Source organism: Canis lupus, chromosome 9 (genome assembly GCF_011100685.1).
Source record: "Canis lupus familiaris isolate Mischka breed German Shepherd chromosome 9, alternate assembly UU_Cfam_GSD_1.0, whole genome shotgun sequence".
Classification (NCBI taxonomy): Eukaryota; Metazoa; Chordata; class Mammalia; order Carnivora; family Canidae; genus Canis; species Canis lupus.
In genome coordinates, this window is record NC_049230.1 from 55,488,805 (window position 1) to 55,710,682 (window position 221,878).

The 221,878-nt window shown below is 52.8% G+C and overlaps 10 protein-coding genes and 2 long non-coding RNA genes across 39 annotated transcripts; 8 read left to right on the forward strand and 4 right to left on the reverse strand.

Moving 5' to 3' along the window:
- Positions 1-34,866: 34,866 nt before the first annotated feature.
- Positions 34,867-47,602, forward strand: LOC119873366. Its single transcript, XR_005364953.1, has 6 exons — positions 34,867-34,971; positions 35,446-35,501; positions 36,082-36,145; positions 38,508-38,563; positions 45,067-45,120; positions 46,626-47,602. It is a non-coding gene; the product is annotated as an uncharacterized LOC119873366 (long non-coding RNA).
- On the reverse strand, positions 35,396-48,719 carry LOC119873365. Of its 2 annotated transcripts, none has more exons than XR_005364951.1 (2): positions 48,566-48,719; positions 35,396-36,261 (listed from the first exon to the last, which is right to left on the reverse strand). It is a non-coding gene; the product is annotated as an uncharacterized LOC119873365 (long non-coding RNA). The 2 variants fall into 2 exon arrangements; XR_005364952.1 differs by lacking the exon at positions 48,566-48,719 and adding an exon at positions 48,332-48,387.
- Positions 48,518-82,705, forward strand: FAM102A (family with sequence similarity 102 member A). 2 transcript variants are annotated; one of them, XM_038549235.1, is made up of 12 exons: positions 48,518-48,984; positions 59,743-59,910; positions 70,376-70,496; positions 70,764-70,793; positions 72,764-72,880; positions 74,834-74,880; positions 75,005-75,150; positions 77,148-77,252; positions 77,337-77,529; positions 77,979-78,100; positions 78,207-78,276; positions 79,843-82,705. In XM_038549235.1, exons 1-12 carry the CDS (start codon positions 48,839-48,841, stop codon positions 79,886-79,888), a joined length of 1,311 nt encoding a protein of 436 aa, XP_038405163.1. In that variant the 5' UTR covers positions 48,518-48,838; the 3' UTR covers positions 79,889-82,705. The 2 variants fall into 2 exon arrangements, with proteins under 2 accessions (XP_038405163.1, XP_038405164.1); XM_038549236.1 differs by lacking the exon at positions 59,743-59,910 and having other exon boundaries at positions 48,522-48,984.
- A 1,841-nt stretch (positions 82,706-84,546) lies between these two features.
- Positions 84,547-87,563, forward strand: DPM2 (dolichyl-phosphate mannosyltransferase subunit 2, regulatory). 5 transcript variants are annotated; one of them, XM_038549242.1, is made up of 5 exons: positions 84,547-84,825; positions 85,096-85,185; positions 85,723-85,840; positions 85,962-86,064; positions 86,881-87,563. In XM_038549242.1, the coding sequence occupies exons 1-5, from the start codon at positions 84,823-84,825 to the stop codon at positions 86,954-86,956; spliced, it is 390 nt and encodes a 129-aa protein (XP_038405170.1). In that variant the 5' UTR covers positions 84,547-84,822; the 3' UTR covers positions 86,957-87,563. The 5 variants fall into 5 exon arrangements, with proteins under 5 accessions (XP_038405170.1, XP_038405168.1, XP_038405165.1 ...); XM_038549237.1 differs by lacking the exon at positions 85,723-85,840 and adding an exon at positions 86,483-86,561 and having other exon boundaries at positions 84,698-84,825; XM_038549239.1 differs by lacking the exon at positions 85,723-85,840 and having other exon boundaries at positions 84,719-84,825.
- A 2,521-nt stretch (positions 87,564-90,084) lies between these two features.
- Positions 90,085-98,933, forward strand: PIP5KL1 (phosphatidylinositol-4-phosphate 5-kinase like 1). 6 transcript variants are annotated; one of them, XR_005364954.1, is made up of 11 exons: positions 90,146-90,175; positions 90,948-91,151; positions 92,262-92,312; positions 92,528-92,682; positions 92,980-93,104; positions 93,646-93,680; positions 93,771-93,826; positions 94,604-94,716; positions 95,015-95,168; positions 97,706-98,441; positions 98,774-98,933. XR_005364954.1 is itself a non-coding variant. In XM_038549243.1 (10 exons), the coding sequence occupies exons 1-10, from the start codon at positions 90,146-90,148 to the stop codon at positions 97,971-97,973; spliced, it is 1,191 nt and encodes a 396-aa protein (XP_038405171.1). In that variant the 5' UTR covers positions 90,085-90,145; the 3' UTR covers positions 97,974-97,997. The 6 variants fall into 6 exon arrangements, 5 of the variants coding, with proteins under 5 accessions (XP_038405171.1, XP_038405172.1, XP_038405173.1 ...); XM_038549243.1 differs by lacking the exon at positions 98,774-98,933 and having other exon boundaries at positions 90,085-90,175; positions 97,706-97,997; XM_038549244.1 differs by lacking the exons at positions 92,262-92,312; positions 98,774-98,933 and having other exon boundaries at positions 90,085-90,175; positions 97,706-97,997.
- Positions 98,934-103,247: 4,314 nt separating this feature from the next.
- Positions 103,248-112,765, forward strand: ST6GALNAC4 (ST6 N-acetylgalactosaminide alpha-2,6-sialyltransferase 4). 2 transcript variants are annotated; one of them, XM_038549249.1, is made up of 6 exons: positions 103,248-103,404; positions 103,845-103,931; positions 105,076-105,261; positions 108,135-108,547; positions 110,963-111,070; positions 112,088-112,765. In XM_038549249.1, exons 2-6 carry the CDS (start codon positions 103,920-103,922, stop codon positions 112,275-112,277), a joined length of 909 nt encoding a protein of 302 aa, XP_038405177.1. In that variant the 5' UTR covers positions 103,248-103,404; positions 103,845-103,919; the 3' UTR covers positions 112,278-112,765. The 2 variants fall into 2 exon arrangements, with proteins under 2 accessions (XP_038405177.1, XP_038405178.1); XM_038549250.1 differs by having other exon boundaries at positions 103,251-103,511.
- Positions 112,766-119,296: 6,531 nt separating this feature from the next.
- Positions 119,297-132,429, forward strand: ST6GALNAC6 (ST6 N-acetylgalactosaminide alpha-2,6-sialyltransferase 6). 15 transcript variants are annotated; one of them, XM_038549260.1, is made up of 7 exons: positions 119,297-119,416; positions 120,543-120,599; positions 122,270-122,360; positions 124,143-124,322; positions 126,500-126,906; positions 130,216-130,323; positions 130,962-131,284. In XM_038549260.1, the coding sequence occupies exons 2-7, from the start codon at positions 120,574-120,576 to the stop codon at positions 131,149-131,151; spliced, it is 1,002 nt and encodes a 333-aa protein (XP_038405188.1). In that variant the 5' UTR covers positions 119,297-119,416; positions 120,543-120,573; the 3' UTR covers positions 131,152-131,284. The 15 variants fall into 15 exon arrangements, 13 of the variants coding, with proteins under 13 accessions (XP_038405188.1, XP_038405184.1, XP_038405182.1 ...); XM_038549256.1 differs by lacking the exon at positions 120,543-120,599 and having other exon boundaries at positions 130,966-132,429; XM_038549254.1 differs by lacking the exon at positions 119,297-119,416 and having other exon boundaries at positions 120,599-120,736; positions 130,966-132,429.
- A 10,084-nt stretch (positions 132,430-142,513) lies between these two features.
- AK1 (adenylate kinase 1) lies at positions 142,514-147,468 on the forward strand. Its single transcript, NM_001131047.1, has 6 exons — positions 142,514-142,631; positions 142,945-142,980; positions 143,162-143,325; positions 144,028-144,144; positions 146,677-146,868; positions 147,116-147,468. Exons 1-6 carry the CDS (start codon positions 142,577-142,579, stop codon positions 147,182-147,184), a joined length of 633 nt encoding a protein of 210 aa, NP_001124519.1. The 5' UTR covers positions 142,514-142,576; the 3' UTR covers positions 147,185-147,468.
- A 10,081-nt stretch (positions 147,469-157,549) lies between these two features.
- Positions 157,550-188,909, forward strand: ENG (endoglin). The gene is made up of 15 exons (XM_038549266.1): positions 157,550-157,893; positions 166,282-166,424; positions 175,494-175,634; positions 178,375-178,537; positions 179,172-179,337; positions 179,584-179,710; positions 180,120-180,294; positions 180,511-180,659; positions 183,666-183,803; positions 184,018-184,056; positions 184,584-184,700; positions 184,990-185,241; positions 186,754-186,808; positions 187,884-187,985; positions 188,115-188,909. Exons 1-15 carry the CDS (start codon positions 157,827-157,829, stop codon positions 188,237-188,239), a joined length of 1,959 nt encoding a protein of 652 aa, XP_038405194.1. The 5' UTR covers positions 157,550-157,826; the 3' UTR covers positions 188,240-188,909.
- Positions 182,759-211,578, reverse strand: FPGS (folylpolyglutamate synthase). 2 transcript variants are annotated; one of them, XM_038549264.1, is made up of 17 exons: positions 211,133-211,578; positions 210,649-210,712; positions 209,352-209,494; positions 196,745-196,873; positions 196,601-196,654; positions 196,453-196,517; positions 194,512-194,626; positions 194,294-194,374; positions 194,127-194,188; positions 193,945-194,047; positions 193,600-193,677; positions 193,195-193,342; positions 193,005-193,094; positions 192,125-192,275; positions 191,912-191,987; positions 191,594-191,660; positions 182,759-190,121 (listed from the first exon to the last, which is right to left on the reverse strand). In XM_038549264.1, the coding sequence occupies exons 1-17, from the start codon at positions 211,214-211,216 to the stop codon at positions 189,712-189,714; spliced, it is 1,920 nt and encodes a 639-aa protein (XP_038405192.1). In that variant the 5' UTR covers positions 211,217-211,578; the 3' UTR covers positions 182,759-189,711. The 2 variants fall into 2 exon arrangements, with proteins under 2 accessions (XP_038405192.1, XP_038405193.1); XM_038549265.1 differs by lacking the exons at positions 209,352-209,494; positions 210,649-210,712; positions 211,133-211,578 and adding an exon at positions 198,063-198,239.
- Positions 198,496-209,488, reverse strand: LOC106557454 (COX assembly mitochondrial protein 2 homolog). Its single transcript, XM_038549268.1, has 2 exons — positions 209,352-209,488; positions 198,496-200,048 (listed from the first exon to the last, which is right to left on the reverse strand). Exon 2 carries the CDS (start codon positions 199,485-199,487, stop codon positions 199,260-199,262), a length of 228 nt encoding a protein of 75 aa, XP_038405196.1. The 5' UTR covers positions 199,488-200,048; positions 209,352-209,488; the 3' UTR covers positions 198,496-199,259.
- Positions 211,579-214,339: 2,761 nt separating the features above from the next.
- Positions 214,340-218,452, reverse strand: CDK9 (cyclin dependent kinase 9). The gene is made up of 7 exons (XM_038549267.1): positions 218,293-218,452; positions 217,752-217,833; positions 216,860-216,950; positions 216,347-216,513; positions 216,053-216,224; positions 215,747-215,895; positions 214,340-215,259 (listed from the first exon to the last, which is right to left on the reverse strand). The coding sequence occupies exons 1-7, from the start codon at positions 218,382-218,384 to the stop codon at positions 214,894-214,896; spliced, it is 1,119 nt and encodes a 372-aa protein (XP_038405195.1). The 5' UTR covers positions 218,385-218,452; the 3' UTR covers positions 214,340-214,893.
- Positions 218,453-221,878: the final 3,426 nt, after the last annotated feature.

Below are 221,878 nucleotides of genomic sequence, written 5' to 3' on the forward strand. Positions count from 1 at the left end.
CTGCCTATCCCTTGCTGAGAGCAATGTTCCAAACTCTAGATGAGAATTACCTGGGCTGTCTGATAAACGTACCTCAAACCTGACCCCCCTAAAACCTAGAAGAGACTCCTGGAGGGAGAGCTCTAAGAATCTGCTTTGTAAGCAAGCTCTCTGGGTAATTCTGGTACTTCCTGAAAGTTACAAATTTTGGCTTAGAGGCTAGAAAGACTTAAACTCGGCTAGAATCATGGAATCACAGATTCATGCCCCATAGAGGGCTGATTCTCTGGAGTTGCTGTTGATAAGTCCTGCCAAGCAAAGATTCTCACTTAAAATTGGCCTTCAGGGATCCCTGGGTGGCGCAGTGGTTTGGCGCCTGCCTTTGGCCCAGGGCACGATCCTGGAGATCCAGGATCGAATCCCACGTCGGGCTCCCGGTGCATGGAGCCTGCTTCTCCCTCTGCCTGTGTCTCTGCCTCTCTCTCTCTGTGACTATCATAAATAATAAATAAAAAAAAATTAAAAAAAAAAAATTGGCCTTCATTCTGGAGATTGGAGGGATCCCAACCTTCCTGAACATAGTTTTTGTTTGTTTGTTTGTTTGTTTGTTTGTTTGTTTGTTTTTAAGATTTTATCTATTAATGAGAGACAGAGAGAAAGGCAGAGACACAGGTAGAGGGAGAAGAAGGATCCATTCAGGGAACCCAATATGAGACTCGATCCCGGGACTCTGGGATCACACCCTGAGCCAAAGACAGATGCTCAACTGCTGAGCCACCCAAGCATACCCTTCCTGGGCATAGTTATCACTCTCTCCCATACTTAGTAACAATAAAAACAGAATTATCAAGCCTTTGCTCTGTCTAGGCCTTGAAAGCATTACCTTATTTACTCCTTGCAACAGCCCCATAAATTAGGTAATAATACTGTTCTCACTTTGCAGATGAGGATATCAAGGATCAGAGAGGTTAAGCTATTTGCCAAAAATCACACAGCTACCTTATTCTCTGGGGTGGCCCATGCTTTAAACAATGCTGACCTCCACAATAGCCAAACTGTGGAAGGAGCCTCGGTGTCCATTGAAAGATGAATGGATAAAGAAGATGTGGTTTATGTATACAATGGAATATTCCTCAGCCATTAGAAATGACAAATACCCACCATTTGCTTTGATATGGATGGAACTGGAGGGTATTATGCTGAGTGAAATAAGTCAATCGGAGAAGGACAAACATTGTATGGTCTCATTCGTTTGGGGAATATAAAGAATAGTGAAAGGGAATAAAGGGGAAAGGAGAAAAAATAAGTGGGAAATATCAGGGAGACAGAACATGGAAGACTCCTAACTCTGGGAAACGAACTAGGGGTGGTGGAAGGGGAGGAGGGCGGAGGGTGGGGGTGACTGGTTGACGGGCACTGAGGGGGGCACTTGATGGGATGAGCACTGGGTGTTATTCTGTATGTTGGCAAATTGAACACCAATAAAAAAATAAATTTATTATTAACAAAACAAAAAACAAAAAAACAAAACCATGCTGGCCTCGCTACCAGTCAGATGTGAAATCACCTAGAGACAATTTGAGCCTGGCCTTGGGGAGTTTCTAGGTCAAATGTGGAAGCCCAGGAGGCACCTGGTGTTACTACCCTTGACACTTGAAAGGGAAACACAGTGACCTCTCCAACTCTATACAGGCTTTGGACATTCCTATTAAGAGGGAAAAGGGTGGCTTAACAGAACTGAACTCATGTCTCGGTGCTACTGGAGAAATGTCAGTTACACTGGAGAGACTTTTTGGAGTCCTTCCTGCAATGTGGGATTTTACATAAAATCCTCCAAGCCACTGAAGCTTACTGCTTCAGGCAATGAAGCTTTTTACATTTTAAACCATTTTGAAGGTGAGAATTCTGGGTGGCTCAGAGGTTGACCTGGCCTTTGGCTCAGGGCGTGATCCTGGACCCTGGGATCAAGTCCCACATCAGGCTCCTTGTGGGCAGCCTGCTTCTCCCTCTGCCTATGTCTCTGTCTCTCTCTGTTTCTCATGAATAAATAAATAAAATCTTTAAAAAAAAAATGGGGCTGCTGAGTAATAGTCCCTACTTGCTAGGGGTGTCATAAGGTATTAATCAGTGGAGAGAGATGCCATTTATTGAGCATTAACCATGTGCAGCACTGTATGTATTAACTCATTTCATGAGATTAGTCGGGTCTGTAACACTTGGCCTGTACCTACGATATGACATGCTCAATAAACACTGGCCACTGTCATCATTATTACAGTGTCTTGATACTCCAAAGGGGTAACTAGTGAGTCTTCTCTTGAGATCACAATAGGAGCTTTGTCAAAAGGGGTTTGAGCTTAAATGACAATCATTTGTGATCTTGCAGTATGAAGAAGGCTCAGAGGAAACAGCTTGTCTCTGTTTCTGTGTCAGCTGGAGCACTCTCCTGGGCATGGGGGGTCCACTTCCAAGATGGCCTACTCACATACCTTGCAAACTGTTGCTGGATGTGGGCTGGGAACTGGACCAAGGCCAGGAGTTGGGGAGGGGGACACCCCAGTTTTCCTCTCCATGGGTAATTCTCCATGTGGCTGCTTGGACTCCCTCACAGCATGGTGGCTGGGGTTCCCAGCACAGGAAGCCAAAGCTGCCTGTCCCATTAAAGATTAGACTTCAGGGACACCTGGGTGGCTCAGCGGTTAAGCGTCTGCCTTTGGCTCAAGGCATAATCCTGGAGTCCTGGGATCAAGTCCCACATTGGGCTCCATGCATGGAACTGTTTCTCCCTCTGCCTAGGTCTCTGCCTCTCTCTGTGTGTCTTTCATGAATAAATAAATAAAATCTTAAAAAAAAAAAAAAAAAAAAGATTAGGCTTCAATCTGGCCCAGCATCACTTTGTCACATTCTCTTGGTCAGGCAGTCACCAGCCAGCCCAGATTCAAGGGGATCCAGGAAGAGATTCCACCTCTTTTTGGAGGTGATGGCCCTGGCAAATGGGGGAGGAGAGGACCTGATGGAGGCCATGGCTGCAATCAAGCTAACTTGCTGCTTTTATTGTTATAAATTAGAGTCAGGACTCCTGACCCATGAAAGACAGAATCTCCTCCCCATTCCTGCATTCTGCCAATCAGGAGGGAAGGAAGCTCCCCTAGTTTTGAAACAGAACCTCTTGAACCTGCTTTTCCATTTCTTGTAGCTTTGAGTCCAGATAATAGAAAGCAGAAAACCTCAGCAGAATGAAGACTGCTTTGGCTCCTACTTGGGAAATCTTTGCCCATTAGAAAGGGCCCTGTGCCCTGGAAGGGCCCATCTGTGCAGACCCACTTGGAAATCTCCCTGGAAGAGGCTTCCTGACCTGTGGGAGGGGAATTCCAGACAACTGGTCAGGGTGGCAAGCTGGTGGCTGAGGGGAACAGGCAGGGACAAACCACTCTTGTCATTAGAAGAGGATGAGCTAAACTAGCGTGGATATCTACAAAGGAGGAGATGGCTCTCAAAATGGCCTGTCTGGTGACAGAGGTATAGAGGCTATGCTGGAATGTACTGGTTCTCTGTCAAATTTGGGCCATCGTCTTCTGCACCCCACCTCTTCCCTGGCAAACTGGTGGGTGGCGCCTTGGGGTGCAGCCTGGTTATCACTTCCTCAAGAGGCCCTTCCCTGCCCCCCATGTGCCAGGGGAGGCTCTCCACCACTGTGTACCCCGATAGCTCTCCACACTGGCTCCCTAACTCATGTCCATATGTACTTGCTTGTTTTCCAGCTGATACCCTCACTGGGAGCCACATGGTTTCTGTAGCCTCATCCACCTTGTTCCTGGCTCTGACAGTGGCACCCCTGCCACACACCCCGGTTGCCCAAACTGGAAGGCCAGGTGACATACTTGTTTCTTCCCACTGCCTCATCCCTGTATCCTCCAGTGTTTGTTTGTTTGTTTTTTTTAAGATTTCATTTATTCATGAGAGACAGAGACAGACATAGGCAGAGGGAAAAGCAGGCTCCATGCAGGAAGCCCCATGTGGGACTCTATCCCAGGACTCTGGGATCATGCCCTGAGCCAAAAGCCGATGTTCAACTGCTGAGCCACCCAGGCATCCCATATCCTCCAGCTGTTAAGGCTCTCACTATCCCTCAGATCTATCTCCCTTTCTCTCATCTGGATTGCCCACCACAGCCTCCTTGCCAGCCTCCCTGCCTCCAGGCCCTGGGAGTTAAGGGAAGTCACTGAAAAGATAGGACAGGGAGTGGCCTGGTTAGATTTGATTCTGAATAAATTTTAAAAAAAATTAAAAAAAAAAAAGATTTGATTCTGAGGATCCTCTCAGGACAATGGAGAAGCTTCTGAATGTGACCCATAGGGCCTTTCATGGTCAGATGCTACCTCCCATCTTCATTCAGCCACAGTGAAAGTTTACTTCCTCATCGGTTGATTAGATCTCCATAAAACTGCAAGAAAAAAAGGTTTACTTCCTTAAAAATGTCAGGCTCAGGGTGCCTGGGTGGCTCAGTCAGTTAAACATCTGGCTCTTGATTTTGGCTCAGGTCACAATCTCAAGGTCCTGGGATGGAGCCCCTTGCAGCAGGCTCCACACTCAGTGGGAATTCTGCTTGGCTTCCTCTCCCCGTGCCCCTTCCCCTGCTCACATGGGTGCACTCTCTTTCATAAATATTATTTATTTATTTATTCATTATTTATTTATTTTTAAAGATTTTATTTATTTTTCCATGAGACACACAGAGAGAGAGAGAGAGACAGAGAGAGAGAGGCAGAGACACAGGCAGAGGGAGAAGCAGGCTCCATGCAGGGAGCCTGACATGGGACTTGATCCTGGGTCCCCAGGATCACACCCTGGGCCAAAGGTGGCACTAAACCGCTGAGCCCCACTTTCCAAATTTCTATTCATCCTTCACATCCAGCTTGGACGTCACTTCCTTCAGGGAGTCTTCTTGGGTCACACCGTGTGCTTCCTTTCTCACCGGTTTACCACACCCTACTGCAATAGCATGTTTAAATGTCTGGGTCCTGGGACGCCTCAGTAGCTCAGCAGTTGAGCGTCTGCCTTGGGCTTGGGGTGTGATTCTGGAGTCCCAGGATCGAGTCCCACATTGGGCTCCCTGCATGGAACCTGCTTCTCCCTCTGCCTATGATTCTGCCTTTCTGTGTGTGTCTCTCATGAATAAATAAATAAAATCCTTTAAAAAAATAAATGTCTGGGTCCTGCGATAGGAGAGTTTCTCAACCTCAACATGGTGATTTTTTTGGACTGGATCATTCCTTGTGGAGGGCTGGCCTATGTGTTATAGGGTGTTTAGCAGCATCCTGACCTGTACACAGTAGATGCCAGTAGCACATCTCATCCAGTGGTAACAATCAGAACTGTATCCAAACATTGCTAGATGCCCCCCACCCCATGCAAAATTGCCTCCCAGTTAAGAACTGTCCTATAGCAACATCAGTCTTATTCATAGTTTTCAAGCATGTGACACAACGCCCCCCCCCCCCCCCGCAACAAGTATTTGATACACTTTTTACTGTGGTGTAATTGTTTTGAATTTCCGTCATTTGATAGATAAAGAGACTAAAGCAAGACTCGCCCGATGTCATGTAATTTGTAAGTGGCAGAGCTGGGAGTCCACCCAAATGGGCCTGGCTACACAGCCTCCTCTGTGTGAGTCAACCTCCTGTGAGCATGTGAGTGTGAATCAGCTTTCCAGAGCTGCGGCCTGGGCTCTGGACCTGTGACAGGTGCATCAGGAGCTCCGCCCTGAGAGGCCAGCCTCACCTGAGTGCTCTGACCTTGGGCAGGTCGCATCACCCCACCAGGCTGGGCTGTGAGGCTTTCTCTCTGGTTCAGGCCCTGCCTTTTGAAGGGTAATGAGAGGATTCAGTGAGGAAAATGAAGGCGATCAATCATATGAGGGTAATTCATGGGCAATGAGGAGCCCCAGGGCTCTCCACAGGGCTTGGCTTGCATCCGATGAAGGGTATAAAGAGATGAGAAGGCAAGAAGGGGCCCACCTGAAGACCCTTCACCACACCTTCTCCAAGATTCTGTTAATCCCGAGGTCACAAACTCCTGCCTACAGCCACTCAGATAAGAGTCCTTTGGCTCAGATAAAAAGTGTCCTGTCTGCATCTGCGTAAGGTTGGCTGGATGGAAGCTGAACTCGGCTTCAGGCAAGCCTGACAGTCAGGAATGTGGTCCCATCCTGCCAGAGATTTCCTTTTTACAAAAACAGCCAGAAATCTGGGCTTTCATGTGAAACCTCCCAGTTTAAACATATTGACTACCAAATATTTGTAAACCCTGTATAAGCCAAACAAAACACACCTGTGGGCTAGAGCGAGCCCACAGAAATCAGCTTGTGAGCTCTGTACTTAACCCTTTGGAAGCCAGCTTGTACCCCTTGGGAGGAGCCAGAGGAAAGCAGTTGGAGGCGAGGTTGCTGAGGGGGAGGCCTGGGTGCCAGATCCCTGTTTCTCTTGCACCTCAGCCTCCCCATCCATATAATGGGGTTTCCAATCCTAGCTGGAATGGTCCCTAGTGAGAACACCTCTCCTGGATACCCCTCCTTTGCCCAGGCTGGGCCTGACTCACTGGGAAGATCTGGGTTGGGCTCTTTGCTTTGCTGGAAGCTGAGTAAGTCTTGATTTGTGGTGATGATATTCACATGCAACCTGCCTGTCAAGAACCAAGCACAAATGGGGACTGGCCATGGCAGGGGACCAGCACCAAGGCTGAGGCTGGCAGAAACAGTTTCCAAGCAGGCCTCCAACAGGGTCCTGTCCAGAGGGTCGGTTGGGCCAAAAGACATCCATGATCTCTTCTGGCCGTTTTTTTTTTTTTTTTTTTTTTTTTTTTTTATGATAGTTACAGAGAGAGAGAGGCAGAGAGAAGCAGGCTCCATGCACCGGGAGCCCGACGTGGGATTCGATCCCGGGTCTCCAGGATTGCGCCCTGGGCCAAAGGCAGGCACCAAACTGCTGTACCACCCAGGGATCCCTCTTCTGGCTGTATTTAAGTGCCTGCTCAGCGTCCAGGGCTCCTCCCAGCTGGGATACTCTGGTTTTGTTCTGATGAACCATCTCCCTTCAACTTTGAGTTGGAGCAATATGAGCGATGGATCCCAATTCTGGCTTTAGTGGTAAGGCCCAGGCCTCGTCTCTGAGAGCAATGTCTCCCTCTGTCCACAGTGATTGGTTATGGGTAAACACATGACCCAACTGGACCTATAAGAGTTTGCCCTGGGGAGGTCACCCCCCCTCACCCCCGCCCCCAGCCCACCTATCAGGAAACCACCCTGGGAAAGGTTAAGCAGAGGATGGAGAAAGATTTCAGTTGGGGTACTTTGATCCAGCAGTTCCTGAAACTATATCTACCCTCCTGGATCCAGGTGTAGCACCAGCAAATCTCCAGTTTTGCCTCTGTCCCTTTAAGCAGGCATTTGTCATTAGCAGCTGAGAGTCCTCAGGGTCCCAGCTTAAGGCTCTGAGATTCGGATTACAGGTCAGGATGCCTTCAGAGTATCTGCCTAGGCTAGCTGTTTCTCAAGGTGTAACCTGAGGGAGCTTTAGCTTTGATGCACATTGCTGAGCCCCCATCCTGACCAAGTGAAACAGATCCCCGGGGTGTTGGCTGAGAATGGGGTGGGTAAGGAGTCTTCACAAGCTCCCAGGTGGTTCTGGCTAAGTCTCCAGTTGGAGAACACTGGCCGTCCTCTGCTCTTTATCTCCACTCTCCTCCCTCCGAATCTGAACCACATGATCCCGCCCAGATACCTCAACTGAGCCAATCAGTTGGCTTTCCCTCAAATTTGGAATTGGGATTTAGGGACCTGCACAGTATTTGTGGCTGTTTGAACCTCCCTCCACCTCCCTCCACCTCCCACACCAATAAATAAAGAAGGCTGCTCAGCAGAGGGAGAGGAAGGAGGGAACAGATGAGAAGGGACAGGGCTGAGAGCCTAACGTAAGTGACCAAGGTGGGCAGCCTCGGTGGTGGCGCACTGGTTTAGCGCCACCTTCAGCTCAGGGTGTGATCCTGGGGACCTGGAATCAAGTCCCACATCAGGCTCCCTGCATGGAGCCTGCTTCTCCCTCTGCCTGTGTCTCTGCCTCTGTGTGTGTGTGTGTGTCTCATGAATAAATAAAATCTTAAAAAAAAAAAAAATGAGCAAGTTTCCAGACTGTTCCTTATCTTGATCCCTGACCCCCGAGTTGCCCTTGCCCACTGCCTTCCGGGCCCCTTTTAGTCATCCACTTTTTGCAGTGGGTGACTAACTTGGGTGATGTCTGTTACTCGTAGCCAAGAGACCCTTACCTGAGGATTAGCTTACTTCTCAAGGTCTCAGATTCTTTACCTGCAAAACAACCAACATTTTGTGATTCAGGACCCCCTCTCTCCATATGCAGCAGGTCCTCACAGAAAAAGCCCCGCTTAAATGACTCCTTCCTCTAGGAGAGGTTTTGGTAACATGGGGTATAGGTGGCAGAAGGATTTTGTTACAAACAGTACCTTTCAAACTCTGGTGTGCATTGAAATGATCTAAAATGTAGATTCCTAAAATAAAATAAAATAAAATAAAATAAAATAAAATAAAAATAATAAAATAAAATGTAGATTCCTGGACCCCCACATGTGCAATCTGTGATTGCTGGGTAGATCTGTAGGGCCCAGTTGTGTGTGTGTGTGTGTGTGTATTTTACAGATTTTTTTTTAAAGATTTTATTTATTCATGAGAGACACACACAGAGAGAGAGAGAGAGAGAGAGGCAGGGGCACAGGCAGAGGGAGAAGCAGGCTCCATGCCGGGAGCGCAACCTGGGACTCGATCTCGGGACTCCAGGATCACACCCTGGGCTGAAGGCGGTGCTAAACTGCTGAACCACCTGGGCTGCCCTACAGACTTTTTTGAGGTATAATTGACATAGAATGAACTCCCTATATTCAACAATTTTTTAAAGTTTATTTTAAAATTTTATTTAGGTATTTGTAATCTCTACATCCAATGTGGGGCTCAAAATCAGGACCCTGAGATCAAGTCACAATGCTCTTCCCACCAAGCCAGCCAGGCACCCCTAACAATTTGATGAGTATGTATGTATATCTGTGAAACCATAACCACAGTTAAGACAATGAGAATTGCCATGACAATCTCCATCACCACCAAGTTTCTTGGTACCTCCTTATAATCATCCCTTCTTCCCTGCTTCCTCCCACCACTTCCCCCAAGCAACCACTGGTCTGCTTTCTGCCTATAGATGCATTTTCCAGAATTTTATCTAAATGAAATCATGCAGCATGTCCTCTTCCTTTGTCTGGGTTTTTTCATTCAGCCTAATTATTTTGACACACATCCACATCGATGTGTTTATCAATAGCTCACTCTTGTTGAGTGGGATATACCGTAATTGACTCATCTAATCACATACTAATGGCCGTTTTAGTTGTTTCCAATATTCAACTATCACAAATAAAGCTGCCTTGAACCCTTGTGTGTAAGCCTTTGTAGATAAAAATGCTTTCCTTCCCTTGGATAAATACCTAGGAGTGGAATGGCTGGATCATATGGTGGGTGTATGTTTCATGTTTCAAGAAAACACTGTTTTTCAAAGTGAATGTATCATTTTACATTCCCACCAACAGTGTCTGACAGTTTCTAGAGGCTCCACATTGTTGCCAACATTTGGTAGCATTTTAATTTTAACCATTCTAGTAGGTGTGAAGTGGTATCTCATTGTGGTTTTAATTTGCATTTTTTAAGACCAATGTGTGGTTACTTGCCATCTGTAGATCTTCTTTGAAGGGGTGTCTAGTCTATTTAAATAGTCTTCTTATTCATAAGTGTTTAGAATTCTTTATATATCCAGATACAAGTGCTTTGCTAACTCTATTTTTGCAAATATTTTCTCCTGTTACCTTTTGTAACAAATGCCATAGGTTCCTTTGATACACATGGAGTCTGAGAACCTATCTTCAATCACAAACAGAGCAAATTCAAACAGTAATGAGCTCGACTTTCCAACGGGCAAAAATAAAAAAGAGCTCTTAGGCATTCCTGAGGACAGCCAATGGAGAATGCTCTTGTTGTCTGTTACAAAGAGCAGAAATTGGTACAAAACCAGGAGGACTATTTGCTGACGGTTCCTCAAAATCTTAAAGTGCAGGTTTGTTTGAACTCGGCAAGGTCAGTTCTAGAAATTTTTCCTGAGAAAATAAACAAACAAAAGCAGTAAATTGTCCCAGAATCTTTGTTCTGGAGATTGTGCTGACAGTTGGGGCTACAGACACGCCTGGCTGGTCAGCCTAGTATCTTGGTACTGTGCCCCCATGTGCTTAGAGCTCTTTTGCTGTCAAGCCTGGGTAGAAGGCTGAGTACAACTGGAATTTGACCCATCCCTGGCAGGGTGGCCAGAGGAAAGGGCAGTGCAGGTCTCACTCGATTGCATCAGGAGTCTGGCTCCGCTGTGAGGCTGGTGTGGCCTTGGAAGGCTCCAGGATTCAGGTTCTAACCAACTGCCACCAATGCAACCTGGGAAATGGGGACACCTGGTTGACATAGCTACCTGGGGCCTGAGAAGAGACAACTCTTTGCTCTCCAAACACCAATAATTTCCCCAGGATTAGAGGAAGTGGGGCTTTAGCTAAGGCTGGGTCAGCACAGCTGGATCTGGGTACGAGAAGGAAGCTTGGAGCCTGGAGATCTGGTTTCTAGATTAGCCCCTGTCCTGCTGTGTCACTTAGGTAGGGCCAGCCTGTTCCGCCACCTAGGTCCCAGTCTCCTCAGCTGGAGGGTGAGGAGATAGATCAGATAGTCCCTCCTGGCCCCTCCAGCAAAGAGTGAAAGCATGGGTGCCAGAACCAGCCAGACCTGAGTTCCATTTTTCTTTTTTTAAAAAAGATTTTATGTATCCATTCGACAGAGAGAGACAGAGACAGAGGCAGAGAGAGAGAGAGAGAGAGAGAGAGAGCATAAGCAGGGGAAGCAGCAGAGGGAGAAGCAGGCTCCCCTCTGAGCAGGGAGCTTGACACCAGACTCAATCCCAGGACACTGGGATCATGACTGGAGCTAAAGGCAGATGCTTAACCAACTGAGCCACCCCGGTGCCCCCTGAGTTCCATTTCTGTCTCCAACACTTTCTATGACTTGGCATGTTGGTTAGCTTCTTTGGACCTCAGTTTCTATCTCAACTTAAAAGCCCTGCAACAGCTTCCCATTGTGCTTTGGAAAAAGGTCCTCATGATCTACCCCTTCCTACCTTTCAGTTCCAGTTCCCACCACTCTCCCCTTCATTTGTCACACTCCAACCACACTGGAGTCCCTAAGCTCTTCCTCCTGACCCCAGGACCTTTATACATGCTGCTGCCTCTGTCTTGCATGTCTTTGCCTCTCTCCCTAGCTAGGCCCTATTCTTTTATCAGAGCTCAGATGTCACTTCCTCAGGAAGGCCTCCCTGATCCCAGACACAGTCACTCCTGTGCGTCAGGAGTGACTGTGGTTCATAGCACCACTGTGGTCATTAAACAATTATGTCTGCATGATTATTTGATGTCTGTCTCCCAGTGGCATTGTGAGCTGCCTGAGAGCAGAAACGAGACAGTCTTGTTTAGGCCCCTTGCACAGGTCTGGTATAAGGTCTGGTATTACAACAGTAATTTTGTTGACCTAATTTGTCGCCCCACTAAGGGAGGGCTGATATCATGTAGGCTGATACCAGACTTCATCCATTCTAAGAGGTGTTTTCCCCCACATTTAAACCTCTCTGAAGTCAGAACATATTTTACATGCTGTGACCAGGTAGCAATCGTGACATAGTTGTCAATATCTATGCCTATGAATCAAAACTTGCAGCTTGGAAGGACATCCTGAGACAAGAGTAGCACACTCTGAGGAAAATTGGTGTCGCCCATGCTTCTAATGACACAGGACATTAATGTCTGAAACAACAGACATTATGTTTCCTTCAATGACTCTGAAGGAAAAAGTCATGCAGAAAAGTCAGACTCTGCATGTGCAAAAATTTCAGGAATATCTTTACTAAATTATTTTGATCATATGTATGTGCAATATTGATATATGATTTTAAAAAGTCTTAAGTTTAACAGAGTGCCATCAATAAACATAAAATTAAATTTCTAGGTGATAAATGCTGTGTCATTTCATTTTTTTTAAAGTATCAATAGCTTTTTCTTTTTTTAGCATTTATTTATTTATTTATTTTAAAGATTATTTATTTATTTATAGAGACACACACAGAGAGAGAGAGAGGCGCAGAGACACAGGCAGAGGGAGAAGCAGGCTCCATGCAGAGAGCCCAACGTGGGACTGGATCCAGGGTCTCCAGGATCACGCCCTGGGCTGCAGGCAGCGCTAAACCGCTGCGCCACCAGGGCTGCCCTGCTGTGTCATATTTTACTTGGTAGTGCTTTTTTCTTTTTTTAGTGGCACAGAAATGAACGCTGAATCTTTCTACAGAAGTAGGCTCAGATTTGATTCAATACTGCAAACTCTTCCTAAGTGGGATTGTGGGGCGGATTCCAGCGAGATCAGAGGAGGGCGCAGAGCTCCGGGCGGCCACTGGGGGCGCTCTGTTCTCAGCCCGAAGTTTGAGGCCTCTGGGCTCTGAGAAGCCGGGCGGCGTGTCGTTATTCATATGTCCTATAGGTGGCGCTAGAGAACCACAGTCGGCCGCGGCCCAGCGAGTTCTAGGCTGGAGGGAGGCCTCCGGAGAGCGTCAGGCAAGGAGTAGGCTCTCTTGCTATCCCAGGGAGAGGACATAGCCAGTTCTACCAGCTCATCTGGCCCAGAGGAATCTCTGGGTGTGGAGAGAGCTTAGGAACGAACAGAAATTGGGGACCCTGCCCTGCCTGGGCAAGCTGTGTGATTTTGGTTCCCCTCCCCTTTCTGGCCTCAGTCTCCCCTTCTGTGCAGTGAGGGTGTGAGAGCCTGCCAGACCTGAGCCCAGACGGTAGAGGTCTGCGGTGGCCGAAGGGCTGCGACTGGCTTACCTGACAAAGTCCTGGGCGAGCCCTCTCCTTGTCTGACCTTGCCATCTCCCTCTGAGGTCATGATGTTTCCCTTCTCTAAGGATTGGGGGGAAAGATTCAATGACTTTCCCAAGACTACAGAACTGTGAGTGGTTGGAGCCAGGACTGAAAGCTAGAACTGCTTCTGCTTCAACCATGCGGGTCTGACCTCCTGTGATAGAAGGGGATGCAAAGCAAGGTGGGAGTGAGTTTCCCACCAGAGAAAAGAGCTAAGAGAAGTTCTTTGGCAAGACAATGGATCCATCATACATGCCTAATTTGTCTCCCCACTAAAACCATAGCAAGGAGATTTTTTTAAAAAGATTTTATGGGCAGCCCGGGTGGCTCAGTGGTTTAGTGCCACCTTTGGGCCCAGGGTGTGATCCTGGAGACCGGGGATAGAGTCCCATATCCGGCTCCCTGCATGGAGCCTGCTTCTCCCTCTGCCTGTGTCTCTGCGTCTCTCTCTCTCTCTCTCTCTCTCTCTGTCTCTCATGAATACATAAATAAATAAAAAAAATAAAAAGATTTTATTTATGTATTCATGAGAGACACAGAGAGGCAGAGATACAGGCAGAGGGAGAAGCAGGTACCTTGCAAAGGTAGTCCGATGTGGGACTTGATTCCAGGACTCCGGGCTCACGACCTGAGCCAAAGGCAGACACTCAACCACTGAACCACCCAGGTGCCTCCAAAGAGACTTTTTAAAAAGTCATTGATTTCTTAGTACACAACGCACAAACTATAAAAGGAAAGCTTGATAAATTAGACTATCAAAATGTAAAACTTGCTCTTCAAAAGTCATCGTTAAGAGAATGAACAGGGGGCAGCCCAGGTGGCCTTTGGCCCAGGGCGTGATCCTGGAGATCTGGGATGGAGTCCCACGTCAGGCTCCCTGCATGGAGCCTGCTTCTCCCTCCACCTGTGTCTCTGCCTCTCTCTCTCTCTCTCTTGTGTCTCTCATGAATAAATAAATAAAATCTTAAAAAAAGAGAGAGAGAGAGAATGAACAGGCAAGTTACACACTGAGAAAAATATTTGCAAAACCTGACTCTGGCAAAGGACTTGTACCCAGGATATACTAACATTTACAGCTCAGTATTAAGACAAGCAGCTCAATGTAAAAATGGGTAAAATATTTGAACAGCTACTTCATGAAAGAAGATATATAAATGGCCCATAAGCACATAAGAAGATGCTTAACATCATTAGTCATAAGGGAAGTAGAAATTAAAACCACAATGAGATACCTCCACATGCTCACTTCATTGTCTATGCTTAAAAAGATGGATAATTCCAAGTGTTGTTAAGGGTGTAGAACAACTGGGACTCATATCCTGCTGGTAGAAATGTAAAATGGAACATCATTTTATTTATTTAAAAAAATTTGGGGGGGATACCTGGTGGCTCAGTGGTTGAGTGTCTGCCATTGGCCCAGGGCATGATCCTGGGATCCCGGGATCCAGTCCTGCATTGGGTTCCCCACAGGGAGCCTGCTTCTCTCTCTGCCTATGTCTCTGCCTCTCTGTGTGTCTCTCATGAATAAATGAATCAAATCTTTAAAAAATAAAAATTTTAAAAGATTTTATTTATCTATTCGAGAAAGAGAGAAAGTGAGAAAGAGGCCACAAGAGGGGAGCAGACCCCCATCCCCCCACTGAACAGGAAGCCTGGTGCGAGGCTCCATCCCAGGACCCTGGGATCATGACCTGAACCTAAGGCAGACGCTTAACCGACTGAGCCACCCAGGTGCCCTGGAACACCACTTTAGAAAAACAATTTTGCTGTTCTTATAAAATTAAACCTCTGCTTCCTACACACCCAGAAAATCCACTCTGAGGTATTTACCCAAAAGGAATGAAAACATATGTCTGCCCAAAGTCTTGTTCAGGAATGTTCATAGCAGTATTATTCACAACAGGCGAAAACTAAATAGATTCAGTGAGTTGTGTAAAAAAGTGTACAAATCTGGGGTGCCTGGCTGGCTCAGTGGGAAGAGTGTGCAACTCTTGATCTCGGGGTTGAGAGTAGACATGACTTAAAAGAATCTGTAAACTTGAAAAAAATTGTGCAAATCTGAAGCGTGATTAGTGATTTAACCTGGGACTGCAACATTACCTCTGCAGTAGATGACAGGGGAGAGGGGATAATAGGGGAGAGGAAACAAGGAGGGGGCAGTGATGCAGGAAGGACTAAGTCCTTCATCCTAATGGGGTAGTCAGGTAGTGCAGGGCAGACAGGGAGACAGAGTAGGTGGTAGATAATGGTTAAAATTAATGTATCAAAAGAGAGCCATATGTGCTTGTTACTTAGAGATATGAGATGTGTATTAGAAAAAAACCAGCTGAGAGAGTCAACAGTGGTTGCTTTTGGGGAGATGGGGTGGGGAAACAGGGAGGGGCAGACAGGAAACCGCTGTCTTGCTATCTCCCTTCAGCACCGCTGATTTGTTTTCTGAGCACACACTGTATCTCATCCAGGCTGAGATGCCCATTTATTTACGTTTTAACATCTTTAAAATCAAGATACATCTTCTAACAGTCAATGGTGCGCCTGACAACTATAATTGGCAGTGGTTTTTCTTCCCTTTTCTTTGAAGATTTTATTTATTTATTTATTTGAGGGAGAGAGAGGCAGAGAAAGCGATAGCACAAACAGGGAGGAGAGGGAGAAGCAGTCTCCCTACTGAGCAGGGAGCTCAGAAGCAGGGCTCGATCCCAGCACCCTGGGATCATGATGTGAGCCGAAGGCAGACACTTGACCAACCTGAGCCACCCAGGCCCCCCAGCAATGGTTTTTCTTGATGGTACATAAGAAATGGTGCATGTTACATATGGTAATGTCTGCCCAAAGGCTTGTTCAGAAATGTTCATAGCAGCATTATTCACAACAGGCAAAAACTAAATATAGTTAGGTTCACTGAAGTATGACGTTATTTTTATTTGTTTATTTATGTATGTATATATTTTTAGGTAATTTCTACATCCAACATGGGGCTCAAACTCACGACCCCAAGCTCAAGAGTCACAGGCTTTACCAACTAAGCAAGCCTGGTATTCTTTTTATAAAACAATTACTTCTAAGAAAAAAAAAATAAGCCAATTGGAACAGCTACTATTTATGCAGCTCCCACTGTGGATCAAGCACTGTGCTTCCTGCCCATATTCTTACTTAGTATTCCAAAGAACCCTGCCTTATAACTCAATTTTTTTTTCAATTGATAGTTTTTAAATTTTTTTTTTTTTTTTTAATTTATGATAGTCACACAGAGAGAGAGAGAGGCAGAGACACAGGCAGAGGGAGAAGCAGGCTCCATGCACCGGGAGCCCGACATGGGATTCGATCCCGGGTCCCCAGGATCGCGCCCTGGGCCAAAGGCAGGCGCCAAACCACTGCGCCACCCAGGGATCCCCTCAATTTTTTTTTATAACTCAAATTTTTGAGAGAGGAAATTGCGGCTCAGAGAGGTTAAGTGACTTCCTTAATGTTGCCCAGCAAGTGACAGACACAAGTCAAAAGCGATGGTCTGACTCCTGAGTATGCCACCTCTGTTTTGATTAGTTTGCAAGAGCTCAATCTGTGGTCCCTCTGGTTGTAAGGCCCGGAGAGAGAGACAGAGGATTTGCTCAAAAATCACACAGCAAGACTAAGGCTGAGTTGGGCCAGGACCTGGGCCTTTAATCCCTAATCTAGCATCCTTCTCTTGAACCTGTTCTCTCCCTCCCTTACTCTCTCTTCCCAGGATGCTCTGGATACCATAAAGAGCTTAAATTGCAGCTCCTAAACGCAGGCAACAGTTATGGGGCCCAGCAGAGGCCCTGGAGGTGGGCTCAGGGTGGGCAGGGTAGAGCCTGGTGCCCGGCGGCACTCAGCCAACCAGTATCGTGTGAATACAGCTGTGAGCACGTGACTCAGCAGCTGGGCAAGACTGGCCTCGGGACAGGTCAACTGACCAGAAGGAGCCTGAGGGCACCAGTGTGGCAGGGAAACTGTGAGGTGAAACCAGGGACTTTCTGCAAGCTGCATTTGGCCAGTGAGCTGGCTCTTTTATGGAATAGTGTCTTTGTTTGGGGAGGCTGGGGCAGAAGGCTGCTGGCACTTATTATGACAGGGAGAGGATAAAGCCAGCCAAGTGGTCCATGGGCTTTGCCTCCCCAAATATGGAATGTCTCACCAGCCTTCCTAACAGAGGCCCAGAGAGGTCAAGCCCTGCATCTGCAGTCACACAGCCAGGAGCCTGACTCCAGAGCCTGTGCTGTCACCCTTAGCAGCGCTGTTTCTCCCACAGTGCTTACATCTGATAGTATGTGTCTATCTTGGGGCACCAGCCCCTTAAAGAGAAACCCACATCCTGTCTCTGGTTCTGCCTCAAAGAGATGAATTTTCGATAATGGGGCATCAGGAGCTAAGCTCTCATGTAAAACCCTGCCTCCTCTTTCCTTCCTCTCTCCTCAGCCCCCGACTTGCACATGGCCATGGCCTGCCTGTGGCTTTTGCAGCGTTTCCACATCTCGTGTCTTCGAGCCTCACTCCTTTCCTGTCAAATGAGAGGAAGTATAACGCTGATTTTATAGGGTTCTTTGGAGATTGGACGAGTTGATGTGTGTTTCATGCCTGGCACTATGCCTAGTGGGAGTCTGGGAGTCAGGGGACATGGATGTGACCCCTATTCCTGCCATTGACCAGCTGTGCAGCTGGAAGCAAGTCCCTGCCACTCTGCACTTCAGTATTCTCATCTGTATTATGGGGGCCGTGGCCTGACCCACCTTTCGTTTACCTAACACAGGTTCCAGGTGAGATTGAATTTATTGTGGTTCACAGTTATCTTCACTGCTCGGCTTCATTGACCCTCTTCTCCCATCAGAAAAAAACCATCTAGAAAGCTTTTACCCTGACTTCATCCCTGAGGGTGCCAAGAATCTTCAGGGGACCCAGTTAAGGGACCCCTGTGATCCTCAGTTTCTTCATCTGCTAAGTGGGCACCACAACTGCATATGCCTCACTGCAGTGCAGTGAGAACTCAGTGAGTGATGCCTGTAGATTGTCCAGGGGAGCTCATCTGGCAGGAGACCTCCCTTTCACAAGTGTGCAAGGGGAGGTGAGCAAGGATGTTCACTGCAGCAGAATTTGCAGTGGAGAAAAGGGGGAAATTGCCTCGTTCCCCTGTAGGCACCTACGGTGGCAGGCCCCCAAAGAGCCCAGTGCTCCTTGAGGCCTGGTATCCAGGCCTTGGGAAGCCCCTCTCGTGTGTACCGGAGTTGGTTTGAGTGCTGAGTGGCAGAGTGGCCTGCCATTGTGGAATGTCACATCTGAGATTAGGTTATGAAAGACTGCCACTTCCATCTTGGGCTCTCTCATTACTCACTCTGGGGGAGCAGCTGTCGCATCCAGGGGACACTCAGATAGCCTGTGGAGAGGCCCATGGAACTAGAGTCTCCAACGGCAGGCAGCAAGTGATTGAGGCCTGTGAAGGTCACAGGAGTGAGCCTGAAAGCTGATTCGCCCACCCCTTCAGAAGATAGCAGCCTCAGCCAACAGTTTTCTGCAACCCCAAAGGCATGGAGTCAGAACGACCCAGCTGAGCCCTCCTGGAATCCTGACCCTCAGAATCTGTCCTGTAATAAATGGTTGTTGACCTAAGCTGCTAATTTCCGGGGTAGTCTGTTATACAGCAATAAATAACTAACACAGGGCCCCATTAAATACATTTATCCATGTGTTACAGAATGCTGGACTGATGTTAAAAAGAATTAGATCCCTCTATCCAAACATGGAAAGATATCCAAGGTATGCTGCTAAGTGAAAGGAAATCTTGTAGAACAATATATATCAAATGATGCTTTTTGTATAAAATATGCTGTTACGGCACAGCAAAAAAATCTAGAAGAATATATTTAAACTGTTAATAGTAGTTACTTCTCAGAACGCCTGGGTGGCTCAGTGGGTTAAGTGTCTGCCTACAGCTCAGATCATGATCCCAGGGGACCGGGATCAAGCCCCACATTGGGCTTCCAGCTCAGTGGGGAGTCTGCTTCTCCCTTTCCTTCTGCCCCTCCCCCCTGCCCATTCTCTCTCTCTTGCTCACTCTCTCTCAAATGAATAAATAAAATCTTTAAAAAAATATAGGGGATCCCTGGGTGGCTCAGCGGTTTCGTGCCTGCCTTTGGCCCGGGGCGCGATCTTGGAGTCCTGGGATCAACTCCCACGTCCGGCTCCCTGCGTGGAGCCTGTTTCTCCCTCTGCCTGTGTCTCTGCCTCTCTCTCTCTCTATCATAAATAAATAAAAATAAAATCTTAAAAAAAATATATATATATAGTAGTTATTTCTCCTTGAAGAGCAAGGAGGGGGCACAGGAGACCTTCATTCATTTCTGTAGTGTTTGAACTTTTTATGATGTCTTACTTTGGTAAACCAGTGGAAAAATACAACAATTTTGTTTTTAATTTGCCTAAGAGGAGTCTGATGATAGAAAAACATAATAAATCGGCTTACATAACCCATGACCCTTGAAATCTCAGTGTTTAATAGAATTGGAGTTAATGTCTTAAGTCTTGTGAAGTTCAACCAACAGCCAAGAGGGAAGAATGGGAAGGACTGTGGTCCATGGAGCCATCCAGGGATGTGGCTGATTGCTCTCGCCACTGCTCTGGCTTCCAAATGGCCCTGGGCGTAGATAGGCATCTGGCTGGCAGGTGGGGAAGCGAGAGGGTAGAGGATGAAGTGAAAGATTTTTTTGTGGGACAGGTCGGAAATGATGCTCAGTCACCTCTGCCCACATTCCATTTGGTTAAAATTCAGTCACCCTCTGGTCACAGCTCCTACTTGATGAGCTCAGGACCATCTCCCCTTTGTCCCCACCCCCATTGGCTGTCCACTTTCATTGTGGTCTCCTATCCAAGAGTCTTTTTTTTTTTTTAAACCCAAGATTTTATTTTTAAATCATCTCTGCACCTAGTGCGGGGCTTGAACACACGACCCCATGATCAAGAGTCTCACACTTCACCCACTGAGCCAGCTGGGCGCCCCATATCTGAGCCTTAGCCACAGGAACACTAAGGCAAGGCCCCCTGCTCCTCCAGATCCTGCTGGCCACCCAGAGGAAGGAAGTGCTGATGCCGCATATTCTGGGAGTGTTAACCCTGCTGAGGGTGGTTCAGCCTGTCCTGTGTGGTCTGTTCAATCAGGAACCCAGCCTTCAACCTGGTGCCCCTCCCGCCGCCCCTCCCAAGGGCAGGGCCCTGTCACCTAGGGTAGAGCTGTTTGAGGATGAACCCAGGGTCACAGAGTCCTAGGAATTGTTTGCAAACTGCCGTGTGCATCCGCGTGGATCTGCAAGCCAGTAGTGCCAAGGTCAAGAAGTGTGATGACTGGTGTTCCCTGTGCTGAGCCCTACACCAAGCACTGTGCTGAGGGCCTGCCTACAGGAGCCTGTGGGACCCTCCAAGCTACTCTCTAAGGAGCTTCTAGATGGGGAAACTGAGGTTTAGAGAGGCGACATCATTTACCCAAGGTTACGTAGCCACTAAGGCATAAGGTTGGGAAGAGAGTGTAGGGATCCCTGGGTGGCGCAGCGGTTTGGCGCCTGCCTTTGGCCCAGGGCGCGATCCTGGAGACCCGGGATCGAGTCCCACATCGGGCTCCCGGTGCATGGAACCTGCTTCTCCCTCTGCCTGTGTCTCTGCCTCTCTCTCTCTGTGACTATCATAAAAAAAAAAAAAAAGGAAGAGAGTGTAGACAGGTCTGCCTGTGTTTCTTTTTTTGTTGTTTTAAGCAAGTTCTATGCCCAATGTGGGGCTCGAACTCATGACTTTGAAATCAAGAGTCCTGTGTTCTACCAGTCAGGCATCCCCAAAGCCAGTGTTTTTAATCCTTACTCATGTGGGTAATCAGGGTCAGTGTCTCCCAGCTGATGGCACTTGAACTGAGGCCTGAATGACTAGGAGCCAGCAGCAATGGGAAAATGCGGGGAAAGACATTCCAGGCAGAGATCATGGCATGTGCAAATGCCCTGGAGCAGGCACAGGCAGGGAGAGGGAGGCTGGTATGAACAGGAGTCTAGAAAACAAGGGGAAGGAGAACATGTAAAGTGAGCTCAGAGTGGGTGGGGGATACCCTGAGGGCCTTGCAAGCCACAGTAAGGATTTGGGGTTTTACTTGAAGCACAGTGAGACACTCTTGGAGGGTTGAAGCCAGGGAGTGATATTTTCCAAATGTGGTCCTGAGCATTTTCAAGTTTTGAACTATTTCAATATTTTAGTAAAACCACCAGCCTCCATACTGGGCCACATGGAGCCTGGCCTGTGTTAGCATTTCTGTTTGCATCTGAACCAAGGAGGGCTATGTCAAGGACCTCTGCCAGTGAAACAGTAACAAAGAAGAAAGGGCAACTATATTATTATTTATGATAATATAGTCTAACATACTAACCTCCCAAAACTCGGCATCATCAAACAACCAATATTGGGCATCCCATATTTTCTGTGGGTCAGGAATCCTCAGGGTCTCTCCCCAAACTGCAGTTGAGGTATCAGCAGCGGCTGAGGACCTATCTCAAGGCTCAAACGGAGAAGGATTTGCTTCCAAGCTCACTCAACCTGATTGTTGGCAGCATTTGGTTCCTCCATGACCTCCCTTAGACCTTGGCCACATGGGGATTGACATAGGGCAGCTCACAACACAGCAGGGGACTTCAGAGCCAGGGAGGAAGAAAGCCAGAAAGAAAGAAGAAAGCCAGAAGGGACAAACATCCAGAGGTGGAAGACAGCGTCTTTTTCTACCTAATGTCAGAAGGGACATCTCATCAGTTTTTTCTTAATAAGGTTTTAAGGGGCACCTGGGTGGCTCAGCGGTGGAGCGCCTGCCTTCGGCTCAGGTTGTGATGATCCCGGGGTCCTGGGATCAAGTTCTTCATCAGGCTCCCCGTAGGGAGTCTGCTTCTCCCTCCGCTTGTATCTCTGCCTTTCTCTCTGTCTCTCATGAATAAATAAAATCTTAAAAAAAAGTTTTAAAAAAGTTTTTGGAATAATGTTATAATTTACAGAAAAATTGCAAAGAGAATACAGAGTTTCTGTACACCCCACCCCAACTGCTTCCCGAATGTTAGCATCTTCATTTACTACGGAGCATTTGACAAGAGAAATGAACTCTGATAGGTAATTATTGACTAAATTCCAACGTTTGTTTGTATTTCACTCATTTCTATCTTTGTTCCTGATCTGCCTGAAGATCCCACACGGTATATGTTCTCTTCTTGATTTCTTACTGAGAAGAAATCTCAGGTCTCTGAGCAGTTCCTCAGGCTTTGCTTGCTCCTGAGTCAAAACTCCTGATTTTGAGTTTTGAGGAGCACTGGCCAAGTATCTTATAGAATGTCCCTCAATTTGGGTTTGTGTCTGCTTTCCTTATGATTATGTTAGGGTTATGTATTTGGGCATAGGATATCACAGAATTGGATGAAGTATTCACCTCATTCCATTATATTGGGGACATATGATACACCTATGATGTCACCTATGAGATTAATCCTCAACTTTTCTTTTTTTTTAAACTTTCATCTGTTGATTAAGATAGTGTGTTTCTACACTGTAAGGTTTCTACACTGTAAGCTTATAATGTTTTCCTTTTTTCCCTACTTTATTCTTTGGAAACAAGTCACTGAGTCCACCCATACTCAAAGGGGTGCAGAATGAAAGTCCACCTCCTGGAAGGAGTATCCTAAATTATTTGGAATTCCTCTGTAAGGACAATTTGTCCCTTCTCTCCCATGTACCTATCTGTGCAATCATTTACTGAAGTCGGTATGGACTTACGCATGTTTATTATATAATTTGAATTATAATGCAATACTATGTTGTGTATTTATTTTGTTGCTCAAATCATTCCGGCTCTAGCATTGTGAAACCTTTCAGGGTGGCTCCTGTGTCCCTTTAATCTGCCCCTGTTCTTTTGGTTTCAAGCATTTCCTTGCTTTCTGGCACTATGTTCATACATTCCCTCTTTCCACCTTAGAATTAGTCATTTTTTGAAGGAGCCCTGATTGCTTTCATTGAGGAATAGTATTTAGGAACCAAGATCTGGGGACGCCTGGGTGGTTCATCAGTTGAGCATCTGCCTTTGGCTCAGGGCATGATCCCTGGATTCCAGGATCGAGTCCCACATTGGGCTTCCTGCATGGAGCCTGCTTCTCCCTCTGCCTATGTCTCTGCCTCTCTCTCTGTGTCTCTTATGAATAAATAAATAAAATCTTTAAAAAAAAAAAAAAAGGAACCAAGATCTGGGTGCTGGGATTTAGGGGCTTGTTGCTGCTAGAGTGTCAATGCTTCTGGGCCCTCTCGGCCATCCTGTGACCTTTGCTGGGTCTCTTCATCAAAAGCTAATCCCTGGACCCTGCCCTCTCTCTGGGGGAGGGGATGATACTGAGGCATGAATATCAGGAGGTGGGCATCACTGGGCACCATCGTCAAGGCTGCTTCCTGCAGTGACTAAGGCCAACACGGGTGATTGTGAAGGACAGGAGCAACCATCACAGGTTTCAGCAGAGGACAGGCAGGGACACAGCACACGTTCACACAACGTGAACAGGAATGAGGAAGCCCCCCCATCCATGTGAAGTGACCTCCAAGACCCTCTGTGAAGTGGAAATAGCAGGGAGCAGAGCCACGGATGTGGCAGGAGACTTTCCTCTTTCTAAGGACAGAAAAGAGAATATATATGCTCTTTGCAAAGACACACAAGAAGCTAGTAACACTGACTTCTAGGGAAGAAGGGTAGGAAGTGTATCTATGTTTCTATTATCTATTTATCTAATATCTCTGTGCAATTTTGAAAAATTTGGGAACAATGTGAAAGTAGTATGTGTTCCAAAAATTAAAGTAAAAAGGAGAAAAAGGTGCTGTTACGCCAAGTGGAGGACAAAAGCCAAGGATTTCCTCATGGTCTGGAAGGAGAATAATAGTAGGCAGGCCAAGGCCCCCTGGGGAACACAAGGGCTGAACTCAGCACTGTTGGGGGCAACCTCATTCCCGCAAAACATCATCGCCTGTCAACAATATCACATGAAGTCTGTGCGGCAGTTTGAATGTTGTTCTTGTAGATTGGTTTGTGCTTAATTTGTAGCTGTGTGGTGTAGTGGCCAAGAACACAGGACTCGGGAGACTGACAGTGTGTCTAAATCCCAGCCCTGCCACTCCGCAGCTGGGTGGCCGTGGCCAAACAGCTCACCTCTCTGAGCCTCAATTTCCTCTTCTGTAAAATGGGAACAATAATAATCCCTACCTCGTAGGTGGTAGTAAGGATTCAGTGAGTTAATACATGTCGGGTGCACAAAGCAGCTGCTCAATAAATGTGAGCTGCTATGGTTATTAAGTTCAAATTCATACATATTTAGGAAACAGAATAACTGAAATAATCTGTCACCTCTGGAGCTCTGAGAGATTTTCTCCCTTTTATTTATTTATTTTTATCTTATTAATTTTTTAAAAAGATTTTTATTTATTTATGAGAGACACAGAGAGTGAGGCAGAGACACAGGCAGACGGAGAAGCAGGCTCCATGCAGGAGCCTGACGTGGGACTCGATCCCAGGTCTCCAGGATCAGGCCCTGGGCTGAAGGTGGCACCAAACTGCCGAGCCACCCAGGCTGCCCTTATTTATTTATTTTTAAAGATTTTTATTTATTCATTTAAGAGAGAGAGAGAGAGAGAGAGAGAGAGAGAGAGAGAAAGCACAAGCAGGGGGTGTGAGAGGCAGAGGGAGAGGGAGAAGCAGGCTCCCCACCCAGCTAGGAGCCCAACGCAGTGCTCGGTCCTAGGATCCCCGGTTCACAACCCAAGCTGATGCTTAACTGACTGAGGGCACCCAGGTGCCCCTAGATTTTCCCCTTTTAGGTGGGTGTTTTTGTTATTCTAGCTGGAGGAGCATTGGGTTCCCAGCTGCTTATGGCCCATGCCCAGCCCAGCACTGCTCACACGCAGACTGGCACTGTCTGCTCCTCTGTTCCCTCTCCTCCTCAAACCCAGACCTCGATGTGAGCTGGACAGGGCAGGGAGGGTCTGTTCACTCTGGTATCCCTGCTGTCCAGTTTGGTGCCTGGCATAGACAAGTATTTCTATAACCATTTGGTGAATAAATGAACGCAAAACGATAAAAATGAATGGTAACTCTGACAGTGTCCATGTGACCCTGTTGCTGAACTTCCCCTCAGGTGATCAGGGAAGGCTTCCAGGAGGAAGTGGGGGAGGTGCGGTGTCAGCAAGGGGGTGTTCCAGGCAGACTGGGGACAGTATGTACAGAGGTTCAGAGACTAGGCAGTGTCCTACTCCTTTGGGGAACTGAAAATAGGTTAATCCAGGTGGAAGTCAGAGGGTGAGGGCAGGAAGCAGCAAGGGAGGGGTGGGTGGGCAGGGGAGTAGGGCCCAGATCACTCACTGTCCTGAGGAGGTTGGTCTTTCCCCTCAGGGGAGGAATACAGGGGAGACAGGGCCCAGCCTTGAGCTTAGAGGCGAAATGGGAAGCAAAAGAGCCCTGGCTGAGCTGGTGCTCCTGGACTACATATTATTGTATTGACCTTGGACAGATTCCTTCCTCTTTTGGGGTCTCAGTTCTCCCATCTGTGAAATGGGCACTGGGTTTTAGGAGGGTGGACACCAGACAGGCCCACACTGTGCCTCTCAAGCCTGCTGGCAGAATGGGAGAATCCATCTGCTGGTCAGCTGGACAACCTCACAGAAGGTATTGTATCATTATATACATATATCTTTAAGATTTTATTTATTTATTTGAGAGAGAGTGAGGAAGAGAGAGAGAGAGAGAGAGAGAAAGGGAGCACCAGTGGTGGGGAAGGGCAGAGGGAGAGGGAGAAGTAGACTTGCTGCTGAGCAGGGAGCTGGATGCTGGGCTCCATCCCAGGACCCTGAGATTGTGACCTGAGCCAAAGGCAGACGCTTAACCAACTGGGCCACCCAGGTGCCCAGTATTACATCCTTAGAACATTCCTAACCTTCAACTCAGCAGTTCCTTTCCTCAGAACTTATCCTGAGATGATAATTGAGGACTTTTGAGAAAGTTGGCTCAGAAGATGTTCATCAGAACACTGCCAACAAAGGAGAACAATAGGAAGCAGCCTAAGTGCCCAGCATCAGGCGAATGAGTCGCTGCTCTAGCAAGAGTCGTGCTGGATATTTCTAATGACATGCAAAGATTTTCACAGCACATTCATACACATTTTTATTGCAAAAACAATACATCTCACTTTTAAAATATTCCAACCCTAAAGAAAAGTATAAAGTAAAAACCGAAAGGTTCCCCCTTATCTACTCATTTCTACTGAAAGTTAAACACTGCTAGCAGTTTATTGAACTGTCTTGCAGATTTACATCAATGCACCTATAAACATACACATGTGTATTATCCAACATATACGTGAGATGATATTTTAATAAGGACAGATGTAGTTTCTTAATAAAATATTATCTAATTACATATATAATGCTAGATTGTTACTGCAATGACCCCCAGTGCATCTTGCCTCCTAGCACTGGTGCCCTGGCGTAGGCCCTTTCTGCACTGACTTTGGACCTGGCCATGTGACTTGCCTTGGGCAAGGGGACACAAGCAACCATGATGCAAGCTGGGGCTTGGTAAGTAGTTGCACTTGGAAGTCTGGTCTCTTGAAAACCCTTGGGATCCAGCCACCATGCTGTATGGCAGCTCAGGCTAGACTGCACAACGATTAGAGACCACATGCAAGGCCCTGGTGGATGAGAGGCCATCTTGGAAGCTCCAGCCCAGCCAAGCTTCGAGGTGAAAGCAACCATATGACCAAGTCCTGCTGATGCTTTGGGGAACTGAAGAATGGCCAGTTTCTGGATGGTGTGTTACTCAGCAATAGAAAATAGAAACATAGATTGTTTTGCAACTTAAAAAAAAATCTTAATACATACATATATCATGTATACGTCAGTTCATGTGGATGAACTCATCCTTTTTAATGACTGCATAATTTTCCATGGGGGGTCAATGAAGCATATTTTTTAAAATTAATTAATTTATTTATTTATGATAGTCACAGAGAGAGGGAGAGAAAGAGAGACAGGCAGAGGGAGAAGCAGGCTCCATGCATCGGGAGCCCGATGTGGGATTCGATCCCGGATCTCCAGGATCGCGCCCTGGGCCAAAGGCAGGCGCCAAACCGCTGCGCCACCCAGGGATCCCTGAAGCATATTTTTTTAAAAGATTTTATTTATTCATGAGAGACACACAGAGAGAGGCAGAGACACAGGCAGCAGAAGAAGCAGGCTCCTCGCAAGGAGCCCGATGTGAGACTCAATCCCGGGACCCTGGGATCACGACCTGAGCTAAAGGCAGATGCTCAACTGCTGAGCCACTCAGGCGTCCCTGAAGCATAATTTTCTCACCAATCTCCTACTGATGGATGTTCTTGGCTATGACAAACAGTTCTACCTCCTTGTGTGACTATCACTGCCAACCGACATTAGTGTCTTTAGAATAAATTCCCAGAAGTGGACTCACTGGGTCAAAGGGTACACATTTTAAAAGTTTGCACAGATACTTCTAAAGTCACCCTCCCAAATGGTTGTACCAATTTGCAATGGGTAAGTGGGTCAGGCTTCCAACCCTGTCTACACCTGGTATGATCCAGCTTGAAAAGTGAGCGTGTGAAAATATCACTGAAGTGGCAGGGCTGGGGTGCGGTGGAGGTGCAGGCCATGGGGAAGATCTGTTGTGGCTGCTGGGAACAGAGTCTGGGGCGTCAGCCCACATGCCCTCCCCCCCAAGTCCTCCAGTCAGTTCCTTCCTCTTCTGCTGAGGCAGCTGTGCTCAGCACATCCTCTTTCAGCGCTGCCCTTGAAGACGCTTCCCCAGCAGACCTGCCTCATGGTAGGCTCAGTTCCTCCAGCCTTAACCCCTATTCACAGTGACCCTTTGGCTCAGATGGGCCCTGGCCCCAGCCCCTGTCTTCTGCAGAGAGGAGCCTTCCAAGTTCACCTTTTGACTTTGGGTAAACCCTGATATTTTCTTGATGAGGGTGATAACCATACCAACCTTTGGGCTCTGTTGTTTATTCCTTCAGCAAATGATAATTTATTTATTTATTCCCTTAGGAAACAGATATTTCTTTTTTTTTTTTTTTTGAAAGAGGGTTTTCTTTTTTTTTTTAAGATTTTATTTATTTATTCATAGAGACAGAGAGAGAGAGAGGCAGAGACACAGGCAGAGGGAGAGGCAGGCATCATACAGAGAGCCTGACGTGGGACTCGATCCAGGGTCTCCAGGATCACGCCCTGGGCTGCAGGTGGCGCTAAACCGCTGCACCACCGGGGCTGCCCGGAAACAGATATTTCTTCATTCATTCATTCATTCATCCCTAAAAGCAACACTTATTTATTCATTCTTTCTTTCCTTCCTTCCTCCTTCTGCAAACATTTACCATTCTGGCCTCTTAGCCCTCATGGTCCAGTGAGAGGAACAGGTAACTCCATAGGTATATATTTTTATGTACTTGTATATGGGGCTGCATCACCTGAAACCAAGTACAAGAACACAGAAACCTGATTTAGCTGGAAGGGCGGGGGGCAACTAGACGGCCATCTCGAGATGGAAGGAGGAGCCAAAAGGGTGGGAAGAAGGATAGCTGTTCTCCTGGTGGGTGGCATGGCTTATACCAAGACCTGAAGTACAAGGTGCATGTCCCATTCCTTTCTGGGACAGAGAGAAACTGAGTGCATGGTGAAGGGGAGAGAGAGGTCTGAGATAAGGCCCCAGGGGTCAGCAGGACCACACAGGCGGTGACCTTTAACCTAAGAGCACTGGGGAGTCATTGCCAGGATGGTAGGAAGATTAAATAAGATTAATGATGTAAAAGTCTTAACCTATGGTTAGTGCTCAATACATGTTGCTCTGTTGTTGTTGTTGTTGTTGTTATTATTTTGAACTTTCTCTACCTACTGGGTATCAGGCAAGAGAATTCCCTTTGATCCCAAGACGCCCTGACTAGTCTGGGCCAGCTGTGTTCCTTGACTGGGAAGGACTCCAGAAATAGCCCCAGTGTTTTTAGGAAATGGGATCCAAATCTAGAGATCATTATTAGTTCCTTGCCCCAAGGTCACCAGGGGAGGCAATGCTGGGATTTGGACTCAGTTCTCTGTCTTCCAGCACAGTGCCCTCTCACCCCATCCCTACTGCTAAATGCAAGTTCTCATTATCTCCTTGCCTAGCCTGAAACCCTCAATGGTTCCACACTGCCTCCCGAATACCCACAGCCTAGCCCTCAAGACCCCCTGCTTGGGGTTACCTCTCTCTGTCACCTGCCATTAATCCACACCAAGACAAAAAACATTGTTTGATGTTCTCCAGAGGACACAAGGACGTGTGCTGCTACCAAGGACGTGTGCCATTCCTCCCCCCCCCCACAACCTCCCACCAGGAAATTAGGAAGTAGGGGTACTCCAACCTTTTCTCTAGTCATTCTGCTCCCTATGGAGCCCACCTGTCCTCCTGGATTAGTTTCCTATGGCTGCCATAACAACTTCTCATAAACTTCGTAGCTTAAAACAACATAAATCTTTTAGTCTTATAGTTCTAGAGGTTAGAAGTCTGAACTGGGTCTCACTGGGCTAAAATCAAGGTGTCCCCCAGGACTGTGTTCCTCTGGAGGCTCTAGGAGAGAAGTCTTTTCCAGCTTCTAGAAGCTTCCTGCATCCCTTGCTTCATGGCCTTTTCCTCCATCCTCAACGCCAACGATATAACATGGCCCTTCCCATGCTACCATCTGTTTTTGATTCAGTCTCTTTCACATTGAGAGACCCTTGTGATTACATTGAGGCCACCTAGATAATCCTGGATAATCTCCCTATTTTAAGGTCAGCTGATTAGCAATCTTAATTCCACTTCTTGCCTTAATCCCCTTTGCCATGTAACCTAACATATTCACACTAATCCCTGGATGTGAATGTGGACACCTCTGCCAGGGAGTCATTCTTCTGCCCACTACACTCCTCCCCCTCACCTCCCCTCTCCCTTGCAGGTCCTGCCCTTTCTCACCAGGCAGCTGTCATTCAAGTAGGAACCGGAGAGGAAGTGTATGCCACCCACATTTCTGTAGAAGAAACAAAGACTCCTCACAATACACCTTTGTGGAATGTTTTTGAATTTGTAAAGGGCTTTCTCATTCTTGGGGGTTAGTATCACTTCTTTTACTCCACATCTGAGAGAACCATGGTTAGAAAGGTCAAGTGGCTGTCCCAAGGTCATAGGTCAGGAGTGAATGTTGCTGGGCTCACACCCGGGCCTGACCCCAGCTTTTCCCCTCCTTCCCCACCCTGCATGAACAGCCGCTCCTCCCCAGATCATCTTAATGACTTTCCAAGGGCGAGCCAAGGGAGTCCTGTGGCCGGCCAATCTGCCCTTATTCTGGCTTCTGGCCAGAAGTCATGGGGTCATACTTGAAAGACTTCCTCAAACCTTGCAAGTCTCTCTGGAGGCATCTGCCTGAATTAGAAGCAGGAACTGTTCCCTCCATGCTGCCAATGGGGCGGGGTGTCATGGGTGCAGGTTTCCAGGGGAGCTATTAATCAATGTGTTTCAAAAGCCTTAAAAGCCTGAATTCTGGAGGATTGGGGGGAATGGGGTAACTGGGTGATGAACATTAAGGAGGGCAGGTGATGTAATGAGCACTGGCTGTTATATAGACTGATGAATCAATGACTTCTACCTCTGAAACCAATAATACATTATATGTTAATTAATTGAATTTAGGGACACCTGGGTGGCTCAGAGGTTGAGCACCTGCCTTCAGCCCAGGGCATGATCCTGGAGTCCCAGGATTGAGTCCCACATCAGGCTCCCTGCATGGAGCCTGCTTCTCTCTCTGCCTATGTCTCTGCCTCTCTCTCTCTCTCCCTCTGTGTCTCTCATGAATAAATAAATAAATAAATAAATAAATAAATAAATAAATAATTTAAAAAATTAATTGAATTTAAATATAATTTAAAAATATTTTTTCAAAAAAGCATGCATTCCTTTACCCATCAATGCCATCTGATGGAAATAGACAAATATGCAGAAATGCACATACAAGGTCGTATGCCGTGGCATTATGTGGAACAGCCAAACATCAAAGCCAAGCAAAATGTCTACCAGTAGAGTCTTGATAAAATAAAAAGATGGATCCATTGTGGTAGTACTACACAGTCATTAAGAATAATGTAGATCGCCATTTAGCAATATACAAAGACAGCTTCAAATAAGCACATGAAAGAAGTTCCATACCATAGTCACCAGAGATACACAAAATAAAGCCATCTGCCACTATATACCTATTAGAGTGGCTGAAATTAAAAAGAGTGACCATATCAAATATTGCCAAAGATGTAGTCACTGGAAATCACATATAGCGCTTGCGGGGCCATAACATGGTATGATGATTTTTTAAAAAAACTTATTCATGAGAGACAGAGAGAGAGAGAGAAAGAGAGAGAAAGAGAGGGGCAGAGACACAGGCAGAGGGAGAAGCAGGCTCCGGGCCGGGGACTCGATCCCGGCTCTCGGGAACCGCTGAGCCACCTGGGCTGCCCTGGTATAATGATTTTAGACAACAGTTTGGCAGTGTCTTAAAAAGTTAAACACTTACCATGTGTTTCAGTCATTCTACGCCAAAGAATTTACCCAAGATAAATAATAGCACAGGTCCATACAAAAACTGATATATAAATGTTTACAGCAGTTTTAGGTCTAACAGCCCCAAACTGGAAACAACCCAAAGGTCCATCACCAGGTGAATGGATAAACAAACCCGTATATCCACACAATGGAATAATGCTTATAAAAAGAAAGGGAACTATCCAATCCACACAACACGGATGAATCTCAAAATAATTATGCTAAATAAAAGAAGTCAGACAAAAAAGAAAGCATAGTGTATGATTCTATTTATATAAAATTCTAGAAAATACAAACTAATCAGTGGGACAATAAAGCAGGATCAGTGGTTGCTGGTGCGCATGTGTTTGGGGGAAGGGGTGGCAGGAGGGATTCCAAAACGCCATAAGGAAACTGCTGGGGGGTGATAAGCTTGTCGATGCGAATACGGTGATGGGCTCGTGGGTGTACACATATGTTGAAACTCATACTCTTTAAATATGTACCATTTACTGCATGTCAATCATACTTCAATAAAGCTATATTTTAGGAAAGATTGTCTCTTAAAAAAAAAAAGTAGGTTCCAACTGTATAGACAGTCTGATTTCCTTTCCAGGGGAGAAAGAAAAAAAAAAAAAGCCTTTGTGTGTGCACATTTTCTGGGTGACAGATCGGACGTGAAGTAGACTTTTTTCTCTAAACTCTTCTGTGTTTGCGCACAACCACACGTCTGAATTTATATTTATAATAAAACAATTTCCATTTTGCAAAAGGAAAACCAAACAAGGGCCCGAAGCAGGGCCCAGCTCCTCCCCCTGCCTGGTCCTCTCCAGCCGGAGCGGAGGCACGAGGTGACCCCGACTCCAGGACTTCCTGCGAAGTCCCCACGCACAGCGGCCCCCAGGGCAGTGACGAGCACAGCCCTGCAGATGCTTCCCGGAAGGCCGGGGGGGAGGTCAGCCTGGGCTAGACCAGTAAATCACCCGCGGAAGGGGCCGCAGGGTTTCCTCCGCTGAGGCTGGGGAAGATGCAGGCCGGGGTAGGTGAAGGAAGGGGCGGCCGCCCGCACTTGGCTGTTCGCGGGGTGGGTAAAGACTCTAGCATACGGGGAGAGGAAGCAGCGCTGCCCAGCGTCGCCAGGACCGGGCCACTCCCGCGGGCCACTCCCGGGCTCTACGCGCCAAGGCCGGGCGGTTTCACTCGCTGTTCCTCTGCGCATGCGGCTCGCCTTCCGCGGGTAGTTCACGTGCCGGTGAGGACTAGTTGGGAGTCCGGTATAGAACCAGGATAGAGGGATCCCTGGGTGGCGCAGCGGTTTGGCGCCTGCCTTTGGCCCAGGGCGCGATCCTGGAGACCCGGGATCGAGTCCCACATCGGGCTCCTGGTGCATGGAGCCTGCTTCTCCCTCTGCCTGTGTCTCTGCCTCTCTCTCTCTCTCTCTCTGTGGCTATCATAAATAAATAACAATTAAAAAAAAAAAAGAACCAGGATAGAATCTGATTGGCTCATTTTGGGTCACGTGAGTGAACCAGTCAGCCAATCGGGTGGGGTCCCGTATAATACGATGCCTTCTAAGGGGTTCTGCAGGGCTTCGCACCGGAGGGGCGGGCGGGGGCTCCCGGGGGCTCCCTAGCGGCTCTGGGCTTTGCTCTGCAAGGAGTGAAGACCTGGCTGGTGCAGTTCTCTGACTCTCTGAGGCACGGTGCCTTCCTAGGGCGCGGCTGTCCTGAGGGGCCCAGGCACTAGGAAACCAGCCTGGTTCAAGCCTCCTTCCCTGCAGTGGTGCCCCACCCAAGTCTCTACCATCACAGCCCCTGGCGGCGGCTGCTCAGACCCCTGCCCCAGGGCAGCAAAGCTCTGCCCCAACAAGGTGCTGGCGAAGTTCTCTGAGGAATCTGAACTAGGTAACGCCGAGGAAAGTCAGGCCTTGTCAGGAGAAGCGGGGGTGGAGAGGTACAGAGTGAGCAGAGGAGGCAGAAAAACGGTGACTCCAGGGGCCTTTTCATCACTGTCACCAGAGCTACAGTCATATGGCTGCAACACTGACACAACCGTTATCACAAAAGGCACAATTTAAAAGGCATGCTTGCAACATGCTAAGGAAATTCCATGCAGGAAGATGCTGGGTAGCAGACACCAGTGCCCACTGCAGATAGAACCTTGGAGAACCTTGTCTAACCACTAGTGTTTAATGCTAACAGTAACACTGATCTAGCATCTTCTACAGACCAGGCGCCCATTCCAAGCACCTCACTTATAGCTGCTCATGGAATGAGATAGGTAGTATTATCCCCACTTTACAGATGGGAAAACTAAGGCACAAAGAGATTCGGTAACTTGCCCTTAGTTCACAGAGACAGGATTCAAACGCCAGAGGCCTAGCTCAGAGGTCATGCCTGTAACCACTGCCCCCTAGGCACTGGTGTGTACTTGACACTGTTCCAGGCACTGGGGTACAGATCAAGACGCTTACCCTATTTTCTGGGCCTTACTGCCTGGGTGGGGAGAGACGTAAATAGCAGTGACCCATATAATGAGCGGTCACTGTTGTTTTAAGTGCTACAAAGCTTCGAGCTCTAAGAGAATCTAGAAAAGGACCATCCTTGCCTGGAGAGGTCAGAGAGGGCTTCCCTGCAGAAATGACACTGAGGGCAGAGTGTGTGGCAGGAAGAGGTCCAGGTGAGAGGGAACAGCATGTACAGTGTGCTGAACCACATTAGCTAAGCGCTTTGCTTACCCCAGGCAAAGGTTACAGGGCATGATAAGGCCCTGCCCTGGCCACCAGGTGACCGGCCATTCTCTCCATGACTCTGCCCCACCTCTCCACTGGCAATCACAGTTGAATGAATGACCGTAGCTCTCTGAGGTGGCAGTAGGACAAACCCATGAATGTTTTCGGGAAAATGTTTGCTCCCAAGTGGCCCTGGAAGGACACTAATCACTTTAGTGCTCGGGTTGTGGGAGTCATGATGATTCAGGGAAAAAAGGCCACTAGCTGGATTCTGGAGGGAATTCAGCCACCCCAGCTGCCCATGTGTGGAGATGCTTATCAGAGGCCAGCCTAGGCATCGCTAGCTTCGAAAGTGGGGCTCTGGCAGTTTGCGCAAAGCAGCCCTGGCCTCTCTCCAAGGGCTTATTTTGGACACTGCTGGCTTTCCTAAATGAGTTAAAAAGCAAACTCTGGGGTTTTGAGAAGTGCTCTAGTCTCAGCCAGATATTCTTGACAAGTATGGTCAGTTTCTGGATCCTAATGGCTGCAACAGGGCTGTCTCGATGAGAAGCTGGGTCACTCTCAAGGGTTAGACTTGGTAGGATGAGACAACAATTGGATCTCATACCGGCCAGCTGGGCAACGGTGACAGCAGGGACGGGGAGGGTAGGGGAAACGACTCTCTCCTACTCTCTCTAGGCAAAGCTGGTTTCGCCTTCTAGGAGGGAACATTAAAAATGTGCTTGACTTTTGGCCCAGAGATTCTGCTTCTGGGAATTATTCCCCAAGACGCCTCCTACCATCACACAGGGGCATTTACAAGGGTGCTCACTGCAGAATGGCTTGAAATAGTTAAAAACTGCGAACACCCCAAACATATCCTGATGGAACTGGCTAAATCTAGTGCGGATGTCCTCATCCCAGACAACTGCCGCCCCTGAAGAGAATGTTCCAGAAAGGCACAGCCTCTAAGAGTTGCTGCTAGTTAGGTACAACAAAACAAGACAAAAAATACATAAAAGTGATGAAACAATGTGTATTGTATTATTTCATTTTTGCTTTTTTTTTTCAGATAGTATTCTTGCAAGCTTGGAAAAAAAGATGATCTAAAGCATCCCTACTGCACTGGTAAACAGAGGTTATCTGTAGGGAGGAGCACCAAGGGAGGACTTTCATTTCTTAAACTTTTGCTTTCTATAGCATAAAGTTATGCAATGCTTGAATTTTTACTTTTGCTTTCAGATCTTTCTTTTTTAACGCAAGCATTTTACTGCTATAAACTTCCCTCTTAGTCCGGCTTGTGCTGCATCCCTGAGATTTTGGGACGTTGTGTTTTCGCTTTCATTTGTTTCCAAGATATTTGCTAACTTCCCTCGTGATTTCTTCCTTGACTCACTGGTTGCTTAAGAGTGTGTTGTATAGGGATCCTGGGTGGTTCAGCGGTTTAGCGCCTGCCTTCAGCCCGGGGCCTGATCCTGGAGACTCAGGATCGAGTCCCACATCCGGCTTCCTGCATGGAGCCTGCTTCTCCCTCTGCAGTGGTGTCTCTGCCTCTTTCTCTCTCTCTCTCTCTCTCTCTGGGTCTCTTATGAATAAATAAAATCTTTAAAAAAAAGAAAAAGAAAAGAGTGTGTTGTATAATTTCCACATACTTGTGAGTTTTCCATTTTTTCTTTCGCTCTTGATTTCTAATCTCTTTCCATTGCAGGGTACACACTATGTTTGAAGTCAGAGGAGCAGCGATGACAAAAGGAGAATGTCTCCGCAGCAAGGTAAGTAGGAGCGCAGGAATGGGATCCACACTGCCTGGATTTGGAGTCAGCTCCCTCATAGACTACCCACGTGATCCTGGCTGTGCTGTCACTGCTCTGTGCCTCAGCTTCCTTATCTGTGAAATGGAACATACAGCATAGGGTCTTGTGAGGATGAAAAGCATTCACATGAGGAAAACCTGAAATTAGTGCCTGGGGCCCATACAATAAGTGCTCAGGGAAGCGTCAGCTGTGGTGGTGGAAGAGGAGGTCAGGACACTGGCAACTGCCCAGTCTGAGGATGTCTCCACTGAGCCCAGTTATAAGCACATGTGTTTGCACTCCCTGCCCTCCAGGACCAAATGGGTCCCTGACCCCTGACCTGTAGAAGGGTTGCTGTCAGCCTGTCCTCTTGTTCATTTGTTCCTTCCTTCCTGCATTCAGCACTCCCTCACTGTCCCCACTCCCTGATGTGCTAGGCCTTGGAGCCAGTGGGGGCGGGGAGGAGGACAGACATAAACTCTTCTGTGAAATGGGGATGATGATTATTTAAGCTGCTTTAACAAAATACCACAGACTGGGTGGTTTATAAACAACAGAAATTTATTTCTAACAGTTCTGCAGGCTGGAAGTCCAAGGTCAAGGCGCCAGTAGATTTGGTATCTGGCAAGAGTCTGCTCCCTGGTTCACAGCCAGCTTTCTTTGGGCCATGTCCCCACATGGCACAATGGGGGAGGGAACTCCTGGGAACCCTTCGTAAGGGCACTGTTCCCGTTCATGAAGGCTATGCCCTCATGACCTAATCACCTCTGAGAGGCCCCCCCACACCCTAATACCATCAGGTTGGAGGTTAGGATTTCAACATATGATTTTGGGGGGAACACATTCTGTCTATAGCAATGATACAACCACTTGCTGCAGGCTGTTGGTGCTTGAGGGGATCTTAGAAATACAGTCCTTAGCCCAGGGCATGGGCCCCCAGGGTGAGGTCAATACACGGAAGCTGTTGTTTAGAGAGCAGTGACAATACCAAGGGCCTCTTATCTATCTATCTATCTATCTATCTATCTATCTATCTATCTATCTTTAAAATTATTTATTTATTTGGGGGGGAGCAGAGGGAGAGGGACAAGCTGACTCCCAGCTGAGCTCAGAGCTCCATGTAGGGGCTCGATCCCACAACCCTGAGATCACGACCTGAGCTAAAATCAAGAGTGCAGTGCTTAACCGACTGAGCCTCACAGGCACCCCTCTATTTTTTTTTATTTTAATTTTTAATTTTTTTTTCCCTCTATCTATTTTTAAAGTGAGCTCTGTGCCCTCCTTGGGGCTCAAACTCATGACCTCAAGATCAAGAGTTGTATGCTCTAAGGACTGGAATCAGCCAGGCACCCCCATTGAGGCCCATTTTTAAGGCCAACCCCCTTATGGTCAACAATATGCTGCCTTGGGGTTCATCATTGGTGTTGATTTCTAGCCATCTCTCCTCATGCCTGCACCTGTTCCAAAATCTTCATGGAGGTCAGAACTCTTGTCTAGTTGTCCATTCTTCTGTCCCAGTGCTAACATCAGTGCCTGGCACAGTATGGACAATCAGTTTTGTTCTAGTCAAATAAGCACTATTCTAACTGCTTTACAAATATCAACTCATTCTCTACTCATAACACTTCTGGGAAATAACAGAGAGTTTCATAACTTATCCAAACTCACAGAGCCAAAAAAGCAGCCAAGTCAGAATTTGAACCCTGGGCGATGTTTGCTGAAGGAAGGAAGGAGAGTGAGGTGCAGGCTCTGGCATATATAGTTTTGAAATGCAGCCTCAGGGCAGCCCGGGTGGCTCAGTGGTTTAGTGCCGCCTTCAGCCCAGGGCGCGATCCTGGAGACCCGGGATCGAGTTCCGCATTGGGCTCCCTGCATGGAGCCTGCTTCTCCCTCTGCCTGTGTCTCTGCCTCTCTCTCTCTCTCTGTGTGTCTCTCATGAATAAATAAAATCTTAAAAAAAAAAAAAAAGAAGAAAAGAAAAAAAGAAATGCAGCCTCAGAGAGCAGGGCCTTTAGCAAGCACTGATTTCCAACCTCATTGCTGTTCCATAAGAAGGAAGTGGAGACTAAAGTCTGGGAAGGTGGGACCCCAAGGCCAACCAAGAGATTAAAATTTGGAATTCCCAGGCTACAGCCCTGTGATCCTAGACCGTTGGGAATTCGGGGTGTGTCAGGTATTCCCCGCTGTCACTGGAGAGAACTTCACCATGAGTTGAGTAGAGAGGACAGTTTACAAAATACGGTGTGATGTTGGTAGCTAATGCTTGATGAGCACTACCCAGGTGCCAGGTCATTTGCAAAGTCCTTTTGTGTGTGTGTGTGTTTGTTTTTTTGTTTTTCAGAGTCCTTTGTATATATTATGCCCTCGTTGAATCCTCAAAAGAATTTCATGAGGCAGGTATGGCCACTAAACCCATTTTACAGCTGTTAAAACTGAGGTTGAGAGACTCTAAGTGACTGGCCCCTAGGTCATTGAGCTAAGATGAGGAGGAGCCTGGGACACACACACACCCCACCCCTGTCTGCTCTCTGGTCCCTGCTGGAGCCCTTGTCCCCCTCTGCTCCTCCAAAGCCTCACTGTTAAATGATACCACATTTCAAAATCTTAGCTGTTGCTGACAGCAACATGGGGGACTGTGCCTAAGGATTCAGAAAATAAGCAGAGCTCAGCAAGGGCTGAGGGGCTGTGTATGTGCCTAAGAGGACAGGGAGGTGACCTGGAAACACCTCTTCTTGGTAAACAGGGCCCTGATCACTGGGTGAAAGGTGTCGGACTCCTGACCAGTTATGTAAACCCTGTGTTCACCTGCTGACTTCTGGCCCACTGGGTGGGGGTCTAAGAAGGTCCAGAAGTCTACCTCTCTCTTTGCGGTGTATGTGTGTGTGTCTCATTTTAGTGCACCTCACATACAATCAGGCTGCTCAGACAAGGATTCAGCCAATCCATCTGTCCACTGTGCTTAGGCCCAGCAGGGCCACAGGGCCACCTGCCAGAAATGGGACTGCTGCTTGCTCTTGATGCCCCCTCAAGCCCTCTCCAAGACTTTAGTTTGACTTTGCACAGGAGTTCAACTGGACTCCTTTTCCTGAGTGGTACTATGCCATGCACTTTCCCCTCATACTTTATCTAACTGTGCAAAGGGGTCATTATCTCCATTTTATGGGTGAGGACACTGAAGGTGAAAGAGGTTAATAACTTGCTTGAAGCGATAGGGCTAGGGAGTGGCAGGGCTGGCATTTGAATCCAGGTCCCTTCAGGCAGAAGGAAGGTTCTGGGAACTGTGTTCTCATGAAAGAAAGATCTGGAGATCCAGGTGACAGGCAGAGAAAGGAAAGTTAAGGAAGTTAAGTTCCTGACTTTTATAGGGAGGCAAAGGCCATGTAGGAGCTGGCCTGGGATAATCACATCACCCTCTCTCTAACACTTTCCATGGTTCCCCATGAGCTTTAGGATAAAGCACAGCATCATTATCATAGCCTGCCAGGCCCTCCTGTGGGATGGGGCCTGCCTACTTTTTGAGCCTTGCCCTCGCCTCTCACAGATTCTGGGCTCTTACATCTTCTCAGCTTAGACTTCCCACCAATTCCCCTCTTTCCTGGCTGACTTCTGTCCACTCATTAGGCTTGGCCTTACATGCCTTTCCCACTCGGAAAAGCCTGCCCAGGTCATGGACACCAGTTCAGGCCCAGTCTGCATCCCCACCACTCCCTGAACGCTCCTTGACCCCCAGGCATACCACAGCCCTCATCGCTTGAGCCACACCTGCCTGCCCATCTCCAGCCCTCCCCCTTGCGGCCCAAGTCCCAGAGCCGATGGTGTGATAAGCACCTGGGAATGAAACATGGAGAGAAGATGTGCTTGGCCGACCTTGGAAGGCTGGGGACCTCGAAGGCAGATAGAGAGCGAGGTAGCAAGGCTGCTGGGCTGCCCTGCAGGTTGTACTAAGACAGTACTATAAGAGCAGGGCCAGTGCTCAAGAGCCCAGAACACAGGCTGGAGTTTGGACTTTGTCCAGTTAGTGATTTGGAGTTCTGGGCTTAAGGCACGCTGGAGCCAAAGCCAGGGGTTAAGAAGGTAAGGCTGTTCTCAAAGCCATAGGGAAAGACAGGTGGGTCTGGGGAAAGCCACCTCCGGGTCTCTGGACAGAATGAAAATGGGGTAAACACAGTGTCATGTTTCAGCCTGGGAATCGGCCTGATTTTGAACAGTGTCGAGTCAGGTATCGGGCCTCGGCCTTCACATACTCACTGATTGAATCTCCTCAACAACCCCAGGAGGCAAGGACTGCTGTGGGTCCAATGGGACAGATGGGGAAACTGAGGTTCAGAGAGGTGGAGTGACCTGCCCCAGGTCACACGGGGACTCTCTCTATCCCTGCCTTAGTTGTAACTCTGTCTTGTAGCTCACTCAGAGGTCAGGGGGATCTAGACTGTCTAGACCTGTACTGTCCAATATGGTTGTTGTGAGCCACCTGTGCCTAGTTAAATTTTAAATTTAGATTAAATGGAGTTTAAAATTCAGTTCCAGGGCAGCCCAGGTGGCTCAGCAGTTTAGCGCCACCTTCAGCCCAGGGCCTGATCCTGGAGACCCAGGATTGAGTCCCCTGTTGGGCTCCCTGCATGGAGCCTGTTTCTCCCTCTTCTCCCTCTGCCTCTCTCTCTCTCTCTCTCTGTGTGTCTCATGAATAAATAAATAAAATCTTTAAAAAAGTAAAATTCAGTTCCATAAATAAATAAAATAATAAAATAAAAATAAGATTCAATTCCTTAGTCACACTAGCCACATTTTAAGTGCTCAATAGCCACATGTGGCTAGTGGTTATCACACTGGATAGTGCAGGTATGGGACATTTCTACCGCCATGGAAAGTACTATTAATAATGCGGGTCAAGGGATCCTTGGGTGGCGCAGCGGTTTAGTGCCTGCCTTTGGCCCAGGGCGCGATCCTGGAGACCCAGGATCGAATCCCACGTCCGGCTCCCGGTGCATGGAGCCTGCTTCTCCCTCTGCCTGTGTCTCTGCCTCTCTCTCTCTCTCTCTCTGTGACTATCATAAATAAATTAAAAAATTTAAAAAAATAATAATGCTGGTCAAGACTGTGAAGGTGGACAGGTCCTCAGAGACCATTTAATTCAATTCAATGCTCCTATTTAACAGACAAAGAGAGGGCAGGGACTGGTTCAAAGTCATACAGTGAAAAAACAAAAACAAAACCAAAAAAAACAAAGTGAGTTACTGATAGGGGTGGAATTCAAAAGCTGAGTTCCTCACTCCCAGCCTGAGCTCTCTCCACTGAAGGAGATTGACTCCTGTCTCTTAGCTGGGGCTTCATGAGAGGCTTCTGTGAGGCAAAGAGGGACCATAAACTAAGTCTAAAGACAATCGATTAAGTGGAAGTAATACTTTCATGTTGAAATTTAACAAAGGTTGATATCCGCAATATGTAGTAAGCTACTACAAATAAATAAAAAGATGACTACTCCAATTGGAGAAAAGGACCAAGGATAGGCCAGGCAATTTACAGAGGAAATGAGAATTGCCAAAAAGATTCTAGTGAAAGAAACTTACAGTAGTGTAGCTTTCTGTTGTTGTTGTTGTTGAACAGATTGGTAAAGATAGAGAAAATGTGGGAATGGATGCTATCTTATACTCTTGGTAGGAGTAGAAATGGATCCAACCTGTTTGGAAGGCAGTTTGGCCACACTTTTCAACAGTAAATATGTAAATTTTCTTTGAATCAATAATCCCTGGGCCGGAACCCAAGGATGCCTGATTCTGGGTCTCGTGTTCTGAACCATGACTACTCTCCATGAGTGATGGTCAGGCTTCGGTTGGAAAGGGCGGAATCACTGGTCAATGGGGAGGCTTGTGGATTTGGCTGTGGGAGGCTTCAGCAGGATGGACCCGCGTGGGCGAGTTCTTTGGAGCCTTTATTTTCTTATGTTACTGGCTCAGATATTAGCCAGGGGCCCAGCACCAATCAATACGCGCTTGGTCAGCTGCCGTGATGGCTCAGCTGCCATTCCAGTTCTGCAAATAATTGGAGCCCAGTCACCGGTGAATCAGCACTGGCCGCCCTTGGCAAGCAAGGCTGGGAAGGCAGCTTGGCGTGGCAGTTTGTGCTGGGTGTCAGGTGACAGAGAGCAAGCCAGCTGGGTAGCTGCCCCCAGAGTGATTTGGGCAAGTAACACCCCAACTTCAGTTTCCCCTTTCTTTCCCTGTTTCTTTTCTTTTCTCCTTTCTTCTCTCCTCTCTCCCTCTTACCCTTCCTTCCAAAGACTGCCAAGTGTGCATCACTTATTGTGACAGCAAACAGAAGGCAGAACCCTTGTTTTCTCTGCACACAGATGGTTGGTAACTTGGGGGCACAGAGAGTGAGTGTTGTGCCTGACATGGGAGAATGGGGTGGGAGAAAATGCCTGAGCTGAAGCTTGGCACCTGGTAGGCGACACCAGGTGAGCAGGGGACAAGACTGAAACCTTTGGACAGGGCTGAGGGAGGCAGACAGTGAAAGGCTGAGCAGTTGCTTCCAGAGGATCCTGGATACCAGGCTAAGGACCTTTGATTTTATCCAGAGGGTGATAGAGAAACGTGGTAAGGCTTTGTTTGTAATATCCTTATAACAATATATTACTGAATTACAAAATGAATTCATCATATTACAAAAAACAATATCCAGGGCAGCCCAGGTGGCTCAGTGGTTTAGTGCTGCCTTTGGCCCAGGGCGTGATTCTGGAGATCCAGGATCCAGTTCCACGTCAGGCTCCCTGCAAGGAGCCTGCTTCTCCCTCTGCCTGTGTCTCTGCCTCTCTCCCTCTCTCCCTCTCTCTCTCTCTCTCTCTGTGTCTCTCATGAATAAATAAATAAAATCTTAAAAAACAACAACAACAACAATATCCAAAATATCCATTAAAATAAAGTAAAAATTTCCCTCTAAACTCTCTCCCCAGACGGAAGCCTCTGGTAACATTTAGGGTGTATTCTTCAAGATTCTTTCCTATGCATACAGAAATATATCCATTCTTCTAGACAAAAATAAGCTCACCCTTTACATACTGTTCTGTGACTCACTTTGCCATGGCAGGGTGGACATTTCCCACCTTGGCACACACACATCTCCTATGTCCTTCTCAGCAGCCATGTGGCATCTCATCAATGACACTTGCCTTCATTTGACAAATACTGATTGAATTCCGCTGTGTACCAGACACTGTTCTGGGTGCCGAGGATGGAGCAGAGTAACAAAAAACAGTTTTGCCCTTAAGGCTTCCAGCTTCCTACTGGCAGACATCAGGCTGCTTTGATATTTTTGTATAATATACAAGGGTGCAGGGACCATCTTGCATGTGTATTTGCTTGCATGAGTGAGTACTGCCATTGGGTAACCTACTTGAAAAGGAATTGTGCCCCAGGGTGCCTGGGTGGCTCAGTTGGTTAAATGTCGATTCTTGATTTTGGCTCAGGTTATAATTTCAGGGTCCTGAGGTCGAGCCCTACGTTGGGATCCACGCTCAGTGAGGAGTCTGCTTGAGGATCGTCTCTCCCTCTCCCTCTGCCCCTCTCTCCCACTCATGCAAGCACATGCGCTCTAATAAATAAATCTTTAAGAAAAAGAAATTGTGCACATTGGATTTTGGTAGTTACTGGCAACATTTAAGAGTTTTAGAGTAGGAAGAGATGTGGTTATATCTACAATTATCTGCCCACCCGTCCATCACCCTGTCCATCCACCCATCCATCCTTTACCCATCCATCCATGCATATATATGCACATACATCGTGCGTGTACCTGTGCATCTGTCTCTTTGACACAGTTATTTATAAAGTGTCAATCATGTGGCAGGCCATGAAATGTACATCCAGACACCATGAATGAGGCATCTGACCCTGTGAAGCTCCTGCTGTAATGGCACAGAAAGAGAGAGAGAATGAGAGAAAGAGAGAGAGAGAGAGAGAGAGGTAAGCAGTATCACAAGAGTTTGTCAGGCCAGACGAGGGCAAGGATTCTCTCAGGCCTCCTGTTTTCTGCAGGTATGATTCTGTTCTCTGTTCCCCCTCCTCCTTCCTGACAGGGGTTATGCTCACTCACAGCTACTTGGAGAACCAGGTGGCATTCAAATTCAAAACCCTGGGGATATTCAAAAAGCTCCACTTGAGAAACTATAGCTGTTTCTCAGGAAGTGCTGAGCTCTTTCTCTGCCATGTGTCCCCTTCTCTTCATAGTGCTCTAGTGTACTAGTCCATCTCCTATTGGCATGGCTGCATTAGCTTCCTCACCTGTCTGTCCTGTCCTTGTTCTTTTTTTTTTTTTTAATATTTTATTTATTATTTGAGCATGCACACAAGAAAACACAAGCAGGGAGAAGAGGCAGAGGAAAAGGGAGAAGCAGACTCTGCCTAGCAGGGAGCCTGACGTGGGGCTCAATCCCAGGACTCCAGGATCATGACCTGAGCCTAAGGCAGAAGCTTAACTAAATGAGCCACCTAGGTGCCCCCCTGCCCTTGTTCTTGCCTGCTGGTAACCAATCCATTCTTCACATAAAAAGAACTTTGAAGGAGGCATTTTGGATCTTGTCACTAACCTGCTTGTATCCACCCTCAAAGATAGTGTCCCTTTGGGCTTCAAATAAAATCTCAACTCCTCCCAGGCTCACAGAGCCCATGTCAGCAGGCTCCTTCCTGACCCCATGCCTCTCACTCCCCAAACATGCCAATCCCTGCCTCTGCCCCCAGAGCTTCCTGTGCTTGGGTCCTCCTTATTATGTAGGTCTGTGCTGGGATAATCCCTCACACAGGCCAGGAAGGACAGGCTATGGTTGGGATTTGGGTGCTGGGGAAGTGTGGAAGTGCTGGCCTGGAGCTCTGTTATGACCACTCACTCAGATCTCTTTGTCCCTTCAGGCCTATGCCATTTGCAGGTGTGGCCTCTTGAAGTCCTCACAACATTCTGAAAAGGTTGGTTTCCTTCCTTCCTTTCTTAATTTTTCAGTAAGCTCTATGTCCAATGTGGGGCTTGAACTCACAGCCCTGAGATCAAGAGTTGCATGCTCTACCCATTGAGCCAGTCAGGCACTCAGGTTGGTATTCTTATTCCCCTTTTTCAGGTGAAAAACTATGGCTTGGAGATTAAAAAAAAAGGGGGGGGGGTATATTTTCAAGATTTCTTTCTATGCATGCAAAAGTACACCCAAAGTTTGTGTGATGCTGATTGATGGTCAGTGTTAAGTCAGCCGGATTTTTTTTTTTTTTAAGATTTTATTTCTTTGGGATCCCTGGGTGGCGCAGCGGTTTAGCGCCTGCCTTTGGCCCAGGGCGCGATCCTAGAGACCCGGGATCAAATCCCACATCGGGCTCCCAGTGCATGGAGCCTGCTTCTCCTTCTGCCTATGTCTCTGCCTCTCTCTCTCTCTCTCTGTGTGACTATCATTAAAAAAAAAAAAAAAAAAATTATTTCTTTGACAGAGAGAGAGCACAAGCAGAGGGAGTGGCAGGGAGAGGAGAAGCAGGCTCCCCATGGAGCAGGGAGCCTGATGTGGGACTTGATTCCAGGACCCTAGGACCACAACCCAAGCCAAAGGCAGATGCTTAACCAACTGAAGCACCCAGGTGCCCAAGTCAGCCAGATTTTTCAATCCTGCTCTGATGGCTTCAGAGCAAGTGGTCCTAGCCATATCATCCTGAATCTCCTCGTTATGTAGAGTCCTCAGGCCTCAGTGTCCCAAACCGAGGCCACACTGCCAATGTGCAGCAGAGCCAGGATTCTAACATAGGTTTGTCTCACCCCAAATGGAGCATCCTGAACTGGCACCAGGTTTTCTCCCTTCCCTAGGCACTGTCTGGGAAATGAGGAAAGTTGAAACTTCCGGGGCTCCCAGCCCTGAGGCTACAAAGAGATAAATACCCAAACCGGGCTGAGTCTGGCAGCCAGGCCCACCCTGCTTCCTGTTAGAGCAGTTTGGGGTTACTCGTGGTCACAACTGAGGAGCCAGCCAGGCCTTGAGACTTCTTTGGCTGGTCTTCTCCTCTAAAATCCCCTCCTGGGGTCAGGTGGGCATGAGTTCTTCCCCTGTGGAGTAGGCCCAGCCAAGATCAGGAAGGACAACACACCCCACAGAGTGGGAGGCACAGATTAGCCCTTTACTACCTGTGCTCCAGGGTGAAAACCTTATTCAAATTATCTAAACTCTCCAGGCCTCAAGTACCCTGGCTGTACATGGATGCACATAATGGCAGCGAGAGCTGCTATTACCACTTTTCACCTATCTGGCTTCATTGTGTTTCCTAAATTATGAGATAAACTGGAGAGAAGTACAGGTGGCTACCCCATTTTATGGCTGGGAGGCAGAAAGAAATCAGAAATTTGAGCCCTCGGTTACATGTCTGGACCTAACTCAGCCTCAAGTCCAATCAATTTCTGTCTCTCAAGTGCCTCTCAAACCCATCCTCTCATTTTCTTTCAGCTCTGAGGTTCTGCCTTCATCATTTCTTGCCTGGATCAACACAAGGCCCCTGACCCCTGTTTCCCATATTCTCTCCTCCACACTACCTGCTGCCAGAGCCAGCTTCTTACAACAAAAAACAAGTCTGAGTCACGCTCCTGTTCAAAATGTGTGAGTAGCTCCCCTCCTTACTCTGGTCTATGAGGCTCTGTAAGATCCAGCCACTGCAGCTCAGGTCTTCCAGCTGTATCTCTTGCGCTCTGCCTCTTTCGAATCTCAATGCAGCCAGGTGCAAGTACTCAAAGCTTCTGTGGGCACCACATTCTCTGTCCTCCAGGCCTCTAGAGGCTCTGCATGGCCCCTCCGCCCCTCCCACCTGACTCAGGGTGTGCATCCTTCTAAGACTTGGATAACTTTGTGTGAGAAGCCTTATCCCTTGGACCATGCATCCCTGCCTCCACTGAGCTCATCCAGTCCCCTGTGCGACCACAATCACAGTTCTCATCTACCAGAATTGTTGCCGCCTGGGTGCCAGGCTGCTTCTCCACCTGATCTTGGACTTGAAGAGGCTGGAGAGGGGAGAGCCATCGGGGGGGCTCACTGCTGGGTCCAAGCCTGGTTCCGAGCAGTTGCTCTTTAACATTTGGGGACCAAATGAATGAACTACAATGTGTCCCGGGTCTGAGAAGTACGGGGCTCTGGAAGCGGTCTCTGTACCCAGGGCAGTTAATGTAGTCAGAGAGACCAGCACTAGCTAGCTAAGAAGCTAACCGACAACAAAAGGCTTGGGAAGCAGCTTGAGGAAGAAGCTGGGTCTACACAGGTTGCGTGATGAACTGCGCCAAGTCACTTCCTCAGCGAAGCCTCTGCAGACATTTCTCAGTGCTCACAACTAGAGATTCCCAGGTGAAGGACCTGCTCGGTCTAGCCCTGGCCAGCTCTCTGGGTGTTTTTTCTGAAAATGGGACTCACCGCCTCCCGGCCTGATTCAGTGGCTAACGAGCTCAAATCTGGGGGGGGGGGGGGGTTGTGGGGTGGGCATTGGAGGGCCATTGCAGCTACAGTGTTCGTGTTGTTTCTTCTCATTGTTTCTCCTTTTCTTCTGCTCGCGCCCCCCTCCTGGCCGGACCAGCCCGAGCTTCCCGCCCCGCGACCTCCCACTGCCTCCGCGGGGCCCCCTCTCCCTTAGCCTCCGCTCCGCCCCGGCCGAGGAGGCGGGCCCAGCCGCGCGGCGCACCAATCCAACCGTCCTGAGCCGCCTCGGCCTCCCGCGAGCCCCGCCCCACGCCGCCGCCCTCCAATCGCGCTCCGCGCCCGCCCAGCTAGGGCGCCCAATAGCGAGCGGCTGGGCCGCCGGCGCCCCGCCCCTCCCGCGCTCCGCGGCGGCTCCGCGGGCGGCCGCGCTGGGCCTCAGCATTCTCCCGGCGGCGCCACACAGCGTCGGTCTCTGGCGGCGGCGCTGCTGCTCGCGGGGTGCAGGGCGGAGGCGGCGAGCGAGGCGGGTGCCACCGGCCGGCCGGAAAGGCGCCTCAGCTCCGCCGGGGCCCGCGGCGCGGGACCCAGGACCGAAGAGGAGGCGGCGCCCCGGCTGCCCGGGCCCGGTGCCTGCCCCGAGGGGGGCCGCGGCCGGCCGTTCCTGGCCCGGAGTGTCCCCGCCGCGTCTCCCGGAGAGGCCCCCAGAGCTCCCGGTCGCCCCCTGGGGGTGCCTTCAGCCGCCCCGGACTCACCTGCGCGGGCCGCGGCGCCCAGGTGCGGGGGCGTGTGCGCGGCAGGGCGCCTCCCCCGACCGCCAGCGGGGCGGGGCGGGGCCGTCCTCCGCCTCACCGGTCCGCCCGCCGCGCCCGGTAGCGCGGCGAGAGCTCCCCGGGGACCGCGGTGCGGGATGCTGCCCGCCAGCGCGGCCGCCCGCGCGCCGCCCACCACCCCAGCCCCTGCCTCCCGGGCCATGCCCCGCCGTTTACATGCCGGTGAAGCCCCCGGCCTCTCCGAGCCCCTCCGAATCCCGGCGTCCCGACGGTGAAGCCAGCCGGCCCGCGAACTGGACTGGTCGCTCAGACCTGGGCCCTCCGGACTCCGATCCCCGCCCGCTCAGCCGCCTCCGCCACCATCTGGGCGGGATCGGGCTCTGATGTTTTGAGGAGGGGGTGTGGTGTAGGGAAAGGAATCCTGGGGATTTCTGGCTCCCCCCCCCCCTTTTTTTGGCCTTCGGGGCTTCAGACTCAGGGAACTCGCTCATGGCTTTCTTGATGAAGAAGAAGAAATTCAAATTCCAAACCACTTTCACCCTGGAGGAGCTGACTGCGGTCCCCTTCGTGAACGGAGTCCTCTTCTGCAAGGTCCGGCTGCTGGATGGCGGGGATTTTGTCAGCTTGTCGTCAAGGTAGGAGCTGGGGCAGTGGCGTCTGCAGAGGAGGGCGGGGGGGGGGGGGGGGGGGGATGATGGGCCAGATCTAGCCACTTGGCACATGGAAGCACCCCTCTGGGCTCAGAGAGTCCTGGGGATTATGTGTGTCTGGGGCAGGTTTGCACAAGGCAGGGCTGAGTGATGTGGGAGGTCTGGGCCTGAGCAAACTGGCAGGATGCCGGTACCGTCTGCAGGTGACCAGCTGGATAGGTGTGGGTTCCTTCTTTCAACTCCCTCTTGGGGCCCTGCCCACAGGCTCATTCCTCAGACCTGTGCAAAGAGCCCACTGGGGTTTGTGCCTGGAAGGTCTGAGACCGAGAGGAGTATTCCACGCCACCTTGCACCCAGCTGGCCGCTTGGGCTGTCATATGATTTAGAGCCTGGGCCAGCCACAGGTTCCCAGGCACTCCCGGTCTGGCTGGAGGGAGGTGGCTGGATTTTGGCCTGCCCAGCCCTCTCTGAGTGTCTGTCCTCTTCTGGCTGTGGCTTGGACTGCTTTGCATTGTAAATGCCCCTGTCAATGAGCCTGCCCCCTCTCTGAAAGAGGCTCAGTCCAGTTCAGTGTATGTGTTCTTCCCCATCCTGCAGGTCCAGCTGTCCAGCTCATTGCTGAGGGTGACTGAGTTCCTGAATGACTGGGCCTACCTGGGGTCACACAGTTTCAGCTTGCGGGGGTGGGGGGTGGGTGGGGGGTGGGGGGGTGGGGAGTGTCTCGGAGTCTGACAGATGGGGTTTTAAGTCCCAGCTCTGTCACTTCCTGGGCTCAATAACAGGTCTCTGTCAGAGTTGTGGAGAAGTTTCAGTAGGTAGAGTGCAGTACAGAGCCTGGCCCAGTGCCTAGGACATGCTGGTTCCCTTCCCTGGTCTGTCCCTTTGCTCCTCTGGCCTCGTTGTGGGCCCAGTTAGCTGGAGCTGCCATACTTGAGCTGAGATGGAGAAACTGAGGCCCAGAAAGAGAAAGTGAGTGGCTTTCCAGGGACCTCGCAGGAGGCAGTTGTCAACTGAACTTGGCCTATTTGGAGACCTGTTTGATGAATCTGGTGGTCTGAGAGGATGCAGGTGAAGGGGTAGGCATATAGCCTAACCCAGATTTAGGAGTCTCTGGTGCAGACAGGGCGGGGTGCCTTTTCTCTGCACTTGGGCCCACTCAGGCCTGGAGGCTCCCCAGTCTGCCAGGAACTGCTTATCTGAGGAATTCACAGAAGGGCTGCCCTTTGCTGTGGGGGCTGGTGGCAGTCTTCTGCTGCCTGGGAAGGCTGGGATCCCGTGGCCACCCACAGAGCAGCCCGAGGTTTGGAGGGGTGGGAAGGATTGTGCTCAGGGCTAGGGTCTGGGGTCTGACACTCACTGGGTGATCTTGGGCAAGTTACCTAACCTCTCAGATTCTAAGAACCAGCATTTGTTGGTGCTGTGCTCCCCATTTTACTAGCACTTCTTCCCTAATTCCTGGACTATCCCATGGAGGGGCGTAGAGATGGGGGGGGGGCACTGTAGGATTATTATCCCCATTTTACAGAGGTGAAAACTGAGGCTCAGGAAGGGAGTGATTTGCTTGAGCTAATACAGAAGAGCCCAGATTCAGTCAGGGTGTGCTTTTAACCACTATCTTGTTCTACCTTTGAGCCTTGCTTTCCTTGTCTGTGAAATGAGAGAAGTCATATCTGCCCCCAGAGTTGTGAGGATAATGGATAACGGCTGTGCCACGTCTGTCTCGGGCAAATTGTTGCAGCAGTTGTGGTTATTATGGCGGAGGGGTCCAGGCTCCAGGCCCTAGGCCTCCCACTTCCCAGGGACCAGCTGGAGTCAGCAGAGGGCCCACATGTGAGCTAGGGGTGGAGCAGGGTTTTAGATCCCACCAAGCAATCAATATTCAGCCTCAGACTGAGGTCACCTCCCAGGCACTGGGGCCATTGTCATCCTACCTTTCAGTCTTTCCATTGCCCTAAACCTGCCCCCTCATCTGGGAAACTCTGGAAAGTTCCAGGTTTTGGCCCACAGTGTCTGGATTTCACTTCTGCCTCCCCTTCTTCCCTCCTGGCAAGGGGCCAGGGATTCCCTGAACCCGGCTGAGCCCAAACAACCTTTCCCAGCCCTAGTCCTGGTTGAAACCTGAGAGGATTGTGGAGGGAGGAGCATCAGCTCCTGAGTCCCTAAGGCTGGGCACATGGTGGGCCCTGAGTACCTGTCTCTTGCTGGGCAGGTGTGGCTGCAGTGAGCAGACAGGGACATTGGAACCTGAGGTTGCTTTAGAGCTGCTTTGGCTTTTGCCCAGGAGATAGGGGTTCCTGGGCTCCTACCCTCTCCACTCCTACCCCACCCATTCTATTCTGTAGCCTGGGAGCCCTACCTCACAGACCACCCCTCCAGATGGCCAAGGCCCCATTGTTTTGGAGTTGCGGTAGGGTCAGGGGTGAGGAGACCTGCTTAGGTCCTGGGTACAGATCCAGTAGCATACTCTTCCCAACCCCAGGGACCCCTGGGATGACCTGGAGACTGCTGGTGGCAGCATGGGTGTTGTCTGAGTAAGGCCCTGAGGCCCCACCCCTGCAGCGCCCGCCTTCCTAGTTGGAGTGTTTCTGTGTGTTGGGTGCTATGGCAACAGCTGGGTACACAGCTCCAGCCTGACCCAATTTGAGCAGGTAAAGCAGGTGGTATGCCATGCTGTTCCCCAGCCTCATCTTGGGCCTCCTTACGAACCGTAATCCTCACAGCTACTGTGCTCCAAGGGCCCGTGCTATGTGCCAGTGTTTTGCAAGTGGTATGTCCATTAATCCTCTTGGCCATCGGGGTGAGGGGGGCACCAAAGCCAGAGAGGTTAAGCCATATGCCAGAAGTCACTTGGCTGGTAATGTAATTGGGAAGATATCCTATTTACCATTAGGGTTTAAACTGCCTTCGATGTGCACTTAACTGGATGCAGGGGATCTGCTGAGCTCCTCGAATGGGTGATCAGTTGAGCCCTGGAACCACCCCCTGAGCTGATGAGGAAACTGCTCAAGAGAGCTGAAGTGATGGACCCATTTCACTCAGCCTGGGAGTAGCAGGGCTGTGATGTAAATTGGGCAGACCTGGCTCCAAAGTCCTGCCTTGCCTTGGTGGCAGAGGGCTGGAAGCAGCTACAGCCGCATGTGATGTCCTCAGACCTTTTTTTATTGGGTTGGATGGCAATAGGAAAGTCTAGATTTGGATTAGATCCTGTGATATCTGAGGAAAAGGAGCTCTAGGGCCAGAAGTGGGGGTGAAGCTAAAATCACTGCCATGGATTTGGGGCCAGGCATGGGCTGGCACTTGGGCATAGTGGGCATTTGCCAAGGTCCCTGCTTGGAGTTCTTTCAGGCAGATGCATCCAGATGGGCATCTGGAAGGCTTTCTCAGGGGTCCTGGGAGGAATGCAGAGGTCCCAGCCAAGTCTGGTGAGTTGAGAGGCAGCAGCCCGGGCCATGGTCTCTCCAGGGCAGGCTGGGTGCAGGCTTCCAGCCTTGAGCCAATCCATCCTTCAGGCAAGAAGAATCCCAAACATCCCAAGAGGTGTCTCTGCCCAGCTGGCACAGGTCCTGTGGTCTGGCCCATGCACGTGCTGGTGGTGCCAGGGAAGGGAGCAAGAGGGAGGCGTTGATTTACCGTATAGCAAGTCCCCTCAGGAGGAGACAGGTGGAGAACCCTTCCTTGGCCAGTGGCCAACGGGATAGGGAGGGACTGGTGAAAATGAAGATGAGGAGTGGCCAGGCCTGACTGCCACCCTCCCCCACCCCCCCGGTCTTGGTGGTCCAGCTGACGGGCAGGGGGGGAAGTGTGGCCTGGTTTGCCCATTAGGATGATGGCTTTTGGCTGCTGAATGGAGAAGATGCAAGGGGTCCTGACCAGTACCCCGTAAGGGACAGTTGGAGCTGGCCAGGTGGGTTTTGCTGGCCCAGCTGTGTGGTAGCAGGTAGAGGGAGAAGAGCAGACATCTTGGAGAAAAGGTTGGCAGGCAGAGTGGGCAGGTGGGTTTCCTGGTCCTGAAGCACCTGGCACCACACCTACCGCTTAGTGGTTGCCTGAAGATGGAAGTTCACAGGGTGCACAGTGGCCAAATGTAGCTAGGATTTTACTGCCCCGTACTGTGCTCTAATAGTTTTTGACAGAATAAAAATCCAGACTTTCGATTTCTTTTAAATTGGATATCTGGCAACAGTGCCACGTGGCAGCATTTGGCCCAAGGGGCTTTGCAGCTGCCTTCTCCATGGGATGCTGCTCTAGGCTCCTGACCCCACTGCACACCTTTGGATCTCTGCCATAGTCTGCCTCCCTTGTTTTACTAGGTCCTGCCTGAGGCCCCTGCGAAAGGCCTTCTATGAGCAGGCTGAGGGACATGAGAGGCAGGCACCTATGGAGAAAGTCCTGCTGGCAGGCTGTAGAGGCCACCTCAGGCAGCCAGGCGGTGGCACCAGGCCAGCTGCTGGGTCCCTGTGGGGTCAGACCGTGCTGCTGGTGCCCATGGTGAAGCCCGAAGCTGCCCAGCCTGGTCCTGGCTTTGCTCTCTGCTCCTTGGACCTGGTCTTTGCCACCAGCTGGCCACACCTTTGGCAGGTGCCACCCTGGCAGTCCCTGCTACTTGTCTGCCAGCCTGGCAATGGCAGAGCCCTGACCTGAGGTGATCTGGGTCTGTGGAGCCAAGGCTATTCCCTGAGGCCTGTTCTTTGCTTTGTGGTCTGTCCTGGGAGCCACTCTGGCCAGGGGTTCTTAGCAGTGATGACTTTGTGTGTCTGAGGGCCCTGAGTGCACTTGAACTCTGCTTGTTCAGTACCTGAAAGTCCTGACTTGCATTCGGGAAGCCCTGCTGAGCCTTGTGATGGCTGCTAGTATGTCTGCTCACATGTCTCAGGAGCCCGGAGACTGAGTGTATGCAGTCTGGTGACTGCCATGTGGTGACCCTGCGGTCACTTGCATGTTGTTGGGGATGGGTAGTATAACACCCTGGCAGCTGGGGTACGTTTATCTTCTTCCTACCAGACAGCCACAACAAAGTTTGAGCAGGGAAGAAACAAGATTTGCTTAGAAAGAGACGAAGGTGAGGGCAGCGAGGGATGTCTCTCTTCATTATCCACCTTGTCTGGCAAATGCTTCTGGTTGTGGATACACCAGGCCAGCCCCCATGGCTTCAGGTGCGCTTTGTGACCTGAAGTCTGTCATCCCCTGGGCCTACAGCTCTCCATGAGGTCACACCATGCCAGTGGTGGCCTTGGTAAGGCCTGACACTGCCCAGCCTGCACCTAGTATTGATGTCTGTTTAGGGCTGTGCTTACGAACCCTTGGTTTCTCCTCTGCGCCTCTTTTGACACCTTGAACTTGGAATAGCTCTCATATGCAGGCTTGGAGCCACCGACCCCCAACCTTGTCTAGATGTCAGCTGAGAGTGGCCAGCCAGCAGCCCTCTCTGGCCAACTTGGTTCAGCAGTTGGGAGGAAGCAGCTCTGATGGAGGACTTTCTGCCTAGTTGGCCAGGCTGGTGCCCTGCCCCCGACATAGGACTGGGAAGAACATTCCTGTTCTGTTTCTTGCTGCCTGTGTGACCTTGGGCGTGGGATTTAGTCCCTTAGACCCTACCAAGTGGGGCTGGTAGTGCCTGCCTCACAGTGTTCTTGGGAGGACACAGTGAGATAATGCCTGTCAAACGTCCAGCTTGGTTTCTGGCACATACTAGAGACACAGTACACACTGCAGTCCATCCTCCCGTCCCAGGGCTGAGTCACAGTGGTGGGCTGGGTGGTGCACCTCAGTTCCCCCCACCCCTACCTGTCCCATGGCAGCTGGCACTTCTTTGTGGGCCAGGACTGACTGGGATGCTGTCTCTGTCTTGTGATTTCTGTGTGGCGCTGTAGGAAAAGGGCACTTTCCCTTTGGGGCTTTTTGCCCTTCAGAGGGGTGGGAATGAGTGAGGAGCACATTAGTGCCTAAGGGGCATGCTATCATATTGGAGCACAGGGTCTCTAGTGGGTCTCTGTGGGGTTTTTTGCCCCCCATTGCTTTGAACCTGCCCCATCTTGGGGTGCTTGGCTCTGAGCCAGTGCCATCTGGGGCACTGTCCCCACAAGGGCCTGCGCTGGGTCAGGGTGGGGTCCTGCAGGGAAGGACCCCACTCCACAGCCAACTTTGAGCCCCCCTCCCAACAGGCCAAAAATAGCCCCCACTAGAGGTGGAGGCCCCCAGTGTCAGATTCTGCTGGGGACAGGGGAGTGGGTGAGGAAGCCAGGGGCCCCTCACAGCGGGGAGGCCCCTGTCTCTCCTGGGGCTCTGCTCCCCTTGCTTCCACCACGCCTTACTCTTGTAGTTGTTTGCTTCTGCAGTTACGTTGATCTCAAGCTCCCTTCCCTCATTGCTTCACTTGGCAAAACTCCTGCTCAGCCTAAGAGCCACCTCTCCCGGAAGCCTTCCTGGGACTCTTGCCTCATACACCCACTGTGAGTCCTAATCTTAGGACACTACAGTCTCTGTCCCTGCCTCTTAGCTCCTTCCCCAGACTGTGGGCAAGAGTGGCATCCATTACATCTTAGTTCTAGGGCTTCCTGCTGCTGCCTGTTGGTGCTGGCACAGGGCTGGAACTTTTCTCCCTTGGCACTGAACCAGCATGGGCACTGGTGGTGCTGGATCGTGTGCCAGATCGTGTGCCGGCCACTGCCAGCTGCTTGGGTATGGCCCCTCCCCACCCTGGGGGCCAGAGGTATCAGCCTGTGTCAGGAGCAGCCCTCACCCGCTTACCAGGCAGCTGGGCGCCGCCACGGGCTCAGAGGCTGGGATTGAGAGGCAGCTGGGGGCACTGATGGGTTGTGTTGGGTGAACCCTCTGTGGGAGGTGGGGATGCTCCTGGTGGGACAGGGGTGAAGAGAGGGCTGGGGCCCACCCCGGGCTCTGTTGTTGGAACTTGGCAGCTGCTTGCTGGCTCTCTGACTGGCTGGAGGCTTTGTCCTTTCAGCCTTGGCTTGTTCCTCCATCAAGTGGTGTGGGGGTGCTCACATGAGGGAGGGAGGACTACCTGTTCAGCACAAGGCCACGCACCTGGCAACTGAAACCCGACTGAACTTGCTGAGAGGGGAAAGATGCACAGCCTAGTGCGGGGGAGGGTTCCAGGGAAGGCAGAAGTCTGGGTCCTGTTCGGCTTCAGTGCACCCTTCTCCTCCCACCGCTTCCTCTCTAAGAGCAGACATGTGGAGACAGCACACCTGTGGCTCCTAGTCCTGCAGGGGACAGTTTCCTGACTGACCTTCTGTGCGGGGGTGGGGGGGGTGGGGCTTGGCGGCTCTTGGGGACACAGCCCTGCAGTCCCAGGGCCCCTCCTCAGGCAGTGGTGCTGGGTTTGGTCCCAGGGAAGAGTGGCCAGGTGGTGGGGAGAAGTGCAGACTAGGGCAGAGGGAGGGCAAGGATGAGAGTGCTGAGCTGGAGGGCCCAGTGGCCTGCGGGCCTGCAGTGGCAGGAGGCCATGGGGAGGAGTTTGACCTTTCCTAGGGGGGTGCCCCAGAAGAGATTTGGGTTTTGGGACCAGCAAGGGCCGCCCCCGGGTTGTCTGTCCATTTGGGGCTCCAGTTTGCAGAAGGGGAGGTGACTGTCAGCTGTCATCATGGAATGGTTCCAAACAAGGCTCAAGCCTCTTCTGCAGTGAGAATGAACGAGCCACTGCTACTCATAACCAGGACGGGCGTCACAAACAACGTGGAAGGGAAGGAAGCAGACAGCGTGCTGTGTGATGATGTTGATACAAAGCTCAGAAGCAATCTGATTTAAAAAACCCAACCTGATATGAGTCAGGATGATGTTCTCTTTGTCAGGGTGGCAGTCACGCCCGGAAGGGGCTTCTGGGGCCTGTCCTGCTCCTTGGGGGCTGGTTATGTGGGGCTGTTCTGAGAATCTGTGAGCCCAGCACTGACAACATCTACACACGTGTGTCAGCAACAGCCATAAGACATCCCACGCCTTTGGGAGCGCTGGGTACCTCTAGACAAAAGTGAGGTGCTTTCTTGGCTGCCTGGAAGCCTGGAGGAGGTCTTGCTGGTGGGGCAATCTGAACCGTTCTGACCTGATAAGCATCGCTCCTGTTTATGAGGCTGTAACTCATCTTGGCAGCTGCCAACGGTCTTCTCTGGCTGCAGATTTTCCTTCTGGTCCTTGCAAAAACCCCAGCGGGGGCTGCTGGCCTGGGGGGCTTGGCAGTTTAGAGAGAGGATGGGCTCCTGAGGCTTCCAGACCACGGATGTCTCTGAGCCTTGCTTTCCTCCTCTGTCAAATGGGGTGATAAGCTGCTTGGTGTTTGGTTAAGTGGATTAACACCAGCTGTATACCCAGCACAGCCCTGGGCCAGAGTAAGGGCTCAGCGAAGTTTGGCAGTGATTGGTATTAATCTAGGACAGTTATTGGAGGGGACCCAAGGGTGAGAGCGAAGGGAAAGGTCCACGTTCCTTTGTCTCTCCTTTTAATTGTTTTTCTTCTCTCTTCCTGTGGTTCACCCAGTCAGCAAACATTGGTGATTAGAGCCAGGCTGCTGCCCTGGCTTTATACTAGGCACGGGGCCCAGCAATGACCAAGACAGCCATGGTCCCTGACCTGGGACCGGTGAGCCGGGAAAGACCATTAGCTGCATCGGCTCTCAGAGGAGATCTAGCACCATGGGGGGAAGGAGACATTGGCTTCTCCCGCCTGCTCTGGCTTCACCCCTCTCTTTGGGAATGGGCCTTTGACTGACTGGGTATTCTCCTTGAATGCCAGGAGAAGGCTCCAGCACCTCCCACAGGTTATGAGTTGGCTAAAGAAGAATCACCTGGACCTGAGTGAGACACACACATTTTGGAGGCAGACAAGACTGAGCCCCAGGCTTGTTCTGGATGTATCTCCAGTGTCCTCAGGCCTGGCTCAGTGTAGGAAATGCTCAGTTGATATGTGTAGGATGCTTGAGTGACGGAGGCAGTGAGTGGCCCAGGGTCTGCATGAGTCTGTTGGAGAATCAGGTGTTGAGGAGGAGGTAGATATTGGTGAGCCCCACCTGACCCTGAGCCCCTTGTCCTGTGGTTGGAATCTTGGGGAGATGCTGAAGATGCCTGGAAAAACAGGTCTGAGTCTGTGCGGAGACGTGACTCCGAATGAGTGGTCTCTGAGTATTCCTTGGTCACCTCAGAAGACTGGGGAGCCGTGTGTGGGGCAGTGGGAACACCTGGGAACAGCTCCAGAGATGGCGATAGCCCTTGACCCCTTGGACTCTGCAGAGAACCAGAGGACATGGGCCAACCACAGCAGGAATGGCCCTTTTGTGGAGGTGGAAGGAGCATTTTAAGAAGGCCTGTGACAGCCCTTGTTAGGAGCAGGGCTGTGAAGGTCACTAAGTTAGTCAGTCATTAGATACTTCCTGAGTACCTACTGTGGGCCAGCTGCTATCCTCAGGACTCCGAAGCAGCAGTGGGTGAGACAAAGGCCCTGCCTCTAAGAGCTTCATACTCTGAGACACTTGTATTTTCACCATACCTAAGACCCAGGCCTAGAAGAAGAAGAGATTTGTCTAGCTGCAGTAGTTGGGGGAAGGGTGCTTTCCAGAAAGGCCTAATGGGGTTGGGTAGGGGCTCAGAGGATAGGGACAGCCCCCTGACTTGCTGAAGACCAGCCACTCAAGGAACAGGGTTCTGGGGATGGGATTCCCTCCCTCCTCTCTTTCCTTCCTTGGATGATTCAAACACCACCCTGATGTGAGTCAGCCAGGAGCGGCCTGGACATTCCTGCCTGGGCCACCTGTCGGTTTACCTCCTGGGTTATCCCAGACAGGCTCAAGGCCTGGGGAAACATCCAGATGTATGGTCCAGGATGGGGAAAGGGGGACTCCATTAGGGCCTGGTGTGCCTGGCTTCCTGCTGGACCATTGGTCTCAGTTACTTCTGATGGTAATTCAGCATGAGTACCCTCTAGGGGTGGGCTCCTGAGATAGGACAGATCAGCACCTCTTGTGTGACCAGTGGACTTCTTGAGAGTTTGCTCATCTGTGAGGTGGATGGTGGTCATGCCTGCAGAGACTCAGTGCTTGAGTAGCACCTGGCATATGTGCCAGGAGGCCTAGAAAACAGGACCCTCTGGGCCACACTGGGTAGTGGGGGCATCTTTGTATAGGTGTGTGGGATTGGACCAGCACTTGGTCAAAGCTAGAGGTTTACTTTGGATCCTTTCAGTGGCCTACTCTCCTCTTGGGCTAGAAGAGCAAGAGAGAGTGGCCCATTGTTGCCACTTGAGAATAGCAGCCTTCACCTGGGTAGTGGGGAAGCTACCTCTGAGGCCTGACTGCATATGGAAGGCTGAGCAGGGAGGCTGTGTGCCTGTGTACATAAAATGGGGAAGCTGGCACCTGCTCACTGTGGGTTTTTTTTTTTGATCCAGCTCAAGGTTATTGGGCTGAGAGTGGCAGGATTCAAATTCAGGTACATCTGACTCCAGAATCTTTACTCCCACCCCTGATGCTTCCCCACCAGGCCTGAGTGATTTGCCTGCCCCCCCCCCCCTTTTTCAATCTGGAGTTGCTGCAGCCCCCGGTGGGCTGTCCACTCTGTACTTCCATGGGTCACTTGCTAATGCCAGCCTTTACTCTTGGGCCAGCAGCAGGGCTCATATTGGCAGGGGAGCAGAGAAGGGGTCTTGGGGGCGGCTGGTGACAACACCTCTCTGAGCACTCCAGTGTCAGCACAGAGTGGCTGGCTTCTAGGAACTGACTGCTGCCTCATCCTGTTGCAGGAGGAGCCGCTGGCTGTGTCAGAACCGCAGCAAGCTGCTTTCCTTGCGCGCAGCCCTGAATTCCTGGCAGGAGGCAGATGCTGCTGGGCTGCCACGTTGGCCACGTCGCTGGGATGGAAGCTCTACCGCCCCACGGCCCCTGGATGGACGCCTTGGCTGGTCCCCGGGGTGGGCCCCTCCCCAGGCGGCTGTACTCTCTTCTCTTCGGGGAAGCACAGGCAGATGTTGTTGATTTAAATTGTTTCCTTATTAGACTCTCCCGGCTTGGGCTGCCTGGGCTGCGTTTCATCAGCCGGGAACCTTGGCCGCATCACTGGGACCGCCGCTTGCTCTGCCAGGAACCCAGCCAAGGACTGGAAATCATGGAGTGGGCGTGGCCAAGAAGCCACAGGCTGGCCTCGAGACAGGGCCCCCCCACCTCCTGCCCCCACCCCCACCCCCGGCTGCTGGACCAGTGGTAGGGACTTAGGTGATACAGCCTTGCAGCCTTGCTCTGGTTACCTGTCATTGTAGGGGCCAGATAGGAAGAACCCAGGAAGCAGTCCTCTCGGGAACCTAGGAGCACAGCTGGGGCTGGGAGGTCCCTGGGGTCCCACTCATTGCTCCTGGGTATGTCCTCTGTTAGCTGTGTGCCCAGCTCCTGCATCAGAATCCCAGGTGACATTAAGAAGTTCAGTCCCTGAGACACCTGGGCTCAGTTTGATTTTGGCTCAGGTTGTGATCTCAGAGTCGTGAGATTGAACCCTGTGTCGGGTTCGGTCCAAGCAGCAGTGATTCTCAGTGGGGTGACTTTGTCCCCTGGGGGGACAGTTGATAGTGTCCAAAGATATTTTTGGTTGTTATAGCTGATGTTGTGCTACTGGCAAGATGCTGCTAAATATCTTGCAGTGCACAGGTTGCCCCGCTAAAGCCTCCAGAATTTCCATCTCCAAATGTCACTAGCTCTAAGATTGAGAGGGACACCCTGCCCTGTAGTCTGTAGTTCTGGCAGTGTCTGGGAATCTGGGTGATGAGCCACAGGTTTTTCAGTGTTCCCTCGAGTCTGAGAAGCGCTGTTTTCCTGGGCCCTGCTTGTGGCCATGGCTGAGCTGCCTCCTGCCAGGCTAGGGCTCTGTGCTGGGCAGTGGTAATGAGGCAGATGTGCGGACGAGGCCCAGGGGCTGGGATGGTGAAGTGCTGACTGTGGGTGTGGTGTCACGCTGGCACCTGTTCCAGGGGCTGCCCCATCAATACCCCAGATTCCGTGCTCCTGACTTTCTGTTCCTCTCATGACTGCTGGCCATGTTCCATCTTTGCTCTGACTCTAGGGAGTGGCACCGAATGGCCTGTTTGGTCCCTGTCTGCAAGGACCCTGTGGGTGTGGCAACATGTGGCCAGGAGGTGGCTCCCACTAGCACTGACTCCTTATCACCTGGGTGATGGAGACCCTGGGGGTGCTAAGGCTCTGGGATCTTGCTGCACTTTCTGGGTGACGATGCTGGTCTGGGCCAGGTGCTGGGGATGTGGCAGTGGGCCAACCTTGGGAACCATAGAGCCTGGACTCTGGGGTGACTCCTGCTGGGAATCCTGAATTTCTAACCAGCTCTCAATGTGAAAGGCTAAGTAAGGATGGTGGCTCAGTTCAATCCGACCTGCCACCCTTCACAGCCTTGAGACTCTTCAGTTGCTGGGGCCTGGGAAGAAGCATTTCCCTCCTTCTAGGTGTCCACTTACCATCCTGCTTTTGAGGGGAACTGACATGAGGAAGCAGTGAAGATGTGGCCTTGATGTCAGGCTACCTCAGGTCAGCATCCAGCCCTGTTTTGTGACTTAGGGCCTATCTTGCCTTCTCTCAATCTCAATTTCTTCATCTGTAAAATGGGAATGATAATGGTACACACCTCATAGGATTGTGGTAGAATTCAGATAGTCATATATACAAAACATGTATCCTGGGATTCCTGAGTGGCTCAGTGGTTTAGCGCCGCCTTCGGCCCAGGGCGTGATCCTGGAGACCCAGGATTGAGTCCCACAGCGGGCTCCCTGCATGGAGCCTGCTTCTCCCTCTGCCTGTGTTTCTGCCTCTCTCTCTCTCTCACTCTCTGTGTCTCTCATAAATAAATAAGTAAAATTAAAAAAAAAGAAAAAACATGTATCCTGTAGAATGAGCTCAATGAGCAGGACCTGCTTTTATTATTGATTGATTAAAGATAAGCCTGAGGGGCAGGGAAAGTGGTCTAAAGTGAGTCCCACTCTGTGCAGTTCTGGGCTCTGGGGAGATAGTGTGACAGATGAGGTGCTTTCTTCATCTGTGTGGGGCCCCAGTGGTGGCTACCACCTGCCTTCTCTGGTCTCTGACACACAGTGAAGCAGATGCTAGGAAGACTTGGCCACATATACTGTGTTGCCAGAATTGTCCGTGTTCGCCACCAAGCTGAGCAGGAGGAAGAAACCAGACACAGCACCAAGGTGTTGGGCAGTGTCACCCTTCTTGCAGATGAAGAAGTCAGGGCCCCCCCGAGATGGACCTCCTGGGGGGTCACTCAGCAACCTGATCCTGTGCCCCCAGAAGCCACCTCCTTCCCTCGGGGTCTGCTTGGACTGTTTCCATTGCCTGAGACATCTCATCTAATCTTCACGTGACCAGTCTCACCTTGAGGTCCCAGCTCTGGTGTCACTGCCCCAGAGCAGGTCAGGCTCCTGTCTGCATTCTTGGAGGCTGGTGGCAGTTACCAGTAACTTGTGAAGTGTCTGTCTCCCCTATTCAACTGTGGCCTCCTCCAGGTCTGCTCCTGCCATGTCCCCACACCCACCCAGGCCCCATGCCAAGCCAGCACCCACAGTAAGTCTTTGTGGATGTGTAATAGAGGCCTTGGCCGGGATTTGGGGCCAGGGGAGCTCCAAGGGATTCTGCTGGCCTGAGGACTGCAGCCTGGTGCGGTGCTCTGCCCTATTTTAGGACAACCCAGAAATAACTGAATTCTGCCACTGGTATGGCCACAGTGGGCTGCGGTGGGTGGAGGGCTTGCCCCGCCTCTCTGGGATTCGGGCATCTAATTGTATATCTTAAACCTAAAAACAAAACTCCCCTGAAAACCCAGTCTCTGTAATTACCTGTCCCTGGCAGCATGGAGCTGGGGACTCACACTTGAAACCCCAGGCTGCAGCACGCCGAGGTCCTCCTCACCATTTCCTGGGGGGTGCCTGGCCCTGTGAGAGGGTAAGTCTGAGTCCAGGCTGTGAATCATGGAGATGAGAGGTTACAGCCCCTTTGCTTTGGACCAGTCCCCCTAACCTCACACCCTCCTAACCCCATACCCTTTTCTCATTTTTCAATTTAAATTTATATTATAGAAATGATTCTTGGACAGAAATGAAGAAGATGGCCCTGGTGTCCTTCATCCCACCCTAGCCAGACCTGCTGTGAGCTCCCTCCTTCCTCTGACCATTGTCCCCTCATGGCAGCGTGCAGATGCAGCAAGCCCCCTGCTTGGGAGCCTAGCGTCCAAGGTTCTGAATGGGCTCCTCTCCGGGCTTGGCTACTTCATCTTTACAGTTCTGTTTCCCGGCCTGTCCTCAGCCACATCAGCAGGAGGAGTGGTGGGGATGCCCAGGCCTGTGTTTTCTTAACAAACATGTTATTATGACTTTTTTTCATAGATGCTCATTGGTCTTAATTCTTTCATGCTCCCCCTCTTTCTGAGATAGGCACTCACTGTGTCTCCTGCTGTTGCAGATGCACGTGGAGGCCAAGGGTGCCCAGGCAGGCGGGGTCCCTGTCCCCTGGGCCTGCAGTCCATCCAGGTCACAGTGGTGTGAGGTGGCGCTCGGCTTTCAGGGTCCTGGTCACCCTTCAGGAGTCTTGCACGGAGCCCCTGCTCTTCCTGGGGTCGTTCCCCACAGTGGCTTTGTGGCCTAGGGCCTCATGGCACCGCTGAGCACTCCCAGAGTTCATTTTTTCCCCCCAGTCATGGTTGTTAAAAAGGCCACATTGATACTTCCAGTTCCAAAAGAAAAGGACACTCGTCTCGTCTTGTGCTTCCCTACCTGCTTATGCACATGGGCCCGGGATTGCTGGCACCTCTGCACAGTTTGGAAGCTTGGGGCCAAGATCTCGTCTCCAGCCTTCCTCCTGGCTCCAGCCACGCTGGTCTCCTTGCATTTTGGTAAACCTGTCAGGCACTCTCCCACCTCAGGGGCTCAGCAGTGTGAAAACTGGCCCTCCTGCCTGGGCTGCTGTTCCTCCAGGGCATGAATCACTGTCTTACCTCCTTCAGCTCTTTGCTCAGATGTCACCTTCCTAGTCACCTTCTCTCACGGTCTCTGCACCTGGGCACTGCCTGCTGCCTCCCCTGGTTCCTTATTCCTGCTGTTTATATGAACACCCCTCCCCGGCCCTCTGCTACTCTCCCTCCATTGTCCCTGTCCTGAGCCTGGGACTCTATCCCACCCGACCAAGGATGTCCGACTCCCTCTCTCCAGAGGCAGCTATAGGGCCAAGTCCTGGCTGTGCCATCTCTGGTTCTATGACATGGGCTCTGGACACAGAAGCGCTCGGGTTCCACACTGGTCTCCACTCCTCACAACTCTGTGACTATGGGTGAGTTACTCAGCCTTTCTGAGCCTCCCCTGTGTCCCCTGTGAAGCGGGCATGATGACACCCAGCATTCAATGTTGAAGGGTTCCAGGTGGCACATAGTAGGCCTTTGGGAAAGGGCTGCTGCTAGGGTATTTATTTTACCCTTGCTGTGACCTCCTGGGGTGGGCCGGGGTGGGGCTGTGAGCCTCTTCCCGTGGGAGTGGTGGCATTTAATAGTGTGTGTTTAGAGCCCTGTGGAAACAACGGGGAGGCCCGGCGCTGATCCTGTGAGCCCTGCCCTGGCCCATCTTCCTGTGGAGGGAGAGGAAGGCGCCTGTTACCTGAGCCTGGGAGGGCATGGAGTGGCTTTCTCTGGCCTGGCCTGGCAGGCCCACAGGAACCCAGAGAGAGCCTCAGGCTTCCTGGCCGGCATTCCCAGGGCAGACTCACAAAGGGGAAGGGAGATAGCCTACAATCCGATATATCAGCTTTTGTTCCCAGACACTAATCCTAATTCCTTTGGGTGTTTCGACATGCCCAGCCTTGTGAGCTTCCTCCTCGGATCTCCAGCAGCTGCTTCCAACTCCTGGGCTGAGTTGAGTGGAGGGGGTAGGTAGAGATCTGAGGGCCTGTGTGGGAGCCATGGCTATCCCCAGATCCCCCATTTAGGCTTGGGCCTCTGGTTGCTTGGGAAGTGTTTCTGCTCTTTTTGCTCTTCCACCCACCTACTCTGGGGTTGCTCTCTGCCTCTGCCTCAAGCCATTGTAGCAAGACCCAGCCACCATCAGAATAAGACTCAAAGACCTCATCATGGCCCTTGAGGTCCTGATGTGTGCTACCTAACCCCCCTCTACTACCAACCACATCTGCTCCCCAGCCCCATTCAGCCACTTGCCTCCATGTCACACTTCCATTTGCCAACCATATTTCTACCTCAGGGCCTTTACATTTGCTGTTCATGCATCTGGACAGCTTTCCTCAGTTTTTGCATCTATGCTCAGCATGCTCACCCGGCTCAGGTGTCACTGCCTTAGAGCTTTCCCCAGCCATCTGCCTGAAATAGCAGCCCTCACCTTCTTATCTCTTTTCAGCCCTACCCACCTTACCCTCTGTCTTCCCCATTTTTCTCTTTTTGTCTGACCTACCGTGTTTTTTGGTTTTTCACCTGTCTAAAGTGTAGGTTCATTGGTTTGTAGTCTGTGCAGAGTGGTGTGACCATCAGCACAGTAAATTTTAGAACATTTTTGTCACCCCAAAAAGAGACCCTATACCCATCAGCCCATTAGCAGTCACTCTGCATTTCCGTCCTGACTCCCCTGGCCTCTGCAGTCACCAGTCTTTCTGTCTCTTAGGGCTTTGCCCATTGTGGACGTTTCATATGAGTGGAATCACAATATGCAGTTGTGACAGGCTTCTTTCACTTAGCATTTTTCAGGGTTCATCCACATTGTAGCGGGTGTCAGCCCTTAATTTCTTTTGACTACTGAATCATACTCCATGGCAGGGATAGACCATATTTTATGGATGCATTCACTGGTGGATGGACATTCAGGTTGCTTTTATTTTTTGGCTGTTGTGAGGACTGCTGTGTACATTTGTGTACAATTTTAAAAAATATTTTATTTATTCATGAGAGACACAGGCAGAGGTAGAAGCAAGCTCCATGCAGGGAGCCCGATGTGGGACTCCAGGATCACGCCCTGGGTGGAAGGCAGGCGTTAAACTGCTAAGCCACCCAGGGATCCCCATTTGTGTACAATTTTGTATGTGTGGACGTAAGTTTCGTTTCTCTTGGATATACACCTAGGAGTAGCATTGCTGAGTCCTAAGGTAACTATGTTTAACCTTTGAGGAAGTGCCAGGATGGTTTTTTCTTTTCTTTTCTTTTTTTTTTTTTTTTTTAAAGATTTATTTATTTATTCATGATAGAGAGAGAGAGAGGCAGAAACACAGGCAGAGGGAGAAGCAGGCTCCATGCCGGGAGCCTGACGCGGGACTCGATCCCGGGACTCGAGGATCGCGCCCTGGGCCAAAAGCAGGCGCTAAACCACTGAGCCACCCAGGGATCCCCCCGGGATGATTTTCTAAAGCGGCTGCACCACTTTAGATTCTGACCAGTGGTGTGCGAGGGCTCCAGTTTCTCCTTATCCTCTCCAACTCTTGTCATGATCATGATAGCCATCTTAATACAACGAAGTGGTCACTCATTATAGTTTTTTTTCCCTAAGATTTTATGTATTTATCCATGAGAGACACAGAGAGAGGCAGAGACACAGGCAGAGGGAGAAGCGGGCTCCCTGTGGGAGCCCAATGTGGGTCTTGATCCCAGGACCCCAGGATCACCACCTGAGCTAAAGGCAGACACTCAACCATTGAACCACCCAGGCAATCCCTATAGTTTTGATCTGTGTTTCCCTGATGGCTAATGATGCTGAGCATTTTCTCCTGTGCCTATTGGCCACCCATTCGTGTACTTCTTTGGAAAAATGTGTATTCAGATCATTTGCCCATTTTTAAATTGGTTGTCTTACTGGTAAGTTGTAAGTGTCCTTTATATATTGTTAGCAAAAAGTCCCTTGTTAATATGTATGGTCTGAAAATATTTTCCTTCATTCTGTGGGCTATCTTCTCCCTTTCTTGGTGGTGTTCTGGGAGTCACAAAAAAAGGTTAATTTTGATAAAGTTCAGTATTTCTATTTTTTTCTTTTTTCACCTCTTCTTTTGGCATCATATCTGAGAAACTTGCCTAATCCCAGATCACAAAGAGTTTTCCTATGTTTTTTTCTAAGAATTTTGTAGTTTAATCTCTTACACTTAGGTTTTTGATCCATGTTGGGTTAGTTACTGTGTATGGTGTAAGAAATGGGTCCTACTTCAGTATTTTGCATGTGAATATCTTATTGTCCCAGCAACTTCTGCTAAAAAGACCATTCTTTTCCCCCATTGGCAGGCACCCTTTTGAAAATCAGTCGACTCTATTCAGTCGATTTTTTTCTGAACTCATAATCCCATTCCAATGATCTATGTGTCTGTCCTTATGCCAGAACCATACTTTCTTGATTATAAGCTTGATTAAGCTTTGTAGAAGTTTTGTAGTCAAAGACATGTGAATCTTTAATTATGTTCTATTCTACTTTTCTAGATGCTTTGACTATCCTGGTCTCTCTTATTTCCAAGGTTGAGGATCAATTGGTCAAATTTCTGCCAAGAAGCCAGCTGAGATTATATGGAGTTTTTAGATTCAATTTGGGATTATTGTCATACCAGCATTAGATCTTTGGAAACCTGAAGATCTAATGGAATGTCTTTCCATCTACTTAGATCTTCTTGAATTTCTTTCAGTAATGTTTTGTAGTTTTCCAGAATATATATTTTGTAGTTCTTTTTTAAAATGTAATCCTATTTATTTTATTCTTTCTGATGCTATTGTGAATTGACTTATTTCCTTCATTTCATTGTGGATGTTCACCGGGACATAGAAATAACTGATTTTTGTATATTGATCTTGTATCCTGAAGCCTTGCCAAATTCGTGTATTCTGATAGTTTTTAGTGGATTCTTTGTGATTTTCTACATACGAGATCAGAGTCTCTGCCAGTAGAGAGAATTCTGGTTCTTCCTTCCATTACTTTTTCTTGTTTGCTTGACCTCATTCTTCTCCTCCCACCACAATGGAAGTTGGTTACTGCTCTGGTCCCAGTGCATAGAATAGGGACTGGCACATGTTTGAATGAACAGGTGGAACCAGCACGGTTCAGTCAGGTGATGCTCCCCAGCCCAGGCTGCTGCTTCTCCTGTGACACCTGCTTCAGACAGGGTCCCCGTCCATGTCTGCCAGAGGTCGGGCACTCTTCTTCTTCCCCCTCACCTCTGGTCCTCACATTTCTGCTTGTCCCCAGTCTTGGGGCTGCAGGGAGTTGCTGGAGTCCCCAATGTCTTCATCAGTCAAGACACGTCTCACGGACCTTCCCCTTGAGGGTCTTGCTGATGCTCCTGGGTGCCCATAAATGAGTGGGTGGTGTTCCTGTTCTACCCATGAGGGTAGAGAGGTCAAGCCCTGGCTGAGTCATTCAGCGATTTGAGGGCTTGGAGTCCAGGTCTGCCTGACCTGAGTCCTGTTGCCCCTTGTCCCAGCCCTGGCAGAATGTGGGAGAAGCCTTGTGGAGCCACGAGGGGGCTCCTTGAAGACGCTCAGTGCAGGGGAGGCGAGGCCAAGGAAACCAAAAGAATATTTGTTCCTCACTCAGGCTGTTTCCTCTGCCTGGAACTTGTCTCCCCTACTGGCTACACCCCTCTCTTCATTCCCGTTTGAGCTTGAATGTCACCTCCCTGCGGCCAGTCACCTACTCTGACTCACCCTTCCCTCCACCCTCTCCTGGTGACACTGAGTCATCGCTGGGTAACTGTCAGTGTTGATCTGTGAATACGGTCCCCTGCAGAGCTTAGGGCCTGATGGGTACTTGGCACTCGGAGACATGGGTATGTTTCTTGAGTACAGAGCAGGGCTGCTGGCCGGGAAACCCCGGTGAATTCTGCCTGCCGGGCTTTTCCAGGCTCTGACCTGTGAACCAAGGTGATAGCTGAACACATTGACTAGTCAGACGGTCCTGGGTTCAAATCTGGGATTGCCAGTCACTGGGGATGTGATCTGGGGCAGTCTCTTGGCACCTCAGTACCCTCAGCTGTCAAAGAGGGTGGTATAGAGCCTACTGTTGGAGTTTATGTGAGAAGCGAACACACCCATGTTCAGATAATACTCCACTTGTGCTGACCCTCTACCCTGAGGCCTAGTCTGGCAGTTAACCTGTGATCCTGGGGTTCCCGGGGTGTGGAGCAGTCACTTCCTCAGTTGTCCAACATGGCCATTCCTGTTAGATGGGATAATGGGGCAGAGATAATGTCTCTCACTCCTTCCCTTCCCTTCCCTTCCCTTCCCTTCCCTTCCCTTCCCTTCCCTTCCCTTCCCTTCCCTTCCCTTCCCTTCCCTTCCGTGGCCACCCCTTCCTGAGCACAGACTCTGCCAGGCGGACTGTGGGGAAGACAGGGAGCTGTGCTGGGCCATGGAGTTTGCCCCTGCCATCCCAGAGCCTGCTGAGCAGCTGGGAGAGACAGGATGAGTGCTCCCCGAGGCTCCACTCACTCCCAGGACACAAAGCATTTCCTTATTAAGGGGGTGCTGGATTTTTCAGTGTGGTAATACCCCCAGGTACAGAAGGATTTGGGCTGAAGACCAGCTCCCCAGTTAACGTCAGGGAAGCCAAGGACTCCAGGTTGGTGTCACAGGCTGATATGGTGTAAGTGAAGGATGTGCTACCGGGAGTCTACTGCTCAGGTCCAAGTCCCTGTTCTGTGCACGTGGTGAGCCTCAGGCCAGGGTCTTGGCCCCCCAACTCCCGGTTTCTGTGAATGAGGGATTGGCTTAATGGTAGTAGCTGTCCCAGGCAGTTGCCAGAAGGGTTGGCAGGATCATGGGTCTCTGGCCCTTGGAGCAGCTCCACTAAAGTGCTGTGAGTGCTGTCTGGCACAGGGGAAGCATGATACCAGCCTGAAATGCTGTTATTGTTACTACTACTGTTGTTGTTATTGTTAGTGGTGAAGAAGGGGTCTCTGAAGCCAGGCAGCACTGAGCGGATGCCAGCTGTTTCCTGACTGGGTGACACTGGCGATTTACCTCACTTTTCACCTGTAAAATGGGCTCTTGGGCCAGTTTGGAAGGACTGTGATGAGGGTCCATTGAATGGCCAGGGGCTGGTGGGAGATAATGGCAGAGGAAGGAGCCCCCCAAAACCACAGAACAAGGGGTGGGAGCAGCACTGAAAGTAGGGGGAAGTAGTAGCTGCCCCTGCTTGACCTCACCCCTACCTTGTTGTTTTTCCATTTTGTATTACTTAATTTTTTTGTTTTTATAACACTTAACACAAGCTTGTTTCTGTTATGAAAATACAGTCACTTTGTGATACAAAGTAAAAAGTGAGAGCTCCTCTCCTCCTTCTGTCCCCTCCCTAAAGGCCAGCCCTGTCCCTGATACCTGCTTCGACCTGCGTGCTTGTGCTCACCTGTCTGTCTGCCCTGCAGGGAGGAAGTACAGGAGAACTGCGTGCGGTGGCGGAAGAGGTTCACCTTTGTGTGTAAGATGAGTGCCAACCCAGCCACTGGCCTGCTGGACCCTTGCATCTTCCGTGTGTCGGTGCGCAAGGTGAGGCTGGGCCTCGGGGCTGGGGCTGGGGGCTGGGAGTCCATGGCCAACGCGGGGGTGTGAGACCACTAAACCAGTGGCTTTAGACCCATCCCCTGACTTGTCCCCTCCAGAGAGCAAGGAGTGGGTCCCTTTGCTACTTTGCTTGACTCCCCCCACCCCCCCGCAGTGGTCAGATTGGTTGCAGTGGAGTGGGGAGGCTGGGGCAATGCAGGAGGTCCCTTGGATTCCCTAGTCACACTGCTGCTTCTGTGTGTCTCTCTGCAGGAGCTGAAAGGCGGGAAGGCTTATTCTAAGGTGAGTGGGGCTGTGAAGGGACAGTGGGATGGAACAGGCATGAGAGAATTTCCAGACCCTCTCTGCACCAAGCAGGAGACACTCAGCACTGCATGAGATATATTATTTTTTGGAAATATCTTTATTGAAATTTACTATCAATATAGTCTTTGCACTCAATACAAAGCTGCCACATGCTTTGTTATAGCAGAAATGGTACAAAAGTCCAGAGTGAAGAGGGCTTTTTCCATCCCCTTCCTCTGCACTCTTTCTCCCCAGACCCCATTCTTGGATTTGTTAAGGTCTTCCCAGATCTTTTAAGAAAAAGAAAAATTATGAAATGTACACACAAAGCAGCGAGTAAAACACATGTGCATGCAGTTTAGAGGAATGCAAAATGAGCACCCCGGGTGTGTACTCATGTGCATGCAGACGGTAGGATTTTTAAAGACACAAAAGGGACTTGTTCTAAACAAATTCTGCAGCGTGGTTTTCATTTGCCAGTATGCTGTGGGCATATTTTCATGGATTACTCTCTTACTGGCAGTGGCCCCCTATACGGCTGGGTGGTGGGTACCCAACCAGTCCCCGCTGTGGCACATCTGTGTTGTTGCCATCTGCATGGCACCTACTGTGACCAGCAGGAGAAAGTGGCTCTGCCAGGGTTGCCTCTGGCTTTAGCCTGTTCTGGCCTGGACCTCTTTCTTAGTGGGGACTCACAGCCCACTGTCTGTGGCTCTTGGGAGGTGGCCTGGTGGCAGACGGTGGGCTCAGTCCGTCCAGAGGGGAAATGCCTTTACCTCACCTCGCCCTGCATGAAAGGCGTGTCCCTTCCCACTGACCAGAGCTCAGGAAGCTCCGTGTTTTGGACCATGCACTCTGCCCCGGCCGGGGCACTGGTGGCCTTTTGCAGAAACAGAGGGCAGGGTGGCTAGAACTGGACTGTGGAAGGTGCCACCACAGTGGAAATTTCTCCTCCCGTTAAGTCATGCGGGCGCCGACAGCTGCAACCTTCCACTTTCATGCAGCGGACACTCACCAGGCACCCAGCACGTGTCAGACCTGCAGGCCCTTCCCTTCTGTCCTGTAGTCAAACGCCCTTGACAGGCCCTGCTCGCATTCTCCAAGGAAGGAAGCTGGGGCCCAGAGGGACTGGACTGGAGCTGGTTGGTCCTGGTCTCAGGCCTGGCTTTGCTAGCTGGGCTGGGTGGGACCCTGGGCACATCACTTATCCCGCAGAACCTTAGTTCCCTTCCCTGCCAAATGGGGGTCTCTCTGACTTGATGACAGGGCTGGGATGTGAACCTCCCAAGTCTCTGATTCTGGCTTATACATCTCTAAACTCTACAGTAGAGACTTGCATGCAATAGGTGCTCAATAAATGCCACCTGTTGGTTTGGTTGTCCCCCAAGTCCCTAATCCCAGCATGCCCCCACCTTAACCCAGTTTGCCCCCCTACCCAGGTCTGGAGACATGACTTCCACAGAAGACCTTCCCTGCTCCTACACCTTGTTCTTGAATGTTCTCCCTCTTCCCTCCATGCCCCTGGCGCCTCACCCTGTGTCCCAGGAGCAGCCAGGTGTTTTCCCCAGCCCCTCATTCCATCCTCTGGGAGGGACTCCTGCCTGCCCCCTCCCCCATACCAAGTTCCCACGGGGCTTCCCGCCCCCCTGCCCGCTGGCCTGGCGGCTCCCACAGCACAGCCTTGTTTCCCAGGGAACAATGCCTCTGTGTGACAGGCAACAATGTCCTTTCATCTCAGGCGCTGCCCCAGTGCACGCCGGGATGTGGCACAAAGGGCGCTTTGTGCAGTTCAGGGATATGAGCTCCGGACCAGCCTCTGTCCTTGGGTGCCATTATGCAACACTCAGCCTGGGCTGTGGGGCAGTCCAGGGATCTGCCTGCCCACTCCCCCAAGTTAACCCTTGCACAGCCGCGCTGCACACCCACACCCCCTGCAGCCCTCCCACACTCTCCTCTGTCCTTCTCAGCTGGGCTTTGCCGACTTGAACCTGGCCGAATTCGCAGGCTCGGGCTCCACGGTGCGCTGCTGCCTGCTGGAGGGATACGACACGAAAAACACTCGTCAGGACAATTCCATCCTCAAGGTACCAGGGCCCTGCCACCAAGGGCTGGGGCAGACCTCCTCAGCAGAGTCCCCTGGAGGGTGGCTAAAAATACAGGTCCCCGTCCCAGACATTGGGAAGGTGTGGTCCCGGGGTCAGGAAGCTACCCTCAGAACTCTGGCTCTGCCACTGGCCTCAGTTTCTCCATCTTTAATCAGGGATCAGCAGTGGATCCCAGCAGTCTCTGTAAGGGTTTGGTGAGATGAACATCCCTGAGCGCTTGCCACCTCTCTGCTCATGATGCCTGACAACAGCCCTATGGGGTGTGGTGCCTGGTTTGGGGCCCGGTTTTGCATGGGAGGGGGTTGAGGCACAAAGGTTAGATAGATCATTTGCCTGGGGTCACAGGCAGAGCTGACCACCAGCTATTTGACTCCACAGTCCAGCTCCCAACCATTGCCCTGTGTGACATGAGGCTGCCTGATCTGTGAGTGGGAGAACCTGCCATCCCTTGACCTGGGCAAACCGAGGGTGGCGGCTTCTAGAGCCCAGCTACATGCAGGTTTCCAGTGGCTGGGGCAGCTCCCTCCCTCCAGGCAGCTGACTCTCTGGCCTCTCAGGACAGAGCTATCTGGGCATCTGCCGCTGCCAGCACACCTCTCTTCCTCTTCCCCCAGCCTTCCACTTGGCTGAGAAAACAGTCTCGTCCTAACCACACCTCTATGAATAGTTGACCCAATGGGAACGTGTTGTGTCTGAAGTAGAGCCAGGCTGCAGGTGGTGGACAGGGGCTCTGCAACTTCCTGAACCCTTTTCAGAGGGAACCAGAGGCACCCAGAAAGGTCTAGGCTAGTTTTGGTGGGGGCTAGGGCCTTTTATTCTCACCCCAGTGGCCCTATGCACCCTTAGGCAAATCAGGAGGTGTGAGGGGGGCGCAGGTGGCCTCAGTTTCAAGGACAGCTTCCCCACGTCCTGTCTGTGGGTCTGTGGGCCCTCACTCCCCTTGAGTCTGTATCTGAGCGCTGCTTCCCTTGTGTACACCCTGGGACCATCATCTACTTATAAGCTATCACAGTCAAATGAAATAGTTTATTAAAAAAAAAAAAAAAGCCTCAGGGAGCACCAGGCTCCACAGGGGCGTAGAATTTATTTAGCAAAAAAGAGTGAGGGCACCTGGGTGGCTCAGTAAAGTGTTAGACTCTTGGTTTTGGCTCAAGTCATGATCTCAGGGTTGTGGAATTGAATCCCATGCCAGGCTCCACCTTGGGTGTGCAGTCTGCTTGAGATTCTCTCTCCCTGTCCCTCTACCCTCCCCTGCTCGTGCACATTCTTTCTCGATCTCTCTTACGTAAAAAAAAATAAAATAAAATCTCAGCCCAGTAATCTCCATTTTTGTCAGTGATAGGAGTATCCATTTCCTATCCCATCACCCTTTTTCTGTTGCTCTATCTCAGCCCAGACTTGGGGTCCCAACCTTGCCTTGTTTGGGCCATTGCCCAAATCTCTGCCCAGGTGGACATTGAATTTCTGACGACTTCCTGTTTCAATCAACAAACTGTTACCAAGCCTCTGCCCTACATGTTGGACTCTGTGTACCCCCTCCCCACCAGGTGGGCTCCGGGAGCCTCCCGCCTGCCTGCGATGATATGAGTAGGTCCAGAGGCTGGAGAAGGAACTGTGGCCCCTCTCCTAATTGCAGTTCTGGAATAAGAGTTGCTAGCTTTTTCTGCTTGTGCTCTGTGCCAGGTGCTGAACTGAGCAAAGCCTCATCTCCCCTAGTCCTCTCTACCTATCCCAGGAGGAGGTGTCAGGATTAATTCTATCCTCCACCCAAGGAAATGGGCTCAATGCATTTCGGTGGCTTCACCAGGTCCAGCAAGGGGCAGAGATGGGCTCAGAGTCCAGCCCCAGCCCGTCTGGAGCCACAGCAGAGAGGCCACAGGGGAACACCTGGTCACAGGGAGAGTGGTATGGCTGATTTCTCCCTCTGTGCAGGTCACCATCGGAATGCTCCTGCTATCCGGAGACCCCTGCTTCAAGACGTGAGTGTGGGTGCAGGCTGAGGGAGTGTTGCACAGGGACTCTTCCCTCCTCTGGGCTCTTGGGCTCCCCTGTCTTTGACCCCGAATGTGGGGCACCCCAGTCACAGCCATCTGTTCTCCCCAGGCCACCATCCACTGCCAAGTCCATCTCCATCCCAGGCCAGGACTCCTCCCTGCAGCTGACGCGCAAGGGTGGTGGGACCAACAATGGCACCAACTCCCTCACAGGGTCCCGGCCCCCCAAGGCGAGGCCAACCATCCTTGGCTCAGGTACCGTTCCCCACCTGCCTTCCCTGTCCTTCCCTGTGGCCTAGGGCTCATCTCTGTATCTCCAGGTCCCAAGAGGGACACTTGCTGAGAAGACAGAGGTGGTGGGAGGGTGTTTATGCCCTTCCATCAGGCCCATGACTGAGCCCTTCCCAGTGCTGGGCCCTGGGATCACAGCAGGGAGGCCCCGTCTTGCAGGAGAGACAGGAGTCAATCAGACAAGAAATAAGTCAATGTCACCTAAAGAGTGACAAGGACTTAGAGTGACAAGAGCTGTGACAGGCACGGAAAGCATCTGCCTGAAAACAACCAAGGAAGCCACTCTGAAAAGGTGACATTTGCGCTGAATCTGAGGTGTGGGGGGCAGTGTTCCTGGCAGAGGGATGTGCCATGAACTCTTGCTCTCCCACTTGCGTCACCAGGCCTGGCCATTTTGCCAGTCCAATCTCAGCACCCTCCCCTGGCTAATTGTGTCAGCATTAGTAACTACAACCTGGGTTGCTTTGGAAATGAGCTGATGCCTGGCACATAGTATGTACTCTGTGCATTTCCCAGTGCTGGGTTTCTACTAAATTGTCATGATTACTAATGCTATAAAAAATGCAAACGTCTGAATACCCAGAGGAGACAGCATGGTGATTAGGATGAGGAGGTGCTACGTGAGAAGGTTTCAGCCTCCCCTGCCACCTCATGTCTGGTGCTGTACGTGGCAAAGTAGGGGCCCCCTGGTACTCTGCCCCTGGGGGTGAGCTCGCCTCTGGGAGGCAGACTGCCCCCAAGCTGATTAGGGAGCAGGGCAGCACCTGCCACCCTAATTTGCACCACAAGAGCAATTAGAGAGGGCGCAGGGCCTTGGGTGGCTCAGCGGATGTTTGTGGAGTGATTCTGCCCCCAGGACTGCTGGGAGCAGTGAGGGCCTGCCTGACCTCAAGGGCTAGCTTTCCTTCCACTCCCATTCTTCCTGTAGACTCAGCCAGGGAAGGCCCACAGCTGAAAGCTGGGGTTCAGGCCTGCCTCAGCCTGGTGACTGCACGCTAAAACAAGGACTTCCCAATGCCAACACCACTGCTCTCTTTAGCTTCAGGGGGAGGGGGGGTCTCCCAGGCAGGGTAGGGCTTGAGCCGCCTATATGCTTCTGTAGCTGATTTTCTACCCTTCCCCTCCTGCAACCACCCATCTGCAGAGCACCTGTCTTGAGAAACCCTGTGGCTTTGGGTGGGGACCCAGGCAGGCCTGAGGTCCAGCCTAAGGCCTGGTGGGCTCTTCTCCAAGGAGGGGCATGGATGAGATGGGTTCTTCCTTCCTATGAGCAGAACTTGGTGGGCAGGCACTCAAGGAGCCCAGAGTGGATCCCACCTGGGTCTCTTGCGCCTCCTGCTGGTGAGTGCCAGAAAGTTTGTTTCGAAGTTGGGCTTATGGGTGACTTGGGACCAGACTGTTGGCCACTCCTCATTCCCCTTACTGTCTCACTCCAGCCACACTGACCTAAGCTCATCCAAGCCTCAGGGCCTTTGCTTCACTGTTCCTCTGTCTGGAAGGCTGTTTTTCTGAAGGCTTCTGTGGCTTGTTCCCTCCCATGCCTCCTGAAGGCCTCCCATTAAGGCCACCTTCAGAGAAGTTTTCCCTGATCCCAGACCAGGTCAAACCCCCATACACACTGCTCCCTGCTCTGTACCACTCACCTCAGTTGTGGTTAATGGTGGATCTTTTTTTTTTCCCCCAACATTCTCCCTTCCCACTGGCCTGTGGCACTTCATCTTCTATTTACAGCATCAGTGGGGTGCCGTGTGCAGAGAAGGTCCTCACAGATATTTGTGGAGTGAACCAGCCTGGGCCCCCGGGGTGACTGTGGTGGGAGCAGGACCTCTGTTTTTGTCTGTTAAATGGGAAACACGCAGTGCACCTCCCCTACCCCTCGCTCCCACCAGCTCCCAGAAAGGACACATGCAGATGGCAAGGGCTGACACTGCCAGTAAGCCTACCCTCTCCCCGCTTTTCAGGGGTGCCAGAGGAGCCTGAACAGAACCTGTCCAGCCCCGAGGAGGTGTTCCATTCTGGCCACTCCCGCAACTCCAGCTATGCCAGCCAGCAGTCCAAGATCTCTGGTGAGTGCCTGCCTGGCCCCATGCCCAGGTCTTTCACATTTCTGGCCGATACCCCCATAACAAGCCTCCCCAAATGCTCATCAGGCTACAGCACGGAACACTCGCGCTCCTCCAGCCTCTCAGACTTGACGCACCGCCGCAATACGTCCACCAGCAGCAGTGCCTCTGGTGGCCTCAGCGTGACTGTGGAGGCCCCTGAGGGCAGTGAGCGTGAGCACCGGCCCCCTGAGAAGCCACCACGGCCGCCACGGCCCCATCTGTCTGACCGTTCATTTCGGTAAGTACCACTCCCCAATGGTCCTGGAGAATAGATCCTTCCTGGGGGTACCTCGAACTTCTGCTTCTTTACCTATAGCATGGAAACAGCAGGGTCCCACTTCAGAGGGTTGGCTGGTGACAATTCAGCTGGTGGATGCACATACAGGGCACAGCCTGGGCCTGGCAGGCAAATGCTGTTGTACATGGCTTAGTGACCTAGGGCCCCTGTTTACACCATGTGGCCTCTCAGAGGCAAAGGTTAGGTAACTTCTCAGGGTCTCTAGATCCTCATCCATAAAACAGGTCATGGCCCCTACCCTGGGTACTGAGGGGAGGGTTAGATGAGCACACCTGGGAATGAGTTCTTGGGTGCCCTCAGAGCAGCCTGAGTCCTGTAGGTGCCCACCACTGTCATCCTCATGCCTATCACTGGCTGGACTGCTGTGACTCTGCCCTGCCCTACCCCAGGCGGAAGAAGGACTCTGTGGAGAGCCACCCGACCTGGGTGGATGACACTCGGATCGACGCAGATGACATTGTGGAGAAGATCATGCAAAGCCAGGACTTTACGGACGGCAGCAACACTGAGGGTGAGCTGCCCACGTGGGGAGGACTGGGAGACTATGCCACTTGCTTCAGGGCTTCCCCAGCTGCTCCTGCTTCACTCAGCCTCCATCCTTCCCTGTGTCCCCACAGACAGCAATCTCCGGCTGTTCGTGAGCCGTGATGGATCCACCACGCTGAGTGGCATCCAGCTGGCCAACAGGTAGGAGTCACAGCTAGGAGTCACAGCTCAGGGATGGGTCACTAGGGTGGCTACTGAGGGCACAATGGTGAGAGCACGGTCTCTATAGACACTCACCTGGCTTTGTTCTTTTTGTTTTTAAAGATTTTATTTATTTATTAGAGAGAGAGGCAAGAGACAGGCAGAGGGAGAAGTAGGCTCCATGCAGGGAGCCCAATGTGAGACTCGATCCTAGGACTCCAGGATCACACCCTGGGCTGAAGGCAGGCACTAAACCGCTGAGCCACCCAGGTGTCCTCCATCACCTGGTTTTGTATAGCAATTCTTACCACCACAGTGTTACCGTGGACCGCTCACTTCTCTCTGAACCTCATTTTTCCTATTTGTCAAATGGCCTGGACCATCACATCTCACCTAGAAACCTGGGACAGCACCCTGGGGTTGGTTCTGAGGGTTCCAAGGGTAGCCTTGGGCAGTGCCTAGTGCAGGGCTTGGCACACAGCAGAGGCTGTAGCTGTCTTTATTTTGGATCCTGCTTTTCCCTTCCTTCTGGATCTGGGCACCCTTAAAAATGATGATGATGACCCATTTATCAAGTTAATATTGAGCATGAGCCACACACCAAGCAAAGCACTGAGCTAGGTGCTGGGAATACAGCAGTGGGCACCGCAGATCTGTGCCTGCATGATGTTTACATATGAGGGAGTGGCAGGCCCAACGTGGTGCTTCAACTACAGTTTGTAGTGTCTTCTTGGGATCATTCATTTGTACCATGTTTACTGGTTCACTGAAGGAATGAGTGAATGAGTAGAGGAGCTCCCCATGTGCAGGGCTATGCTGACTGAAGCCTTATCCCCTGTTTCCGGGGGCTGGCCAGGAAGGTGCTCATTTAATTAACATCAAGGTTGGGGTGGGGAAGATGGAGACCTGGCGGGGCTGCGCAGGGTCCCCGACCTTCCCTCTGGTGCTGCTATGCTGACACCTGCTGGCCGAGGCTCAGAATTGCAGCTGCCGTCCCCAGGTGGCTTCCTGGGCTGTTCCAGTGAGGTGGGCAATGGTAAAACAAAAGGCACCTCCTTGGAGGTTTACAAACCCCTCCCTAGCCCCCTCTGGCAGTGAGGAAACGATTTCAGAGGATGGAAGAAACCAGTTTAATCAGGAGCAAGGTCTTAGCAGAGCTGCCCACCAGCCCTGAGTGTCCATGACCCTGTGGGTGGGCCTGGCTTCAGGAGAGAGAAGAGCCAGTAAGGCTCCCCGGCCTTCTGTCCTCTTGGCAAACTTCATAATCCCTCTCCTTCAGTTTCTTCATCTGTCAAATGGGGCAGCGGGCAGTCTTTGCCTGCCAGGGTTGCCATGAGGATGGGTGAGGCACAGCTCATAGCAGCTCTGAAATCCCACAGACTTCCATAGGTAATGTCTCTGTTGTGTTGGGTGAGTAACTCAACTTCTCTGAGCCTCAATTTACCTCTCTGTGAAACAGGGCGGGTTAGTTCAGAGTGCCAACTTGTGCAGTAGTTCTGAGGGCCTGCCCCAGAAGGGCATCTAGGAGGACAGGCTGACCTGTTTCTCTTCTCCCCTACCCTGCAGGGTCTCCTCTGGGGTCTATGAGCCTGTTGTGATTGAAAGCCATTGAGGAGCGGGTGTCCAGGCTGGAGAAGGGCCCTGCCTTTGCGGGCATCCAGGCCCGCATCATTCCACGAGGGACCTTCCCCTTCGGATCGCCATCCGCACCACATCTCATCTGTGCCTCCTCCATGCACTCCAGCCCCACTCCTGCCCCAAAGCATCATTCCATTGTCCTCCCATCCAAACCGGGACCCTCCTGGCCCACCAGGCCCCCGGCACCACTGTGAATATTCTCCTTTGAACCACTAGGGGGCAGGATGTGCAGGTCCATGAAGCAGGTGGACAAGACAAAGATGGCCAGGACTGCCCCGCTGGAGACCAGTTTTGGCCCCTCCGCGAGGACATGCAGCGGCACCCACCTGCAGGGATGCCTGTGGCTGAGGGGCCCCTAGCCCTGTGTCCCTGCTCATTCTGGGAGCATCAGCTTAGCCATGCCCTGGCCGGGCCTTGCTCTACTGCCCCCTTGCCCTTGGGAGGGCCAGTCCACCCCTGAATCCTGCCACCATGGCCGTCTGACTGCTTTAGTGCTTCCGCTGTCCCTTCCCTGTGTCCTGGGGGACCCGCTGGCGGCCTTCTCCTGGGAACCAAGACCTCAGACCCATCCACACTCCAGACTGAGACCCCCACCCCAACGAATGTTCTCCTGCTGCCCTGGCAGCCTGCACTTTGCACACGCTTGCCTACAGCACAGCCCCACTGGCCCTTGTCTGCCTTTCCCTTGAGCCCTTCACAAGGGTTTTTGGGCACTGCTTGCTGTGCGGTCAGTGCCTGCCCCTGGCAGCCCGGCTGGAACGTGGCACTGCCTCTCCCCCCAATTTTGCTCCAGCTCAGGCCTGACCCCCCTGCTGAGAATGGTCTGAGCATTGATGGTGGCTCTCCTCTGCTCAGGGCTGGATCCTGAGCAGCTGGTTTTCTGTAGGAAGCCAGGAAAGGTGCCTCCCAAACCCTCAGAGGTCAGCAGTCAGGCTGGTGGGCTGGACTTGGCAAGCAAAAGCCCCTTCTCTGTCCCTGCAGGGTCTGCTAGCTCAGGCTGGGGCTGATGCTGGAAAGGCAGGTGGACTGTGACTGGACCAGCCTGGAGCTGGCTTCCTGGCCAGAAAAGCCTCAGCCCTCCTCTGGAAGCATCCCTCTCTCTGGGCGAGGGAGAGGCGGGGAGCAGTCTGGCCCTGCCCCCACCTCTCACTAAGTAAGGCCTCTGCTGTCTATATACCGCCCCCTGCCCTGTCTTCCTTACTTGCTTGAAGGTGGGTTCTGGCTGCCAGCCGGTCCCTGGACAGACTTCCCTGCCACTCTGAAATTTCACTCATTTTGTGTGAACCCAGCAGGCTGGTGTTTACTTAATCCTGTAACTTTTTTCTTTTTAAAAAACATTTCTCCTTTTTTTTTCTTTTTCCCCCCCCCCCCCTTTTTAAAAAAAAATTCAGTTTGGTATCTTCTCCTCCCCCCAGGTGAGGGGAGGTGGTTCTGTTCTCTGCCCTACCTGCTGGCTGGGTCCCAGCAGGGCTGAGGATCTGGATTGAGGGACCAGGATACCGGTTCTCTCCCTGGTAGGGGTGTGGGCGCCAGTGGGGTGTCCTCCCCAGGCTGGGAGGGCTCCTTGCCCTTATGCTCCAGCTGGCAAGAGTTGGAGCATTTAGTGCTTCAGCTGTCCCTTCCCTATGTCCTGGGGGACCCGCTTTGTCCTGGGGGTTCCTTTGTCTTGGAACCTCGTGGCCTTGGGAGCAGAGCATTTCTAGAATTCTTTGTTGTTTTTAATCCCCTAACTCTCAGAAAATGAATGTGAGGAGCTGCCTGCTGAGACAGGATGGAGCATTTGCTCTGGTTGGAGAAGGCTCTGGTTAGCCCTGCCCGTCCCTTCCTGCCCTGCAGACACCTGGCACTTTAAAAGGGGAACTGACTGTGCTGTCTCCAGATGAAGTGACCCCCCAGAAGATGGGAGAGCACTCTCCTTCCTGCATGACTTCAGCACAGGGGGGAAGCACATTCAGGGTATATTTGGGATCTGGCTCAGAGTTCTGGGCTTCAGGCTTAAAACAGCTAGCTCTGGTGCTGTTGGGTAGTCCCCCAAATCAGGAGCCCCAGCCCCATCCTAAGCGAGGTCTGGGCTCGACCATCACCCCAGAAGACAGAGCCTGCTGCATCCTCCCCTGCCAGGCCCCAGACCAGGGTAATTGGACTGAGAATTTGGCCACATCCAAATGAACACTAGCTGGAGCCAGAGGCCTGGAGCTTCACAGCCTCATCCCCATGTGGGATCCCCTTCTTCGACATCTGGGTCCCCTCAAGCTCAGTGAATTCCCTCCAGGCACCCACAGCTCCTGGACTTAAAATTCTATATATAGAGAAAGATAGACTATATTAGAGATATTTTTGGAAAGGAATCAGTCTATGCAATGCCAGTTTGGAATCTTCTTGAAAGACAGTTTAACGTTTTTACTAGGAGATTTAAAGAAAATAAAAGTCTACAATATTTTTAGGTTACTTTTTTTTTTCCTGGTCACTCCAAACTGACTATATGGTGTGATCTATCGGGATGGAGATCTGCCATGTTCTCCTCTCTTAGGGAGATGAACTAGGAAATGGGTGGGGGTGAGGGTACCTTGGGTTGGTTTTTTTTTTTTTTTTTTTTTTTGGCCTTTAAAAAAAATCCCCTCATTTCTAATAGAATGTTGCCACCACCACCACTCTTATTTAGAGGGCTGTGTTTGTATCTCTGTCCTGGCTTCCGTTGTAGAAGTTCACATTGTAAGGGGAAATCAGCCTAGTGTCAGTGTCTTGGTTTGGGGGGAAAAATTAAATGTTGCAGTTTTTGGTTGTTACGGCACATTGGGTTTTGTTTGTTTTATCTTTCTGTCAGCATTAGAAGAAAGCCACATGTGTGGGTTGATATCCGGGAATGGGGGAAGATGTAAGTGGCCAGGGTCCTCCCTGTCCTGGCTGCCATCACAGTCATTACCACCTTCATTGTTCCAGGTTCCTGGAGGAGGAAACAGGCCCAGAAGGGAGATTTCTTGCCAGTCTCACACCTACTAAGCCGTCTCAGTGCACAAGTTCCAACTGCTGGACCTTCCTAGCAGCCAGCCTGAGACAAATAACTGTCTGCACCTCCATTCCTCGGCTATAAATGGGCCTGTGGTTGAAAGAAGAAAGTGGGTAACGGCCTGACCCAGGGGTGCTGACTTTGTTCCCAACTTCTCTCAAGCCCCAGGCTGCAAGTGTCTCCATGCCTAACTAAGCCCCTCACGTTCTGCCCCTGACACTCTCAAGTTATGGGGAGCCAGCAACTTAGCCAAGTTCTGAGAAAGGCAAGTCACCCTGGCCTTTAATTAGCTCAGAAGTGGCAGGAAGCCTCAGTGGCTGTGGACAGGCCAGAAGGGACCAAACCACCAGGCCTCCTTCCTGCTGCAGCTCCTCACTGTCCACACCTCTTCTCGGAGCTGACACCCATTCATGGCCCCTTTAAACCCTTTGAGCCTCTTGTTTTTTTTTTTTTTTAAGACTATTTATTCATAGAGACAGAGAGAGAGGCAGAGACGCAGGCAGAGAAGCAGGCAGAGAAGCAGGCTCCATGCAGGGAGCCCAACGTGGGACTCGATCCAGGGTCTCCAGGATCATGCCCTGGGCTGAAGGCGGCGCTAAACCGCTGCGCCACCGGGGCTGCCCGAGTCTCTTGTTCTGTTCTACAGTGCACACCTGGGGAGGGGAAAGTTGGCTCCTGGCTGAGCCCAAAGTCAGTCCTGAGATGAAAAGGGAAGGCTCTAGGCTGCAGGCCAAGAAGAGTTGTTCCTGTCAGCTTTGAAGAGTGCAGTCCCCATAAAGACGGGCTCAGGTGACCCAAGGAGACATGCTGCTGGCAGGAGCAAACCATGCTAGGTTCTGAGGCATCTCCAAGTGTGCCAATCCGCCCCTCCTCCCCTCCACCCCTGTACCCCCAATTCTGGGCACTAGGGCTACAGCAGTGACTGCAGACCTCCCCACAGAGCTCATGGTCCGGCAGATCAACAAGTAAATGAGCTAACCAAAACCTGATGATAACAAGCATTATCAGGGGGAGGGACACTGGGGGCTGTGGAGCACAGAGGAGGGGAGCCCTGCCCAGCTGTGAGGGGCTTCCCTAAGGGGTGTGGCATCTCGGTGAGACCTGATGGGGGAGGAGCAGCAGGCAAGCTGTGAGAAGACCGTGTTCCAGACTGGGGAGGGACCTGTATGCGGGGCGTCCGTGTGGCTGCCTGGGCTGCACACCCAGGCCCAAAAGGCGGATGGTGAGGAAAGGGAGGGTCCCCCTGAACTCATCCCTGCAGTGAAGACAGGACACAGGAACGGCCGCCTGGGAAGCGAGGCAATGGTAACCAGGCGCTCCCCCAACAGCCAGTGGGAATCCTCCCATCCCTGGGGACGTGGGGCACCCCCTCTTCCAACCACTCCAGGTGGGGCAACAATCACTCTTTGCACGCCTCTCGACCAACAAGTTGGAGGCTCCGTACTAAGAAATAGGGCCCCTGGGTTCCGGTCTCGGCTTCAGCACTGACCTGGGTTGTGATCTGCAAGTCTTCACGCCTCTCTGATCCTCAGTTTTCCCACCTGAAAACTGGGACCTCTGACCTCGCACGCCCTCCCGCTCTGGCTTCGGGATCCTGGGATATTTAGAGATGAGCTTTTGCTTCTGGGGCGAGTGCCAGCCAGTCTGGGCCTCCCCCCCTCCCCCGCCCCCCTCGACTCTATTCCCTAGGGAAAGTCGGAGAACGGCGGGACCCGCAATGCCTTTGGAAACTACATTTCCCGGCATGCAAGGGGGGGGCGGCACCCTCCTGTCTTGGGACACGTAGTCGCGGGCCCGCCTACAGACTACGACTCCCGGCGTGCCCCGCGGCTCAGGGCCGGAAAGCCCCGGATCCGGATCCGGGCGGCGGCTTCCGGCTGGGGTGTGAGATCGCGGGGGACATGGTGAGCGCTGGGCGGGGGGCGTGCGCGGGTGGGCTCCGCCCGGGAGCGGGGCCTTGGGCGCTCGGAGCCGCGATTGCGGTCCCGCCGGCTCCCTGTACGAATGAAAACGCCGTGGCCCGGCGCTCTCCGAGCCTAGAAAGCGATACTGATCGGGGCTGCGTCTGTTGAGTGAATGGGAAGCTGAGAGCGCGGTCGGGCTGCGACGCCACCCGGCCAGTGGTGCTCCCAGATGGGGAGTTACTTCGTCAGTTGGGCCCTCCTTTTCTCCAGGCCACGGGGACAGACCAGGTGGTGGGACTCGGCCTCGTCGCCGTTAGCCTAATCATCTTCCTCTACTACACCGCCTGGGTGATTCTCTTGGTATGTGCTTGCCCCGCCCCCGCCGCACCTTCCACCCCTGGGCCCTGACGCGGACCCCTGGCATCGCTTAAGCAGCTGCTATGGGCCGGGCACGGTGCTAGGTGCTTTCCCTGCCTCATTTCCTTTAGTCTCCAGCACAGCACTATGAGGACGAGGCTGCGGGTGTCCGGTGTGTAGATGACGAAGTAAGGCGCAGGGAGAGGACTGATCCCTTACTGCTGCTCTGTAAAGCCTTATTACTGATTCGCTTTTGCCTTTGGTTGGAGTTGTAGTCCTTCTGGTTATCCTGCTGGCTCTCCGGCATGAGTGCCAGTGGATTTTCTGAGGGCCTTTAGGACTTTTTTTTTTTTTTCCTTGTGGGAAAACTTGTTGGTTATTGCTTAAGAAGTGCAGTGTGTTTGGAAGGCAAAACCTTACAGAACTTTGGAGGAAAATGTTAGTAAAGAAGACCGTGGAGCCCACTTGAGGATTTCTCCTGTACCTTTGCCCCTGTTGGGCGGTGAGTGCCTCAGGGCAAGCCCCTCATCTTCTGTGCAGTGCCGGGCCCCTAGCACCACCATAGGGCAGGCACCAGGCCAGTGTGCAGTGAACAACTTCAATAATCAAGTAAAGGAAACAGACCAGAGCACCCCAGATACCACCGTGTTAAAGCAAAGTAGGTGCTGTCCCAGTGCTTGGACAGGGGTTAGCCCCTGAGATGGAGGAAGGGGGGTGTTTGGCCTTGAGAGGTTGGGCAAGGCAAGGAACACTCACCAGAGCTCTGTCCTCGATACCAGCCCTTCATCGACAGTCAGCATGTCATCCACAAGTACTTCCTGCCCAGAGCCTATGCTGTCGCCATCCCACTGGCTGCCGGCCTCCTGCTGCTCCTGTTTGTGGGTAAGTCATTGCTCCCTCAACCCTGAACAGTGTGTCTGGGAGTTCACACCACCCTCTCCCACCTCTGAACGTGTTTCCATACTTCAGCACCGGCCGCACACCTGCTTGATGCCCCTGGCCCCCGACCGACACCCTGGGGTTTTCCTGTTCCTCCTTCCGGGCTGCCAGTCAGTAGCCCTTTGGGTTTTCTCCATGCCTTCTGGCTCATTGGTCTCAAACGGGATGGCCCTCATGCCGTGTCTCCCTTTTTCCTGCTCCCTCCACTACCACCATCTTCACTCTGTGGCCACCTCAGTCACCTTTCACCCCTTTGTCACCCACTGGCTCATGATTCCTGTACCTCTCTGTCTCTCAGCCTTTAGTGTATGCGCTTCTGTGGGGCAGGATGGTATCTTCATCATCTTTATTATGTCCTCAGCTCCTGGCACAGGCTGTGGCACCGAGTTGGTGCCGAAGAAAGTGGTTTGGATGAGTCATTCGGATGACCGGGTGGTGGGGTGGGTGGTGGATGTGGAGAAGGCAGGTAGGGGGTGGGAGTGGGTGGTGGTGGATGGGCTGGGTAGATGGATAATCAAGTGTAGAAAGCTAAAACACTATGCATAGCCAACTGCCCGTGCTGGGCACTCCATTGATGTTTGTTGAGTACGTGTGGGTGGATGTGTGGCTTGCTGAATGACCAGGGAGGTGATCCTGGCCTGGAGGGTGGTTGCGCAGGTGCTTGGCCCTGTGTATGGGTCACTCCACCATGCAGTGCCCACTTTGGCCTCCCCACAGCCCCAAGCCCAGATCTTACGTGGCCTTTCTGGTCTATTCCAGGAGTGTTCATCACCTACGTGATGCTGAAGAACCAGAAGGGGACCAAAAAAGCTCAGTGAAGGCCCAGTGGGGCTGAGGCTGTGGCACCCCTCTGCCACCCCTCCAAGGGTGGGGGTGCACAGGACCCATCCAGGCACCTCGGCTCCCTCAAGCCAGGGCTCCCTTTGGACATCCCGGGGATGGAGCTGTTGAGGACCTACCACATAGGCCTGCTCCTTCCTGCTCAACTTTCCAGAAGCCAGGAAGGAGGATTACTGGGAAGCCTCCCTCCTACCCCTTTCTGGTTCAGGGCCTGAAAGATGCTGGTTGTCTCCCTCTCACCTTCAGACTCCCTGTCACCTTTTCCTCTGAGTTCTATCTTGTTTCAGTTTCCCTCCTGTCACCTGCTGATGTTGGACTTGGTAGGTTCTGAGGCACCATGCAACCTTCCCCCACGTGTTCTGCTCCTCCTCTGAGGCAGCTTTCCTGGGTCTGACATAGCCCCAGGCCCCACCAGGACTTCAGGACCTGGAAAGCCTAAGGGGAGGAGGACTGACAGGCCAGGGGTTATCACCAGGCCTCAGGGCACATTAGGGGGGCCATAGTAGGCCCCCAGACCAACTGCTTCTCATAGAGGCCCGGCCCCTTGGGCCCAGCACTGGCCAGTTGGGGGATAACTGAACAATAAACGTTGATGATGTGTTTGTCTCTGTGCCATCACTGACCTGGGAAGCTGGAGAGGGGCTGGTCTCAGGTCAGGAGACTCTGATCTGTGCAATGAGGGAACCTCCCCGATTGTCCCCACGCTGGACACAGCATAAAGTGGGGACTGAAACAGGTGTGGCTCCAGTCTGGTGTAGCTGACAGGTGGGGAGTTGGCGGAGACCTGGCCATGTGCCACACACCACAGTCTCTACCATGCCTCCCCTGTGCCAGCCCAGCTAGTGTGCATTAGTATTTTAGGGACCCACAAGCCAGTCCCCTAAAAGCCCAAGTCCATCGTCCTTCTCTTGTACCCAGCAACCCAACCTAGCATTGGCTCTGAGCAGTGAGAGCTCGGGGAACCAGAACAGGGCTGGCTCTGGTCGGGCTGACTCTGGTCAGGCTGACTGACAGGCCCAACCCTGTCTCCCCAGCAATCCCACCACACCCCTCATCCCATGCAGCTGGGTCTCCCGTCCTCAGTGCCTAGTTCAAGCTTCTGTCATACCTGGGATGATATTCACTTCAGTTAGCAGAGGCCAACCACAGGCACACCTGCCTTGCCCTCACCTGTCCCACCCTCTCCCCCATGCTGTAGCGGTGGTATCCTGTCTGATGGTCCCCCTTGCTTGGGGACAGCCTCTGCCTCTCACCAGGATCCTTCTTGTGTTTCAAGAGTGTGCTAGAGGCCCCACGTAAAGGACTGTCCATCAGCCCAGTAATTCCCTCCAGGTCTCCCCCCACCTACCCCAAATAGCCAAATTCCCAAAAGGGTGTCCACACCTGCTGCCTGCTGTTCCTCACCTTCATGGCCCTCAGTGTCACTTGGGAGGGCTGCACCCACTCAGACCACTGGTGACCCCATGCTGGCCTGTGACATCCCCCCAGATGTACTTTCAGATGCTCTCAGTGTCTATGAGGCTCATTCTCATACTTCATGTCTCCCTGCTCCACTTCTGCCATGAGATGGTGGGCTCCTTGGGACTTGGTCACAAGCCTTCCCACCCCACACTTGTCCTTAGCCAGGCTCACCTCCTGAGCCCCAACATATTGCTCATGCACCAGTTATCTGCCGTTGGATGTCATAGTGGCATCTCCAATTCATCCTGTCATGATCTGAATTCCCAGACTCCTCCTCCCCTCATGCCTTGCCCCCTCCCATGACTGGCATCATCCTATGGCCCCAAACCCAGCCAGAAGCCTGGCCAATATTATTGACCTTGGCTTCCTCCTCCTAGCGCGCATCCACACAACCCCAAATCCTGTCTGTTCTCCCTCCTTCCTCCCCTCCCCCACCAGTCACCTTCCCAATGCAAATCCACTCTTCTCTGCCCTAAGTCATCAAAAGATTCCTCACCCCCTCCTACTCTGGCCCCTCCAATGTGACTATACATAACAACCATGACCTTTTTAAGAACATCTGAACATCTTCTACATATAATGCTTGCCTGGGTTCCCACCCCCTCCCTACATGATCTGAAAGAACCTGCATGTATCTTTGTTCACTTCTCACTCCAGCTACCCTTACCTTTCATTTCCTGGGATTCACTGAAGCCTTTTGCACATCCTACTCACAGTGGCTCGACACATACTTATGAAATACTGGTTTGTGCCAGGCACTGAGCCAAGAAGTGAGCCCAGCACGGTTCCTGCCCTTCTGGTGCTCCCATCCTGGTGGTGGTGGGGGAATATAATGAACAAGACAATTTCTGACAGTGTTAAGGGTGATGAAGAAAATAACACAAGGTGATGTGGTCAAGAATGAGAGGACACTTAGAGAGTCGAGCAAGGTGAAAAGAATGACAAGAAAGAATAGGGGAAAGGATTTCAAGCAGTAGGAAGGGCACCTGCAAAAGCCCCAGCTGTGAAAGAATTTTCTGCCTAAGGAGGGGTGGGGGATCCCCTTGTGGCTGGCTGTTGGGCGGGTGTAGGCAGGGTGGTTTGAGATGGGCCTGGGGCCCGTGGCGAGGGGTGTGGATTTTGTTCTAGTGCAGAGGGATGCCACTGGAGGCTTCAAGCATGAGAGTGACATCATCCGATTTATGCTTTTAAAAGATGAGGCTGGCAGCTGTGTTCCTCTCACTCACCACTGAATCCCCAGGGCCTAGCAGGGCTCCTGCCCATAGTGAGCGATCAAAATAGACTGAATGAATGCATGCGCCAGACTTCCTGTGTGACCTGGAGGTACTCACTTCTCTCTCTGGACCTGAGTTTCCTCGCCCGAGGGACAGTCTGTGGGAATTTCACGCCAGAGTGGGTGGGCGGGATTTCGATTCAGGTTCCCGCCTCCCCAAGCGGCCCCGAGACCTGAGTCCTCCGCTTCAGGAGACGGACAGGGGAGATCTTCCCTCCTGGCGACCCCGTGCCACGCGTGGCGGCCCCGCCCCAGCCGGGACAGCGGCCTGAAGGATGCTGCAGCTCCGGGGGCGGGCTCCGCAGGCGCTCGCCGGCGCCTCCCGCGCGGATTGGCTGCAGCCGTGACCGGCGCCGCCCTATTGGTCGGCCCAGAAGCCGGGGCGGGGACCGGCTCCTGCAGCGCGGCGGCGGGGACGCGGCTGGAGCCCGGGAAGCTGCTGCGGGGGCGATGGCCGCACCGAGCCCGGGGCCCCGCGAGGTAGGTTCGGCCGCAAGAGAGGACAGGAAAGGGAAGGGTTGGGGGACAGGGCCCAGGCCTCCGATACCCGTGCGGCGCGGACACACCCCCATCCAAGGCCAGGAGGGTCCAGCTCTGGGCGGGGACCAGGACACGCCCCACGCGGGGCCCGCAGGTATGGAGGGGGAAGTCTGGTGGGTGTCCCCAGAGAACTTGCTCAGTTTTCTTATCCGGGGAAAAAGCTCCTTCACTGTGCTGCTAGCGGGTCAAGCTCTTGGCCAGTGCTGGGTACATGGTGGGTGCCCACTACTAATGGGTCAGCTGCTACGAGCTCAGCTTCCAGCTGATCCTCTGCTCGGCCTGGAGGAACTTCGCATCAGGAGTGGAATAGAGGAGTCCCTGGCGTCACAGCTCCTACTATCAAGGGTTCCTGTGCATGGAGCTCAAAATGCCAAGGGGTTATTATAGTTCTCATTTCACAGATGAGAAAAGGAGATGCAGAAGGGTTAGGTGACTTACCTAGGATCATACAGATGGTGAGAGACAGGTTTGGCTGTGGAAAGCATCCTCTACCTACTGATAATAATAACCATCATTCTAGTCTGGGTGCTGACTGCATCACAACACCCAGTGAGGTGGGTACCAGCATTATCCGTGTTTTACAACTGAGGAAACTGAGGCAGGGAATGATAATAGGAGGGCTCACATGTACTGGAGGTGGGATTCAAACCCAAGTCTTTCCCCTCTGCGATGCTTCCGTGTGTTCATTGCTTCTTGTGCCTCCTGCCACCAGGTCCTGGCCCCCTCCCCAGAGGCTGGATGCAGAGCAGCCACCTCGACCTCTGGCCGCTGTGGCCTCCTCTGGCGTCTCCGAGACAAGCAGGCTCGCATTGGCCTGTTTGAGATTGGCCCGGGGCATGAGCTGCACCAGCTGACATGCATGATGCAGGCAGGGCTGTGGGCTGCCACCCAGGTCTCCATGGACCACCCAACCACAGTGAGTGGCCCATCTCCATCTGCACCTCTGAGGTGCTGAGGGCAAGACTATGCTGATGCCCTGTCCTGCTAATACTGCAGCATTGGGGATCAGAGAGGGCTATAAAAGGAGGAAATCAGGGGCTTGGTGTAGGAAGGGAGGGACATGCTGGGGTGGGGGCTGAGGCCAGGGAAGTCCAGTGTGTATTGGGGATGTGAGGAACCCCTTGACCTGGGTGTTTGTTATGACTCTAGATAAGCCTCTGCTTCTTTGGGCCTCAGCATCTCCATCTGTGTAATGGGTGAGGCAATTATACTCTTTGGTCTCTGAAACCCTCCTAGTTCTGCTAGGGTGTATGGCTGAGAAGGGACTCCACCCCCACCCTGCCAGCCTGGCCCATCTGTCCTGGAGCTCAGGCTGGGGCCAGGCTGGCTCAGCAGAAAGGGTCACCCAACTGCAAGCTCAGCAGCTGGATGGGCCAGAGTGAGCATGTGTGTTGTTTGTGTGTGTGCACACACATGTGCAGTGTGACCACATCCCACAGGCCGAGTCCTGGCACAAGGACCTAGAAGTCCAAGAAGAGTATAGGAGCTTGAGGCGGAGAGGAGAGGGATGTTTTCTAAATCTTATCACCTGCTGACAGTCTTCCATGGCTCTCCAGTACTCAGCATGGCTTCAGGATCCTGCTAGCTCAAGTCCAAGGGCCTACTGTCCAGCTACATTCACATTCCATCCCTTCCTTATTTACTTTAACCACTTGAGCTCTCCTGCATTTCCGGTGGCCACCAATGCTGTTCCTCCTGCTATGAGCACCACCCTCCTCCTTTCTACCACTTTCAGATTTCGGCTTAGAGGTCATCTCCCCCAGGAAGCCTTCTCTGATCCTGCCCCTCTCACACTGAGTCAGGCAGGTCCTTTGGCTTTAAGGCCATCCCCTTTCACTGGGATGGCATCCTGCTTCACTTGGCCAACATGTGCTTCTGGGTGAATGGACCAGGCTCTGAGTCCTGGTCTGTTTGCTGAGGTAATCAAATTGAGGGAAGGGGGTGAGGCCAGGTGTAGGACCCTTCGAGATCCTGGAGCTAGCATTGTGGGGCTGAGACTGGCCCTGAGCCCCTCCACCCCTTTTAGGGACCACCCACTGAGGAGGATTTCTCTGAGGTCCTGACCCAGGTTCACGAGGTAGGAAGCCCAAAAAAACTGCACGGGGCTGAGGGGGTGTGTGTGCTGGTCTTCCTTCTCTGTCCTCAGTTTCCCCATCGGTGCAGTGGGAGTGCTGCCCTGCCTCAGGGCTTTGCAGGAAGGGCGTGGTTCCCCTGACCCTCTCAGGCTTGGGCCAACTGCACCCTCCTGGGGCGCCGGTGGACACTTTTGGGGCTGCTCTTCCTCCTCTGCAGGGCTTCGAGCTGTGCACCCTGGCTGGCCCAGCCTTCTCCTGGCTGCGCCGCTCCCTAGGCCTGGCAGAGGAGGACTACCAGGCGGCGCTAGGCCCGGGTGGCCCCTACCTGCAGTTCCTCAGCACCTCCAAGAGCAAGGCCAGCTTCTTCCTGTCGTGAGCTGGCAGCAGGGGTGGGGAAGGGGTGGGGGCTGTGTCTCTGGGTGGAGGGGGTGGCTGGGAAAGAAACAGGATGGCCAGGGCGGAAGGGTCAGGGCCGGATAGAGGTCAGATGGAGGAGAGTGAGGGTGGGAGGTGAGGGGGTAGGGGTGGCGGGGAGGCCTCGAGCCCCGTCCTGGGCGGCGGGGCGAGGGGGCGGGGGCAGAGCAGGGAGACAGATCCACACTGGGGCAGAGGGCCGGGTGGGGGCCGCTCCAGCCCCGCCTGACCGGCGACCTCTCCCTCCACCCCCAGCCACGACCAACGCTTCTTCCTGAAGACCCAGCGGCGTCGGGAGGTGCGGGCGCTGCTCGCCCATCTGCCCCGATACGTGCAGCACCTGCAGCGGCACCCGCACTCGCTGCTTGCACGGTTGCTGGGTACGACCGGCCGGGACCAGGGACTGCGGGGCGGGGAGGGGGTTGGAAAGGAGGGGAGGAGGAGTGAGGGAGACCGAGAGCGAGCAGGGGAAGGGGCCAGGGAGTGGGGCGGCGGCCAGGATGGGGGGCGTAGGGGATCTGAGCGCGGGGTCTGGGCCGGCGGCTCCGGCTGCGGGCAGCGTTCGGGGGGGGGGGGGGGGGGCGTGTCCGAGAAGCCCCCGTAGGAGAAAGGCGGTTTCTGGAGGGCGCGGCCGAGCCCTGGGGCGGGGCCTCCGCAGTGGGAGGGGCTGGGGATCGCCCGGGCCGGGGCAGCGGCTGTGGGTGGGGTCACGCCTGAGGACCGCGCCTCTCCGGGGCTGCCTAGAGGGTGCAGTCGGGACGGCCACTCAAGCTGAGGAGGAGGGCTGGGGGCGCGGCCTGGAGGGGCGGGCTCGGGGGGCGGCGGGCCTGGAGCAAGCGGGGCCCGGAGCTGGGCTAGGGCGGGATGGACCCGGGGCTGTCGAGTTGGGGGCCCCTCACCTGGCGCCCTCTCCCCTTCCAGGAGTGCACAGTCTGCGGGTGGCTCGGGGAAAGAAGGTGGGTGAGGCCGAGGCGAGGGGGCCGGGCCAGAGGGGGCGGCTGGAGGGTGAGATCCTGTCCTTCCTCACTCCCTACCCCCGTCCCCAGGAATTCTTCATCATCATGCTGAGCGTCTTCTACCCCGCCGGCCGCATCTCTGAGAGGTGAGTCGCCTCCCAGGGCCCCAGCCCCACGCGCGATCCGCCACCTGAAGCACCCGTACTCACTAGACAGATGTGAAACGGGGGCCCAGGGAGGAGAAGGGACAGCCCCAGGATCTCCAGATGGATCGGAGACAAGGACAGGCACGGCCAGCGTCCCTTGAACACTCAGGATGCGCTGGACGCTGTGTCAGTCTTTGCCTTCTTTGCCTTCTTTATTCCCAGAACAACTCTGAGGGATAGGTGTGGTTATCATCCCCATTTTATATAGAGGAGAAGCTGAGGAGGAGGAGGAGGGCCACGCAGCTACCACGGGAGGAGCAGGGATTCAAACCCAGCCTCTGATCGCACATTGCCCTCTGAGCCTCCTAACCCCTGACTCTGCCTGCAAGCTCCCCATGAGTGCTCCCTCGGGGGCCACGGGCTTCCCTCAAGCCTTACTGGTGCTGCTGCCTAGGCTTGGACTCCTGTATTGGGAACACTTCCAGGGATAAGGTGCCCAGAGGGAGGCATAGGCAGGGATAAAGCCGGGACTGGGCTTCCAGAGGCCTGAGTTCAAATCCCTGCTCTGCCCTTTACTTACTGTGTGGTCTTGGGCAAGACAAAGATACTCTCTGAGCCATTTTCTTCCTTTCTGCCACGGAGACAATAATGCAATAGGGGTTGTGGTGAAGATTTGAACATCCTCCCAGTGGAAGCTCTTATTTCTTGCTCCCCGACTTGTGTCAGTCTCTATAAAGCTGAATTTTGCTGCCCCCTTCCTGTCATCCCCCCTCACAGGTACGATATAAAGGGCTGTGAGGTGAGCCGCTGGGTGGAGCCAGCCCCTGAGGGCAGCCCCCTTGTCCTGGTGCTGAAGGACCTCAACTTTCAAGGCAAGACCATTGACCTAGGTGAGCCATGGAGGCAGTTGGTGCCTGCTCTTCCTCCATTCAGGGTGAGGTTAGAAGAGTGTCCCTGCCCTGCCCTCTGCCTGAGACATGGAGAGCCCTTATTCTAGGGTCAGGCAGGGGAGGTTTCAAATCCTGGCACTGTGACCTACTAACCAGGTGACCAGGGCAAATGGCAGATGCTCATCTGTGAAATAGGACAGTAATGACACCTGCCCTCTGGGGCAGATAGGTGTCGCACCCTCAGCACCTTGCCTGGCACACCATGAGCACTCAAGTAGGGGCACTGATGCTCTGGCAGGGCCCCAGCGGAGCTGGCTCATCCACCAGATGGAACTGGACACCGCCTTCCTCCGGGAGCTCAACGTGCTCGATTACAGCCTTCTGATGGCCTTTCAGCGTCTCCACGAAGATGAGAGGGGCCCTGGCAGCAGCCTCATCTTCCGCACAGCCAGGTGGGCCCCCCACAGGGCAAAGGCAAGAAGGAGGTGTTGAGACCTTGACAAAGATGGGGGAGGGGGGAGGGGGGCAGACAGCAGAATCAAAGGCTTGGAGACCAGAATGTGCAGGGTTTGTGTGTATATGCTTGTGTGTGTGTGTGTGTGTGTGTGTGTGTGTAGAGCGGAGGGCTGAGAAGCCTGGCTGGCAGAGTCGATGGACACGTGTGGACCGCAGCATGGGAAATCCAACTGGTCAAGGGCTTCAGTGCTGATTTAAAGAATCTATCCATTTCCCTGAAGATGGATGTGGAGCCACTGAAGGTTTCAAAGCAGTTTTCAGACCTATTTAATTTTTGCTTTAGAAAGAGCCCTAGCCCTTTATTATTTTTATTTTCTTTTATTTTTTAAAAGATTTTTTAAATTTAATTTATTTATTCATGAAAGATAGAGAGGCAGAGACAGGGCAGAGGGAGAAGCAAGTTCCATTCACGAAGCCCGATGTGGGATTCAATCCCAGGTCTCTGGGATCACGCCCAGAGCCAAAGGCAGACGCTCAACTGCTGAGCCACCCTGGTGTCCCCCCTTTATTATTTTTAAAAAGGTTTTATTTATTTGAGAGAGAGAACAAGTGAGTGTGGGAACACAAGTGGGAGAGAGGGGCAGAGGGAGAAGGAGCAGGCTCCTGATGAGCTGGGGCTCAATCCCAGGCCCCCAGGATCATGACCTGAGCGGAAGGCTTCACTGACTGAGCCACCCAGGTGCCCGAAACAGTCCTTGCCCTTTACACCAATTCCACTTCTAGGACTGCGGTCTTCACTATTGGCATCATCATCATGTCGTCTCCTGCTTTGTAGTAGTAACTGTCACTCTTTGCACACTGACCATGAACTTTGTTAAGGTGGACTCATTCCCACTTTAGAGATGTGAAAATTGAGGCTCAGAGAGGGGGAGTGAGGTTGTAGAATGACTTCTGCAGATGCATGTTAGTACTTGGTTAGTTACTTGGATTTCAGTCCTCCATGGCCCACGTCTGTGGCTGAGAATCATGTAGTGCTTAAGGAAGGCACATTCAGGAAAGAAGTCCAACCATGTGGTGGGTGGAAATGTGAAAAATGACATCCTCTCATCCAGCCCACCAACCCACCCTTTGGAGGAAGACCTTGGGGTGGGTGAGGCTTGGGCAGAATTGAGGTTGGTGGCTCCCCACAGCCCTCTGGCTGAGCTGGACACATCCTGGCCAGAATGTGGAATTCCTGCCTTGGGGCACAGGCACCCCACACCCCCTCTCTCCCCAGGTCTGCCCATGCAAGCTAGGTCAGCTTCGCCCTAGCACTCTATCCCCAGCTGGGGCTTAGATTACAGTTGTCATTCAGCCAGTAAACCCTAGTTTGCATATAATGGTTGTTTTCATATTGAAATATGCTGGCTGGTAAATACCCACTGCCCTATCCTTACCAGTTCCCAGCCACCAGCCACACACACACACATACATCCCCCGCAGAGGGTATCAGTGTTTTTAGCCCAGGCACCCAGGCCACTCGGTTCTGATTGGTTGATGCCTGGGATACTTCCCGCACTCCCCTCCACCTCCTGGAGGATAAAATTAGGGAATTGAACCTGCTTCTGGCAGAGACTGGGAACCAGCCAAAGGCATCTTCGGATCTGAAATACATTTAGAAGGCAACCCCCCTCTCCATCTACCCCGACACCATCTATAAACTGGAGCTCTGCCATCCTGAAACCTCCAGGGTTGGATGACCCCAAGGAGAGGTTTAGGAAACACCCCCATACCAGACTTAGCCAAAGTGATGTCGCAGATAAGTAAGTGTCTCTACGACCCAAAAGCTATAGCCCACACCACCCAATAGAAATGTAGCTTGAGTCACACGTGTAGTTTTAAATTTTCTAGAAGCCTCTTTAGAAAAATAAACAGAAGGGACGCCTGGGTGCCTCAGCGGTTGAGGGTCTGCCTTCAGCCCAGGCTGTGATCCTGGGGTCCCGGGATCCAGTTCCCCAATCGGGCTCCCTGCGTGGAGCCTGCTTCTCCCTCTGCCTGTGTCTCTGCCTCTCTCTGGGTCTCTCATGGATAAATAAATAAATAAATACATCTTTTTTTTTTTTTTTTTTAAGTAAAACAGAAACAGGTAAAAATTTAATAATATATTTGTTACTTTGTTAATACGTCCCAAGTTTTATAATTTCATCCTGTAATCAGTATAAACATTTATGGGGCATTTTGCACTCTTTTTCTCATACTGTCTTGGAAATTCAGTATGTATTTTACATTTACAGCGCATCTCAGTTGGGACTGGTCACATTTAAATGCTCAATGGCCACATATGGCTAGTGGCTACGGAATGCACAGTGCAGGTCTAGAGCATCCTCTGCACTTCACTCAGCGGTTTCTCTGACGTCAGGGGCCTGGCCCACAGGAGTTGTGGGAACGAGCCGGGGAAGGGCAGGGTCGGTGCAGAAGGCCACGCTTGCGGGCATCCATGGGCTGGGGCTCCCCCCGGAGGAGGCAGCAGCCTCACCCCCCTGTCGGCCGCCAGGTCTGTGCGAGGGGCGCAGAGCCCCGAGGAGCCGGGAGCCCAGAACCGCCGGCTGCTGCCGGACTCCCCCAACGCCTTACACATCCTGGACGGGCCGGAGCAGCGCTATTTCCTGGGCCTCGTGGATCTCGCTACTGTCTACGGGCTCCGCAAGCGGCTGGAGCACCTGTGGAAGACGCTGCGCTACCCGGGCCGGACCTTCTCCACCGTCAGCCCCGCCCGCTACGCCCGTCGCCTCTGCCAGTGGGTGGAAGCGCACACCGAGTGACCCGCGTCCGGACCGTGGGCGCGCGCGGGGAACCGGGGTTCCAGGCTGGCCCGGGCGGCCGGTCGGGCTCCCCTCGCCTGCCGTTCCTCCCTTTGGCCTCCAGAGGGCAGCATCCCCTAACTAAAAACGATGACGACACAGCCTCCTCCGGTGGTGATGCCATGTTTGGCTTTGTGCCAGGGACTCCCCCACATTAGCTCATCTCATCCTCAAAAAACTGCTATTACTTTCTTTTTACAGACCATAAGATGGAGGCTCAGGGGGTGAAGGGACTGAGCACGAGCATTCAGCAATAAATGCTGGAACCAGGACTCGACTATGCCTTTTGGACTCAGGAGCCTGTGTTCTTACTCACCAGTTCCCTGTCCTCATGCTCCAGGGAAGGGGGGAGGCTGAAGGCTCCAGCCAAGCGCCTTTGCCGTCCAGATGGGGAAACAGGCTCAGAGACTTTAAGGCGCTTACCCATGGGTAAGTGGAACGGCAAGTCCGAGAACCCAGGCCTCCTTCCCCCTTGCCCACTGGCTTCCTTTTGGGGTGTCCTCCTCACTGTGGCTGCTTGAGGGATGCAGTTGGGAGAAGGTGGGGGGTATTCAAGGGCCTGTGTCTCTGGAAGACACTATGTTGCAGCCCACCACTGATCTGAAGTAAGCTCTTTTCTCCTCTGGGAGTCACTTATCTCATCTGCGAAATGGGCGCAGGGATTGGTGGTCAGACCAAGATACTCTTGGCCGCATGGAAATGACAGCGAGCAAGGAAACGCTGCGTGCATAGCCCCTGATCATTCCTTCTCCTCCCACCAGGAAACTACAGCCTGGCCTCTGACCCTGGTCCAATCCAACCATACCCAAGTGGGCCTTTCTTCTAGAGTTTCTCTGGGGCCTGGTTGTGTGACCAGGGCAAGGTGCTAAACCTCTCTATGCCTCAGTGTTCTAATCTGTAAAATGAAAGGATGAAAATGGACTTCACTCATTAAATATTTATTGTTGCACCTACTACATAACAGGCCCTCTACTGGGTGATGGGGACCCAAGGGTGGAGCAAGATTCACAGATTCTACCTTCACAGAACTCACAGTCTGGGGAGAGGTGACAAAGGCAGCCTGGCATGATACAGCCTCATGAAGGAGCATGGGTCCATGGTGCTGAGGGAAGGGGCCTCCACCTAATAGTTTGATGGAGGTAGGGCTCTAACATCTCAGCTGAGACCAAAAGAGTCAGATGCAGTCCTGGGCGGGTTCCAGGCCAAGGGCATGGCAAAGGTCTGGGATGAGAGAAAGCCTGACACTTGAGAGAAGGAAACATTTCACTGTGGCCAGAGTTCAGAGTGGGAGAGGCAATGTGGTGGTAAAGGGGGACTTTGTGGGCCAAGAGCTGACCCCCAGGACTGGGACTGGACTTTGGAAGAGCCACTCAGCTGATACCAAATAGTGTCAGTCCATTAGCGTTCAGAGAAAATGAAGCAAAATGGTGGGTAGGCAAGGGAGAGGTAAGGGGAAGTTAACGCGGCAGCCCAGGAGTGTGGGCTCCTGGAAAAGTATACAATTGACCTCACCCCTCATTGTCTGGGTGACCTTAGGTGATTATTCAATCTCTCTGAACTGGCACAAGTCACAGAGAATTTCTTGTTTGGGCTCAGCAGGAAGTTGAGACATAGAAGCCTTAAAGCCATCACTCTGGAGGTGGGTACTTGAGGAAGCTCAGTAGCAGTAGGGGCAGCACAGCAGGAAACGGGTTTGGCCCAGCATTTCCCCAGAGTCTGGATCTGGCTGGACTGAGTCAGAGCCTGAGAGTCCTGCACTCATAGATAAGGATGGCTCAGCCCTTCACCTACCTTGGATCTCTGGCAAGGGCTGAGCCAGAGCTTGAGGCTGGAGAGGGACGTGACTTATCCAAGATCTCATGGGGCCCAGGACTCCTGGTTCTCCTAATGTGGTCACTCAACAGATGTTACTTAGCATCTTGTGCATGCTGGGTGTTGTGCAGATACTGGAAATGCTCGAGAACATGACTGGCCTGACTCTGCCCACACGTGGCTGAGAGTCTGTCAAATGGATGGACGGACCATGAACAAGAAAGGCAGTTAGTACACAGGATGATTTCAGAATGTGACCAATACTATGGAAAAGACCAATCAAAGTGGAACTTAGAAGGGTGGGCCTGCAGTGTCACAGTGTGGTTGGCGAGGGCCTTTTTTTTTTTTTTTTAAGATTTTATTTATTTATTCATGAGAGACACACAGAGAGAGGCAGAGACATAGGAAGAGGGAGAAGCAGGTTCCCTGTGGGGAGCCCAATTTAGGACTTGATCCCAGGACCCTGGGATCATGACCTGAGTCAAAGGCAGATGCTCAACCACTGAGGTCCCCAGGTGCCCCAGTGAGGGCCTTTCTGAAGAAGTGATGTTTGAGCTGAAGGACAGGAAGGAGCTGGCTATGTGAGTAGAGCCATCCAGGTAGAGGAAACAGCAAGTGCAAAGGTTCTGGGGTAAGAATGAGCTCAATGTGATCGGGGGTCAGAAGGTGGCCAGGGTGGTTGGATGGTGATTAAAAAGAAAGGCATTTCAACTGTACAGAGCCTGTCGTTCAGGTTAAAGACAGTAGACTTTTGGGCAGCCCAGGTGGCTCAGTGGTTTAACGCTGCCTTCAGCCCAGGGTGTGATCCTGGAGACCCAGGATCAAGTCCCACATTGGGCTCCCTGCATGGAGCCTGCTTCTCCCTCTGCCTGTGTCTCTGCCTCTCTCTCTCTATGTGTGTTCTCATGAATAAATAAATAAAATCTTAAAAAAAAAAAGACAGTAGACTTTTGCCAAAACCAAATTGAAAAGCTTCATCGGAGCCTGCAGAATTTGCCACTGTCAGTACTCCTGTGGACCTGTATCTGAGTCCAGGACATCTGGGCATGTCCTTGTCCCCATGTGGCCCTAACAAGGAGGGAGTCAGTTGCCTCTCTGGGGAAACAAATATCACTTCACCAACCATTGTGGGTGATGAATGAATCTGTAGGGGATTTCTCACCATTGTCCCCTTGGGGTTGGGTCTCTGAGGAGAGAAACTTGAAGGATGAGGACTTGGGGTTGGGGGCAGAAGGGTTCTGGCTTTGGGGACCCACTGTGTGCCTGACCTGGAGTAAAGAGGAGACCACAGAGAGAGATGGAACTTGAACCACTACCCTTGAGCTGTGCCCAAGCTTTGGGGGAGAGACAAGGTAGGCCTGTGCTCAAAAGAGGCTTGGGGCAGGGCTGCTTCAGCCCCCTACCCCCACCATAGGATGGGGATAGGCATGGGGGACTTGGCTTTGCACTGGAGCAACCTAGGTAGACTTGGGAGTTTGCTGATCTTGGTGCAGATACCCAAACATGATACCTTGGCATTGTGCCCACACCAGAGGCATTGAGGAAAAGGCAAATGGAATTTGAAATGGGGTCTGAGAGATGCCTGGGTGGCTCAGTGGTTTAGCACCTGCCTTCAGCCCAGAGCGTGATCCTGGACACCTGGGATTGAGTCTTGCATCGGGTTCCTTGCATGGAGCCTGCTTCTCCCTCTGCCTCTCTCTCTGTGTCTCTCATGAATAAATAATAAAATCTTTTTTAAAAAATGAAATGGGGGGATCCCTGGGTGGCTCAGCGGTTTGGCGCCTGCCTTCGGCCCAGGGCATGATCCTGGGGTCCCGGGGTGGAGTCCCACATCGCGCTCCCTGCGTGGAGCCTGCTTCTCCTTCTGCCTGTGTTTCTGCTTCTCTCCCTCTCTGTGTCTCTCACGAATAAGTAAAAATTAAAAATCTTTAAATAAAAAAAATGAAATGGGGTCTGAGCAGAAACCTAGCCTGGATCCCAGGGAGAGGCCCTGCAGAGGGAGGTGTGATAGAGGTGGTCAGATGAGCTTTCTGGCCCAGAAAACATTTTATAAAAAACATTTTAGGTGAGAAGCATGCCCTCCACTTCACCACAGGCCCACTCCTCCCTATTGCCCTCTATCTGTTCTTTCAACCCTTTCTGGCCTCTGAAGGCATTTGAATTTGGACTCCCCAGGGGACCCCAGTTGAGCCTTCATTTTTTAAAAAAATATTTTATTTATTCATTCATGAGACACAGAGAGAGAGAAGCAGAGGCATAGGCAGAGGGAGAAGTAGGCTGCATGCAGGGAGCCTGATGCGGGACTTGATCCCAGACCCCAGGATCATACCCTGAGCTAAAGGCAGATGCTCAACCGCTGAGCCACCCAGGCGTCCCTTGAGCCTTCAAATGGGACACATTTCAGCATCTGCAGGAGGTACAAGACTGAGTTGGTTGAGGTTTGGAGGACACTTGGGAAGGGGAAGGGTTAAGAGGCAAGAAAGTACATGGCCCAGGGTTGGAGTCCTGACTGTACCACAGCTGCCCTGCACCACCTCACTGGCAGGTAGGTGCTGTTATTATCACTTTTTAAAAAAATATTTTATTCATTTTATTTATTCATGACACACACACACACACACACACACACACACAGAAGCAGAGACACAGGCAGAGGGAGAAGCAGGCTCCATGCAGGGAGCCCGATGTGGGACTCGATTCCGGGACTCGGAGGTCACGCCCTGAGCAGAAGGCAGACGCTCAACCGCTGAGCCACCCAGGCCTCCCTATTATCTATCACCACTTCATGGAGGAGAAAACCTGAGGCTAAGGTGGAGGTCACACGGCCAGAGAAAATACAGAATGCCCAGTTACACTGGAATGTCAGATCTTTAACATAATTATTCATTGTTTATCTGAAATTCCAATATAACCGAGCGTCCTGTATTTTACTGGCTAAACCTGGCGACCCTAGCAGCTTGAACCCCAGGGCTGCCTGACCCCAAGCCCCTGTTTAATTTTCCTACCCCCCCGATTTCAGAAATGGAGAAAGTCGAGTCCGGAAGGCTAGGCAGCCATCGCGCCGCGGCTCCCACATCCCCTCGGTCCTTTTGCTCCGCGCGCTGCCCATGCGATCCCCCGCCGGAGCCGGAGCCGGAGCCGGAGCGGGAGCCGGAGCTCGGGAGAAATAGAAAAGCCTGGGAGGGCTGAGCTGAGGAGCTGCGGGCGCCCCGCCCCGCCCCCGCCCGCAGGCCCCGCCTCCGCCCCGCCCACAGGCCCCGCCTCCGCCCCGCCCGCAGGCCCCGCCCGCAGGCCCCGCCCCCGGCCCCGCACTCCCCTCCCCCGCCGCGCAGGCGGTGCTCGTAGGTCCCGCCCCCGTCGCCCGGGCCCCGCCCCCAGCGCGCCGGGCCCCGCCCCGTCCCCGCAGACCCCGCCTCCGCTGCCGCCGGCGCACGTTCGGTGTCCGGCCTCCAGCAGCCGCGGCCGCGGTGCCGCCTCCGCCCCGGGGCTCCGGCTTCCAGCCTGGCCCGCCCGGGTTGCGGGCCATGGAGCTCCGAGCAGCGGATCGAGAGCAGCCGGAGCGCCCCAGCGCGTCCGCCTGGTTAGCGCCTGGCCGGGGGAGGGGGCCGTGGAATCGGGGAGAAGAGGGGTGGAAAGCCCTCGTCTTATCCTGCCCCAGGCCTCTCCGTTCATCTCGCCTGTAGGGAGGTAGGAGGGATGGAGTGGCAGTCGGGGCTTCTGGCTCCTGGTTCTCGCTGACCCGGACTCGATGGGTGACCTTGAGCCGAGGGCTCCCCCTCCCTGCCTCTCCTTCCCCATCTGCACAATGGGGATTGGGTTGGTGGGAGGTTTCCCAAAGGTCACCTGACACCAGCTCCTTTAGGATGAGGACAACGCTGTCCGTTGTTTGCGGCCTTTAAGGAGTTTGATTCCTGGAAGTCATCTGCCTAGACCCCGGCCCATACCCTCCACTGCCTCAGTTTCCCTGGGCCATTTCCTCAGAGGCCCAGGACCCAGCTCTGAGTTTCTGGATCTTGGCAGGTGCCTGGCCCCCACCCCTTCCCAGCGTGAGGCCTGGAGACGGCAGCCCCCTGGCTGCTGAGCAGCGGCAACAGCATGAAGGCCCCGGTAAGTGGTGAAAGGAGGAAGGCTCTTGGGGAACTTCCGGCACAGCAGCCTCATAACCTCTCCCACCCCAGGACTGACTCACTTCTGACCCACTACTCCTGGCTGAGAAGGGCAGACTGGCCTCAAAACCCTGCTGATCTGGTCTGGTGGGCAGTGTGGCTTCTGGCAAGTGTGTTCCCTCTCAGGTTTCAGTGCCTTGCCAGACTCCCCTGTAATATGGAGATAATAGTACTACCCCCTGTAAGCATCCCCAGGGGTGACCCAGGTGCGGCACCCACCTGGAAGGGGGATATGGTGTGAAAGTTCTGTTTAGCTGCTCTTGACTATTCAGAAGCCCCTGGTTGTGGGAGAGGGGCCCCGGGTGTTGGGGGGAGTCCACTACCACTGCCTGAATTCAGGTCTCTGGGTCCTTTGTGAGCAGAGGACCAGGTGCCAGGCAGAGCCTGAGGCCTCAGGGACTGAACCCCCTCCCCCACACAGCTGGCCACTGGGAGATTTATTTTTAGAAGCTGATGTGGCTTGTGGGCAGAAAAGGGTGGGCCTCTGGTAGGATCTGCCTGGGGGGGAGTGGAGGAGGCTGCTTTCCCACCTCCGATTTTCAGAGCACCCGTAGCTTCTAAGTGGATTCTGAGGGGCAGCTGAGAAACCTGTGCCTTGGTCAGGCTGGGAGAATATTAGAGCCCAAAGAGACACAGATGGTGACTGGGGTGGCCCAGCACGTGATAATAGCCCCGGGTTGTGCCATCTATGTGGTGGCCCTTCCTTGAAGCCTTGGTCACTAAATTGGCCAGCAGAGCCAAGGGGCCAGGAGGGCTTCCTGGTTCACATTGCCTCTGGCACATGTTCTCGGGAGATGGGGGCCTCTGAGTGGCAACTTTCAATGACTGAAACATTCCTTGAGTGAGATTTCACTCGCTTCCTGGCCGCTGACCCAGATCAGGATCATCAGCTAGGGACTGGTCACTGAGCAGCTAGGGGAGGGGACAGGGGAAACCCTGCTTAACAGAGATCGCGGGGTGTGCTCTTGTTCTGGAGGCTACTGAGCTGTGGTTTGGACCCATGAGGCTGGAGTACAGCAGCCAGCACGAACTTCTAGGAGCCCCAAAGACCCACACCTACACACCCTGACCATGGTTTCCCCCAGGGCCGGCTCCTGCTCATCATCCTGTGCTCCCTGGGCTTCTCTGCTGCCTACATCCTGCTGTGCTGCTGGGCCTGCCTGCCCTTCTGCCCGGCCTCCTGCCTGGACCCCCACCTGTCCACCCACTCCAGGCCCACTGTGCCAGGGCCCCTGCACTTCAGTGGATATAGCAGCGTGCCAGATGGGAAGGTGAGCTGGCCAGACGACATGGCGCGACATGGCAGCCACAGCTGCCAGGGTGCCCCCAACCTTCTGGGCATAGGTGAGAACCAGGCTCATGCAAGGCCAGCCGGGACCCGAGGCTTGGCTCCTTTGCTCCAGCTGTGTGACACTGAGCAGCTACTTCACCTCCGTGAGCACCAAGTTCTAAGAGGAAGTGGTTTGGGTTTTTTTTTGTTTTGTTTTGTTTTTAATTCAACAGATCTTGCCTGGCTGTTCTCAGCTGGGTGCTGGAAGTAAGAAAAAGGTGAGTCAGCCAGGGTGGCTGGCCATCTGAAGCTCCTAGTCCAGTGTGGGTGACAGACACCATCACATTGTGGGGGTCTGTGCCTCATTCTATGTATCTTTAGAATTAACTATGTATACACATAATCTACTCATTCAGCGGGTGTGTCTTTGGTGCTTTGGATGTGCCCTGCCTTTTGCTGATGGCTGCTGGGGGTAGAGATGAGAGAGAAAAGTCATGTCAACCCCAGAGCTCTCCCTCTTAGGGGGACACAGGGACCCTGGGGCTCAGAGGTGACAAGGCAGCTGTGGCCTCTGCCCCATGATGCCTGCCTCCCTATGCTTGTCTGCCAAGTGTGGTTTGGAGTACTTCACACCCTTCACCTTGATTTTAGTGCCCCCCCCCCCCCTTCAGGGTAGCTTTCTTAGAAGCATCCCACACTGATACCCAGGGTAGAAAGCTCCACAGGTCAGAGGGAGGCATGTTCAGGGACCCTGGCTTAGAGGAGACGTATTTTGGATCTTAATTTCTCTGAGTCTCGGTTGCCTCCTCATCAGTAAGAGACTATCTTTTAAAAAAAAAAAAAAATTATATTCATTTATTCATGAGAGACACAGAGAGACAGAATCATAGGCAGAGGGAGAAGAAGGCTCCCTAAGGGGAGCCCGATGTGAGACTGGGTCCCAGGACCCCAGGATCACAACCTGAGCCAAAGGCAGATGCTCAAACACTGAGCCACCCAGGTGCTCCAGTAAGAGACCATCTTGTGGTTTCTACCTTGATAGTGTTGCCGGGCAGATTGAATTGGGTGATCCTTGGACAGTGGTCACAACAGGTGCCGTATAAATATTTGATCAAGATGCAAAACCAGGGACGCCTGGGTGGCTCAGTGGTTAAGCGTCTGCCTTCAGCTCAGGGCATGATCCTGGGGTCCCAGAATTGAGTCCCACATTGGGCTCCCTGCGGGGAGCCTACTTCTCCCTCTGCCTGTGTCTCTGCGTGTCTCTCATGAATAAAGAAGTAAAATCTTAAAAAAAAAAAAAAAAAAAAGCAAAACCCCTGGGGCTTTGGGCACATAGGACAAGTGGTGGGGTGGGCCAGGTAGATGCTGTCCCATCTTCCATGGTGGTGGCCAGTGTCTATTTCATACACTCAAAGGCTCATAGGGATGTGGGCTGAAGGTAGCCAGATCCTCTGAGTTTCTTAAACGAATCCAGAAATCCAGGTTTGGGGTACCAAAGTGGACTGATTGCAATTAAATATTTTTAAGACCTTACGTGGGACAAGCAGAATATCTCCTGAGGCTGGTGGGGACCTCAGATCTGAACAGACCCCCACTGTCAGGCTCAAACTGCAGGCAGAAGAAAGGAGTCTTGTTCTGTGACTTGGGGGCCTGGAATATGGGTTTATGAGTCCCTAAATCAACATCATGTTAGATATAAAATGTCCCCAAGTGGGATATAGGCCTTTGTAAACCCTGATCCCCCCAGGAGGACATGGTAACATGGAGTGAGGAGCAAATCCTTTTCTGGGAGTCCTGACCTCTGACCCCAGTGAACATTTGCAGGTTTGCTGGCTCAGCTTCTGCTTCTTTGAGTTTATTTTTTTAAAGATTATTTATTTATTTGATGGGAGTGGAGGAGAGAGACCACAAGCAGGGGAAGAGGCAGGCAGAGGGAGAGAGAGAAACAGGCTCCTCGCTGAACAGGGAGCCCAATGTGGGGCTCAATCCTGGGACCCCAGGATTATGACCTGAGCTGAAGGCAGATGCCTAACTGACTGAGCCACCCAAGCGCCCCACTCTCCAGGCATTTTTTTTTAAGATTTTATTTATTTATTTATTCATGAGAGACACAGAGAGAGGCAGAGACACAGGCAGAGGGAGAAGCAGGCTCCCTGTAGGGAGCCCGATGTGGGACTCGATCCCGGGTCTCCAGGATCATGCCCTGAGCTGAAGGCGGCGCTAAACCGCTGAGCCACCCGGGCTGCCCTCTCCAGGCATTTTTAATTAAGTCCTCACAACCTGGTGAAGTTCATTCCCATTTGACAGATGAGAAAATTGAGGCTCTGAGAGACAGGGGAAGGGCTAAGCCAGGATTCCAGCTCAGAATGGGAGGTTGTGAGTGTTGTTGGGGCACTAAACACTCCGTTTGTACTTATGAACCAGGCATAACGTGAGTGGGGCTTAGGCAGAGGAGGGAGTGGTCTCACAGTGATTGTGAAGAGCTGAGGTTCACGTTTACTTAACAAACACATGTATGACACCCAGTCTGTGCCAGGCATTGCTCTAAGTGCTTTATAAATATTTGCTCATGTAATTGCAATAAGGAACCCATGAAAGAGGGCCTGTTAGGGGCTCAGCAGTAGGGAGAAGGAGCATGAATACAGCCGATGAGGAAGCATGGGGCTCTGAGCACAGAGTCTCAGCCCTGCCACCTGCTATCCATATGACCGTGGGAAAGTCACTGCCTGCCCAGTCTCAAATTCCTCATCTGCAGAATGGGTTGATGCCGTACTTGGAGCTGGTACAGGGATCCTGTGGAGTCAGTGCCTGTTACCGGGTGGAGGAGCAGCGCCGTGGGAGCTGTATGCTCATGCCTTTCCTTCCTCTCCGCAGCCGCTGGTCCGAGAACCGTGCCGCAGCTGCGCCGTGGTTTCCAGCTCCGGCCAGATGCTGGGCTCAGGCCTGGGCGCCGAGATCGACAGTGCTGAGTGCGTCCTGCGCATGAACCAGGCACCCACTGTGGGCTTTGAGGCAGACGTGGGCCGGCGCAGCACCCTGCGCGTGGTCTCGCACACGAGTGTGCCGCTGCTGCTGCGCAACTACTCACACTACTTCCAGCATGCCCGAGACACGCTCTATGTGGTGTGGGGCCAGGGCAAGCACATGGACCGGACGCTGGGGGGCCGCACCTACCGCACGCTGCTACAGCTCACCAAGATGTACCCAGGCCTGCAGGTGTACACCTTCACTGAGCACATGATGGCCTACTGTGACCAGGTCTTCCAGGACGAGACGGGCAAGAACCGGTGAGCCTGGGGCCAGCCTGCTGCCCGGGGGCATGCCTTCTCCAGCACCTCCTTGTCCCTCCAGGGTCTGTTCCACCAGGCGCTGGGGGTCAGCGGCGATGGAGGCATTTGTCCTGCCTCTGATGGAGGACAGAATCGGAAGGCCTGTCATTCATCGAATTAGCACGCATATCCCAAGCGCTGGGCAGGGGGGTTTGGCCTTGCAAGCACTAGATAGGGGAGCACTGGCGGGTGGAGCAGTGGCAGGGAGCCCTTCCCTCTGGAGTGGATATTCCCTGAGATCTGAATTGGCGTGTAAAGTCCCTGCCACATAGCAGAAGTAACAGTTGCGGTGGTAACAGCCCTCTGCGTGCACCAGGCTCTGGGTTAAGCACCCTACATTGAAGATCTCATTTTATCCGACGCTCAGAGGAGCACGCTGACTCCCGCCAGCCTCCTCCGCACACTGGCTCCCCCAACTCTCCCCGCTCTGCCCCAGCTCAGGAAATACAGTACCAACCTCTGGTTTCCCAGCCAGAAACTTGGGTTGTGCGCTCGACTCCTTTATTGCATCACCTGCCACCTATAGTGGGCTCTTAACTCTCCTCCGGTGCCCACAGGTGCCACCTTGACCTAGCCATCATTCTGCTGGCCCCACCCCCCTGCTTCCCTTGCAGCACCCCCTTGCTGCTGCCGCTCTGCTCCCACCCCCGCAGTCTGAGCGCCAACCCCCAGTGAACTCATCCCATTGGTGGCCTGCCCTCAACCTGACAGCAGCTTCACTTTGCATGGAGAATAGAGTCAAGGCCCCCGCTCCCCCCCTCTCCTGGCCTGCAAGCCTTGTATGATCTGGCCCCTGCCTACCTCTGTTATTTCATCATTTCCCTTCACTTTGCCTGCCCCAGCCATCTGGGGTTCCTCGAAGCAGATCTTGCACATGCTATTCCCTCCGTCTAGAATATTCTTCCCCCGTATCTCCCTATGACTGACTCCTTGCTGTTCAGGTCTGGATGGGATGGCAACTCCTCAGAGAAGCCCTCCTGGACCACCCCATCTGCAGGCACACCTCCTTGCATGATATTGTCCTCTTCCTTTGTCTCCTTGCCTTTTCAGCAGTTCTGCCCCCATTCCTTGAGAATGTTAGCACTGGCTGGGGCAGGTTCCTGGCTAGCACAGGGCCTGGGAGGTATTGAGTTTGAATGAGTGAGCTACCCCATAACCCCCCTGTCGAGGTAGAGGTGGGTAGCCCTCAGCTAGGAGAATAACCAGTGCTGGTACATTGAGAAGGTTGAGGCAGGGGCTATCCACACAGCCCCTTGCTCCCAGGTGGGTACGGGGGCAAGGGGAAGGTGCTGAGCTGACCATGTTCCCTCCCCATAAATATCTCTGATTCTCCCCATTTCACAGGTGGGTCAGTGAGCTCCAGAGAGGTTTGTGAGCAAACGTACTGCAGAACAGATTCAGGGTTTGAATTGAAGGCCATTTGACTCCAGACAACTGTCTTTTTTTTTTTTTTTTAATTTATTTTTTATTTTATTTATTTTTTTTTTAATTAATTTATTTTTTTTAAATTTTTAAAAAAATTTTATTTATGATAGGCACACAGTGAGAGAGAGAGAGAGAGAGAGAGAGAGAGGCAGAGACACAGGCAGAGGGAGAAGCAGGCTCCATGTACCGGGAGCCTGACGTGGGACTTGATCCCGGGTCTCCAGGATTGCGCCCTGGGCCAAAGGCAGGCGCTAAACCACTGCGCCACCCAGGGATCCCTAATTTATTTTTTATTGGTGTTCAATTTACTAACATACAGAATAACCCCCAGTGCCCGTCACCCATTCACTCCCACCCCCCAAACTGTCTTTTTTTTTTTTTTTAATTATTTATTCACCTAAGAAAGACACACAGAGAGAGTATGAGCACAGGGGAGAGGCAGGCAGAGGGAGAAGCAGACTCCCCACTAAGCTGGGAGCCTGATGCAGGACTCGATCCCAGGACCCTGAGACTATGACTTGAACTGAAGGCAGATCCTCAACCATCTGAGCCACCAGGTGCTCCTGCAGACAACCGTCTTACCCATTTTCAACCACTGTGCTCTATGGCCTCCTGCCATCTCCCCAAGCTTGGTCCCTTAGAATAGCAGAGGTTGTGACCACACTGTCGTCTGGGGGGTTGCTCAAGTCCTGTGTGGGTGGTAAGGGGCTGAACAGGCCTGGGTTTGCATCCAGCTCCACCTCTTACCTGCTGCTGATCTCAGGTTGGCTCTGTCCCCTCCCCAGGCTCCCCCAGGGTCCCCTCTGCAGGGGTCAAGGTAGGGGCTTTTGGCTGGGAGGGTAGCCAGCGCCGTGTCCTAAGAGAGCTGAGGCTGGGTGCTCCACACAGTGCCTCGCTCTGACTTGAGTTGGGGAAGCAGCCAGGCTGACTGTTCCCCCTTCCTGGCAGGAGGCAGTCGGGCTCCTTTCTCAGCACTGGCTGGTTCACCATGATCCTCGCCCTGGAACTGTGTGAGGAGATCGTGGTCTATGGGATGGTCAGCGACAGCTACTGCAGGTCAGGCCAGCCGGGTCCTGGGCAGGAGGAAAGGCCGGGGCAAGGAGGACCCTGTGGGGCCCCTGTGCTGGCCTTACCCCGGGGGCCTAGGAGCTGTGGGACCCAGGGTGTGTGGGCTCCCCAGTGGGCGGCTGAGGCCCAGACACCCCATGGGCCTGGCACCTGATGGGAAGGAGCCAGCCTCATGACCAGTCTCATCCTGCCATTGTGACTTTGGGCCAGTCACACCACCTCCCAAGGGCCTCCATTTCCTCATGTGTAAAAGAAAATAGTCACACCTCCAGAAGGTTGTAGAAACATTTAGAGAGAGAATAATCTACCAAAGTGGTTAGAAAGGCATTATCAGGCACCAGCTGATAGGCGTGTCAGGGATATGTCACATCTGACCTATTGCTGTTGATACTATAATATTCCAGTATTAAAGTTTTTTTTTAAAGATTTTATTTATTTATTTGTGAGAGACACAGAGAGAGGCAAAGACACAGGCAGAAGGAGAAGCAGGCTCCCTGCAGGGAGCCCGATGTGGGACCTGATCCCAGGACCCCAATGCTCAACCATTGAGTCACCCAGGTGCCCTAATATTCCAGTATTATTGGAAGTGACGTGTGGAACATGAACACGTCCCAGATCTTTATCTTCTGTTCTCTTTGGAGCTTGCTTGATGAGCACATGGGTGAGATGGCAGGAGCCTGTATGCCCTCTGCCCTCTGACTGTACTTTACAGTCTTGATCTTTTGGGACCTGTGGTCTCAGATGACCCTCCATTTTATAGATGGGTTATTTATACTCAGAGAGTACATCTCTGGCCCAGAATCAGCCAGCTTGCCAAAGGCAGAGTCGGGGTTGAACTCTGACCTCTGGGATCCGTGGGCTGTCCTGCTGTTCTGTCCTGGCCCTCTCGCTGGTGTGGGGCTCTGGGGGAGTACCTGGTGAGGGGTGGTGGTGGTAGGTGACAGGGTGTGCTGGGAGGCGGGCCAGTTTTGGTACCCCATGCTTGTCCCTCTTCCCCACCTGCAGGGAGGAGAGCCACCCCTCGGTGCCTTACCACTACTTTGAGAAGGGCCGGCTGGACGAGTGTCAGATGTACCTGGCGCACGAGCGGGCGCCCCGCAGCGCCCACCGCTTCATCACTGAGAAGGCTGTGTTCTCCCGCTGGGCCAAGAAGAGGCCTATTGTGTTTGCCCACCCATCATGGAGGACCCAGTAGCCCCGTCACCCAGCCAGCCGCAGCGCCTTCCCCAGGCCTCTGTTCCACACTCCACCAAAAACATTTAATTTATGGATCCTGTCTCCTGCCACATGCCTACTGGACCTAAGGTCCCTTTGTGCCCTACCCTGGGGACACTTGGAGCCATCCTAGGACTTGAGGGGGAGAAGAGGCTGTGGCGACCTTGGCGCCCTCCTCACCCCACTCCCTGAGTCATCCAAATCTTCATCCCTTCTCTGGGTCTGTCCAGTGGCCTTTGCCCTGGGGCCGATGGCCCCCCACTCACCAGCATCACAATCTTTGATCTTGCAACAGCCCTGGTCCTCCCTCACACTCCCCCTTCTACTTGCCTTTGGTGCCACACTTCCCAGGCCGGTTGCCTTGGTCAGGGCAGCTTGGAGCTTGGGGTTCGTTGGGCAAAGGGGCCTTTGAACTGTGACTGTCAGGGCCATCTCTGCAGTGTACGGGTAAACGTGTGTTTTCTGGAAGTCTGTCTGAAGTGTGATCATGTGTCTGGGGGAGGGGATGGGGGTTCATCTGCCTGCCACCATCCCGTAACATGTTGACTTGAGGGCAAACTGAGTCCTTGGGCCCTTCCCCAGGCCCACAGCTGGCTGGGTTCCTGGCCCTGAATCTGCCCACGTTTCTCTTCCCCAGGAGCCTACCGGCTTCCCTATCAGGTCAGGGAGCCTCTTCCCTACCAGGCCAGGAAGTCTGGCCTCCTGGGTGCACTTGACTCAGAGAACGCCCTAACTCAGAGGCTTCCAGGAGACCCCCCCACCCTGCACCAGTGAGAGGAGAGTCTAGGGCCTGGCAGGAAGTGACTCAGGATGGGAAGGAAATTGCCCCACCCCCTGTCACCTCCCTGGTCCATGAGTTAAATTCCAAGGACTTGACCAGTGAAATTCCCTTTTAACTCTGCAGTGGGTCTCACTGCAAGAGAGGGAGGCAGAGAGCAGGCCCCAGGCTTTCTCTCTCTGAGCTTTAGCTTTCTTACCTATCAGGTGAGAAAAAGACACCCACCAGTAAACAGCAAGTGCCAGTGAACAAGGGCCTGCAGCCACCCTATGGAGAGGGGGCTGGTGTTAGCCCATTCTACAGATAAGGAGAGGCCACTTGGCTGAGCCAGGATGCAATCCCTTATCAGAGTGGAGCCTGATGCCTGGACCCTGCACTAGGGGGCTGGGAAGGGCCCACCAGAGGGCTTCACTACTCCTCCCTCCTTTTTTCTCCTCTCTTCCTCCCTCCTTCATTGGAGACCAGGAGCCTAATGGAGAACCAGGACCTCAGGCTCTCAGGTGGGATGAAGCCCTGGGGTCTAGCTCCCTGCTCCAGTTTGGGGCCTGCTTCATGGGCATATAACCTGTACAGTTGTTCAGAGTCCTGTGGTTGGCATAATGCTCTGTTGTTGTCAACTTGAAAGTCTTAATGTTTTTTAATCAGGTATGTTCTCTTTTTGCATCGAACTCCCACAAATTATGTGGCCAGTTGTGCCAGGGAGTCTGGGTAACCCAGAATACTCCCCCTCCTGCCCCCTGCTTTCTCAGGAGAGGCTGGAGACCTGGCACCTGGACCACAGCACTGCCTTTTGGGCCCTGCCTCCCCCTCCCCAGTACCAGGCTGGCCCAGAAGGCTCTGCAAGTGTGGGAGGAGGGAGGAGTGCCCTGAGCTGGGCAAGTGGGGAGGAGCAGGCTGGCGGCCAACCCCAGCTGCTGGCCTGACAGTAGCCAGAGTCTCCAAGTCTTCCTCCAAGTCTCCCTCAAAGCAGGTATTGGGCCGAGGAAAGGGTGGGATGTGACCTGGCTGGCAGAGGGTTGGGAGTGGAGCTTCCAGGCACAGAAGGACCTGGAAGGAGACCTGGCCTTACTCAGGCTCCTGCCATGGAACTCTGGCAGATTAGGCCTCAGCTTCCTCATCTGTAAAAAGTATTACAGAATCTACTCAGGTGCCAGGCGGGCTCAGTTGATAGAACAGACGACTCTGGGTCGTGAGTTCAAGCCCCACGTGGGTGTGGAGCCTCCTTAAAAAAAAGAAAAGGAATCCCTACCTCATGTGATTGTATGAATTCAGAGAGATGGCCCCAGGGCTGGCATTTCCTATGTGGGATCCATCATTTTCAAAGGGATCTCCCTTGTTCACCTGGCCCTGCCCTTGGCAGCGACAAGAAGACTGCCCACCCCTACTGGCTCCCTCCCTGCTCACAGCCTCATCCTCGGTCTCCAAAGACCAGAGACTGCTGGTTCTGATGGGATTTGAACTCACCCTGCCTTCCAGGAGGTTGGGTTGCTTCCTCCTCCTGTTCCATTCCCCGGGAGATGCTGGCTCAGCCCCTGGGCCCAGCACACAGAGGAACCTCTATTCTGGTCCTGCCCCCCGTGTGGGATGTTTTTTGCTGGTTTGCCCTAAATAATGTGTCTTTCTGGGGTGGTGACCTGGCAGGACAATCCATTGCTACTTCCTCCAGGCCAAAGAGGATGACCCCTGGCTGTTCTGTGACTGGTTCAGGGCCTGCTGAAGGCTCTCTGCCACTGGAGTTCCAGCAGCTTCCAGGAGGTGAGTTGGGGGCAGGAGCTTCCTCTCAACTCCAAGGAGTGTGGTGGGGGTGGGGGCACCAAGCTGTGCAGACCTTCTTTGGGGCTCTTCTTTCCTGTCCACAGCCCTGCTTTTTTGTCCCCCCTGGCAGGCCTGGTGGGGACTCATCTACTTCCTTCTAAGGAGACACCAGATGAACCTCTCAGCCTAGAGGTTCTTAAGGGGCCTTTTTTTCAGAAGGAACTTGGGGCCAGGCCAGGAACTCACCTTCAAACCTCATCTAGCCGGCTGAGGAAAGGAATACTGGTTCTTCCGTGTACCACTGGGTTCTTGTGTCCAGTGTCACCTGGGCCCACCTGAGCACTCCAGCCTGTTTGTGAAGAACCAGCTACTTCCTGGTTCCAGACTCACTGTCCAGGTCTTGGGAACACAAGCTTATGGAGAGCTCCTGTGTGCAGGCCCACACCTGCTGGAGCCTCTTGCTAGCCTCTCTTCCAAATGCCCTTCCATTGGGCTCCTTCTCTGTCCAGAGACAGAGAGAAGCTGCAGTTTCTAGGCTTGGCTCCCACACTGGCTCTGCCCGAGGAGTCAGCAGGGAGACTTGGACAGGTCTTGACCCCTCAATGGGCTTGGTTTCAGTCCGTGAAAATTGGGAGCTGGGGTGGTGGGTGAGGAGGCCCCTGTGGTCCCTTTTTAGGGCAAAGATTGCTAAGTGGTAAGAAAGGAGGGTGGTCACACTCAGGACCCCCACTCTGGGACAGGAGGAAGGCCTGAAGCAGAGGTCACTTGTGCCAGACCATGGAAGGGCAGCCCTGTGGGGAGGACCAGCTCCGGGCAGGATTGGAGTGTAGCATGGGGATTGGCATGGCCACCCATCCATGAAAGCCCTGCTGTGGGCGTAGGCAGGCCTGGGGCTTCAGGGCAGAACGGCTTGTGGTTACTCAGCGGACAGGCGGGAAATCCCGGCCTGGGCAACTGCACACACCCCAAGCCTCACTTTCTCCCTCTGGAGCAGAGTGTCCATCTCATAGCTTATTTTAAGGATTCTGTGAGGTATGTCTGCAGAGTGCTTACTTAGCATGAGAGAAAGCCCCCTACACGAGGGATCTGTTTTTCTTATCCTTGTTATTATTGAAAGGCTTGTTCTTATTCTTGGGGCCCAGGAAAGGGAAGCTGGCCCTAAAGCGGAGCCTCTGGAGTAGGCCTGTGCCTGGAGACAAGGCAGGCCTGAGGGGGGAGCTCCAGGTCCAGATTTGGTCCAGGAGCTGGGTTATTGCAATTTGATTTCTGGAGTCCCTGTCCTTGGCCTGGGGCAGGACAAAGAGCTGGGGACAAGACGCCCCTGCCCCCTGTGGAGCCTCCAACCTGCAGGGTGACTTCAGGCAAGGGGCTCCTCTTCTTTGAACCCTCCAACATCCGGCTTCTCACCTCACTGCCTCGTTCCTTGCCCAGTGGTTTGCTGTCCTGTGGCTGGCAGGCGGAGGTCCAGTAGCTGGAGTGGGGTGGGACTCAGGAAGCAGACGGAGGTGGACAGCATGGGGGCAAGAAACAAAAACTTATGGCCCCAGAGTAAATTCTGCAAAGAATAAATCGCAAATAAAAATTAAAAGAAGAAGGAGGAGGAGAAGAAAAGGAGAAGGAGAAGGAGGAGGAGGAAGAGGAGGAGGAGGAGGAGAAGGAAGAGGAGAAGGAGGAGAAGGAGGAGAAGGAGGAGAAGGAGGAGAAGGAGGAGGAGGAGAAGGAGAAGGAGAAACAGCCGCAACAGCAGCAACAGCTGCAGTAGCCTCCAATCCACCTTTGGCTCTCTCTACTGAGCCCTACTGTCCAGTGGGTGGTGTGTCTCCACAGCCTAGAAGATGGACCTTGGGCCTGTCCTCACCCCACTTTTGTTTTTTTTTTTTGTTTTTTTTTTTTTAAACATTGGTTTAATTTTTTTTTATTTATGATAGTCACAGAGAGAGAGAGAGGCAGAGACATAGGCAGAGGGAGAAGCAGGCTCCATGCACCGGGAGCCCGACGTGGGATTCGATCCCGGGTCTCCAGGATCGCGCCCTGGGTCAAAGGCAGGCGCCAAACCGCTGCGCCACCCAGGGATCCCCCCACTTTTGTTTTAATTGAAAACAAAGTGGTATGAACTTAACAAATGAGTCCAATGTAAACAACCTGGAACTTAAGAAAGCAAAATGAAGGCAGCACCCACCCCTACTGTGCCACATCCACTCTTCAGGGGCAACTACTGACAGCAGTCCAGTATGGATTCTTCCAGAACTTTGGTGTACATTTTCAAATACATAGGCATAGGTAGTTGTATTTTTTAAAAGGAATCATGTTATATAGGCAGTTCAGGTTTTTTTTATAAGTTAAAAACTCAGTTTTTAAATATGAAAACATTGTGTAACCATGATTTTAAAAATTTCTGGAAAATCCAGTTAAGCTTCCCCTCAAAAAAAAAAAAAAACAAACAAAAAAACCCCCCAAAACAAAAGCAGTCCATAATCTCAACATTCCAGAAATAACCACTCTTAACACTTTTTAAAATTTTTTTTAAATTTATTTATGATAGTCACACACACACACACACACAGAGGCAGAGACACAGGCAGAGGGAGAAGCAGGCTCCATGCACCGGGAGCCCGACCTGGGATTCGATTCCGGGTCTCCAGGATCGCGCCCTGGGCCAAAGGCAGGCGCCAAACCGCTGCGCCACCCAGGGATCCCTCTCTTTCTTTTTTTAAAAAAACATTTTATTTTATTCATGAGAGACAGAGAGAGGCAGAGACACAGGCAGAGGGAGAAGCAGGCTCCATGCACCAGGAGCCCGACATGGGATTCGATTCCGGGTCTCCAGGATCTCACCCTGGGCCAAAGGCAGGCACTAAACCACTACGCCACCCAGGGATCCCCTCTCTTAACACTTTAATCACTCGTAGGCAAAGGGTATCTCCATATTTTCATTTGATTTATCTCCTCTTTCTTTTTTCTTTGAACACCGTGATGCATACAAATGATGGCAGGCATCATACTCATAAGTTATAAAATGTAGTAATGTGGGACGCGTGGGTGGCTCAGCGGTTAAGCGCATCTGCCTTTGGCTCAGGTCGTGGTCCTGGAGTCCTGGGATCTAGTCCCATATCCGGGTCCCTGAATGGAGCCTGCTTCTCCCTCTGCCTGAGTCTTTGCCAATCTCTGTCTCTCATGAATAAATAAATTAAATATTTAAAAAACACAATTGTTTAAGTTATAAAACATAGTAATGTAACAAACCTCTTGAATCCGGGTCCCAGTGGAAGACCAGAGGGTAGGAGGACTGCATGCTTCTGTATTTCCTCCCTCCCCTCCCCTGCATCCCTGCCTCCCTGACGAAGACAGCTGTGTTCTTGACTTTTGCTTGTTTAAAACTTTAATCATTCTGATAGGCAAAAGCTCAGTCTGTCCCAGGCTGTGAGAGGCGTCCCTGCTGACAGCTGTTTGCTTAAACAATATAGTGTGTAGTTTTATTTGGTCTTCTGGGATTCGTCTTTTTCACTGCGCATGTCTCTACAATCCATCCATGTCACATAGCTCGTTCATTTTTCCCTGCTATATAATACTCCACCATGGCATACTGCAAAGGAAACATCAATTTTCCTGCTGATGGATGTATAGGCTGTTTCCGGTTTTGTGTTATTTCAAAGCTACTCTGAACTTTGTCTTGTGCATGTGCAAGAGTTTCTCCGGAGTACATATCCAGGAGTGGAAAGCAAGTTTTTACAATTTCCTTTTCCAGAACGATTAACTTCTTTCATTTGCTTTCTTAAGTAGCTTGTAGATATCCTGGACGTTTCTTCCTGTCAGGTGCCTATTGACTTGCATCCTTCATTTTAGCTGGGCTGTGCTTTTGTTTATTTAACCAGGCCCCTATCGTGGCTACTATCACATAAAACCCATGTCATGAATACCCCGACAACTCCAAGAAGTTACATAACATTTTTAACCCTGACAACACCCTATGAGCCTGTTCTGCCTATTTTCCAGAGCAGAGGAAGGGTGAGTAATGTGCCAAGCCCCAACAGCTAGTAAGTGGCACAGCTGGACTTGAATCCAAGGGAAGGACCCCTGGGTTCACTCCCGGCGACTAGTGGATACAGGGCTCTGGGGGCCCGGGGTAGGGGAGCTCTGGATGAAACTCAACTGATTTCGAGTTCAGTGCGCCCTGGGACTCGGTTTCCCCATCCGGGCCGTGGCGGCAATAAAGCGAGATAAAACAGGCCCCACTCACACTGAAGGGCTCCAGTAGGCTGCTGTAATTTTTTTTTTTTCATCGCCACTCCCGGCTGCCGGAAGGAGCAAGCGAGGCGCCTGCACGGCCCGGGCGCGGGGTCGCCAGCCCCCCACCCCTCCCCGCTGGCGCCGCCCCTGGGCGGAGCCTCCCGCGGCCCCTCCAGGCTCCGCCCGCCTCCCTGGCCTGGGCCCGGAGCGGCGGCGGCGGCGGCGCTAGGACCCGGCGGGCGGGGGCTGCGGCGGGGCCTGGGCGGCCGGAGCGGCGCGGACCCCCGCTCTCGGCTCCCGGCTCCCGGAGCCATGTGAGGGGGCTCGGGGGCCGCGGGGCCGGGCGCTCCCCGGGGGAGGTGAGCGGGCGGCGCGCGGGGGCGGGCAGCGGGAGGGGGGCGCTGCGTGCGCCCGGGGGAGGGGGTCGGGACCCCGGGCCGGGGGGAGATGTGCAGCCCCGGACCCCCCCTAGACCCGCTGTCCCTCGGCGGCCGCGCCTGGACATCCCGGTCCTCGCGCCCAAGGGCTGTCGCGGGGTTCGCGGGGCCCCTGCCGCTGACTACTCCATTAGGGCTCGGGGACCTGCCGCCGTCCTGCCTCCCTCCTCTCCCCAGCCGGGGCTGGGCTCCGGACCGCCCGGAGTGCGGGAATTGGGGCGGGGGGGGGGGAGGTCGGCGCGAGAGGGGGCGTAGAGGGTGAGTCGCTCCCCACCAGTGGACCTAAGGGCTCAGCGACCCCCCATCTAGACATCAGGAGCCTCCCTCCCCCTTCTCCCCAGCCCTCCTCCCACGCGGCTCGTGGGGGCGTCTCGACCCTGCAGGAGGACTCCCCGGCGGAGAGGGGCAAAGCCCCCATACAGGGGGCAGGGTGTGTCCCCCCACACGCAGCCACGGACTGAGCCCTCCTGCGCGGCCAGTCCCGGCCGAGGCCACGCTCCTGGCCCAGCGCTGGATGCCGCCGCCTCCCCAGCACGAGCAAGTCACTCCCCAGCAGGCCTGCTCCCTGGTGCTAGGCCAGGTGCTGAGCACATACTTGGTGGCCTCTGGCCGATTCCACCCGGGGAGATCCCTGAGGGAGATCCCGGCAGGCTCAGCCCTGGACTGCTCCCTGCAAACAAGCCTGCAAACAAGGCTCCCCGGCTGACTCTGGGCAGCTCTGCCTCTCTGTACCTCAGTCTCCTTATCTGTGAAATGGGGAATAAGAGCCCTTCCCTCCAGGGTTGCGGGGAGGATGGGGTGAGTGGGTGGTACCTAATGTGGCTCCCTGCACATCTTCCTTGGTATTAGAGGGAAGTGGCTAGGCGAGGTATCTGAGAAGGGGCAGTGTTCTGGCAAGCTCCAGGTGAGGCAGGCCTCCAACAATGAATAACCACAAGGCTAACAGGCACTGACCGATCACTTTCAAGCCCCCTACTTCCCTTGCCACATCTGCTGGAATCCTTTCAACAACCCCATAAGTTACCTACTCTTATTATTCCCATTTCAGAGATGAGGAAACTGAGGCTCATAGAGGTCACATGGCTTGCTCGAGGCCCCTCAGCCAGTAAGTGGTGGAACCGGGATTCACACTGGCACCTGAGATGCTGTATGACCGTGGCCTTCTCAGAGCTGGATTGTGATGGGGCTGACCAGGGGGTCCGTGGTCCTGGCTGAGGGCACTCATCAGGCGAAGGTGGGAAGGTAGGGAGAGGGTGGGCCAGGGAACTGGAGTGCCCTGGTGTGTCTGGGGCGTGGGGCATCCGAAGGAAAGGGTAGTGAGAGGGGAGGCTCCGCTCAGAGGCAGCTGGACGGTGAGGGCCCAGACTGCCAGGGGGTCAGTGCTGATGGGCACCACGCTGGGATTCTGGACTCCCGTCTCGCGCCCCAGCGGGGGCTGTGAGTCCGAAGACAAGTTGTTTCCTCTCCTAATGGGCCTCAGTTTCCTGATCTGTATGGTGGGCACTGGACCCAGCGAGAGCTCCCCCCCGGGCTGGCCCTCGGGTCCTGGCCCTCGGTCTGGGAGGAATCAGAGGCCCGGCCTGGGAGGAGGGGGCCTCCCCCGGAGAAGGGGCGGGGTTGTGCGGTGGGCGGAGTCGGGGCCCAGCCAATCAGGAGCGGCATGCGAGGAGCCTCCTTCGGCCTGGGGTTCTGTGGCTCTTGGTGGTGGCGGTGTAGGAGTAAACAGCGGCCAGGTCAGGGAGCGGGGACAGTGGCCGGAGCTGGGAGGCCCCTGGACGGAAGGACGGAGCTGGGGAGCCCTGGGCCCCTGTTTCTCCCTCCGCACACTCTCCCAGTGGCCTCGAATCTACTGGAGGTGGCTGGAATGCAAGTACTCCCTCCCTTTGGACAGGTGGGGAGATTGAGGTCTGGAGGGGAGCTAGGGCCTGTGAAGATGTCCCCTCGCAGCCGCGGCCGCTAAGGGCAGATGGGCAGGCAGGAAGGATTGTCCAAGGCTGCCCCGTTACTGGAGGTCCTCCACCCGCTCGGAGGGTGGGACTGTGATTATTGCCCATTGGTGAGTCTGTGCCCTTAACCCCGAGATCTTATTGTTAATTAACGAAGTCATTAAGCGAACCTCCTGCACCGATCTCTGAGGCTTCACAGAGGAGATGGTGAGTGAGGATCTGGGCCGGCCCCACCCTCAGGGAGCTCTCAGCCGCTCTCAGCCTAGTGGGGAGGTGACACATAGGAAGTTGTTGGCCTCCCCCAGGCTTGGAGGATGAGAGAGCGTGAGCAGGGTGCAGGAGGGCAGGGTGTTCTAGATAGAAGGGATGTGTTCTAGATAGAAGGGACAGTTAATGCAAGATCTGGAAGGGTGCTTTGCAGAGAACTTTGGGGACCTGTAAGGAATATTGCCTTATTCCAAGACCACAGGGACCTACATCAGAGTGTGGCGTAGGAGTGTGCATGGGGCTCTTGCTGGGTTGGGGTGCAGCCTCAGACCAGTCGGTTGCCTAGGAGAGCTAAGGTATGGGGAGGTCCCTGTTCGGGGAGCGGAGTGGGAGAGAGCAGGGGACCAAGAGAGAGGCAGGGCTCTGCCACCACCTGGCTGTGTGACCTCAAGCAGGTTGCTGCCCTTTCTGGGCCTCAGTGTCTCCCTCTGCAAAATGGATATGGCCTTGAGCCTTGAAGTCTTGCGTGGGTAAGAGGGCTGGTAGGGTGGGGAGGGTGTAGCCTTTGACCGGCTGTTCTAGGGGAGAGGACTCAAGCCATAACCTTTTCTGTGGCTTGCAGGTGTGACCCCACATCCCTGCCCCCTGGGCCACCTACAGGACGCTGGCCCCTGCCCCTCAGCAGACGCCGGAGAGAGATGAGTAGCAACAAAGTAAGCCCCCCTCATTTCTTGTCCTTATCTCAGCTTTTTACTTTCTCAGTGAAGTGGGCTCCTTTGGGCCTGCCTCCTCAGGCCACTACCGGTGTCTCTTCCCTACCAAGAAGTGGCTGATGCCTGAGAGGCTTGAGCTCTGCTGTGGCCACTGATCCCTGTAGCTTTGGGATCAAGCTCTTTTCTCATTCTGGGCTAGGTCCTCCTCTGTCCTCCTAGGTTGACTGGTCCATCTGTGGTCCAGAATTGGCCGAGAAGGTGACTGTGAAGTGCTGTGCAAGGTGGGGGTGGGGTGGGGTGAGCAGGCAGTGGTCAGAGTCAAAGATGACAGGATGTTGGGAGCATCACTCTGAGGGTGTCACAGCAATCTATTCATTCACTACTATGTTCCTGGCCCTGTGGACCCCTTCCTGGGCTCCAATGCGGGGCAGCCTTGGCACAGCTTGAGGGTCAGGGGTAGTGTAGTGTGGACATACCAATCTGGGTCAGACTGGGAGACAGAAAGCACACAGTAATTTGAACCAGGAAAGTTTAGTGTAAAGAACTATTAGCTACAGCCAGGCATCGAGTAATGAGGGATTGGAACTCTTAGGAATACAAGACTAGCCAGGAGAAGGAGCAGCCACCACCTGCAGGCCTGAGGCCCAGGCCTTGCTGGAGAGGGCACAGCTCTGGCGCACTGGATGACAGAGACCTTACCCGGTGCTGGGCTGGCAGAAGTTGTCATAAAAACACTTCTGAGCTACGAGGAAGGCTGCCACTCTGAAGAGTCCCTCTGAGCCTGTACAAAACTGCTCCAGGGACAGAGCTCTGGCCTCTGGTAGTTGAGTGTACTGCATGAACTGAACTCTGGAGAAGCTGTGTTCCTAGCAGGAGCCAGAGGCACTCTGCTCCCAAACTGCCTGAAGCCAGGTGCCCAAGCAAGCACAGCTGAGTGCTTCTGGCTGCTGGTCACTGGGTGCTGGGGATGGAGCATGTGCTCTGGAAGCCGTGTGCTGTGGAAGGGCAAGGGCACAGACCAGGTGTCAAGTCCAACTAGAAGCAGGAAGCAAACTCCTCTTGTCTCGCACTGCCTCTCCAGCATCCTTTCCTGACAAAGCTCAATCTGCAATTAATTGGCAAAATGACACTAGGGCCCAGGGCCATTTTCACAGAGCAGGCAAAAAGGGTGAACTTGGAACTGAGGAGAGATACATGAGTAACCAGCACAGAGGGCTTAGCGCAAAGAGCCAGGACTTCCAGATCTTGTCTCACCATGTGGACCCTGGGCAGATAAATCCCAGTGGATACTTTGGGGATTACTTTCCTACACTGGCTGCCCACACATTCCAATTCCTGACCAGATCCATCCCCTCTAGGCTTCATGAATGATAAACATTACAGAGAGTTCCTGTTTGGGGAAGACCTTGGGCCCTCTCCTTTGAATGCCTCACCTGTCTCTAAGCATCCTTCCAGCTGCAGCTGAGGTATCCCTCTGACACATCCAATCCAATCCAGCGAACCCTCCCCAAGAACCTTCTGTGCTTCTGTGTTCTGGGAGGTGGGATAAGGTGGCCAACGAGGCTGTCTCAGTCCCAGCCCACAGAGCTCATGGTCTGACTGGTGGGGAGGGGGTGGGAGACCACAGTGTGACCAGTGCTGTGATGGGGGTGCTCAGGGGCCCGGAGGAGGTGGTGCCTCAACTGGTCTGAAGAGCAGGAGTTAGCCAAGCATTGTAGGTGGCAAGGACGAGGCAGGGGCCTGGGGGGTGGCTGGGCACTCATCGGCCCCTCCCCTCTCCAGGAGCAGCGGTCAGCAGTGTTCGTGGTCCTCTTCGCCCTCATCACCATCCTCATCCTCTACAGCTCCAACAGTGCCAATGAGGTCTTCCATTACGGCTCCCTGCGGGGCCGCACCCGCAGGCCCGTCAACCTCAAGAAGTGGAGCATCACGGACGCGTATGTCCCAATTCTTGGCAACAAGGTAGCGTGACCACTTTGGGAACTCTTTGAGACCAAGCTGATGGTTGGTCTTCCCTGCTACCCACCATCTCTGTTCCCACTCCTCCACCTCTTCTCTCTGCTATTTCCATTCTTCCTAAAGGAAAGGGGGAACCCCAGGAGTCAAGGCCTTGGCTTCCAGTGCCATCAGCCCCTGGTTTGCTGTGTGATCTCAGACAGGTGCCCTGTCTGTCTCTGGGCCTCCACTTTCTGCAAGGTCCCATTTTAACATTGATATCCTACTGCTTTCTGAGTCTGAATCCCTAAGGAGAGGTATTGCTGGCTTTCACTGATCTCTGTCTCTGCAGGGGTGTCCATACAGGGTTTGGGAGCAGAACACTGGAGTACTTGACAACACAAAACAGTCATAATAATGGTTGTCCTTTGTCAATTGCCTGCTGTGTGCCAGGCACTGTGATTAGCAGTAATCGTCACACCTACAGAGGCTGTGAGGTCAGCATTGTTATCCTCCTGGAAGAGATGGGGAAACCAAGAGTCAAAGAGGTAAAGTCACTTGTCCAAGGCCACACGGCAAGGGAGGGGCAGAGCCCCAAATCCCTTTGGAGTTGCAGCTGTATAGAGAAGCCAAAGGTCATTCCCAGGGCTTTAGTTTGCCTTGGGTAGCCATGCAACTCAGGCTGTATTTCTGGGGTTCCCTCTATAATCCTCTAAGCCGTAAATGTTTTCTGAGAGGCCAGGGAGATAATCATTGGCCTGGAATATGGACTCCACCTTCCAGGAGGAGGAGGTCTCCAGATCCCTGCCTGCCTCCCTCTCTTCCGTCACAAATCCTCCTAAATCTATCAGGATCTTTGTACACTTGGTGCCTGGGGCTCTGAATACACCCTTACTGCGAAAGGGCCCCTTAGCAGATATTTAGACACGGATCAACATCTAACTGAGATCCTAATGCCCTTGAAATAAAAATAACAGAACCTAGGAGAAAGTAGAAGAGCTTGAGTGCGGGTGGAGGCAGTGCTGAGCTTGTAGCTACCTCCAGCCTGACAGGGGAAGCCAGTAGAGCTCGGGAAAGCTGCAAAAGCCATCAGCTGAGGTCCATGGGACCAATTGTTGGATCTTGGAGTAACGGCTCAGGGAAGACTGCCTGGAAGAGGTAGCACCTGAATTTAGGCTTAACGGGTAAAGAGGAATTCCATGGGTAGAAGATAGGTCCCAGAGAACTCATGGTTCCAACTCATTCAGCAGTGGGGAAACAGGCCCAGAGGGGCTTCCACCCTTTCCTAACTGGCAAGGTGGTGTCTTGTTGGTGGGTGTTGTGGAAATGTCATGGGTGCCCTGGGCAGGATTCCCTCCTATGGGAACTGGACTAAGGCTGGGGCGCTGGGGCCACACAGAGTTGGGTTCCTACCCAAACGCTCCGCTCCTCTGCTGTGTGCCTTGGGGACATCCCTGCATGACTGTCTTGTCCTCCTGTTCCTTCACTCTGCCCCAGCCAAGCATCCTTTTGCTTCCCAACATACCATGGTCATTCCCACTTCAGAACCTCTGGTCTTGCTGTTCCTCCTGCCTTGAGTACTTTCCTATGTGGTTCCTTTTCATCCTCCAGGTCTCCACTCCGAGAGCCCCCCATCCCCCAGATGATCTTTCTAGAGTAGCCCCTACTCCTGTCTCTCTTGATCCCTTGCCCCTACTGTATTATCTTCGTAACACGTTTTACTCACCACCTGGTGTCATTTTGTCTTTTACTTGTTCCCTGACTCTCTGACTGTGAGCTTCTTGAAGGTAGGAATGGGGTCTCTTTGATTCATTGCTTTGTCCCTGGCATTTGGCCATTAGCTAGCTTGAAGTAATATTTGTTGAATGTTGAGTGAAGAGCCTTTAGTTTCCTTGTCTTTAAAATGGGCAAAATAGGGGCACCTGGGTGACTCAGTCAGTGAAGTGTCTGCTTTCGGCTCAGGTCATGATCTCAGGGTCCTGGGATCGAGCCCTGCATCTGGCTCCCTGCTCTGTAGGGAACCTGCTTCTCCTTCCCCCTCTGCACCTCCCGACACACAATCTCTAAATATACAAACAGGTAAATAAATATGAATAAAATAAAATGGGTAAAATAATTCCTGCCTCCCAGATGCCTGGATGTACAGGGCATAGGGCCTGGCACTGAGTGGTCATGACAGTGTTGACTTTCCTTGCCCCCCACAGACGCTGCCATCCCGGTGCCACCAGTGTGTGATTGTCACCAGCTCTAGCCACCTGCTAGGAACCAAGCTGGGTCCCGAGATTGAGCGAGCCGAGTGCACAATCCGCATGAATGATGCGCCCACCACGGGCTACTCAGCCGATGTAGGCAACAAGACCACCTTCCGTGTGGTAGCCCATTCCAGCGTATTCCGTGTGCTGCGGAGGCCCCAGGAGTTCGTCAACCGGACCCCCGAGACCGTGTTTATCTTTTGGGGCCCCCCAAACAAGATGCAGAAGCCCCAGGGCAGCCTTGTGCGCGTCATCCAGCGGGCAGGCCTGGTGTTCCCCAACATGGAGGCCTATGCCGTCTCTCCCGGCCGCATGCGCCAATTTGACGACCTCTTCCGGGGTGAGACGGGCAAGGACAGGTACCAGCTTCCTGCCTGCCCCCTCTAGCCAGCCCTGTGCTCCCCCTAAGCATTCTCTGCCTACCAGGCCTTCGGTTTCCAGCATGCACTCCTCTGAGGCTGTGGTCACTTCCTGCTACCCTCTGGTCAGATTTTCCAGGAGAATCTTCTTCACGTCTAGCCCCTAGCCTGGGTCACTTCCAGCATGCTCTGCACGGTCTCGTCTCCCCAGGAGGGCTTCCTCCCAGCATGCATTGGTCTGAGGAAACAGGACTCTTAGCATGTTCTGCTCTAAGAATCACTCACTCCTAGAATCTTTCTAGGAGAACTCCCTGTTGCTCACAGCAGGAATTCACTGTACCCAGCATGTCTTGCTTGAGGCACACAGTTGCTCCCAGCATGCTCTATCCTAAGGGTACATCTTTCCCAGCATGTCCTTTTCTGGCTGATCGCCCCAGAAGAGCTAGGCCAGTGCTATCCAATAGAAATATAATGCAAGCCATGTATGTAATTTAAATTTTTATAGTAGCCAAATTAAAAAAGTAAAAGGAAACAGGTGAAATTGATTTGAATATATTTTATTTAACCCGAAACACTCAACATCTATACCCTGTATTTTTTTCGGTTTGATTAATCCCTAAATATTTAAGATTTGAGGGAGCTATTATAAATTTTATTTAAAATTTTAGGGAGTTTCCATTTATTTATTGCTAGTATATAGGAATACAATTGATTTTTTGTGTGTTGGCCTTATATCCTATAATCCTGCTAAACTTACATATTGGTTCTGGGAGATTTTTCTAGGTTCATTGGGTTTTCTATGCACGAAATCATGTTGTAAGGACATGTAATTCAGAACACCTTTATTTCTTCCTTTCTAATCTGTATGCATCTTATTTCTTTTTCTTGCCTTATTGCACTGGCTAGGACTTTGATACAAGGTCAAATTATATGGGGGATGATGAGAGTAGACATCCTTGCCTTGGTCGCCATCTTGGGAAAGCATTTGGTCTTTCGTCATTGAATATGACGTTAGCTATAGAGTGTTTAGTTATCCTTTACCAAACTGAAGAAGTTCCCTTCTCTAATTTGCTAAGAGTTTTCATAATTATTGGATATTGAATTTTATTTTATTTTTTATTTTTATTTTTTTTGGATTTTGAATTTTATCGAGTGTTTTTCTGCATCAATTGATATGATCATGTGGTTTTTCTTAAGGCTATTACTATGGTGGATTATACCACCGTATATATTTTTGAATATTGATTGATTTTTGAATATCGAATCAGACTTGCATTTCTGGAATAAATTTCACTTGGTTGTAGTGTATTATTTTTATATAGTGCTGGATATGACATGCTAATATATTTTTTAAGATTTTATTTATTCATGAGAGACACACAGAGAGAGGCAGAGACATAGGCAGAGGGAGCTCTTGCAAGGAGCCCGATGTGAGACTTGATCCCAGATCCTCAGATCACACCCTGAGCCAGAGGCAGATGCTCAACCACTGAGCCACTCAGGCATCCCAACATGCTAATATTTTGTTGAGATTTTTGTGTCTGTACTCAGGAGACATACCAATGTGTAGTTTTGTTTTGTTTTTGTACTGTCTTTGCATGGTTTTTGGTATTATGGGTAATGCTGGCCTCAGAAAATGTGTAGAATTGGTGTTATTTCTTCTTCAAATGTTTGGTAGAATTTGTCAATGACACTATCCGGACCTGGAGAGTTCTTTTTGAAGATTTTCTGTTTTTTTAAAGATTTATTTATTTATTCATAAGAGACACAGATAAAGACCGAGACATAGGCAGAGGGAGAAGCAGGCTCCCTGCAGGGAGCCGGTTGTGGGATTCAATCCTGATCCCAGATCTCAGGATCATGCTCTGAACCAGAGGCAGACGCTCAACCACTGAGCCACCCAGGTGTCCCTCTTTTCTGAAGGTTTTGTTTTTGTTTTTATTTAAGGCTTTTTTTTAAAAAAAAATATTTATTTATTTATTTATTTATTTATTTATTTATTTATTTATTTATTTATTTATTTATGAGAAAGAGAGAGAGAGAGGCAGAGACACAGGAGGAGGGAGAAGCAGGCTCCATGCCAGGAGCCTGACGTGGGACTCGATCTTGGGACTCCAGGATCGCACCCTGGGCCAAAGGCAGGCGCTAAACCGCTGGGCCACCCAGGGATCCCCCTTTTTGAAGGTTTTGAATGATGAATTCAATTTCTTTTTTTTTTTTTTTTTTTAAAGATTTTTTAAATTTTTATTTATTTATGATAGTCACAGAGAGAGAGAGAGAGAGGCAGAGACACAGGCAGAGGGAGAAGCAGGCTCCATGCACCGGGAGCCTGACGTGGGATTCGATCCCGGGTCTCCAGGATCGCGCCCTGGGCCAAAGGCAGGCGCTAAACCACTGCGCCACCCAGGGATCCCTGAATTCAATTTCTTAATAGTCACACACACTCAGGTTCATCTGTTTCACCTTGACTGAGTTTTGGTAGTTTCTGATTTTCAATCTAAGTTGAGGATTTTATGTATGTAATTGTTTGTGGTTTGCTTATTGCCCTTCTCATGTCTACAGGGTCTGTGATATATAATCTCTGTTTTATTATTGATAGTAGTAACTCTGTCTTTTCTCTTTTTCTTTGTCAGTCTTGTGAGAGGTTCATTTTCTTCTTAAACTTCCCCAAGAACCAAAACAAAAACAAAAACTTCCCCAAGAACCACCTTCAATCAAATATATCCAAACTATTTTCAGTTTAACATATAATCAAAAACTACCAGTGACATTTTCTATGTTTGTTCTTTCATACTAAAAAATCCCATGCATATTTTACACTAATGGCACATTTCAACCACATGTCATGCTACTTACTGGCTGCTGTAGTGGGCAGCTCAGCTCTAGGTCCTTGGCTACTTTCCATGTCTTGCTCTGAACCTGTGGTCACCGCATGACCTTCTCTGATTAGTCTCCCATTAGTTTGCTCCTAGTGTGGGCATGGCTGCTCTTAGCAAGCTCCATCAAGCAAGACCACGAGTCTAGTGAGCTCATGGTCACTTGTGACCTGCCCTACTCTGACTAATCTCTCCAGTTGATTCCCAGCATGCCCTGTTCCTTCAAAGGCGCTCTCTCCACACCCTTCGTCTCTGCCCAGACAAGTCCTCTGCCAGCATGCCCATGCTCCCACAGTGGGGCTTGAGCAAGGGGGTCACTGAAGTTGGGGGAGGGCCCCAGTGGGGGTGGGGGTGGGAGGAGTTTCGGGAAACTCCAGGCGTGTTGACCTTCCCATGTGTGTGCCCCCTCATTGTGCCCCCTCTCTGCCCCCAGGGAAAAGTCTCATTCGTGGTTGAGCACCGGCTGGTTCACCATGGTGATTGCAGTGGAGCTGTGTGACCATGTGCACGTCTACGGCATGGTCCCCCCTGACTACTGCAGGTGAGCCCCGGATAGGGCCCAGAAACTTCGGCTGGGGGTGCCTCTGAGGGCCTCTATGGTATTCGAATTGCTCTGCAGAGATCTAGGCTTCTTGGGGCTCCTCCCCTCAACTCAGCCAGAGTCCAGAATTCATATATTAATAACTATTATTATTATATGAAAAGTCTGCTAGGTGACAGCTTTTCTTTACCGAGTGCTGACCATGTTACAAGCCTCGCTACATTTGTGATGTCATTTACTCCTCACAGTGACCCTAATGGGTAGTTACCTTATTCTTTCTGTTCCATAGATGAGAAAAGCTGAAGAAAACGTTTTGTGAGTAGCCTAAGGTCCCACAAACAGTAAGCACTGGGGCCAGGTTCCAGAGCCCGCCCTTCTTACCACTACCCCTACATCACCACCCTCTTAAGGAAAGGAAAAGTTTCAATCATATTAATTAAAAAAAAAAAAAAAAAAAAAAAGTCGAGTGGTCATAAACCTAATCCGCTCTACACTCATTTTACAAATGGGGAAACGGAGGCCCTGGGAGAGGCAGGGATTTCCCCCACTGAAATCCTCTAGTAAGTCAGGTGCTGGAAAGCGCAAGGACCCTGCTGGTGCCTGCCCTACCCTGACAGCCCCCATCTGCTCTGCCCCAGCCAGCGGCCCCGTCTGCAGCGCATGCCCTACCACTACTATGAACCCAAGGGGCCAGATGAGTGTGTCACCTACATCCAGAATGAGCACAGCCGCAAAGGCAACCACCACCGCTTCATCACCGAGAAGAGGGTCTTCTCATCCTGGGCCCAGCTGTATGGAATCACCTTCTCCCACCCCTCCTGGACCTAGGCTACCCTGCCTGTGGACCTCTCACAGGGGACACAGGAGAGTCCTCTCTCCTCCCAGCCACTCAACCAAGGGCCATCTCTTGGCCAATCAGGGCTGGCCGGAGTGTCTTTTGGCTAATCAGGGCCTCGTATCCTCCAGCCAGGGCCTGGGGGTGTCTCTTGACCAATCAGGGATTTGAGCTATGTGGTTAATCAGGGGTGATGGAGGTATTTCTAGTCCAGTCAGGGTCTGAGCATAGTCTATCAGGGTATTTCTGAAGTTATCTGAGGCTAAGGACATGTGCTTTCCCATGAGGCCTTGGTTCAGTGCCCCAGGATGGACCCCCAATCACTCCCTTATTGGCTGGGACAGTAGGGTCCTGTCCTGAAGAGCTGGGAACCCTGAGCCAGAGAGAGGGTTTGCATGGGAGTGGGAGCTGTCTGGAAGCTAGGCCAGGGCATTTGTGGGCTTATAGGGGGCTACTAGAGGTGGGAGCCCCCATCGGGATCTTGGCTCTGCCCTGAGTGGCTTTGGACAAAACCCTTGCCGCCTCTCTGGTCGCCCTCCTGCCCGTGTCAGGTTCTAATGTGGAGTCTGAGGCCCCCTCCCACTTTCCCCACTGACCTCTTTGGGTCTGTCTTCCAGTAAGACTGGGCCCCTCCCGCCACCTACCCTTGCTGGGGGGCTCAGCTCCTGGGGGTCTGGAGTCCCCTTCCTTCACTTCCTCCTGGAAACTTAGGGTATTTTTGCACAAACTCCCACAGAGTTTGGGGGGATCTAATAGGAAAGGGATAAACCTTTAGCTATTTTCTTAATCCCTCCACTCAGCTGCCATTAGTTTGGCTCTTAAAGAGCCAGGCTCCCTTTTCTGCCATCTAGCAGTGAGGCTTTCCACCTGTTGGAGTGGCCTCTGGGGCTGAGAAAGGGGGAATCCCAGCCCAATTGGGGTTTCACACAGCCCCTTTGTCGCTGCTGGAATCATCCAAGGGTCTCCCCTCAGCTGGGCCTAGGAAGGCTCTCGGGGGCCAGGAGCCGTGTCACCTGGGTTCTGTCCCCTCACTCTAGATCAGGCACTTTATTGTTGGACCTCAGTGGGGTGGGCTTGCCCCTATTCTTCCAGAGCCTGGAAGGGAAGACTAGAGGGCTTCCTGGAGGAGGCTGTGGAGCAGGAGGGGTCAGGTGGAGAAGAAAGAGGCCAGCAGCAAGCCTTTGCACACTGGGGTGGGGGCTGGGAGCCGGCGACTACCCCAGACTTGGTTTTGTAATGATTTGTACAGGAATAAATGCACCTAAGCTCTGTTTCTGTTTCCTGTGTCTCGGATCAAGCTTGGCCTTGTCCGGCCCTGCTGTGAGCCTCCTCAGGACAGTGCCCACGCCCTCCAGCCTGGGAGCCCACACTCAGGACAGCCGGCCATTTCAGCCAGGCAGTGAGTCATGCATTTTGCAGCTTGGGTGGAGACCTGGCAGCTCCAGAGGTGTGTGGGGTTCCCGGAACCAAGCCCACCTAGCTTTTCCAGTGTGACCTCAGGCCAGTCACTTCACCTCTCAGAGCACCGGTTCCCTCAGGGGCGAGACAGGTCCAGACACTGCCCTCCAGGTTCTAGGGAGGCTCCAGGAAAGGGAGGGGCCCCGTGCTAGTCCTGTCCCAGACAGGGCCTGGCGGGTGGTCAGGACTACAGGACAATGACACTGGGCCCTTTATCGAGGTGACATTCTTCCGGAGGCTTGAAGGGTGAGGAGGAGTCTGTAGAAGTTTGGGGTAAATGCTCCTGGCAGGAAAAAGTGTGTGTGTGTGAGGAGGAATGATATCGTTGTCACAGAAGCAGAAGCTCTGCAGGAGGCCAGAGCAGCACAACCAAGGGGAGACTGCAGGGGGTGGGTGCTCAGAGTTTGGCTCTAGGGCCTCCGGGAGCTGAGGGCAGGGACATTTCCTGTGAGGCCTGGCCTGGAAAGGAGGCGAGGCCACTGGGCTGGCAGCCTGGGGAGGGCCCCGGTGAGCCCCGGACTCCACGCGGCTGCCGCCACGTTCTAGGCAAAGGGTTTGTTTGCTCCAGGTTGGCAGGAGGAAGGGGGTCCATGACCCTGGCTGATTACAACCTGTTGAGGCAGATAAGATGCCCTTGGGAGCAGAGGCCTGACAAAGGCGCTGTGTGAGTTGAGGGCAGGCTGCCGGGACTGCAGGGACGAGGGGGGGAAGAGCTCTACCCCGGCACTGGGCCAGCTGGGAGGGTGGGCCACAGACTTGGTAGGCCGCAGGGGCACCATGCATTGGTTCTTGCTCACATTTACGTTCATGCAACAGGTAGCACATGTCATGTGCTGTGTTAGGTGCAATTGGTGAGAGAGGGAACGTCAGGTGGGAAGAATGGCCTGAACAAAAGCCTGGTGGGAACAGGGAGGGGGGACCTATAGCCTCGCTCTAGTCAGCCGTGAAGCCACAGAAGGAGGGAGCAGTGGGAGATGAGACGGCTTGGGGTCAGATGGGGAAAGGCCATGAGTGTCAGCGAGAGAAGGCCAAAGGCGCAGCCCTTGGGCAGCAGAGGGTGGACAGGACGATGGGACGCTGCAGGGCCCGGGCCTGGGGCCAATCAGGTACAGTAACGGTGGAGGTGGTTGGACAGTTGGAGGGACAGTTGCAAGGGACTCCTTGCAAAGTCCTTATGTGGGGAGCCTAAGGCCCTACATGGCAATGGGAAGACAGGAATATGGCAGCACTTCCAGTCCCGCACAAAGGCTTCTGGGAATCTGGGTCCAGGCAGAGGTTTCTAAGTCAACCTTCTCCCAGAACACTGTGGTCCCTTTGCCTGCTCACTGGTAGGCATGAAGGCAGATGCCAGAGGAGGACATTAAGAGGGGGGTTGGTCGTTTCTCCTTCTGCCTATGTTTATGCCTCTCTATGTGTCTCTCATGAGTAAATAAAATCTTTGAAAAAAAGAGAGAGGGGTTGGTTGCTGGGGGTGGATCCTGGGATAGTTCAATTTAGCATCAGAAGGTAGCACTTAGGGACGCCTGGGTGGCACAGTGGTTGAGCGCTTGCCTTTGGCTCAGGGTGTGATCCCAGAGTCCTGCGATTGAGTCTCATATTGGGCTCCCTGCGAGGAACCTGCTTCTCCCTCTGCTTGTGTCTCTGCCTCTCTCTCTGTATCTCATGAATAAATAAATAAAAACTTAAAAAAAAAAGAAGAAGGTAGGACTTGGAAGGAGGCAGGGGCCCTCAACCCCACAAACTCATGGCCTCAGTTGGGACCCAGCAGAGACTGGTCCACTCATTGCCAAAACTAACTCTCTAAAGCCACCTCACCATGGTTGTCTTTGCTCTAAAACCTTCACTGGCTCCCCAGTGTGGCTAGGACCAAACCTATCTCTTTCTTTGGGATCTGCCCCCCCACCCATATCTCTGTGGTTCCCTTTCCCGGTTACCCCTTTTTTTTTTTTTTTTTCCGGTTACCCCTTTAAGGGGCCTACTCCTCACCCCTCCGTTGGGGCTAGGGGGGCATCTCCCACCAGCTGCAGACCTGACGTGTGCTTCCTGGAGTAGCCAGTCCAGCTGTTTCCTGCTCAGCTCAGGGGTTCAGCCAGGCCCACCTGGGGCAGCTGGGCTGTGCCTGGTTCCAGCTGTGAGCTTCAGAGCAAGGCTGCCCCAAGAGTCAGCCTCCCCCAAGCAGGCTTGTCTAAAAGCTTTGGGGTTCTTTTTCTTAACCAAAATATTTTTAAATATTTTAAAAACTGGTTTCATTTTATATGTTTTTAGTTTTTAGTTTTTTTTTTTTAACGTTATAAAGTGATACAAGATAGAGGGCATCACCCCTCATCCTATTCCTGTTAACAGTGTAAGGTATAATTTTCCAGATTTTTCCTCCATGCAGCTTTTTGCCTTTTTCTCCCTCTCGCTTCTCTCATTCCCTCCTTCCTTCCTCTCTTCCTTTCTGCCTTCTTTTTTTCTTTTTTTAGGTTATAGCCTGGGGCGGGGGCGGGGGGCGGAATCCTGACACTTTATTATCCCAGCATTGGTGGAGAATCCACAGGTCATACACTAATGAAATAATTAAAATAGGTACTCAAATACAGAAATTTGGTTGGCTGGAAAGCTCATTGAACTTCCAACTTGCTCAGATAGAATTACAAAAAAGCAAAATTGTGTTTTTCACAGACTTCAATCTGGCTGAGACTTGAATGCAGAATAAAACAAGTACTTAAAATTTTAAGATTTATTTATTTATTTATTTATTTATTTATTTATTTGTAAAGATTTTATTTTATTTATTCATGAGAGGCACAGAGAGAGGCAGAGACAACAGGCAGAGGGAGAAGCAGGCTCCATGTGGGGAGTCTGATGCGGGATCCCAGGACCCTGCGATCACAATCTGAGCAGAAGGCCTCAACCACTGAGCCACCCAGGTGCCCCTCTTTTTTAAGGTTTAAAAATTATTTTATTGGGGAACAAAAACCAACATAAGATTTACCGGTTACCCATTTTTAAGACTACAGTTTGGTAGTGTGAAGTACACTCACATTGTTGTAAAACATCTCCAGAACTTTCTCTCATCTCATGTGCCTGCAAGTCAAAGTCTATTAAACGGCAACTCTGAATTTCCCCTTCCCCACTGAACCCCTGGTTGCCATTTCTGCCTTCTGCTTCTATGAATTTGAGTACTCTAGATACTTCATATAAGTAGGATCATACAATATTTTTCTTTCTGTGACTGGCTTATTCACTTAGCATCAGGTCCTCGAGGTACATCCGTGTTAAAATTGTTTTATGTATAAAGTAATAGGTGCTTGTCTTATTTTTAGAAAGCAAGCAAGCAAGCAAACCATCCTCTAAGTAAGAAGTGAAAGTCCCACCTCATCAGGGGGTCATGAGCACACCCCCGCCCTGCCCCCTCTGTTCTGCTTCATTTTATGACTTAAAGATACCATCAATTTGATTATAAGGCAACACGATTTCTGAGAAGGTAAAATGCAAAACAACAAAAACAACCTCCCCCCCCCCAAAGAAAACCAAACCGGGAGGAAGAGATTTTACACACACGCCCCTGCATGTTTAGAATTATTTTCCCTGGGCTCTTTGCCTGTTTCTCTTGCTTCACAGTCGCACAGACCTCTGGCTTCCTTTCTCCTGCGGACTCTGCTGCAGAGTCCCACCCCATCCAGCCTGGCTGTACCACCTCCCTCCCATCAGTCAGACCCACTGGCACTGGAGAACCATCCTGTACACATTTTGTGCCCACGTGTGAGAGAGATTCCTAAAAGAAGAAGGGTACATTTGAAGTTTTGATGGACATCATCAGTCTGTTTTCCCCAAAGATTGTGCCAGGGTACTCAGTCACCTACAGCTTTGGAGAGGGTCTTTCAAGCAACTTCAGCTTCAAACTTCTAAGGCAGAAAGAACCTCTGGCCCAGCACTTACTCCTCCCACACAGATGGAGGAAATGAAGGTCCCATGAAACAGGGCCCTTGTCTCATGTCACAGGTGGCAGAGCTAGGACGAGACCCAGGCCTTATTGCCCTGGATAGTTTTTTTGTTCAGGAACCACCCACCTGATACAGTCTCACTTTCCTGGTACTCTCGCTGTCTTGCTCAAACACCTTCCATGGCTCTCTAGTGCCTACAAGACGAACTCTTAAGTTCAACTCACCACTCTCTGGGACTGCTACCTTCAAGGTCATGATGTAGCCTGGTGGCCAGCTGCATGAGTTCTGACACTGCATGGTCCTGGTCTCTACCCTGCTACATTATTGAGCACCTTCTGCTATGTGCTGGTCTCCACGAAGGAACACATCACTTCTGCCTATTTGAACTAAGAGAAAGAACTGAAATAAAACAAAAGCCTTTATTTGGGGTCTGAGAACTGTAATTTGGGGAGCACAGATTCAGGGGAGCGACCCAAATTGCATCCGGTGAGGAGGGGAAGCCAGGGGTCTTTATCAGCAAATTGCAGAAGTATTAGGAAGAAAGACCACACAAATTGTTTTCTAAACATATGGCTGAAGAGAGACTGACATTTTACAGTGTGTCAGGTTTCTTTTTTTTTTTTTTTTTTTTTTAAATTTTTATTTATTTATGATAGTCACAGAGAGAGAGAGAGAGAGGCAGAGACATAGGCAGAGGGAGAAGCAGGCTCCATGCACCGGGAGCCCGACGTGGGATTCGATCCCGGGTCTCCAGGATCAGCGCTCTGGGCCAAAGGCAGGCGCCAAACCACTGCGCCACCCAGGGATCCCGTGGGTTTCTAATACATTATGACAGTTGCTAGGAAAATAATCAACTTGTTGATTTGTGATTTGTGATTCTCGGTATCAACTTTGTTGATTATTTGTTAAGAATGGGGGGGGGGGTGCAGGGCACCTGGATGGCTCAGTGGTTGAGCGTCTGCCTTCGGCTCAGGGTGTTCCCAGGATAGAGTCCCACATGAGGCTCCCTGCAGGGAGCCTGCTTCTCTGCCTGTGTCTCTGCCTCTTTCTGTGTGTCTCTCATGAATAAATAAAATCTTAAAAAAAAAAAAATAACAGAGGTGCAGCAGCTCTGTGCTCCATCATATACGCCTTTGTCCAGTTCAATAGTTCAGAAATCCCTGCGTCTAACACTGGATGAAATTTTTTGTCCCAAAACGAGGTTTCAGGTTCAGAGGTTTCAGAGAGGTTCACACTGGGGACCCCAGGCAGGCTATCTTGCAGGCGTGACCCTCAGTTTCCACTGTGTTTAAGGATCCACGGGCCCAGTGTGAGCCCCGCGCCCTGCCCAGCACCTGGCACAGTGAGTGCTCGTAAAGGGGAGCCGTTCTGCCGGGATGGTCCGTCCCCCATCTGGGTACCCTGCGTCCCACTCAGCATTCTGCATGTCCCACATCCTCGTGCTCACCTCGTGGGAGCTGCCTGGCAGATAATTGGAGGCAGAGCTGATTTTTTATCCCCTTTACAACCACTAGCCAGGGAATGGGTACATGAATGGTGTTTGGGGTCCTGAGAGAGTTTCAGTCCCAGAGAAATTCTCCGGCCCCTTCTAACAGGCAGGAGACGAGGAGTTCCAGGTGAGTCTGGGCAGCATCTCAGGAGGGCTGGGGGCCTGGTCTGGCTAGCGAGGCCCCCTTGCCCCCCAGTCCCTACATTGGTTGTCTCCCACACTGGGGTCTGCTCTCTCGCCCACTGTGGCGGGATTTTGTGCGGAGCCTCTAGCCTCGGAGCCTCAGTTTCCCCAGCTGTTACAGAGGAAACCCGATCCCCCCCGCAGTGATGTGGGGGCGGCGGCGGCGGCGCGGGGCGGGAAGCCCTGCAGGGGTAGGAGGCCCGGGCTCCCGGGCCCGGGCGCCCCCTCCCTCCGGCCCCTCTCGCCCCCTCCCTCCCTCCCTCCCTCCCGCCTCCTCCCTGCCCGCCGAGCGCCGGCTCCCGGCATGCTGCGCGCCGCCGACAGCCTTATAAATAGTCGCCTTTGCGGGCGGCGGCGAGGACGGGCAGGGCACCACCGGGCAGGGCACCACCGGCCCCGGCGCCGCCGCTCGCCTCCCCAGGTCAGTGTGCGCGGCCGCGGGGGGGGGCTGCGCGTCGGCAGCCGTGGGGGTCGCGCGGCCGCGGGCCTGTGCGGGCGGCTGGGACCCGCGAGGGTGCGCCCGTCTGCTCTTCCCGGGCTCTGCTCCGGGTGTTCGTGCCACCGGCCGCCGCGCGTGTGCCCGGGTCGGGGGACGTGTGCTGCGCTCCACGCCCCTTTGTGCCCCTGCCTTGGCGCGTCCCGGCTGGGGCCCAGGGAAGGGGGCTGTGGCCTGACGCCTGCCCTGGAGGACTGGCGGGGCCGAGTTGGAGGAGAGGAGCTATCCTGCCTGCCGTGTCATTTTGAGCCCCCTGGATGTTGGGCCCCTGCCCCAGCCTCCTGAAAGGGCGAGGGCTCTAAGGGAGCCCGGGGCCAACACATGGGACCTTTTCTGAGCACCGCTCAGATCTCCACCCAGGAGTCTCCAGCAGCAGCAGGATGGGGCCCGGGGGTGCAGGCCCAGAGAGGGGACGCCAGCTGCCCAAGGTCACACAGCTGAGTGACGAGGAACCCTTAAGTCACTGTCCTTCTGGGCCTCAGTTCCCCAGGCCCCTGGGCGGACCACCCAGTCACAAGTGGAGTTGCTGCAGGCTCGACCTAGGGGCCTTATAAGGCCTGGGTGCTGAGCCGGTAACCCAACCCCATCCTGGACCCCTGGCCTCTGGGAGGCCTCCTCACGACCCAAGTTATTTTGGACCAAGGAAGTAGCAGGTGCCAGTAGGACAGAGGGGCTTAGGTTACTGGGAGGAGGCAGGGCAAGGTGGGTGCGAGGCCACTCCTCAGGGTGTCACCGCAGGTTCTCCCTGGCCTTGGGACCCTCCACCTCCCTTGCCAGCTGCTTCAGAGCATTGGCTGTCTCTACCCTTCCTTAAGCACACTCAGCAGGAAAGAGGCTATAACTCATGCCCCACGAGTGGCAGGACAGTCAGCAAAACTGCTCAAAGACCTACTGGGTGCCAGGCCTAAAGCAGCAGAAAATGCAGCCTGAGTCTGACCCCAGCCAGTCTCTGGAGAAAGTCTCTGCTCCTCTCTAAGCCTCAAATACCTTCCAAGACAGCTCCGAGCACAGAGTGAGGCACCCAGCCCTCTGCTCTGCCCAGAGCCAGGCCCAGGCCCAGTCTGGTGGGGCACACACGCCAGCTGCACAACAGAGCGGTCCAATACCATGTGGTGTGTGCAGTGCTGGGGGCGTTCAAAGGAGGCAAAAAGTCCAGGAGTGGAGGGCAAAGTCCAGGAAGACTTTCAGGAGGAGGTGACACCTGAACTGAATCCTGGACAGTAGCACCTGGAGAAAAGCATCCAGGCATCAGGGTCTGGAGGTGGGACACAGACATGGGGGGTGAGGAAGCTCCAAACTGTTCAAATGGTGGCTGTTAAGGCTGCAGAGGGGGGGCAGGAGCCAGGTTGTTGGGCCCTATCATCCATGTTAGGGGCTCAGGCTTATCTTGGGAGCTGAGGGGGCCCCACATGGAAGGGTTTTAAGCAGGTGAGTGATGGGGTCTGATGCTGACCAGAAAGAATCCTGCAGATTGCCTGGTGGGGTATGGAGGCAGGAAGACCCATGGGAGGCTGGGGCAGTGGCCAGGCACTCTGGCTGGAACAAGGGAGTGGTGGTGAGGACACAGGCTGGACGGAGAGTGGTTCAGGAGCAAGAGAGGGGGTATGCATGTGCAGGGGTGAAGTGGGGTGTGGGAGAAGGATGTTCACACAGACTGGGGCCTCTGGCTGGGCAACAGGGCATGGAACTGGGGACATGGGAGAGTCTGTGGGGACTCCAGGCCTGTCCAGGGACCGTAGGCTGGGGAGGGAGGGCCAGTTTGGCTGGGCAGAAACAGGGATCCTGGGAATCTGAAGCCAACAGGGTGAGGGTGAAGTAAGGGGGTTGGGGAGATGCCAGGCAGAGGGAATGCTGGCTAAGGGTTGGGCGTCAAAGGTCAGGGCAAGAGTGGCTGTGATGGTCGCTGGTGGCCTTGGGGAGGGCAGATGGGTATGTAGGTGGCAACTCTAGGTGGAAGGAGAGGTTGGAGCAGAGTGGGGTCCCCAGAGGGGGTGTGGTTGACTCACATGCTGAGAGGAAGGCAGGGGGTACAGCAAGATCCTAAGGGGGTGAGAGGGCAGGGGCCGTATGAGGGGGTGAGACCCCCCCCACGAAAACTTTCCAGGGCTGTGTCCACTTGAGCAACTCCTGCAGCTTCCTCCCCGGCAGGCTTCTGTGTCCCTTTGAGCATCCTTGTCCCAGTCCCAGCCCAGAGGAAGACACATGCAGCTCAAGAGGGCTTCCCACCCCGGCCTCCCCTCCACAAGCTTTCCTCCTGGCCCTAGGGAGTGTTGCCAAGGTGTTGGGCAGACGTCTGCTTTCTGGGACTTAACTAGGGGAGCCGCTCAGCGGTTGCTGACGCCACTGTTGGTGTCCCTGAGGACTGTCCTCACCACTGGCTCCTCCAGTGGGAAGAGGTGAACGGGAAGGGGCTGCCGCCCTGTTGTGGCAGACAAGGCCGTGGAAGCACACCGAGGAAAGGTGACTTTCCCAAGGTCACCCAACCTTCGGGGCCTTCCCTGCCCTGTACCCTTGGGAGCGTCAGGGCCTGGCGCATACCGTGCAGCCTGGCAGGAGCAGGGCAGGTGGAGGAAGGTCCCCCTCACCTGCCCTGCCTGTACCCTTGTCTTGCAGTGTGCTGACTCGGCTCCCCGGACCTCAGCAGGATGGAAGGTACCGAGGCTCTTCTTTCCTGCTCACTGCCTGGGCCTCAGTGTGCCCATCTGTCAAGGGGGTGTGCTTTCAGGAGACGTTCTGAGAAGGGTTGGAGGAGGTTCTGGGGCTGCCAGAGGGCCCTGCCTGGGAGCCTCCAGCATCTTCCTCAGGCATCTCATGGGATCTGCCAGCTCCAAGATTAATTTTAGAAGCAATGAGGCCTCCGTGAGGCTCCTGAGGGCCCCATAGCTCACCTCCTACGCTGGTATTTATAGAGCTGAATCCCTGCCTCTTTCTAGAAAGGGTGGGTGCTGGCAAGGGGGTGGCTAGCCCTGGGGAGGGGCCCCAAGTGTACAAATGCCAAGCCTGACAAGGACGAGGTGAGGTCCAGCCCCTCTGTGGGACTCAGTTCCTCTGTTGTCCAGAGGGGGTGGGTCTTGAGAACACCGTGGGCCCTCCTGGCTGCTCTGGGCCTGGACAGGAGGGAGACGTGCAGCCAGCAGGGTGCCTGGCTGGCCTGCCTCCTGGCAGTTTCACCGCCCCATCCTTGGCGTTGTGCCTCAGCCTGGGCGGCTCTTAAAGGAGCCTGCTGCTGCTGCCTGAGCCAGGGGTCACCCTTCTTCCCCTTGGGCCCCAGACATCAGCTGGCCCTGGGGTGTAGCCTCCCCCCACCTCCAGGTTGTACCCAGCACTTGGCAGGCACTTGGCAGGCAGTTGATGGGAACCCACACAAGGAGTTGTTCTTCTGACAGGTCCTCTAGGCCTCCAGCCTCAGGGCCAGAGGGCCCCTGGGAGCTGCCAGGCCTTCCTCGGGAGGGACAGAGAGCCAGGGAGGGGTGGGGATCCTTGCCTAAGGTGACATAGTGAGGGCCTATTTGCCTGAGAAGAGGGCAAGGCTGAGCAGTCTGGGAACAGGGCCCAGGTTCCAGTTCCAGGCCCGGCATCCTCAGAGCAGGCCCTGGCCTCTACAAGCCTGTTTCCCTTGTCTGGTGAGGCTGGGGTCTTGCTGAGTTCTAAGGGCTGACAAGGCAGAGGCTGCAGCATGAGTTCACCTCCCTCTCTGGGCAAGGGTTCCACATGCCCACCGCAGCCCTCTTCCCTGGCAACAGTCTCCAGGGCAACATATGTTGCGGTTGCCAACTCCATACTTGTGCTGCCCAGAGAAGGCGGGCAATGGGCAGGCCCAGGGTCTGGGAGGGGAAGGCTAGGGGACACGGGAGAACAGGACCATGGGTGCCTGCTGCTCCAGAAACCACCGCAACGTGGAAGACTCTAAGGCCAGAGGTGACCCGCTGCAGCCCAGCCGCCCACAGGGAGGGGCGGTGGGGGTGGCCTCTGAGCCCCTTGGAGTGGTCCTCAGCCTGTGCGAAGTCTGGAGCCTCCAGGCCTCTGCCTGTGCTGGTTCTTCTGCCTGGAATACCCTTCCCCCTTCCCTGACCGCTGAGCTTTGCTCCCCTGTCACCGGTCACTCTGGGCAGGAGCAGGAGCCGTGTCTGTCCCTCTGCCTAAGGCCTGGCACGGGCCTGGGACTCCAGAGGTGCTTCTGGCTATTTGTCAAGTGAGTGACTGAACCCTGCTCCCCCTTTCTCTCCCGCAGAGAAGCTGAAGAAAACCAAAATCATCTTTGTGGTGGGTGAGTCCAAGGCAGGCGGGTAAGGCAGCAAGCAGGGAGGCTCTTTGCAGGTGTCTGTGGGAGCCTGGGCCTGGGGGCTGCACCCCGGGCTCCGCCCCTCCTTCACTGGGTGATCTGGGCAGATCCTGTCCCTGCAGCAGCTCCCATTTCATGGGGCTTCCGAACGGGTGGGTGCTTGCAGGAGGGCCCGGCTCAGGGAAGGGCACCCAGTGTGAGAAGATTGTGCAGAAGTACGGCTACACCCACCTCTCCACCGGGGACCTCCTGAGGGCCGAGGTCAGCTCAGGCTCGGCCAGGGGCAAGATGCTGTCGGAAATCATGGAGAAGGGGCAGCTGGTGCCACTGGTGAGTGGGCCCGGTGGGGTGGGGGGTGATGGTGGCCCTGAGCGGGCTCCAGCCAGCAAAGCCCATGATGCCCTGGCAATGCTGCCTTGATCTTCCCCGGCTGCAAACACTCCTGCTCCGGTCCGCATTGCCGTTGGCAGGGAAATTCCTTCTAGAAGCTCCCAGAGCTCTGAGGACCCTGCCCTGCTGACCCCTTCAGCCTCACATTACCCACTCACCCTACCCTACCCCAACTTTCCACCTTCCAGCTGCTCTGGCCTTTCTGTCCTGTCAATCCCGTCATACTCCTTCCTGCCTGGAATGTTCTTTCCTCCTCCTTTCAGACATTCCTGGCTCCACGGATTTGAGCTTAGACCCCCTAATCTTATAACTACAAAAGCCCTCCTTCTTTGCCCATTCAACCTATGTCATGCTTGGAAATTGATTAATCAACATCACCACACTGTGAGCTTCTTGAGGAGGTTCTGCTTTGTTCCCATGGTCCTCCTGGGCAGGAGCTGGCTGGGAGGAGGGATTCAGTACATACTGTTGAACAAATGGATGGATGAATGAATGATTTGATCAACCAGTCAAGTGCTCACAGTCAAAGGAGGCTTCCTGGAGAGGGAGGCTTGTTTGGAACACCTTTATTAGGGCAGAGGCCTGGAGGAAGAGATAGGGGAAGGAGCTCATGACCCCCGCCATCTTTTCCTGTGCCCCCAGGAGACAGTGCTGGACATGCTCCGAGATGCCATGGTGGCCAAGGTAGATACTTCCAAAGGCTTCCTGATCGATGGCTACCCTCGGGAGGTACAGCAGGGAGAGGAGTTTGAGCGGAGGGTAAGGCGCAACCTGCTGGGTACATTTGGGAGCTGTGAGGTGGGGGAGCCAGGCAGAGGCTGCCATTATGGCCAGAGAGAGACTGACTGTGGGGTCGGGGAGGGGAGAAGGGTGAGGAGGGCAACCAGGGAAGAGTTTAAGAAGAGGAAGCACAGACTGGAGAGCTCACAAACCTGAGCTCAGGTTCTGGCTCAGCAGACCTTCGGCCAATCATTTTGCCTCCTGGAACCTCATCAGTGTCCCCATTTGCAAAATAGGGGGACAGAGTTGGCGGCTGCCTTATGGAGCAGAATGGCGATGAGAGAGAATGTACCCTTCAGAAGTGGGGCTTGGCATCTTATAAACATGTAGGCAGAGGGGCAGGGAGCAGGATGGACTGGGCTGGAAGGGTCAGCTGGGGGGCAGGGCAACCAGGACAGATGTGGGAAAGGGTTCAGACCTGGCTGGAGGCTCCTGAGGCCAGAAAGTCCAGTCTCCTCTGGGCCACAGGGAATCCAGCTGGAAAAGGTAGGCCTCAAGGAAGATGGCTCTGAGCTGCCTGAAACAGATGCCCAGCAGGAAAATGGGGTGGGGGACACCTTTCCCAAACACACAGGCACACAAGCACATGTACATGTGAGCACATACAGAGCATACACACGTGTGCACAAAGCCACGGACAGACACACATGTGCACAGGCATGCATGCATGTGCACACACATCTGGCAGCATACGCACATGCTCACACAGTGCATGCACACTGATACAGCACACTTATACACAGGGCTGTACACCCCTACCCCCATGCCTCTGGTGTCACAGGTCACCAGAAACAGAGCTGCAAGGGGAGGGGGAGTAGCAAGAGGTGGGGCGGGCTCAAAGAGGGCCTCTTAGTAGATCCCAGTAGGCTGGAGCAGGACCAGTCCCTCAACTCCCACTTTCCCAAGCCTGCAAGACTGGGGCCATCATTGAGTTTCCATAGCTTTGAGCCTCATCCAGAGGTAGGAGATTGTATTTCCTGACCTTTAAGTGCCTGCAGGACTTCAAGAAAGTGTCTACCCTGTCCTGAGCCTCAGTTTCCCTATCTTTGAAATGGAAGTTGGCTGGGCTTCCTTCAGACTAGGAGGGCATGGACACTGTGGTCAGGTGCTAGGCAGCCTCGAAGCATGTCTGGTTGTGACACACACGTACCGTACCAGCTGTGTGATGTCATCTCTGACCCTCAGGGCCACACCTGGAAAATGAGATTACTCAGTCTCCTTCCCTCCTGGGGCTGTTGTTGGCACTATTGTGGGCAGTGGGCTCAGCACAGGGCCCAGCCCTGCCAAGGCCTCCCAGGGTTCGGGCACCTGGTCTTCTCAGATCTGGACACCAGGGGGCATCAGGGCCTCATCGACTGAGGATGGGTCAGCCTTGCTCCTTCTCACCCTTTTCGGGGATGAAATGTTTATTCCAGTGACAATGACATTGTTCAGAAACACCACCACCACCACCACCACGGCCAGCTCAGCGGGGCCGTCACCCCTCCAGGCAGCCTTTGTCAAGTCCTTGCCCAGCTCTGCTGTGCAGACAGATGCCTTGCTGCCCTCAGGGGCCCCTGGCTGGCAGGGGAGAGGGAAACTAAGTAAATCACCAGATACCTCCTGAGACATTCTGGGCGGAGGAGAGGGCAGGATGGACTTGGCTGGAAGGGTCAGGATGGTGTGGGGAGAACAGAATCAAGGGGACAGGGCAGGGGATCCCTGGGTGGCTCAGCGGTTTGGCGCCTGCCTTTAGCCCAGGGCACGATCCTGGAGTCCCGGGATCAAGTTCCGTGTCAGGCTCCTGCTATGGAGCCTGCTTCTCCCTCCTCCTGTGTCTCTGCCAGTGTCTCTCTCTCTCTCTCTCTCTCTCTCTGTCTATCATAAATAAATAAATAAATAAAATTTTTAAAAAAGGTGGGGGGACAGGGCAACCAGGACAGATGTGGGAAATGGTGTTCAGGCCTGGCTGGAGGCCTCCAAAGCCAGGGAGTCCAGTCTCCTTCTCTGGGCCACAGAGAGTCCAGCTGGAAAAGGTAGGCTTCAGGGAAGATGGCTCTGAGCTGCCTGAAACAGATGCCCAGCAGGAAAACGGGGTGGTGGTGGTGGGGTTCCTGCAGGGAGCTGGGAATGGTGGTGGGGGTAGCATCCGGGAAGACTGCCCTGGAGGATCGAGATTTTTGTTCCAATCTGAAGGCCAGCACTTGGTATTGAGGGTAACAGTTTCTGGCATGAGCAACGGCCTGGCGTGGGAAGAGGTTGATGAGAGCCCAGACTACAGAGTCCACGTGGCTGAAGCAAGGAGAGCCAAGGAGTGGGAAACACGAGATGAGGAGGGCAGGAAGCCGTCCTCTGAGGGCACTGGGGAGCCATGGGAGAGGTGGGGAGCAGGGCAGTGGTTTTTGGAAGGTCCCTCAGGCTGCCTTGGGGAAAGGCTTGGAGGTCTGAGTGGGTCTCAGGTGGGGCCATGCACGGGGTGGAGGTGGTCCAGGGGCAGGAATGGGGCCCCTATGAGTACTGCTCCACCTGCAGATTGGACAGCCCACGCTGCTGCTGTATGTGGACGCAGGCCCAGAGACCATGACCCAGCGGCTCCTGAAGCGTGGAGAGACCAGCGGGCGAGTGGATGACAATGAGGAGACCATCAAGAAGCGGTTGGAGACCTACTACAAGGCCACAGAACCTGTCATTGCCTTTTATGAGAAACGTGGCATCGTACGCAAGGTGCGCCCTCTGCAGGCCGCGGGGAGCCCTGGGAAACCGGGTTTTTGCTCGGGGTGGCCAAAATCCCGGTGACCTGGGGCCAGCCCTCCTTTGGTTCCCCCAGTGGCGCGGTGATGGGCTGCTGCCCCTTGTGGCAGGGCTCCGAGCTCTGCAGCCAGGCCAGGCCCCTGCGGGGAGTGAGCCCCTGCCTCGGTGGGCCGGCCCAGACCTCCCTGTCCCCTCCGCCCCTCGGGCGCTCTCCCCACAGGTCAATGCTGAAGGCTCCGTGGACAATGTCTTCTCCCAAGTCTGCACCCACCTGGATGCCCTCAAGTAGCAGTCCCAGAGCCCCTTCCCCAGCCGAGCCCCGCCCCACCCCTGTCCTGCCTGAGGCTGTCCTGGCCTGGGCTCAGCGCCTCCACCCTGCCCGGCTGGAGCACAGACAGAGGAAGCCACTTTATCCTGTTTTCATGGACAGCCAAGCACTAAAGGAATTTCCAAGGACATTCGGTCTTATTCCTTTTTCTTTGCTTTCACTGGAGTTGATCCACACGGGATGGCCTCTCCTAGTCCCTCACCCTCCCGGGCTCCCTCGGGCCCCTCAGCCCACCTTGGCCAGCTGCCTTCCCCTAGTACCACGGGAAGACCCAGGGCCCTTCCTCACCCAGGGCCTGGGGAGCCTGGGGGGCCAGGGTGACTGAGGCAGGATCCTTGCTCTCAGAGACGGATTGTCAGGCACAGCCGAGCCCGACCTGGGTTCCTCCAGGTCCTTGCTGTGTGGCCCTTGGCTCTGACCCCTCATCAATCTGAGCGTGTTTTCTGTGCTTAACGCCACTGGGGCCTGTGTGCAATAGGCAGCGAGGTCATGGGCTTTGGGGAGCTTCCAGGGCAGCAGGGTGGCGCACGTCAGCTGTCAGGGTGGGTGTTGAATTGGCTTCCTGGGTACAAGAAACTCTGAGTGTCTGAAAAGGGCATTGAGATGAATGGTCAGTGGTACCTCCCTGAGGAGGTGAGACGTGGAGGATCTCCCACCATATGTCCCCAGACAAATCACAACCCGCCCTTTCTGAGCCCGTTTCCAAATCTGAGTTAGGGTCCATGCCTCCTGAGACCCCCACCCCTCAAGGATAGGATGAGGACACACTGGATGAGGGTATAGGCTGTTGGTCATCATGGCTGTGGGAACTGAGATCAGAGCGGCCTTGGGGATGAGCAGAGCTGGGGTGTCCCAGAATCCCCGGGGGGCGAACCCGCTTCCCTTTCCTGTTCTTTCACTCTGTGACCTCATCACCAAGGAAGGTTCAACTTGGTGCTCACGTATCCTTAACACCTGTCCCAGCCCAGGCTGACTCCTCTAGAGCCAAGAGGGCCTTCAGCAGGTCACACTGGGCCAAAACAAAACCCCACATGGGGCTGATTGTGCCCATGCTGCATCCCCTTTTCTTTATGGCAAGTGTGGCTGGTTTTCCATCTACATTAGTTATTCAAACTTTATTTATTTTTTAAAAAGATTTTATTTATTCATGAGAGACACAGAGAGAGAGAGGCAGAGACACAGGCAGAGGGAGAAGTAGGCTCCACGCAGGGAGCCCGATGTCGGACTCGATACTGGGATCCCAGGATCAGGCCCTGGGCTGCAGGTGGCGCTAAACCGCTGAGCCACCCAGGCTGCCCCGAAACTTTCCTTTAAAATAAAACAAATTTAAAAAAAAATAATAATAAATAAAATAAAATAAAATAAAATAAAACATATTTTGGGGATCCCTGGGTGGCTCAGCGGTTTGGCGCCTGCCTTTGGCTCAGGGCGCGATCCTGGAGACCCGGGATGGAATCCCACATCAGGCTCCCGGTGCATGGAGCCTGCTTCTCCCTCTGCCTGTGTCTCTGCCTCTCTCTCTCTCTCTGTGTGACTATCATAAATAAATAAAAAATAAAATAAAATAAATAAAATAAAATAAAATAAAATAAAATATATTTAAGTTATAAAAGTGGGTCTATTGAAAGAAGAACACAGAACAAATAAATGAGAGCCCAGGGGAGGTAGAAAGCAGGCATCACATGGGGATGAGCCCTCTGGCTTGGTTAGACGTGCAGGAAAGCCCTCTGCCCTGCAGTGCAAGGGGGAGCCTCAGTCGCTCTGTGGCCTTCTACCGCCGAGTCTCCAGGTCACATCCACCCAAGCAGGTTAATGTGTGTGCACACGCGTGCACACGCACACACACACGCACCCACGCACGTACACACCTTCTAGCTCAGGGTTGTCTGATCAGCGTGAGGATGAGCGGGGAAGACATGCCAGAGATAATAGCTAGAGAACTCACCTGACAGAAGCATCTTCATGATCTTTATTATTTTTAATTATAGCATCATCGAATCAGGTGTGTCCCAGTTTAATGAAAACCTAAGCTGACTCAAACTACTGCTGGCTGCAGAATCACTTTATTCACTTAAAAAACAAGTTGAAAACTTGAAAACACACACAGAGACATACACAAACGTAAAAGCACCAGTAACCACCACCCCATCCTTGCCACCACAGACCTTTCTTTGAGGGTTTCCTTTATGCGTGTTCATTCACTTAGCAATTTTCCAGAGCCCCGGCCATGCTAGCAAGCAGAGGCTCCTAAGCCCCCACCTGCTGTGATACGGCCCCTCAGCACGAGGAGGGGGCCGTGGTCACAAAACTGAGACCAGTCTGGGCAGCTGAGTGCACACTCAGAGGGGCTCCTGCCGGCAGCCCGTTCCTTGAGGTGGAGATCTGTAGTGGGGCCTTGTAGATACCTAGGAGCTCACTTCACCATTAGAGAGGTCATGGAAGGGTAAAGGGAATAGCTCTGCAGAGCCACAGAGCCTGTTGGGTGGGATGCAGGTGAGAGGGGGTGCAAAAGACAAGGCCAGATTTGCAGGGCCTTAAAGGCTGAACCAAGTATCTAATCTCTCCCCTAAGGGTCATGGGAGGCTCAGAAAGAGGTTTTCTTGGGGGAGGGAGGGTGCTTGGTGGCTTAGTTGGTTAAGCATCTGAATCTTGATGTCAGCTCAGGTCATGATCTAAGGGTTGTGGGATCGAGCCCTGTGTCTGGTTCCACATTCAGTGGGGAGTCTGCTTGAGGATTCTTTCCCTCTCTTTCTCCCTCTGCCCCTCCATGCCTCTCCCACTCCACTCCCTCTCCAAAAAAAAAAACTTTAAAAACTATTTTTTAAAAAAAATTTTTGAACAGAAAATTGGAGGAAATAATATAACACCTGTCACCAACATTTAGTAACTTATATTTCCCTATATTCCCTTCATTATTGTTTTGCTTTCCACCAAGTATTTACAGTAAATTAGATACGAGAAAAACTTCACCCCTGAAGTATGATTCTGAAGAATAAGGGCATCTTCCTACATAACTGCAGCTCAGAGTTTCAATAATACTAAGTTTTTGGTTTTGGTTTTTTTTTAAGATTATTTATTCATGAGAGACACAGAGAGAGAGGCAGAGACACAGGCAGAGAGAGAAGCAGGCTCCGTGCAGGGAGCCCAACATGTTACTCCATCTTAGATCCCGGGATCACACCCCGAGCCAAAGGCAGACACTCAATCACTGAGCCACCCAGTGTCCCCAATAATACTAAGTTAATGATAATTTCGTAATATAGGATAATCGGCTCACATGCAGTTTTGCCCAATTGTCCCCAAGATGGGTCTTTGTTCAAATCAGGGTAAACCCGGGATCACACATGCACTTGGTTGCAATCATCTGTCAGACCTCTTTCAGCCTGGAATGGCTGTCACAACAGCCTGTGGAGGCACCAGCTGTCCTGCAGAAAACTCCTTCCAGATTCAGCCTTTGCTTCCTCCTGGTGTCATCCGGCTTGCTCCTCCATCCCCTAAATTTCTTGTACACTGGAAGTTAGTTGTAAAGCTTCATAGATTCAGGCTCAGCCTCTGGGGCAAGAACACCTAAGAGGTGAGGCTCAGTAGAGCCTTTTTTATTTTTTTCATTTTGTTTTTTATTTGAAAGAGAGAGAGAACATGAGCAGGGGAGAGGCAGAGAGAGAAGCAGATTCCCTGCTGAGCAGGGAGCCCAACACGGGGCTTGATCTCGATCTCGGGACCCTGAGATCAGGACCTGAGCTGAAGGCAGGCGCTTTGCCCACTGAGCCACCTGGGCATCCCTCAGGAAGGCCAGGACTGTGGGGCGCCCAGACTACAAGTGCACGCAAATCTCCCGCTTCTGCTTAGAAAGCTCATTCTGCTTCAGCAGGGCTGGTCTGGGCAGTGAGGCTGGGCTGCTGGTCCAAGGGCGGGGAGCAGGGGACATCTCCAAGGTCACCCACTCCTGGGCTCCTGTGGGCTGGGAGGTGGGCGTGGCATCAGGACCAGGCAGGAGACAGTCATAAATGTCACACTCTTTGCGTCTCTAGGGATGCTCCAGGCAATGGCTTGTCCCAAAGTGCCAGAACATTCTGACCAGCCAGAGACCTTAGGATCTCAGAGAGAGAGAGAATACTCGGCGGGGGTGGTGGCCTCAGATGCCCCCCCTGGACTGCGCCCCCAAGTCTTGGCCTGGAGGGCCCTGAGGGCCTGGCCAGAGGCACTGAAGTGGGAGAGGAAGGAAGCAGGGAGCAGAGGAGGCCAAGACTGCCGCCTCCCAGCCTCAAGAGGGGCCTGGAGTAAACAGGAAGGCCTGGTGGCTCCACGGTGGGGGGGCTTCGGAGGGGTGGGGGCTAGGGCCCTACTGCACATGTGCAGCCTGTGAGCTCAGGGCTTCCTTATGGGGGAAGCTGACCCAGGGAGGTTGTATGACTTGCCCCAGGCCACACAGCAAGGCAGGGGTACTGGGCTAGACCCTCACCTGCTTCTCCTGCTTCTGCCCCCTTCTCAGTCCTCTGGTGCAGTGTCTCCTGCCTGTGTTGCCCTCTACGGTTCAAGGAGTGCTGGGTGAGTCTCTCTCCTCCGTGGGCCTCACCTTTTTTTCTATGCACTCTGAGACTTACAACTTAGAGGTTCTAGAATCCTGACCCAGTGAATTCTCCTGCCTCCTAGGTGGTCATCAAGGGTTCTTTGGACCCTAGGGAGCAGATTTCGTCAGAAAGGCCAACATTCAGGAGGCAGCAGGTACCTGTCCTTGGGGAATGAGAAGGAGAATCTGAGGGACTTCTCTCTTCTAGAACAGAGCAGAGTCTGGCAGTACCACTGACCCTCGTGACCACCATGTCCCCATGGAGAAAATTCTCCCTCTCAGAGACCCTGTCCTTGGGCTCAGAATGCCTCCAACACCCACACCCTGAGGCCTCAGAATCACAACCTTGAGCTGCAACCTTGAGCTGCTAGCCCATTCATTTATTTTATCAGTACTTCTCAAACACCTCCCACAGGCCAGGCACTATTTGAAGTGATGGGTATTGGGCAGTGAACAAAGCAAGGCCCGTGCCCTCATGGAACTTCTAGAGGTGGAGACAGACAAAACAACAAAACAAAAACAAAAACAAACACACACAATATATAGCGTGTCAGATGGAGAATAATTGCTGATGTGGGGAGGGGGCTATTTTGAATGCCATGGTCAGGGAAGTCCTCACTGACCATGGGACATTTGATCTGTGACTTAAAGCCCTGTGGTTATCTAGGGGAAGAGGGACTGGCAAGTGCAAAGGCCCTGGGGTGTGTGTGTGCCTGGCACATTCCAGGAACAGCAAGGAGGCCAGTTTGGCTGGAGTTTGGGGAACAAGATAGAGCAGAGCAGAAGGCGAGGTTGGAGATGGGACAGGTGAAACCTAGCTGGCCATTTGAGGGGCTCTGGCTTTTACACTGAGTGAGATGGAGACCCAAGATGGGTGCTGAGCAGGAGGATGGAACTTGGCTCAACTTTAACTGCCTCCCTTTACTGTGTGCAGAATGGGCTGGGGTAAGCGTGGCAGGAAGGAAACTCTGTAAGGAGGTGACTGCAATATTCTAGGAGGTGCTGGTGGTGGCCAGGGTGGTAGCTGTGGTGGGACCCCACGAACACTGGGAAATTGGGTGAGCCACCGACAAGATTCGCTTGTAGGTTGGATGGGCAGGGGGAGTGAGAGTCAACATCCACCTCAGGTCTTGAGCAATGAGAGGAGGGAATCTGTTATGGTCTCAGATGGAGACACTGAGGCAGGAGGGGTTGGCAGAAGAACCAACAGCATGTGGTTTGAGATGCATGACGTCTGAGCTGCTTATTTGACGTCCAGGAGCCTGGAGCCTGGGGGAGAGTTCTGGCTGGAAGTAGAAAGCCATCAGTATATAGAGATGGTACTTAAAGCCATTTACTTGGATGAGGGCACCCAGAACAGCACTTCTCAAATTTAAAGTGTCCACGGATGCCCGGGGGGTCTTGAGAAAAATGCAGGCTCTGAGCCAGCAAGTCTCTGGGTCAGAGCTGGAGAGAAGCTCTCGGGAGATCCTAAGCCCACACTTGGAGTGGCAGGGAACTAAGGCATGGTATTTTATGGCCAAGACCCACTGGTGGGTCATGAAATCAATAGAGTGGCTTGTGATCAGTATTTGAAAGGAAACGAGACAAGAGGGATAAGCATCATAAGGGCATATATACACGTCCACAAAACATTGCAACTGTCGGAGCCCAAGTCCCAGGGTTTGTGTTGGGACACAACTGCATGGTCTCAAAGGTTTGTGAAACCCTGGCCTGGGGAGCGCCTGGGTGGCTCAGTGGTTAAGTGTCTGCCTTTGGCTCAGGGCATGATCCCGGGATCCGGGATCGAGTCCCACTTCGGGCTCCTTGCGGGGAGCCTGTTTCTCCTTCTGCCTGTGTCTCTGCCTCTCTCTGTGTGTCTCATAAATAAATAAATAAATAAATAAATAAATAAATAAATAAATAAAATCTTGGGGGGAAAAACAAAACAAAACAAAACCTGACCTGGGAATGAGTGTAAACAGAGAAAGGAAGAGGCCCAAGAGCCGAGCATGGGAGGATGAGGAGGAACCAGCATGGGGGCAGATAAGGTGACCAGGGAGGTGGGAAGAACACCAAGATGGAATGTTCTGGAAGCTATAGGAGGAAATATGGGCCCAGATTTGAATTATCCTCTGCTTCTCCCCAGTCCTGTGGCCATGCATGCCCGAGTCTGTTTCCTGCCCTGTAAAATGGACACACGACAGTGTCACCCTATTCGGTGGCTGTAAGTTGGCTCTCGGCACAGGGCTGGACAAGCGGGGTGATTCTGAATCTTGACTTCGAGCTTTTCCAGGCTCAGGCTGTCCTCCCATTGTGCAGGTAAAGAAACTGAGATCCAGAATGTAGAAAGGTTTTACCAGAGGCCGCCTAAGACAGAGTGACACCCTGGACACCCTGACTCCCAGTCCCGTGCTCTCATTCCTGTTTACCCACTTTCTCCCTTGTCCTTGTGGGGTCATCCCTGATGTTCTCAGCAGCCTCTGGCTCCAGGCCGGTGCCGGAGACAGACAGCCGCCTGGGGGCCTCCCCGGGGACTGCCTAAAATTCCTCCTGTGGCTAGTGGCCAGGGTAGACGTGCTCTGTCCCTTCCCGTGGCCCTGGCCCCGCAGCAAGCCAGGAGGAGGAAGGAGCAGGATTTGTGCACCTGCCCACTGTGGAGTCAGGACACAGGGCCCTGGCCATCGGCCATGTGTCTCTTTGGCGTGTGGCTAGGCGGCACCTGAGAACGTCTGTATCAGCCAGAGCCCCAGCAGGAAACAGATGGCACGCTCCAGTGGGATAATTTGAGAATTTAATGAAGGATCTGTTTACCCAGGTGTGGACAGGCTGTAAGGGAACCACAAGGGACCATAGTGTGGACCATGACCACCCTTGGCCTGGACAGGGCCTGGTCAGGGCTGCAGCCTTCAGTGCATGGAGGCCACTAACTCACAGTGAATCTGCAGGGATGAATCCTCCTCCCGGTCCTCCTCCCACTCTTCCTCCTCCTCCTCATTCCTCTCTGTGATCTGTGCAGGGCTGAGGGGGAGGAGAGATAAGAGATGTGTCCATCAAGACAGAGATGAAAGGTGGTTAACCCCAAGTCTGTCCCCAGCTGTGAGACCGTATGACTGTCAAGCTTCCCAGGGACAGATGACCCAGACGGAGGACTGGCCTCTTCCACTCGAGAACATGAGTGAGACCTGCCCCTTTGTACCCCAAATGCCCTGTGCCTCATTGGCCTCCACCCCTGCCTTACCTTCCTGGTACTTCATGCTTTCAATAAACAGATCTTAAGGCCCAAAGGGTCCTGGGTTCTGTGCTGGGGACCCTGCAGTGTAGACAAAAAGTGCCCCCTCAAGGGGCTTCTAGTCAAGTGGAGAGACTCACACAACATGACTCCACACAGGCTAGAACGTGGTGTGGAGGCCTGAGGTGCTAGGGAGCTGCAGGGTGACCTCCTCTCCACGGTTGGAGGGGGGCGGGTCCCAATCTCCTTCCTCCTGGGGTTGGGGCTCCAGGCCCTCCTCTAACTGCCTGTAGGTTTTTTCTATTTTTGGAAGCTTCCTGTATGTTCTTTCTTGGGTCTGCCTATAGCCTCTCTTGCTTTCTAGAGAATCCAGTGGGTCTTGTGTATAAAGTGTGTGGGGATGGATTGTGTAGCATGGAGTGGGGGTGGGTAATGGGAAGGAGGAAGTTTTGGGGAGGGCCTCCCATGGGGTCCCTGCTATGGCCCTGGATACCCCTCACGCGGTGACACCCACAACCACGGCGACATGGGTCTGCTCCACATTTAGCAGAGAAGGAGATGAGCTTGGAGCCAGGCAGTCTTGAGGTCTCCACTTTCCTGCTGGGGGTCACGTAAACTTCAGGGAGCCTCGGGTTCCTCTTCCGTAAATGGTTTAATGTCACTGGCCTCCAGGGGTGGCTGTGAGGATTCAGAGCTGATAAGGCCACCGACTGCCTAGGGTGGGGCCTGGGGCACTGGGGTGTTCGGCCCCTGAGGCCGGGTTAACTGTCCCCCAGGGTACAGACCCTGTTCAGAGGGCCTCGGGGAAACCTCCCAGCCCCCTCCATCATCCCTGCCCTTTGCCTTGAAGGGCCCACCCCCCATCTCTGCACCCACAGGAACAGGTAGAGGAGCTGCCACTCCCGGGATGGCCCCATCCTCCCCACCACAGCCTTCCTGCTTGCAGGGCATGGAGGGCCTCCTGTGACCCCGCACGCATGACTGGCTAGAAACTGGCTCCAGGGCCCCACAGCGAACCTTCTCCCAGTCCCCATCCAAGGAGCCACACCTGCCCTTCCCTCCCCTGTATCAGCTCCTGTAGGGACAAACACTTCTGCTCTGCTCCCTCCAGAGGCACCCAGGGCTCCTGCCTTCTCCTCCCTCCCTGGGCCTCCATTTCTCCATCTGGGACCCAGGACAAGTATAAAAAGGAAGGCCTCCTGGCTTCATCCCGTTTGTGGGTCCTGCCAGCAAATATCACAATTTGTCTTCTCCAAGCCAGCAGCTTCTGCTCCAGGACCTTCCATGATATTCCTTGGCCTTCATTCAAGGCGTCTCTCCAGAACCCGGCCCAGAGTCTGCCTCTCCAGCCTTCCTGTCCCCACCACACCCCTGCATGTCCCACAGCAGTCCGACCACTTCCTGCATCGCGCCTTTGCTGGGGCTGGTCCCCTGCCCAACGGACCCGCTTTACCCCCTTCTTCTGCATCTCTCCCCCACGCACCAAGTCCTTCAAAGGCCAGGCAGTTCAGGCTGCTTCCTCTGGGCTCCCTTGACCCGACCCCCAGGTGCCACCTGTGACTAACGCCATGTGGGCACACAGTTGGCACTTACTGTTTGCAGAATGAACTAAGGGCCAGTTCTGACACTGTCTCCCAGGCTCATGGGAGAGTGCTTCCTGTTCAGGCCTAAGCGCATTGTCCTGGTGCCCAGACCTCCCCAGATCCCATAGCCGCATGGCTGGGAAGGCACCATTGTGCCCACTTGACAAACAGGGTGAGGAGGGTTGTGGAAACTTGCTCGAGGTCTTGAAGGTCAGAGTAAGGAGAGCAGGGCTTTGAATCCAGGGCCGTCTGACCTCAGGAAGGCCATCAGGGGCTTTTTCATCTGGGGCTTTTGTCCCTGGAGGATTTTCCACCCTTGAAGGGGGCAGACCTAGTGTTTCCTATCCTCCCTGGGCCCTGAGGCCTCTCAGCCCCAGCTGGCACTTGGGAGTGTTCCTTCCATATCCCATGCCTTAGTTTCCCCGCCTGCAAAGCAAGAAACGACAAGCCAGTGGCAGGCTAATGTAAGCTTGGTGCTTGATGACACCTAATCAAATCCATCTTTCAGGGCCAATTATCTCACCTCATCAGACCTCTGTTTTCTCATCTGCAGAATGGGGACAACTGAGTTCAAGAACTATAAGCTCCACCTGGGCCTCCTTGGCCAGGGCCTGGCCTGGAACGGCTCCTTGGTGGGCTGTTAGGGTGATCATTTTCATCGGCGCTTTGGGGGCTGCCAGATGCGCCCCAGCAGCTGGCCCTTCAGGGGGTGGGATGGGAGGGTGGGGTGCATAGGGAGACCAGCCTGGAGCCTGGGCCCTCCCACTCCCCCCCCCACCCCCCGCAACTCCCCCCCCAGCCCGAGGGCTCCCCACCCAGCGACAAAGCCCGTGGCACTTCCTCTGCGTGCCTGGCAGGCCGCCTGGCCCGGCCCCTTCTCTAAGGAAGCGCATTTCCTGCCTCCCAGGCCGGCCTGGATGAGCCCGGAGCTCCCCACCGCTGCCTGTCAGACCCCCCAGCCTCCAGCTGCATCCCCAGGCCCGGACCTGCCGCTGCCGCCTCCGCCTCCACCGCCCTGCTCATCCTCTGGCCGTGACCCCCGGCCGGCCCGGCGCCCCTGTGCCCACTTCTCCTGACCCCTCCGCCGCCACCTCAGAAGGCTGGAGCGGGGACGCCGTCGCTCCGGCCGCCTGTTCCCCTCGGGTCCCCGCTCGCGCCCACGCCGGCCCCCACACCCACCCGCAGCCCTGCCCCTGGACACCGGATAAGGCCCCGTGCGCAGACCCCCTGGTGGACCGCATGGACCGCACCGCGCTTCCCCTGGTCGTCGCCCTACTCCTGGCCATCTGCAGCCTCAGACATACAGGTAGGTGTCGGGGGACCCTGGGGTGGGGTGGGGGACCCTCGGCCCCATGTGCTCCCGGCATCTCTCCTGGTCCTGACCTCATGCCCAGTGGGGCTGTACTGGGGGGCTTGGACACCAGAGGGGGGTACCCACCATCCCGTCTTGGCTAGATAGAGAACTTTCAGCCCTAAAAGTCTCAAGCATAAAGGGATGAGTTATTTGCCTTAATCCCGGCCTCTGGCCTCTGCCCTACCAGCTAAGTCTAGTTTCTCCCCAGAAAGCCTAGGTCGCAGAGTGTGTGCAGTCGGGGGAGGGCCTCCTGCCCTCTCTGGGCCTTCAGGTTCCCATCTGAGGAACCCGTGGGAAGGAGGGCCTGTGGATTCGCAGTCAGCACTAAGGCTCTTGGTTCAAAACTCACGTGGTTACTTCCTCCTGGTGTGATGTTGGGGGGACTACCTTTGGGCCTCTGAGCTGAGCAGGGATGGCAACGGAACTCCTCTGGGGCAGCTGGGGGGCCGGTGGTGAGGCCATGCTTAGAGAGCGAGCTCCAGAGCGGGCTGGAGGATTCTGTGTTGTTATTGAGGCTTTATGATTCGCTTTAAATTCCTGCCTCTCACCTCCCCAGGGCCCCTGAGCGGCTCCCAGAACATTCTTGAACATAGGGCTCTCCCTCTGTCTCTACTTACTTTCTCTTCCTCAAGATGCTGCAGGGTGGGGACACGGGCCCAGGGCTCTGCAGGGGCTTCTCTGTCTGGGGGCTTTCCCAGGTGGTCATGGTTCTGCGGCCTTCCAAAAGTGACCAGATGAGGGACCATGAGGAGCTGGGGACTCCAGACCTTCATCCCACTCTCATCCCACTCATGCCGGCCTCGCTGTGTCCACTCCGCAGGACAGCCCGGTGGGCACCCTTCATCTATGGCACATCCAGAAACTGTCTAAAGGATCTGGGGGTGGGGAGGAGAGAGTGTAGGGGAAGAGCACAGCAGTGGCCACCCTCCCCACCTGATCCCAACCTGTGGACTTTAAAGCCCCTAGTTCTTGGTCTCTAAACGCCTACCCCTGTCTTACTGATCACAGGAAACTGTCTCAGACATTAAGTGACCGAGCACAGATTTCACCCTAGGCTTGTGGTTCCTAAGCATGTGTAATACGCACCCTCCACCCCCATAGAGCTCCCCGAAACCCGGTAAGATGGCTGCCTTTATCTCCACATTTCACAGGAGAGGAAGTAGAGGCTGTACCTGCCAGGTTCACACAGCTTAGACAGAAGCCTACCTGGGCTCCACGATAGGCCTCCAGGCTGCCCTTTCTCCTGCCTCCCCCACGTGTCTAACTTGATAACACTGTCTTCTTCATCTCATCAGAGAAAGATCTGTGTAGAGCTTTAGGGTCTGGTTCTATGGGATGGAAAGCAATGGTGTGCTGGCAAATAATTAACAACAGGGGTGGAGGGTGTTGGGGATAGTGTTTGTTAATGTCCAGGGTATTAATGTTCTCACATGGCTGATTGCAAGCTACCAACTCACCAACCTTGCAGTTGGGATGCGGTGTCCATAGACCCTTTGGTATCTTTGCCACACAGATGCAACAGACATCTGACCTCAAGAGCATAGGTTTAGAAAAATGGAGCAAAATAGCTAGGAAATAGTGAGTTTTGACATTTATTACCATTTTTAAAATGTAATTTATTTTTAAGCTTGTAAAACTTAAATTATTTTAAAAGATTTTATTTATTCATGAGAAACAGAGAGAGAGGCGGAGACATAGGCAGAGGGAGAAACAGTTTCCCTGCAGTGAGCCTGATGTGGGACTCGATCCCAGGACCTGGGATCACGATCTGAGCCAAAGGCAGATGCTCATCCACTGAGCCACCCAGGGGCCCCTAAAATTTAATTTTTTAAGATTTTATTTTATTTTTTTTAATATTTTACTTATTTATTCATTAGAGACAGAGAGAGACAGAGAGGTGGAGACACAGGCAGAGGGAAAAGTAGGCTCCATGCAGGAGCCCCATGTGGGACTTGATCCTGGGGTTCCAGGACCATGCTCTAGGCCAAAGGCAGGCGCTAAACCGCTGAGCCACCCAGGAATCCCCTAAGATTTTATTTTTAAGTAATCCCTACACCCAATGTGGGGCTCAAACCTACAACCCAGAGATCAAGAGTCATATACTCCACTGACTGAGCCAGCCAGGTGCCCCAAAATTTATTTTTTTTAAAAAGATATTATTTATTTACTTGAGAGAGAGAGAAAGAGGGGCAGAGAGAGAGGGAGAAGCAGACTCCCCTGCTAAGCAGGGAGCCCAACGCAGGGCTCGATCCCAGAACCATAGGATCATGAGCTGAAGGCAAACGCTTAACCTACTGAGCCATCAGGGTGCCCCACAATTTAATTTTTAACAATGGCTGTGTTTATTTTTTTTATTATTTTTATTTTTTTAAAGATTTTTTATTTATTCATAATGATAGATAGATAGATAGATAGAGAGGCAGAGACACAGGCAGAGGGAGAAGCAGGCTCCATGCACCGGGAGCCCGACGCGGGACTCGATCCCAGGACTCCAGGATCGCGCCCTGGGCCAAAGGCTGGCGCCAAACCGCTGAGCCACCCAGGGATCCCCACAATGGCTGTGTTTAATCGCAGATTACAAAACCTGATAATTTATCAGCTTGCTCCTGGGAGCAGGTTCTAATACCCCAGTAGTCATACAGTTCAAGGACATTCCAAACCATCCAGCCCAGCTCTGTGACAGTCTGGGAAACTGAGGCCCATGGAGGGCAGACAGAGGCCCAGGTCAGGGTGTGGAACCGAGATCCTCACGCTGGGAGTGGGGTGGAAGTGACCAAGGCATCCTCAGTCAGGCTGGAGAAGGTTAAAATGGGTGAAAAAGAGGTCCAAGAAGGAGTCCAGCCTTCTGGGAATACAACTTGGCAGAATGTCTCAAAACCCTAATTTGTGCACCAGCTCAACCTTCAGCCCTGTGGAGTCACGTGCCCAACTCTGTAAGGACCTGTATGATCCATAGGTACCTGTAACAAAAACCCATCAGCCTAGGCCCTAGCAAATGAATTATTTTTTAGTGAAATACCCTGCGGCTGAAATGGAGAAAAACCTGACCCTGTGTCTACACTACTGTGGACAGGTGTCTGGGACACAGTGTTGGGTGCTGAAGCAGCAGTGACTCCATTTCTATCAGAATCAAATAGGAACAGTGCATGGTACACATGGGGACAATCTCGATGTTCCTGATCAGCACAAGCTTCCTCTAGGGAATTGTCTCTAAGACACACTTTTCTGCCATGCTGTATTTTTTTTTTTTCCTAAAGAACAAACATGTAGATTTTTAAAGAGCAATTTAATTACATATTCACTTCAGACTACTCCTGAAAGAGCATAGATAAGAAGGGGGAAAATGACTTCCCAAGTTCTTTGATTAATATAGGCATTGTTAGCATGCTGGTGGGTTGCCTACTAGTTTTCGTCTAGTTTTTTTTTTTTTTTCTGAAGATTTTATTTATTTACTCATGAGAGACACACACAGAGAGGCAGAGACACAGGCAGAAGGAGAAGCAGGCTTCCTGCCGGGAGCCCAATGTGAGACTCGATCCCAGGACCCCGCCATTATGACCTGAGACGAAGGTAGATGCTCAACCACTGAGCCACCCAAGTGCCCCTTTGTCTAGCTTTTTAAGGTAACTTTAATGCAGATGGGTCAATATTTGAGAATCTTGGGTACCCTTCTTATGACCCAGAAGGTTTCTATGTTGTCATGTAGACTCCATAACTGTCCCACTATGGTTCCAGAATATTCTTTCCCTTGAATGTGCCATCCTGTCGTTTGTCTAATGAATCCCTTATTGTTGAATATTTAGGTGGTTTCCCCAATAAGGCTAGTTATAAATACCACCACCAAGCACATTTTTGGTACATGCATCTCTTCCTGTATTTTGGAGTATTTCACTTGGATAGAGTCCCAGAAGTGTAGGGGTGCTGGGATTTGAGGCCCATGTTGGGTGGCTGGGATCAGAGTATTTCTGGTGTGGACAAGGCTTCACTGGAGGATGGGGCAGAGGCGGGACTTGGAGCCCTGTGGTACCTGCCACCTGTGTGGGGATCTGGGCCTCTCCAGAGAGGCGAGTGACATGGGACAGAGACAACAAATATCCATCTCTTCGAGCCCACACTCCAGAGCAGCTTCCCATTTGCCAGGAGGTAAAAGAGGAGCTGTGTGAGCCAGGAGAGGATGAGACCCCGGGGACAGTGGAGACAGGACCGTTGAGATTCTCTCTTGTCTCAGCCAGACAGAGAGTGACACTAAGACCTGGCTCCAGCCCTGGCACTGGGACCTCAGCCCTGGAGGCTGAAGAAGACCATCATCCTGGGCTGAGCTGACTTCGTACCTGGGACCAGGATGGGGGTGAAGAGACAAATGTTACTGCTGACACTGATTGAGCACCCACTCTCTGCCACACACACAATGCTCTAGACCTGATGGGTACCATCAGATTTAACCTTCACAAAAGCCCAGTGAAGTAGACACTTGTCTCCCCCATTTCACAGCTGAGGAGCCTGGGGCATAGGCAGGTGAAGAAATTTGCCCAAGTAACAGCCCAGAAATGAGCAGCTGGGGTTTGCACCCTGATTCTAACCACTGCAAAATACTGCCTGAGGGGCAATGAGGTTTGGTCCCCTTCTTGTCCCCGACACTGGCCCTCCCAGCTAGAGTGCCACTGGATTGGTTCCGACGAGAAGACTTTCACAATAGGGCTTTGAAGGTTGAATAGAAGTTGACCAAGAGGTCAAGTAAAGGAAGACCACTGGTCTGGGAAAGAGCAGGGCAGCTGCAGGGAATGAGGTGTGTTTGGAGGAGAAGCTCACCTCTGCCCAATGGGCGTAAGTACTCATGAAAACAGCTGCCGGGCCCGAGCCACCTCATGCATCATGGGTCCCCTGGGTGCCATGCAGCTGTCATCTGCACAGTCTCAGCAACTCGATGAGGAAGCTATTGTGATTGCCACCATACCCATTGTACAGATAATAACACTGAGGCACAGGAAAGAAGCTGGAAGTTGGCAGGATCAGGATCTGAACCTTGGTATCGATCAGATCCCTGCATTTCTTTTTTTTTTTTAAGCCTTTATTTATTTATTCATGAAATACAGAGAGAGGCAGAAACTTAGGCAGAGGGAGAAGCAGGCTCCTCAAGGGGAGCCGGATGTGGGACTCGATATGGGACTCCAGGACCACGTCCTGAGCTGAAGTCAGATCCTCAACCTCTGAGCCACCCAGGCGTCCCAGGTCCCTGCACTTCTTAATTCCACATTAGGTTGTGGAGTGTGGAGTTGTCCCTGCAGGCACTGAGGAGCCTCAGGGAAGACTGGAGAAGGGAGCCTTGAGGCCTCGCTGGGGGTGGCTGGGCTGGAAGTTGGGCCATCCAGGAGGCTAGAATGGGACCCTGAAAGGAGCAAAGGATGGTTGGATAGCTGGGTGAGTGAAGAAGAGAAAAAGCCTGTGAAAGGCTCTGCCCTGGCAGACACACAGCTGCGAGGTGGATCCTGTGTGCAAGAACCGGATCGCCTGGTTCAAGTACAGACACTGACACTTAATAGCGGGGCAGCCTCAGGCAATTTCTTGTAGCAAATTCTTATACCTGGAGGATCTTGTCTCCCCAGGCGTCAGATGGTTACAATAACAGTACCCATGTGTATGGCTGCTGCAAGGATCAAATGAATGAATTCATGTAAGGCCTCAAAACAGTGCCTGGCTCTCAGGAAGCATGATAGAAGCTGTTTTGCAAATGGAGAAACTGAGGCCCAGAGAAGTTAGGCTTTTGCTCAAGGTGACCATCGTTTTGAGGGGGAGAGCTGGGATTTGACCCAGGCTGTCTGGCTCTGGAGTTGCTTTCCTTGACCATTGTTCTCTGTGGCCTTTCAAGGTGCTGGGGTGCCCCACGTGGAAAGCCCCGAGGTGGCTCTGTGCTCATGGGTGGGGGCAGAGGAGGAAGGGGACAGAGGTGGGGAGGTGGCTCTTGGGTCTCTCACTCGGGCCAGGTCACCCAGGCCCCTAGCGGCGCCTCCTTCAAGCTGGGTCCCGGGAGGCCCTGGCGTTTCCCTTGGTGCCAGGGGATTGTTTTCAGCTCTGTCTGGGCCCGCCTCTGGCTCCGGGAGACAGGCCCGGGCGTCATACTCCCTCCTGTCTCCCCATTCTCGTCTGCGGGGTGGGGGCAGCCAGGATTCGAAAAGGCCCCAAAATAAATGGACCTCTTATCTGATCTCCCAGCCTGGCCTGTTATCTGATCATTACATAATGGGCAGGCCCATGGCCTCTCCTGCTGACGGCATGGAGGAGGTGGCCCTGGGCAGCCCAGGCAATCCAGGAGGAACTGGGGTTCCTGGAAGTCTGGGGAGGGGGCAGGGAAAGTCCGAAGGAAAGGAGGAAGGCACTGAGCTAATCTGCAGACCAGACCCCAGGTCATATGGAGAGAAGTGGGTCTGAGGCCCAGCCTGGTCAGCCATGTGCCATGTGACTCCAGCACATCCCACCTCTCTGGGCCTCAGTTTCCTCATCTGTATAGAAAGAGTTTGGACCAGGTAGCAGCTGAGAGGTCTGTGTTTGCTGATAGGGAAAGAGAGAGAGGGTGGGGAGCCCTGAGGGGCTTAGTGGGTCACCAGGGGGTAGACAGCAGGACATGCTGTCAGCCCTTGCATCTGTCGGGGTGAGGAAGTCTGCTGGCCTGAGGCTCCAGAGTCCTCCCCATCAGAGGTCTCTCACCTGCAGACCACCCCTTCCCACCACTTCACCCCTGCCCCCTAAGACAGTCCATTCTTCTCCAGTTACTGAAGTCAATCAAATAATTGTAACCAAAAGAACTGTTCTCATAGTCCTCCCAACATCCTCAATGGGTTATGTGGGTTCTAATTGTCCTTTTACAGATGAGGAAACTGAAGCCCAAAGTGGTGAAATCCTTCACTAAAGCCACATAGCTAGGAAGTTCAGGCCTGAGATTCAAACCCAGGTCGGCCTGGCTCCAGGGGCCTTGCCTTGAATCAAAATGCCACATGACACTTGCACTGTGACACCCACATACTGGACAGGGCCAGGACAAGGAGTTACAAGGCCTGGGCCTCCATGGCTGCCAAACGTCCTCGTCCTGAACTTCTCCCTCCCAAGGCGCTGCTGGCGGGTGGCATGGCGGTGGCCAGGGACGGCCATCTTAAGTCCTTCTCTGACCTCAAGGGGTCCTGAGCACAGGGAGGCGGGCTTTGGAAAAAGACAGCCCAATAGCCTGAGCCTCCCTACCCCCATCCCCTGAGCTGGCGACGGCTGGACGTGAGGCCAGCTCCTCCGCGCCCATCTTTGATCTCCAAGAAAACAGGAAGTGAGCGCGACAAGATGGAGACACAAACTTACAAACAGTCTCCCTTTCTCTGTCCTCCTTCCCTCCTCCGGAGCCCCCCCTTCCTTGGCACATTCCTTAGGACGAGGTGTAGGGGCCTCATTTCCTCTTCCTCCTCTGCTGGGTCAGGGTGAAATTCCATTCCCTTCCCTCAGGACCTGTGTTTCCGGGCAGCCCAGGGGCAGGCTCTGCGGCCCAGGCCTCCTCCCACTGTCGCCCTCTGAACCCAGGCCGCCCTTCTGGCTCGCTCTGTCCCTTGGGGCCAGGAGGCTCTCAACCCTCCTTGGCCCCATTCCTCCCAGCCTCCTCAAGGACCAGGATGGGAGGCTTTCTTCTCTGGATCTTATCTCTCATCTCCCTTTAGAGTGAACCAGCCTGGAGGCTTGGAGTGTGTGCGCCTGTGAGCTAGGGTTGCCAGACATAGCAAGTAAAAATATAGGATGCCCAGTTAAATTTGAGTTTCAGATAAACAGTTAAAAATGTTTTTTTCAGTATAAATATGTCCCATGCAATATTTGGGATACACTTATACTTTTAAAAATTGATCGTTTTGGGATGCCTGGGTGGCTCAGTGGTTGAGCGTCTGCCTTTGGTTCAGGATGTGATCCCAGGGTTCTGGGATCAAGTCCCACATCGGGCTCCCTTCATGGAGTCTGCTTCTCCCTCTGTCTGTGTCTCTGCCTCTCTCTTTGTCTCTCATGAATAAATAAATAAAATCTTATTTAAAAATAAATAAAAATAAAAATTGATCGTTTTTTATTTATTTAAATTTAACTGGGGGTATCCTGCATTTGATCTGTCACCCCTACCCCTAGTCTCACTGTGATATTGGGCAAGAGACTTTTCCTTACTAAGCCTTAGTTTCTCTATCTATGGAATGGATATATGATATCTACCTTGTGGGGATGCAGATAGCCCTAAGCCAGTGCCAAGCCCTAGGCCCTCAGAAAGTGGGAGTAATTGTCACCACCTTATTCTTATCTAGTGCTCTCTGGGCTGTGCTTCCCCAACAGGTCTTGCAGAAACAATCCATTGTGACTTACAGCCTGTGGACGCCGAGGTGACATACATTACAAGTCAGGTTTCTGAGGGCTGCGTGGCTCAGGTCCCCAATGCTACCGTGGAAGTTCATATTCTCTTCCTGGAATCCTCAAGGGTGAGTGCCTGATGGCAGGGTTTGGGGGAGAGAAAGACAGGACCAATGGGATGAGGGGAGCTTTCCTTGTGGCTGTCCCTGGAACAGTGGTCGACGTCCTCAACAGAGCCACCACCAGCAGGGAGATGTCGGCATCTCCCAGGGCCAGTAAGGGATGGCATTTCTGGGGTTGGCATCATGGAGGTCTTCTGGATGCCATAAGACCCAGGTGGGAAGGGCTGGGTTTGGCCAATAACTGGATGGAGAAGAGCCAGGTGAGTGGTGGAACGGACCAGGTGTGCTGTCACCTGTGCACCTGCAATGGTGGGGAGCTTGCTGCTTCTCAGGGAAATGAGCTCCCCTCTAGGCAGCTTGGATTTTGAACAAGTGCTTCCCTCACCGAGCTCAAATTTCCCCCACTGAACAGCTGTGACGTGGCCAGGCAGCCCACAGAGATCGGAAGCCAGTGATGTCCCCTTGCAGACCGCCATCCCTACTGGGGTCCAGCCCTAGTCTAAGTTCCTCCTAATGATAATAACTCACTGAGTGCTTACTATGTGCTAGCTTCTGCCCCAGGCTCACTGTGTGCTGGATTCTACGAGAGGCTTACTATGTGCTAGGTACTATTAGGGATCTACTAAGAGCCAGGAATGGAGTTCAATATCATCCATATATGAAGCCTCCCAAGGGCCCATCTGTCAGAGTCTGTTAGTACCCCCACTTCTTGGAGGAGGAGGAAACTGAGGTGAGACTAGAGAGGTGAAGCCAACATGCCCAAGGCCAGAGATCACACTAGATTCCAGAAGACCATGAGCTCAGCTATCACCTGGCTCCCCAGGAGATCCGTGTTCTGGCAGCATCTGGCCTGCCTGGGCTGGTGGCCACACCTGGCTGGTGTGGCATCAGGTCCTGATAGCAATTTAGTGGCGTCAGCTCAGCAAACCTATAGCCAAGCTGCCCCTGAAACTGTTGAGTTGCCCTACATTTGTGTGGTGATAAGACGGTGCCCAGACCACCAATATCGGGAGGCCTGCTCCCCACCGCCCTGCCTGCCACCAGGACTGTGGGCCTTGATAACCCCCAAACTGAGATAGCACCAGGCACACGTTACATGGTTTCCATAGCCATTGTCTTTTTTTTCAAGTTTGGTTAATGATATGGAACCTAAGATTGCCCTCTGTAAGTTCACTCTGTTCTGATGACCCAGTCTCTGTGCCTCCTCTGGGTGCCTGGGATTCCCCCACCCTAATTACTCAATAACAGGCCAGAGTCAGAGAAAAGCCCCCTGCCAAGTGCCTGAGTCTATGGGAAGCCTATGTATAGACAGCCAGCCAGGATCCAGGGGATTGGTGCTTTCTCGGGGAGCACAGGGCAGAGGTACTGCAGCTGCTGTGGGATTAGACAGGTCTTCCTGAAGGAAACAACACTCGGGTGGCCAGGAGCTCATGGGGTGAAGGAGAAAGTAGAGGAGAACAGAGGGCAGAGTGAATGCCCAGGCTGAGAGGACTGTGGGTCCAAATGGGGCTCACAGTGGCAGAAACTTACAGTTCACCTTGGGGCAGGACCAGGGAGATGCAAAGGCCCTGTCACTGTATATTAAGGAGTTTGGTCTTTATCCTGTGGGCAGTAAGAGTCATTGGAGGGTTTTTAGGGGCATAGGAGAATGCCAGTATAACTCATGTCATCCTGGAGCTCATGACAACAGAACCTCCCATCATCCTCTGCCTCTTTCAGAGAATTCAGTCCATGGAACATCTGGTTTTTATTTGTTTATTTATTTATTTTTAAAGATTTTATTTATTTATTCATGAGAGACACAGAGAGAGAGAGACAGAGACAGAGACACAGGCAGAGGGAGAAGCAGGCTCCATGCAGGGAGCCTGATGCGGGACTCGATCCCAGGTCTCCAGGATCACACCCTGGGCCAAAGGCAGATGCTAAACCGCTGAGCCACCCAGGGATCCCCTACACACAGTTAAGAACATGGGCTCTGGAGCCAGACAGTCTTTGGATTGAACTTTGGCTTCCCAACTTACAGCAGCATGGCCTTGAGCTGCCTCTCTAGGCCCTGGCTTTCCACAGGAAATATGGGGACAATAATATTATCTCCCTCACGGGGACTTTGTAAGAATCCAGTGGGGTAGGGCAGGCAAATATTGAGGGCAGGCCTGCCCAAAGTGACCACTCATCTTATTGTAGCTCCACTTATTGTGGTTATAATGGCTCCTCTTTGGCCTCCAAGACCCTCTTCTTGCTGGGCATGCTATAGTTTCCAGAACATCTTCACATCAGTCAACTAATTTGATTCCCAAAGGTTATCGCTACAGTTAGCTAAGGCAGGGGCCATGAATCTCTTTTCAGAGGGAGAAACTGAGGTCCAACCTGATAGAGCTGGGCCTCCCCACCAGGTGGTCCTGGCCTTCCTGCCCCAAGGGCCCATGATCTCACTAGACCCTATGCTGTGACATGGAAGGCACCTCCCTCCCCGTGTAGCCCTAGAAATCAGGTCCACAGCCTGAGAGTCCACCCCCGCCCCCCATACACACTGCTCTGTACCCAGCCTGTGTAGGCATTGACAGTGCAGAGAGAAAGCAGACCCGATCTCTGCCCTTGAACTACTCTCAAGCCAGGGGAGGTAGAAGCAGGTATCAGCAGCCCTGGTACTGAGTGATGGGATTGGCAGTGGGGGGCACACAGGCCATGGAGGGAAAGGGGGATTAGTGAAAGGCTCTGGGTGTCTAGCCAGACAGAGGGGAGAGGTGAAGGGCATTACTAGGCAGGGGGCACTGCACAAGTAAAGATCTAGAGGCCAGAAACATGAGCTGGCCTCAACAACCAGCGCAAGCCCTCCCGACCTTTGGCTGCCTTCTTCAAACTCTGGCACACAGAAACAGCTTCCCTGTCCACCCAGGCATAGCCTCCGAATCCTCAGATTTCCTGTGGGTGGGTGTACATGAGCTGTGGCAGCCAACAGGCTTAGGGAAGAGAGATCCATGGCAGACAGACCAGGGGGCTGTTGGGCAGGGGCTCTATCTCACTGGGTCCCTGAAGGCAGGCTGGAGCCTGGATTCCGGGAGGGGGCCCGGGGTCACATCCTGACCCGCGGAGACAGGAAACTGGCCTGGTGTCTCAGCGATTCCCGTCACTCTGCACAGATCTGCTGTCTTCCTAACAAACCCCAGGCAGCCAGGCCAGAGCTGGGGCAGCCGCTGATTCACCCTGCTTCTGGGCAAACCTGGGGAACTGAAGACACTCCACCCACCCCCAAGCAAATGGAACCTGCCAGGCTCTTGCACTGACTCATTCTTGACCAGAGGGGCAGGCCAGGCTGCTCAGGCAGAGAGGGAGAGTGGGAGGGGGCCTGGGCTCCCCCAGACCATCCCAGGAGGCCGTTCGTGAGGCCCACACGGCCCTCCGCTGGCCTTCTTCCAGCTGCATTCCTCCTCCAGGATAGGGTATCTGCAAGGCTAGAGGGACATCCCCATCCAGAGCCTCACCTGTCCCCGAGTTCGTGCTCTGGGTCCCTGGGCTCCAGAATTCCCTGCCCATATGTGCTGCGCCTCCTCCTGGGGCTGCGTGGGGCTCTTTCTAGTCCCATTGTCTAGAGGGGGTTCTGTGTGGCTGGTGGGAGCTCCTCCAGACCTAAGAGGGGTGGGATGAGGTGATTATTTGTAGGGGCCAGACACAGCAGAGCTTGGGCGTTCAGGCTGGGTCTCTCACATTTATGCTCACGAAGAGCAGGTGAAAAGAAAAGAGGGTGGGCTGGGAGTTTGTATTCATATCCCAGGCCTTGCAAATAGTAGGGGCAGGTTTGGTGGAAGGGCACAGATCACAGGCCTAACACACTTTGTGGAGATAGTGACTGTGCTCTCACTGCTTTGTTTGCAGGTGGCCAGGTCAGGGTCAGTCTGGAAGTAAATATCAGGTGGATGGATGGATCACGGAAGGAAGGCACGAGAAATATACTTGCACATGAGCATTTGCTCAGTGACCATCCCCACAGAGTTAGTGGCGTCACTTGCTGTTCATCTCGAGCTGTTCAAGGGTATTAGCCTTGTTCTCTGCCAAGCCCCTGGAGGATAGAGTTGTGCCTACCTCCTGTGCCCCTTCAAGAGCATAGAAGCTCCAGGCAGGACTCAGCACTGGCTTCATAGATTAGCAAAGAACACAGGCTGACCAGGGGCCCTCAGCACGTCTCTCCCAGGGGGTTCCGGAAGCCCATTCTGTGTCCACCTGGCTAGAGACCATGTCTCCGGGATGCCAACCACGGGGACCCCCAGGAGGCAGGATGAAGTCCAAGGACCATACGATACTAGAACATCGCTGAGCCCAACTCTCACTACACAGATGGGGAGACCAAGGCCCAGAGCGGGGATGCCACCATGAGGCATAGCTTTGACCTGCTCCAGTTCTAGCTAACTGCTACCCACCCTTAACACTGACCTCCCCAGACCGTGGCAGTCCTCTGGATGAGTGGGCAAGGAGGAAGTCACAGGTGATGAGAGCCAGTCTACTGCTGTGTATTTAGCTGGGCCCTGGACACCCCCATTTTGCAAGCAGAATCTCACCGATTCCTCCCAAGTCTACGAAGTGGGCGTATCATTCAGCCAATTTTCCAGACCAGAAAACTGAGGCCCAGAGAGGAATCGTGACTGCCCAGGGTCACAGGTTAATGACTGAGCCCATATTTGAATTCAGGTCAGTCTGGCTTTGACCCATTTCCCCTGCCATCCTGCCCGTATGATCATCTGAGCCTGCTGGGGTGGATGGAGGGACGGCTGGCTCCAATCTGGCCGGCTCCAGTCTGGCCCTAAGAGGGTGGGGGCTGCAGGCAGCCCCAAGGCTCCACTCCTAGAAGAATTGCTGGAAGCAACTTTCTATAAGTGGCTACTAGTGTTCAGGGCCTCCTCACCGAAATCCCCCCTTCCCGCCACCGACGCCTGAGCCAACAATGCATCTGTGGGACACTAGCACAAAAATAGCAACGTGGCCTCCCGCCCACCCACTCAGGGAAGGGGGGCGTGGGCCCAAGTTGGCCCAGGCCAGACCTGAGAGCTCCTAGAATTCCCAGGCTGCTCTTCGGGAGGCTGGGTGCTGGGAGGTGGAGGGGGGCGAGTCAGACCCCTCTCTTCCCCCCTGGGCTCCGGGCGGGGGCAGAGGGGGAAGTCGGTGTGTGGGGGAGTGACGGTGATGATGAGTCAGGGCTCTGGGATGGAAATGTTTGCTGTGGAAACTCAACTGGGGTTTTCTGGTAACCAATTGGCCTCGGCGGGGTCTGGGAGCTTGGGGACCCCTGGGGGGTGAGGGGGAACCCAGGCCTCCGGCCTCCCCAAGCATGCACGTGGTCACCTGCTGTGTGCCTCTGGCCCATGGCTGCCCCTCCTTGGGCCTCCACCCCTGCTCCCTTTCCAGCCCCTACCCCCACAAGGAGGGACACGGGGACAGCTGAGTGAGTGGTGGATGAAGAGTTGAGTTTCACAACACATGTCCCAAAGTGCCCGTCTCCCAATGCCCTCACCCTTAGCCTGGCCCGACGCTGACCTCTACTTCTCTTTTTTAACTTCCTTTATTGAGAGCCCTACCTGGTATTTGTTCCCAACCTTGTCCTCCCGAGTGGAGACCAGGGAGCAGTTGCCAAGCAGCAGCAAGAATGGATGTTCATGGGGCTCTTCCCTGCCAAATCCCTATTGCTCTGGGGCCTGCGGTGCTCTCAGGCTGTGGGTATCCACCAAGGGGCAGAGGATGGACCTCATCCACTGCGGCCCATCCACAGCATCTGCAAACCCCAGGGCCCATGCCTTTGCTGCATATGGGACTCCAAAGGTCAGTCTCCTGGGGGAGGACAGACAGATGGGACTAGACAGTGATGAACCGCAGGGCAGTCCAGGACAGCAGGGCTGAGAGAGGGAGGACACAGCCCAGGGGTGTGGGCTCTGCTCTGGCACCAGGCTGATGTCCACTGGACACCTGACTTCACCTCTGGCACATCCCTTGGCAGTTTCCCTTTCTGACCCTCAACTGATAAATCTGTAAAATGGGAGGCTTCCCGACTCTGCTTCAATAAAAACACATGTAACATGCTCAGTATAGGGCCAGGAACAGATTATGTTGAACCATGTGAAATTACTGATATTTAGTGGGTTTTTTTGACCGCTTTATCCAGGTAAAGTTTGCCCATTGAGAGTGTACAATTGAATGGTTTTTAGTAGATACACAGGGTTGTGCAATCATACTCAATTGTTCGAGCCAATAGTACATATACAATCAGGGCAAAGAGGTGGGAGGGGGTGGGCAGGTCCATTCTCAAGGATTCTCAAAGATTCTCAAGGATTCTAGCAGGTTGGCTGTACTGGGTCTTTCCCAACACCACCAAGGTGGGTCTCCTTTTGCTTAGGTTAATCTCAAGTAAGCCTGCCAATTATACTTCAATTTTTAAATAAATTAACAAATTAAATAAAAGTTTCAAGTAGTGATCACAATCTTGGAACAAAATGTCAGTTCTGACAATTAGCTATTTATTTCATATTTTACCAAAATATATTAAATCCACTTTTTAAGTTTTAAAGTGTTTAGAATGCATAAATATATTTTTTTTTAGTTTTATTTATTCAAGAAACCTCCATTCCCGACATGGGACTTGAACTCACAACCCTGAGATTAAGAGTTGCATGCTCCTCCAACTAAGCAGCCAGATGCCCTTAGGATGCATAATATGCATAATATTTTTAAACATTGACCTAAAAAGATATTTCGAAAACCAAAATGTTATAAACCTATTAGAAAACACTAATTAAAAAAAACACTGATTAATCAAAAACATGAACTTATCAAACATCATTTTTAAAAAAGATTTTATTTATTTATTCGTGAGAGACACACAGAGAGAGGCAGAGACATAGAGGGAGAAGCAGGCTCCCTGCAGGGAGCCTGATGTGAGACTAAATCCCAGGACCCCAGGATCATGACCTGAGCTAAAGGCAGACACTCAACCACTGAGCCACCCAGGTGCCCCTAAAACATAAATTTGAAACATATATTATTGTTCTATAAATTTGCATAAAAACAGAGATCTGAAGATAGGCAACATCAATAGCTCACTGAAGTGAAAAAGTTGCTTGTGAAACATTCAAATTGAAATCACGTTATTTGCTCTTTTGTTTCAAAGAGCAGAGTTACAAACAAAGAGTGACTATGGTGTCATTATTGACTAACGGAAATATTTCTGGGCAGATTTTTCCAGCGGCTGAAACACTCTATCTGGCTCTGTGACATCAGCTGGGGAAATGGCCAGGAGATAATTGGAAGTTAAATCTAAAACTTTCCACTGATGTCTTCATCTTGAAATACCTCTCTCCTTTTTGATAAGTATTTAGGAGATTTGGGGGGTCAGGTTTTATCTCTGTGCAGGGGCTGCCAGCTTCAGAGAGCGGCTGGAACTCACTGCTCAGAGAAGTGTTTCCATTAATCTTTGTCCCCGTGAGTCCATGGTGGGGCTCCTGAGGCATATCTCTGCCTGTTCACTGGTTCAGAAAGTCTTTGAGCAGAGCTGAGGTTTTTTCTTTCTTTCTTTCTTTCAGATTTATGTATTTATTGAGGCACCTGGGTGGCTCAGTTGGTTAAGCATCTGCCTTAGGCTCAGGTCATGATCCCAAGGTCCTGGGATCAAAACCCATGTCGGGCTCCCTGCTCAGCAGGGAATCTGCTTCTCCCTCTGCCTCTGCCTGCTGCTCCCCTGCTCATGCTCTCTCTCTCTTAAATAAATAAACATCTTTTTAAAAACTATTTATTTATTTATTTGAGAGAGTGAGAGACAGCACAAGCAGGAGGGGCAGAGGGAGAGGGAGAGAAAATCTCAAGCAGACCCCACACTGATCTTGGATCCTGATACAGGCCTTGATCTCACAACCCTGGGATCACAACCTGAGCTGAAACCCAAGCGCCCCTGAGGTTGTTCTTTCAATAGAAGCATTGCCATGGTGATTGCTGTGTCCTTTTCCTTCTTGGGAGTAAAGAGGTGTAGAAAAATGTGGTGAGACCATATGGTTAGAGCAGAGGCCTGCCTGGTCCACATCCTAGCTCCATATTTACCTGTTGTGTGATCCTGGGACTTCACCTCTCTGCACCTCATTTTCTTATCTGTTAAATGAGAATAATGATGCCTACCTCTTAAGATTGTCATGAGGATTAAGTGAGTCCATATGTAAAGGACTTGGAACAGTCCTGGCACATAGTTAGCACCGTCTAAGTGTTATTATTACTGAGGATGTGGTTGTGGTTGTTGTTATGAAGGCATTCTAAATGCATGCCCCGTGATAAATTAACATTTTTCATTCTATAGGTTCCTCTCAGGACTTAATGATTTCAAGTTCCCAGTCTCATAAAATATCAAAATGATGGTATTATATCAACAAAAATATGGGCATTTTAGTACTTTAAAATAGGAAGGCAGGGCAGCCCCAGTGGCGCAGCGGTTTGGCGCCGCCTGCAGCCTGGGGTGTGATCCTGGAGACCCGGGATCGAGTCCCACATCGGGCTCCCTGCGTGGAGCCTGCTTCTCCCTCTGTCTGTGTCTCTGCCCCTCTCTCTGTGTCTATGAATAAAAAAATAAAATCTTTAAAAAAATAAAAATAAAAAAATAAAATAAAATAAAATAAAATAGGAAGGCAAACAGCAATACAGGAAACAGGGAAAGGCTGATGCCTCAACACTGCTGCCTAGGAATAGAGAAAGGGCACAGGATACCATCCAAGTCACGCGGATGCTCAACAGAAACAGCAAACTTGGATCTACTGTGGGATAAAGTTCAGGCTTATTGCATTAAAAAAAAAAAAAGTCTCTTTGGATTTGATGAGAGTAATCACTTCATATTCAGCAATATTCAGCAAATATTTTCTGAGTCTCTCCCAATGGCCAGGCACAGTGCTAGGCCCCGGGAGGCAGGGGCAGCCTAGTGGGGCAGGAAGAGTGGAGGGGAAGCTGATGGCAGGTGAGCCTTTACTACTGATCCAGGTGGCACAGCCCGTGCAAGCCTGACTGGTCTGTGTGTATGTGTGTGTGTATGTGTGTGTCACTTTCCTGCCTCCACTCTAGGAGCTGTCAGAGCTGGAGCTGACTATCCAGAAGTCCAAGCAAAATGGCACTCGGCCCCGAGAGGTGTTCCTGGTCCTCAGTGCAAAGAAGAATGTGCTTCTGCAGTTGCAGGCCCCAGGAATCCCACTCTACCTGGCCTTCGTGAGTGTGTTACTCCCAACTGTGGGCTGAGGTACTGGCCGAGGAAGGCCCCTGCTGTCTGCCTCCATGGGCCAGGTTCTCCTGCCCCAGCAGTCCTGCTTTTCTTGTTCATTCTGACACTATTGCCTGGTGAATATCATGGGGCCCTGACTAAGAACCCAGAAGGCTGCAGGGGCTGGGGTGAAAAGCCCAAACCCAGATGTGGGAGTCAGGTTTATGGACAACCCTGGCCAACTCCAATCCTCTTGCAGAGCCTCAGTTTTCCCATCTGTCTAGTAGCAGAATTGGAATCTGTGACATATCATTAAGTAATCTTGTCTCTATCTCTGAAAAAGTTACAAGATATGTCTGAAAATATTTAAGTACAAAGGAAAAGGAAACCTAACAATGGAGTAATGGTGATTATGGCTGGGAAATGGGATTAGGAGAGACATTTATTTGTTCTTTACACTTTGTTGAATTCGCATTTGTTCTCATCAACATAGCCTACATTGGAGAAAAAGTATTTTGTAAAAACTCAAGTTTTAAGTGTCAGGCACATCCACCAGAGAGAGGAGGTCAACAGGTGGGGACCCACGGCAAGGGGGAAGGTCAGGGCTGGAAGAGGTAGAAGGCCCTGGAAAGTGGTCCCCAGATGGGAGCAGCTGCTGTTTCTAGCCAGAGAAAGCAGAGGGCAGGATGGGGGCGGACAGCAGAGATAACAAGGGAGAGAGAAACACAGAAAGAAAAAAAGAACTAGCAAGAGCCAGCCTGTTGTGGGAGGGACAGACACACACTCAGAGAGGGGGAGGAGGAGGAGAGCTGGGAACTGAACACAGACCCGATCCAGGGCTGCCTGGGAGACAGGCCCAGAGACCAAGACAACCTGGGCATGGGGTGTGGAATCCAGGCTTGCGGCAGGCACAGCAGAGACAGACGGGGAGGGGAGGGCCACGTGAAGGCCCAGGGAGCCCTGGAGGCCAAACACCGGCCCAGCCCCCTGTGTTTCTTCCCTCTGTTCCCAGTGGGGTAAATGGAGGCCCTGTGGAGAGCAAAGGCTTGCCAGGGCTCCTCCTCCCCCTTCTCTCTTCCCCCGTCTCTCCTACCCCTTCCACGGCCCTGCAGGCGGGGATCTGAGCCCCAGCGTGGCACTGGATGACGTAGGGAACATGAAACGCACCGGCTGGGCAGGAAAGTCAAGCAGCTGCTGGCCGTGGCCTGGGTCACGCCTTCCTCCCCAGAGCTAAGAATACTCTGGGATGGGGGTGGGGCACTTACTGTGGGAGCTGCCAGCACCCCACACACACACTCCAGCTACCTGAAGGGGGCAGGGACTCCCCCAGAGGGGCCACAGTCTGTTTGGAGCTTGGGCCTCGAAGTCTAACTCAGCACCAGGCAACTGACAAATGCCTTGCCTTTAATCCCCAATTTTATAGATGATGACCTGAGAGTCCGACTGGGTAGAGGTCCCTAACCTCTTCCTGCTCCAAACCACACCCTTGCCCCTCCATTGTGGGGGCTGAGTTCCTCATCCTAGCACTCAGCACTATGTCCCCTTGTTTAAGTCCTGGTCCTTTCTAGAGGTGTACCATTCTATGGTATCTTGCTGACTGCTACTGCCAGGCAGTCCCCCTTAGTATCTAGCCTGAAGCCCTTAAGGTGCTGTTACTTCAGAGCAATGTCCCTGGCTTTGGAGATGGAATGCAAAGGAACTCTGAGTCTGGGGCCCCAAGAGCTTCCTCTGAATCCTTTGGCTTCACAAAATACCTCTTCCAGGAAGTCTTCCCTGCTTCTTTTTTTTCTTCTTCTTCTTTTTTTAAAGATTTTATTTATTTAGTCATGAGAAACAGAGAGGAGAGAGAGACAGAGACACAGGCAGAGGGAGAAGCAGGCTCCATGCAGGGAGCCCGATGTGGGACTCGATCCCGGGTCTCCAGGATCACGCCCTGGGCTGAAGGCGGCGCTAAACCGCTGAGCCACCCGAGCTGCCCTGCCGTCTTCCCTGTTTCTTTCTTCAGGCCCACCAGGGTCGCTCCTGAGGCCTGGACAATAGAGTCAGTGAGGTGCTAGAGCCACCCAGATTCCCATCCCTGTCCATCCAGAGACCTGTCTTGCTCCCTTGTTTCTATTAAATAACATCCTCTGTCTTCTGTTGTTTCAAGTGACTTGATGCACGACTAGTTTCTGGATGGTAAAATCCCCAGGGCAGGGATGATCCCATTCATTCATTCATTCATTCATTCATCTGTTTCTTCTTTCCTTCCTTTCTCCCTTCCATTGTGCAGGGAGCACCTTGCTGTGTGCTAGGTACCTGGGTAAAGCTGACATATCAGGATCCCCCATGCTGGGCCCAGGGCCTGGCACAAAGTCGTGTATTTCTCAGTCAGTGCCTACTATGTGTCTGGCACCATGCAGGGATGATGTGCCTTACAGCAGATGCTGTGCCTCACAGGCCCTAGCCAAATGGTGTTACAAGTGTGGGTTTTATGAGTAAGACTATGGAGGGGTGGTCAGGTGGACAGGTGGATGAACATGGATGTGCATCCATCCAGCACCTTAGGCATGGAAGGACAATGGGACAGATCAGCTCAGGGTAGGGGGGCTAATGAGGGGGCTCTGAGCTGACTTCATATCCATGAGCCTCAGCATTCTCAGCCCTGCCTCCTCCACTCAGCCTCCCCAAAATACCTTCCAACCTTCTGAATGGGACAGGGGGCTCAGGCCCGGGAACAGCATTCTGAGTCATCATGTGTCTTCCCAGAACCCCAAACTGATCTTCCAAGGGCACCCAGGAGTCAACACCACGGAACTGCCATCCTTCACCACCAAGAGCCAGCTCCTCGCCTGGGCGGATACCAAGGGCTCCATTGCGTCTATCGCTGAGCTGAATGACCCTCAAAGCATCCTCCTCCGTCTGGACCAAGGTCAGCTTCCCCAGCAGCCTTTCTGGACTCAGGACTCAGCTCTGAAGAAATGTGACTTCCTCTGGCCCATTCCTCAGATGTGGACACTAAGATCCACAATGGGATGTGATTTGCCCCAGGTCACATAGAGCAAGTCAGTGCTCTCGGGACAATAATTTGTGACCTAGGAAGCAGCACTTTTATATTATTTATTGTGCACCTACTATGTGCTCAGTCCTATGCTAGGCACTTGGGGACTCTGTGCAGTCAGACCCAGGTCCTGCCATCCTGGAGCCAACACTGGTGAGGTGATCACAGTAAACAAGTATAAAGATGAATAAATTCCCTAATTTTAGGTCACGGTAAATGCCATAGAAAGAGGAGAGTGAGGTGATGTGCTGGTGTTTGCAGGGCTGCACCCCTAACTAAAGCTTTTATTAACCCTGTGTCCATGGATAAGGAAACAGGGCAGGGGTCTTGCCTCCAGTCACTTGGCAGTAGTGGTAGAGAGGAGATTTGCATTCAGGCCCTCCCAGGCACCCCACTTCTTTGCTGCTCCACCCTGCCCACCCCACCTTTACTGTGGGTGAGGGTGGGCCTCTGTATTGGCGCCAGGCTGCTCAGGGAGGGAACTGAAGTGTGCTTGTCCCCACAGCCCCGAAATCACCGTCCTTCTGCAATCTGGAACCCCTCGTGGACATGGGCCACACACTTGAGTGGAGCCCGCTCACCCGGGCCTCTGTCCGGGGCTGCCGTTTGGAAGGCGTGCCTGGCCACAAGGAAGCGCACATCGTGAGGGTCCTACCAGGCCCGGAGGCCGGGTAAGGGTGCCCGCCCCCGGGCCCGCCCACATCAAGCCCCACCCCGGCTAGGTGAGAGAGGAGCGGCCTCTACCTTAGCTCTGGCCCCTCCCCCTCTGGGCTCCACCCCACCCACTCCCACGCCCCTCCTACCGGCCTACACCTGCTGCCCACCCGACCCCAGGCCTAGTCCCCTCCAGACCCGGCTCCATCAGGCCCCACCCCGCATTCCCGTCCTGCGCTGAGCCAGGTCTGCCCCCACCGCAGGCCCCGGACAGTGACCGTGAAGGTGGAGCTGCGCTGTGCTTCCGGCGATCCCGAAGCTGTGCTTATCCTGCAAGGTCCATCCCATGTGTCCTGGCTCATCGACGCCAACCACAACATGCAGATCTGGGTGAGTCTTGCTCCGCGACCCGGACAGCCCTGCGCAGGCCTCGCCAAGGCTCTCGGAGAAAGAGAAAACCCCAACTCCCTGCATCAGCAAGCACCCCAGCCCTGAGCCTCTTCCCCGGTGCACTAGCTATTCCTTCTTTAGACCTTCACCCGGGTGCCACCCCCTCCACAAGGCCTTCCATCATCCCCTAGGGAGGCCCCTACCCCAGCCCACAGGGTCAGGGAAGGTTCCTGGAGAAGAGAACCTCAGGCTGATTTGAAGGACCAACAGGAGCCAGTAGAGGAGGGGAGGGGGTCCTCAGGGGAGGAAACAGTAGGAGCAAAGGAGAGAGTGGCACTGACGCCTGGCATAACCCTGCCAGGCTGCGTGCCCCCCTGACTGTGTCTGTGGCTCCCTGCCCTATCATTAGACCACTGGTGAATACTCCTTCAAGATCTTTCCAGAGAAGAACATCCGTGGCTTTGTGCTCCCAGATACACCCCAAGGCCTGCTGGGGGAGGCCCGGAGACTCAACGCCAGCATGGTAGCATCCTTCGTGGAGCTCCCCCTGGCCAGTGTCGTCTCGCTGCAGGCCCACAGCTGCGGTGAGCTCCCTCTTCCCTTCCCTTGCCCTCTACTGGGGTCAGTAGCCACAGTGCAGTGAAGCACCACGTGCTGCCATAGGAACAGGGCACTTGTGTCAGCCCGTGGGAGCCCATCCTTTCCATCCACAACTGAGGACAGTGACAGTAGCTAGTCACTTCGTGCCTGGTGCATGGGGAGTGCTCAGTGACTTGCCGGCCGTCCTCTGTGCTCTGCAGGTGGTGGTGGGCTGCAGACCTCTCCCCCACCTGTCCAGACCACCCCTCCTCCCACGGAGAGCTGCAACCAAGAGCTGCTCCTGTCCCTGATCCAGCCCAAGTGCTCTGAAGACGTCATGACTGTGGTGCTCAAGAAAGACCTCATCTCGGTAAGGGAACCCCTGCCCCTCCAGCCCCAGGGTATGTGGGTAGCTGGTCCTTCCCTTAGGCCAAGAGTCTTGGGGTCCTGACCCTGGCAGGGAGGCAAATCACATCCCTCTGCAAGCCTCAGCTCTTCCACTTGTGAAATGGGCTTGATGATGGTACCTGCCAAAAAGAGGTCTGACACGTGGAGCCACATGTCGTGTACAGTAATTGTTCGATAAACAGATACTAGTCATCATTAATGAATCCTAAATGGAGGCTGAGCTGGGGGGTTACTTAATATCTGTATGATACAATACCCATCTGACTAAAGAACGAGGATACTTACAATAACACCAGATTTTTTTTTTTTAAGATTTTATTTATTTATTCATGAGAGACACAGAGAGAGAGGCAGAGACACAGGCAGAGGGAGAAGCAGGCTCCATGTAGGGAGCCCGATGTGGGACTCGATCCCGGGATGATCTGAGCTGAAAGCAGATGCTCAACCACTGAGCCACCCAGGCGCCCCCAGATTTTTTTTTAACGTGAAAAATTAGGGAGAAAAAATTTCAATCTTCCTGCCCAAAGACAATGGCTACCAATATTTTAGTGTTTCTTTCTGGAATGTGTTCTTGGTGTATTTCTTTCTTTCTTTCTTTCTTTCTTTTTTTTTTAAGATCTTATTCATTTATTCATGAGAGACACACAGAGAGAGAGAGGCAGAGACACAGGCAGAGGGAGAAGCAGGCTCCATGCAGGGAGCCCGATGTGGGACTCGATCCCGGGACTCCAGGATCATGACCTGGGCCGAAGGCAGCGCTAAACCGCTGAGCTACCCAGGTGCTAATCGGCTGAGCCACCCAGGGATCCCCTCTTGGTGTACTTCTTTTTTTTTTTTTTTTTGGTGTACTTCTTATATGGTGTCATATCCAATGCACTTGTCTGTCTCCTGCTATATTCACTTAATGTATTTTTAGAACTTTGACATATACTTAATGTCGCTTTAATAAGCACAAATTATTCCATCATATTGGCATGCCATAATTAACTCCTCCCTTGTTAGACATTTAGGTTGCTTCCAATTGTGCAACATTATACATACACAGAAAATATCACCATGCATTCTTTATATAATAGATTGTTTTCTTAGGCTGGATTTCCACATTAGTGAGATTTCTGGGTCAAAATGCATGAATATTCTGTAAGCTTTGATATATGTTGCCAACTCACTTTTATAAAAGATGATTCCTATTTTTCACTACCAATTTAGGAGAGAGAACTTGACTCTCTCCAGACTGTTATTTTTGTTTAAAAGAAGTCTTTGCCGGGCACCTGGCTGGCTTAGTTGGTATAGTGACTCTTGATCTCAGGGCTGTGAGTTCGAGCCCCACTTTGGCTTGGGCACAGAGCTTACTTAAAAAATTAAAATATATAATTTTTATTTATTAAGATTTTATTTTATTTACTTATTTATTCATGACAGAGAGAGAGAGAGAGAGGCAGAGACACAGGCAGAGGGAGAAGCAGGCTCCATGCAGGGAGCCCGACGTGGGACTCGATCCCGGGTCTCCAGGATTACGCCCTGGGCTGAAGGCAGGCGCTAAACCGCTAAGCCACCCAGGCTGCCCCCAAAAATATAATTTTTAAAGCTATCAAAACCTTTGGCAATGTGAGAGGTGGGACATGATGTTCCATTCTTGCTTTAATTTCTAATTCTTTGATTTGTAGTGAGTGTGGTCATGACTCCATGTGACTTATAACCTAAGGCTCTTTAACAATGTAGTTCAGCATTTTTCTTGATTTTTTTAAAATTTTTACTTATTTATGATAGTCACACAGAGATAGAGAGAGAGGCAGAGGCATAGGCAGAGGGAGAAGCAGGCTCCATGCACCGGGAGCCCGACGTGGGATTCGATCCCGGGTCTCCAGGATCGCGCCCTGGGCCAAAGGCAGGCGCTAAACCGCTGCGCCACCCAGGGATCCCCCATTTTTCTTGATTTTTATGAGCATTTTACGTAAAGAAAAAACTTGAGGGCCCTCTGTCCACCATTCTAATTTGAAATAATGTTTGTTATAGTTCAAAATTTTGGCTACAGTGATTTTTGTGTTTTGGGACATTTTATTTTTTTTTTTGTTTTGTTTTTGTTTTTTTCTTTTTTTTTTTTTTTTTTTTTTTTGTCTTGGGACATTTTAAAACATTGGACCATCCTAACTGCCCATCTTCCCCTGTGTGATTTCTTCTAACCTGAGGCAGGAAATCTTGGCCAGAGGTTGACAAATCATCTATGATCTCAGCAATCTTTAGAATGACACTCAAATCTGTAAAGTCCATGTGGAGTTAGCTGGATTCAAGTGGGCTCTCCAACAGCTCACTCAATGCAAAGACTCTGAGTCTCTGACCCTAAGAGCGTGAGGGAAAAATTCTAAGATTGATTCTTCTAAGACAGGAGATAGCAAACCCTGGCCCTCTGCCCGTTTTTTGTAAATAAAGTTTATTAGCTTACAGCTACACCCATTCATTTGCATACGTTCCATACCTGCTTTGGGCTATGATGGCAAAGTTGAGTAATCACAACAGAGTCCACATGGCCCACAAAACCTAACGTATTTACCATCTGGCTCTTTATCAGAAAAATTTGCCATCTCCAATTGTCTAGGGTTCAGAGACTGGATTATGCTGGTGGGATCTCCATGCCCCTGGGGCTGTGGGCAATGATTATATGTAGGACTCAAATGAATACTTTTAATACATCTGCACTTATTCTAATATATATAAGTAGCAAATCAAGCTCATGATGTCACAGATATTATTGCTTAGGACAAGGCTACGTACAAAAGTGAGTGTAGTTCAGGTATTAAGTCTTAAATGGTGTGATCTGGTAAGACCTAACAGAAAAGAGGAGGAGGGGAGAGGAATGCTGTGACTGGGGAGCCCTGAGTTATCAGTCCTGGGAGCTGGGGTGTGAGGAGCAGGCCCCAGGGAGCCCCGCGCCTCCTGATGGTGCCCTTCCACTCCAACCCTGGCCCAGACACTGCGGTGCACCATCATGAGCCTGACCTTCTCAGACCCCAGCTGCCAGGCTGAGGACAGAGACGACCAGTTTGTCCTGCGCAGCACTTACTCCAGCTGTGGCATGGCAGTGACAGAAAACGTGGTCAGTAATGAGGTAAGAACAGAGGGCGGGCAGGAAAGGTATCGGCCAGCTTAGCTGCTGCCTCCGACCTTCCAGGCCAATGGGCCTTTGAGAGAGGGGTATGATGCTCAGTGGGAAGACAAGCTTAGCCCTTGGTTGCCTCAGTCTCCCCATCCATAAATGTTGGGTGGGATGCCCTCTGGAGTACTTTCTGGCTCTGACCTGCTCCTTGGCTCTTTTCCTGCAGGTGGTCGTCAACCTCTTCCCAAGCTCTTCACTGCAGTGGGTGAGATGGATGGTTACCATGCTAACCCTTCTGGTTCAGGGTCCTGGCGCCCTTTCCTGGCCTGAGAGGGGAGCAGGACTCAGGAAACTCAGGCCCTGATGCTATAAGCCATGTTATTACCTTCAGTATGCCTCAGTCTCCCCTTCTGTACAATGGAAGCAGTACTGTTTAGGGTTCTGTCCTCAGCCTCTCAAGTCAGAAAGTTGTAGTATATACTGGCTGTGTGGTCTTGTGCAAATCTGTTAAGCTTCCTGGACCGAAGGTCACATCTGTAAACAGGGGCATAAGAGATCTCCCTCGTGGGGGTGCTTATGAGCAGTCCCTCACATGACACATAGAAGAACATTCACCCAGGCCTGGCCCAGAGCAAGTTCTTGATAAACGTTAGCTTTGTCTTTTTTAAAAAGGTGATAACGAGGGTTGGCCAAGCAGCAAGTCAGGACTGTGGCTCGTATTCCTACCCCCACCCCTTAGTATTCCTACCTGGAGCCTCCCAGACTGACCAAGCCCCCTCCTATCTCCCACAGAAGAAGGTTCACTGCATCAACATGGAGAGCCTCTCCTTCCAGCTGGGCCTGTACCTCAGCCCACACTTCCTCCAGGCCTCCAACACCATCGAGCTGGGGCAGCAGGGCTTTGTGCAGGTACTGGACTTGCCCGCTCAGGCCTGCCCGCCCCTGGGGTTCTCAGAGCCTTTCTTTCCACCATCAGTACAGAGAAGGTGTGCAGTTAACTCCCCAGCAGGGTGCAGGGCGGCGGGGAGACACAGCAGTCAGACACTGGGTGGAATGTCCCCTCCTCCTCATCTGCTCTAAGCAGACCGGGGACTGTCCTTCCACTGCTAGGATGGAGCTCCTGAATGAATCTAGCTTCTTCCATGAGGGGAGCATTGAGTAACTGACCATGCCTCGTCACTCTTACCTACCCACACAGGTGAGCATGACCCCATCGATCCCAGAGCTCACGCTGCAGCTAGACAGCTGCCAACTGGATTTGGGGCCTGAGGGAGACACCGTGGAACTCATCCAGAGCCAGACAGCTAAGGGCAGCTGTGTAAGCCTACTGTCCCCAGGCCCTGGTGGTGATGTGCGCTTCAGCTTCCTCCTCCGTGGCTACATGGTGCCCACACCCACAACTGGCACCCTTACCTGCACCGTAGCCCTGCGTTCGAGGAGTCTGTCACCGGTGAGTGGGGCCCCAGCTTCAAGGGTGGCTTCATGTCTAGAGTTTCCAGGAAGGGGTAGAACAGCCCATGATGTGGGGCCAGCTGGCAAGGGGCAGAAGAACCACAGATTGGTGTAGGACTTCTGCCTATCACGGCTACTCCTTCTGCCACCCTACAGTCTTCTGATGGCTTTGCTGAGTATGGGACATTAGTAGGATTTGCAGCTGTGTCCATCCATCCTTCCTTCGTGCTTCCATCAATCCTCCCATCTATCCTTCATTCCTTTTTCTTCAATCCATTCATCTATTCATTCTTCCTTTTCTTTCTTCCATCCATCCTTCTACTATCCATCTTTCTTCCCAACCACTTATCCATCATCCACCTACCCTTCCTTCCATCCATCCATTCATCTACCATCCATCAATTTGTCTGCCATCTACTCATCTTTTCATTTGTGTCTTCCACCCATCCACTTTCCATCTTCCATCTATCCATCCTTCCACCCACTCATCCTTCCACCATCCATTCATCCTTTGCATCCATCCATCCATCCTTCCTTTCATCTATCCATCTTCCATCCATGCATTCTTCCATCCTTCCTTCAGCCTTCCACCATACTTCTTTCCTTCCATCCCCCCTTCCTTTTCTTCCTTTTCTATCCATTCTTCCGTCTATCCTTCCACTCATCCCCCACCACCTATCCTCTCACTATCCATCCATCCATCCATCCATCTTTCCACCATCCTACCCAGCCATCTACCCATCATCCCACTTTCCCAACCAGTCATCCATTCATTACTTGATACTTCTCACCATCCCACCAAGTCATTCACTCATCCATAGTCCTTCCAACCATCTCAGTCAGCCAGTCAGGCTCTTACCATCCCACCCACTCATCCATTGATCCATCCACCAAGGAATCCACACACTCCCCCATCTTTCCACATAGTAGTCACCAATGTCACTGCATTAAACAGGAAATCTCAGTGAAGACGGTTAAGATAAAGGACACCAAGTTCTGATTTTCTTCTTCACCATCCAGTGGAGATTCCCATCCTCAGGCACACAGCCCTAGACACACCTATCCTCAGGTCCTGGCATACAGAAGGGTCTTCAGGATTGGAAACTTCTCTGATTGTATGAAGCTAGGAAAGCGTTTGTGGCCATTTCTGAGTTGGCCTCTCCCCCACTACCCTCCATGAGCACGGGCCTCTGGCTAACCTGGCTCATCTCTCCCAGGTGTTCACAAAGGTCACAGATGCAGTGCAGAGTGCCTCCGCAATCCTCGTGGGATTCGGGCACCTCCCAGGGAACATCCTAGTAGCAGCCAAAGGTTGTCCACCCAATACCCTTCTCTGAGCACAGATCTCCCAGGACCTGCCCACAGGCTCTTAGCTAGAAAATGGTAGGATGGGACCCAAAGCCACGGCCCCAGGGTGGCTGGTGACAGGACCAGGGTCACTGAGCCAGGGAATAAGCCCCGAAGCTGCCTCCTGCAGGCTATGCTATCCACCTCTCTTTTCCTCCCCCAGGAAACCCACAGAACTATCTCCATGCGTCTGAACATCGTCAGCCCTGGCCTGCCTGGTGAGTCTCTCTAGGGTTCCACTGGCTGAGGCCAACATGGGACCTGATGGATAGCCCAGAGGGGTGCAGCATAGACACATGCAGGAAGGACCCCAAAGAGAGCAACTCTGGAAGGAGGGGCAGAAGGGTCCCCTTGCAGCCTAGCATAGGATCTGTGCTGTATCTGCTAGATAGAGAGCCTTTGCACTTGACTACCCCATGGACCAGATCCCAGGCATTTAGTTTTCTCTAATCCCCATAGTTGCCAGCTGACCTTGCTTGGTGGGGGGAAGGGGCATCCTGAAATCAAATGAGGCAGAAGGCATGTTGCGGCAGGGCTGGCCTCACCTTCTTAAGGCCCCCAGTGTGGAGGGGGCCCCTCAGTCCAGCACTCTCCAGCCTCCTCGTTTATTCCCTCTGGGCCTGGGCCCCTCACAAAGCAGAAAAGGTCACTGACATTGGGGGCAGAGGCTGAGGGGTACCTGCTTCCTAGCCACCCTACTTGGGTCAGAATGGAGCTCCCAACCCCAGCCCATGACCAAGAGAGCACGGCTAATTACCCCACAGCATAGATGGAAACTCAGTATCCAAGGGGAGGCCCATAGTCACCCGGGAGTCAGGAGTGTGGACAGAACAAGGCTTGGGAAAACCCAAGAGCAAGCAGATCTGAAGAGCCCTCAGAAGTACTCTGGCCATTCTTACCATAGTATAGGGCTCAGAGAAGGGCAGGGATTGACCTAAGGTCACACAGTGGGGTGGGGCATGCTCTGCACTCCCAGGCCCCCTCACTTGGCTCAGATTACACCATCCATTTTCCCTAAAGATGCAGCTCCATCAACCTTGGAAGGCAGACGCATGGCCCAAAAGCCTGATAGGGCTTTCTAGGTATATGGTCAGAACAGCCATGGCTTAGTGCCAGGCCTGGGTGTGATGAGTCCATTTGCCTGATGAGAAGAGACTGAGGTCCAGAGAAGTCAGAGTCAGTGGCTGAGCTGGGATTGATGCCCAAACCTGTGCTCCTGGCCAGTACCACACAGTAGGGTGCTAGGGAGGAGCCACAGCACTGACCACAGCCATCCTTCCGTTGCATGCTTAGACAAAGGCCTCGTCCTGCCCGCTGTGCTGGGTATCACCTTTGGCGCCTTCCTCATTGGGGCCCTGCTCACTGCTGCACTCTGGTACATCTACTCGCACACGCGTGAGTATCCCAGGCCCCCACAATGAGTGCTCAGGACCCCTCTGCCACCATCACCTGGGGGAGCCAGGGGGAGCCTCTGGGGGAGTGGGGAGCCCTGGCCGGGGCCCTGACCTCCGCCCCTGCCCCCAGGTCCCCCTGGCAAGCGGGAGCCCGTGGTGGCGGTGGCTGCCCCGGCCTCCTCAGAGAGCAGTAGCACCAACCACAGCATCGGGAGCACCCAGAGCACCCCCTGCTCCACCAGCAGCATGGCGTAGCACCCGGCCCGGAGACCTGGGGGCCCCCCAGCCAGCCCTCGCCCAGCAGGAGAGACTGAGCAGCCACCAGCTGGGAACCACTGGCCATGAACTTATCCCGGGACCCCAACCCCTCCACTCGACCAAGGATGGACCATGCCCTCTGCGCCCACCCCTCCTGCCTCCCTCTCAGAGGCCTGCTGCCAGCGGGGGCACCAGCTTGGAACACCTTGGGGTCCCCCCACCCCACCCCCTAGAACCTGCAAACCCAGTGGGCCTGGAATATGACTGCCCAGGACCACGGAGAGAGAGACCACTGCCCTATAAGTCCACACTATTGTAGAAACCAAGTTCTTGTCATTTTAACCTGGATCCAGCACTTGGTGACCTGGGCTGGGTGGGAGGGGAGAATTCAAAACAGACTCACCCAGCCCACCCAGGCCTCCTCCAAGGAAACAGAAGAAGGCTAGCCCAGAGCCCCCTGGACCTGCTCCCTTCACACCCGGACTGGCACGACTTTGGCAAGGGAAACAGAAGCCTAGGGGTGCCCAGCCTGAGAACAGGAGAGCCTAGCTCCTCTCTACAACTGTCACATGGAGACCCCAAGGCAGGCATCAGCTGGGAAGTGGCCTGTCTGGCCTGGACCCACCCCTATATACTCACCACCAATAAATCAGACCATGAAATCAGTGCTGGGCTGGGCCAGAAGAAAGAATGGGAAGCCTAAAATGGGTGGGGAGGTGACAGCTCTGGGTTCAAATCCTGAAGCTGCTGCATAATTGGCTGTGTGACTGTGGGCAGGTTCCATGGCTTCTTGAAACCAGCCAGTTGCCTCAGTTGGAACAAGGTCTCTGTGGGGAGGTCTACAAAGCAATGCCTGGCCTGAGGCCAACAGACATTAGTCCACGGTTCTCATTTCAGACAGGCCTCCTGAGACTTGGGAGGAGGGGCTCCCACCGAGTCCAGTTCCTGTGCCAGCTGCAGCCCTCACCCTACCGTGTGCTAAGGGCGCTAGGGATCAAGAGTCGATCAAACTTTTTTTTTTTTTCGTTAAAGGCTTTAATTGGTTCCAACCATCCGCCATCTCTTGTGGGCCACTAGGAGGTAATCTACCACCCAGCACCCAGCAGAACCCTAGGCTGGCCAGGTCGCTCACATTGTGAGCTGGGCCCAAGCCAGGAGGCAGGCAGGTTGGGAAGGGAGGTGGGCTGCATAGTCAGGTGGACTCCGACAGCGGGAGAACGAGGAAGAGGAAGCCCTCTGGCTGTCTCAGCCAGGAGGAAGGAGAGGCCAAAAGCACCCTAGGCTCAGAGACAGAGGTGGTCCCATCTTGGCCTCCCCTCTCCAGCCCTCAATCTTGCTGCCCAGAACCCGGGCCCCTGGGCCAGTCTAGACAGAATAGAAAAGCAGACAACAAAAGGCACCTAACAGGAGTTCATGGAGAGATGCAAGGCAGGTATGGGAGACCCCCACTTCCAATCCCACTGCCCAGGCTACTGGGACAGGGCAGGCTCCAGCAGCTTGAGGACACCGCCCACTAGATGCAGGCTGCCTGTGACCAGTACATGGATGGCTACAGCGTCGCGGAGCAGGCTGGCCCCACTGCCTGCCACAGGGTGGGCAAGGAGGCCCTGTGGGGGACTGGGTGGCTGAAAGACAGGGTCCCGGCCTTGGCTGATCCACTGCAGGGCGTGGGAGATGCAGCTGAAGACGAGGGAGCTGGTGCTATGGGTGTGGGGTTGGTGGGAAGCCAGCAGCAAGGAGGTGGGCTCACCAGGCTCCAGGCTGGTGGGGCTCCAGAGGTTGGGGCTGGCGTGCTCCTCATTCAGGTGGCTCCAGTGCTGTTGGTGTGCAAGGCAGCGGAGCAACACCTGATCCAGGGTCACCATGAAGTTCTGCTGGTCTGCCGGGTACAAGGATGGGCACATGAGCAAGAGGAACAGGGGTGGGGGGCACAGGAGGCATGCTGAGCACCTGCCTAAAGCCAGGCCCTTCCTTTACACATACCATCACATCATTGGGCCTCACAGTGGGCAGTGCTGGGAGGAAACAAAGATGCAGATGGTGACCTGCCCCTGATCCTGGAGCTGGGGGGAAGCAAGGCCAGGTGGTTTAGCTTCAGAGCTGGGGCTTTTGCCCACTGAGCACAGCTCCCCACCCTAGCCTCACTGCCTCCAAAGGTAAAGCAGGGTCCAGCACCTGGGTGGGCGTAAGTAGAAATGCAGATTCCTAGACTCTCCCCAGCAGTCTGATGTGGAACCTGAGGATCTGTTTTTTTTTGTTTTTTTTTTTTTTAAGATTTTTTTTATTTATTTGTGAGAGACACAGAGAGAGAAAGAGAGGCAGAGACACAGGCAGAGGGAGAAGCAAGCTTCCTGCAAGGAGCCCAATGTGGTACTCAATCCCAGATCCCAGCATCATGCCCTGAGCTGAAGGCAGATGCTCAACCACTGAGCCACCCAGGCGTCCCAGGATCTGTATTTTTTTTTTTTTTTTTTTTTACAGTATTTCAAATTGTTTTGAACATGACCCAGAGTAAAACACACTTTACGATGGCAACTCAGTACTCATACGGGTGTATACAGATGTCTGGGACAGATTTTTTATAAAACTACCCTTCATGCAAGGTACACAGAGACAGCCAGAGGGCTTCCTCATTTTCCCGATGTCAGAGTCGTTTAAAAAATGCTAGTTTAGGGGATCCCTGGGTGGCGCAGCGGTTTGGCGCCTGCCTTTGGCCCAGAGTGCGATCCTGGAGACCCGGGATCGAATCCCACATCGGGCTCCCGGTGCATGGAGCCTGCTTCTCCCTCTGCCTGTGTCTCTGCCCCCCCTCTCTCTCTCTCTCTATCATAAATAAATAAAAATTTTATAAAAATGCTAGTTAAAAAAAAAAGTTGGTTTACACTAGCATTTGATTTTTATTTTTATTTTTTTAAAGATTTTATTTATTTATTCATGATAGTCACACACACAGAGAGAGAGAGAGGCAGAGACACAGGCAGAGGGAGAAGCAGGCTCCATGCAGGGAGCCGGACGTGGGATTTGATCCCGGGTCTCCAGGATCCCGCCCTGGGCCAAAGGCAGGCGCTAAACCACTGCGCCAACCCAGGGATCCCTAGCATTTGATTTTTAAATTGATTTTGAAACCAGCAGTGGGTTGCAGCCTGTAACCGGTTTCCCCCAGTAATTATGTTTTGGTACCGTGGTCACAATACCCAAAACGTACCAAACACTGTATATCTATACAATAAAACAAGTCTAGCTCCTACCCCAGACCAGTTCAGAAACCCCCACTGTCACCAGCAGAGCAATCCACTTAGGGACCCTCCAACCCCCTGCTCCTACCCAGGGGCCACACCTGTCACCTCTTACCTGCATTGCCAGCAGACGACACCTCTGTCAGGTTGGGGCAGAAAACAGCATAGTCAAACTGACAGGGCTAGAAGGCCAAGAGGAAAGACTGGTGTCAGAGCCCCCAGAGGATGGCCCACCACCCTGACTTGCACCCGGCAGCCCCCAGCCTCCCCCCACATCCCCACCTCTGGAGATGCCCCCACCCAGCTGAACCGCGGTGATGCTGTTAAGCCCAGCCATAGGGCGGGCAGCCCATCCACCTCCCCTATACCCTGCGGGCCCGCGGCCGGACCCGGGCCGGTCAGCCTCCCGCCCACCCTCCAGCTGGCCCCTCACCTGCAGCAGCTTGAGCAGGGCCACGGGATCCCGGTCCCCCGTGGAGTTGAAAAGCAAGACGCGTACCTCAGGGCCGCTGGGAGACGGGCGGGGTTGGGGGCGTAGGGCGGTCAGAGTGTGGTACCGCTGCGGCCGGCCCCCTCCTTCCTCCAGAAACTTCCCCCCCCTCCCTGCGGACACCCCCCCCCCCCCCCCTCGCGCCCCGGAGCTCACCGCCTCGGCACCCGGCCGCGGAGCAGCGCCTGGCGGAACCAGCGCACGCAGGCCTGCACGCTGCTGGCGGTGTGCGCACCATCCAAGTACCAGGTGAGGGGCCCGCGCCGCAGCACCTGCGTCCGGCCCAACCACTCGGTGTCCCGAAGCCCTGCAGGGGGCAAGGCAGCCAGCTCCCACCCTAGCCCCAAACTCACACACAACCTGCCAGCAGGGCCCGCTGTTGGGGCGCCCACCCTGAGCCCTCTCAGCTGATGAGCCTCTTACTCTTAGGGGCCAGTCACTGCGATCAGCTCTCGGGCTGCCTCATCTGATGGAATCTTCCCAGCAGCCCTGAGAGGGAACTATCATATGTTAGTCCCATATTACATGTAGGCGGAGAGCCCTTAGCCCAGAGAGGTTAGGTCACAGAGCAAGTGTGCCAGGATGTGATCCGAGATCCTCCTGGCTCCTGTCATGGCCCTGACTGGGGGTCTGGCACACAGTGGGCACACCGGGATCATCTGCAAACGGGGCTTAGCTGCTATGAGTGCCTACTATGTGCTGAAAGCTTTGGGGGAGGCAAGAAGCCTGACAGTATCTCCATTCTTAAGACCTGTCTTATGAGGATGACAAGGATGACAGTAGCACTGATGATAGTAGTACCATTGACTGGGTGCTATATCCCAAACCACCAGGCCCTGGTCTCAGCCCCTTCGTGATGTCACCTCACGGTGGGTCCTGTCATCACCCCATTCGGCTCAGAGTCACGAACTCAAAGTCAAGGAAGCTTACTGACTTCAGAGCCTTTTGTTGTGGGCACCGTCTCAAACGGCTCCCACCTCTCAAAAAGGACATGCTACGTGTGAAGGGGCCTGACTGGGCAGAAGGTCCAACTCACCATGCCGCATGTGGGACGTGGGCTGGAACACGGGTGCCAGGGGCATCTGCCACAGGACACTGGGCCGAGACACCTTCAGCTCCCCAAGGCCTGAGGAGGGAGGGAGGAGGGACCTGTGTGGTCGGAGTGTGCACGGGACCTTCCAAGGCAGGCTCCACATGCCCCCTTCCCCACCCATCCGCCCACTTACCTTGGTGGTTCTTTTGCTGCAGCCAGCAGCGAGCCAGCTGCAAGGCTAAGGCGGCATTGGACCGCTGGTGCTCTCCCTCCAGGCCCAGGGCCAGTGGCGGCCCCCCTTCCTCCAGGGCTTCCAGCGGTGGGCACAGGTAGAGAGGACACTGCCAAGGAGACAGTGACAGCTGGTCAGGGAGCTGCCATTGCCAGCACCTTGGCGAAGAAGCCCTCCCTGACGCTGTGGCTCCTTCCATCTTTCCACATCGACCAGAACCCACCAAACCCCGCTCCCAGAATGAAAATGTGCTCCAGCTGGAGGAGCAGTTATCCCTCACTGTACAAATGGGCAAAAGTGAGACCCCAAAGGATGACGTGTCTCCCCAGTCAGCTGCCACCCCCGCCCCAGTGCTGCCAGACTCACTGAGATCTTCTGGGCACGGTCCTGCAGCACTGCCAGGGGACCGTCAGGCTGGAGCACCGTGAAGGCAGGGACGCCACGCTGGGGAGGGGAGGAGAGGGGAGGGAGGGAGACAGGCTGCTGAAGGTCCTCTGTCCCTGGGTCTGGGCAGTTCACTTAGCCTCCCGCCCGAGGGGAGGGGAGGTGGCTCTTGCTCCACACACACAGCTGAGACAAGAGCCCAGGCCCCACTGACGCCCAAGACCTTATCCTGAGTCAGGAAACAGATGCCCCTGCCCCACTTCCCTGAGCCTTGAGGCGCAGGCCCAGGCCATCCATGGACCTCCTCTGCCCTGGGCTGCCTGGTACCTTGAAGATGCCCCCTTTCTGCCATGCGATCTCCTCCACTGTGTCCCCCAGAAGGCTGGTATGGTCAAGGCCAAGAGAGGAGATACCACACACCACAGGCTTCCTGCAGAAGACAGGAGAGCCATGATGGCACTGCCCTGGGCTCATGGCCACCATCCTTCTCCCCGCACAGCTGTCCTCACCTGATGATGTTGGTGCAGTCATAAGCACCACCAATGCCCACTTCCACCACTGCCAGGTCTACCTGCAGAGGACCAGAGGGACATCAGGGGCCTCGAGCACCCAGCCAGCTGAGCTTTCCCTCCCTGAGGCCTCTCAGACACAGGACTTTGGGGGAGTGCACTCGTACCTTCTCCTGGAGGAAGATGTGGAAGGCCATGAGTGTGAGGAAGCGGAAGTAGGCCGGCATGGAGACACAGCTATTGCTGTCCTGCGGACAAGAACGTGTCAGGGCCCAGGCCCTGTCACCTCTGCTCTGGGGAGATGGGGTCCTTAGATGTGGAGCCCCCTCTGGGTCCCTCCAGCGCCCCCTACCCTGCACACCCACCAGCCCTCCTGCATGCGCACCTTGGTCTCCTCCAGCCGGTGGTAGAGGTGCCAGAAATGCTTGGTGAAGAGCTCAGGGCTTATGGGCTGCCCATTGATGCGGATCCGCTCCCGCACCTGCACCAGGTGGGGAGAGCTGCCGGGAGACCCGTGGTCATCGGAACTCCCTTCCCGAGTCCCTCAGACCTGTCTTCAGAAACCCAAATCTGACTGTGTCACTGCCCTGCTGACCATCCTTCTGTGACTTTCCTCTGGCTTCCAGTGTCTCAGCTCCTCACCCGGCCTCCCAGGCCCTGGTGGGGCTGCTGCCATTGGCCTCTGGGCTTCCCCTCTCCCACATCCCAACAGTTCCCTGTGCCCCAGGCCCCCTGGACTATCTATAGTTCCTCCAGCCTGCCCCCCTCACCTTGCTCAGTCTCGACTGAGTTGGCCCCTCCTCCAGAAAGAAAAGCAGCCCCACTCTATACCCCAACAGGCTGATCCGGAATGTGCTCTGGGCACCAACAGGCCCCTGCCAACATGCCAACGTCTGCCCCCACAATGCCTGTTTTCTAGCCCTGGACAGCAAGGCTCCAGCTGTGTGCTCAAGATGCATCTCCAGGCTGGCCCACAAGGCTACATGGGCTGAAAGTCAAAGGCTGGGTTTTTACCCAAAAAAATATTTTTTAAAAAAATACTTTTTATTAAAGTTTCATTTTTTTAAAGTAATCTCCAGCCCTAACATGGGGCTCGAACTCACAACCCCAAGATCGAGAGTCGCACTCTGTACCCCGTCAGGCTGCCCCGCCCCAAAAATTATTTTAGAAGAGATTGTCAGCTTATATTTGAATCCTCCAAGCTCTGCTTGTATTATAAATCCCTCTCTACATTTATTTTGAACAATGAACTGTGAAGAGAAAATATGGCCTGAAATGATCTCAGCTGATTCCAGACAGCCACAGAAGGCACTTGATGGAACTAGTAAAATAAAAAGAAGCAAAAATCTTAAGTCCCTCCACCCCGAGGACCAAATCCTGAGCAATTAATCACCACCTTAATCCTACTGCTTGACTGGTGGCCAGGTAGGGAGAGGCATGTGTAATACGGGGAAGAGTACCTCACGTCTGGTCCATACCCCATCCTCTGGTATGAGTTTTGGGTGCCTGACAGCAAGCACGAGGAGGTGCTGCCCCAAAGGGCAAAGCAGTGGCTGAGGCTGGCAGAGCAGAAGGGAGGCCTTGACACGCTGATATCATAAACTACCTAGACCTTAAGCCCTAATAAGCCAGGTTTTCTGCTCCTTACTGTAGAGACATCCAAACTGATAAATATTTCTCTGTGATTTTAAAGCTATACGTGAGGGCACCTGGCTGGCTCAGTTGGTAGAGCGTGCAACACTTGATCGTGGGGGGTTGTGAGTTCGAGCCCCACACTGGGTGTAGAGATTACTTAAAAAAAATTTTTTTTAAATCTTATAGGAAAAAAAATAAAAACAGGATGTGGAATTTAAAAGTTAATAAAAGGGGCAGCCCCGGTGGCGCAGCGGTTTAGCGCCGCCTGCAGCCCGGGGTGTGATCCTGGAGACCCAGGATCGAGTCCCCACATCGGGCTTCCTGCAGGGAGCCTGCTTCTCCCTCTGCCTCTCTCTTTGCTCTCTCTGAATAAACAAATAAATAAATCTTAAATAAATAAATAAATAAATAAATAAATAAATAAATAAATAAATGTTAATAAAAGGGTATCTGACGATTCTTGCTATGTATTTAGTTTATACATCCAAGTTGCTATCCCCCTCCCAAATTTGTTTCATTACGAAAGTTCAAGACTGCCACAAACTGGGGCCAATATGTTAAAAGCTAATGGAATGGTTATTCCATTAATAAACCAACACTGGGCAGAGAGACAAGCAGTTGAGCTCCTGCTAGTTGGTTCCAAAGCCCTCCAGAGAGCTAAGAGATCCCACATTTCTCCACACCTCAGTACCTAAAGAATCCTGTCTTCAGGCCGTAGCTTCGGAGAATACGTTCCGTGAAGGCACAAGTGGAGCCCTAGAAAGAACAGGTCTTGTCTGGCACGCCTCACCCTCCCACACCATCAAACGGCTATCCTGCTCCTGAGTCCCATCCCTCACCTTCCCCTTGGTCCCAGTGACGTGAATGATGTTCAGCTGGTCCAAGTCTTCCACCTGAGACAGAGACAACTGCCTCAGCCGCAGACTCATAGATGGGGGAGGGCGGGGGGGGGGAAGGGGTGTCACTGGCCCCGCCCACCTTACCTGCAGACCACTCCGTGCCAAGTACAGCTTCATTGCTTCCAGCTGCGTTTGAGGATCACCCCGCTGGCGCTTTACCTGCTCCAGGTAGCCAGCATTGGTCTGCAGGGTATTCAGTGTGCGCACTGCATCCTAGCAACCACAGTCCCCAGGTAGCAGGTTAAGACCCACCAGCAGTCCACAGAAACAGAGGAACCCCAAGGCATCAGTGGCCAAGCCAGGGCACCAAGCCTACAAATGCCAGCCTTGTTGTCCCAGCCTAGAGGTTAGAGAAGTGGCATCTTTCCAGCCCTGGCAGAGATGAGAGCCTGTGGCAGTTCAGCCCCACCTAGGAGTGTCAGGCAAGCAGGTTACATGCGTAACGGGAAAAGCCTCGCTTCCTGTTCCCAGTTCAGGCTTCCCAGTCTTCACCCCCCACACCAGGGCCTTAGGTCTTGTTCCCTCCAATGACATCCACATCTATACTGGGTCCTAAATTGGGAGGGGACTGCAGGAGCAGAACCACAGAAGGCTGGGGTCTTAGAACTGGAGGAATTTGTACTAGGAATCCCTGGAAGTTTCCATGCCCAACCCTGAGGATGGGGCTCCTCATTCTGACCCAAAGAAGAGCTGCTTGAAGCATCCAGATGGAGAAGAGCAGGAGGCTCAGAGGAAGAAGGGTATATATACCTGGGGTCACCCAGCTGGCAAGGTGGGTAGCTACAGTCTCAGGAGAGTCTACCCTGGGGGTGAGAGTGCAGGTGCTATTTATTTCTCCTTAGGGTCCCAGCAGCTGGTTGGAGGCCCCACACCCATTAAACGGTTAACTTGCCTGGCAGGCAACAGGTGTGGTCTACGGAAACCAGCCCCAGCAACAGAGCCTGGTGTCAATTTTGTTTTCCAAATTCTTACCCCCACCAACATGGGGTGAATCCTGCCTGCCCCCCAGTTGCAGGTACTTTCCTGAATCCTGGAGACTCCAACCCAAAAATCTCAATTCTTGGATCTCTCAAGTGCGAATTCCTGAAACTCTTTACTCTCCCCCCAACCTCCACCACCCAACCGCTTAGTTGGGACTCTGGAGAAACTGGACCTCCTGTCACTGGGCACCCCTTCCCACAAGGCGGGACATCTTAGCCTCAGAATTCCCAGAATCGGCAGCCCCGGCCCAACTTCCTGGTGCCTGTCCCCACCCCCGGGCTCCAGGATGTCCCGCCCCCGAGTCCCCCACGGCCAGGCTCCCGGTCCACCCCAGCCTCAGGACCCGGAGTCCGGACGCCGTGTGACCCAGGCCCGGCCCACGTGTCATCATCGCATGACCGCTCGTCGGCCCGCCGGATACCTGATACTCCATGCCGGGCTCCTGCGGCGCGGGCCACGCGCTCAACCCTCGCCGCGCCTTGACCCCGGTCGTTGCACCGCGCGGGGAAACTGCTGCCAGGAAGAGAGCCACGCGCAGGTGGCGGCGTGCCTGCGACATCCTCCCGGCGTCCGCTACCACTCGCTAGGCCCGAGCAGGAGACGCCCCGCCCCGCCCCGCCCCGCCCCCGCCCCCGGCCAATCAGCGCCGCCCAGTGCGTCCTCCGGAACCAATAAGAATCCGCGGGGTGCCATATTTGTGAGGGGCAGGCCCGGGGGCGGGGCGGGTGGTTTCGCCCCTGTTTGTGAGGGGCACGCTCCCCGGAATGCCCTCCGCACGCGCTCAGCATCTCGAGGACTCGGCCACACCCCCAAAATAGTCCTAGTCTGCACCCCTGAGCCTGGTGATCCACGAGGACCAGCTCTGAGGCGGCTCAGAAGACGGAGCAGGCTTGGAGGGAGGTCCTTTAATTCAAGCCCAGAAATGTCACGCCTTAACGCACAGACCGCAGGCGGCGCGTGTTCGGCCTCTGCGCTCCTGAATCTGACAATCCGATTTCGAGGCGATAGACCAAAACCCAAGCACCTTCGCTACTGGGGCTACTACCGTCCCTGGGCAGCCTCGGAAGGCGTCCTGGAAGAAACGACATCCTAACAGAGGCCTGGGGATGAGGCGGGGTCCGAGAGGTGGCGGAGCAGCGGGAGTGGGGAGAGGTTTCCAGGCAAAGGGAGGGAAAGCAGGTGAAAAGCAAAGGGCTGAAGAGGGAGAGGGCGCGGTGGAGAGGGAGGAAGGGAGGGAGAGAGAAAACGAACTAACTAGCCCGAGGGAACTGCACTTCACCGGGTGGGGCCTAGTTGCCCCGGGGTGCCAGAATGCCTGATCCAGCAGGACCTTGTAGCCTAAGAAATTTGGATTAAATTTGGAGAACAATAAAATGGTTTTTAAAAAAGATAACAAGATCAGGTTTGCGCGTTGGAAGACTTACTGTGTGGAGAGTGAACTAGAGAGCCACGTGGGGAGGAGACATAATCTATCCTAGTTTAGGGGTGAGGAGGACTTGTCCCAGACTTTCCCGTTTTTGACCTTCTTGGCCAGAACTGCTAGCATGAAAAAAGTAGCATGGAGATTCCTTTTCTTTTCTTTTTTCTTTCTTCATAAGATATGCCTGTCATTTATTCTTCAGCCCTCTGTAGGATTAAAAAGTCCTTTTCGCATCACATTGCCATGCTCCCTGCTCTTGGTCCTCTTTTCCATGTACTCCTTCAAGCATTGTCTCATCTCCTGATCGAAATCATTGCAATGACCAAACAATTTCAGAATGCTGTGATTTTTATGACATTCCTTAAGCAAGTTAATCAAGACATTGCATTCTTCAGTGTGCAGGTGTAGAGAGATAAGACAATGCATCTTTAGAAGGTGAAGGAGCACAACAGAGCAACCTGATTATCGGCCACACCCAGAGGGCTGAAGCTACAGTCACCAGCGGAGACTCCCCATCCAAAGGCTGGTGGCCTGGGCCCTGGGCAGCTCCCGGTGGCAAAAGCTCCCATGCCCTCCACAGCTGACCGGGCTCAGAGATGCCCTTTTTATAGCTCAGGTCACAGAAAGGTGTATGGATGGGGGGCTGGGGGGCGGGGTTGCTATAGACAACACTCTAGGGAAGTTCCCACAGGCAAAAGATAATCCTTCAAACAACTGATTCCAGCACCTCCCTCCCTCTTTCCTGCCAGCATTGGGGGTAAATATTTATCAGAGATTGTTTGATTTTTGAAATAAACATATGACATGTTGGGAAGATTCTGTCATTGGCCGGACTTCTGCTCTTTACATCACTGTTGGGCATCCCGACTCTGGCCCCATGGGAAATAGATGCTTTCCCTTCTTGGTTTTCTTCTCCTTCTCTTCCTCCTCCTTCTTCCTCTTCTTCTTCATTGAAATGTTCTCTATGCGTATACATGCATATAATAACTGCATAGAAATGATCATAAAAAGGAGCTTTAAATGTTTTTTGCTTTGTGGGATCCTGGCAGGCTCAGTCCGTAGAGCATTCAAGCCTTGATCGTGGGATAATTAAGTTCAAGCCTCATGTTGGGTGTAGAGATTACTTAAAAATAAAAATCTTTAAAAATAAAAAATATTTTTCTTTGCTCACCACTACCTCTTAAGTTTTTTTTTTAATTTTTATTTATTTATGATAGTTACAGAGAGAGAGAGAGGCAGAGACACAGGCAGAGGGAGAAGCAGGCTCCATGCACCGGGAGCCCGATGTGGGATTCGATCCTGGGTCTCCAGGATCACGCCCTGGGCCAAAGGCAGGCGCCAAACCGCTGCGCCACCCAGGGATCCCTCACCCCTACCTCTTAAATTCCTCCTTTGGTGACATCCAAGTATGCATTCCATCATGTTTTCTAAGCACATGAGATGACAGACACATCTAGACATCTATAGGACTTTGTCGATGTGCATGACAATATTTTCTGCATCTTAACACTTTTTTTTTAAACATTTTATTTATGAGAGGCACAGAGAGAGAGCGAGGCAGAGACACAGGTAGAGGGAGAAGCAGGCACCTTACAGGGAGCCCGATGCGGGACTAGATCCCCAGGATCATGCCCCAGGACCACATCCTGAGCCCCTGAGCCGAAGGCAGACACTCTAACCGCTGAGCCACCCAGCATCCCATCATCTTAACACTCTTATCCAACAATAAGCTTACAGGGATCCCTTGAAGATACTGACTTAGCAGATAGTTAAAGAGCACTTGTTTGAGCCATGCCCTGTTCTAAACACCTTCTATACAGTTGGTCATTTATCCATAATGACCCTATAAGACTAGTATTAATGTTACTAGTATTAATGGCCTGTTTTCACAAGTGAGGAAACAGGCCAATTGCCTCCCTCCTGCCCTTGTGCTGGGGCGGGGACCCTGCTAACTCAGTGGCAGTACTATATTGCACCAACCACTTGCCTGCTGAGGGGCATTCATGTCACCTTCCATCTGTGTTTTGCCTGCTGAGGGGCATTCATGTCACCTTCCATCTGTGTTTTGTCTCTGGGGACAGCATGTGCCCCAGGGGGTTTTGCTTCTGTGGGTAAGATCCCCTGTAATGAGAGTTTGGGGTCTATGGGTATTTGCAATTCTTTCCCCTCACACTGTAACATTTGCATCCCACCAACTGTGGGTGAGGATACCCCATTCCCAGAATGTCCCCCAGACTGCTGGGTGTAGAGTACCTTGTCACTGTTACTCTGCATTTCCCTGGCTGTGGTAAACGTGAGCATTTTCCATACATTTATTTCTGTAAACTGCCTCCCTCATCCTTGGCACACTTTCCTACTGTCTTTTCATCCCCTTCTCGGCAGTTATAAAAGCATTTGGGGATCAAAGACATTAGTCCTCAGTTCTGTCCTGTAAACACCAAGTTTTTGTTTTTTTTTTTAAGTAGTCTTGTAGTAGTTTTCAAAGTAGTTTTGTTCTGTTGTTGTTGTTAAGTTACTGTTGGGGGCTTAACTTAAAATTCACAAACCCGAGATCAAGACCTGAGCTGAGATCATGAGTCAAGCGCTTAAATGACTGAGCCACCCAGGGGCTCCCCAAATGTTTTTTCTTGATCTACTATGGGTGGCCTCAGTTGATCCATATATAACAGGGTATACTGGAGCTCCGGGTTATTCCTTCAAGAATGAGACCGCAGGGAAAATAAGATGCCAGGAAGGAGTCTCTCTTCTCCCAGGTCAGCTGGAAAACTTCATTTATCTACATTCCTAAATCTTAACCGATCTCTTTCCTTTTGCCCTGAGCAAAGAAGTCTGTTGATTTCCCCCTCTCTAGAGCGGACTGCATTTGCAATCTTAACAATCATTGAGCTACCGACTTCTATTCCAGTTGGGAACAGAATAGATGTAAAGGCATGAAGGCAAGCAGCAGCCCAGAAAATTCTGGGGGTGTACCTGGTATCATCCCAGTTGTGTAGGAAATTATAAGTGGTGACTAGGGCTTTGGCAAAGCCACCCAGTGGCCTTGGGCAGGTCATGTCTCCTTTCGCCTGGACCTCTGTTTACTCCATGGTCTCTAAGGACAATGGTCATCATAGCCACAGACACTGGGGAATTTGTAGGAGTCATTTAAGGGGGTGGGGGTAGAATAGAGTTATCTTCTTTTCCTATTTTTATTTTGTTTTTAAATCCTAATATTTTGAGGGAGGGGACGCATGGGTGGCTCAGTTAAATATCTGACTCTTGATTTTGGCTCAAGTCATGATCTCAGGATTGTGAGATCAAGCCCCTCCTCTGGCTCTGTGATGGGCATGGAGCCTGCTTAAGATTCTCTCTTGCTCCCTCTCCCTCTGCCCCTATCCCCTCCCTACTCTCTCCAAAAAAGATAAAAATTCAAAATAAAATAAATCCTAATATTTTTTGATGGATAATACATCATATCATTCAATTAGAAGTACAGAAAATACACAATGAAAAGCTTCTCTCCCACACCAGGTCCCAGCATCAATAATAGCTCTCTCCAGTCAGTTATGTTTCCTGTGATCTCTTCAGAGATATGTCATGCATTTGCAAGCAAATATAGAGATTTCCCTTTTATACTTGCAGATAGCAGACCATATACACAAGTCTGCATTGTACTTTTTCCATGTACCTTTATATCCTGAACCTTATTTTGGACCATGTTGGTACATAAGAGCTGCCTCACTGGCTAATTTGTTTTTTTTGAAGCTGCTCAGTACTCCTGGTGCGGAAGTACTACTGTGGATTTCGCCAGTCTCCTACTGATGGACATTTAGGTTTCTAATATTTTGCCATCACAAGCAATGTTGCAGTGGGTAACATTTTACCCTCATCATCTCTTCCATGTGTGAGCACATCTGATGGATGAATTCCAAGAAGTGCAATTGCTAGGTTAAAAGGGATTGGCATTCAACATCTTCATACATATTGCCATATACACATACACATCGTTCTCCAAAGGGGTGGGATTAGTTTCCAACTCCATGCCTCCACGGGGCACAAGCTGGCCATTTCCTCCACAACACAGACCTTAGCCAACTTTGATCCTTGCCAATTGCACAGGTGGAAAAATGGATTCTCAAGGTAGTTATCATTTGCATTTATTTTATTTGGAGGATGCTAAGCACTCTGTCTTATGTTTAAAAACCATATGTAGGGGCAGCCCGGGTGGCTCAATGGTTTAGTGCTGCCATCAGCCCGGGGCATGATCCTGATGGCCCCGGATCGAGTCCCACATCAGGCTCCCTGCATGGAGCTTGCTTCTCCCTCTGCCTGTGTGTGTCTCTCGTGAATAAATAAATCTTTAAAAAATTTATTAAAAAATAAAAACCAAAAAAAAACATTTGTATGTATGATTTGCTAACCTCCTTTGTATCATTGCTTTTTATTTTTTTAAAAGATTTATTTATTTATTCATGAGAGACACAGGCAGAGGGAGAAGAAGCAGGCTCCTCACAGGGAGCCCGATGTGGGACTCGATCCCAGATTCCCGGATCATGACCTGAGCCAAAGGCAGGCACCCAACCACTGAGCCACCCAGGCATCCCTATTTTTTATTTTTTATTTTTTTTTAAGATTTTATGTATTTATTCATGAGAGACAGCAGAGAGAGAGAGAGAGGCAGAGACCTAGGCAGAGGGAGAAGCAGGCTCTGTGCAGGGAGCCCAATGTGGGACTCGATTCCAGGATTTCAGGATCAGGCCCTGAGCCGAAGGCAGATGCTCAACCAATGAGCCACCCACGTGTCCCCATTGCTTTTTATTTTGAAAGTCACAGATGTTTATAGAAGAAAACAGAGAAATGTGTAAAGGAAAAAAATCAAAGGCACCTTCATCACACACCTGGAAAACCAATGTTGGCTTTTTAGTTCCAGGATGAAAGTATTCATGCTCTCCAGAAAGGACAATAGAAACAAAGCCATTGTCTGGAGAGAAAAAGAAAACAGGGATGCAAGAAAACTGGCAAGTGGGTCAGTGTCCCCCCACTGGAAGCAGATCTGCAGATGTATGTAGAGGGGAGCAAGGGCCAGGAATTCTAATTTAACCCCCACCCTCTCAAAGAGAAAGGATGTCATCCGTCCATCCATCCATCCATCCATCCATCCAATTCATTCACCTCTGTGCCAGACCCTGGGCTTGGTGCTGGAGACACTGGGTTCTGGGGACAGATGGCCAAGTCCTGCTTGCAGAGTGCCCTGTTCGATGTGAGAAGACAGTAAAGAAGGAAACTCACAAAGGAACATACATCTTTGCAAACCCTGATAACCCTGATTAGAGCCATTCTCACTGCTATAGGGGCAGGAGGCTGAGGTCCCAGAGAGGGACAGAGACAGCTTGGGGTCACACAGCAGGTCAGCAAAGGCCCTATGCTGGGCCCCAGGGTGGACTTTTTAAACTCAGATCAGCCTGTGTCACCGCCCCCTCTCTTGGCCCATCATGCCCTCCAGATTAATAAAGCCCATAAGCTCACTGTTGCCCAGCTTCCACCTCACCTCACTTGCCTCACTAACCACCTTAGCGCACCATCCTTACAGCTGGCCAAGGACTTCAGGAATCGGTCTGGGTGTCTTCCACTTCCAAGCTTTTGCTCACATTTACCTTTGCCTGAAATACTTTTCCTCTATACTTTTCTCCTTTGCTTTTTCGGGCAGGTTGCTTTCAGTTAACATTTATTAAACACTTATCCCTGTACTTGACGTTGCAATCTCTTTTTGTGTTCTTGAAAAGTGTGTGAATTAGAGATTGGCCCCATTTTATAGATAGAGAAATCGAGGTTTGTCTGTTGTCAATGAGCTGGGTGGCCCTGGGCAATTTGCTTCCCCTCTCTGATCCTGTCTGACCCTTGGTCTCCTCCTTAGTAGGGTGAGAGCTGAATGAGCTCTGTCCTAGCCCATAATTTCTGGGGATATCTATGGGTGGATATTTCACTGAGGACAAGTCTCCAAAGGCTACCACACTCCAGAGCCTGGACTAGAGGGGTCCAGTGGTTCTTTTCTTGCTTAACGGAGACCAAGGGAGGTTTGAGCTCATTGGTAGGTTTGTACACAAGCCTGACAGCCCCCGGCCCCGGGGTTTTAACCCTTTGATATAAAGACTCCTCTACCACCCAATATCTATTTACATCTAGTGACCTATAAGAAAACACTTATTCTGTAATTGGGGGAAGAAAATTTGCATTAGAGGGAATTCCATATCCCCAGTGGTGTGGCTATGCCAAACTCACACCCTTGAGTCTGGCTACTAAGGTGTTTATGGATTTAGTTGGAGGGCAACCGGGGCCTTAAAAATAGGCCTCCCTCTGATCCTGTAATTCTATTTCTAAAAATGACCTTGAGGAATCGATTGGAACTGTGCTCTGAGCCCCATGAGCCATGTTGATCACCCTCCATCTTAGGTGGCAGGTTATAATACAAGGCTCATGATGCCCTCCTTCCTGAAACCCTTTGTTCTCTGTGCTTCCCTGACACCTCCCTCCCTGGTTCTACTTCTTCCTTCTTCCTGCTTGGCTGCACCTTCCCCACCCCCTGCCCATGTTGGAGGGCCCCAGGGATCATGCTTCTCTCTCTCTAAGGTCCCAGGTCTGGGATGATGTCTGAGTTTCTTTTTTTTTTTTTTTAATAGATTTTTTTAAATTTTATTTATTTATTTATTTATTTATTTATTTTTAATTTTTATTTATTTGTGATAGTCAGAGAGAGAGAGAATGAGGCAGAGACACAGGCAGAGGGAGAAGCAGGCTCCATGCACCGGGAGCCCGACGTGGGATTCGATCCCGGGTCTCCAGGATCGCGCCCTGGGCCAAAGGCAGGCGCCAAACCGCTGCGCCACCCAGGGATCCCTTAAATTTTATTTATTTATGATAGGCACACACAGAAAGTGAGAGAGGCAGAGACATAGGCAGAGGGAGAAGCAGGCTCCATGCACCGGGAGCCCGACGTGGGATTCGATCCCGGGTCTCCAGGATCGCACCCTGGGCCAAAGGCAGGCGCTAAACCGCCGCGCCACCCAGGGATCCCGATGTCTGAGTTTCAAGTGCTACAGACATGAGTGGCCTCCTGACATCTCCCCCAGGCTTGACCACAGCAAGCACCTTAAACTGGTCATATCCATAGCATGTGTTCCCTTGTGTTCTGCCCTGAAACCAGCCAGCCAGCCAGGCCTTCCCAGCTTGGGACACAGCTTCACCAACTGCCCAGCTGCCCTCACCTTGGGTTTCCCTCACCCCAAACCCCACCCATCCACAGCCTTTCCAGCAGCCACAGACTTCCCTCCATGTCACCACTGCTGCTCCGCCCTGTCTGTAGTCTTGCTGCTGCTCCTTTGGACACACACAAGCATTCTCTTGTCATTTAAAAAGAAAATCAGATCTTGTCTCTGTTCTGCTAAACCCCTTCAGTGAATTTCCACAGCATTTAGGGTTACATCCAAACTTTTGTACTCACCATCTTTTACCATCGCCCCCAGCCCTGCTGGCCTTCTCTGGGATCCTCAGATACACCTGCTCACACCCATCTCTGCAAAGGTCCACACCTAGTGAGCCCTCGGCATTAAAAGTACTCATGTCATCCTCACAATAGATTTTTGAGCACTTTGATTATCCTCATCATACACATGGGAAACTGAGGCAGAGTGGTTACTCAGCCAGCCAAAGGTCACACAGAGAGAATGTATGACAGAGCCTTAGGGCCTTTGCATTGGTGGTTCCCTCTGCCTGGATCATTCTCCACAAAGTTCCCATGACCGACTCCCTGTCATACCAGGTCTCTGCTCAAATGTCGTCTTCTTGCCACATTCTGTTCACCATCTGCCCTTTTGTTTAGCCACTGGGGATACTGAAGCCCAGCAACGGGCTATTACTGACCTGGAACTAGGCATGGCCCACATGTTCTTGGGGTGTTCCTGGGGTCCCCACTCATGGCCAAGAGGGGCCCTCAGAGGGCACCAGACATGTGATGCAAGGCCTTGTGGTGGGCCAGGCCACAGAGAGGCTGGCTTCAGCCCGGCCTCCTCCCCCGGGGCCCGACGCTCTTTGGACTGGCTGATACCTTCTCTGCTCAAACCTGCAGACAGCTGTCTTCCTGACCTCCAGTGGGAAGAAGGGTGTGGAATTTTTTTTTTCATTTGCTTATCTCACTCTGCAACCACAATTGTCTTCAGCACCTCCTCCCTGGGGTGTGAGATTTATGAGCCGTGTCCTTGCCAGGTGCTGTACTGAGCCCTTCTGACCAGGGAGGAACTGAGGACCAGAGGTGCAGAATCACCTGCGAAGCTCACCAGCTGGCAAGTGGCGGAGCAAGGATTCGGCTTAGTCCCAACTCCATTTGATTCCAGCTGCTTCCGGTTTATTTATCTTTTATTTCCTCTCTATACCCAGAGTGGGGCTTGAACTTACAACTCCCCCCCCCCCCCCCCCCCCCCCCCGAGATCAAGAGACATGCTCCACTGACAGAGCCAGCCAGGTGTCCCCAGCTGCTACTGATCAAGCTTGGGAATCCTTGGCTATTTTTTTTTCATTTGTGACTTGGATTTTCTTTGATAATAGCTAATATGAATTCTTTCTAAACATCAGCACTGTGCAGAAATCTTTATGCAATGCTTCTGTTCCTGGACCCATTTCTCAGAGAAGGCAAAAGAAGGCCTAATAGGGAAAATAGCTTAGTCACTCAAGGGCTCTGTAACACGGGCTCCAGACTCCACCCTCAGGCCACCCCTGGACCCTGCCCCCACCTGCCCTGTGTCCTGCAAGGGCACCTGTGACCTGGTCATTTGATCAATGGGGCTCTGGCCTTGAGCTGGCTCTTATTTCAGAGGGAGACCTTACTGCCTCAAGGAGCCATGCAAAATGCCAATAACCCATAGCTCTTGGAGTGTTCTCAATTCTCTCTCCCCTGCTGAGGGGACCCACACCGTGTGACCCTGGGCAAGTCACCTCACCTCCCTAGGGTCCTGACCTGTAAGGTAAGGGGGCCTGGATGACCTCACGGGGGCCACTGCTCTCAAACCCTTGCATCTGGGGCCACCCCTCCTCTGCTGCTGGGCAGAAGGTTCTATGGGTCAGGTGGTCTGGGTAAAGAGTGGCCTGGCCTGGTGTGCAGCCCCAGGCTGGCTAATGGCAGCCTTAAAATTCTGGCCTGGACTTCAGACTACAGTCCCAAGAGGGAGGGAGGTGCTGACTCACTGTGTGCCCATTCAACAGAGGAGAAAACTGAAGGTTGTTGAAACCAAGTGACTTGTCTAGTGCCTGTCAGGTCCTGAACCTTGATCTCCTCACTCAGACTCCTGCAGCCAGGCGAGTTCTATACCAGCTCCAGCCAGTGTTCGCCCAAGCCAGGCTGGAAGGTGGGGGGCCGGCCTGGGCCAGTCTCCTCACCTCTCTGAGCCCCATTTCCTCATCTGTAAAGCAGAGAATGCTGTCATGCCCACTTCAGAGGGGTGCGGTGAGGCAGAATGAGAGGGTGCTGGGCCTGGAGCCCAGAGCAAGCTCCAGATGGGGGTTAGAAATTCAATAGGCTAGATGCTTAACAGTTCACTATCGTACCTTCCAGATCTATAAAATAGCAACAACATCAGCAGGGGACCAGGGCTGCCACTATTACTATTATTCTTACTATTATTATTATTTAAATGGAGCTAACAACCCTTCTTTATGGAGCAGTCAGAATTTAATCTGGTGAGATCCAGTGTAAGAACCATGTCAACAGGGCAGCTCCGGTGGTGCAGCGGTTTAGCGCCGATCCTGGAGACCCAGGATCGAGTCCCACGTTGGGCTCCCTGCATGGAGCCTGTTTCTCCCTCTGCCTGTGTCTGTGCCTCTCTCTCTCTCTCTCTCTCTCTCTCTCTCTGAATAAATAAATAAATAAATAAATCTTAAAAAAAAAAAAAAAAAAAAGAGCCTGGAGCACAGGAAGCCCTGTGAGGGGGCCTCTGCACCTCCCAGTCCTGCTATCAGTTCTGCCTTGGGGACCCCTCCTCAAGAGCTTCCCCCCAACCACAGCGGGCAGGGTTTCCCATGGAGCCTCTGGCCTGGTTAGAAGGTGGAGCTGAGACCCACAGGGGAGGCCCCTGATCGCCCCAAGCCCACAGAACAAGATTTTAGAGAAGACAAAGTTTTCCCCTGGGGCCTTGCCAAATGTGGGTTATCACTGTTGATGACCTTGGGCCCCCGAGGGAGTAGTTACACGTTACACAGAAGAAAGATCTAAGCTTAGAGAGGCAGGAGTTACCTGCCCCAGGTAACTTTACCAAGCTCTCCTACCTGGAAGGAGGGAGTTTTAGCTGAGAAAGGGCTTGCAGATGGGCCCGGCTGCTCCATGGTAGCTTCCCACTGCACCTTCTCAGCCAGGAGGTTGCCAGAGACCTGGTACCGTTCATCCCTGGGCTTCCTGCACCCTAACGGGGCTGGGCACAGAGTGATCCCTGAGTGAGGGCGCCTCTGTCAAATCCCCTCTGCCCAGGGCTTGGCTGGGCTAGAGGAAGGAGGGGGTGTTGGGGGGATTCCCTCTCCCTGCCTGTTGGCCTTGGCCAGGGCCTCCCCAGGGCCCAGGGAAGAAGGTCTTAGCTGATAGGTGCCTGCTCTCATCCTGGGATGGGCCTAGGGAGGGACCTCTCTGGTGAATCTCCCGGGTTAAATAACAGCCCAGGGAGGCTAAAGGTGAGTGGGAAGGTGGGGGGTGTGCTGTGCAGAGAGAAGGGAGCCCTTGAGAAACTTCCAGACCTTGGGGCTGGGCTTTCTGCAGAGCCAGGCTGGCCTTATCTGGCCTCTCTTATCACAGCCCACCTCTCCTCACAGTTAGGGCCGTTGGTCCTGGCCCTGCCAGGCTGGGAGCCCCCTGCAGCAGAGGCAGGACACCCAGGCACTCTCGACCTGAGGAGTCAGAGGCTGGGTTTTCCCAAAAAGGAGCCAGGACAAAGACAGAGTTCCCCGCCTGCAGGGTGAAATGGAGGGCTGGCCCCCCCAGGGCTGGTGGAGGCCTTTCCACCCCCACCCCCCTTCAACCATCAGCTTCCATGGGCAGACCCGCTGGAGTGGGTGCCACTCGCAGATGCCAGGCCCTCCTCTAGCTGCCTCAGGGTAACACCCCACGAGGACCTGCCCTCTGGGAGCTTTGGTTCCTGACCACGCATCTCTCTCCACAGACAGGGCAACTCCTTCTGCATGCCAGGGGTTGAGGCATGGTTAGTCCAGGCCTCCCCTCTGGGCAGTTCTGTGTTGGGGGACCTTGGAGCCAGCAGCTCCAGGGCTTAGGGCCTGCTTTTTGATTGAAAATACGGTTTGGCTGCATGAGTGAAAATACGAAGTAAGGAAACAGGAGAAAACACAGAGAAACGTGAAGAGCAAAACCATCCAGGAACAACCAGGGGTAATGTTTTAGTGTGATTCCTTATTTTTCTTATAAAATGAGTTCAAGCAATAGAACTGGAACATCTTTCTAATGCTATGCACGTGCTGCCCGAATCCCAACCAGCAGCGTTGGTTGGCCAGAGGCACCCACCTGGACACGGGAGTCCCAGGTCTGGACGTGCAGTGAAGGCAAAGAGCTGCTCTAACTTACCGAAGCTGAGGGAGGTTCTCCCAGCTTTTCCCCACACAGGGCTGCCCTGAACGTCGTGGACACACTGGGAGGAGGTAGCAGAAAGGGGGTTAGGGGAGTAGCCTTTGTGTGGCCACTGCACACCTGGCCACATGGCCCTTCTGTCTACAGGACGAGAATCAACCCAGAGACGTGCCGTCTCTACCGGGTCATTCCACGATGTCATTCCACGATGTCTTGGCTCTCATGTGAGACTAGCCAAGACTAGTTGGATCCCCACTCCTCCTTTACAGATGTTCCTGCTTCCTGTCTTTGATCCCCTTTGTCTTGTTTCCCAGGAATCCTACAGCTCCTGGTAAGCCTTCACCCAAAGCACCCACCACTGACCCGTGTAGCGTGGCCTGATGGTCAGCCCTCACTCCCATCAGCATGGGACCATCAGAAGCACTTGTCCAAGCCACCACTCCCTCCTGCCCAGAACACCCTCTCCCTGGCCCCTGCTTACCTCATCATTCCTGCTCTTGATTTCCTGAGGACATCTGAACACTGGAGGACCCAGGGGGCCATCATCTCTGTTCTCTCTTGCCATGTGATCTCCTCCTGCCCTGGACCATTACAAACCATGGTGCTGACAGCTCCCAAAGGTGTACCCCCAGTTCAGACTCTGGGGCCCTGAGCTAGCCTTCGATATACACCCGCCAACTCCACTGGATGTCCATCTGTTCTCTCCATCTTACCATGTTGGACCACCCATGCCTTGGCCCCACCTCCTGCAGCCTTCCCAGTCTCAGGGATGGCAGCCCCAACCTCCCTTCCAGCAAAGCCCGGGACTCTTGGACTCCTTCCATTCACTCATCCAACCTGAAAACACTTACCCTCATAGCATCATCACATAGATTGACACACTTACCACCAGCCGCATTACCAGGCTGGTTCAGGCTCTCATCGCCTCATGCCTGGATTATTACAGCCCTGTTTCCCCTGCGTCCAGCTTTCAACAGAGACACTCTGACCTTTTAAAACGCATGTCACAGGAAGCCTGGGTGGCTCAGCGGTTTAGTGCCACCTTCAGCCCGGGGTATGATCCTGGACCCGGGATGGAGTCCTACATCGGGCTCCCTGCGTGGAGCCTGCTTCTCCCTCTGCCTGTCTCTGCTTGTCTCTTTTTCTGTGTCTCTCACGAATAACAAAATCTTTAAAAAATATAAATAAAAATTATAAAAATAAAATGCATGTCCCCCTCCGCACAAGGCTCTCTGAAAGCTTCCTAGCCTTGGGTCCTGGCACTTGTGCCACCCTCTACCCGACCCCTCCCCACGTCCCATTTCTCTCGGGGTTTCTGCTCCTGTGTCACCCTAAGCCCCTCCCACCCTTTCCCCACTATTCCACTTTATTGTTTGCCACACAATTTATCCCATCAGACTAGTTCGAACCAACTAGAATGTGAGTTCCATAGAGGTGGGGGTGGCCACTGCTTGATAGCTGTATTGGGTTCAGAAAAGTCTGGTCCTTGGAAGACACAGACAATTCATGCTGAACAAAGGAATGAAACAATCAGGCTGGTAGTGAGGATGCAATGAGACTGTCACTGTATCAGTGGAAATTTTTTTTTTTTTTTTTTTTAAGATTCCATCTATTTTAGAGAGAGAGCTCGAGTGGGAGGGGCAGAGGGAGAGAGAGAATCTCAAATAGACTCTACGCTGAGCATGGAGCCCAACATGGGGCTTGATCTCAGATCATGACCTGAGCCCAAACTAAGAGTCTGAACCGACTGATCCACACAGGTACCTCAGCAGTGGAAACTTCTGTAAGAGAAATTGCTGGGTCAGAGAACAAGAGCCTCTGCAGTGCAGCTTTCTATCTCCTTCAGAGAGAAAAAAAAAAAAAAAAAAAAAAAAAAAAAAAACGCACCTCTGACAATTTAGGCCAGCCCTGTTTTCCATGTTAGGTCATTCAAAACTATTGACTCCAAGGGTGCCTGGGTGGCTCAGTCAGTTGGGTGTCAGACTCTTGGTTTCCACCTGGGTCATAGTCTTGGGACTGTGATATCAAGGGCCCCCGCCCCGGGCTCTGTGCTGGGTGTGGAGTTGGCTTGGGATTCTCTCCCTCAGCCACCCCCCGGCCCCACCCCATGCACAAAGGAATTCATTAAAAATCATTTTAAAATAAAACTATTGACTCAATAACCATTAGGACAACTTGCAGTTGTTTCCATATGGATTTGATTACTTACTAACTATACTGACTTGGATTGAAGTCCATGTCCATCTGGAACTTCAAAATGTGACCTTATTTTAAAAGATCTTTGCAGATGTAGCTGGTCGAGATGAGATCATACCGGATCAAGATGGGTCCTAAATCCATTGAGTGTTGTCCTCATCAGAGATAGCCACACATAAAAGAAAGAACACGAGGTGAAGACAGAGGAAGAGACTGGAGAGGTTCATCTATAAGCCAAGGAAGGCCAAGGGCTGCCAGCCATCACCAGAAGCTAAGGAGACAAGGCATGGAACATTCTCTTGCAGAGTTCTGCTGATAGACCCTGCTGACACCTGGGTTTCACCTGGATCTCACTTTTAGCTTCTGGAACAGTAACAGAATAAATATGTTATTTATATGTTATTATAATGTTAACCCAATCTGGTTAGGTGATTTCCTATGGCAGCCCCCCAAAACTAAAACACTAGTCAAGAGGCCTTGGTGGCTGTTAAACATCTGCCTTCGGCTCGGGTCATGATCCCAGGGTCCTAGGATCAAGCCCTGCATCAGGCTCTCTACTCAGCGGGGGTCTACTTGTCCCTCTCCCATTCCCCCTGCTTGTGCTCTGTCTCAAATAAAACCTTAAAAAATAAAAAGAAAAAAGAAGGTTTTTTTGTTTTGACCTCTGGCCTTTTATGAAGCTGAGATCTGGATCAATTTCTATAGGGACAGATACGATAGTAAGTTTTACCCAACTTCCTTTGGGGCCCCCCTTCAAAAGACATCCTCCTGTGACAGAATATAGAATTTGCCCTAAGCGTGCCTGTCCCCAGCTTCAGACTCACAGGGAAGTATCTACCAAAATGTGCTCTCCTCCAACGATTGCAGCTCTGTCGCAAGACATGCCAACCTTCCCACTGCTGTTTGGGGCCTGCTCACCATTCTAACCCCAGTGACTGCCACCTCCCCAAGCCCCTGGAGATCCTTCAACTGCTCTGGTCCTTTCTTGCCTCCCCTTGGCCACCAACTACTCAGCAGCCTGAAGGACCTTTGCAAGTTACAGATCTAACTCTTGTCACTTTGATCGAGAGCCTTCTGCAGCCTTCTGTGCTCATGAGTCAAGGTTGAGCACTTCTGTCAGCCATGGGACATGGATTCACCATTGCAGATGCAGCTCACAGCAGGCCCTCCCCAGTTCCCTCTCTCTGGGGAACTAAGATCCTGCCTCATGTGTCTTTACTCTCCCTTGGACACCAAGTGGACAGGGAGAGCAAAAGAGCATCACAGCACCTGCTTTTGCAGGAGCATGACAACAGTGTTCTGGAAGGTACACACACACTCACACAAACCCTCCAACAGACAAAAGTACTCTGCAATTATGTCTGGGGACATGAACTGGGATGAAGAAAAGAGTCAAGACTTGACAAATCCAATCTCGATGGTTAGACCCAATGTGCCAGCTACAGGGTTAAGAGCTGGGGGGGTCTGAACACAGAACACAGCACATAGCCACTTACTGGAAAAAAAAAAAAAGTCAACTTTAATTATAACTGACCAAACTGCGTCCAGGAATGTCTCCAAACTGAACAAAAGAAACACGATAAAATTCTCTATTGAAGAAACCAAGTTTTTGCCAACCCCAGGCTTCTGAGGGTTGGGCCAAGAGTAGCCCATTCCTGAGGCTGCTTCTGTCCCCCACACAAGTTTCTCATCCCGAGAGGAGGGCTGGCAACAGGCAAGGGACCTGTCCCTTCCTCCCATCATGCTCAGAAAGTCACTGGTGGGGTGTGCCTCTCCTCCTATCCCATTCTTGCGTGAAAGTAAACGGAGAACCTTTGGGCATCATCTTGAAAGCCAGGGAACAAGGCGAGGGGCCTCAGCGCCCTCCTGGACTTTCAGCCAAAGCTTTGCTCCAGTCCGCTCAGCGGGCATTCCCAGTGCCCAGGGTGGGGAGTAAATGAAATAAGCACTAGAGAAAACTCAAATGCCCCACAATCTCCACAATGCAAGTCACAGAGCAGAAAAAGAAATGAAACTGCCCTAATGAAAAGCGTGGGCAGCCGGCCCTCAGAAGACACGCTCGAATTCCGTCTGGTTGGTGGTGGCAGGATTGCGGCTCTGGTTGGTGGATTGCTGGGTGATTTGACTGCCCTTCCGGCGTGGCGGCGCCAGATACTCGAACATGGACGTCAGGTGGGTAGAGAGCATGCCCTTGAGATCCGAGGGCATGGGGTCCGACCAGAAGAAGTCATGGTTGAGGGCGTCATCACTGTCGATGCGCTGTGCAGGATCCAGCACCAGCAACTTGTCGATGAGGTCCAGCGCGTAGGGGTCACGCACATAGGCCTTCAGCCTGTCCTTCACCTTCCGTTTCTGGCCCTTCACCAGGTCCAGCTTCTCAAAGAGCTCATACTTGTCCACATTGGGCCATACCTGGGCAGGAGGCACGGGAAGAAGACGGTCTTAATTCAGGGGGTGTGTGGCTTGTCCCCTGGTTAGGCACCCGAAGGGACTACAGCTTCTCCTTTCAGATGCTCCCAGACCACCCATGGAGGGTGAATTTGACCTCTCCAAGGTAGAAGCAGCAGTGACCACATGTCTGGCACACACCAAGCGCCAGGCCCTTTTACGTGGTCATCTGAAATATGTCCACCAAGCCTGATACAGGCATAGTTGTTTCACGGAAGAGAAACTCAGCTCCGAGGTGAGGGATGCAAACGCCCTCCCCAGGGCCATGAACTGTGATGGAAGTGAGACTCAAGCATAGCCCATGCGACTCTAAAGAGCAGCCCCTGTCCCTCCACCAGCCACCTCTCCAGAACTTTCCTGCTATTTCACTCCCCACTCCTCCCTTGCCAGGAGGACTTCTGGATCTCTGCGTCCTGTGGGGACCAGGGGCCCAGGCAGCCTGGCCACGCACCTCAGGGGTGATGGAGCCACAGAGCTGGCTGATGAGGGCAAGCTGGTGTTGCTCGGTGTTGCCCTGCATGATAGGGCTGCGGGTCCACATCTCGGCCATGATGCACCCAGCACCCCACAGGTCAATGGGGGGGCCGTAGTCCCGCTCCCCTGGGAAGAAGAGCGCACCAGGAGGGCCCCTTGAGCCCGAGGGCCTCCTGAGACGCAATGCCCCAGGGCCGGCGGCTCAAGAAGCCCTGGCAGTGGGGGACTGAGGCCGGGTAAGTGCCCAGCCCCTGCCCCACTCCGCCCGCTCGGGAGTCCTCACCGAGCAACAGCTCCGGAGGCCGGTACCAGAGCGTCACCACACGGTTGGTATAGCGATTGGGCTGGCTGTTCTTGGCCAGGCTGAAGGCCCGGGCCAGCCCAAAGTCGGCCAGCTTCAGAACCCCATCGCGAGTGATGAGCACATTAGCTGCCTTCATGTCCCTGTGCAGGATCTGCAGGAAGCGCAAGAGGGCTCAATCAGGTTTCCAAGGGGAACCCTCAGTCGCACCCACCCAGCGGTGGGAGCCGAGGCCCACCCCAGCCCGGGTCTCTCTTACCCCATGCTGACCCCCACCTTGTTTCTGTGGATATAGTAGAGGCCGTTGAGCAACATCTGCATGACCTTCTTGATCTCAGACAGTGTGAACTTGACCAAGACATTGCTCAGCAGCCCAGCAAGATCGTGCTCGCAGAAGTCAAACACTAGGTATATACTGCCTTTGCAGCGGTTATAGGGGGAAGCTGGGAGGGAAGAATGGGGGAGGAGTAAGAAAAAGAAAGTAAAAAACCCCACGTGCAACTCATTTCCCCACACAGCTTCTACCCCTCCAGCCCGTGGACACTGGGATATTCGGCTGTGCCTTCCTTCACTGGAAAACTATTTCCTGAGTGCCTCCTCTGGGCTGGGTGCTGTGGCAGGCCCTCGAGGAGCAACAGCTACGATGGAAGGACCCAAGAGCAGTCACAGTCGGTTTGTCTGGGTTAAGAAGAGGCAATTTAGGTGTGTCCACTTCCAACTTTGCAAAGCCTTAGGCAGTAAGCCTCATTTTCCCCATCTGTAAAGGGGGGCAGGAGCCAAAGAACCTACCTTTGGTTCGACAGATCTCAATTAAGTTGACCACATTCTCGTGTTTCAGAAGCTGGAGGATCTTGATTTCCCGCAAAGCCGTAATGGGGAACTGGGTAGGAGAAAGGCAAGAGGGGGCCTGAGGTGAGCGAGTCAACTATAGACCAATGAACAGACCAATGAACAACCGTGTGGTCCAGATCAAGGGGCACAGGTGCAGCAAACGAGTAAGGTCCCGGGCTCTGACATCATTTCAGATGTCTTAGCTGTAAAATGGGTGTAAAAATAGTATGTGCCCCTCAATGAGTTGCTCTGAGACAATGAACTGAAACAGTGGGACTTAATACCTACACACTTCACTACTCGTCACTAAATAAATGTTCCACAGTTTCTTCAATATTTAAGTTTTAGCTCTATACCTGTATTTAACTTACTAGGTGGAAACAAACAGCTATTTAAGGAAATGTCCTTGCTAAGCAGGTCTCTGGGAAGCTGGACTAGGGCTACAATGAGGCAAGGGAGGGGACTGCTCCTTTTCAACTGAGTACCAGCCACTCCCTTAAAACCACCAAGTGGAATTTCTTTCCGCCTTATGCAAAATGAATGCTAAGGAAACCGTGTTTAAAGGCTTCCTAACTTCAGGAACTAAGGCACACTCTGCAGGCATGAGCTCCCCCTCCTGGCCCCAACCGTATTTACCTAAGAGTGGGATATCAAAAGCTCTAAAACATTTGAATTAAAAAATTCAATTTGGAAGCCAAATTCCCCGAATACGGAAATTGCCTAACTACCCCCCCCCCCCCAACACACAGACACACAGGTTCTCCAGACGAGAGCCCTAGCAGAAGCAGGGTGGAAACCCAACCCCGAGCCCAGGGGAGCTGGCAGGCCCGCCCACCCGGCCCATACTCACCCCCTCCTTCTCGTTCTCCATCAGCACTTTCTTCAGAGCCACCTTTTTGCCGGTCTTACGGTGCTTTGCCTTAAATACCTCCCTGCAGGCCGAGAGGGAGACCCAAGAGGTTTTATCAGGCCGTTTCTGCAGGGCCCGCCCCTCCCCCACCAGAGGAGGGGGGCAGAAAAAAGGGATTCCCCGGGCGGGGCTGGGCCGGGGACCCAGGGCACTGCCCTACCTTGCCACCCGCTATCTGCGGAGCTTCGAGCCTCTACTTCCTCCCCTCAGTCTCCTCACTCAGGCGTCTCTCGGAGAGCCCGCTCCCACCACTGGCTCCTCTCCGTAACCCCTCCCCGCCCCCCATCACAGGCCTCAGGCTCCTCCCCGCCAGCCGGCTCGGTCAGGCCCAGGCGGGCCGCAGCGCGGCCTAGCAAAACCAGGGGACACGTCTGGCGCTCATGGCCTTCCCGACCACCTCGGGCCCGGCCCTGGGCATCGTGACGTCGGATTTGAGCGGTGCAGGCCCAGAGCGCCTGGTCCCCCGGGGGCGCAGCCTTACCCGAAGGTGCCTTGGCCGATCTTAGCGAGCTTCTCATATTTGGACACCTCATCACAAAAGGGACACTCCACCGAGTCGTACTGCTTTGCCATGGCCGCCTCCAGCGCGCCGCCGCCGCCGCCCCCAGCCGCCGCCGCCGCCGCTGCTCCCGCTCCGGGTCCCGCCGCCGTGCTCCAGGCCCCTCCGCGGCCGCGCCACTTCCGCCTCCACGGCCACTTCCGGCCTCGCGGCGCCGACCCCGCCTCTTCCGTCCGCCGCCCGCCGCCAGGCCCCCTGGGACTTGTAGTTCCCGGGAGGCCAGGAGCAGCCGGAGCTGCAGAGGCGCCTCCGCCGCCGCCGCTGCCCCCGCCTCCGCCGCCGCCACTGTTGGCGGCTGCCCCGATCGGGGGCGCGGGGAGCCGGGGCGCCGGGGCTGGGGCTCGGGGCGGTGCGTCCCGCTGCATCGGCCCGGGCCGCCGCTGCTGCCGGAGCCGCTGCCGCTCTGGCGCCCGATCCGGGGCCAGCCGCAGTGCCCTGCTCCTCCTCCTCCGACGGCGCCGCCTCCGCCGGGCTGCGCGGGGCGGCGAGCGGGGGGGTGGCCCCCGAGCCGCGGCCTGGGGTCTCCCTGGCCGGGCCCGGGCCCGGGGCGGCCGGGCAAGGGGGCGAGATGGGAAGAGCCGACGAGGAGGTGGCCCGAGAGCCCGGGAGGGGGCGCGTTATAAAGGGGGAGGTGCCCTGGCCTCGCCCTCCCCTCCCCCTCCGCCCGCCCCCCTCCCTCCTCCCTCCCACCCTCCGCGGCCGCACCTGCCGCCGCCGCCGCCGCCGCCGCCGCCGCCGCCGCCGCCGCCGCCCGCTGTCCGCCGGCCGCCCTCGGCGCGTCACCGCCCGCGGCCCCTCCTCCGCCTTCGGAGGTGGGGCCCCGAGCTCGACACCTGGCTGCGGAGCGCTTTGTCGCGTGCCTCAGTTTACCCCCCCATGCTAGCTGCCGCGGAGAGCCCTCTCCCCGGCTCGGAGTGCCCCTCCGCTGGGAAAGGCGGGAGGCGCCGAGGGAGCGGCCTCCGGTCCTGGGAGGAGAGAACGGCCCCCGCCGCCGCCTCCCCAGGCCCCAGCCGCCCGCCGTTGACATGGCAACCGACGGCCGCTAGGGGGCGCGGCGACACTGGAGACGGCGAGCGAGCAACGCCCGGGCCTTCCTGCCCTGGACCCCCAATTTTCTGGGAGGAAGGGATGAGACCCGCGGGAGCCCTATGCCCACCCAGCTGCGTCCGAGCGGGTCAGTCCCGGGTCAGTAATCACAAAAATGGCTAGCATTTGCTCAGAACTCCTGTGTGTTCAGGAATCGCTGGGCATTCCTGCTGAATCCTGCTGAATCCTCAATCAGGCGCCCCATGGGCAGGTTAACTAGCCCATTTTACAGAAGAGGGCATTGAGGTTCAGAGTGGTGAGGTCATTTGCCCAAGGTCACAGAGTGACAGCGCTGTGACTGGAACCTGGTCTGTCTGATTCTTTTTTTTTTTTTTTTTTTTAAAGATTTTATTTATTTATGATAGTCACAGAGAGAGAGAGAGAGAGGCAGAGACATAGGCAGAGGGAGAAGCAGGCTCCATGCACCGGGAGCCTGACGTGGGATTCGATCCCGCGTCTCCAGGATCGCGCCCTGGGCCAAAGGCAGGCGCCAAACCGCTGCGCCACCCAGGGATCCCTGGTCTGTCTGATTCTGAAGAGGATTCTCCCGAGTCAAGGCTATCTACAGTCTGGCCAAGGGTAGAGCAATGGTGCGGTTTGAGGCCTGCTGTCCCTATGTCAGCCACCAAGCCCTCCACCCATCTCCTCCTCCGACCCGACTCCAACCCTTCCTCCTCATTTTCCTGCTACCTTCCAGGCTCCAGGAGCCTCTAGATTCTTCCTCCAGCTCTACTCAACAATCAACCCACAGCAAAGCTGACCTTTCTACCACCTCTGCACCCTTTCAGTCTGTCCTCTGCTGATGGGTCCTGAGTCCTACTCTCCCCAGTCTGGCCTCTCCATCTGTCCTCCTTACAGCACCTTCCAGGTCCTTCTAAAATGAGGTATTTCCCTCTTCCACTGTCTTCAGGAAAATCAAAATTGTGACACTTGAGGCTCTTTCCAGCTCCATCCCAGTGGCAGGAATCTCCCTCCTGCGCTTTGCTAACTCCCTGGACCTTCCTACCTTCAGAGCTGGAAGGCAGTTCCTCAGTGGCACACCATTACCTGTCTCTTCAGGAAGCCCTCAGGGTGACCTGGTAGCTCTTAACCCCCATGGCTTGGCTTTCCAGCCCTCGTAGAAGGAAGCAGGTTCTGATGATCCTGGCATCCCAAGAGTCTCTGTTTTGGGGGAGGGCCATGCAACAGACACCTTGAGGTTCAGGCGACCAGCAGGGAGCCCCCTCCTGAGGTCAGTGTGAGGCCATCGAGGGTTTTAGGCAGTCAAGAGACCTGTCGAGGTGATCTGGGATCTGCTTCATGGGTCTAATGTAGAAACAGGGAGGCTGGTAGCTAAATTGCAGGTAGGGAGGGCAAGGAGGGAAAGCACAATAATAATTGTAGTCATTACAATTTGTTGAAGGAAAATAAATGGTCCAAGCCAACCATCAGCACTTTACAAGAATCCTCTCAATTCTCATTCATAGGTAGGTAATATAATCACTCTGTTGTACACGTAAGGACATCGGAACTCAGAGGTAACATCACCTGGCCAGGGTCAAAGAGCTGGCCAGCAGCCACACTGGTATTTAAACCAGGTCACTCTAGACCCCACCCACTGGGGCTGTGGGGAGAGCTAGGGCACAGCCAGGACACAGTACCACTGGCCTAGGTGTCCTGGATGCCCATGGGAGGTATGGGAGGGGATGGCAGTATTGGGGATGTACCATGGTTTTGGGTGGTCTCCACCATCAGACCCTCAGGCTGGGGCCCCTACCTCTTTCCCACGAGCCCTCCTTAAATCACATCCTGTGGGCAGAGGCCTCAGCAGATGTTCCGGTGATGTTGTCACCTCCACCCTACCATCCCTGGCCTGAACCCCAACATCCGCCTGTCACTTCCCCTCAGAGCTTTGGCCTCCCAGACAGAAGCCATCAGGAGCCCTTTAGAAGCCTGCCCACCACACTGCCCAGGCATGGGGTCCTGGATCACCCAGGTGGAAGTATGAACAAATTAGGTCCTAGTTGGAAATGATTTGTCACTGACTCTGACTTCTGATTTGCTGGTCTGAGGAAAATGTTTCCTGCTTCCGTGGACCAGCTAAGCTGGCAAAGCCAGGCATGTGGCCAGTACTCAGTCAATGTTTGCCAACTGACTGACCAGACTCTGTGAGAGCCTCTGGTCCTGCTGCCTTGTGACAGGGATGCTGAGGCACAGAGTAGAAGAGGGGGTTACTGGCCAGCTGCTTGACTCTGGCCCAGACCTTTGTTTTCCTCTCCTGAGCAGGGACAGAGTAGGGGGCATATGAAGGGAGGCAGAAAATAGGCTCACAGGTAGGCTGCTCTTGGCTGCTGGACACAAAGGGGCACTGGGTAGGGAGAGACCAGACAGAGGGCAGTGTGGTCTAGCAGCTCTGTACACCATGGACGTTCTGCCCCCACCA

Excerpts from the sequence above, each read along its gene's own strand:
- FAM102A (XM_038549235.1), top strand. The coding sequence starts at position 48,839 with ATGGCTTTCTTGATGAAGAAGAAGAAATTCAAATTCCAAACCACTTTC. Across the intron at positions 72,881-74,833 it reads AGGACAATTCCATCCTCAAG|GTCACCATCGGAATGCTCCT; the intron begins GTACCAGGGCCC and ends CCCTCTGTGCAG. Across the intron at positions 77,530-77,978 it reads CTGTCTGACCGTTCATTTCG|GCGGAAGAAGGACTCTGTGG; the intron begins GTAAGTACCACT and ends GCCCTACCCCAG.
- DPM2 (XM_038549242.1), top strand. Across the intron at positions 85,841-85,961 it reads TACCACCGTGTTAAAGCAAA|CCCTTCATCGACAGTCAGCA; the intron begins GTAGGTGCTGTC and ends CCTCGATACCAG. Across the intron at positions 86,065-86,880 it reads CCTGCTGCTCCTGTTTGTGG|GAGTGTTCATCACCTACGTG; the intron begins GTAAGTCATTGC and ends GGTCTATTCCAG.
- PIP5KL1 (XM_038549243.1), top strand. The coding sequence starts at position 90,146 with ATGGCCGCACCGAGCCCGGGGCCCCGCGAG. Across the intron at positions 92,683-92,979 it reads AAGGCCAGCTTCTTCCTGTC|CCACGACCAACGCTTCTTCC; the intron begins GTGAGCTGGCAG and ends CTCCACCCCCAG. Across the intron at positions 93,827-94,603 it reads GCCGGCCGCATCTCTGAGAG|GTACGATATAAAGGGCTGTG; the intron begins GTGAGTCGCCTC and ends CCCCCCTCACAG.
- ST6GALNAC4 (XM_038549249.1), top strand. Across the intron at positions 105,262-108,134 it reads GCAGCGTGCCAGATGGGAAG|CCGCTGGTCCGAGAACCGTG; the intron begins GTGAGCTGGCCA and ends TCCTCTCCGCAG. Across the intron at positions 111,071-112,087 it reads GTCAGCGACAGCTACTGCAG|GGAGGAGAGCCACCCCTCGG; the intron begins GTCAGGCCAGCC and ends CCCCACCTGCAG.
- ST6GALNAC6 (XM_038549254.1), top strand. The coding sequence starts at position 120,675 with ATGGGGCTGACCAGGGGGTCCGTGGTCCTGGCTGAGGGCACTCATCAG. Across the intron at positions 120,737-122,269 it reads CATCAGGCGAAGGTGGGAAG|GTGTGACCCCACATCCCTGC; the intron begins GTAGGGAGAGGG and ends TGTGGCTTGCAG. Across the intron at positions 124,323-126,499 it reads TCCCAATTCTTGGCAACAAG|ACGCTGCCATCCCGGTGCCA; the intron begins GTAGCGTGACCA and ends TGCCCCCCACAG.
- AK1 (NM_001131047.1), top strand. The coding sequence starts at position 142,577 with ATGGGTGCCTGCTGCTCCAGAAACCACCGCAACGTGGAAGACTCTAAG. Across the intron at positions 142,632-142,944 it reads GGAAGACTCTAAGGCCAGAG|AGAAGCTGAAGAAAACCAAA; the intron begins GTGACCCGCTGC and ends TCTCTCCCGCAG. Across the intron at positions 142,981-143,161 it reads CAAAATCATCTTTGTGGTGG|GAGGGCCCGGCTCAGGGAAG; the intron begins GTGAGTCCAAGG and ends GGGTGCTTGCAG.
- ENG (XM_038549266.1), top strand. The coding sequence starts at position 157,827 with ATGGACCGCACCGCGCTTCCCCTGGTCGTCGCCCTACTCCTGGCCATC. Across the intron at positions 157,894-166,281 it reads CTGCAGCCTCAGACATACAG|GTCTTGCAGAAACAATCCAT; the intron begins GTAGGTGTCGGG and ends CTTCCCCAACAG. Across the intron at positions 180,660-183,665 it reads TCAAGAAAGACCTCATCTCG|ACACTGCGGTGCACCATCAT; the intron begins GTAAGGGAACCC and ends ACCCTGGCCCAG.
- LOC106557454 (XM_038549268.1), bottom strand. The coding sequence starts at position 199,487 with ATGCATTGTCTTATCTCTCTACACCTGCACACTGAAGAATGCAATGTC.
- FPGS (XM_038549264.1), bottom strand. The coding sequence starts at position 211,216 with ATGGCAAGAGAGAACAGAGATGATGGCCCCCTGGGTCCTCCAGTGTTC. Across the intron at positions 209,495-210,648 it reads GAGAACCTCCCTCAGCTTCG|CCCCGTTAGGGTGCAGGAAG; the intron begins GTAAGTTAGAGC and ends CTCTGTGCCCAG. Across the intron at positions 193,343-193,599 it reads ACCGTGCCCAGAAGATCTCA|TGTCCTCTCTACCTGTGCCC; the intron begins GTGAGTCTGGCA and ends TCTCCTTGGCAG.
- CDK9 (XM_038549267.1), bottom strand. The coding sequence starts at position 218,384 with ATGGCAAAGCAGTACGACTCGGTGGAGTGTCCCTTTTGTGATGAGGTG. Across the intron at positions 215,896-216,052 it reads GCCTCCGGAGCTGTTGCTCG|GGGAGCGGGACTACGGCCCC; the intron begins GTGAGGACTCCC and ends TCTTCTTCCCAG. Across the intron at positions 215,260-215,746 it reads GTGGCTCCATCACCCCTGAG|GTATGGCCCAATGTGGACAA; the intron begins GTGCGTGGCCAG and ends CCTCCTGCCCAG.